Source organism: Hemitrygon akajei, chromosome 10, assembly GCF_048418815.1.
Source record: "Hemitrygon akajei chromosome 10, sHemAka1.3, whole genome shotgun sequence".
NCBI classification, from domain to species: domain Eukaryota; kingdom Metazoa; phylum Chordata; class Chondrichthyes; order Myliobatiformes; family Dasyatidae; genus Hemitrygon; species Hemitrygon akajei.
The window spans coordinates 113,818,755-114,106,899 of record NC_133133.1 but is presented as its reverse complement, the minus strand read 5'-3'; the positions used below and the strand labels follow the sequence as shown (position 1 = coordinate 114,106,899).

Here is a 288,145-nt window from a genome sequence, read left to right as displayed (position 1 = left end):
TGTCCATTTTCAATCCCAAGAAGGGAATCCCAGTGATGTCTGCTACATGGTTGCAACATTGTGCAGTTTTCCTAGGAGCCCACTCTTACGGCATAGAGCTCAAGGGTACCAAACAACAGTACCATGCTGGCAACTTGTCACATCTTCCACTGTTGACAACTGAAGAAGAGAGTCTTCATACTGTGACCCAGCAGAAGTGTTCCACACCACATTGGTGGACCAGTTGCTGGTAACAAATTTTCAAATACGAAGAGAAACAAGGAATGTCCCAACATTATCAAAGGTCTCTGACATCACCATGCAAGGATGGCCTGCTCACGGTAATCCTATGTTTCTAGAGTTCTCAGTGAGACAAGACCAACAGTCTGTACATCAAAGAACCCTGATGTGTGGATCTTGTGTTGTGGTTCCCTCTAAACTGTGCACCAGAGTGTTAGAAAATCTTCATGAAGGACACCGGGGTACAATCAAGATGAAGAGTCTCACCCTGAGCTATGTGTAGTGGCTGGAAATAGACAGATTGAAGACTTGACCGAAAGCTGTTCCGGATGCACCCCCACTGGCACTGTTACACCCATTGGAGTGGCCATCTTCACCATGGCAAAGAGCGCCTATTGACTTTGCTGGGCCATTCATGGACTCCATGTTTCTGATCTCATTCAAAGAGCTTGAGGTCATACCAATGAAGTCAACCACATCAGAAAAGACTGTTTCTGCTCTGAGGATTACCTTACCCAGAAATTGCTTACCTGAACAAATTGTGAGTGACAACGGACCACAATACATGTCAGAAGAGTTCAGACTGTTCATGAAGAAAAATGGCATCAAGCATTTCAAGTCAGCTCCTCACCACCCAGCAACGAATGGGTTAGCTGAAGGGTTTGTCCAAACCTTCAAGAAGTCCATTAAAGTGATGGACAAGGAGGATATTTCTCTACAGCACAAGGTGGACAACTTCCTTTTTGCATATCGAAACTCTGTTTGTGCAATGACAAATTCAACACCTGCAATGCTGTTCATGAGCAGGAATCTGAGATCTCGTATAGACCTCCTGAAACTAGATCTACGGAGGGAGGTGCAGAATAATCAGTTCAGCCAGTTGCCAAGTGAATCAGGAAGCAGCTTTGAGGTTGGCCTACCTCACATGGTTACTGAGAAGACAAGTGGACACCTGGTAGGATAGCTACAGAACCAGAACGCTGATGTACACAGTAGATGTTGGAGTCATCATGTGGACCAGATACTGGATGTTCAGCCAAAGAGCACACCTGAGTTGACTGCATCCAACAAGATGGACATATTACAGCCACCGGACTTAGCTCTCAGTGATGATCATGTCACTAACAGCAACGTGACACCAGCAACCAAGAAAGTTGTCTTAGATAAGACACCTGCCAAACCTGATGCTATCCTGAAAGAAACAGAGTGCCACTCAAAAAACTGAATCTTTAGAACTGTGAAGTTAGTTATGGATGGTTATTGTGAAAGCAGCTCAGCTACCTGGGGTGCACCATCTCGTCAGATGCCAAGATCGACAAAGAGATTGACAACAGACTGGCAAAGGCAAACAGTGCATTCGGCAGGCTGTACAAAAGAGTCTGGAACAACAAGCATCTGAAGAAAGGCACAAAGATCAGCGTGTACAGAGCCGTTGTACTGACCACCCTCCTGTACGGCTCCGAGTTGTGGGTCACCTACCGTCACCACCCACGACTCCTTGAGTGTTTTCACCAGCGCTGCCTCCGCACCATCCTTAACATCCACTGGAGTGACTTTGTCACCAACACTGAAGACCTCGAACAGGCGGATGTCACCAGCATTGAGGCCAGGCTGATGAAAGCGCAGCTGCGCTGGGCGGGGCACGTCTCCAGGAGGATTATCGCCTGCCCATGATTGTGCCATATGGTGAGCTCTCCACTGGCCACCATGACAGAGGGGCACCGAAGAAGAGGTACAAGGACTCTCTGAAGAAATCCCTTGGTGCCTGTCACATTGACCATCGCCAGTGGTCTACTCTAACCTCTGATTGCAGGGTCTGGTGACAAACCATTCACCAGTCTGTCTCCTCCTTCGAGAACACACGCAGGGCTGGCCTTGAGGACAAAAGGAGAAGGAGGAAGAACCGTGACACAGCAACACCAAACCCAGAACAGATCTTCCCTTGCAGTTGCTGCGGCTGGGTCTGCCTGTCCCGTATTGGCCTCGTCAGCCATCAGCGAGCCTGCAGCAGGCCTGGGCAGCCCCCTTCATTCACAAAGCCAAGCCATGATGATGATGATGTTTATTTGAATATGGTTTGTGAAAGGGAAATTGAACATTCTGTACATATATCAGTTTTATGTTACGTTAATCTAAAGGGGAAGGAAGTATATGTATGGATCAATTTATTTTAGTGCAATGCCTCCCCTTAGCACTACTTATTGTCTGATAACTTACCCATGCACATTGATCTGTGGTTCTCTCTCTGCAAAGTGAATATACCAGTTAATCTCACCTCCGTGTGCATGCTTTTATTTAATTGTACAGACACAACACAAATGAGGTATCCATAATGATGCAATACAGTCATAGGGTCATAGTAAAGTACAGCACAGAAACAGGCCCTTTGGCCCATCTTGTCTGTGCTGAACTATTTAAATTGCCCACTCCCATTGACCTGCACCAGGACCATAGCCCTCTGTAACCCTACCATCCATGTACGTATCCAAACTTCTCTTAAGCACTGAAATCGAGCTCACATGCACCACTTAAGCATGCTAAAAGCTTTCTTTATGACCCTATCTACCTTGACACCACTGTCAATGAATTATGGACCTATTTTCCCAGATCTTTCAGGTCCACCACACTCCCCAGTGCTCTACTGTTCCCTGTGTAAGACCGACCCTGGTTGGTCCCACTAACACCTCGCACTTGTCTTCATTAAATTCCACACTTTCATAACCCTATGAGTGAAGAAGTTTCCCCACATTCCCCTTAAACTTTTTCACCTTTCACCCTTAACCCATGACCAATGGTCAAAGTCCCACCCAACCCTTGTGGAAAAAGCCTGCTTGCATTTACCCTATCTATACCCATCATAATTTTGTATACCTTTATCAAATCTCCTCTCAATCTTCTACATTCCAAGGAATAATGTTCTAAACTACTCAATCCTTCCTTATAACTCAGGTCCTCCAGTCCTGGCAACATCCGTGTAAATTTTCTCTGTACTCTTTCAACCTTATTAATATCCTTCCTGTAGGCAGCCCACCAAAAATGCACACAATACTCCAAATTAGGCCTTTTGCAACTTCAACATAACATCCCATTTCCTGTACTCAATACTTTGATTTATGAATGCCAATGTCCCAGAAGCTTTTTATATGACCCTACCTGTGACACCACTTCCAAAAAAATTATGGACCTGTACTCCCAGACCCCTTTGTTGCACCACACTCCTCAGTGCCCTATCGTTCACTCTGTAAAACTTACCCTGGTTGGTCCTACTGCAGTCCAACACCTCGCACTCATCTGCGTTAAATCCCATCTGTTATTTTTCAGCCCATTTTTCCAGCTGATGCAGATCCCACTGCAAGCCATGATGGCCTTCCTCACTGTCCACTACACCCCTCCCCAGTCTTGGTGTCATTCGTAAATTTGCTGATCCAGTTAACCGATCCTGTGGCACTCCACTAGTCAAAGGCCTCCAGTCAGAGAGTCGACCATCTGCTACCAGTTTCTGGCTCCTCCCACAAAGCCAATGTCTAATTCCATTGACTACCTCATCTTGAATGCCAAGTGACTGAACCTTCTTGACCAATTTCCCATGTGGGACCTTGTCAAACATCTTGCCTCCATGTAGACAACATCCACTGCCTTGTCTTTATCAACTTTCCTAGTAACTTCCACAAAAATCTTGATAAGATTGGTTAGACATGGTCTAACATGCACAAAGCCATGCTGACTATCCCTAATCAGTCCATGTCTGTCCAAATACTCATATATCTGGTCTCTTAGCATACCTTCCAATAATTTTCCCACTACTGATGTCAGGCTCACCAGCCTATAATTTCCTTGTTATTTTGAGAGCCTTTCTCAAACAGCAGAACAACATTAGCTTTCCTCCATCCTCCAGCACCTCACCTATCTCTAAGGAAGATTTGAATATCTCTGTTAGGACCCTGGCAACCACTGCACCTGCCTCCCACAGGATCTGAGGGAATTTCTTATCAGGCCCTGGGGATGTATCCACCCTAATTTGCCCCATGACAGCAAACACATCCTCCTCTGTAATCTGTATAGGGTTCATGAAGTTGATGCTACTTTGCCTCACTTCTACAGACTCTGTGCCCGTCAGCTGAGTAAATACAGATGCAAAAAAATCATTTAAGATCTTTCCTTTCTCTCTTGGCTCCACGCTTGGATTGCTATTCTGATCTTCCAGAGGACCAATTTGCTCTTAACATACCGGTAGTCTCTTTCACCTTGTCCTCTAGGGCAACCTCATGTCTTCTTACCACCTTCCTCATTTCTTTCTTAAGTGCTCTCTTGCATTGGACTAGTAAAACAAAAACTCCAGGCCATTCTAAAAGTTTCTTCCCCCAGGTCTTTAATCTGATTAATATCATTCTAGTTAGCCCCACTCCTTCCATCTAATTTTATAATGCTGTTTACATTGTAAATATGTATTTATGTGCATTTTATTCCATATCCATCTTTTAACCTTCAACTTATTTTAATTTAATTCTTTATTCTTTATAATTGTTGAATGTTGTAATTTTTTGTTGCATGCTTCACACCACAGCAAATTCTAATACATGTAATAAGATGGCGGCACGCATGGTTGCAGCAGCTTCTCTGGGTCCAAACAACAGTGTAATTGTTCATCCTTTATGCCTTTTTTACCAGCACTGCTGGTTATCTAGAACATCAAGTCTATCCCACTAGTGAGTTTCTGAATAGCGGCAGAGCTGGACTTGTTACACACCGTGTTGTGGCCTGTTTCAGCTCCAAGAAAGTCAGATGGTGGTGCACAATCCAACAAATGGTGGAAATGGTTGGCTTGGATGTTTATATTGTGCTCGCAAGACCCTTTTGAACATTGATAATGTAGAATATTCTGAGTCTGATTCACCCGTTCACTGATGCGACGATGGCGGGGGAGCAGCTTAGCCTTGGTTCTGGCATGAACCAGGCCTTCATGCCTCAGGGTCACCTGTTGCAGCTGCCAGGGAACGAGACACTGGAACCAGCTGTGTGCTGCTGGATTCTGTGCTATCTTGTGGACTGGGACCTCCCATCGGTGCTGCCCTCCAGTGTCTGCTTGGTGGAAGTACTTGTATGAGATGAGGAACTGCTATGTGCTTACTCTTGCAGAAACATGGCTCCAGAAACATCCCATCTATCATCAATCTACAGGCCATGGCACTCAGGGACTTGGGCTACAATATTATTTTTTATATAGTTTTTGTAACTGTGTGTTTGTCTACTATAATGTCATATATGCTGTGTACTGTTCGTACTGTTGGTACTGTTTTTTGCACCTTAGCCCCAAAGGAACACTGTTTCATTTGGCTGTATTCATGGACATGGTTTAACGACAATCAAATGATCTTGAACTTTAATAAAGTTGATCCTTGATTTTCTGTGGAGTTCTAATTTGATTTGTTAATATGCAGACTAGAACCATTCACACTGTCAGCCCCCAGCAGCTCGACCATAAAATAGCAGCTGTCTTTCCCACACTGCTAGAAAGCTCTTCCATTCATGATTCCTACTGACAAAGTCCAGCGTCCACACAACTGACTCACAGCCGCCTCAATGGTTGATAATTGATAGCCCTGCTAGCAATGGAATCAGAGGACAAACTGGAGTCTTCAGTCTCCACTCCATATTCGAAGGCTGGTGACACAGACATGGGATGTCTGCAGACTGTCTGGGATGTTGAGCTGACAGAGCAGTATTGGCGAAGCCTGGTGCCCCCTCCCCCCCACAAGGTCAGCGAGTTGGCGCGGGTTCCAGAGCCAGAGTTCTGTGCAGGCAGGAGGAACGAGATCCAATGATCCCCTGGGATCATGAATTGGTAAGACCAGAGTTTGAGGCCTGGTGTAATGGGAGTCTCATCTTTGGCAAGTTCAGAGTTTGAGGCCTGATGTCTGGTGATCTATGGGTCCTGTAGTTGATGGTGAGGACTGAGTCTAGGCCCTTTAGCGAATCTCTGCGAATCCACTGGGGTAATTGTCTGCACCTCCTAGTCTGCTGGAGGCTGGAAGCCAAAGAAGACAGCCTATGTTGGGGTTAGAGTACTGCATTAGTGTGCCTGAGTGGGAAGTAGGAATGCGGCTTCTTTTGCTGTTGTTGTTTTGTTGCTTGTTGTGTTCTGTGTTGTTCTGCCGAGCATTGTGAACATGCTATGTCAGCACTGGATTGTGTGGTGACACTTGCAGACTGTCCCCAGCCTGTCGTTAGGTGTGTTGGTTGTTAACACAAATGACACATTTCACTGTATGTTTTTGATGCACACATGAGGAACAAACTTGGATTTTGAATCTTGAATCTTTAATGGAAAGTTAAAAATAAAATTCAAATGGCAGCAGCCGGACTACGTTATTTTCACAGCAGTTTCAATGCTCAGGTTTTCTGCTTTCTATACTGGGGTCACGCAAAAGCCTCCGCATACATTTCCTGAAAAGTGCTGCTGAGATGGGTAGTTTGTTGATTTTTATCTGTGTCTTTTCTCTTGGTTATCCTTTTATCCTCTGCCAAAAGACTCCAAACCTTTAGGTTCAGTCATCCTTTTAAAAACATGTTCAATCCCTGGATGAGAAAGTGCTTGTCAGGCTGTTTTCCTGTGAGCTGCATCCACAACAATGTCACAATGACACCACTTCCCAAACCATCCCGGACCACAGGATGCTGGGTATAACTCTGAGTCAGGCCTCTTATGCTTAAAACTATTAATTTTAAATTTGAGGCTGATAGGCAACAGGTAAGCATAATAATTAGGGAAATGGGAGAATTACCTGAAGTTGGTCCAAGGTTCAGCCATGATCTTATTGAACGGTAGGCTAATCTGAAGGGTTGAATAGACTCCTTCTATGTCATTATTACTCTGTGATCATCAGGCTCCTGAACCAGTGTGGATAACTTTATTCACCTCAACACTGATCTGACTCCCCAAACTATGGACTCGCGTTCAAGGTCTCTGCAACTCTCGTTTTCTGTATTATTTATTGACTATTTTTATTATCTGCCTAAATTGTCTTCTTTTGCACATTCATTGTTTACTGGTCTTTGTTATGTATAGTTCTTCATAAGTTCTATCGTGTCTATATTCCTGTAAGGAAATGAATCTCAATGTCGTATATGGTGGCATATACGTACTTTGATCATAAATTGACTTTGAACTTTATTGCCAAAATGAAACCCAGCATTGAACGTCCACCTTCATAAATCTTACCTCTTCAAGTTCATCTACAACTAAAGTTAAAAACAGTGATAAAAGTTAAAAAGTGATTCAGCATATGGTGGAAATCTTGAGCAGCACACCAATAGTACTGGAGGAACTCAGCAGGTCAGGCTGCATCTATGGAGGGAAATAAACAGTCCACGTTTCAAGCCGAGGCTCTTCATCAGAATTAAAGTTGTTGGACCAGAATCAGAATAAGAATCAGGTTTATTATCACTCTCATATATGATGTAAAACATTGTGAGTGTGTCTTCAGGCTCTTGTACCTTCTCCCTGATGGTAGCAATGAGAAGAGGGCATGTCCCAGGAGGTAGGGTCCTTTATGATGGTGCCTTTTTGAGTCACCATCTTTTGAAGATGTCCTCCATGGTGGGGAGGACTGTGCCTAATATTGAGCTGGCTGGGTCCAACACCCGTAACTGTAATATCAATTGCATCACATGGCCTATAATTGTGAAGAAAAATGAAACAGGAGTAGTCTCACCTGAGAGACATAAGATTCAGATCTGACTCAGACTCAGTCTTCGGAGTACAGCATGAAGAGGGTTCAATCCCCATCGCTGAGGGTTAGGAGATGTGTTCTGTTTTCCTTCCGCATCACAAAGACATATAGATTAATAGGTTAATTGGTCACAATCACCCCCGATTGGGCAAAAAGGGCCTGCTATTGTGCTGAAAAAATAAACATTTCCAGGTAGTTGCTATGATTTCCCTGCTGTTCTCAATCACTGACGGTGAAGTAAATCTCCTAAAACCGAGGACTTGTACTCTTGGCTCTTGGAATTTGCCATCTCTCTATGCAGCATTAAATCAGAACCCATTGGTACAGGCCTCACTGGCCTATAGAGGGAAGTAAACACAATCCACAGATTATCCTACAAAAGCAATTGTTAATTAAAGAAATAAGCTCCAAGTCCTTTACCAACGTGTGTACAATGCCTTTCAATAGGGCTGACTTAGTAAATACGCAGAATTTGCAGGTTTGTTACTAAACAGGATTCACATCATTATCACCAACAATAATCTGCTAATGCAGCAAATACCAAGAGACCAGGGTCTGTTCCTCTCGTCTGTCAGCTGGACCACATTCCTGCCTCTAGTGCAGCGTACTAAAAGGCTGGAATTGGAACTTAGGCTATGCTCTCTCCTTGTAACTACCATTGAGTAGGACATACTGAAACCTTAGGTCCCACACCACCAGGCTCAGGATCCGTTTTTACTCTAAACACAAGAGATTTTGCAGGTGCTAGAAATCTTGAGCAACACACAGAAAGTACTTGAGGAACTCAGCAGGTCAGGCAGCATCTATGGAGAGGAATAAATAGTCCACATTTCAGGCTGAGACCCTCCATCAGGACTGAAAATGAAGGGTACAGAAGCCAGAAAGGAAGGTGGGGAGAGGAGAAGGTGTGCAGGTGCAAGTGATAGGTGAGACCAGGTGAGTGGGTGGGAGGGCAGTGATAAAGTAGAAGCTGGAGCTGATAGGTGGAAGAGGTAAAGGGCCAAAGAAGAAGGTATCCGATAGGGTAGGACAGTGGACCATGGACCATGAGACGGAGGAGGGGAACCAGAGGAAGGTGATAGGCAGGTGAGGAGAAGAGAAGGGTTGAAATAATACAGAGAAAATTTATGAGGATGTTGCCAGGGTTAGAGGACCTGAGGGAAGATAGAATAGGTCAGGACTTTATTACTTGGAACACAGAAGATTGATGCATTCTGACAGGCTGCATCACTGTCTGGTATGGAGGGGCTACTGCACAGGTCTGAAAGAAGCTGCAGAAGGTTGTAAATCTAGTCAGCTCCATCTTGGGCACTAACCTATGAAGTACCCAGAACATCTTTAGGGAGTGGCGTTTCAGGAAGGCAGCATCAATTATTAAGGACCTCCAGCACCCAGGGCATGCCCTTTTCTCACTGTTACCATCAGGAAGGAGGTAAAGAAGCCTGAAGGCACACACTCAGCGGTTCAGGAACAGCTTCTTCCTCTCTGCCATTTGATTCCTGAATGGACATTGAACCCTTGGACACTACCTCACTGTTGTTTATACAGTATTTCTGTTTTTGCACATTTAAAAAAATCTATTTAATATAGATAATTGATTTACTTGTTTATTTATTATTATTATTTATTTTATTTTATTTATTGTTATTTTTTTCTCTGCTATATTATGTTTTGCATTGAGCTGCTGCTGCTAAGTTAACAAATTTCTCATCACATGCTGGTGATAATAAACCTGATTCTGATTCTGAGGGGAGATTTGATAGAGGTATACAAAATTATGAAAGGTATAGATAGGTTAAAACAGGCTTGTTCCACTGAGGTTGGATGGGACTACCACTAGAGGTCATGGGCTAAGAGTGAAAGGTGAAAAGCTTAAAGGGAACATGAGGGGAAACTTCTTCACTCCGAGGATTGTGTGAGTGTGGAACGAGCCGCTAGTGCAAGTGGTCCATGCGAGCTTGATTTCAATGTTTAAGAAAAGTTTGGAAAGGTACATGGATGGTAGGGCTATGGAGGGCTATGATCCTGGAGTAGGTAGTTTAAATAGTTTAGCATGGACTAGATGGGCCAAAGGGCCTGTATCTGTGCTGTATGACTCAATTGGTATTGGTTTATTGTTGTCAAATGTGCTGCGATACAGTGAAAAGCTTGTCTTGCATACCTTTCATTCAGATCAAATCAATGCAGCAGCGTGTTGAGGTAGAACAAGGTAAAACAATAACAATGTAGAATAAAGTGTAACAGCTACAGAGAAAGTGCAGGGCACGAAAATAATAAATTTCAAGATCATAATGAGGTAGATTTTGAGCTCAAGAGTCGATCTAATTGTACAAGAAGTCTATTCAAGAGTTAATCACAGTGGGATAGAAGGTGTCTTTGCCGATACTTGCTGTTAGGGTTTTTTTTATCTTCTGCCCAATGGGAGTTGGGAGAAGAGAGAATGTCCAGTATGGGTGAGATTATTGATTACGTTGGCTGTTTTACCGAGGCAACAAGAGTTCACGGAGGGGAGACCGGTTTCTGTGTTGAGCTGAACTGCACCTACAACTCTCTGCAATTTCTTGAGGTTACGGGCAGAGGAGTTGTGTACCACTGGTCTATGATGTGACAGCTGTTCTAGGAGACAAAGAGAGTGCTACATGGTTAGGGCCCGGACCTTATCTACCCTTTGCTCTTTGCTTTACCAGCCGGAACTAACAGGACCAAACCAAGTGTGTGTCAAGTTGGGGTGGGTAGTCTTGCCTGAAAGGCTCAGGTCTCACCATGCCGGCTTTGCCCAGTACATTATCCAGGTCAGGTTTGCTGTGTGTGACCCTTGTTCCTGATCAGTAGCGATGTATGGGCAGTGAGCCTCAGGGGATAGGTCAGGTACAGAAAATACCTATACCTGCCGGTTCTTGGGCTCATGTTGAGCTGGCTGCGGTCAGGCCTGCTTCAGATTGACTATTGTGTTTGGACTGGCAGAAGCCAGGCTGGATTTGGATTGGCTGAGGCTAGTTCAGTCTGGGATTGGCTGTGATGTGGTTGGATTCAGACTGGCTGTCGTGCAGCTCGATTCAGATTGGATGTGGTCGGGTCAGATTCTAATTAGAAGGGGACATATCAGGTTCAGGTTGGGTTTTAATTTCATATCCAATCAGATCTCTATTTTGCTTCCACTAAAATCCGGAATCCCCTTTCCAAATCTCCCTGCCTTGTCGTCCCTCTCCTTTTCAAACACAGTCTTCCCACTGTTTTGTCACTGACTCTAATATCTCCTCACATAATTCAGCACCAGACTTGATTTGAAGACACTCTCTAATATTGGTGTTAAAGATGCTCTATAAATGCAAGGTGTGGTCCCTACACTTCCAGAGTCCTCACTTTTCTCTCTTGCTTTGAGAATCTGCCGCTGATGCTTCTGCAGCCTGGAGTTCCCCATTAACCCCAGACTCTCTGCCACAGCGCTGCAAATGAGCCGATGTGACCTATGGTTTAAGGATGGCCCAGGTGAGCACAGGAAGGTTTAATTGGAAGGTTGAGTTTGAAGGCAGAATACAGGGTTAATGGCAGGATTTCAGGCAGTGAGGAGGAACAGAAGCATCTTAGGGTCCCTATCCATAGATCCCTCAAAGTTTCTGCACGTAGATAGAGTGGTTGAGAAGGTGTTTGATGTGTTGGCCTTCATTAGTTGGGGGGGGGGTGGGGTGTGTTTGAGTTCAAGAGCTGTGAGGTAATGTTGCAGCTTGGTCAGACCAGGTGGAAATAGGTAGTACAAAGGAGCATAATTTTAAGGTGATTGGAGGGAATGTCAAAGGGAATTTCTTTACACAGAGAGTGGTGGGTGTGTGGAACGCCTAGCCAGGGGTGGTGGTGGAAGAAGATACATTAGGGGCATTTAAGGAATTCTAAAATAAGCACATGATGAGAGAAAGATGAGGTCCATGTAGGAGGGAAGGGTTAGGTTGATCATAGAGTAGACTAAAAGGTCGGCACCAGAGGACCGGTACTGTTCTGTGTACGTATCTTCTACAGAGAAAGTGCAGAGCGGGTGTAAGGTCATAATGAGGTCAGCTGTGAGGTCAAGAGTTCATCTTTATGGTACAAGCAAGAGCCTTATACAGAGCTGTAATGTTCTGTGTTCTGTGTGCACTATTGATGGTGAGGACGTGGATGTGGTGAGGACCCATGTAGCTGGGGGTGCACCTGGGTGGCAGACTGGAGTGGAGCACCAACACAGAGTCTGTGTACAAGAAGGGCCAGAGTCACCTCTACTTCCTGAGGAGACTGAGCTCCTTTGGAGTTTGCAGGCCTCTCCTTCACTGGTTCTACCAGTCTGTTGTTGCTCGTACAATCTTCCATGTGGTGGTGTGCTGGGGCAATGGCATTGACTCAGGTGATGCCAACAGACTCAATAAACTGATTAGAAAGGCTGGCTCTGTTATAGGAGTCAAACTGGACACACTGGAGGCTGTGGTAGAACAAAGGACCCTACAAAAAACCCTGGCAGTTCTAGACAATGTTTCTCACCTTCTGCGTGCCGCCTTGGCTGAACAGAGGAACACTTTTAGTGATAGACTAAGACAACTGCGCTGCTCTGAAGAGTGATATATGAGGTCATTCTTACCCACGGCCATTAGGCTCTATAATGAGTCAACCTACAGCCGGGGAAGTGATGACCCCCTCCTGTTAGACTGTTAGACTCTAACTTTTTTTTAATTCTTTCTACTTCTCTTCTAATATTTGCATATTTGTATTTCTATGCACTTGCAATGCTGCTGTGACACTGCAATTTCATTTGGGGTCAACAAAGTATCCACCTATCTCTACCTATCCCATATGTCTGGTACTGTGCTGCAGTGCTCCATGTTCTCGGAGGTGCCTCCAGCACCACTTCACTGCCCCTGTAGCGAGCGTTCAGTTCACTGTGCATGAAGCAAGCATTGAATGAGTTAATCCCAGCAGGGAACTGCAGGCACGTCATCCTCTTGGAAACCACCCAATTCTAACAAGGTGGCAAATTGCTGCTAACAGAGGTTTTTTTCTTCTTTCAGTGCTGGCCGAGCAGAATGTTAATTACATTCCCTATTGCCTGCACAACAAAGGCTCATCGTAACCCAAAACTGCAGCCCTAGCCCTAGCGTTCATTGCCCCACCGTTTGTTCCCTTACTGAGAGCCTTGGAAGGTCACCACAGAGCTGAACGCAGGAGTACGGGAGTCACGTGGGCCTTCTAATCTCATTGTCTGTGACTGTCCCTTGGCAAGGTTGGCAACTATTTCCCAGGCCTCGTTGCCATGTGGGTGCAGTGATGGGACGGCACTGTAGTGTGGTGGATAGCGCAATGCTTTACAGTGTCCGTGACCCGGGTTCGCTTCCCGCCACTATCTATGAGGAGTTTGGGTGCTTTCCCCGTGACCGCGTGGTTTTCCTCTGGCTGTTCCGGTTTTCTCCGACATTCCGAAGGTATACGGTTAGGGTTAGTAAGTTGTGGGGATGCTCCAGTGATTCCAGAAGCATTGTGACACTTGCTAGCTGCCCCCAGCGCATCCTCGGACAGAAATAACACGTTTACTGTACAGTTTATGTTTCAATGTACGTAGGACAGATAAGGCTCATCCTTATTAAAAAGAGCTCATCTTTATAATATAAACTTCTCCCTTGCCAGGGTCTGTCTGGATTCTTATGGCTGTTTTATTAAGACCACAAGACATAGGAGCAGAATTAAGCCACTTGGCCCATTGAGTTTGCTCCGCCATTCCATCATGACTGATTTATGATCCCTCACATCCCCATTCCCCTGCCTTCTCCCTGTAACCTTTGACTCCCCATCTAATCAAGAGCTTATCAGCCTCCACTTTAAGTATACCAATGACTTGGCCTCCACAGTTGCCTGTGGCAATAATTTTCACAGATTCACCACCCTCTGGTTAAAGAAATTCCTCCTCATCTCAGTTCTAAAGGATGTCTCCTTATTCTGAGGCAGTGCCCTCTGATCCTAGACTCCCCCCTACAGGAAACATGTTCTCAATGTCCACTCTATCTCACCCTTTCAGTATCTGGTATTGAGATTCTGCTGCCCCCCACCCTAATTCTTCTAAACTGCAGTGAGTACAGGCCCAGAACCATCAAACTCTCCATTTTGCTTGCGATCTCTGTTCTAAATGAACGTTCCTCTGTTCTGAGGCTGTGCCCTCTGGTCCTGGACTCTCCCACTATAGGAACTATCTTCACCACATCCACTCTATATAGCCCTATCTAGACCACTCTATTTAGATCTAATATCTCAGCAGTAAAACATCACAGAGGTCAGTAAACCACACACAGCAGCAATAACATCAAAGAAATCTTTTATTTAAAAGTGCTGCTTTAATTGTCATTCATTGTACCAAATCTCTCTGGCGATTGTTGCTATCGCACTTGTTGCTCTAAGCACTTATTTACTGTAACAGTAGAATGGGACAGGAGTTGCCACGTTCCTGTTATGATAGCCTTGCTTCTAGGCAACCCTGCCTTATTATTAAACGTCCTGCAGTATTTAAAGCTCTGGCCTTTTCTTGCTCAGAGGAAGCGCTGTCAGAATCTGTGATGCTGTTTGAGGTCTGACCTTTACGCATTGCTTTACCGACACAAGGGGTTCCTGGAGAACAAGAAAATAGCTGCTATGCTGCATTTGGAAGTCTCCAGGCGAGGCACAGACCAAATGCTGGTAAATGCAATTGGTTCGAGATTCAAGAATGTTTATTGCCATTCTTCAGTACACGAGTGTAAAGGAGATCAGAATGATTGTCACTGCGGATCTGATGCAGAAGGTTGCACACTCAGCCAGCTCCATCACGGGCACTAGCCTCCCCAGCATCCAGGACATTTTTAAAAGGCGATGTCTCAAAAAGTTTGGTTAGAGGACGTAATGATTTTTCTGAAATTAGAAAAGATTGAATTCACTTTGAGGGGTCTGGGAAAAAGTTCTATTCGAAATGGGGACTTTTCTTGCCATATTTTGGGAGTCTTAAGGAATTACCTACTAGTTGAGGGCATTTGATTTACTTGGGAAGTTGCCTCCCTTTTAACACGCATATGGTTTGCCTCACAGGGTGGTTGATGAATTGTAATATGAGTGCATTCTGGATCATCTGACATGTTGTGGATGTGTGTGGGCCTTCATCTTGAAGTAGTGTGGGGGTATGGCTGTGAAATGTCTGTACTTGTATTTGTGAAGTGTTGTATTGTAAATTTGTAAAAGAAGTGTTGTATTGTATTGTATGTTCGGGGAAGGCGGGTGAGGGGAGGTGATGCACCATCAATAACTCTCGGAGACGGGAGGTGAACGATAGGCTTTTATTAGCAGCAAAACAGAGCACGGCATCTCGGAGACTGAGGGAGGAGCAGTGCCTCCAACTGCCTTTATACCGGGGTCTGTGGGAGGAGCCACAGGAGCAGTCAGCAGAGGGGCGTGTCCAGGCAGGTATACATAGTTTACTACATTCACCCCCCCTTTGTTTTAAAAGAGAGTCCCCACGGGGCGAAGTTTCTTACAAGTATATTTACAGGTCAAGTCTATCAGGCGGTTGAGTCTGTCGCTGTGATCTACGTAGCACCGGTGGTGATTGCACCGGTGACGGTGGTTGTGCTGGCTCCGGCCTGACTTGAGGTGCCAGCCCGTTAGGCGTCAGTGATCCCTCATGCGTGTGCGAGGCGCCCGGTATGGGAGTGTCGTGAGGAGTCTGTGTAGGGCTTGGTGTGCGCAGTGTCTCATGGGTATATACATTGGTGGGTACAGGGTTCATAGTCACCGTGGAGTGTTCGGGGTAGGGGTCTGGTGCTCCTGCGGGCGCCAGGTCGTGGACGGAGACCGTGTCCTCCCGCCCATCAGGTAAGACCACGTAAGCACACTGGGGGTTCGCATGAAGTAGGTGAACCCTCTCGACCAGCGGGGAGTATTTATTGCTCCGTGCATGTTTCCGGAGCAGCACTGGCCCTGGGGACGCCAGCCAAGCCGGTAGGGTGGTCCCAGTGGCAGACTTCCTGGGAAAAGAAAAGAGTCGCTCATGAGGGGTGGCATTGGTGGACGTGCATAACAGGGAGCGGATGGAGTGGAGTGCCTCGGGGAGGACCTCCTGCCAGCGAGAGACCGGCAATCCCTTTGACCTAAGGGCTAAGAGTGTGGCCTTCCACACTGTGGCATTCTCCCTCTCCACCTGTCCATTCCCCCGGGATTATAGCTCGTGGTCCTACTGGTAGCAATGCCCCTAGCCAGCAGGTACTGGCGCAGCTCGTCACATAAACGAGGACCCTTTGTCACTGTGGATATAGCAGGGGTATCCGAACAGAGTGAAGAGCTGGCGCAGGGCTTTTATGACGGACGTGGCAGTGGTGTCGGGGCAGGGGATGGCAAAGGGGAACCGCGAATACTCGTCAATTATGTTGAGAAAGTAGACATTGCGGTCGGTGGAGGGAAGGGGGCCCTTAAAGTCGACACTCAGCCTCTCAAAGGGGCGGGTGGCCTTGATAAGTTGTGCCTTTTCAGGACGGTAGAAGTGCGGTTTGCACTCAGCGCAGACTTGGCAGTCCCTGGTCATCGTCCTGATGTCCTCCAGGGAGTATGGCAGGTTCCGGGCTTTCACGAAATGGTAAAATCGGGTGACCCCCAGGTGGCAAAGATCCACATGGAGGGCGTATAGCTGGTTGAGCTGCACGCTGGCACATGTTCCCCGGGATAGGGCACCAGGGGGCTCATTGAGCCTTCCAGGCCGGTACAGGATATCATAGCTGTAGGTGGAGAGTTCCATTCTCCACCGCAAAATTTTATAATTTTTGATTTTGCCCCGCTGTTGGTTGCTGAACATGAACACAACTGAGCGCTGGTCGGTCAGCAAGGTGAGCTTTTTGCCGGCGAGATAGTGCCTCCAGTGCCTAATAGCTTCCACTATGGCCTGGGCTTCTTTCTCCACCGCGGAGTGCCGAATTTCAGGGCCTTGAAGGGTACGAGAAAAGAATGCTACTGGCCTTCCTGCCTGATTGAGGGTAGCAGCTAGCGCGAAGTCGGAGGCGTCACTCTCTGCTTGGAAGGGAATGGTCTCGTCCACCGCATGAATCGTTGCTTTGGCAATGTCCCCTTTAATACGGCTGAAGGCCGCGCGGGCCTTGGCTGAGAGGGGAAATGTGGTGGATTTGACCAGAGGGCGGGCCTTGTCTGCGTAATGAGGGACACATTGGGCGTAATAGGAAAAGAAGCCTAGGGACCGTCTGAGGGCTCTGAGGGTGGTGGGGAGAGGGAGTTCCAATATACGGTCGGGGTCAGGGCCAATGACCCCGTTCTCCACGACATACCCAAGGATAGCAAGTCGGGTGGTTCCGAACACACACTTGTCCCTATTATAGGTGAGGTTAAGAGCTTTGGCCGCTTGGAAAAATCGTAGGAGGTTGGTGTCGTGATCCAGCCAGGCGTGACCACAGATGGTGATGTTATCCAAATATGGGAATGTGGCCTTCAGTTGGCACTGGTCCACCATCCGGTCCATTTCCCTCTGGAAGACAGAGACACCATTTGTGACACCGAAGGGGACGCGCAGGAAGTGATAGAGCCTGCCGCCCGCCTAGAAGGTGGTGTAGGGGCGGTCCTCCGGGCGGATGGGGAGCTGGTGATAAGCTGATTTTAGGTCTATTGTCGAGTACACCTTGTACTGAACTATCTGGTTGACCATATCCGTGATGGGGGGTAAGGGGTACGCGTCAAGCTGCGTGAACCTATTGATGGTCTGGCTATAGTCCACGACCATCCTATTTTTCTGCCTGGTCCGAACAACAACCACCTGGGCCCTCCAAGGGCTTGTGCTTGGCTCAGTGATCCCCTCCCTGAGCAGCCGCTGCACCTCCGACTGAATGAAGGCTCTGTCCCCCGCGCTGTACCTCCTGCTTTTAGTTGCCACAGGTTTACAGTTGGGGGTCAGGTTGGCGAACAGTGGTGGGGGAGGGATCTTGAGGGTGGAGAGGCTGCAAGTGGTGTCAGTAGCGCAGCTGTCGGCATGGTGCTGGGTGGGATGTGTGGGTCGGCGTGTGTGTGTGTGGTCAGTAGCGGGGTATATGACGAAGTCCCACAAAACTGAGGATTTCTGACAGTGATTGGTGGGAGGGGCCCGTCATACTCCATTGTCACACTTTTCAGGTGGCTCTGGAAGTCGAGCCCCAATAGCACAGGGGCACACAGTTGAGGCATGACCAGTAGCGCAAAGTCCCGATATTCTGTGCCCTGCACCACCAATGTCGCTACACAACCCCCTCGGATGTCTGTGGAATGTGATCCAGAAGCCAAGGTGACCCTCTGGCTTACCGGCCGTGTCACGAGTCCGCAGCGTTGCACCGTGTCCGGGTCAATAAAACTCTCAGTGCTGCCTGTGTCAAACAGGCAGCTAGTCCTGTGCCCCTCCACCAGGGTGTCCATCATTGACCTTGCGAGCTGGTGTGGGGCGCTTTGGTCGAGGGTTACGGAGGCCAGAGTTGAATCGCCGTCTTGGTGCCCGGTAAGTACCCGTGGGTGGAAGGTGGGGCGAGGTGGCGCCGACAAAGATGGCGACCCCCATGCCTCGCACACGGCGGGCAGGCAAGATGGCCGTCCCCATGCCTCGCACACGGCGCTGCTCGACCCCGCTCGCGGTTTGGACTTACAGGCCTTGGCGAAGTGGCCCTTCTTTCCGCAGCTGGAGCAGGTAGCTTCTCGGGCTGGGCAGCGTTTTCAAGTCCACAGAAGTAACACTACGCGTACTTGCAACTGACAGCAGCCATGGTCGATTCGCCGGCGGGTTGCAGGGTTTGCAGCGTCCATGGGACCGGCAGGAGATCGCACGGCTGGACAGTGTCAGCGTTGTGCAGAGCAGCCTCCAGTGTGTCAGCCAGCTCGATCGCCGAAAGTAAGGTAAGATCGGCGTGTTCCAGCAGCCGCTGGCACACGTACACTGACCTGATCCCCGTAACGAAGGCGTCTCTTACCAGGAGCTCCGCATGCTGTTCCGCCTTCAGTCCCCTGCAGTCGCAGGCCCACACGAGTGTCTGTAGGGCCCGGACAAACTCAGTGCTCGACTCTCCGGCCCACTGCTGCCATGTCGCTAAGCGATGTCTTGCGTAGACGGTGTTCACCAGCCGCAGTTATTGTCTTTTGAGGGCATCCATTGCACCCTGGTAGTCCGTTTGGTCTCTGATCATGGAGTAGACCCTTGCACTGACTCTGGAGAGGAGAACCCTGCACATCGTGGCAGGATCGGTCACTTGAATCTCCTCCAGGTACGATTCGAAGCATGCTAGCCAGAGTTCGAAAGCATCGCCGGCTTCCTGGGATTGAGGGTCGAGATCCAATCTGTGGGGTCGTAAAATGCTCTCCATGTTTTAAAATTGCTGCTAATAAAATTGATGCACCATCAATAACTCTCGGAGACTGGAAGTGAACGATAGGCTTTTATTAACAGCAAAAGGGAGCACGACATCTCGGAGACTGAGGGAGGAGCAGTGCCTCCAATCGCCTTTATACAGGGGTCTGCGGGAGGAGCCACAGGAGCAGTCAGCAGGGGGGGCATCCAGACAGGTATACATAGTTTACCACAGGAGGTTTGTTTAGGGGTAGGATATAAAAGCAAAATGGAGGAAAATGTAATCCATTATGTATTCTGTAACGTGTCATTCCTTCAATAAAAACATATTTTAAAAAAGTTGGCATCCATCTTTAAGGAACCCCATTTCCCAGGACATGCTCTCTTCTCATTACTATCATCTGGGAGGAGGGACAGACCCTGAAGACTCACACTCAATGTTTCAGGAACAGCTTCTCTCCACCATCATCAGATTTCTGAATGGACAATGAACCCATGTACACTACCTCATTATTTTCTTCTATTTTTGCTCTCCCTTTGCACCACTTATTTCATTAATTTTTTAAATGTATATTTCTTATTGTAATTTATGGTTGCTTCCATCTGTTTTGTAGGACAGTGGGTGAGGATGATCACCGTCACAAGCCTGGGCGGAAGGTATGGAGATCCTGAGATGCCCAGTCGTCAAGATCCCCCTCCCGACCTCTCCAGTGTAGTCTAAAGGAAAGCTTATGAAGCGATACGTTTGGCACCAGCTCGGCTGCAGGAGCTGCCGGAAGGATGTTCAATGATGTCCAGCCGCCTTAGAGACTCTACTGGATTTGCTGTCCGAGTTTACTCCCGTAGCCCTCGTCTCTCCCGAGGCTGTGCGCAAGGCAGTGGGGCTGTTTACTCATAACTGGGGGCCTGGTTCGCAATTGCCAGGGCACGTCCACACACTGGTGAGCCTGTGTGCTACGTGTGCAGGGGCCAGACCTTCTCCCCATCCTCTGTCGTTCAGCCTGAGTCTGAAAGAGGTTCAGTTCAGTGTGTCACCAGTGAGGAGGTACTGCACGAGGCTTGTTGTTGGGGAGGCTGTGTACTGGCAGGGAGAGACTTACACATCCAGCTCGCCTTTTCATGAGACTGCTAGCCAGCGGTGGAAGCTGGAAATGAAACCGACAAGCACTACCCACTACACTACCACGCTAGACACGTCACAACAACCATCTTGACACCTTATGGTAATGTATAAATTTTATTACGTATTACAATATACTGCTGCTACAAAACAACAAATTTCACAACATATGATATACCAGTGATATTAAACCTGATTCTGATTCTCAACATAACAAACACAATAAAAAAGCAGTAAATATCAATATAAAAGCAATTCTATAAATCATATACATAGACATAAAGTGACACCAGGTGATGTGTATGTAGTGGTGGGTTAATGGGAGGTGTTGATTGGCCTGACGGTTTGAGGCAAGTAACTGTTTCTGAGTCTGGTGGCCCTGGTGTGGATGCTATGGAGCCTCTTCCCTGACGGGAGTGGGACAAACAGCAGGGCGGGTGGCATCCTTCATTTATATTGCTGGCCTTTTTTCGACACCTTTCTGTATGGTGGGTAGACAAGTGCCAGTTGTGCAGTTTAAACCACCAGATGTCGAGCCTTGTTGTCTGCAGCAGTGTGGTTTCCGTGATGCAGCTCTCCACTGCACATCTGCAAAAATATGTCAGTACTGAGGGGCGTATAGTCCAGCTCTCTTCAGAGAGTAGAGGTGTTGCTGAGCTTTCCTGATTGTGTAGAATGTGTTCTGTCTACGATAAGAGGCTGTGTGAGACGTGCACTCCCAGGAGTCTGAAACTGCTCACTGCTGTGCTGCCGATGTAAAGAGGGCTGAGAGTACTGAGGGTTTTCCTGAAGCTGATAGCCTCCTCCTTTGTCTTGTTGACATTGAGGAAGAGGTTATTTGCTTGGCACCAGGCCTCGAGCTCTTCCACCTTCTCTCTCTAGTCCATCTCATCGTCGTTGGTGATGAGACTCACCACTGTCATGTCATCAGCAAACTTGACAATGTGATTGGCAATTTGGTGTACCTGTCTTGGCAGTCATACAGTTGTTAACCAGCAGATGTTGAATGGCTCTTTATAAACAGAGGAAAATGAATGACTGGATTTTTCTTAAGGGCCAGGAAGAACATAAATGGCACTAATCTCCTCAACTGGGTTCAGTCATGGGGAGAACAGGAAAACTCCACACAGACAGCACCTGCGGTCAAGACTGAACCCATGTCTCTGCTCCAGCTCAGAATCTCCCGCCTCTGGTTTCCTGACTAGGACTGACTCCAGGAGGTGTTTAAACTAGTCCCCTTGTGCCTAAACATCAGGGTGACGGGCTTCAGGAGATCAGTGGTGAGACAGGTTAGTGATCTATGGAGCTAACTCAAACGCGCAGCGTCACTCATCGCTGCACTGTATTTTGAGCAGTAACCTGACTTAAATTCACTTAGAGTCATGAAGCAACACAACATTGATAGGCCTTTCGGCCCAACCAGTCCTTGCCAACCATGCTAGACTCAATTTCCTGCTTTCAGCCCATATCTCTCCAAGCCTCACCCCTCCATGTACCTATTCAACTGCTTCTTAAATGATAATACTGTACCTGCCTCAACCACTGTCTCTGACATCTTGTTCCATATATCTGTCACTCTCATTGCAGGGGGAAAAGCTCCATTCAATGCAGGTTGGCACTTCCATTGTATCCTGGGTAATGGACGACCTGACTGGCAGATCACAGTTTGTGCGACTTCATACTTGTGTGTCAGACATGGCTATAAGCAGCTCTGGGGCCCCACAGGGGACTGTATTGGCTCCCTTCCTGTTTACCCTGTATACCTCAGACTTTAGATACAACACTGAATCATGTCATCTGCAGAAATTCTCTGATGACTCAGCAATAGCTGGGTGTATAAAGGGAGGACGGGAGGATGAATACAGGGCCCAGGTGGAGGACTTTGTCAAATAGTGCAAGCTGAATCATCTGCAGCTCTACATCAGTAAGACAAGGGAGATGGTGATGGACTTTAGGAAGACTAAGCCTGCACTGCTCCCTGTTACTATTGACAATGAGGACATGGATGTGGTGAGGACCACAGGTACCTGGAGGTGCACCTGGATGACAGGCTTGAGTGGAACACCAACACAGAGTCTGTGTACAAGAAGGGCCAGAGTCACCTCTACTTCCTGAGGAGACTGAGCTCCTTTGGAGTTTGCAGGCCTCTCCTTCATGTGTTCTACCAGTCTGTTGTTGCTCGTACAATCTTCCATGTGGTGGTGTGCTGGGGCAATGGCATTGACTCAGGTGATCCCAACAGGCTCAATAAATTGATTAGAAAGGCTGGCTCTGTTATAGGACTCAAACTGGACACATTGGAGGCTGTGGTAGAACAAAGGACCCCACGGAAAATCCTGGAAATTCTGGACAATGTTTCTCACCCTCTGCATGCCACCTTGGCTGAACAGAGGAACACTTTTAGTATAGACTAAGACAACTGCGCTGCTCCGAAGAGCGATATATGAGGTCATTCTTACCCTCGACCATTAGGCTCTATAATGAGACAACCTACAGCCGGGGAAGGACCTTGTACTCTTTGACTTGTAAATCTTGTACATCTTTTTTACGGTAACTTAGTTTTATTCCTTCTTACCTCCTCTAGTCCTGGCAATGTCCTTGTAAATCTTCTCTGCTCTCTTCTCAGTTTAACTATGTCTTTTCCAAAACGGGGTGACCACCACCGTGTGCAAGTGATGAATCTGTGTATCTCGCCACTTCTGACCTGAGGTCTGCAAACACACGAAGTGTGAGTGACCAGAGCGAGGGCCGTGGGCTCAAGGTGAGTCAGAGCAGAGTCCTACCCCTGTTGGCAGCAAGTTAGATTGGACGACATTAGCTTTAATTGCCACATGTATATTGAAACATACATTTGATTGTTGATGCAATGTTCACTTGCATCAACAACCAACACAGTCCAAGTGTGCTGGGGGCAGCCCGCAAGCATCGCCACACTTCCGGTGCCCATGTAGCAAGCCCACAACTTACTAACCCTAACCCATACATCGTTTGGAATGTGGGAGGGAACTGGGGCACCCGGAGGAGACCCACATGGTCACGGGGAGAATGTACAAACTCCTTACAGGCGGTGGTGGGAACCGAAGACATGTCACTGTCTGTGCTACTGAGTTCACTGCACGGTGAGCTTCCACTCCTCTGGAAGTAGACCTGTAGCCAAGGAGGAACAATCTTCTTCTGGGAGCCTCTTCTGAGCCAGAATTGCTCCACCATACCCAGGAGGAGGGCAACTGCACAGCAAGAAGGAAAGGTCCTGCAGTCGTCATGAATGCATCTCCACAGCAACCAAGTGGCAACCACAGGGCAGTTCCATAAATACCAAGCTGAGTGCCATAGTAACTGGGATTTCCATAGTAACCAGGAGGAAACTCTGTGGTAACCAAAATTCAGCTCCATTGTAACCAGGGGTAGTCCTACAGGAAATACAATTCTATGGTACCCATGGGGCTGGACCACAGCAACCAGGGGCTCGTGGCTGCCATCAGCCAAAAACCTCATAGCAACCGTGTGTTAATGACATAAATAGTGTGTTTCACTGTATGTTTGGATGTACATGTGACAAATAAAGCTATGCTTCATCGCTGCAGAAGCAGAGAACTTGTGGGAGGATACAGGGAAGGGTGAACAAGCAGTCGGACCTCTGCAGAGGTCTGTCAGATGCCCATGGTCCACAGTGGGATGTGGAAGAACTCTATCAAGGCAACCCAATGTGAAGGGAGTGTGGAAGATCCACAGGAGATAAAATCGAGAACGTTTTGACTGAGCCGTCGACAAATTGCCAGTTGTCTGAACAAATGTATTACATGTGGTGTTTAAGAGTCATCATCAGAGCTTAACTAAGAAAAGGTTTAATTAATATCAAATACAAATGAGAAGGTTATAATGAGTGTTATAGTGAAGATTCATTAACCTCAATAAATATTTAGCATTCACAAGGAGAATAAAACTGAAAATTACATGTCCCAGCATAAAAAAGACAAAGTACAGAAATGTAAATCGATGCAGTTAATGTTTTCCTGCAGTACTAATTACTGCCGAGAGAGAAACTGAATTATGCGTCAACAGCTTGTCCTCAGATATTGTTTCAAAGTGATACTGGGATTTAATATTTGGTAAAAGCACAAAGTGGACCAGACCTGACCTCATACACTCTCTGAACACGTCTGGCTGTTCAATACAGAGAATTACATCCAACATATGCCCATTCAGCCTGTCTGGTCTTGGTAGTCTCTCAGATCCACAACATAGAAACATAGAAAACCTACAGCACAATACAGGCCCTTCGGCCCACAGAGCTGTGCCAAACATGTGCTTACCTTAGAACTAACTAGGTTTACCCATAGCCCTCTATTTTTCTAAGCTCCATGTAGTCATCCAGGAGTCTCTTAAAAGACCCGATCGTTTCTGTCTCCACCACTGCCACCGGCAGCCACAAGAGGGTCAAAAGCTTTAAGTTCCTTCAGTGAACATCACCTGTTCTGATCCAACTACGTAGATGCCATGGCGAAGGAAGCTCACCAGTGCCTCTACTTCATCAGAGGGCTAAAGAAATTTAGCATGACCCTTCGACCCTCACCGATTTTTATTGTTTCCCTGTACAAAGCATCCTATCTCGACGCATCGTGGTTTGGTAAGGCAACTGCTGTGCCCATGACTGCAAGAAACTGCAGAGCACTGTGGGTACAGCTCACCACGTCCTCTACCCCTCTCACCAACATAATCAAAAGCACGTACCACCAGGCTCAAGGACAGCTTCTGTCCTGCTGTTATCCCTTAAAAACGAAAAAATGGACAACTGACCTCACAGTCTGCCTTGTTATGGTCACATCTTACTGCAGTGCGCATGCTCTGTGATTTTAACATTTTTCATTGTGTTATTGCATTTCCCTTGTACTATCTGGAAGTACTGATGTCTGTATAGATAGCATGCAAAACTACTACTTTTCACTGCACCTCAATACGTGTGACAATAACAAACCACAACCAGTTCCAAAGAGTTGCTATTTCTAACAGAAACTAAGTTGATTATTGAAGCACCTACTCAGGAGAAGAAATCTACTGTCTTTTCTTACACAGGGCTGTGTCTCCAGACCCACAGTCTGTTGTTACCCTCCGAAATGCCCCAGAGAGGCAATTCAGAAAGGGTGACAAATGGTCCTGGTCAAAGCTCAAAGATCACAGTAAACTTATTATCAAAGTACAAAAGCACACACACCACCACTGGCTCACTCTCATTCACTCTCCCACACATACACACCCACACCCCCATACCACACACACACACACACACACTCACACACACACACACACACACACACACACACACACTCACTCCCCTCCCCACCCACACACACACTCAATGGCTCACTCACACCCCTCCCCCCACACATTGGCTCTCTCTCTCTCTCTCTTTCACACACACACACACACACACACACACACACACACACACACACACACACACACACACACACACACACTCACTCCCCCCACCCACACACACACACACACACAGGCTCACTCCCATCCCTCTCCCTCCCCCACACACACTCAATGGCTCACTCACACCCCCCCCCACACATTGGCTCTCTCTCTCTCTCTTTCACACACACACACACACACACACCACACACACACACACACACAGACCCTCACACACACACACAAACACACAGAGACACACACACACACACACACACACACACACACACACACAGGCTCACTCCCATCCCTCTCCCTCCCCCACACACACTCAATGGCTCACTCACACCCCCCCCCCCACACATTGGCTCTCTCTCTCTCTCTCTTTCACACACACACACACACACACACACACACACACACACACACACACACACACACACACACACACACACACTCACTCCCCCCCACCCACACACACACACACACACAGGCTCACTCCCATCCCTCTCCCTCCCCCACACACACTCAATGGCTCACTCACACCCCCCCCCCCACACACATTGGCTCTCTCTCTCTCTCTTTCACACACACACACACACACACACACACACACACACACACACACCCTCACACACACACACAAACACACAGACACACACACACACACACACACACACACACACACACACACACACACACACACACACAGGCTCACTCCCATCCCTCTCCCTCCCCTACACACACTCAATGGCTCACTCACACCCTACCCCCCCACACATTGGCTCTCTCTCTCTCTCTTTCACACACACACACACACACACACACACACACACACAGACCCTCACACACACACACAAACACACAGAGACACACACACACACACACACACACACACACACACACACACACACACACACAGGCTCACTCCCATCCCTCTCCCTCCCCTACACACACTCAATGGCTCACTCACACCCTACCCCCCCACACATTGGCTCTCTCTCTCTCTCTCTCTTTCACACACACACACACACACACACACACACACACACACACACACACACACACACACACACACACACACACACCCTCACACACACACACAAACACACAGAGACACACACACACACACACACACACACACACACACACACACACACACACAGGCTCACTCCCATCCCTCTCCCTCCCCCACACACACTCAATGGCTCACTCACACCCCACCCCCCCACACATTGGCTCTCTCTCTCTCTCTTTCACACACACACACACACACACACACACACACACACACACACACACACACACACACACACACACACACACACACACACACAGACCCTCACACACACACACAAACACACAGAGACACACACACACACACACACACAGGCTCACTCCCATCCCTCTCCCTCCCCCACACACACTCAATGGCTCACTCACACCCCTCCCCCCCACACATTGGCTCTCTCTCTCTCTCTTTCACACACACACACACACACACACACACACACACACACACACACACACACACACACACACACACACACACACACACACACACACACACACACACACACACTTTGTTTGTCCACAGAAGGGAAATGGGGAAATGGTGCTTGTAGATGGTTCAACTCTTTATTTCTCTCCATCGATGCTCTCTGACTTGCTGAGTTGGCCGAGTATTTTGTGTGATACAGTATGTACCAGTTTCCTTCCATTTATAACCATCAAGGCAACGTTTCAGGCCAAGACCCTTCATCAGGACTGGAATTAGAATGACTTTACACACAAGATATAATGATGGAGAACAAGGTCAAAAAAATGATCGATCAGGGAGTTAGTGTCATGTGGAAGTGTGAAATTGTTCTTGGTTCTGGAGTCAGCTTTGTTCATGTGGGTGATGTGTAATCCAATGTAATCCAATAAATCAGCAAGGAAGGTTTTCCCAATCATCACCCCTACAGACAAAAATGGCACTCAGGGAAGCCTCTGATTGTTATACATGGGAGGTTTGCTGTCATTTACTAACCAGTCACACAAATAAACAGAAAAGATTCTGCAGATGCCAGAAATCTTGAGAACCACACACAAAATGCTGGAGGAACTTAACAGGCCAGGCATCATCTATGGGAGAGGAATAACAGTTGATGATTTGGGCCAAAACCTTTCACTGTTAGACTGGAAAAAATCTTTTACATTTCGACAATTAAATATACCACTTCTTACATCTATTGAACTTCAAAGAATGGAATTTTGGATCACATATGTCATGTATTTAATACGAGGGGTGATTGATAAGTTTGTGGCCCAAGTTAGAAGGAGTCAGTTTTAGAAAACCTAGCACATTTATTTTTCAACATAGTCCCCTCCTACATTTACACACTTAGTCCAGCGGTCGTGGAGCATACGGATCTTGGACCTCCTGAAAGTGTCCACAGCAGGAGTGATTGATAAGTTTGTGGCCTAAGGTAGAAGGAGATGAGTTATACAGCTCTTGTTACATGTGCATGCAGCTCAACTCTTTGAGAGATTATGCAGAAAGTTTGAAGTTAATAACTCATCAGTTAATAAGTCATCAGGGGTGATTGATAAGTTTGTGGCCTAAGATAGAAGGAGATGAGTTATTATCTTCAAACTTTCTGCATTTTCACTCAAAGAGTTGAACTGCACGTGCATGTAACGAGAGTGTCTTGGGCCTCCAGGTGGTCCACAGCAGGGGTGATTGATAAGTTCGTGGCCTAAGGTACAAGGAGAACTTATCAATCACCCCTGCCGTGGACCACTTCTGGAGGTCCAAGATGCTGACTTCTACAAAGAAGGGATCCGTATGCTCTTGGACTAAATGTAAATGTAGAAAAAATAAATGTGCTAGGTTTTCTAAAATTGACTTCTTCTACCTTAGGCTACAAACTTATCAATCACCCCTCGTATTTCAGTAATTTTGTAAATAGTTTGATTAAGCATACTTTGTTTACGTAATTCTTTATGGATTATACATAAAAGCACGTGAATGACATGTGTCATTATGCCACCACGTCAAATGCGAGCACCTCACTAAAGTAAAAATGGAGTAGACGCATTATACCAGGCTCCTGCGATTTTCTTTCGATTAGTTTCTCGAGTTGCAAAACATAACAATGAAGAAGTTTCAAAACAAACCTGAGATGAGTACCTACCTGTTGAAGCACAGTGAGACAATCAAGTTTAAAAAAAGCACGACACAATTCTCTTCAGGAAGAGGAGAGAGAAAATCGTACCAGTTAAAAAAAAAGAGCAGTTGCAATAGCAGTTGAAATGCCACATCCCCTGCAACAAGAGTGAATTAAGGAAGCTTCTGGATGGTGCCACAGCAGCGTTCAAGGATGGCATTGGAAAACTCAAACATATCAAGGATAAAATAGTGTTAAATCAAAATGCCACACCTATGTTTTACCAAGCCCATCTGGTTCCTTATACCATCCATGATAAAATAGTCAGTGAGCTAGATCCAGGTGTGAACTCCGGAAAGCCATTAAGGGTGCCAAGAGGCAATATCGAGCCAAGTTGGAAGCCTAGGCTAACTGGGGGAATGCCAGTAGACTATGGCAGGATCAAAATGAGATCACTGGGCGCAATGAAAAGGCTGGGAATATCAATAACTGTAGCGCTTTTCTTCCTGATGAACTTAACGTATTCTACGCAAGATTTGAACAGAAGAAGAGTGCCCGCCTCCTCAGGGTGAACCGGATCTGGTGGCATCGAGATTCATCGTCACCGAGGAACATGTTAGAAGAGCCTTCCTGAAGATAAATCCAAGGAAGGCGACGGGCCCAGATGGCGTCCCGGGACGGGTTCTCCGGGCCTGTGCAAGCGAGCTAGCTGGAGTGTTTGCTGACATCTTCAACTGCTCCCTGCTTCAGTCTAAGATCCCCTCGTATTTTAAGAAGGCAACGATAATCCCAGTGCCGAAGAAAAGCAAGGTGGCATGCCTGAATGACTACCGACCTGTGGCTTTGACATCAATTGCTATAAAGTGCTTCGAGCGATTGGTTATGGCACACATTAACCATAACCTACCGGTCAACCTTGATGCTTTGCAATTCGCCTACCGGAGCAACAGGTCAACGGCAGATGCCATCTCTCTGGCACTACATTCCTCCTTAGAACACCTGAAGAATAAAGACCCATATGTAAGGCTCCTTTTCATTGACTACAGCTCTGCCTTTAATACCATCATTCCAAATAAACTGATTCCTAAGCTCCGGAACCTGGGTCTTAGCACTCAGATCTGCAGCTGGGTCTTCAACTTCCTCACAGACAGGACCCAGGCTGTAAAAATAGGGGACAAGCTCTCCTCTACAATCACTCTGAGCACTGGTGCCCCACAAGGCTGTGTACTCACCCCCCTGCTGTACTCACTGTACACCCATGATTGTGTAGCCAAGTTTCCATCAAACTCAATATATAAGTTTGCTGATGACACCACAATCGTAGGCTGTATCTTGGGTAAGCCTAGATACAAGGTTTGAAAGCGCCATGGTTTTCAAGGGATATTAGAAACTTGGTTCGAAAAAAGAGGGATGTCTACAATAGATATAGGCAGCATGGAGTAAAGGAATTGCTCGAGGAATATAAAGAATGTAAAAGGAAACTTAAGAAAGAGATTAGAAAAGCTAAAAGAAGTTACGAGTTTGGTTTGGCAAATAAGGTGGAAGTAAATCCGAAAGGCTTCTACAGTTATATTAAAAGCAAGAGGATAGTGAGGGATAAAATTGGTCCCTTAGAGAATCAGGGTGGTCAGCTATGTGTGGAGCCGAGGGAGATGGGAGAGATTTTGAACGATTTCTTCTCTTCGGTATTCACTAAGGAGAAGGATATCGAATGGTGTAAGGTGTGGGAAACAAGTAAGGAAGTTATGGAACCTATGACAATTAAAGAGGTGGAAGTACTGGCGCTTTTAAGAAATTTAAAAGTGGATAAATCTCCGGGTCCTGACCGGATATTCCCCAGGACCTTGAGGGAAGTTTGTGTAGAGATAGCAGGAGCTCTGACGGAGATCTTTCAGATGTCATTAGAAACAGGGATTGTGCCGGAGGATTGGCGTATTGCTCATGTGGTTCCATTGTTTAAAAAGGGTTCTAGAAGTAAGCCTGGCAATTATAGACCTGTCAGTTTGACATCAGTGGTGGGTAAATTAATGGAAAGTATTCTTAGAGATAGTATTTATAATTATCTGGATAGACAGGATCTGATTAGGAGTAGCCAGCATGGATTTGTGCGTGGAAGGTCATGTTTGACAAACCTTATTGAATTTTTTGAAGTAGTTACGAGGAATGTTGACGAGGGTAAGGCAGTGGATGTAGTCTATATGGACTTCAGCAAGGCCTTTGACAAAGTTCCACATGGAAGGTTAGTTAAGAAGGTTCAGTCGTTAGGTATTAATGCTGGAGTAATAAAATGGATTCAACAGTGGCTAGATGGGAGATGCCAGAGAGTAGTGGTGGATAATTGTTTATCGGGATGGAGGCCGGTGACTAGCGGGGTGCCTCAGGGATCTGTTTTGGGCCCAATGTTGTTTGTAATATACATAAATGATCTGGATGATGGGGTGGTAAATTGGATTAGTAAGTATGCTGATGATACTAAGGTAGGAGGTGTTGTGGATAATGAGGTGGGTTTTCAAAGCTTGCAGGGAGATTTATGCCGGTTAGAAGAATGGGCTGAACGTTGGCAGATGGAGTTTAATGCTGAGAAGTGTGAGGTTCTACATTTTGGCAGGAATAATCCAAATAGAACATACAGGGTAAATGGTAGGGCATTGAGGAATGCAGTGGAACAGAGAGATCTAGGAATAACAGTGCATAGTTCCCTGAAGGTGGAGTCTCATGTAGATAGGGTGGTGAAGAAGGCTTTTGGAACGCTGGCCTTTATAAATCAGAGCATTGAGTACAGAAGTTGGGATGTAATGTTAAAATTGTACAAGGCATTGGTAAGGCCAAATTTGGAATATTGTGTACAGTTCTGGTCACCGAATTATAGGAAAGATATCAATAAATTAGAGAGAGTGCAGAGACGATTTACTAGGATGTTACCAGGGTTTCAGCACTTAAGTTACAGAGAAAGGTTGAACAAGTTAGGTCTCTATTCATTGGAGCGTAGAAGGTTGAGGGGGGATTTGATCGAGGTATTTAAAATGTTGAGAGGGATAGATAGAGTTGACGTGAATAGGCTGTTTCCATTGAGAGTAGGGGAGATTCAAACGAGAGGACATGATTTGAGAGTTAGGGGGCAAAAGTTTAAGGGAAACACGAGGGGGTATTTCTTTACTCAGAGAGTGATAGCTGTGTGGAATGAGCTTCCTGTAGAAGTAGTAGAGGCCAGATCAGTTGTGTCATTTAAGGTAAAATTGGATAGGTATATGGATAGGAAAGGAGTGGAGGGTTATGGGCTGAGTGCGGGTAGGTGGGACTAGGTGAGATTAAGAGTTCGGCACGGACTAGGAGGGCCGGAATGGCCTGTTTCCGTGCTGTGATTGTTATATGGTTATATGGTTATATGGTAATGATGAGTCTGAGTACAGAGAGGAAATTACGAACCTGGTGGCATGGTGCGAAGACAATAACCTATCCCTCAACGTCAGCAAGACGAAGGAATTGGTTGTTGACTTCAGAAGGAGTAGCGGACCGCACAACCCCATCTACATTGGTGGTGCGCAGGTGGAACAGGTCAAAAACTTTAAGTTCCTCGGGGTGAATACCACAAATGACCTGACTTGGTCTAACCAAGCAGAGTCCACTGCCAAGAAGGCCCACCAGCACCTTTACTTCCTGAGAAAGCTGAAGAAATTTGGCCTGTCCCCTAAAACCCTCACTAATTTTTATAGATGCACTGTAGAAATCATTCTTCTAGGGTGCATCACAACCTGGTATGGAAGTTGTCCTGTCCAAGACCGGAAGAAGCTGCAGAAGATCGTGAACATAGCCCAGCACATCACACAAACCAATCTTCCATCCTTGGACTCACTTTACACCACACGCTGTCAGAGCAGTGCTGCCAGAATAATCAAGGACAAGACCCACCCAGCCAACGCACTTTGTCCCACTTCCCTCCGGGAGAAGGTTCAGGAGCTTGAAGATTCGTATGGCCAGATTTGGGAACAGCTTCTTTCCAACTGTGATAAGACTGCTGAACAAATCCTGACCCGGATCTGGGCCGTACCTTCCAAATATCTGGACCTGACTTGCACTACCTTACTTTCCCTTTTCTATTTTCTAATTATGATTTATAATTTAAATTTTTATTATATTTACTTTGATTTGTACTTCAGGGAGCGCAAAGCACAGAATCAGATATTGCTGTGATGATTGTACGCTCTAGTATCAATTGTTTGGTGACAATAAAGTAAAGTAAAGATTGCATGGAAGCTGAAGAAATTCTTTCCAAGATTGAATGGAAACACTGGGCCGCACCAGTGGTCCCAGGAGCTAAAAACGATGGGTATGTAGAGATCTGCTGTGATTTTAAGGTCACTATCAACCTAGTACTGAAAGTAGATCAATGCCCAGGATAGAGGAAACCTTTCTGGAGGGAAACACTTCATCAAGGTGGACTTAGCTGAGGCCTACCTACAGATGGAGATGGAAGAAGAGTCCAAAGTGTTTCTCATCATAAACAATCACAAAGGGCTTTATCACAATAATAGGCTTATTTTTGGAGTAGCATCTGCACTTGCACTCTGGCAGAAAGATATGGACCAGGTGATACAAAGCTGCCCAGGCACTCAGTGTTACCTGGATGACATCATTGTTACCTGTAAGGATGACGAGGAACAGCTCCAAAGTCTCATGACAGTATTAAAATGATTAAACGATTTAAAGGCTCAAAGCATAATGCAACAAGTGTGAATTCTTTAAACCAAGCATCACTTACTGTGGTCACACCATTGACGCACAAAGATGGCGTAAGTGTGGTGAGAAAATTCAAGCAGTGGTGGATGTCGTAAAGCCAAAGGACGTGTCACAGTTGTGGTCCTTTATAGGATTTGTCAATTACTAAAACAGATCCCTGCCAAACCCGAATACTGTGCTCATCCCTTGAACCCATTACTGCAGATCAGGAAGAAACAGCAACGGACAAAGCACTGAGAGGTGGCTTCCCAAAAGGCCGAGGAAATGGTGGTGTCAGACACTATTCACACATTAGGATCCACATCGTCCAGTGATGCCTTGCCTCATGGTGTGCTGTAGGTTCTGTCATGCCACATACTATGAATTCATTGCACAGCCTTTGGAACACACACAAAATGCTGGAGGAACTCAGCAGGCTAGGCAGCACCTATGGAAAAAGTACAGTTGATGTTTTGGGCTGAGACCCTTCAGCAGGACACTATGTTTTGCAACCGCTGCAGATAGATTTAGGGTGTAAAATGTTTTAACCAGTTCCTGTATGGGAGAGAGTTTGCACTCATGACTGATCATCAAACACAAGTCAAACACGAGGAAATCTGCAGATGCTGAAAATTCAAGCAACACACACAAAATGCTGGTGGAACACAGCAGGCCAGGCAGCATCTATAGGGAGAAGCACTGTGAGTGTTCGGGCCGAGACGCTTCGTCAGGACTAAGTGAAAGGAAAGATAGTAAGAGATTTGAAAATAGTGGGGGGAGGGGGAAATGCGAAATGATAGGAGAAGACCTGAGGGGGTGGGGTGAAGCTGAGAGCCAGACAGGTGATTGGCAAAAGTGATACAGAGCTGGAGAAGGGGAAGGATCATGGGACGTGAGGCCTCAGGAGAAAGAAAGGGGGAGGGGGGGAGCACCAGAGGGAGATGGAGAACAGGCAGAGTGATGGGCAGAGAGAGAGTGAAAAAAACCAAACAACTAAATATGTCAGGGATGGGGTAAGAAGGGGAGGAGGGGCATTAATGGAAGTTAGAGAAGTCAATGTTCATGCCATCAGGTTAGAGGCTACCCAGCCGGTATATAAGGTGTTGTTCCTCTAACCTGAGTGTGGCTTCATCTTGACAATAGAGGAGGCCATGGATAGACATACCAGAATGGGAATGGGACGTGGAATTAAAATGTGTGGCCACTGGGAGATCCTGCTTTCTCTGGTGGACAGAGCGTAGGTGTTCAGCGAAACGGTCTCCCAGTCTGCGTCGGGTCTCACCAATATATAAAAGGCCACACCGGGAGCACCGGACACAGTATACCACACCAGCCGACTCACAGGTGAAGTGTCGCCTCACCTGGAAGGACTGTCTGGGGCCCTGAATGGTGGTGAGGGAGGAAGTGTAAGGGCAGGTGTAGCACTTGTTCCACTTACAAAGATAAGTGCGAGGGGAGATCGGTGGGAAGGGATGAGGGGGACAAGTGGACAAGGGAGTCGCGTAGGGAGCGATCCCTGCAGAAAGCAGAAAGGGGGGGAGGGAAAGATGTGCTTAGAGCAAAGAGGTGGTCTCGGGAGGTAGAAGAGCAATTACGGGATTACTTTGAATCAGTGGACTGGGCCGTGTTCATGCACTTATCTAGAGATCTGAATGACTACACCATGGCTGTAACGGACTTTATTGAAAAGTTGTAGATGAGTGTGTCCCCACAAAATCATTCAGAGTCTTCCCCAATCAGAAATCCCTGGATGAATATGAGATCTGAAATCTGCTGAGGGCCAGAACAGAGGCATTCAAGTCTGACGATCAGGAAAGCTACAAGAGGTGCAGGAATGATCTCTGGAAAGCCAACTCACAGGCGAAGTAGAAATTCCAGGTTGAACTTGTGTTACGAACCCCGTAACTGGGTGTCTTACCAGCATAGATAGAAGTGTCCGTTGGAGTCTGATGATACTATTTTCAACAGTATTTATTAGTAAAAATACACAAAAATAATATCAATGCAAATATACAGATAATATATGTCATCAATACTAAACCTAAAAGTGCGGGTATAATAATAATCAATAAGAAACAAGCTCTATCGTTGTCTAGGGGATAATGAATTGTCAGATGGAAATATAAAGTTCCGTTCAGTTCATGCAGGCTGCGGTAGTGGTCGGTTGATGTGTTGCAATTGTTGGAGAGAGAGAGAGAGAGAGAGAAAACGTGTGAACAGTAACAGCTATTATCTTGCCAACCTTCCTTTACGATTTTGATCTGTCGATGCGTTGTTGTTGTGGCCATTCATGTATGACCCCTCTGTCCTTTAGCTAGACCGTTCTTCCGTGGTGGACTCGTCACCCAGGCAAGGGTGGACACACACACAAGCCCCCACCGGCCTCGCTATAAAACACTGTGAGTTAAAATTTACCGACCCTTCGTTCTGTCTCCGGTCTCCCACCCTGTCTCGTGGGGGTTCTGATGCTCACTAGCGTTTCTCCTAGTGCGTCTGAGGGGTGTTACCCCCAGACCTCACTTTTATCCCCACTCACGGGGTCTCAGGTGTCAATCAGGTTGGGATGATGTAACCCATCAAACCAGCCCACTCTGGTTGCCCCCTGAGGAGTTTCAATGAATAGAACAGTACCAAGTACACAATCCTTCTCCAAAAGACAATAGCAGTAATCAATGGTTCCGCTCTCCTTTTGTTAGCTGTGTCTTTCTCATTAACTTTCATGAGCTGTTATCAATAACAACTGCCCTGGCAGATTTCCTTTTGTCTCTCTTACTTCCTTGTTAGCAGCATCGAAATAGTAGCGATTTGCGATTTTCCAAAAGGGGAGGGGGCATGGGTGACTCTGCACCCTTCTGCCCATCAGAGTTGTTCATCCTTCGTAACACTTGAATCAATGAGGGATGTTTGACAGCTATGGCAGGGTTTGAATGCTATCCCCTCCTACAAAATTATATCAAGAGACATGGGAGACAGCAGGGCTTCATATTCAGATGAGCTCAGTGCTTTCTGTGCTGCTTTGATGTTAGAACATGGAGGAACCATCGCAAACCCAACATTCCCAATGACCCTGTGATCTCAGTCTCTGAAGCTGACTGTGGGCTGCCTTCAGGAGGGTGAACCCACAGAAAGCATCCGGTCCGGACGGAGTACCTGGCCATGGACTGAAGACCTGTGCTGACCAACCAGCTGGGGTGTTCATTCAGATCTTTAATCTCTCATTTCGGCAGTGTGCGGTACAACCTGCTTCAAGGAAGCTTCAATCATACTGGTGTCCAAGAGGAACTTGGTAACCTGCCTCAAATGCTATCCCCATTTGCACTTACATCCACAGTGATGGTGTGTCTTGAGAGACTGGTGATGAAACGTATCAGCTCCTGCCTGAGGTGACTTGAATTCACTCCACTGCAGATGCTCTTCGCTCAACCCTGGAACATCTGGGCAGCAAAGGTGCATACATCAGGATGCCCTCTATTGACTACAGCTCAGCATTCAATACCACTATCCTCCCAAAACTAATCAATAAGCTCCAAGACCTGGGCCTCTATACCTCCTTGTGCAATTGGATCCTGGATTTCCTCACTTGTAGACCCCAGTCAATTCAGATTGGCAACAACATCTCCTCCACGATCTCCATCAGCACAGGTTCACCACAAGGCTGTGTGCTCAGCCCCCTGCTCTATTCACTTTACACCTATGACTGTGTGCCTAAGTACATTCCAAAGCCACATTCAAGTTTGCTGATGACACTGCTATTGTGGGCCAAATCAAAGGTGCGAATCAGCGTACAGGAGGGAGACTGGAAATTTGGCTGAGTGGTGTCATAACAACAACCTCTCACTCGATGTCAGTGACAGCAAGGAAATGATTGTAGACTTTAGGAGAGGTAAATCAGAGGTCCATGAGCCTGTCCTTATCAGAGAATCAGAGGCAGAGAAAGTTAGCAACATTGAATTCCAAGGTGTTATTATTTCAGAGGATCTGTCCAGGACCCAGCACGTAAGTGCAATTGCGAAGAAAGCACGGCAGCGCCTCTGCTTCCTCAAGAGTCTGCAGAGATATGGCACAACATCTAAAATGCTGACAAACTTCCATAGATATGTAATGAAAATTGTATTGACTGGATGCACCATGAACTCCTATGGATACACCAACGCCTTTGAATGGAAAATCCTGCAAAGGTTAGTGGATTTGGCCCAGTCTATTACCACTAAACCCTTCCCAACCACTGAGCACATCTACATTAAACGCTGCCGTAGGGAAGCAGCATCCATCGTCAGAGATCCCCACCATCTGGGTCATGCTCTTTTCTCACTGCTGCTGTCAGGTAGAAGGTACAAGAGCCTCAGGACTCACACCACCAGGTTCACAAACAGTTACTACCCCTCAACCATCAAGCTATTGAATAAAACAGGATAACTACACTCAACTTCACTTGCCCCATCATTGAAACGTTCCCACAACCAATGATCTCACTTTAAGGACTCTTTATCTCATGTTCTTGCTATTTATTTATGTTTCTATTTGCAGAGCTTGTTATCTTCTGCACTCTGATTGATCTTTCATTGATCCTGGTATAGTTACTATTCTTTAAATTTGCAGGAAAGTGAACTTCAGGGTTGTGTATGGTGACTTATACTTTGATGGACCATCATCTACCCTGTGAAGGTGGGATGCCACAGTTTCACTGGCACATCGACGACAAGGTTACTCTGTGATATGGCAGTGACTGGAGCGAGGCTCAGGAAAGCCACCAGAGAGCTGGTTGAAAGGCAGAAACGGGCTGTGGCTGAGGAGGAAGGACTGAAATTTGGGGACCAACTAATCCCATTGAAAGCTGCAGGGGGTGGTAGGGCCACTGCTCTGCTACCAGGAGACGTACTGGGTCTAAGGGAGCAAAACATCAGTGAATGGTGATCTCCATCTGATGACCCTGCAGCTTACCTATTGGAGATGCAGCAGGAATCATCTTCCTATAAATCTCATTGATAATAAAAATTTACTTTGAACTTTAATCTCCCTCTTGGCACTTAACCCTCCAGGCAGCCAAAGTGCTCCACCTGCCCATTCACCTTCATTTAAGGCCATAAACAGTCCTTCAAGGTGAGGCAACACTTCACCTGTGAACCTGCTGTATTGTTCTATTGTATATGATACTCCTGATGCAGCCTCCTCTGCATTGGTGAGACCCATCGTAAATCAGGGTACCACCGTCAAGCACCTCTGCTCCAACCGCTAAAAGTGGAACATCCCAATGGCCAAGCATTTTAATCCTGATTCCCATTTCCATTCTCCGACATGTCGGTCCATGACCTCCTCTTGTGCCATGATGAGGTCACACTCAGGGTGGAGGAGCAACACCTCACGTTGGTGCTAGAAAGTTTGTGAACCCTGTAGAATTTTCTATACTTCTGTATAAATATGACCTGAAATGTGATCAGATCTTCACGTAAGTCCTAAAACGAGATAAAGGAACCCAATTAAATAAATAACACAAAAAAATTATACTTGTTCATTTATTTATTGAGAATAATGATCCAATATCACATGTATTTGTTGGAAAAAGTATGTGAACCTTTGCTTTCAGTAACTGGTGCGACCCACTTATATGGCAATAACTTTAACCAAACATTTCCCGTTACTGATGATCAGTCCTGCACAGCGGCTTGGAGGAATTTTAGGCCATTCCTCCTCACAAAACTGCTTCAACTCTGGGATGTTGGTGGGCTTCCTTGCACAAACAGCTTGCTTCAGGTCCTTCCACAACATTTCTATAGGATTAAGGTCAGGACTTTGACTTGGCCATTCCAAACATACATTTTCTTCTTTTTAAGCCATTCTGTTGTTGATTTACTCTTGCCTTGAGGATCATGATATTTTTGCATTAAACAACTTCTATTAAGCTTCAGGTGATGGACTGCTACCCAGACATTCTCCTGTAAAATAAAATTTTGAATTCATTGTTCCCTCAACGATTGTAAGCTGTCCAAGCCCTGAGGCAGCAAAGTGGCCTAAACCATGATGTTCATTCCACCATGCTTCAAAGTTGGGATGAGGTTCCAAACATAGCAATGTACATTTCTGCCAAAAAGTTCAACTTTTGTGTCATCCGTCTACAGAACATCGTCCCAGAAGCTTTGTAGAACATCCAGGTGGACTTCTGCAAACTTGAGATGTGCAGCAGTGTTGTTTTTTTTGGAGAACAGTGATTTCCTGCATGGTGTCCTTCCACGAACAGCATTCTTGTTCAGTGTTTTTCTTATAGTAGACACGTGAACAGAGACCTTAACAAGTTTTAGAGATTTCTGCACATCTTTTGCTGTTACCCTTGGTTTTTTTTTCATCTCCTTCAGCACTGCACATGGTGCTCTTCGTGTGATCTTTGCAGGATGCCCAATCCTAGGGAGAGTAGCAATAGCACTGAATTTTCCATTTGTCGACAATTTCTCTTACTGTGCACTGATGAGCACACAAGACTTCAGAAATGCTTTTGTAGCCTTTTCCAACATCATTACTTTGCATTAGTCTTCACTGTGGAAGACACTAGCAGTGTGCCAGAGGTCCGTGAGTCACTGACAGAGTGCCATTACTATACAGAAAGAAAAAAGTACTAGGCAAACTGAAAGGTCTTCAGGTGGACAAATCAGCTGGACCAGATGGACTACATCCCAGAGTCCTGAGAGAGGTTGCTGAAGAGATAAAGGATGCTTTGGCCATGATCTTTCAAGAATCTCTTGATTCTGGTATGGTCCTGGAGTACTGGAAGGTTGCAAATGTCACCACTCTTTAAGAAGGGAGGAATGGATAGAGGAATGGCTGATCGGCAGGATTCTGCAAATGGAAATAAAAGGGGCCTTTTCTGGTTGGCTGCCAGTGACGTGGTGTTCCTCAGGGTTCAGTATTGGGACCGCTACCTTAACATTATTTGTCAATGATTTAGATAATGGAATTGATGGCTTTGTGGCAAAGTTTGAAGATGGTACAAAGATAGGTGGAGGGGTAGGTAGTACTGAGGAAGCAATACAATTGTAACAGGGCTTGGACAAATTGGAAGAAAGGGCAATAAAGTGGCAGATGGAATACAGTGTTGGGAAATGTATGATAATGCATTTTGGTAAAAGGAACAATAGTGTGGACTGTTACTTAAATGGGGAGAAGGTTCGAGCATTAAAGGTGCAGAGGGACTTTGGAGCCCTCGTGCCAGACTCCCAGAAGGTTAATTTACAGGTTGAGTCTGTTAAAGAAGGCGTTCATTTCATGGCGAACAGAATATACAAACGTTTGTAAATGCAAGGAGGTAATGCTGAGCCCTTCTAAGACACTAGTCAGGCTGCGCTTGGAGTATTGTCGACAGTTTTGGGCTCTATATCTCAGAAAGGATGTGTTGTTATTGGAAAATGTCCAGAGGGGGTCATGAGGATGATTCTAGGAATGAAGGGGTTAACATATGAGGAGCATTTGACAGCTTTGGGCCTGAACTCACTGGAATTTAGAAGAAAGTTGGGGGATCTCATTGAAACCTATCGAATGTTGAAAGGACTAGATAGGGTGGATGTGGAGAGGACGTTTCCTATGGTGGGGGTATCCAGAACTAGAGGACACAGCCTCAAAACTGAGGGCCGACCTTTTAGAACAGAGGTAAGGAGGAATTTTTTTTAGCCAGAGAGTAGTGAATCTGTGGAGAGCTCTGCCACAGACAGCAGTGGAGTCCAAGTACATTTAAGGCAGAAGTTGATTGTTTCCTGATTGGCCAGTGGATCAAAGGAAAGCAGGTTTATAGGGTTGAATGGAGTCATGATGGAATGTTGGAGGAGACTCGATGGGCTTGTTACGAACCCCGTAACTGGGTGTCTTACCAGAAAAGATAGAAGTGTCCGTTGGAGTCTGGTGATACTATTTTCAACAGTATTTATTAGTAAAAATATACAAAAATAATATCAATGCAAATACACAGATAATATATGTCAGCAATACTAAACCTAAAAGTGCGGGTATAATAATAATCAATAAGAAAGAAGCTCTATCGTTGTCTAGGGGATAATGAATTGTCAGATGGAAATATAAAGTTCAGTTCAGTTCATGCAGGCTGCGGTAGTTGTTGGTCGCTGTGTTGTAATTGTTGGAGAGAGAGAGAGAGAGAACAGTAACAGTTATTGACTTGCCAACTTTCCTTTACGATCTTGATCCATCGATATGTTATTGCTGTGGCCATTCAAATGTGACCCCTCCGTCCTTTAGCTAGACCGTTCTTCCGTGGTGGACTCGTCACCCAGGCAAGGGTGGACACACACACAAGCCCCCATCGGTCTCGCTATAAAACACTGTGAGTTAAAATTAACCGATCCGTCGTTCGGTCTCTGATCTCCCACCCTGTCTCATGGGGGTTCCGATGCTCACTAGCGTTTCTCCTGGTGCGTCTGAGGGGTGTTACCCCAGACCCCACTTTTATCCCCACACACGGGGTCTCAGGTGTCAATCAGGTTGGGATGATGTAACCCATCAAACCAGCCCACTCTGGTTGTCCCCTGAGGGGTTTCAATGAATAGAACAGTACCAAGTACACAAACCTTCTCCAAAAGACAATAGCAGTAATCAGTGGTTCCGCTCTCTTTTGTTAGTAAGAGACATTCCACTCTGTGTATCTCTGAGTTGTCTCTCTCTCATTAACTTTCATGAGCTGTTATCAATAACAACTGCCCTGGCAGAGTCCCTTTTGTCTCTCTGACTTCCTTGATAACAGCATTGGAATAGTAGCGATTTGCGATTCTCCAAAAGGGGGGGGGGGGGGCATTGGCGATTTTGTACCTTTCTGCCCATCAGAGTTGTTCATACTTTGTAACAGGCTGAATAGCCTAATTCTGTTGCTATGTCTTATGCATCTCTACAGTTCTTCTGCTAAGGTCCTCTGAAAGTTGTTTTGAATGAGGCATGGTGCATATAAACAGATCTTTCTTAAGAAGAGCAGGCTCTGCACGGAGGATGTCACTGTGATGAAAACCTTCACCGCACGTGGTTATAAAAAGCCATGGATGACAACAGAGGTGCGTTCGCTACTGAAGGCCCGTGACACAGCCTACAGATCAGGGGACAGGAGTGCGCTTCGCTCAGCCAGGTCTGTGCTTTCACTAGGGATCAGGAAAGCGAAAAGGACCTACGCGGGCAAAATACATGGACACTTCTGTGACACAGGTGACACCAGACAGATGTGGCAGGGAATTCAAGCTCTGACAGATTACAAGATCAGGCAGAAAACTGATGACAGCGACGCCTCTCTTCCAGACTGGCTCAACAAATTCTTTGCACGCTTCGAAGCATCAAACACTACAGCAAGGGGGAGAGCCAGTCCCTTCTTATCATCTGACCAGCCGGCTCCAATCATTGATTCGGAGCAAACACGGAGGACCCTTGCCAGGGTTAACCCACGAAAAGCGGGAGATCCGAATAACATCCCTGGACGTGTGCTCAAGGAATGTGCTGATGTATTAGCAGATGTCCTGACAGACATTTTCAACATCTCCCTTAGTCAAGCCATTGTCCCCAGATACTTCAAAACCTCCACAATCATCCCTGTAGCAAAGAAATCAGTTGTAGCCTGTCTGAATGATTACCATCCTGTTGCCCTGACCTCCATAGTGATGAAATGTTTTGAATGGCTTGTCAAGCCTCTTAGCGTCCCCTCATCGCTGGATCCTCTACAGTTTGCTTATCGTCCAAATCACTCTACGGAGGATGCAATATCCACCACACTGCACACAGTTCTCTCTCACTTGGACAACAAAGTCACTTATGCCAGAATCCTGTAAATTGATTTCAGTTCAGCATTCAATACCATCATCCTGCAGAGACTAGTGGAGAAACTGTCGCTGCTTGGCCTTAACACTGCCATGTGTCGCTGGATTCTGGATTTCTTGACAGAGAGACCACAGTCAGTCTGTGTTGGCAGGAACATCTCTGACTCCATCACACTGAGCACTGGATCCCCACAAGGCTGTGTGCTTAGCCCATTGCTGTTTACACTGCTAACATATGACTGTGCAGCCAGATTCAAGGAGAACCTGATCATTAAATTTGCAGATGATACCACAATGGTGGGGCTCATCAGCAAAAATGATGAAACAATGTACAGGGAGGAGGTCAAACACCTAGAGAGCTGGTGCAGTGACAACAACTTGATGCTTAATGTCACCAAAACCAAGGAGATGATCGTCGATTTCAGACAGTCTCAGCCTGAGCACACACCCCTCAGCATCAGTGGCTCCACAGTGGAGAGAGTGGAAAACATCAAGTTCCTTGGGGTGCAGATCTCGGACGATCTCACCTGGTCCAGGAACACCACTGGGATTGTGAAACGAGCCCAGCACAGATTGCACTTTCTGAGGAAGCTTAAACAAGCATCACTCCCCACTAACATCTTAACTACATTCTACAGAGGAGTGGTTGAGAGTGTGCTGACCTTTTGTATCACAACCTGGTACTCCAGCTGCAGTGCTGCCGACAAAAAAGCCTTGCAGAGGGTGGTTAGGGGAGCAGAGAAGATTATTGGAGTTCACTACCTTCTGTCCAAGACCTCTTTCAGAGTCGATGCCTTCAGAAGACACAGTACATCATTAAAGACCCCTCACACCCTCTCCATGAACTATTTGTTCTTCTGCCATCAAGTAAACATTACAGGAGCATAAAAACTAAAACCACAAGGCTACTAAACAGCTTCCTCCCACAGGCAGTCAGACTGCTAAATAGCTGCTCTACCTGACTCTGCTTTGGACACTTTTAACTTGCACTGGACACTTATAACTTGTTTTTAACTGACATGTGGCTGTTGTGTTTTACTATTTATTGTTATGTTTATTATTTAGTGTTGCGTTTGATATGTTATGATTGCACTGCTCCTGGGAAACGCTGTCTTATTCTGCCCTGCAGAGCTGATGTATGGTTAGAATGACAAAGTTTTTGAATCTTGAATTTTGAATCTCTGTCAGTAACCTGACATTGTGTGTCTTTTTTATAGGGCAGGGCACCTCTACAACCCACTTCTCTAATCTCATCTCATGGATTGGAACAACTAGCTCTAAATAGCTTTTGTAGAAGGCATTACTCCAGTGGTTCACATACTTTTTCTGACAAATACCTGTACATGTAATATTGGATAATTTTTCTCAATAAATAAATGAACACGTATAATGTTTCTTTTGTGTTTTTTATCTAGTTTTAGGGCAAACGTGAAGATTTGCACATTTTAGGTCATAATTACGCAGAAATAGAGACAATTCTACAGGGTTCACAAACTTTCTAGGACCACTGTAGTTGTAGTATATAGCATACTGTGTATAAGATGAGTGGAGAGAAATAGGTTACCTATTTGAGTTGAGTTGCCTCCTATATTGAGTTGGAGTCGATAGCTAAGCAGGGAAGAGTGCAGCGTATTTAATATTTCAGTAGTATTTGAGTAATATTGTAAATATATTGCAGGGTGTTTGATTTAGTATTCTTTGTTTATTTAAATAATTCATTTCGGGTTATATGTAATGGCATTCATCATTACACCATGCAACGCTGTCCGGTATGGGGGGGGGGGGGGGCTACTGCACAGGACCGACAGAAGCTGCAGAGTGCAGTGGGTTGTAAATCTAGTCAGCCCCATCCTGGGTACCAGCCTACAAAGTACCCAGGACATCTTCAAGGAGCAGAGTCTCAGAAAGGCAGCATCCATTATTAAAGACCTCCAGCACCCAGGACATGCCCTTTTCTCATTGTTACCATCAGGTGGGAGGTACAGAAGCCTGAAGGCACACACTCAGTGATTCAGGAACAGCTTCTTCCCCTCTGCCATCCGATTTCTAAATGGACATTGAACCCTTGGACACTACCTCACTTTTTTTAATATACGGTATTTCTGTTCTTTGCATAACTTTTAACCTATTCAATATAGGTATACTGTAATTGATTTACTTATTTATTATTTTTTATTCTATTTTATGTATTACATTGAACTGCTGCTGAGTTAACAAATTTCAGGACACATGCCGGTGATAATAAACCTGATTCTGATTCTGACGTCATATGTGTGTACCTTACTAAAGTATGAACAGAGCCTTACCCCCTACTCTTTCACAGGCATCCATTTCACTTCTTCTTAAAAAGGACAAGGACCCGACTTGATGTGGATCATATCGCTCCATCTCACTTCTGAATGTGGATGTGAAAATTTTGGCTAAAGTGCTTGCGTGCCGTTTAGAACGCCCCCTTCCCAAGATAATCTCAGATGATCAAACAGGTTTTATTAAAAATCATCATTCTTTTTTAATATCCATCGACTGGCTGATGTGGTTTATTCACCCAGTGATTCTCCGAATCCGGAGGTTGTTATCTCCTTGGACGCAGAGAAGGCGTTCGATAGAGTGGAGTGAGTATACTTGTTTAGTGTTTTGGAGAAATTTGGATTTGGCAGAATATTTGCAGCCTAGGTTAAGCTATTATATCACTTGCCTTTAGCGTGTGTACAGACGAATTATTTTCGATCTGACCATTTCCCATTAACATGTGGCACTCACCAAGGCTGCCCATTGTCCCCTCTTCTTTTTGCAATTGCGTTTGAGCCTCTTTCTATTGCACTTAAGTCAACTACGTTATTTCAAGGTGTTAGGAGAGGGAACATGGAACACCGTGTATCGCTACATGCTGACGACCTCTTACTTTATGTTAGCGAGCCTGTAGGTAGCAGTCCTGCTATTGTGTCATTATTAGGTCAATTTGGAGCCTTCTCTGGCCATAAACTGAACCTTCAAAAAAGCAGACGCTTTCCCATTAATAACTTGGCCCTACAGATCCGACAGGAATCTTTGCCTTTTCCTTTATCTCAAGATGCTTTTGTATATCCAGGAATACATGTTACTCACTCTTTTACATCTCTGTTTGAAGCTAACTATAGCCCTCAGGTTAGCCAAGTGAAGGCTGATTTTGAGAGATGGCGCAGTTTACCCCTTACTATAGCTGGGAGAATTCAATCAGTGAAGATGACGATACTTCCCAGATTTCTTCACTTGTTCCACTGCTTGCCAGTTTTCTTATCTAAGTTATTTTTCTAATCAGTCAACCAAGCCATAACCTCCTTTATTTGGGAAAATAAGGTCCCAAGGGTTAATAAGCACATTCTCCAGAGAGGTCGTGACGTAAGTGGAATGGGCCTTCCTAGCTTTATTCATTATTACTGGGCATCAAACATTCAAGAGGTATTATTTTGGCTCCACTGGCCAGATATAAACTGGTGCCTGCTTGAGACATGGTCTTGCCACTCCTCGTTTCTCCCAGCTTTAGTGTATTCTTCCTTGCCATTGAAATCCTCTCAATTCACATCTAACCTGGTCGTGCTCCCTACCCTCAAAATTTTTCATCAATTTCACTGCCACTATACGTTCACATCAGTTTCAGTTTTGGGTCCCAGTCATAGAAATCATCTATTTCTTCCCTCCACACTCGATTCAGTTTTTAGACAATGGGGTTTGAACGGTCTTCTGCGCATTAAGGATTTGTACACTGATAATATATTTGATAGTTTTGATAACCTGTGCAGTAAATATGGCCTTCTGCATAATCATTTTTTAAAATATCTGCAGATTTGCCACCTTGTCAAGGAAAAATTTCCCTCTTTTCCTGATCTACCACCTGCTATGTTGTGGGGAAAAACTCACTCTTAGCTTCAATAATAAAGGGCTGATCTCTGTCCTATACTCTCAGCTGATGTCTTTGGCAGCTCAAGATTTAAACAAAACTAGGACTCGGTGGGAGGATGACCTTGGTATGGATCTGGCTGAGGAATATTGGGCAAAAGCATTGAATAGGGTTCATTCCTCGTCATCATGTGCTAGACTGGGGCTCATACAATTTAAAGTTTTACACAGGGTACACTTAAGTAAAGCCAGGTCTTGCTGACATATATCCTGGGGTAGACACTGGCTGTGACAGGTGTTCCTTCTCTCCGGCTGGTTTAGTGCATGCATTTTGCTCTTGCCCTCGGCTTGATGGCTACTGGGCACTGGCTTTTAAAATTATCAGTGAGGTTTTGGGCGTGACACTGAGACCTTGCCCGCTTATAGCTGTATTTGGTGTGGCGGGTGATGCTTTGGGTTTAAATGCAAACCAGTTGGATATCATTGCATTTACATCACTTTTGGCCCGTATGAGAATCTTGCTGGTCTGGAAATCTGCCACTCCCCCATCTGCTGCTGCTTGGTTAGAGGACGTAATGCTTTTTCTGAAATTAGAAAAGATTAAATTCACTGAGGGGGTCTGTGAAAAAGTTCTATTCGAAATGGGGACCTTTCTTGTCATATTTTGGGAGTCTCAAGGAATTACCTACTAGTTGAGGGAATTTGATTATACTTGGGAAGTTGTCTCCCTATGGTTTACCTCACAGGGTGGTTGATGAATTGTGATGTTTGTGTATTCTGGATCATCTGACATGTTGTGGATGTGTGTGGGCCTTCATCTTGAAGTAGTGTGGGGGTATGGCTGTAAAATGTCTGTACTTGTATTTGTGAATTGTTGTACTGTAAATACATTAGCTGCCATGGTACTGTATGCTCGGGGAGGGCGGGTGGGGGGAGGTTTGTTTAGGAATAAGATATAAAAGCAAAATGGAGGAAAACGTAATCCATTATGTATTCTGTATTGTGTCATTCCTTCAATAAAATTTTAAAAGGTACGAACAGAGTAGACACGTTACCCCAGGCTCCTGTGTTTCTCTTTCGATTAGTTTCTGGAGTTACAAAATATAACAGTATAGTCAAAAACACAATTGTCACACTCGCTGTGGGTAAGCGTGCCCGACGAGGGTCACCCGTTGGGAAAAAACACAGATGGCAAAGGAACACGTTAGTGCAAAGGGTTTTGTTCAGTGCCAGGTGGAAAAGTGCAAAAGCTGCCCAATAGTGGTAAAGAAAAAAAGTATTTACAAATAGACAAGTGAAAATAAACCTGAATGTGCAAAATTTTACAACTGTACAGACACATTTTGTTCTTAGCTTTCCAGTATAACTATTCCCCGACCGTCAACGCCAACCTCCATGCCTCTCAGCGAAGACAGTCTGAGGGTTTAAATCTGCCGCTGCCTGGGACAGTAAATTCTACTGTTGGTGGGGGTGGGGGTGGGGGGAATCACGTGACCAGACCATAATACTGTAATTATTTCAGATGTCGAATTGGAGCATTTTAAACAGGATTCTAACATCCTACAGTTTTATTCCACGACAAATGCCTTAGTTAAACCCACAGATCAGTGCTCAGATCAATATAAAAGAGTAATGCCCCCCCACCAGTGGTGTCGCCTGGTAGGGTGTGGGTCGCCTGCTCCCACTAACCCAGGCATTATTTTAGAAAGCCCCAGACTGTCCCTCCGGTTTTTTGGGGCCGTTCTGCTGTCTACAACCAATGTAACAGTGTGAGTGAAAATAAATGAAAGCATTTGGAATGCCTGTGTCCAGAATCCTTGCTTTTATGAGTTATAAACCAGTGAGCATGTTAAGTGCGGGGATTGTTTTGATTAGCCAAGCTAGCGATTGTTTTACTGTTGGGGTGTGTAAATGGTGAACTCCCAGGAACTGCAGACGGGAGGGCAAAGTGTGCGAACTCCTAGGGAAACTCGACCAGGGGCAGAACGAGGAGGAGTGACAAACCGGCGAAGGGGCGAGGTTAGCGGGAGAATTACCATTGCCAACCTGTTGTGCCACAACAATCAAAGATTGTTATAAACACGAGAGGTTCTGCAGATGCTGGAGATCTGGAGCGATGCACACAAAATGCTGGGGGAGCTCAGCAAGTTGGGCAATATCCATCGAATTTTTGTTTTGTTTTCCTCCATAGATGCTACCTGACCCGCTGCGGTCCTTCATAATTTTGTGTGTGTCTGCGTGCGTATGCACGTGCCTATTTATTTACTTAGAGATACAGCAGGGTAACAGGTCCTTCTGGCCCAATGAGCCCACGTTGCCCAATTACACCCATGTGACCAATTAACCTACGAATCCAAACGTTATTTGGATATGAGAGGAAACTGGAGCATCCGGAGGAAATACACATGGTCATGAAGAGGACCTCCAATCTCCTTACAGACCGCGGTAGAATTGAATCCAGTTCACTGATGCTGTAGTAGTGTTACGCCAAGCGTTATCTGACTGTGCCACGTCTGGTCAGATCAGAGGAACCTTGTTGGAAGGAAACAATATCCTCTGCCTGATCTACATTTTCCACGTTCATTTGGGTTGCCCTGTTCATCACAGATCTCCCCACCCTGGCTGTTGTAATTGCAGGTGCAAGAAACCAGAGCCCAGTGAGATATCTGGTAATCCCTCCTTGACCTGGAGACTCAAGTCTGTAGAAGTTGAAATGTGGAGCATAAAACAAGCAGCTGGGGGAACCCAGAGGGTAAATGGTCTGTATTTCAAGGCAATAACCTGCATCAGGGCTGAGTTCTTTTTACACTCCTCAGTCTCCTGGAGTGATCGAAGCTGAGACCAGTGATTATATTGGTTCCACTGCCTTCAAACTGGTAAAGGGGGTTATTATTGTCACACGTACCCAGCTACTGGGAAAAACTTCATTTTGCATGCCATCCACACTTATCATTCCATCACATCAGGGCACTGAGCTGGTACAAGGGAAACAGTAACAATGCTGAATAAAGTGTTAGTTACAGAGCAGTGCAGTGCAGTAACCGATAAGGTGCAAGGCCATGGTGAATTACATTGTGAGATTAAGAGTCCAGGGGACTGTTTACAATTCTTATTACAGTGGGGTAGAAGCTGTCCTTGAGCCTGGTGGTATGTGTTTTCGTATCTTCTCAGTGGGAAGGGGGAGAAGAGAGAATGTCCAGGGTGTTAATTGTTGTTTATGTTGCTGCTTTGTACCAAAGCAATGAGACAGAGTCCAACATGGATTCCACGAGGTGCTGAGCTGTGTCCAGAACACTCCGCAGGTCTTCATGGTCTTTGACAAAGACGAACTTACGTGGGTAATAAACGAACACATAGTTTATCTACAGAATGGCTTCAGCTCGACCACATTTTACTTGGGACACTCCAGCCTGGCATGAATGTATGTGCACCGTTTACCAACATCACTTCTGGGTTCTGTGTGAAGCATTGCACATTGGGAAATGAAGATCTTTATCATGTACACAGATAATAACAGTCACGTGCAGTGTGGATGCCATACAGAGCTGTGAAACCTCTGGCTCAGATGCTTTCTAAAATGGGGCGCCACTGTAACGTAGCAGTTAGCGTGATGCTATTAAAGCTCAGCGCATTGGAGTTTTCCAGTGCAATTTGTGAGGAGTTTGTACGTTCTCCCCTGACTGCATGGGTTTCCTTTGGGAGCTCCAGTTTCCTCCCACAGTCCAAAGACGTACTGGTTACTGGTCATTGTAAACACAAAGTACACGGCAGATGCTGTGGTCAAATCAACACGTACAAACAAGCTGGATGAACTCAGCAGGTCGGACAGCATCCGTTGAAAGAAGCAGTCAACGTTTCGGGCCGAGACCCTTCGTCAGGACTGAAGAAGGAGGGGGCAGGGGCCCTATAAAGAAGGTGGGGGGAGGGTGGAAAACCAATCAGAGGAAAGATCAAGGGGTGGGGGAGGCGAAGCAGGGAGGGGATAGGCCGAAGAGGTGAAGAAGGAATGTAAGGGGAAAGCACTATGGGTAGTAGAAGAAGGCAGAATCATGAGAGAGGTGATAGGCAGTTAGAAGAGGAGACAGAGTGAAAGTGGGATGGGGGAAAGGGAGAGGGAGGGAATTACTGGAAGTTGGAGAATTCAATGTTCATGCCAAGGGACTGGAGACTACCCAGACGGTATTTGAGGTGTTGCTCCTCCAACCTGAGTTTGGCCTCATCATGGCAGTAGAGGAGGCCAAGTACGGACATATCCAAATGGGAATGTGAAGCAGAGTTGAAGTGGGTGGCAACCGGGAGATCTTGTCTATTGTGACGGACGGAGCGTAGGTGCTCGACGAAGCGATCCCCCAATCTGTGTCGGGTCTCGCCGATGTAGAGGAGGCCACACCGGATGCAATAGATGACCCCAACAGACTCACAAGTGAAGTGTTGTCTCACCTGAAAGGACTGTTTGGGGCCCTGAATGGTGGTAAGAGAGGAGGTGTAGGGACAGGTGTAGCACTCCTCCTCTCTTACCACCATTCAGGGCCCCAAACAGTCCTTCCAGGTGAGACAACACTTCACTTGTGAGTCTGCTGGAGTCTGTTGCATCCGGTGCTCCCGGTGCGGCCTCCTCTACATCGGCAAGACCCGACGCAGATTGGGGGACCGCTTCGTCGAGCACCTCCGCTCCGTCCGCCACAACAGACAGAATCTCCCGGTTGCCACCCACTTCAACTCTGCTTCACAGTCCCATCTAGATATGTCCATACATGGCCTCCTCTACTGCCATGATGAGGCCAAACTCAGGTTGGAGGAGCAACACCTCATATACCGTCTGGGTAGTCTCCAGCCCCTTGGTATGAACATTGAATTCTCCAACTTCCAGTAATTCCCTCCCTCTCCCTTCCCCCATCCCACTTTCACTCTGCCTCCTCTTCTAACTGCCTATCACCTCTCTCATGATTCTGCCTTCTTCTACTACCCATAGTGCTTTCCCCTTACATTCCTTCTTCACCTCTCCTGCCTATCCCCTCCCCCACCCCTTGATCTTTCCTCTGATTGGTTTTCCACCCTCCCCCCACCTTCTTTATAGGACCCGAAACATTGACTGCTCATTTCAACGGATGCTGCCCGACCTGCTGAGTTCATCCAGCTTGTTTGTACTGGTCATTGTAAGTTGTCCTGTGATTAGGGTAGGTTAAATAGGTGGGTTGCTGGGTGGTGTGGTTCATTGGCCAGAAGGGCCTGTTCCACACAGTGTCTCTAAATAAATAAATAAGGTGCATTGATAGAAATTGGCGATGATCAAATGGGACATGCAAACATTTTCTTAGCCTCTTGAGGCACTGGCAAACTTTCTTAACCATGACATTATGTGGTTGGAGCAAAATGTATGGATTAGTTGATGATGTTCACTCCCAGGAATTTCCTCTATTCTCACTGCATTTCCCACCAGTTGCTGTACTGGGCATTACTGTCAATCTAAGTGTCTGTAGAGATATGGCGTCCGCCTGGGAGGTCCCACCAAATTGTTTCTGCTGAATCCTTCTGTAGTCGGAGTTGTCTTTTTCTCAACAATCAGTTGTCAGCTAACTTCACAGTCAAAATATGTAAATGTTACCATGTACAACCTTAAGATTTATTTTCTTGCAGGCATTTACAGGGAAATAAAGTAATGCAACAGAATTTACAAAATGAAGTATACACAAACACTGACAAACAACCAAGGTGCAAAATAAGACAAATTGTGCTAAAGATATATATTGAGAACATAAGTTGTAAAGATTCTTTGAAAGGGAGTCTTAAACAAAAGAAAATCTGCAGATGCTGGAAATCCGAACAACACACACAAAATGCTGGAGGAACTCAGCAGGACCGGCAGCATCTATGGAAAAAAGTACAGTCGATGTTTCGGGCCGAAAGGGAGTCTGTAGATTATGATATCAGTTCAGTGTTGAGGTGAGTGAAGTTATCCATGCCGGTTCAGAAGCCTAGTGGCTGAATCTAGTAGTATGGGACTTAAGGGTCCTGTACCTCCTGCCTTAATGTTGTTGTGAGAAGGGGCCTGGATGGTGGATCTGCAATATAAAACCTTCATTTTGCCATCAATATTTCAGTATTAATAATAATGCATTAATAATTTTTTTAAAGAGCCAGATATTAAAGAGATTGTGGCCGTGTTAGTTTAGTGACACAGCACCCTAACACAAACTGAATTCCATTTACAATGGAACGTGGCAAAGTCTTGAATAACTAAACAGGTTAGTTAGGATGCTATTATTGGGAGGGAGAGACCTTGCTGGAAAGATCAACAGAATAAAACTACATTGCTAAACTTTGCACAGATTGTCACACACTCTGGATTAGCTTGCTTCCGTGTGTAAGCGTTACCTGTCTCTTGCCTTTAGTTACTTTTTGACAATGTGCTCATATACAGTGCCTATGAAAAGTATTCACCCCACCCAGAAGTTTTCATGTTTTATTTTTTTACAACATTGAATCACAGTGGATTTAATTTGTCTTTTTTGACACTGATCAACAGAAAAAAACTCTTTTGTGTCAATGTGAAAACAGATCTCTACAAAGTGATCTAAATTAAATACAAATATAAATCACAAAATAACTGATTGCATAAGTGTTCACCCCCTTTAATAGGCCACACCAAATCATCATAGTGCTGCCCCAATTGGTTTTAGAAGTCACGTGATTGGTTAAAAGATCTGTTTTTGGAGCCCTATGTGCAATCAAGATATTTCAACTGATTGTAGTAAAATTACACTTGTAACTGGAAGGTCCAACTGCTGGTGAGTCAGTATTCTGGCAAAAGCTACACCATGAAAACAAAAGAACACTCCACGAAAAGGTTATTGAAAAGCACAAGTCAGGAGATAGATACAAGAAAACTTCCAAGTCACTATCCATTGGAGTACAGTTAAGCCAATCATCAAGAAATGGAAAGAATGCCTGTATAGGGAGGTGAGGATGTCAGAGGTTGGTTTTCTACACAGAAAATGGTGAGAACGTGGAACACCCTGCCAGGGGCAATGGTAGAATCAGAATCTGATTAATATCACCAGCATGTACATTAGGGTTCCCTCTTCTTCCATTTCCCATTCTGGCACCCTTCTCTTCTCTCCTGTCCCTGATGCCCCTCCTCCTTCCCTTTCCCTAATAGTCCACTCTCCTCCATCAGATTCCTTCTTCTTCAGCCCTTTTCCACCCATCACCCCCCAGATTCTCACTTCACCACCTCCCCCACCCAGCTGGCTTCACCCATCTCCCTCTAGCTTGTACGTCTCCACCCCCACCAACCTTCTTATTCTGGCATCTTCCCCCTGCTTTTCCAGTCCTGATGATGGGACTTGGCCCAAACTGTCGACCTGACCTGCTGAGTTCCTCCAGCATTTTGTCACTCTGCATTTCCAGCATCTGCAGAATCTATTGTTTATTTTAGGGACATTTAAGAAATTCTTAGATGGGTATATGGATGACTGGAAAAATGGGGGGGGGGGAGGCTATGCAGGAGGGAAGGGTTAGACTGATCTTAAGAGTAAGTTAAAAGGCTGGCACAACATAGTGGGCCAAATGGCCTGTACTGTGCTACAATGTCCTATGTTTCAATCTGATTACCAGCACGTCAATACCATTAACCCTGGTATTATCAGATTGGATGGCGAGACACAGAGCGTGGTGGAGAAAATGTACAACTTCTGCCAAAATACACTTTGAAGGAACAGAGAAACATGACATACTGGAAAAGCTTGTGGAGTAGCACCCTGAAATGGACTTCTCAAAGGCTACGTTCAGTTAAAGAAACGCCTGTCCTGGGGCAGAAGGGACTCAGATTATTGGGACCAGAGTTCGGAGAAATTGGTGTGAGACCAAATACTCTAGCAAGTTTATACAGGTGTATGGTAGACAGTATTCTGACTGGTTGTGTCACCGTCTCATGGAGGGGCCTCTGCACAGGATCGGAAAAAGCAGCAGAAAGTTGTAAACTCTGCCAGCTCCATCATGGGCACAACCCTCCCCACCTTAGAGCACAGCTTCAAATGGTGATGACGCAAGAAGCTAGGATCCATTATGAAGGACCCCACCACCCAGGACATGTCCTCTTCTCATTACTACCATCGGATAGGTGTACAGGATCCTGGAGATACACACTCAATGTTTTAGGATCAGCTATTTCCCCTCTGCTATTGGATTTCTGAACAGTCTATGAATCCATGAACACTACCTCACTATCTCTGCTCTCTTTTTGCTATCTACCTGTCTACTTCTCTTTATTGTAATGTATAGTAATTTTAAAAATATATTGCTCTGTACTGACGCCACAAAAGAACAAATTTCACAACATTTGTCAGTGATAATAAACCTGATTGTGATTCTGCCAGGAGTTGCTCAAGGAGGAACCAAAGACAAAGACGTTCTCACTAATGCTTTCAGCGGACAGTAACCCTGTCCTCCAACTCTTTCAGTCAATACATCCCAGAGTGTGTCAGCCAAATGAACGATTTGGCTGCATCTCCAGTTACCTGGCAGTGTGCAGGAACAGACTGTTCCATCAATCTTATGAGTGGTCTAGACCGAAGAAAAGATGCTGTATCCATTACAGTGCTATAAAAGCATATTAATGAATGAGTGTTAATTACAAAGAAAACTAATACCAAGTGCACATCCTCGTGTTTTATTTGGTTACAGTCTCTGCTGGTAATTTGAAGGAAGAAGTGTATTTATTAAGAATACCTATATTTCTACTGCATTGATATTCAAGATTGTTTAATGTCATTTAAGGGGAACAAAATAATTGTTACTCCAATCTGATGCAGCACAAAATAAACACAAAAAGATAAAGAATACAATGATTAAAAAACACAATTAATATAAATACACAAGATAGCTTATATACATAGATTGATTGTATGTCCATAAAGTGATGCTAGGTACAGGAGTGTCTGTATATAAAGTGACTCGGACTTTAAATAGAAATGATTTATAGGAAATGATAAAGTAGTGGTGGGGGTGGGTGGACGTGTTGATCAGCCTTACTGCTTGGGGAAGGTAACTGATTTTGCTAGAGACGCTACTGTGCACCTCCATTTGATGTTGTTCATTCTTGACTAATATACAGGTTAACTAGGGCGGCTCAGTGCGCAGCAGGTAGTGCTCATTGCCTCAAAGCTCCACTGACCCAGGTTCAGTCCCGACCTTAGAAGCTATCTGTACGGACTGCGCATGTTTTCTCTCTGACCATGTTGGCTTTCTCTGGATGCTCCCATTTCCTCCCACATCCCAAAGGTGCCTGACTCCGCTGGCTGCTGTAATTTGCCGGAGACAGTGGATGCATGGTAGAATCTGGATGGAAGATGATGGGGCTGCAATGAGAGAACGGGTTAGAGGGAAAACTAATGGGGAAAAGGGATTGCACTGTGAGCTGGCAGAGATGTGGAGGCTGAGATATCCTCCTCCTCTGTTGGAATGAAATATTAAAATCTCCCTTTCTGGTCATTCTCTCTTCTCTCCTCTTCCATTGGGGAGAAGATACAAAAGTCTGAAAGCACATACCAGCAGGATGAAGAACAGCTTCTATCCCACTGTTATAAGATTGTACAATAAAGACAAACTGCTGATCTCCCGGGATACCCTAAATGTCTTCCTGCACTGCACATTCTCCGTAAGACAACAATAATGTTGCTGGGTCAAAATCTTGTCAATTGTTCAGCCTGAAAATATTGAATGGATCCAACACGCCTTAACCACCACCACCAACCCACCCCCCCAAGCCTCGGGAACCAACAACTTTAAAGATTAGCTTTATTAACTGTAACACTATATTCTACAATCTGTTATTACTTTTCCCTTAATGTACTGATATGATGAAATGACCTGTATGGATGACATGCAAAACAATGTTTTTACTGTATCTCAGTACATGTGACAATAAAAATTCAAGTGGGACTAGGCAGAATAATGGACTAGATGGGCCAAAGTGCCTGCTCTATAACTCTAATTACAGATTAATTTAATGAATTGGAGATAACTTCTGAGAAAAGTTAAATAATTTCAGTGATTTTGTCATTTTGAGGATTGTTATAACAAGAGCTGTAGGATCATGGGAACAAGCTCCAAAATCCTTAACCACCCCTCCCCACAAAACCCCCCCTAGGTCACACACCATTGCTTAATGGAGCTACATTGATGTTCCTTCAATGTTGCTTGTTCAAAATCTTGTCCAAGTTTAAAATTGAATATGGATCCAACACCCCTGAAACCCCTCAAAAGCCTCAGGAGGCAGTACAATTTTAAAGATCAGAAAAGATTCGCTTTATTTGTCACACGTACATCAAAGCATTCAGTGAAATGCATTGTTTGTGTCAACAACCAACATAGTTTGAGGATGTGCTGGGGCAGCCTGCAAGTGTTGCCATGCTTCCAGTGCCAATATAGCACGTCACAGCTTAACGACCTGTACATCTTTGGAATGTATGCGGGAGGAAACTGGAGCACCTGAGGAAACCCATGTATTCATGGGGAGAACCTACAAAGTTCTTACAAATAATAGCGAGAACTGAACCCGAATCACTGGAGTCATAAAGTGTGATGCTAACTGCTACACTACTGTACTGGCCCACACCTGCTCAAGTTTCAACATCGGTGGACTAATCATTTAAAATAAAGTCAGGCCTCTCATTCAGCGGTAGGGATCACAAATCTTTATTAAATTAGCGATCATAAATACCATATTACAAGTGCCTGTGCTTTAACAAGTGGTTATTGAGTGAATCCCAACAGTCCATACCTTGTTGCTAGTTTGCTACCATTACCATGTCGATAAAAATCATTCCCCAAAATAAAGAAAACCTGACAGGCGGACGTAAGTGTAAGTGCTTGTGGTCCCCTGACCACCTGTTTAAGTATTTATTAGTTAAGTCAACATCATGAGAAAATGTAGAATATATGGAAACAAAGACCTTTGATAAATCTTAGCAAACAAAAGATTGTTTTGTGAATAAATACTGAGGTACATTGATAAAACATTTACATGATCCCATCAATAATAATGTTTGACTTCCAATATGTAAAAGGAATACACAACACTGTTGTTTGAAGTGTAATCTGCTTTTTTTCTAACAGTCACTATAGGTTTCTGCGACAATAACATTTGCTAAGATTCTAATTTAAACATACAAGATGTGCACAAGTCACTTTTGAACTGTATGCTCAGAAATCAAAACTACTGTCCAGTGCTAAGATTTGCAATGAGTTGGGAAGGATGGAGGTTACCGACAGAAAAACAATTGGAATAACTGATTCAAAGTATAAAATAAACAAGTTCGGACCATTTTTACATCAAATGTCAGAATAGAGTCTGAGTTTACAAGCTACCACATAGATATTAATGGCAGTGTTAGGTCATGACAACTTGAGAAGTTAACATAAGCTTAAAGGACCAACTCTGGAATGTTGTAAGGCTTTTTTTTCTCCCCACTATGGCACAGCCCTGACATATCCTGAACACTGGTGTGAATTCACGCACAAGGCACTGCTCTCTATCACTCCAACATCCTGCCCTCCAGAATACTTTTTAAATGTACATAGGATGCTGACGAAAGTACGCTAATCTGAATTGAACATGAATGCTAAGCTCACATGGCTCTCTTTAAAGGACAGCACCATTCATAGACAAAGCACTGGCTCCTCAGGGGAAATACTAGAAACAGCGTTCAGAAGTGGCTATAAGTGCACACCGATATAACAGGCGAGGACTTGCACTGTTACTGGCATTCTAATACTTGCACATCATTTAATATATGGCTTCTGCTGAAACTGGCCTTCCTAAAGGAGTTGTAAAAACTGATTTAAGTCTGGAGCATCAACACACATCGAGTGTCTTTAAAGGATTGTGGCTCATTGCAATATAAGTCAATACATATATGAATATTATGTATAATCAAAATCTTGAAAGCACTTTGTTATCGAACCTGGTCCAACACTGTGCCTAGTGCCTATACTCAGAGATTCACTCATGGTGAAGAAAACGTTGCTCCTTGCCTCTTCTGTTTATGGCTTCATTTGGTCAGGTCATGGTTAATTGAAAATGTAATTAATCGTGATCTGAAGCAGGATAAGGAAAAAAATGATGGCATAGTCCCTCTGCTGCAAAAAGTGGCCATTTGCACTGGGCTGGTTTGTGAATGTCCGATTCCGTAGAGCTGCCAAACTTCTGAAGGAAGAATTCAAACACCATTTAGTGCAGGAAATGTAAATTGCACCAGAATTAATAAACAATATTTAGAACATACAAGAGTACAGCACAGTACAGGCTCTTCGGCCCACAATGTTGTGCCCACCTTTTAACATACTCTAAGATCAATCCAATCATTACCTCACACATAACTGTATATTTTTCTTATCAAAGAGTCTCTTTAATGTCCCCAATGTATCTGACTTTACCACCACCCTTGGTACTGTGTTCAACACACCCACCACTTGCTGAGTAAAGAGCTTATCTCCCTATACTTTTTTCCAATCACCTTAAAATTATGCCCTCTCCTATTACCTATTTGTCAATGCTTTTTGATAAAAAGGTAAATTTAAATTAAATATTGGGGCATGCATAAAGATTCACTAAATGATGACTTGCTAACCATCTCCTTTCATGTTACCTGTGCATCTTTCTCTGCCTTATCATTCAGCAAGGTAACTGGAGAGGTTCCAGACAATTTAAGATTAAGAATATCTTTATTTGTCACATGTACACTGAAACATCGAAACATACAGTGAAATGGGTTGTTTGTGTCACCAATCAACACAGTGTTTACTTGTATTCTTAAATCAAATTTGTCTGTAAAAGGGAAAATTCATAGAAATCACTCATTATGGTAATGTACTTCTATTGTGTTGAAATGAACGGCATCAAAAGCAGACAAGTTTGCTGAGGAGGAACAATTACCAGATGTGGAGAGTAGGGAAGGAGCTCTGCCATGTCCCAGACTATTGAAAATAATAACATTAGGGGAGCTCGTTTGTATGTAGGGGTATTCATAAGTTGGGTGTTTGTAACCTGGGGAGAGCCTGTAACCTACTGGCCCTGGTAGGTTAAAGTTCAGGACAAGAATGGTTAAAATTTAAGTGAAGTTAACCTAATTTCAAAATGCTTTATTTACAAGTGGAGTAATCAGTGGTCACTATTGTTTTAAAAAGACTGACAGCAAGTTAAGTGACAGGAAGTATTAGAAGTTGGCGAAGCTTCAAAATCCATTGAGGAACTAAAAAGAGGAGAAACAAGGAGATGAATTGAAGTTCCAGATTGACTTCATGACAATGATGTAGAGGGTAAATTGTTTTGGGGATGACATTCCAGAATTGGTCTGGATTTACTGTGGGAATGTCCCTGATGGTCAGGTGGGTCTCTGCTGTCCTCTGGTGGCAGTCTCTGATCAGTTCAACTTGTAGCCCTGTGAGCAGATTGGAAATGGAAAGGTGGAACAAACGAACTTGCTGGGAGGACTCAACAGGTCAGGCAGCATCTGTGAAGTTGGCTTTTGGGGTCTGGTCCTGATGAAGGACATGAAATGTCAACTGTCCATTCCCCTTCACAGATGCTTCTTGACCTGCTGACATCCTCCAGCAGTTTGTCACTCGAGACTCCAGCCACTATTTCTCTGAATCGCAAGCCAGCCACACCTTTGGAAGTTGCAATATACAAGAACTGGTTAAAGAAATCTGTGTAATTCTTCTTATTAGAGGATCTCTCCTTTAATTCCAAATCTATATTCGATACTCTTTAGACCTGACATTCCTAGTGGAAAAGATGAATCGATATATCACACAGTAAGAGCCTGTTGTCACTGATGAGAACAGCTGCTCTGGGACAATGCAAGACTCAGATGGCTGCGCTTTAGACTTTTTTTTACCCCATCATTATTCATTGGAATAACAATTCTCCCAAATTTGCTATTTAAGAGTGCATCAACCAAAACTAATTACATAGAACAATACAGCACGTTAACAACCAGCAATACGGTTTGGCTGCTAATGCAAATGATGTATTTCTCTGTATGTTTCAATGTACATGTGATAAATAAACTTGAATTTTAAATGTCCTTCAGACCACAATGCTGTGCCAAACTAATTAAACTAGTTACTAAATGCTTAACTAAATTAACCCCTTCTACCCACACAATGTCCATATCCCTCTATTTTATGCAGATCCATGTGCCTCTCTAAGAGGCTCTTGAACAGACAGACAGACAGACTTTATTGATCCCAAGGGAAGTTGGGTTTCGTTACAACCGCGCCAACCAAGAATAGTGTAGAAATATAGCAATATAAACCCATAAATAATTAAATAATAATAAGTTAATCATGCCAAGTGGAAATATGTCCAGGACCAGCCTATTGGTTCAGGGTGTCTGACACTCCGAGGGAGGAGTTGTAAAGTTTGATGGCCACAGGCAGGAATGACTTCCTATGACGCTCAGTGTTACATCTCGGTGGAATGAGTCTCTGGCTGAATGTACTCCTGTGCTTAATCCGTACATTATGGAGTGGATGGGAGTCATTGTCCAAGATGGCATGCAACTTGGACAGCATCCTCTTTTCAGACACCACCGTCAGAGAGTCCAGTTCCACCCCCACAACATCACTGGCCTTACGAATGAGTTTGTTGATTCTGTTGGTGCCTGCTGCCCCAGCACACAACAGCAAACATTCCTATTGTATTTGCTTCCACCACCCCGGCACCCTCCACCTTGTCCACCACATCCCCTTCGAACTTACCTCCTTTCACCTCTAGCATTAGAACTTTGACCCTGGGACAAATATACTGGCAGTCTACTCCATCTATGTCTCTCATAATTTTATATACCTCTGTCAGATCTGCAATCTCCAATGGAAAAGTACATCCATATTTTGAATCCCTGGAATTCTTCAGCTTGGAGTGTTGTGGAGGCTGGAGTATTGGAGTTTTTTTTATAGAGGAGGTAATTAATTTGTGAAAGATCAGGAAATTCAGGGAAATGGTGAAACAGCTTGGGAGAGGAGTTGAGGCCTGGGGCAGGTCAGGGCAGGCTTGAGTTTTATAAACTTCCCGACTGTTGAAGTTAATACCTCGATAACAAGGACAAGCATTCCATATGCGTACTTTACCAATTATGAAAGCATTCTAGATAAGATCGTGGGTCCATCTGCAGAGAAAGACACCAATCCCACACCACCTGGTATGGGTGAACTTTGGTACCCTGTTTCATACCTATTGATCTCCTCCTGGGTGTTCTTTATTGAATCTATGGCACCAAGTAGTTCGCTGAGATCATTCACTTTCTTCCTCAACCTTGCACTGTGTTTCCCCGTCTTTTGTTCTGCAAGTAGAGCATGGGGGTCTTACAAGATGATAATCACCATTAAAGGAAACAGACCCAAAATTGCCAACAGAAAAAGGAAAAAACAGACCCAGCGTTTGCTAACAGAAAGAGGTAAAAACTGTAACCACTCTTGCTGTCTTTACCATAGGCAAATATCCCAATAACTCCACAGAAACATTCCAAGCAAAAATTGATACTCAGTTCAAAAAAGGAGATATTTAGAACAGTAATGATGAAAAGGTGTAGATTTTCAAGGAGGGGTTGAGGTGGAGGGAATTACAGATTGTAGATGTCAGGCAGCCAAAGCCATGATTGCCATGTTGGGCTGATATGGTGAGAATATACAACAGGCAGAGGTCAATGTAAGGTTGGAAAGACAAAACACTTCATATTCCTTCTGGGTAGCTTCCAACCTAATTACATGAGCATTAATTTCTCCAACTTCTGGTAATTCTCCCTCCCCCTTCTGTTTTTCCATTTCCTATTCTGGTTACCCTCTCACCTATCTATCCCTTTTCTTCTCCTCTCCTGCCTATCACCTCCATCTGGTTCCCCTCCTCCTTCCCTTTCTTCCTTGACCCACTCTCCTCTCCTATCAGATTCCTTCTTCCTCAGCATTTTACCTCTTCCACCTATCACTTCTCACTTCATCCCTCCTACCCCATCCACCTACCTTCCCCCTCACTTGGTCTCACCTATCACCTGCCAGCTTATAACTCCTTCCCTCCCCCCACCTTCTTGTTCTGGCTTCTGCCCCCTTCTGTTCCAGTGCTGGTGAAGGGTCTCGGCCCGGGACGTCAACTGTTTATTCCTCTCCATCGACGCTGCCTGACCTGCTGAGTTTGTGTGTGTTCCTCAAGCTTTCTAGCATCGGCAGAATATCTTATGTTTACCCTTTGAAGGAAAGTTGTTCCAGTTGGCCTGATCCAGTAAAATTAATAGCACTGTAATCATCACATATTTGTGCTGGTGTCATGTTTATTTGCAGGGTGTGAGGCAAAAGAAACTATGAACCACTGTTGAATGTCCAGTGGAGCATGGACCTAAACCCAGTTGAAGATACCTTGAGGAACAGTGGGTAAAGAGGTAAAAAGGAAAGAGTTCTGGTGGAACAAGAAGCAACAAAAGACCATACACACTTTCACTCTCCGAGGAGTCCTGCTGATCCAGTTCTGGGCTGGAGCAGCCACTCTCAGGACTCTGTTGTCCACTGTGTTTGCTCCGGCTTCGCTTTGGTGCAGAGACCTACAACAATGACACGGAACACACAATCAGTCTTAAAGCCCCTTTATTGCTAAACAGCAATTATCACAGATCACAGGATTGTTCAGCACAGAAGTGGCTGTTTGGCTTTCCTTGCCCATGATACCCATCTCTGCCACTTCCATTTACTGCATTAGGCCCATATCCCTCTGCCCCTTTCTGATCCATGTACCTGTCCAAATTACCCTTACATAGAATTGTACCTGCCTCTAACACCTCCCATGTGTGAAAACTTAACCCTTTATCTCTCCTTTAAAATCTTCCTTTCTCATCTTGAAACTGTAGTTCCAGACTCCCTTGCCCTATGAAAAAGATTTTGATGAACCGTCTTCACAATGACTCTCATGATTTTGTCAACCACTATGTGATCATATCATACCCATTTTGTTAGGGTTATAGAGCACTGCAGCACAGAAACAGGCCCTTCAGCCCATCTAGTCCATTCCAAACATTATTCTGCCTAGTACCATCTGGACCATAGCCGTCTGTACGCCTCCCATCCACGTACTTATCCAAAACACTGTCCAAACTATTCTTCTATAATATTTTCTGACTATTTTTCTATTTTTCCATCTCTAACACAATTTTTTTCTAAAACACTATTTTTATCAGATACTCCAAAGCAGAGTTTCATTGCTGTAAACTGAATTACTAACAGTAATAGAATCATTAAACATAGATGGTGGTCTATTTGTACAATAAATGATTTCCTTGAACAGGACGTTATACTACCACATATAATCCAATAAGCTGACATCAACTAGAATACCACAGGATTTTAATCAAAACTGACAAAGCTGATGACGACACTTACCAAGATACACTCACTATCTTGTGTCTTGTTAACAATGAACATTTGCTCTAGGAAACAATTTTTGTCCAACTCCTGATTAACAGTTCAGTAACAAATTTAAAGATTGAATAAATGTCGCTCCATGCTTTGTCAATAGATTTTTTAAAAAAATTCCAATTTAGGTAAGAATCCAAATTGGCTACAGGCCAGATCTCAACTCTATTCTCTAAAAGACAGAGGAACAGAATTAGGCCATTCAGCCCACTGAATCTGCTCTGCCATTCTATCATGGCTGATTTATTATCCCCCTCAACCCTATTCTCCTGTCTTTTTCTGTAATCTTTAACACCCTTATTAGTCAAGAACCTATCAAACTCCAGTTTAAATATACTCAAAGACTTGGTCTCCACAGCCGTCTGTGGCAATGAATTCCATAGATACACCACTCTCTGGCTAAAGAAATTCCTCCTCATCTCTGTTCTAAAGGGACATCCTTGCATTCTGAGGCTGTACTCTCTCATCCAAGACTCCGCCACTGAAGGAAACATCCTCTCGACATCCACTCTATCTAGGCCTTTCAATATTCAATAGAATTCAATACTTTGTAATATGAGAATGAGTTCAATACTTTGAAAAATCTGGAAAACCAAGGGTAGCAACTACATGGAAACATTACCACCTCCAGTAAGGGCAAGATCTTGGCTTGGGCGTACATGAGCCAATATTTCATCACGGAAAGGCCAAAATCTAGTAATTACCAACTGAACAGTTCAGTGGGACTACTTTGATCACACAGAGGCTGCTGCAGTTTAAGTAAATTAATGACCACATTCTCAAGGCCATCAATAAAGTCTAATTTCACAAGTGATGTATATACCCTGAGAGTGAACGAGGTTTTAAAAAACTACCTAACCTTATGACATGCCACAATCAAGAATTACTAGTCACATTAAAGAAGTAAAATGTTATCACAGTATGTTGATATATCAGCGCTCTGTGTTTTAGTGCAGTAAGCAGATTTGTACCCACAGTTCTGTACAATCACTACTCGTTATGGGTCATACCATCCCATCGAGAGGAAAATAACAGTAGCTGCTAACAATTCCAATGCCTTTGTGTGGAGTAATGCTGGCAGGACTAGGAGAAATGAAAGAGAGGAAGGAGATGGGGAGATGAAGAGAAGGACTGAGATTATATAAATGTCCTGCATACCTCAATGGCTGTCCTGGGTTGAAGATGTGTGAGAGAGAGTGGGAAAGGGGCTTGTTTTGCTGTTGTTGTTGCTGCGTTGTTCTATGCTGTGTGTTGTGATGACAACTATGGGCATGCTCTGTTGGCACTGTAATGTGCGGCAACACTTGCAGGATGCCCCAGCAAACTCTTAGGTGTGTCGGTTGTTCACTGTGTGTTTTGATGTACGTGTGATCATTAATAATGAATCTGAATCTGAAGGGGAAGGGAAAGTATCAACATTGTTGTTAACCACATTGGGAGTGGATAAAGTGCAGGATAACTTCACTCACCTCATCACTGAATGTAACCTATTGATTAAATTTTAAAGACTCTACAACTCTTGTTCTCAATATTATTTATTTACTTACTTATTATTATTATTATTTTTCCCCTAGGTCAAGCCGGTAAAACCTGAGATACGGGCATTGCCAAGCACACTCACTTGACAATTGTTAGGAACTTCCGGACAATTCTACTGGTGTTAAGTATTGTGGCTTTCTTAAGATTTACATAGATATACTGTGTAGCCCTATTGTGTAGTGCCTTTGGGATGATACCAATTGTAGTTACTACTATCTACTGTATACCTTGTTCATGTTCCAAAGTCTTTCAATTTTCTCTTTTAATTCAGCATATTTCTGGTGTCTTTCACTTACTGATTTCTGTAAGTTGTGTGTGTTTGGAATGGTTATATCTATTAAGTAAGTTGTTCTTGTTTGTTTATCCTATATTATTATATCCAGACAGTTATTATGGATTGTCCTCTCTGTAATAACTGATTGGTCATAATATAATTTGGGGTATTCTGACTCTAAAACTGGATCAGGCTTGTATTTATGATAAGGTATGATTTCTGTTATGAGTTTGTATTTTAAAGGCAAGATTTTGGTGAGTGATGTTTGCCACTTGATTGTGCCTGTGTAAGTCATCAGATTGAGTTAAACTGCTACAGGATCCTACAATGTGTTGGATTGTTTCTGGTTTTTCAAGGCATTTTCTACATTTATTGTCTTGAATTTGTTGGTCTTTTATTATTATTTTTGATTTTTTTTGTGTTAACCACCTGGTCCTGTATTGCCAAAAGGAGCTCCTCTGTTTCTGGGAAGAGGTCTCTGACTCTGAGCCAGGCGTTCAATGCTTCCTTATCGACATTCAGTCTGCTCAGATCATGGGGATGTCTTCCATGGAGGGTCACGTTCTTCCATTGGTTAAATTTTTCTTCAACGTGTCTTAATTTTTCTGGGTTGCACTCTCATTTAAGTTTTGTGGTGTACACTTCTTATCAGAATTGCATGTGCTCACATGGAGTGCTGATCATGTTTTCGATGATTAAAGTACATCCATAGAAGTTTTATAGGACTGTTTTGTAGATTTTTAATGTCTGTTATTCCTCTTCCTCCTTCTGTCCTAGGTAGTGCTAATCTAAGCACATTCAAATGTACATAATGTTTTCTGAAATTTGTCATTTCAATTCTTTTTTTTGGTAAATTTTTCAGAATGGTTTCAGACCATTATGCCAAAAGAATACATTAAATATCAGTATAGCGAAAGTGTTTATTCCCTTTGTTATACGTTTACTGTCGAGCTCTGTTTGGCAAATTTTTTTAAGCCTTGAAGTAAGTTCGGCAAAAGTCTTTACTTTATCAAGCTATGATCTATTTTCTTTCCTTGTTGATATTCTAGGTACTTGTATGTTTCATATTTGTCCATCCTGCTGCTGTTTTGTTTTCTATTGGCTCTATTGCGCCTTTCTATATGTTTAATGTTCTGCATTTATCCAGTCCTAAGGTCATGTTTATACATTTTGAAAATAGTTCTACTATTTGAGTTAATTGCGTTAGCTTAACTGATGAAGGAGTGTATAATTTCGAACTGTCCATGTATAGAAGGTGTATCATGCTATAGCTCCCTATTATTATTTTTTATCTTTGAACAGCTTGTCTTCTTTTGTACACTGGTTTCTTGTCTATCTTTGTGTGTGGCTTTTCATTGATTCTACTGTATTTCTTTGATCTACTGTGAATGTCTGCAAGAAAATGAATCTCTACAACTCTACGTGGTGACCTATACGTACTTAGATAATAAATTTACTTTAAACTTTGAAGAAGTAAAAGCCCAAATGACTTATTTATTCCTAAAAAGCAAGCATGGTTGAGGTTCAGCTCTTTGGGGCACTGTGTCTCATAAACGAATAGCATCATATAGCAAAAGCTCCACTGTGGAAGAGGGTGACAAGAATGGAAGGAGGATAGAATGGCTGCCTGAGATGGTGATGGGTGCCAGAAACAGTAAATTTAATATTATGCAATCTTAAAACCTACCTGCCGCTTGTAACTTTCTTTCCTTCCCCCTTGGTTACTGAGACTAATTATACTGGCAGAACGTACCATTGGAGTGCGGTGCCACACTTTTGACTGAATGACACCACCTTTTTCATACTGGATGAGGTCATTCAGTGGATCCCACGGCCTGGTGCTGCATGCAATAAAATACACTACATAATTAGCTTCAGGAAAAATACTTTCGGTAACTTAATTCACAGTGCTTAGGTGCTATGAAATCACAGTTGTGGCAGTATTGTGATATTAACCACACTTACAACATAGAAACCCAGATGAGAGAAGGAACAGAATTTAATAAAAGACAGTGACAGGGGTTTGCATGTACAAACTTGTAGATAACACTTTACCACATCTCCAGAAACATCCAAAAATTTTATGTATGGTGTTATTGCACTGTTATTTCACAACCACAAATGTCAATGAGGTGCATGACTTTATATGTTCAAGAGCAAGTCCATTAGACCATTAAGACATAGGAGCAGAATCAGGCCATTCGACCCATTGAGTTCGCTCTGCAATTCCATCAGGACTGATTTATTATCTCTTTCAATCCCATTCTCCTGTCTTCTCCCAATAAGCTTTGATGCCCTGACTAATCAGAATCAGAATCAAGTTTATTATCACCGGCATATGACGTGAAATTTGTTCACTTAGCAGCAGCATCTAGTCTAATCTAGTCTAATCTTAGACTAGATTTACAACCTTCTGCAGCTTCTTTCAGTCCTGTGCAGTAGCTCCTCCATACCAGACAGTGATGTAGTCTGTCAGAATGCTCTCTACGGTACAACTATATAAGCTTTTGAGTGTATTTGTTGACATGCCAAATCTCTTCAAACTCCTGATAAAGTATAGCTGCTGTTTTTCCTTCTTTATGACTACATTGATACGTTGGGACCAGGTTAGATTCTCAGAGATCTTGACACACAGGAACTTGAAGCTGCTCACCCTCTCCACTTCTGATCCCTCTATGAGGATTGGTATGTATTCCTTCGTCTTACCCTTCCTGATGTCCACAATCAGCTCTTTCGTCTTACTGATGTTGCGTCCCAGGTTGTTGCTGTAGCACCATTCCACTAGTTGGCAAGAACCTATCAACCTCTGATTGGAATATACTCAATGACTTGGTCTCCATGGCATCTGTGGCAATAAATTCCACAGATTCACCTCTCTCTGGCTGAAGAAATTCATCTTCATCTTTGTTCTAAAGGGATACCCTTGTATTCTGAGGCTGTGCCCTCTGCCTCAGAGAAGAAGCAAGGAATATTTGTGAAGAATTCTCTTCTCTTTTAACACTGTAGGACCCATAGATTTTCACAAAGCCATCTGCCTGAAGCTGCCAGGAGGCTGTAATATGGGCTGTGAACTCATGACCATGTTTCAACAGGTTGATATACACCTGCTTGAACAAACTGCCACCACCATCCCTCTCCTAAAGTTCTAAATAAATTGATGATCAAAGTATGTATATTGTGTTACCATATACTACCTTGAGATTCATTGTCTTGCAGGCATTCAGGTAATATAAGAGAATAAATTAAAAACTTCACACAAGTACTGACAAACACCCAATGTGCAAAAGAAGACAATCTGTGCAAATATAAAAAATAATTATATCTATCAACCAACCAATAAATAAATAAATAAATAAATGAGATCAAGGATATGAGTTGTAGAGTCCTTGAAAATAAGTCCATAGGTTATGGAATTAGTTCAGAGTTGAGGTGAATGAAGTTATCCACTCTGGTTCAGGAGCCTGATGGTTGAGGGGTAATAACTGTTTCTGAACCTAGTGGTGTGGGGCCTGAGGCTCCTGTACCACCTTCTTGTTAGCAGCAGTGAGAAGACAGCATGGCCTGGATGGGGGTGGTGGGGATCCTTGATGGTGGATGCTGCTTTCCTGTGACAGATCTCCTTGTAGATGTGCTCAATGGTGGGGAGGGCTTTTCCTGCGATGGACTGGGCCGTATCCACCACTTTTTATTAGGCATTTCTGTTCCTGGGCATTGGTGTTTCCATACCAGGCCACGATGCAACCAGTCAGGGATACTCTCCATGGCATCTATTAAGGTTTGTCCAAGTTTTAGATGACATTCTGAATCTACGCAAATGTCTTTCTTATAATGGCACCTATGAGCTGGTCCCAGGCAAATCCTCTGTGTGGCTAAGCACAACTCCAATGCTACATTCAAGTTTGCTGATGACACCACTGTTGCACGCTGAGTCAAAAGTGGTGACTAACTAGCATATAAAAGGGAGATTGAGATGGTGCTATAACAACAACCTCTTACTCATTGTCAGCAAGACCAAGGAGCTGATTACTGACATCAGGAAAAGAAGACCCACTCTCATTGGAGGATCAGAGGTGGAGAGGATTAGCAACTTTAAATTCTTCAACACTATTATTTCAAAGGACCTGTCCTGGGCCCAACATGCAAATGCAAATATGAAAAAAGCACAGCAGCACCTCTACTTCCTTAGGAGTTTACAAAGATTTGTCAGGACATCTACAACTTTGACAAATTTCTGTCTGCATCATAGCCTGGTATGGAAACACAATGCCCTTGAATGCAAAATCCTACAATGGATATGGCCCATTCCATCATGGGTAAAGCTCTCCCAACCACTGAGCACATCTACACAAAACACAATCATAGGAAAGCAGCATCCATCACCAGAGATCCCCACCACCCAGGTCATGCTCTCTTCTTGCTAATTCTATCAAGGTGGTGGTACAGGAGCCTCAAGACTCTCACTGCCAGGTTCAGGAATGCTTACTACCCCTCAACCATCAGGATCTTGAACCAAAGGAGTTAACTTCACTTGCCCCATCATTGAAATGTTTTCACAACCTATGGATTCACTTTCAAGGAACCTTCATCTCATGCTCTTGATACTTATTGTTTATTTATTTATCATTATGATTATTTCTTTCTTTTTGTACTTGCACAGTTTGTTGTCTTTTGCATGGTGGTTGAATGATCAAGTTGGTGTGTGGTCTTTCATTGATTCTGTTATGGTTATTATTTAATTAATTTATTGAGTATGCTGCAAGAAAATGAATCTCAGAGTTGTATATAGTGACATAAATGTACTTTGATAGTAAGTTTACTTTGAACTCCTAACTCCAAGGAGTGAGGACTGGCTCATGGACCAAACTACTTCTTCCTCCTGTAGTCAATAATCAGCTTTCCTACACTGTACCATACCCCATAACCAAGGACAAAATGCTAACAAGTAGAAAAGGGAAACAGAACATGGAACAGTACAGCACAATATGGGCCCTTCATGCCACAACATTGTGATGACATTTAAACCTACACCTCTCTACGGCATCGGTAACTTCATTCACCACTTGTTTGAACTGATTCTATGACATACAGACTCACGTTTAAGGACTCTTTTCAACTCACATTCTCAATTCATTCATTATGTGCCATGTTGTATGATGTTGGTGATCATGGTCTTTCCATGACCATGATTGTTCTTGGCAAATTTTTCTACAGAAATGGTTTCCCTTTGCCTCTTCTGGACAGGGTCTTTACAAAACTTGTGATATACACCAGCTACTTATTTGACCATTCAGCACTTGCTCTCATGGCTTCACGTGACCCTGATTAGGGGGCTAAGCAAGTGCTACACCTTGTACAAGGGTGACCTGCAGGCTAATGGAGGAAAGGAACACCCTACCCCTCCTTTGATAGGGATGCATCTCCATCCCGCTACCCAACGTTTCAGTATTATTTTTATTTGCAGTTTGTCTTCTTTTGTACATAGATTGTTTGTCAGTTTTTGTTTATATACAATTTTTCATGAATTCTGTTGTATTACTTTACCCTCCTGTAAACGCCTGCAAGAAAATCGATCTTGGGGAAGTATAAAGGATTCTAACTAATTGGGCCATTGGTTAATTGGGGCAGTCAATTATTTGGGACAGCTCTTAAAGAAAAAAAACTAACTTGAGAAAATAGCTGGGATTCCTTTCGTTTATTTGGGACACTATGCCACTTATTTGGGGCAGGGGACTGTTGCCGAACAGTTTCTAATTAGTGTCAGTTGTGTTCAAAAAGCAGTGATTTTTGTCACTGATAGCTAACGAGAAATAAGCAGGAAGACAATTCAGGATTGTTTTGTTCACTACGGTTTCAAGCATTTAGGCTTGGAGATGCTAGAAATGGCTGGGCCTGAAAATGAAACGATTTCACTACTTCAACAAGTTTGGACCTATGAAGGTATCGGCAATCATCTTGAATGTTACAATGAAAATGAAGATGTGGTGGATGTAATCGTTGACAGCATTGTATAAAGGCAGTCATTATCTGTACCAGATGTCTGTGCTGATTTTGTTCATTTACAGTCAATCAAAAGAACAGAGCAGACGAATTCCTCAGTCAATAACTACTAGAAAGTAATACACATTTTCCTAGTACTGTAGAGGTATTGGTAATGTTCTAATTTGTTCTGTATTTCATTCAAATACATAAATTGTTACACATGTTAAACAATAATTTGCCTTTTTAATACCTTTTAACCATTTCCACGAAACTTTGGCTAATTGGGCTAAAACTTATTAGTCCCAATGTTTCCCAATTAACTAGAATACACTGTATATAGTACAATATACATATGTATTTTGATAAAACAGTCAGCCCTCCTTATCCATCGGTGGACTTCAGGACCCGGCGGAGCTCGGGACCCGCCGCCCACAGTGTTTCTGTTCCGGAGAACAATCACGATTGAAAATAAAGTGGAAATAATAAAGCAATTGGAAGAGGTGAAATGCCGTAAGTCACTGGAAAAGCATTAGGCTACGTCGGTCAACGATCGGAAGAATTTTAAAGGATAAAGTGAGAAAAATGGAGCATGTGAAGGCCCTGCCCCGATGAAAGCTACAACTATTACTAAGCAACGCAGTAGTTTAATTATTGAAATACATATGTTTCTTAAGTGTTTTCTATGCATAGAAAGGTAAAATATATACTATATACTAAGACAAACGTTTGACTAACTGATGCTAAATAATACCAGCTGTACCTGTTCTGAGTTAGAGAACTTACGTTTTTTTTCGGTTCCCCATCCATGCATATCCTCCCATATACTTTAAATCATCTCTAGATTACTTATAATACCTAATACAATGTAAAGGCTATGTAAATAGTTGTTATACTGTATTGTTTAGGGAATAATGACAAGAAAAAAGTCTGTACATGCTCAAACAACAAATGCTGGAGGGAGAACTTCCAGGTTTTCCGCGGTTGGTTGAATCTGCGCATGTGGAACCCGCGGATAAGAAGGGCCAACTGTACACTTGTTTTGAGCTTCCCTCCTACAGAGCCCCTAAGCCTCCAATTTCCTTCCATCCATGTACTGTACCTGAGTATCTTAAATACCCTAATGTATCTGCCTCTACCACCACAACAAGATAGAGAAAAATTAAATGATTTGCAATTAACTTTTATCCTGTAGATATTAAAATTGAATTTAGCCCTGGAAACTCTTGTAAACATTTCTCTGCATATGGCAAATATAAGAGATTGTGCAGATGCTGGGAATCCAGAGAAACACACACAAAACATAGAAAATAGGTGCAGGAGTAGGCCATTCGGCCCTTCGAGCCTGCACTGCCATTCAGTATTATCATGGCTGATCATCCAACTCAGAACCCTGTACCTGCTTTCTCTCCATACCCCTGATCCCTTTAGCCACAAGGGCCATATCTAACTTCGTCTTAAATATAGCCAATGAACCGGCCTCAACTGTTTCCTGTGGCAGAGAATTCCACAGATTCACCACTCTCTGTGTGAAGAAGTTTTTCCTCATCTCGGTCCTAAACGGCTTCCCCTTTATCCTTAAACTGTGACTCCTTGTTCTGGACTTCCCCAACATTGGAAACAATCTTCCTGCATCTAGCCTGTCCAATCCCTTTAGAATTTTATACGTTTCAATAAGATCCCCCCTCAATCTTCTAAATTCCAGTGAGTATAAGCCTAGTCGATCCAGTCTTTCTTCATATGAAAGTCCTGCCATCCCAGGAATCAATCTGGTGAACCTTCTCTGTACTCCCTCTATGGCAAGAATGTCTTTTCTCAGATTAGGGGACCAAAACTACACACAATACTCTAGGTGCGGTCTCACCAAGGCCTTGTACAACTGCAGTAGAACCTCCCTGCTCCTGTAATCAAATCCTTTTGCTATGAATGCCAATATACCATTTGCCTTTTTCACCGCCTGCTGTACCTGCATGCCGACCTTCAATGACTGGTGTACAATGACACCCAGGTCTCGTTGCACCTCCCCTTTTCCTAATCGGCCACCATTCAGATAATAATCTGTTTTCCTGTTCTTGCAACCAAAGTGGATAACCTCACATTTATCCACATTAAATTGCATCTGCCATGAATTTGCCCACTCACCTAACCTATCCAAGTCACCCTGCATCCTCTTAGCATCCTCCTCACAGCTAACACCGCCGCCCAGCTTCGTGTCATCCGCAAACTTGGAGATGCTGCATTTAATTCCCTCGTCTAAATCATTAATATATATTGTAAACAACTGGGGTCCCAGCACTGAGCCTTGCGGTACCCCACTAGTCACTCCCTGCCATTCTGAAAAGGTCCCGTTTACTCCCACTCTTTGCTTCCTGTCTGCCAACCAATTCTCTATCCACATCAATACCATACCCCCAATACCATGTGCTTTAAGTTTGCACACTAATCTCCTGTGTGGGACCTTGTCAAAAGCCTTTTGAAAATCTAAATATACCACATCCACTGGCTCTCCCCTATCCACTCTACTAGTTACATCTTCAAAAAATTCTATAAGATTCATCAGACATGATCTTCCTTTCACAAATCCATGCTGACTTTGTCCGATGATTTCACCTCTTTCCAAATGTGCTGTTATCTCATCTTTGATAACCGACTCTAGCATTTTCCCCACCACCGATGTCAGACTAACCGGTCTATAATTCCCCGGTTTTTCTCTCCCTCCTTTTTTTAATAAGTGGGGTTACATTAGCCACCCTCCAATCCTCAGGAACTAATCCAGAATCTAAGGAGTTTTGAAAAATTATCACTAATGCATCCACTATTTCTTGGGCTACTTCATTAAGCACTCGGGGATGCAGACCATCTGGCCCTGGGGATTTATCTGCCTTTAATCCCTTCAATTTAACTAACACCACTTCCCTACTAACATGTATTTCCCTCAGTTCCTCCATCTCACTAGACCCTCGGTCCCCTACTATTTCCGGAAGATTATTGATGTCCTCCTTAGAGAAGACAGAACCAAAGTAGTTATTCAATTGGTCTGCCACATCCTTGTTCCCTATGATCAATTCACCTGTTTCTGACTGTAAGGGACCTACATTTGTCTTGACCAATCTTTTTCTTTTCACATATCTATAAAAGCTTTTACAGTCAGTTTTTATGTTTCCTGCCAGCTTTCTCTCATAATCTTTGTACAACTGCAGTAGAACCTCCCTGCTCCTGTAATCAAATCCTTTTGCTATGAATGCCAATATACCATTTGCCTTTTTCACCGCCTGTTGTACCTGGTGGAGGAACTCAGCAGCTCAAGCATCACCTATAGAGGGAAATAAACAGTCATTGTTTTGGGCTGAGCCCCATCATCAGGACTGGGAAGGAAGGGGGAAGAACCCCGAATAAGAGGTTGGGGGAGAAGGGGAGGAGAAGGAGGACATCGGAAGGTGATAAGTAAAGCCAGGTGAGTGGGGGAAGGTGGAATGAAGTGAGAAGCTGGGAGATGATAGCTGACAAAGGTAAAGGGCTGAAGATGAAGAAAAGTGATAAAAGATGAAAGTGGACCATGGGAGAAAGGGAAGGAGGAGAGGCACCAAGGGAAGTGATAGGTGGGTAAGGTGAAGAGAAGAGGTAAATGGGGAGGCAGAGTGGGGAATGGAAGAAGTAAGGGTGAAGGGGAAGGATTACCAGGAGTTAGAGAACTCCATGTTCATGCCTTCACGTTGGAGGCTACTCAGACAGAGTATAAAATGTTGCTCCTCCAACCTGAGAATGGCCTTGTTGTGGCAGTAAAGGAGGCCATGGGCAGATAGGTCTGAATGGGAATGGGGAGTGGAATTAACATTGTGGCTACAGGGAAATTCTCCCTGTTGTGAATGGAGTGAAGGTGCTAGGCAGGGGAGGAGAAGAGGAGGAGAAAGAGGGGAACCAGAATGGGCAATGGAAAAGGAGAGAGGGGGAAAGAGGGGAGCCAGAATGGGCAATGGAAAAGGAGAGAGGGGGAAAGAGGGGAACCAGAATGGGGAATGGAAAAGGAGAGAAGGGGAAAGAGGGGAACCAGAATGGGGAATGGAAAAGGAGAGAAGGGGAAAGAGGGGAACCAGAATGGGGAATGGAAAAGGAGAGAGGGGGAAAGAGGGGAACCAGAATGGGGAATGGAAAAGGAGAGAGGGGGAAAGAGGGGAACCAGAATGGGGAATGGAAAAGGAGAGAGGGGGAAAGAGGGGAACCAGAATGGGGAATGGAAAAGGAGAGAGGGGGAAAGAGGGGAACCAGAATGGGGAATGGAAAAGGAGAGAGGGGGAAAGAGGGGAACCAGAATGGGGAATGGAAAAGGAGAGAGGGGGAAAGAGGGGAACCAGAATGGGGAATGGAAAAGGAGAGAGGGGGAAAGAGGGGAACCAGAATGGGGAATGGAAAAGGAGAGAGGGGGAAAGAGGGGAACCAGAATGGGGAATGGAAAAGGAGAGAGGGGGAAAGAGGGGAGCCAGAATGGGGAATGGAAAAGGAGAGAGGGGGAAAGAGGTGAACCAGAATGGGGAATGGAAAAGGAGAGAGGGGGAAAGAGGGGAACCAGAATGGGGAATGGAAAAGGAGAGAGGGGGAAAGAGGGGAACCAGAATGGGGAATGGAAAAGGAGAGAGGGGGAAAGAGGGGAACCAGAATGGGGAATGGAAAAGGAGAGAGGGGGAAAGAGGGGAACCAGAGTGGGGAATGGAAAAGGAGAGAGGGGGAAAGAGGGGAACCAGAATGGGGAATGGAAAAGGAGAGAGGGGGAAAGAGGGGAACCAGAATGGGGAATGGAAAAGGAGAGAGGGGGAAAGAGGGGAACCAGAATGGGGAATGGAAAAGGAGAGAGGGGGAAAGAGGGCAACCAGAATGGGGAATGGAAAAGGAGAGAGGGGGAAAGAGGGGAACCAGAATGGGGAATGGAAAAGGAGAGAGGGGGAAAGAGGGGTGCCAGAATGGGGAATGGAAAAGGAGAGAAGGGGAAAGAGGGGAACCAGAATGGGGAATGGAAAAGGAGAGTGGGGGAAGGGGAAAAATTAGGGAAGCTGCAGGAATTGATGTTCATGTCATCAGGTCGGAACGCTACCCAGAGGGTATACGATGTGGTTTAGGAAAGACCTTTTGGGGAACAGTTTTATTGCAGAACAGAAATCCATACCATTCTTTAACCAGCAATGCACTGCATAAGGACAGCAGAAACTCTGTGAAGGCTTACTCTGCATATTTGTACTGCCACTCCCCTGTGACCTGATCATGTTCAAACAAGCGGGGGATCCACTCTTCCACCTTGGCTTTCCGCTGTTTGGCAGCTTGGCGCTGAGCTTCTTCCAGTACGAACTTCTCCCTGGTGGCCTCATGCTGGTCCTTGTTGTGTATCGCCCGTGTTACATGCTGCCAGAGTCTATGGAGATAATCACAAGGAAGACAAATAAAGGTAATGAGAAACTAAACTCCTCCTTCACAAGAAAATGAATCTCAAGGTTGTATATGGTTACATGTACGTACTTTGATAATAAATTTATTTTTGACTTTCACTTATTTTTTGAAGATGTCTTTAATTTCAAAATCATTTACAAGTACTGCAAAGTATTTTTTACCTTTAAGACTTTTAAAACCTTAAACCCTCTACAGGTCTACCCCATCAGCGAGTTGCTCGTTGGTAGAGAAACTGAAGGAGCTGAACTTAGTGCAGGTCATGCTGCTGTCTGCCTCAGCGTGGCTGCGTGAAGGAGGTGAGAAGTCTAACAGCGAGTGGTTGTCTTTGTCGCTTTTCTTGTGATCACAAGACACTGTTGGACATTGTTAGTGTGGAAGGCTGCAAGTTTGATACATTGGTTTAGTGGCAGACAGTGGGGAAACTGCATTGCCTTGATCGTCACGAGGACTAGGCCTCAAGCTATGAAGTTGCCTTTTTGCAGCCACCCAGGAGAGAGGTGGAGTCGATGCACTCCAACAGAATGCTGTTGGCGGTGTGGCGTGGCGTACGTGCTGGAGTTGGAGCTGCTCTCCAGTGTTTGCCCCTGCTCGACAGAAGACAAAATGTGTTGTGTTCGACTACAGGCTGCTACAATATTTGTGGATTCAAGGACTTGGACAATATATTTTTTAGTGTGACTGTATCTTACTCCTGTCTTATATGTGCCTTGTGCTGGGTATGACTGTTGGTACTGTGTTTTGCATTCTGGCCCTGGACTAAAGTTTTTGTTTAGCTGCATTCATGTATGGTTGAATGACAATTAAACTTGGAACTTGTAATGTATTTTTTGGTGAACAATCTCAAAATGAATGTCATCAGGGAAGTCATTTTTTTAATCTCCAAGAGAGAGCTTGTAACTGTTTGCCAATATCATAATTCTCTGCAGTTTTGAGGGTTACCAAATAAGAGAGAGTAGTTTTAAAAATGTATTCTTGACTGAGCTATGTAGAAGTGCCATAGGTTGACTATGTAGAAGTGGAAACAATATCTGTGACGTCCCAGAAGCTTTGACTGGAATATATGGCTCATGTTCCTTGAAAGTAGCATCACAGGTAGATAGGAGCATAAAAAACACAATTTGGCCTTCATAACTCAGAGTATTGAGTACAGGAATTAGGATGTTATGCTGAAGTTGTATAAGACATTGGTGAGGCCAAATTTGGAGTATTGTGTGTAGTTCTGGTCACCTGGCTACAGAAAATATATCAATAAGATTAAGAGAGTACAGAAACAACTTACTGGGACTTGAGAACCTGAGCTATAGGGAAAGATTAAATAGGTTAGGACTTTATTCCCTGGAGCATAGGAGGACGACGAGAGATTTGATAAGGATATATAAAATTATGATGGCACAGATATGGTTAATAAAAGCAAGCTTTTTCCACAGAGGTTGGTTGAAATAAGAACTAGAGGCCATAGGCTAAAGGTTAAAGGTGAAATATTTAAGGGGAATCTGAGGGGAAACTTCTTAACTCAGAGGGTTGTAAGACTGTGGAACAAGCTGCCAGTAGGGACTTTGCGGTTAATGTTCTGTGTGTTATTTGCTTACATTTTATTGTTTCAACACATTGCTCTCTTTTTTCGCACATTGTGTATTTGATGGTCTTTGTTGTGTGGTGTTTTTAAATGAGTTCTATTATTGTTTCTTTATTTTGTTGTCTGCAAGAAGATGAATCTCAAGGTTATGTACATACTTTGGTAATAAGTGTACTTTGAACTGTGAACAATTTCAATTTCTTCAATGAAACTTCGGCTAGGTAAGTAATTGGAAAAGACTATTCAAATACTTAATTAGCATTTTTGAGATTCTGTACTTCCAAACAAATTGATGGGCTGATTAAAAATGTCCTTTATTATTGCCTGCACTGTATAATTGTATTGGACATTCATTAGTTGCTTTGCTTATTGCGAGGGCATACTTGCCATCATTTACTGAGATAAGGTGGCCTTAGTTCTGTTGTTTTTATTACCGTGTTTACTGTTAACTCTGTGACCTTCAAGTGAGCGAGGAATTTCATTGACCCTGGTATAAATGACAATAAATTAATCTAATCTGAATTTGAGGAGGATAAGCTAAATAAATCAGCTAAAAGATGAAATAAGTGAGTCACTGTCCTTTTATGTAAAGAATCAATTGCCATTCCTGCACTCATTCTAGGTATGAAAATATTCTCCTAAATACGAGAGGTGATTGATAAGTTCGTGGCCTACGGTAGAAGGAGTCAATTTTAGAAAACCTAGCACATTTGTTTTTCAACATAGTCCCCTCCCAATTTCCCTCGGGATCAATAAAGTATGTCCGTCTGTCCTACATTTACATACTTAGTCCAGAGGTCATGGAGCATACGGATCTTGGACCTCCAGAAAGTGTCCACAGCATGGGTGATTGATAAGTTCATGGCCCAAGATAGAAGATGAGTTATACAGCTCTCGTTACATGCTCATGCAGTTCAACTCTTTGAGTGATTATGCAGAAAGTTTGCAGTTAATAACTCATCTCCTTCTACCTTAGGTCACAAACTTATCAATCACCCCTCGTACCATTCACTGATTGGCCTAACTTGGAAAGTCAACCTTTTTAATATATTTTTGAAGAATAAAAAGATTGTACTTGCTAATAAAGTTTTTTTTTACTAAACCTTGGAAATAGTTGTTATACTGGCAACACTACAATATGCACAAGGTTCCCCAAATTATTGCGGCTTCATAGAACTCTGGTCATGCCACATCTGGAGTATTGCAGTTAATTCTGGTCGCTCCATTATAGGAAGGATGTAGAGACTATGGAGAGAGGTCAGAAGAGATTTACCAGGATGCTGCCTAGATTAGAGAGCATGTGCTATAAAGGAGATATTGGACAAACTGAGGTTGCAACACACACTAAATGAGGACACTCAGCAGGTCAGGCAGTATCTATGGAGGGGAATAAGCAATCGTCATTTTGGGCTGGGACCCTTCATCAAGACACTTTCTCTTAAGCAGTGATGGCTGAGATACCTGTGAGAAGTTTATAAAATTATGATAGGCATAGATACCCAGACGGCATCTTTATCCAAGGGTTGAAATGTCCGATACTATGGTTTCCAGGGGTTTTCCATTTCTAGCCCTGTCGCACATAATCACCTTTTTTTACCTACCACGTTCGATTCAGCATTCCATGTTTGGTACAGGAAGGGCATTAGACATTTTGAAGATCTCTTCATTGATAACCGCTTCGCTTCTTTTCAACAGCTCTCTGTTAAGTTCAACCTGCCTAACGCTCACTTTTTCAGATATCTCCAAATCCGACACTTTACTGCTCCTTTAATTCCTAACTTTCCTGAAATGCCTGCGAAAAATGCTATGGACCTATTTCTCTCCATTAATCCACTAGGTAAAGGTTTAATTTCAATTATCCAAGATAAACTAGCAGCCTTACGACAGGCCCCTGTGGATAAAATTAAAATGGCCTGGGAGCAGGATTTAAATATCTCCTTATCCGAGGAGAGCTGGGACTCAGTTCTCAAATTGGTTAACTCAACCTCTCTTTGTGCTCGCCATTGTCTCTTACAGTTTAAGATTGTTCATAGAGCCCATATGTCTAAATCTAAACTATCTCGATTCTACCCTGGCATTAGTCCGCTCTGTGATAAATGCAAGAGGGGCGTGGCCTCTCTCATCCATATGTACTGGTTCTGTCCTAGCTTGGAGAAATTCTGGAAAGATGTCTTCACTACACTATCAGGTATTCTGAATCAGCACCTAGAACCTAACCCCTTAATTGCTCTGTTCGGTTTTTGGGGCGAGACAGATTTATGTCTGGGTCCGACCAAATGCCGAATACTATCCTTTGCCTCTCTCCTGGCGAGACGCTTGATCCTCCTCAGATGGAGAGATGTTGCCCCGCCCACTCATGCGCAATGGCTTAACGACATTATGGCCTGCTTGGACCTCGAAAAAATTCATTATTCAGTTCTCAATTTGGATTTAAAGTTCCATAAGATCTGGGGGCCTTTTATCGAGTACTTTCATAACCTTCCTCTTGACTAGGGTTTTTTTTCTTTTCGGTCCCTTGCTTTCAGCTCCCTTTTTTTTTCTGGTAGTAGGCATTATTATCCTCTGTTGCTAAGTGTATTCACAGTCTGGGAGTTTGACTGTCCGGACTTATACTCTTTATACTGTGTGGTGGTTGGTCTGGAGTTGTTGTTGTTTTTTTCTTGTGTTGTGGGGTTTGGGGGGGACACTAAGCTCACTTGTCTTTAATTTAGGTGCTTTTTTGTTAAATTCTCTTCCTTTGTAGCATATTGTTATTGTATGCTTAACCTTGCTTTGTATTAATGCTCCTCATTGGGATTTGGGGTTTTTAATTTTGTAAAATGTTTTGAAAAACTAATAAAAAAAATAAAAAATAAAATAAAAAGAAATGTCTGATACTAGAGGATATGCATTTAAAGTGGTGGTGGAGAGTGAATATTCAAAGGAGATGAGTGGGACAAGTTTTGTTTTTCTTTTACATAGACAGTAGAGGATGTCTGGAATACCAGGGATAGTGGTTGGAGGGATATGGACCATATGCCAGCAGAAAGGAAGAGGAGTCACTTCCTTAATCTGTCTCATATAACACTGTGAGCTGAAGGGCCTGTTCCTATGCCCTAATACTCTATGCTCTAGTATTGGATGCAAGACCAAACAGCACACAAAAGAACTCAGTGGGTCAGGGAGCATCTATGGTGGAAAGTGGACAGTTGATGTTTTCAGGTCAAGACCCTTCATCAGGACTGGAAACAAAGAGGAGAGATAGCCAGTATAAAAAGGGTGGAGCAAGAGCTGGTGGGTGTTAGGTGGATCCAGGTCTAGATACCTGGTCTTACGTCCAATAATAAAGCATAGAAATATTCCCTTTGTTAGGTTGGAGACTGCCAAGGTGGAAAAGGAAATGCCATTCACCTCATCTGTGTTTAGCCTCAACTTGACAAAAGATTAAAGATTAGGAGGAGGGATGAAAGGTACTTGGGGGAGACAGAGAGTGGGAATGAAGCAAGAAACTGGGAGGTGATAGATGGCAGGAAGAAAGGGCTGAAGAAGATGGAATCTGATAAGAGAAGACAGTGGACGATGGAATAAAGGGAAGAAGGTTGGGAGGGGAACAGGTAGGAGGAGTGTGTGTGTACTGGGCAGATTGAGAAGGCAGGAGGGGAAAGAGGCAAGGTAATGGGGACTAGTGGGATAAGGGAAAAATAGAAGGGGCAGAGGTTACTATAAGTTAGAGAAACTGATATTCATGTCATCAGGTTGGAGATGACCAAGGTAGAACATGAAGTGCCATTAAATATATGCCACTAATATATGTTGTGAAGTTTGTTGTTTTATGGTAGCGGTACAGTGCAAGACATAAAAACTGACAATAAGTTACAATAACAAATTTAAAAATATAAGTAGTGCAAAAAAGAGAGCAAAATAGTGAGATAGTGTTTATGGTTTAATTGACCGTTCAGAAATCTGACAGCAGAGGGGAAGAATTGTTCCTAAAACTTTGTGTGTGTGCCTTCAGGCTCACGTACCTTCTCCTTGACGGTAGTAAAGAGTTGAGGGCCAGTCCTGGAGGACATATCCTTAACCTGGCAGTGGTAGAAGCTGCTTTAGTGTTTTGATAAAGGACTGTCAGCTAGGAGACCAGAATGCCTCCCTATTTTTTAAATAGTACAGAGCATCTCTAATGTTAAAGTTTATAATTATTTTGTTTCTACAGAAGTACAGACCTCCGGAGCATTAGGAGTCTTTCTTTAGTCAGATTTTGAATTGTAAAGAAACATTGGATGCTATGGTAGTGGTTAAGCATGACGATATTACAGCTCAAGGCGTCAGAGTTCAGAGTTCAATCCCAGCGTCCTCTTTAAAGAGTCTGTACACATGGATTTTCCCTGGGTGCTCTGGTTTCCTCCCACAGTCCAAAGACATACTGGTTGGTAAGTTATTGGTCATGTAAATTATCCTGTGATTAGGTTAGGGTTAAATTGGGGTTGTCAGGGGTTGACGGGGGTGGCGTGCTATGAAGGGCCAGAAAGACCTACCCTGCACTGTATCTTTAAATATGATACTAAATTCATTCCACATTAACTAGAAATTGAAGTGCATAAAGCATGACTTAAGCAAAATAAATGAGCATCGATGTTGCTGGCTGGAATAACTGAAAAGCTATATCTGCAGAGGGATGCACAGATCAGGATATCATCAGTGTGATTTATGTACTCAGTCCCCCAGGAGTCCAAAAGGTTACAGCAAATTAATCATGTACACTGAAGGGAAGTAAAGGCAGCTGCAAACTTCAGGGGAAAGGAGAGGTCTGATTCTGCAATTCTGAAGTGAATGTTTCAATAGAAGTGATCTTCTGACCTGTTCTCCCCCAAAAATATGAAATATCACAACATACAGAAATGACCTTACATAAACTTGGCAGTACAGAAACAAGTTGTGAGTTCAGCTAGCCTACAGTGTTTATGTTCCACTCAAGCTGTCTCCTTGATATCTCCATGAGACCATAAACATAGGAGCAGAATTAGGCCATTTGACTCATTAGGTTATGGCTGATTTATTATTCCCTCTGTAACCTTTGAAGCCCTGACTAATCAAGACCCTATCCACCTCAGCTTTAAATATACCCAATGACTTGGCTTCTTCAGCCATCTGTGGCAATGAATTCCACAGATTCACCTCCCCTTTGCTAAAGAAATTCTATGCTACAAAGGGACATCCTTGTATTCTGAGGCTGTGCCATCAGGTCCTCTGGACCTAGATATTCAGTTAATCCTTCTGTATAACCTTCTATTCCCATATATGTTGCTAGCTTTTCCTTAAAAGCTTTGCAATTTGAACAGTTTCCTGTAGTTGCAAGTTTGACAATACTGTATAATAAGCCTCTCTCGAATTTCAGAAAAGCAGGAGATTCTGCAGATGCTGGAAATCTTGAGGAACACACACAAAATGTTGGAGAAACTCAGCAAGTCAGGCAGCATCTATGAAGAGGACTAAACAGTCAACGTTTTGGACTGAGACTGTTGATCAGGACTGGAAAGAAAGGGGACAGAAGTCAGAATAAGAAGGTGGGGGAGGGGACAGAGTTACAAGCTAGAAGGGGATGGGTGAAGCCAGTTGGGTGGTGGGGGGGGGGGGGGGGGAAACGAAGTTAGAAGCTGGGAGGTGATAGGTGGAAAAGGTAAACGGCTCAAGACAGACAGACATACATACTTTATTGATCCCAAGGGAAAAATGAACAGATGTGATAAAAGCAAAAAGTGGAAAGGTGAGACCAGGTGAGATACAGGTGACAGATGAGAGCAGTGAACGACAAGTGACGGGTGAGACCAGGTGAGGGGGGAGGTGATAGGTGCAGTGAGGAGCAGATGATAGGTGATACCAAGAGAGGGGCAGGTGATAGGTGAGACTATGTGAGGAGGAGTTAGGTGAGAAGAGGTGGGAGTATTTTTAATTAACTTTGAAATTTGGATACCTATTTGATTTGAAAGAAAAAAACGTTCTGCAAGACAACATATTTTATATTCACTGCCCTTGACATCTATGAATCTCCTGAAAGCTGAAGTAGAAAATGTCTTAACTCAAATTCTAAGATAAATATCTTTAATGGATTTAATCACAGTCAAATGAATGTCAGTTTAGCAGACTTACAAAGTCAATGATGCCTCAATCTAACTCAAGTGAGGATGCCACCCAAGCACATATTCTCCTCATCTAATGGAGCATTAATTACATTGTAAATTCAAATCTAAGTGGTCTACCTGAACTAAAGAGATACTACTACAACTTGTGGGTTTGATTTTCTCCTTTTTCAATACCAATACGATGTTTTAATATACTTGACCTCAATATTTCCATTTAACTCTCCCCTTTATGTCAAGCACCCATGAATTTGGGCTGGATAATTGAACCCTCCCCAAACTTTTGTCAATAATGCAGGGAAATTATTTCATTTTTTATATATTTTATAGTTTATACCTTGCCCGCAAGTGGTGTCTTCATATTTCTGTACTCTATTCTGTATTTGATATGCTCTTCCACAATATGGCACTGACAGGCTACTATGTCTGTGATAGATATACACATCTGGAATATTGTGTTCAGCTCTGGTTGTCTCATTATAGGAAGAGCGTGGAAGCTTTAGAGAGAGTGCAGAGGTGGTTTACGTGGATTGGAGAACATGTCTTATGGGGACAGACTGTGCAGGCTAGGGCTTTTCTCTTTGGAGTAGAGAATGAGAGGTGAATTGATAGATGTGTACAAGATATAGAGTAGATAACCAGAGACTTTTACTCAGGTCAGAAATGGCTATTACGAGAGTGCATAATTTTAAAGTGATTGGAGGGAAGTATAAGGGGGAATGTCAGAGATAGACTTTTTTTTAGAAAAAGAGTGGTAGGTGCATGGATCACACTGCCGGGGAGGGTGGAAGAAGCATTTAAGAAACTCCTAGATATGCACATGCATGAAAGAAACATGGAGGGCTGTGTGGGAGGAAAGAGTTAGATTAATCTTGGAGTAGGTTAAAAGCTCATCACAACATTGCGGGCCAAAGGGCTTGTACTGTGCTATGTTGTACTGTTCTATGTTAAACTCCACTTGATTACACTATTTCTACACCCCTACTCCCCAACCCCAAGTGTTCTCCTTAAAGGGGAAACTCGAGGTTCTAAACCCTATTATTGACTGAAACACTTCCCAATTCATAGTGCTAATTTATAGTACATGGAAGGGATTGTATTTCTCAGTATCAAATAGCTGAATAATGGACAGTAGAGGGATAACTGCACAGAAATTCAAGCTGAGCAGTGCCCAGACTGTCTGAGCATGTCCTGAGTAATTTATGAATGGATGCCAGATACCGTGAACTTTATCTGCCACTCGGTTTTATCATCAATTTCATTTAGTCTTTCCGTGCTCGGTGGTGTAGCAGTTAGCACAATCACTTTACAGTGACAGTGACCACTGATCAGAGTTCCATTCTGTAAACAATTTGATTGCTCTCTCTGCAACCACACGGGTTTCCTCCCACATTCCAAAAACATATGGATTAGGGTTAGTAAGTTGTGGACATTCTACATTAGTGCCCGAAGTGTGGCAACACTTACGGACTGCTCCCAGCACATTCTCGGACTGTATTGGTTGTTGATGTAAACAATACATGTTTCGATTTACAAGTGACAAATAAGCTAATCTTTTTTTCTCTATTAAAACCCTAATGCAGAACTTACCTCCGAGAATCCTGCCAACTGTTTGGGCCAAGCAGTTAATTACAAGTAATTACTGCAGAAAACCAGGTAACTGCAAAAGATTCTCAAACTTTTTCTTGCCACGGTATATTTCTCACTGTAATTTATAGCATATTTTATGTATTACACTGTATTGCTGCTTCAAAAGAACACGTTTCATGACATATGGCAGCAATAATAAAGCTGATTCTGATTTTCCCTTGAAGAAATTAAACAACAAAGTACAAAGCGAAAGCATTTTAAAGTAAAATGATTTTTATCTATAACTGGCTTGGAGCTTCTTTGTTATCATTGGACACAACTGATCAGGTGAAAGAAATTTAAATGGAACTTCCCAGTTTTTCTGTGTAAGCCATTAGGGATAGGAGCAGAATTAGGCCATTCAACCTATCGAGTCTGCTCCACCATTTCATCATGCTTGATCCATTTCCCTCTCAATCCCATTCTTCTGCCATAAATAAGCCATTCTGCCTATCGAGTCTGTTCTGCCATTAAATCATGGTTGACTTATTAATCCTCTCAACCCCATTCTCCTGCCTTCTCCCCATAACCTTTCAAGCCCTGAATAATCAAGAACCTATCAACCTCTGCCTTAAATACACCCAATAACCTGGCCTCCACAGCCGCCTGTGGCAATGAATTCCATGGACTTACCAATCTCAAGCTAAAGAAATTCCTCTTTATCTCTGTACTAAATGGATGTCCCTCTTTTCTGAAGCTGTGCCCTCTGGTCCTAGACTCTCCCCACTATAGGAAACACCCTCTCCACATCCACTCTGTCTAGGCCTTTCAACATTTGATAGGTTTAAATGAAATCCTCCCTCAATCTTCTAAATTCCAGCAAGTACAGACCCAGAGTCAACAAATGTGCCTCATATTATAACCCTTTCATTCCAAGAATCATTTTCGTGAACCTCCTCTGAACCCTCTCCAATGTCAGCACATCCTTTCTTAGATAAAGGGGCCAAAACTGCTCACAAAACTTCAAGTGAGGCCTCACCAGTGACTTATAAAGCCTCAGCATTACATCCTTGCTTTTATATTCTAGTCCTCTCGAAATGAATGCTAACATTGCATTTGCCTTCCTCACCATTGACTCAACCTGCAAGTTAACCTTTAGAGAATCCTGCCCAAGGACTCCCAAGTACCTTTGCACTTCGGACTTTTGAATTTTTTTGCCCCTTTAAAAAATAGTCTGTGCTTTAGTTTCTTCTACCAAAGTGCAAGACCATACAGTTCCCGACACTCTATTCCACTGGCCACTTCTTTGCCCATTCTCCTAATCTGTCTACGTCCCGCAGCCTCCCTGCTTCCTCAACACTCCCTGCCCCTTCAGCAATCTTCGTATTTTCCACAGCCATCGATTCAGTCATCCAATTCATTGACCTATAACGTAAAAAGAAGCGGTACCAACACAGACCCCTGCGCAATACCACTAGTCAATGGTAGCCAACAAGAAAAGGCCCTCTTTCCTGTCTATCAGCCAAACCTTTATCCATGCTAGTTATCTTTTACACAGCAGCAAAATGGAGTAAAATGTACTTCTGTGGGTGAATGCCAGCAAGTTACAAACCTCCCATGGCAATTAATAGTGGAAAGCACCTACAGTGGAAAGTCTGAATGAAATTGAATAAGTACACGTGGATAAGAGTTTGAGAGTACAAAGTAAATTCATTATCAAAGTACATATATGTCACCATATACTACCCTGGGATTCATTTTCTTACAGGCATTCACAGTAGAACAAAGAAATACAAATGAAAAACTATATCCAAAGACTGACAAGAAACTAATGTGCAAAAAAAGCCAAACTGCGCAAATACAAGTAAGTAAATAAATAATACTGAGAACGAGTTGTCGAGTCGCTGAAAGTGAGTCCGTAGGTTGTGTTCAGTGATTGAGTTGAGGTGAGTGAAATTATCCACACTTGTTTGGGAGTTTGATGGTTGTAGTGTAACGACTGTTCCTGAATCTGGCGAAGCGGGACCTAAAGCTCCTGTAACTCCTTCCCAAAGCAGCGGTGAGAAGAAAGAATTCTCCTAATTGTTTGGAAGTATTCCTGTTGGTGGCTTGACACCGCATTGAAACTCAGATTGAATGGGAGTGCAGGAAAGCGGAGATTCAGTTGGCTGGATGCTTAAATCATGATAAATTAGCTTCACTGATGATGTGTAACAGAGATAAATTTACAGCATAAATCTGCATTTAAACCTGAGCTGGCTCCAGGGAGAAGCCAAACAGCACTCACAGGAAGACACATTCTTTGTTCAGCCCTGGCACACCTTCAAATCATTCTTTAAGGATTCTGAATTTTCTGGTCACTGCTTCAGACTAACAAAGGTCAATTAAAATAGATGGGCACCGGTGGTTCTGCCAGATTCTTTAAACATTAACATTTAGTGGCCTCTTTATTAGATAATTCTTGTAGCTAATAAAGTGATTTACTGTAATTACAGAGTGCATGTTCGTGGTCTGCTGCTGTAGCCCATCCACCTCAAGATCTGATGTGTTGTGCATTCAGAGGTTGTCTTCTGCACCCCTCTGGCACACTGGAGATCACCTTGCTTTTCTGTCTGTTTGAACCAGTCTGGCCATTCTCCTCTGACCTCTCTCATTAACAAGGCATTAACTGGATGTCTTTGTTTCTCGCGCCATTCTCTATAATCTCTCGTGACGGTTATGTGTGAAAATCCCAGGAGATCAGCAGTCACTGAGATAATCGAACCACCCTGCTGGCACCAACAATCATTCCACGGTCAATATCACTTAGATCATATTCCTTCCCTGTTCTGATGTTTGCTCTGAAAAACAACTGAACCTCTTGCAAACAAGAGAAAATCTGCAGATACTGCAAATCCAAGCAACACACACAAAATGCTGGAGGAATTCAGCAGGCCAAGCAGCATTAATGGGAGAGAGTATAGTCAATGTTTCAGGCCAAGGTCTTGGCCTGAAACATCGCATTTTTTGTGTGTTAACTGAACCTCTTGACCATGCCTGCATGCTTTTATACATTGAATTACTGTCACATAATTGGATGTCAAGGACTTTAGGTCATTACCCTGCTCCCTCAGTAAGTACCCCCAATGACTCTTACTCGACTGCTGGCCGAATTCCCAAACCTCACCAAGCACCCAAGTTTTCCACTACAGTCACAAAACATGGGGTCGAGCACCACATTTCCACATCTGGCCCGCCAGTCCATGCCCACACGCATAGACTGGACCCGGAAAAGCTGGCAAAGCAAAAGCCGAGTTAACCAATGGGGAAAGACTTGGCATTGTACATAGGTTAAATACCCCCTGGGCTTCACCCCTCCATATGATCCCTAAGTCCGATGGTAGTTGCCGCCCATGTGGTGATTACCGATGCTTTAATGAGGCCACCATTCCCGATTGTTACCCGGTCCACACATCTAATACATTTTAGCACATTTAGTCGTAAAGTTAATTTTTTCCAAAGTCAATTTAGTTAGGGGCTACCATCGGGTGCCTGCGTGCTCGGAGGACATTCCCAAAGTGGCTGCGATAACCCCACTTGGCCTTTTTGAGCTTCTGCACATAATATTTGAGCTGAAAAGTACAGCACAGACTTTCCAACAGCTGGTCTTTCTTTTTATTTACGCACTTGTTGCCAATGCATCCAAATACAAACACATATCTTATCTCTGCACACATTTTGAGTGCTTAAGCCAACATGGTTTATCAACATGGGTTGATTATTAACCCTGCTAAATGCCAGTTTGGATTGTCAACCATTGACTTTCTCGGCCATCACACCTCCACAGAAGGTGTGAAAACCCCTCCCATCAAAAGTAGCCACTATTATGGATTTTTCACTGTCCTGAACTACAAAAAGACTACAGGAATTTTTAGGGATGGTGAATTCTATCACTGATTAATTTTGAAAGCTGCTAAACTTGTATTGTGCTCTGTATTGTGCACTGAAAGACAACACCCCTAATCATGCGCTAGACTGGTCAGCAGACATGACCAGGGCATTCGATGATACCAAACGAGCTCTTTCTAATGCACCCCAACGCACCCAGAATCTGCTGTGGGTGCTGTGCATGAACAGTTGGTCGGGGGCGTGTGGCAGCTGCTCACCTTCTTCAGCTGACAGCTCTGTACCCCCAAAAGGAAGTACAGCACGTTTGACAGTAAGCTTCTTGGTCTCTATCTGGCTGTCCGCCATTTTCGTTTTCTTTTAGAAGGATTGCCATTTCATGGTGTTTGTTGAGACCACAAACCCCTCATGCATATAAAATATCAGACCCTTGGTCTGCATGGTAACAATGCATCTGGATTACATATCAGAGTTCACAACTGATATACAACATATCAAGGGGAAAAATAATGCTTTGGCTGATTGCCTCTCATGACCAGCCGTTGGAGCCATACACATAGGGGGTGACTATGCTGGCATGGTAGCCGACTAGGTTACTAACCCAGAATTCCAGGCTTAACGAACGGCAGTCAATGGACTGCAGTTGGCCGATATTAAGTTCAGAGAAGCCAGGGTTTCTCTCCTGTGTGATATCTCAACCAGTTGCCCTCGTCCCATAGTACCTGCAAACTGGAAACAGACTGCTTTTAACTCCATACATGGCCTCTTGCATCTGGACCAGAAGGCCTCACAGAAACTGGTTGCACTAAAGTTTGTGTGGCATGGTCTTAGAAAGAATGTAGAAAGGATATGCGCGATTGGACTGCAGCTTGTGTGGAGTGTCAGTGGTCAAAAATTAATCATATTCAGGCACCATTGCCACTTTTTGAGGTCTCTGAGCTATGGTTTGACCATGTCAATGTGGACCTTGTTGGTCCTCTTCCACCCCACGGTTTCATCCCTCGAGCGTCAATGAGGGCATTTATCAGCACTAGTTGCTTGGTTTGGCACCCTATCTGATAATTCCTCTGAACACAGTCCCCAATTCATTTCAGACCTCTGGGCTGTGACAGCCCAGAATCTCGACGTTAGGCTACATCACATCATGCCGCATCACCCACAGTCCAATGGCCTATGTGCGGGGTTTCACCGCACCTTAAAGGCTGCTTTGGCGGGGGGTGCTGCGTAGGGTAATGTAGTTGGTGGAAACATACATAATTCATTAACACATCGATTTGGGGTTCACTTTAAGAGACTGGCTGGATGTGATAACATATCACGTGAAGTTCTGTTACTGCGCTTTTTGTGTTCAGTGTTTGGAGTACAATGAATGCATTGTTATGTTTTTTCTTAAACATTAAATGCCTCATGCTGTTTTATTTGCAAACACCTGCACCAGCAGGTCAGGCAGCATCTATGGAAGGGAATAAACAGTTGATGTTTCGGGCCGAGACCCTTCATCAGGACTGGAAAGGAAGAGGAAAGAAGCCAGAATAAAAAGGTAGGGGATGGGGATAACAACCTAGCAGGTGATAGGTGAGACCAGGTGAGGGGGAAGGCAGGTGGGCTGAAGTGAGAAGATGGGAAGTCATGAGGGGAAGAAGGGCTGAAAAGGAAGGAATCTGATAGGAGAGAAGAGTGGACCATGGGAGAAAGGGAAGAAGGAGTGACATGAGGGAGGTGTTGGGCAGGTGAGAGAGAAGGGGTGAGAGGGGAGCCAGAATGGGGAATGGAAAATGAGAGAAAGGTGAGGGGGCAGAAATTTAGGGAAATCGATGTTCATGTCTTCAGATTGGAAGCTAGCAGACAGAATATGAAGCACTGCTCCTTCAACCTGTGAGTGGTTTCATTGTGGCAGCAGAGGACGGGGAATGATGTGTCAGAATGGGAATGGAAAATAGAATTAAAATGGGTAGCCACTGGAAATTCCACATTTTTGTGGCAGGCAGTCAACAAAGCAACCAACACCATGGACTATATGTGGAACCACTATGGTCAATGCTCCTTCACAAAGTTACACTGCACAGAAACAGGCCCTTTGGCCCACCATCCAATACCTACACCAACCTCTCTGAGCCGAACTTGGTCTTGACGAGTACTTATCCAGATGCTTCTCTGGTGTTGTAAGAGTACCTGTCTCCTTGTGATTGTAAGCACTCTCTGGGCAAAACAATTCTTTCTCAGATACCCTCTTGTTCCTTGCTTTAAACGAGTGCCATATCTTCCCTATCAATGCCTCTTGGAATTTGGTACGTCTCTCCGCTGGGACTCATTTGCTCCAAGCAAAACAGATGCCATGTCTCCAGTCTCTCCTCGGGAATCATTCCACACGAGGCAACATCCTGGTGGAGGAATAGTGGAGGAAGAGCAAAACTACACAAACTAGCTCCCAAAATCCTTACAAGGCTAACACAACTGGCCATAAGACACAGGAGCAGAACCAGGCCATTCAGCCCATTGAGTCTGCTCTACCATTCCATCATGCTGATTTATTATCTCTCAACTCCATTCTGCCTTCACCCCGTTACCTTTGACAACCTGACTAATTAAGAACTTATCAACTCTGCTTTAAATATACCTAATAACAGACTCCACAGATTCACCAAACTCTGGCTAAAGAAATTCCTCCTCATCTCTGTTCTGAAGAGACATTCTTCTATTCTGAGGCTGCGCCCTCTGGTCCTAGAGAACTGACACTGAGGATGAGTTCTGAATACATTACTATACACAATAGGAACATCACATATAAAACAAGTGATTTAGCAGTTACCTCAGATCTTAAAGGGAGATTAAAGTGAACTGAAATGGGTGAAGTAAGAAAATGCTCTCACTTTTCTGATTCCATATTCTCTTGTTCATCAAACAGCACAGTGCATCTGGTTAGCCTCTGTTGCCGGATTTCAGATGTGGGGTTCCAGAATACTTCTGATACACCTGTCTTTTTGTCATTGATTATCACCTCACCATCCTAGAGGAAAAATGGAAATTAAGGAAATATATTTATTTATTTAGTGATAGAGTGCGAAGTAGGCCTTCTGGCCCTTCAAGCTACGCCGCCCCAGCAATCCCACAAGCCAGAAAATCCTACTCTGATTACATTGACCAATTAACCTACCCGGTACGTCTTTGGACTGCGGGAGGAAACCAGAGCACCCGGGGAAAATCCATGCATTCCACAGGAAGGATATACAGAGGCACCTTACAGAGTGGCATCGGAATTGAACTCCAAATTCCAGAATGCCCCGAGCAGTAATAGGGTTGTGCTAGCTGCTACGGTACCGTGGACCCCAACATGCTTTTGAAATTAATCGTCTCAAAAGCATGCAACATAATTGTGACAAGTATCAGAATCAGACTTATTGTCAATGACATATGCCATATGCAAAGCAGCTTAAGTTTATTTGAACTCTTTCAAGCAATCATAAAAATAAATTCTAGATTATTTGCTTTCTACTGAGAAGCACATTCGTTATCAAATACCATTTGTAATTCGTATTCCTTCAAATTGAGGAGAATGAGGGGCAACTTCATAGAAGAGTTTTAAATTATGAGAGTGGCAGAGAAGGTGTCGCTTCCTCAGGATGGAGGAAGTGTGTGAGGCAGGTACATAGCATCATTTAAGAAGCACTTGGAAAGGTACCTGGAGACGTGGGGCTTAAAGGGATATGGGCCGAACACAGGAAATTGAGACTAGCTGAGTGGAAAATGTGGTCAGCATGGACAAGTTGGGCCAAAGGGCCTATATCTGGGCTGTATTGCCTCATTACTCTATGCACAACATATAAATGTACATACACACACTTTCTCTACTCACCCAATGTCCTTCCAGATTGGCTAAAACTTCTGATCCCAGCTTGATTTTTCCAACTATCTGGTTAACATTGTTGCTGTTGCCTAAGAATGGCTAGAGACAATATGGTTACAGATTATACCACTGGAGAGAAAAACACTGTTTATATTTTTTTATGCTGACAGTTTTAAATTAAAGTTGAGATAATTTCACCAGCTTATTATTGGCAGTATAGAGATGGACACAAATATTTTTGTACAATACAAAGCATGGGCAAAAGTTAAGGGCAAGTGAAGACCATTGTTTTGGTGAGCTAACCCTTCTAAATCTCCTATCTGATTTGGAACTGAATGTCCTACATTTACTCCACATAAGATTTCATCCAGTCCCTCAAGTGGTTATCTGGTGGGAAGCACAAAAAAGACAGTATGTCACATCATCACATTGCCCTCTGCCTCTGATATTCCATTCCATTGCTATATAATTCTACTAAAAGTAAGGAAGCAATGCTGACGCTTTATAAGGTGTAGATCAGACCCCATATTTGGAGTATTGTGAACAATATCTAAGAAAGGATGTGCTGGTGTTGGAGAGGGTCTGGAGGAGGTTCATGAAAATGACCTTGAAAATGAAAGTTCACATATAAGGAGTATTTGTACTTGCTACAGTTTAGAAGAACTGGGGGATCTCATTGAAACCTACCAAATATTGAAAGACCTAGACAGAGTAAACGCAGAGATGTTTCCAATAGTGGGGGTGTCTTGAACCAGAGGGCACAGCCTTAGAACAGAGCTGAGGAGGAATATCTTTAGCCAGATGGTGGTGGATCTGTGGAATTCATTGCCACAGGTGACTATGGGAGGTCAAGTCGTTAGGTATGTTTAAAGTGGAGATGATAGGTTCTTGATTAATAATGGCAATAAATGTAATATGGAAATGGCAGGAGAATAGGGCTGAGAAGGAAAATAAGTCAGCCATTATTAAATGGTGGCCTAATACTCTAATACTCCTCCTAATTCCTACTAACCAGAGATCTACTGTATATTTAGTCAACTAAGGCCTTAGATCCTAAAGCTCACCTAAGATAGGACATGGAAGTCTTAACCTCCCAACTTCCTTTTTAAGTTCAAATTTAATATTAAGGGATATAAACCATATACATCCTTGAGTTTCATCTTCTTTCAGGTACCCACAAAACAAAGAAACCATAGAATTCATTAAAGAAACATACACAAGACCACCGCATTTCCAACTGGCAAGATTGCAAATTGTTAAAAAAAAAGTGAAAAAACACATGGACCATGAACTGCAGATCCCCAACAGTGAGTCCGCAGCGGTGGAAGCCGTTCAGTGCTGAGGTAAATGAAGCCGGTCCAGAAGGCCGATTGCTGCAGGTCAACAACTGCCTCTGAATATGGCAGCAGGGGACCCAGGACTCCCGCACCTCCTGCCTGATAGTGAGATGAGAGAGACCAGTCGAACGCAGGCAGATTACGCTAAACACCTGTTCATTTCTGCTTTCGTCTTTGACGATTTCAATTTTGCTCAATGCTTTAATTGGTGCAGGGTAATGAAGCCGAACACGAGTTCATCTACCGTTATAAAGCCTTGGCGCAGCGACCACCCCCAGTGGTGACTGCCCTGGCCATACCTGCACTTTGAGAGTCTAATTTGTTGAATCCACCAGGAGATCGCAAAAGCACCAGATAGTTAGTTGGTTCAAAAGTACGTCCTTAAAAGGGAAATTCCAGACTGCAGACTGCGGCATCCACAGTTCAGAAGAAGACAGTCACTAGAGTATCTAGTAGTTTTGTGAGCTGTCTGCGAAATGCTGCCATTAGTTGCTGGCACCACCTTGTCTTTCCTTTCAATACAAATACGTACATTCATCTGGGATGATTCAATAGGCTGGAATTCAAAATTGGAAATAGAGCACTATACGTTGCATGACCAACTTAGCTAACTGGAACTGTATTTACACAGTTGTCTTATAATATTAACTTTGATATATCTGGGTGACACAACCCTGCGACCATTGAAAGTAAATAATTCTACTTCTCTTCCAATGTAAAACAGAAATTTGGTTTAGTTAACAAATATAACAAATAAATTCCAAGATAATATCTAAATTTAAAATGAGTGAAGGAAAATGTCAACTAACCTTCAGTTTGAATTCAATTATTGCACTGTATCCTGTCTTCTCACACATGATGTTAACAAGACCTCCAAGTTCAAGAGTCATTGGACCATAAACAATCCCTATTGATAATTTATGGAAAAGTCTGAAATAAGTTGTATGTTTTTATGTATCTTGGCTCTAGTATACTGTATATCCAATGCACACCGATGTCACATTTTGTAAACAATATATAACAACCCCAATGCTGTACTGCAGCCATAAATTTGCATTGGTATTCTTACCCTAAAATAAACTGAATAACCAATTTCCTGAATTTAATGATTGTGGATTGCCTTTAAAGATTCAGGTCACAAGTTGGCAGTTAAATGTCACACAGGTTTGAGATTTGGAAAGAAATATGGAAGATCAGATTATTATTTAAATGGTAAAACATTGCAGCATGCTGCTGTGCAGAGGGACTTGCCAGTGCTTGTGTATGAATCGCAAAAAGTTGGTTTGCAGGTGCAACAGGCTATGAAGAAGGCAAATGGAATGTTCACCTTCATCGCTAGAGGGATTGAATTTAAGAGCAGGGCGGTTATGCTGCAACTGTGCAGATATGAGACCGCATCTGGAGTAGTACGTGCAGTTGTGGTCTCCTTACTTGAGGAAGGATATACGGGCTTTGGAGGCGGTGCAGAGGAGGTTCACTAGGTTGATTCCAGAAAAGGTGGGGTAAAACAATGAGGAGAGATCAAGTTGCCTGGGACTTTATTCACTGGAATTCAGAAGGATGAGGGGAGATCTGTAGAAACATATAAAATTATGAAAGGGATAGATAAGATACCAGGAAAGTTGGTAGGTGAGACTACAAAAAGCCTCAAAATTCAGGGGAGTAAATTTAGGATGTAGATGAGGAGGAACTGCTTTTCCTAAAGAGTGGTGAATCTGTGGAATCCTCTGCCCAATGAAGCAGTGGAGGCTACCTCAGTAAGTACATTTAAGACAAGGTTGGATAGATTTTTGCATAGTAGAGGAATTAAAGGATATGGGGAAAAGGCAGGTACATGGAGATGAGTGCATAGTCAGATCAGCCATGATCTTATTGAACAGCGGAGCAGGCTCGATGGGCCAAATGGCCGACTCCTGTTCCTATTTCTTATATTCTTAATACTAGCAAACCTGAGATTGTATTGCGTGCATTACCACCCTTTAGAAATATCAAGTCTCTATCTCCACAGATGCTTGCTGACTTGGTGAGTACTTCTAGGATTGCCTGTTTTTATTCATTTAAATGTGAAACTTGATTTTACAGTTACAGGGTTTGATAAATGTAGTAACTTCAAAGGAATATTTTCAAAATCAGATGTATAGGGAAGGAAAATGGATAAAATTAAAAGGCTCAGTGGTTAGTGTAATACTTTACAGTGCCAGCAAATGGGGCTCAATTCCAGCCATTGTCTGTAAGGAGCTTGTACAGTACATTCCCCCAGTGACTTCCTGTGTTCCCTCCGGGTGCTCCAGCTTGCTCCCACATCCCAAAGATGCATGGGATAAGGTTAGTAAGTTGTGAGCATGCTATGCTGGCGAGACTTGAGGGCTTCCCACAGCACAGCCTCAAACTGTATTGGTTGTTGATGCAAACAACACATTTCACTGAATGTTTCAATGTACATGTGACTAATAAAGCGAACCCTTAATCTAGATCCATAAGATGCCCAAATTAAATGTCTTACAGTGGCATCTAAACCATTTGAAAAAGGCAACAGCTTTGCACATGGATTACAAATGATAATAACACCAGATGCAGTGTTAGACTGCTCTTTAGATTAAACAGACTTTAAATTAATTTCAGCTTCCACAGACCTTAAAGAAATAATCATCACTAGAATGTCTTTTGCTCATCTGCTGCAAACAGTACAGGTTTAATACCCTTTATCCAAAATGCATGGGGCTAGAAGTGTTTTGGAATATGTAATGAGATAGCTTGGGATCGCCATCATTTCTGACTGTGTATTCTGTGCTACTGGTTGTTTATCATGCATTTGTACTTAACAGTAAAAATTATGACACACCATTAATATAATGAAAATGGATTGTGTGCAGGGTAACAAAAGCACCACAGCAGCATCGGGAGAATACCTGAATCAGCTGTGGAATGACAAACAATGACAGGCTTTCAGTCTCCACCTATGATACTGTGCTTTGAATAAAAGCTTACAGTACACTGTATTTGTATTTTACCTTTTTAGATTTATGTAAGGTATAAAAACAGTCATCATTGTAGAGTTGTTCTAGTGTTATATTTTCATCAGTGATATATTAAAAATTTAATGCTGTTATGTAAGGTATAAAAACAATCAGCATGGTAGACTTGTTCTGATGCTAGATTTTCATAATCAGCAGACGCTTTAAGAATTAAACGCTGTGCCTTTTCTTAAATTTCTGCTGAATATTCACAATATCTTCAATTTTCAGTTTGTTTGCTTGTTTTGTGATTAGCATACTGTGAAGCAGCATATGCTCACTCCGACACTGATGATACACGATCGAGATATTCATTTTTCAACTTATGGCTTTCTATTTTTGATTAACTTATGTGAGATCACTTTTCAGAAACGCCAGTGCTGTGCAGTAACCTGCGCGTCGCCTAAGAATCTCCCCATCGTCCTGTGGAATTTTCCCTTTGTGACGTTGTGTCAGCGCTAAAAAATTATTGGATTTCGGTGTTTTCAGATTTTGGAATTTCAGATCAGGGCTATTCAGCCTATATTAGACCACTCGTTATATAGGTAGTCCCAGGTTACTGAGAACTGTTTGTACGTCAATTTCTTCATGAGTCAGAAGCGCCCATTTTCCAAAGCTACCCATTTTGTATCAATCTGGATATACTTGCTATAATTCTTCTGAATATTTACCCTAACACCAGGCATAAATAAAATAATGGAATACAAGCTAGTCACTAATGAATACCAATGAAACATTTTATTATTATCACTAGCTTCAAAAATTCTTTACAAATACACATAGCACTTGAAAGTGGCTAAGTCATAGGTTAATTGCTATCACTGGTAGATGCTGTATCTCTGTAGTAAGCTATATTTTTTACATTTAAGTTGACCACAACTTCTTCCTTTTTCTCTTTTCTTTGTTTTCCTCTTCGCTTTCTCTCTTGCCCTTACAACTGAGTGATTTAGAAAATGGAACAGTATTGCATAGACCCTTTGACCCACAAAGTTGTGTCAATCAATTAAATTAGTAATTAAATGGACAACTAAGATAAACCTTCTGCCGACACAATGTCCATATCCTTCCATTTTCCTCACTTTCAAATGTCAATATAAACGTCTCTTTAAAGTCCTAAATGTATCTGCCACGGGCAGTGCATTACAGGTACTCTCTGTGCAAAAGATCAGCCCTTCACATCTCCTTTGAACTTATGCCCTCTCACTTTAAGTGTGTGCCCTCTGGAATTAGATATTTCAACACTGGGATAAAAGGTACTGTCTGTCTACTCTGTCCATGTCTCTCGTAATCTTATAAACCTCTATCAGATCTTCTCTCAGCCTCCACTGCTCCCAATATTTCCATCCAGTTGATTACCATTATTTTTATTGTTATGAATGCCTAATTTAAAAATTTGTGTTAAGTCAGGTTATAACCTTGCATCTTGAAATTTCTGCCTGAGGGAATTATCTACACAAAATTATTTTTTGATTCCGAAATTTGTTAAAATGTTAAGAGGCCATTAGAGAGGCACATGAATATGCAGAGAATGGAGGATGTGGACTGTATGCAGGCAGAAGGGATTAGTGCCTTTATATTGAATAGATTAGATTACTGCAACACACTTTTTACTGGACTTCCAAAGCAATCTACTGACAAACTTCAACACATTCGGAATCCCGCTGCTAGAGTTTTAACCAAAACCAGGATGAGGGAACATTTCACTCCAGTACTAGCTACTCTGCATTTGCTTCCTGTGTCTTTTAGAATTGATTTGTAAAGTTCTCTTACTTGTTTTTTAAAGCTTTTAATGCTCTGGGACTGGAGTACATCACAGAATCATCTCTGCTTTATAATCCCACTCGACCTCTCAGGTCTTCTTCCACCGGTCTCTTAAATTTAAACAATCTCTCTCAAAAGATAATTGGCAGGTCAGCTTTTCTGAACTACGCTCCAAAACTGTTGAATTCAAATACCTAAAACTATAAGGGATGCAGACTCAGTTGACTCTTTTAAACGCCAGCTCAAAACCTATTTCTTTAACCTTGCTTTTAACTAACATCTCTTTGTCTTTTATGTTCATGTTTACTTTTTAAAATTTTATTTTAATACTTTGACTTTTATCCCATTGCAAAGCATTTTGAACTACACCATCTGTATGAAAAACACCAAAGTTATTATTAGTGTAACTAGGCATCGCTTGCTTTATTAGTTCTGCACAGCATCATCGACTGAAGGGCCTGTTTCTGTGCTGTAATGCTTCATGTTTTATGCGATTGTAGCTCAGTACATGATTAACATTCAGCCATTTAACAAATCCCAATGTTCTCTTAATATTTTACAGCAACAGCTGCAGGTAGTTTCAGTAATTGTCAAGTCAGTGATTACTGAAGGTTAGTTAAACTGGAAAAGGATGGTGAACAGCAAAACATCACTGATTGCAACCACTGAACCTCTTCACTTAATTCCACGTGTGCAGTTGCTAGAATCTCAAAGTCTGTTGGGTTAGAGTATAAAATTGTTACTTTACTCATAGTTTAACTTTTCCTATGCTTGCTTGTATTTTTATATAATCACCTATATGCGTGTAATTGTTCAATTAATTTTCCAGTCTTGGAGGATAGCTGATTCTGTATTACCCGAGAAGCTTCTTTGTTTTTCTGTAGGAGGTGTCGTGCCACTTGAATCTGGCTATTTCACAGGTTAATTGTTTTCATTGGACTGTGCTTTATCTCTGAGTATAAAATGACCTCAACTTTATTGTTTTTTTCTCTCTTTTCTTTATTCTCCTCCTTCAAATGCAATGTTAGCATACATTTCGAGAGGACTAGAATATAAAAGCAAGGATGTAATTTTGAAGCTTTATAAGGCATTTGTCAGACCACGTTTGGAGTACTGTGAGCAGTTTTGGCCCCCATATCTAAGAAAGGATGTGCTGACATTGGAGAGGGTCCAGACAAAGTTTATGAGAATGATCCTGGGAATGAAAGAGTTACGTATGAGGAGTATTTGATGGCTGTAAGCCTGTGCTTGCTGGAGTTTAGAAGAATTGGAGGGGAGGGGGAAATCTCATTGAAAGGCCAGGATGGAGAAGTCTCAGTATACCCAGACGGCCCTCTAGAAAAGAGATGAATAGGAACTTCTTAACACAAAGGCCAAGGCATCAGGTATATTTAAAGTGGAGTTTGATGGGTTCTTGATTAGTAAGGGTGTCAAAGGTTATGGGGAGAAGGTAGGAGAATGGGATTGAGAGGGAAAATAAAGCATTCATGATCAAATGGCAGAGCAGACTTGATAGGCCTTATGGCCAACTTCTGCTCCCAAGCCTTATAGCCTCTATCTTACAATAGAGTGACTTGGTCACTTTTAGATTGTTTATTATGGATGACTGATAAATCAATTATAATTAAAAGATTTACTCCTCATGCTTGACTTCCAACAAACTTCTAGATCATTATCACTGGATCCACCAAGTTTCAGGTTGTAATGATGGTGAAGGAGAACTGCCTGTGCAGCAGTACAACTGCAGAGTTGATAGTTACGATGACATTGAAAGGTCAACTAGGATAGAAATAAATGTTTCATGCATCTTAAAATAATAAACAGTATCTAGATCAGAAAATACAAAACCCCAAGATAAACTGGATTTGGAGATGAACTGATGATAGGCTAGAATGGAGCAATTTATCCAGAAGACATGCATCTCAGGGAGACCTTAGTGAAGTGTTCATAATGGTGTTAAACCAAAGCATTAATGCTGAATTAAACACACAGACTGTCAATCTGTACTGCTCCTAAAGAATGGCCACTGTGCCGGCAGAGAAGTTTGACTTTACTTTAAAAATTCTCTCTCTTGGAAACATCAGAGATTAAAGATTGCTCTTTATAAAAGATTTTATTGAGTTTTGTTCACAAAAGGAATGAACAACTGCTTAGAGTGATTGTATCTAAAGCAGATTCAAGTGCATTTTCTTTCCAGCTAAAGTAATTTAAGTGATTGATTAAACATCACTCTTTCTAGGTAATAAAAACCGAGTGACATAGGCACATCAAGAAGGACATGGATCCATTAAGCAAGAGATATGAATTGGCAGAAGAATTCTGATGTTTAAAAGTACGATTTTCTTTGGAAAAGGAAGCAGCATGTGCACAGAACTGTCATTCATTAGCAATGTTTCCAAAGAATTTGCAATTTATCATTTGATGACGGCAATGTTGGATCCTGATACTTTAGCGATCCAAAGGTGCTTTTGAAGTCAAGTATGAGGCATAAGACATATTGCTTACGAACATTTTACTAAATGTTACAAAAATGAAAAACCAATGGGAAAGAACTGAGAGAACAAAGAAAAGATGACGGAAAAAAGTAATTCTGGTCGTCTCATACTCAGATTAGAGATAACAAAAAATCCAATGGTAACAATTAACCAATAAAATAGCCAATCAAGTGGCGTGACACCTGCTACTGAAATATCAAGCAATTTCGAGAAAAATACAGAAGCAACTATACTGTAATTACTGGAAAATTTACTGAACAGTTACGTATATATAGATGATTATATAAAAATACAAACAAACATAGGAAAGTTAAACTACAAGAAAAATAACAATTCTACACCCCAATCCAACAATACTAAACACTGTCTGTTTAGGATTGATCATGATAATTGACTAGGAATCAAAATCAAGTTGTCTTAATCACTGGTGTGGTCACAAACATATACATCACATTAATACATGACACATTACAATGCAGGATCTTAAATAATGAATTTTAGATACACTACACAAATAATTAGAGGAACTCAGCAGATCAGGCAGCATCTATAGAGAGGAATAAACAGCTGAGGTTTCGGGTCAAGACCCTTCATTGAGTCCTGTTTTCCATAGATTCTGCCTGGCCTGCTGAGTTCTTCCACCATTTTGTGAGTGTTGCTGTAGAGAAGGGGTCCATTTGGTCCAAAGTGCCTCTGCCATCTCTTTGGTAGAAGTAGCCCCAGGCTCATTCTCCCGGAAGTTAGGAAGTTTCTTAGACAAGTATTAATTCAATTTTGAATGTTACTATTAAAGTTGATAGGGTGCTTAAGAAAGTGCATAAAGTGTTGGCCTTTATAGTCACAGGTTTGAGTCCAAGATCTATCAGGGAACGTTGCAGCTCTATAAAACTCTGGTTAAACTGTGGCGACCCACTTCCCAGTGCACTCGAACCGGCTCACAAAGCGGCGCGCGCCGGCATTAAGGCTGGTCGCAAAAAGGGCGCCAAGCCTGCTTCACCAGCAAGGGGAAAAGCCCGCGCGCAGGACGAGACTGTGAATATGCGCCCCCTACAGCATTCCCACCCAGGGAGGGCGGGATCAGGAAAGCTTTAAAGCGAGGCTGCGAAGTTTGAATAAATCTCTTTCGCAACTGCACCTCACCGACTCCGTGTCGTTATTTCAGTGCTGCGTGTAGCACACCGCTACAATTGGTGACTCCGACGGCCCAAACGATATTTGGGCCGAAGATGAACGATGCCGCATCTGTTCATACAGTTTCGTTAAAACTGCCAAGCTTCTGGACGCTGCGACCTCACCTATGGTTCCAGCAAGCAGAAGCCCAATTCCACATTCGACAGATAACCTCGGATGCCACACGTTACTACTATGTGGTGAGCTCCCTCGACCAGGAAACAGCGGCCCAGGTTGAGGAGTTCATACAGTCGCCCCCAGAGGACGGCAAATACACAGCATTCAAAGCCCTGCTCATAAGGACTTTCAGACTCTCACGGCGCAAGCCAGCTGCCTGCTTACTGCACCTGGATGGTTTGGGAGACAGACCGCCATCGGCTTTGATGAACGAGATGCTCTCCCTGGCCGGAGGTCACAAGCCCTGCCTCATGTTTGAGCAGGCATTCCTGGAGTAGCTGCCCGAGGACATACGCCTGCTGCTGTCTGACGCGGATTTCAGCGACCCCCGGAAGGTGGCGGCCCGGGCAGACTTGCTGTGGAAAGCCAAGGAGAGTGGTGCGTCCGTCGCACAGATCACCAGGCCACGCTCCCAGCAGCAAACCAGACCAGGCCCAGCCACAGAGCCCGCTAACCCCAGAGGCAGGGGTGAGGAGACGAACAAACAATACCACCAGCGGTGGGGCGCAGAAGCCCGCTGCTGTAGCCTGCCCTGCAAGTTCCCGGGAAACGCCAGGACCAGCCGCCGCTGATGGCTATGGTGGCTGGCCATCGGGATAGCCTCCTGTATGTCTGGGACAAGCAGTCGGGACGCCGCTGTTTGGTCGACACCGGAGCCGAGATCAGCGTCTTACCTCCGACGAGTTATGACACCCGCAACAGAGCACCGGGTCCCACCTTGAGGGCCGCGAACGGCAGCACAGTAAGGACCTATGGCACCCGTACGATGCGGCTACAGTTCGGCTCCAGCCGGTTCACATGGGACTTCACACTGGCCGCCATAGCCCAACCGCTCCTGGGAGCAGATTTTTTGCGGGCTCACAGCCTACTGGTCGACCTGCCAAGGAAGAGACTGGTCCACGCCGAGACCTTTCAAACTTTCTCCCTGGGTGAAGCCCAGTTGCTGGCCCCACACCGAGACTCCATCATGCTGTCCGACTACGACTTCACCAGAGTCCTGGCGGATTTCCCATCGGTTCTGGCACTGCAGTTCACGGCAGCCATGCCCAGACACGGCGTACAGCACCACATCTCGACCCAGGGATCAACCCTCCACGCCCGTGCTCGAAGGCGTCCTCCAGACAAGCTCTGACTGGCAAAGGAGGAGTTCAAGAGGATGGAGGAATTGGGGATCATACAGCAGTCCAGTTCAGAGTATTGTGTCCAGTTCTGGTTGCCTCATTATATGAAGGATGCGGAATCTTAAAGGGTGCAGAGCAGATTTACCAGGATGTTGCCTGGATTAGAGTGCATGCCTAATGAGGAAAGGTTGAGTGAGCTAGGGTTTTCTCTTTGAAGAAAGAGGCGATAGAGGCACACAAGATGACAAAAGGCATAGATAAGAGTCGACAGCCACAGACTTTTTCCCACGATGGAAATGGCTAATACAAGGGGACATAACTTTAAGGTGATTGGAGGAAAGTATAGGGGAGATGTCAGAGTTAAGTTTTATTTTACACATAGAGTAGTGAGTCCCGGGGGCGGGGGGGGGGTGGCAGAAGCAGATATATTAAGGGCACTTCAGAAACTCTTAGATAGATACATGGATGATTAAAAAAAATGGAGGGCTATGTAGGAGAGAAGGGTTAGAATAATCTTAAAATAGGTTAAATGGTTTGCATAAAAGGTTTGAAGAACAAAAGGTTGACAGGAGTGAAGATAGGACTAATTAAAGATAAAGGTGGGAAGATGTGCCTGGAGGCTGTGGAAGTGAGCGAGGTCCTCAATGAATACTTCTCTTCGGTATTCACCAATGAGAGGGAACTTGATGATGAGGACAATATGAGTGAGGCTGATGTTCTGGAGCATGTTGATATTAAGGGAGAAGAGGTGTTGGAGTTGTTAAAATACATTAGGACGGATGAGTCCCCAGGGCCTGACGGAATATTCCCCAGGCTGCTCTATGAGGCGAGAGAAGAGATTGCTGAGCCTCTGGCTAGGATCTTTATGTCCTCGTTGTCCACAGGAATGGTACCGGAGGATTGGAGGGAGGCGAATGTTGTCCCCTTGTTCAAAAAAGGTAGTAGGGATAGTCAGGGTAATTATAGACCAGTGAGCCTTACGTCTGTGGTGGGAAAGCTGTTGGAAAAGATTCTTAGAGAAAGAATCTATGGGCATTTAGAGAATCATGGTCTGATCAGGGACAGTCAGCATGACTTTGTGAAGGGCAGATTGTGTCTAACAAGCCTGATAGAGATCTTTGAGGAGGTGACCAGGCAGATAGATGAGGGTAGTGCAGTGGATATGATCTACATGGATTTTAGTAAGGCATTTGACAAGGTACCACATGGTAGTCTTATTCAGAAAGTCAGAAGGCATGGGATCCAGGGAAGTTTGGCCAGGTGGATTCAGAATTGGCTTGCCTGCAGAAAGCAGAGGGTCGTGGTGGAGGGAGTACATGCAGATTGGAGGGCTGGTGTCCCACAAGGATTGGTTCTGGGACCTCTACTTTTCGTGATTTTTATTAACGACCTGGATGTGGGGATAGGAGGATGGGTTGGCAAGTTTGCAGATGACACAAAGGTTGGTGGTGTAGTGATAGTGTAGAGGATTGCCGAAGATTGCAGAGAGATATTGATAGGTTGCAGAAGTGGACTGAGAAGTGGCAGATGGAGTTCAACCCAGGATTGCAAGAGGCTGCATAGGGTTATAACTCAGCCAGCTCCATCATGGGCACAATCCTCCCCACCATTAATGACATCTTCAAAAGGCAGCATCTATCATTAAGAATCTTCATCAGCTGGGATAGTCCCTCTCCTCCATCAGGGAGATTAAAGTCCCACATTCAATCCCTTCTCCATCAGATCTTTGAACACTCCATGAATCCAAGATCATTACCTCATATTCCTTTTCTTTGCACTAATAATGTATGACAACTTTAAATTTTTGCACTGTACTGTTGCCACAAAACACATATCACAACATCTAAGTCAATATTAATAAATCTGATTCTGATCTGTGCACTCTGTTGTAGTGGACAATGGCCTGTGGCAGCTGGACAAACATACAAACTGTCAGTGATTCCTTGTTTCTCAATAGCATGCAGTTATATCCTTCTCCAGCATAACCAGTGAACTGATGTGAACATGAACTAACTATTCCTGCTGTTGGACTCTGATTCTTTTGTGATCCAAAGATTCTTCAGAATCAGGAATGAGTCATAAAGTTATTGAGTTACAAGGACGAAGAATAACAAAGTAAGAGGAGCCGAGAGAATAAAGAAGGAAAAAGCAGTCATGGTCCTCTCATACTCAGACTAGAGATAGCAAAATTTCAGTGATAACAGTTAACACAGATTCATATGGCATGATACCTGCTGCAGAGAAATAAGAAGCTTCTATAAAAATAACTGCACCTTAATTGCTGGAAAATTCATTGAACGATTAAATAAATATATAGGTTATTATATAAAAATACAAGCAAGCATAGGAAAATTAATCTCTACACCCTAATCCAATATTTCTGTAACAAGAGAATGTAAATGTTTTACCTTTCTGACTGAAATACAGCTGTTTTCTATCAATAGGTCACAATCACTAATTAACAACTGCCTTGGGCTTTGAAAATTAATTTCATATATGTCTGGATAGTCATTCCCTGAGAAATTACATATTTTCAATACAATTAGAACAATTTTTACCTTTAAGAATTTGACACTGAATGAGTAAAGTAAATTGGGCTGATGAACAAACCTTTTTCTAGATTTAAATCCTCAAACAGCTTTTCCTTTGCACTTTAGGTACTGATTCAAAGGCTATTGTTGCCGATTAACTGGGCTCTGAAAACTCGCTCTCATTCCTTAATCATACTTTATTTTACTTGTGCACAAGGGGAACAGCATGGTCCCTGTCACCCGCACTGTTCTGAAGTCAGAACAGAAAAATGCAATTAACTAGCAGTTACTGATATTGACCATTTGGTAAACTGTGCATGTTTGAATTTCTTACCTGCAAGATCAATCGCCATTCGTAATAGAGGTTTTAAAAGTCAATAGAAACTACAAACTATTAACCAATGATACTTCGAAGTTAGTAAAGCAACTGTTCCTTAGTTGATGTATGTGTTTTTGTTATATGCTTATCTCAACTCCAGTAAGTGAAACTAGTTCCAGGAATCTGCTCTGTGAAGTGAAGTTATTCTCTTCAAAGACTTTTCTTGCCTGGGCTGTCTGCACTCTATTTGCAATCTATCCTTGCCTGAGTATTATATTAACCCTTGCCTTACTACAACTTCCACACTATACCATAATCATCTTACTCCACAGAGAAATGTAACGTCAACATAAGAAACTAGAAATGCTACCTTTGCAGTGAGCATAAGGCATATTCATTATGTAATCTTCTCCTCGGCTAAGGAAAGAAAGCCTTGCTTCACCATCTAATATTGCTGATAATGAATTTCCTGAAAAACAGAGCAAAGAATACACATCATTTGGCCATTGAGATCTTCTCATTATTTGTACCATACTATATGCAGATAGATACACAGGTAAGTAGGGTCATAGGGAAAGCTTTTTGGCACATTGGCCTTCATACATCAGAGTACTGAGCACAGGAATTGGGGTGATATGGTCAAGTTGTATAAGATGTTGATGAGGCCAAATTTCATGTATTCTGTACATTTCTGGTCACTTACCTACAGAAACGACATTAATGAGTACAGTGAAAATTTACTAGGATGTTGCCAGAACTATCAGGAAAGGCTGAATAGATTAGGACTTTAATTCTTGGAGCATAGGCGAATGCATGGGATTTGATAGAGGAGAATAGATAGGGTTAATGCAAGCAGGCTTTTACCCCTGAGGCTGGGTGAGACTAGAACTAGATGTCATAGGTTAAGGGTGAAAGGTGAAATATTTAAGGGGAACCTGAGTGGGAACTTCTTCACTCAGAGGGTTGTACAAATGTGGAAGTGGTGGATGTGAGTTAAATTTCAACATTTAAGAGAAGTTTGCACAAGTACATGGAAGGGAAGGGTATGGAGGACTACGGACCACGTGACGGGAAATAGGACTTGGCAGAATAACTGTGCAACATGGACTAGATAGATAGATAGATAGATAGATAGATACTTTATTCATCCCCATGGGGAAATTCAACTTTTTTTCCAATGTCCCATACACTTGTTGTAGCAAAACTAATTACATACAATACTTAACTCAGTAAAAAATATGATATGCATCTAAATCACTATCTCAAAAAGCATTAATAATAGCTTTTAAAAAGTTCTTAAGTCCTGGCGGTAGAATTGTAAAGCCTAATGGCATTGGGGAGTATTGACCTCTTCATCCTGTCTGAGGAGCATTGCATCGATAGTAACCTGTCGCTGAAACTGCTTCTCTGTCTCTGGATGGTGCTATGTAGAGGATGTTCAGAGTTATCCATAATTGACCGTAGCCTACTCAGCGCCCTTCGCTCAGCTACCGATGTTAAACTCTCCAGTACTTTGCCCACGACAGAGCCCGCCTTCCTTACCAGCTTATTAAGACGTGAGGCGTCCCTCTTCTTAATGCTTCCTCCCCAACACGCCACCACAAAGAAGAGGGCGCTCTCCACAACTGACCTATAGAACATCTTCAGCATCTCACTACAGACATTGAATGACGCCAACCTTCTTAGGAAGTACAGTCGACTCTGTGCCTTCCTGCACAAGGCATCTGTGTTGGCAGTCCAGTCTAGCTTCTCGTCTAACTGTACTCCCAGATACTTGTAGGTCTTAACCTGCTCTACACATTCTCCATTAATGATCACTGGCTCCATATGAGGCCTAGATCTCCTAAAGTCCACCACCATCTCCTTGGTCTTGGTGATATTGAGACGCAGGTAGTTTGAGTTGCACCATATCACAAAGTCCTGTATCAGTTTCCTATACTCCTCCTCCTGTCCATTCCTGACACACCCCACTATGGCCGTGTCATCAGCGAACTTCTGCACATGGCAGGACTCCGAGTTATATTGGAAGTCTGATGTGTACAGGGTGAACAGGACCGGAGAGAGTACGGTTCCCTGCGGCGCTCCTGTGCTGCTGACCACCGTGTCAGACCTACAGTCTCCCAACCGCACATACTGAGGTCTATCTGTCAAGTAGTCCACTATCCAATCCACCATGTGAGAGTCTACTCCCATCTCCGTTAGTTTGTGCCTTAAGATCTTGGGCTGGATGGTGTTAAAGGCACTAGAGAAGTCAAGGAATGTAATCCTCACAGCACAACTGACCCCCTCTAGGTGAGAGAGTGATTTGTGCAGCAAATACGTGATAGCATCCTCCACTCCCACCTTCTCCTTATACGCAAACTGAAGAGGATCCTGGGCGTGCCTGGTTTGTGGCCTCAGATTCTGACTAATAGGCCAAAGGGCCTGTTTAAGTGCTATAGCACCCTATGACTCTAAGCAAATTCACCTTACTTGAGATACCTGGACTTTCCATCAGTACTCCCCTACAATCTGGACCCTGAACTGTGCCATTATCTCACCTAACCCCATGCTTGGACATTGACCTATGAAGAATTTTGCTGTCTGTTGTGCAGGGGCATCTGTGCAGAGGCTCGTGCAGAACAACTTACCATTGGAGCAATGCAATGGAGTTGGAGGAACTGGGATCATCTCCGTTGTATTTGTTCCAATGCACAGCACCACGAGGCTGCAGGAGGTTGTAGATGCAGCCAGTTCCATCACATGTATAATCCTCTCCACCACTGAGGACATCTTCAAGGAGGTGGCAACTGTCACTAAGGACCCTCACCATCCGGGACATCCCTCTTCTATTACTACCACTGACGAGGTGGTACAGGAGCCTGAAGTCCCACACTCAATGTTTAAGGAACAACTTCTTCTCCTCCGCCATCAAATTTTTGAATGGTCCATGATCCATGAACACTATTTTATTGTTCCTGTAACTTTACATTATTTATTTTGTAACTTATAGTAATTTTACATCATCACACTACTGCTGCCAAAAACTGGGTTCTCTGGTTTTCTTCCATATTCTAAAGACTTAAGGGTTCGTAGGGTGATTGGTCATATAGGTGTAACTGGGCAGTGCAAGCTCACTGGGCTGTAAGGGCCTGTTACTGTACTGGATCTCTAAAATAAAACAACAAACTGCATGACATATAAGTCAGTAAAAATACACCTGATTTGGATTATTCTGACTGTGACAGGGGAGTATCTGCTGTATCTGCCTTCTTCCTGAACTGTGACCTCTCTACTACAGTGGAGCCGGCTTTGGGCCAGTATAGTGGTTAGCATGACCCTACTACAGCTTGGGTGTCAAAGTTCAGAGGTCAATTCCGGTGTCCTCGAAAAGGAGTTTGTATGTCCTCCCTGTAAACATGTGGGTTTCCTCCGGGTACTCTGGTTTCCTCCCATAGTCCATAAATTGTACCCGCTCATAGGTTAATTGATTATTTTAAATTGTCCTGTGATTAGGCTACGGTTAAATAGGTGGGATGTTGGGCCAGAAAGACCCGTTCCATGCTGTGCCTCTAAATAAATGGCTTACATCTCATCTATTTGCAAGCTCTGCTCCTGCATGGTCAGCACAGAGCTCTCTGGTCACCACTTCTCACCCACAGTTCCCACATTCTCTGGACCATTCTTGGCAAATTCCACCAGCAACCACTAAGATATTTCATCACCTGACACACATTCTCCCCAACCCTTTCTGCATTTTTTAGGGGCTGTTTCCCCAGCTACTCCCCGCCACATCTTCCAGCGCTAACATAGCATGCCCATAGTGCTCAGCCACCATCCCCTCTACCTCCCGTGCACATGGCAAACTGTTAATATACTCCTTACACTTTATTTTCAGTCTGACCTGGGACTGAAATCAAGCTTTTCCCTAACACTATTCTCCAACATTGTAAAGCATGGTTCATCCAATGTTTTTGATGTGAAACGATCCACTTATAATAGTGTCTGTATCAATGCACTTGCAAGGAAACCAAAACTCACCGTAAAACTTTGATTTGGCCAAGATGCTACCACAGATGCAGAATCCATCCTTTCTATTACTTACATAGAAGGCAGACACAGGTGGATGGTGAGATACCTATTACATAAAAGGCAAGTCAGTACAAAGCAAACTTAGCTGAGCACATATCAACAGTTGTGTAACGGTTAGTGTAATGATATTACAGCACCAGCGACCCGGGTTCAATTCCAGCCTGGGACTAAGGAGTACGTACATTCTCCCTGTGTCCGTGTGGGTTTCCTCCAGGTGCTCTGGTTTCCTTCCACATTCCAAAGATGTACGGGTTCGTAGGTTAACTGGTCACATGGTTATGACAGGGTGGAGCAGGCTCATTGGGCTGCAAGGGCCTGCTACCCTGTTATATATCTAATTCATGATTCAAGATTGTTCAATGTCATTTCCAGTACTCAAGTGTAAAGGAGAACAGAACAATTGTTACTCTAGCACCGACGCTGCACAAAAATAACACAATAAGATAAAGAACACAATAATAAAAAATACAATAAATATAAATACATAAGATAGATTGATTGTATGTATGCGCATAAAGTGATGTGAGGCACAGAAGTGTCTGTACATTAAGTGACTCTGACAGGAAATGATAAAATAGCGATGGTGGGGGTGTGGAGGGGTGGGCTAGTGGGTGGAGATATTGATCAGCATCACTGGTTGGGGAAGGGAACTGTTTTTGAATCTGGTGACTGGTGTGGATGCTACAGAAGGTGCAATGATGCCCTCCGTTGGTCGGTTTTGACCACGAATGTTGCGTCCCAGCTGTCTAGGTGATACACGAGCCAGTACGCAAGCTACGCAGTGCAATCTGGAGAGCAAGCTGTTGCCCGTGCAGCAGGGTCCCCCTCTCTGCGCAGCTGATCAATCCAAAGGCAGGTAGGTGCAACAATACTTAAAAGACACTTGGCAGGTACATGGATAGGAAAGGTTGAGAGAATATGGGATAAACACAGGCAAATGGGAATCTTGATTGGCATGGTCCAGAGGGCTGAGGGCTGACGAGCCTACTTTTCTGCTGTGTGACTCTCATTCTAGCATACTATAGTTAGGCAATAATGTGTGTGAAGGACACCCTAGAAGTGGATCATTTTCTTATACCTGTTCGGCGATGTAAAATGTCCTGCTGTTGCCTTTTGGATGAATCCACATACACCGGAATGTTTCACCAATAATTGGATTGTATGGTTTCTTCAGGCCCTTACCATAGAAAGAAAAAGACTTACAAAGCCGAGAATTTGACCACAAAACTTTGGAAAAAGAAGTTAAAAGGTTGTATCCATTTAAAATTCTATCAAAAATCTGATTAATTTATGCAGTGGGAATAAATGAAGTTCAGCAATTGCTATTTGATAGTTATAATATACAAACACACCCACTCCTTCTGAAAGAAGACCTTCACCCTCTTGGCTTTAGCATTTCAGATTCTATAACATTACTGTAAAATGGCAAATTGGTTTATTATTGTCATAAGTACTAAGGTACAGTGAAAAACTCTAAACACAAGAGATTCTGCAGGTGCTGGAAACTGGAAAACTTTGTTTTGCATGCCATCCATGCAGATCATTTCATCACATCAGTGCACTGAGGAAACAGTAACAGAATGCAGAATGAGTTACAGAGAAAAAGATCTTTTTAACACTGAAGGAAATTTGTTTTGGAAAACAAACCTTTGGTTTTTTGTAGAAGCCGGACAAGTACCACCTCACAACTTTCTTCAAACGTTGGTAAGGGTTTTCCTCAGTGGCTGCGCTGCAAGAAACAAACACTTCAGCATCACACAAAACAACAAATAGAAATAAAATAATTACATGTAAATTTAAAATAAAATTATACATAATAATTTACTTTGTGGTTTTTATATAATCTTCAAATCTCATTAACCTAGAGGAAAATATGAAGCCTAATTTGCAGTATTAGGTGCTGTTTTATGTGATGTCAATAAGATTGAAAGACTGCAGAGTGTTACGTCAACAAAAATACTCAAAAGCTTCTACAGATGTACCGTGGAAAGCATTCTGACAGGCTGCATCACTGTCTGGTATGGTGGGGGGGGGGAGTTACTGCTCTATTTAGTCAGCTCCATCTTGGGTACTAGCCTATACAGCACCCAGGACATCTTCAAGAAAGGCAGCATCCCAGCACCCAGGGCATGTTCTTTTCTCATTGTTACCATCAGGGAGGAGGTACAGAAGCCTGAAGGCACACACTCAGTGATTCAGGAACAGCTTCTTCCCCTCTGCCATCTGATTCCTAAATGGACATTGAACCCATGAATGCTTCCTCACTTTTTAATATATTTCTATTTTTGCACTACTTTTAATCTATTCAATATACAAATACTGTGATTGATATATTTATTTATTTATTATTATTATTAATTTTTCTTCTATATTATGTATTGCATTGAACTGCTGTTGCTAAGTTAACAAATTTCACAAAGCATGCCGGTGATAATAAACCTGATTCTGATTCTGAGAAATTTTACAAGGATGTTGCTCAGTTAGAGGGAAAGGTTGAATAGGTTAGTACTTTATTCCCTGGATTGTAGGAGATTGAAGGATAGATTTGATAGAGGTATACAAAATTATGAAGGGTACAGATAGGGTAAATGTAAGCAGGCTTTTTCCATTGAGGATGAGTGAGACTATAACTAGAGTTCATTGGGTGAAAGGTGAAATGTTTAAGAGAGCCATGAGGGGGGAAGTTCTTCACTCAGAGGGTGAGTGTAGAACAAGTTGCCAGCAGAAGTGGTGGATGCAGATTTGATTTCAACAGTTAAGAGAAATTTGGATAAGTACATGGATGGGAGGGATATGGAGGGCTATGGCCCAAGTGCAGGTTGATGGGACTAGGCACAGACTATATAAGACAAAGGGCCTGCTTCTGTGCTGTAGTGCTTTATCCGTCTGAAAAGTGTAAGGACTATGAATTGAGCTCTGCAACTAGCATCCATCATAACATTCTCCGGAAGCTAAAACTACAGCTGAAGCCTGGCCCCAGGCTTTAGTTGTGTTGTGAAGAATTTGTGTGATTCAGATCAAAGTTAAAAGTACATTTATTATCACAGTATATATACATTATACAACCCTGAGATTCATCTCCTTACACGCAGCCACAAAACAAAGAAACTCAAAAGAACACATAAAAAAAAGACTATCAAACAGTTAATGTGCAGAGAGAGAGAAAAAACAAATCGTGCAAGCAATAAAGTAAGCAAATAGCATTCAGAATAGAAGTGAACCCATAGACACGAAGCCCGGAGCAGCCGGATCAGGCCTCAGCTTCAGCCTCAGTTCATGCAGAGCCGAGTAAGTGTTGCGGAGCAGTGAGCAGAACCGACCTGACCCTTGTTTCTTGTTCCAGCACCCTGACTTTTCAATCCATTGGGCCATGCGTTTAAATTGTCCAAACATTGGACCGTTTCTCACACTGTCGCATTGATATGCGATGTGCTTAAGTGAAGACCATAATTATCTTTAGTGCTCACTAGTCAGGAAGAGTCATGGGGTGGGAGTATAGAAATTACATACAAATTTCTGGAGACCCAAAGCTCATCAAGTTAAAGGATGCACCATTTAAAATCATAACAAGAGCAGGAAATGGCTATGTGATCATATGAACCCACTCCACTATTCGATAAACTTAATGATGATCCAGTATATCAAGATCACTTTTTTAAAAATCTACCTTTTGTACCTTCTCAGCCAAAAATAGCATTGTGACTATGTCACCTGTGCAGAAGCATGAAAAAAATAGAAGAATATACCAAGAGTTTGGGATAATAAAGGACAATCATCTATGGATAAATAGTAACTTGGAGGTTGTGTTGTGGGAAAGCAAATGCACTCACTCCGACAGAAAATCCGCATGATAGTAATAATCTGATAGCTTGTCTAAGAAAGAACGAGGCTCCAAGATAAATGTTGGCAGTACAACTTTTGAGAGATCCATTCCTGGCCGAACTTGTTTCAGTAGAGTCCAAATCAGACTTTTGTTCTCTTCGGATACAATTTCTGTCTGACACTCCTCACCCATCTAAATTATTCAGAGATATAAAAAATTAAGAGCTGGTATTAGAAGGAGAGGTTTGGAGAAGGAAGGACGGTGAAAAAATTGCTCTCAGATTTTACCATTTCATGGTGTAAATAACAATTGTCAGGAAAGGCATAATTTAATAAATATGCAGTAGATATCGGCAGCATTCTCTAAAGTGCATGAAAACAAACGAGTCTGCAGATGCTGGAATCTGGAACAAAAAAATCTAGAAAAACTGAACAAGTCAAGCATCATCTGAGGTTTTTGATTAGTACGGGTGCCAATGATTATGGGGAGAAGGCTAGAGAATGGGGTTGAGAGGTAATATAAATCAGCCATGATGGAACGGACCCAATGGGTTGAATAGTCCAATTCTTCTCCGATATCTTATGGTCTTATCTGTGGAGGTAGAAGGTGCAAGTCCATGTTTCAGGTTGAGATTTTGCAGCAGAAAAGGGAAGAGGAGAGCTTGCCAGAATATAGCAGAATGGTTAGGGGTGATGGGACAGAGGCAGGTAGGTGATTGATGGAATGGAATGGAATGGAATGGAATGGAATGGAGGAGGAGACAATGGGCTGGTGGAACCAGGTAGGTGGAGGTGGATGGGACAGTGACCAGTTGGTAATAGGTGGAACCAGATGGGGAGGGGATGATGAGCAGATAGGACAAAGTGGACAAAGGGGGGTTGGTGAGAGATGAAGAAAGGGGAAGTAAACTAGGTGAATGGGAGGGCAACACATGGGGTGTGGATTATGTAAAACTGGCAGATTCAACATTAATAGCATTGGGTTGTGGACTATCCAAGTGGAAGATAAACTCTAAATGGTGCTTGTAGAAAAGTCCTATTAATAAAAAACCCAGTTATTTTTCAATCTCTACACAGTACCAAAAATAAAACAGTAGGTAACAGGGTCTTAGGGATTAACTGCAGAAAGCTGGGTCAATAAGCCCACCACCTGTGGATTTCCATTACGTTAACTGGGAGGGCAATGAGTTCCACCAGCAGCAATAGTTTCAGCTGAAGCTTTGGCTCCTGGACCATTTACTCGCTGAGGGCCTGGACTGAGATACACAGGGAGTGAGGGCCAAACTTCTCTCTACAATAAGCTAAAGCTCTGCCAGTCAGCAATGAAATAGAAGGTTACTTGTTTTAATTGGATTAAAATCCACCACAAGGGCTTCTTGATTTGACCAATTAGTGCCTTAGGATTTACACTTGCTGCCAACTCACATATCACTTTTGAGCAATTTCCTGTCCTTTGGTTATAATAGTTCAATTAAGTATTGTCTGCCTTCTGCTCCAGTTTGGGTGTATTGATCATTGGGTGGCATGTTAGCATAGCTGTTAGTGTAATGCTATTATATCACCAATGATCGGGGTTCAATTCCACCGCTATCTCTCAGGAGTTTGCATGTTCTTCCTGTGTCTGTGTGGGTTTTCTCTTACATTCCAAAAGATGCAGGGGTATGTTTCAATGTACATGTGATAAATAGAGCTAATCTTTTTGTTTAGAACTACTTTATACTGGTACTAGGTGCAGAAACATTCCATTTCACAGTAGAAACAAGCAACTTCTTCCTATAAGGAGGAAGGGATGTTACAGGTAAGTTCTTTACACAGACTGGTGAGTGCGTAGAACGCCCTGCCGGGGTGGTGATAGATTCAGGGACATTTAAGAAACTCTTAGATGAGCAAGTAGATGACTGAAAAATGGAGGGCTATGTAGGAGGGAAGGATTAGATTGATTTTAGAATAGGTTAAAAGGTTGGTGCAAAATTTTGTGCCGAAGGGCCTGTACTGTGCTGCAGTATTCTACAAATATGGACATTAAAACAAATTGCAAAACAATAGTATCACTGACCAGTATAAGTATCATACTTCATTTTCATTTTGGTAAAGTATGTCGATATGATGTGATACTCTCTTACCTCTCCCAATTCTTCATGAGCTTCTTCCACGTAAGTGGTTTCCTTTACGATATCTATTGGCTCAAGGTCAGTATGCAGAACATCCTGTTTCTCTGAGATGTCAGAGTCACTTTCCTCACTCTTACCACTTTTCTCCAGTGGATCATTGTCAGATTCCTCGTGGTCTGGCTCATTCTCTCTGTCGGATTTATCCGAGTACAGGTCATGATCTCTGAAGTGCTGCTGTTCAATCTCACTTTCATTTAACCTAAAAATGTACATTTTATTCACTGTCAATTAGGTTTTCTACAATTGCATTTTATTGCTGCTACAAAACAACAGAAATGTGGCGTATAGGTTAGTGCATCTCCTTGCAGCACCAGCTGTAAGATTGGGGTTTGATTCTCGCCTCTGTCTGTAAGGAGTTTGTATGTTCTTCAGTTCAATGTTGAGGTGAGTGAAGTTATCAATGCTGGTTCAGCAGCCTGATGGTTGAGGATGGTATCTTGATGTTGTGATGACCTACTCTTAAGATCAATTTAACCCTTCCCTCCCACATAGTCTTCTGTTTTTATTTCATCCATGTGCCTATCTAAGAGTCTTTTAAATGTCCCTGATGCCTCTACCACCACCCCTGACAGTTAACTCCACTCACCTATCACTCTGTAAAATAATTTACCTGTGACAAAACCCTACATGTATGTTGGATTGGTCTGTAAAATTGTTATTTTTCTTTTAGGTTAACATACCTATGCTTGTTTGTGGTTTTATATAATTACCTATATACACTGAGTGTAGGTCGTGGTCTTCTACTGCTATAGCCCATCCAATCCAAGGCTTGATGTGTTGTGCATTCAGAGATGCTCTTCTGCACACTACTGCTTTAACACATGGTTATTTGAGTTACTGTTCCTTCCAGTCAGCTTGAACTAGTCTAGCCATTCTCCTTTGACCTCACTCATTACAAGGCGTTTTGCCTACAGAACTGCCACTCACCGGATGTTTTTTTGTTTATCACACTAGAGACAGTGTGCACAAGATTTCCAGGAAATCAGCAGTTTCTTAGATACGCACACCACCCCATCTGGCACCAACGATCATCAAAGTCAGTTTGATCACATTTCTTCCCTATTCTGGTGTTTGGTCAGAACAACAACTGAACCTCTTGACCATGTCTGTACTACGTTGCCACCACATGATTGGCCAATTAGATATTTGCATTAACAAGCAAGTATACAGGTGTACCTAATAAAGTGGCCACTGAGCGTGCATCTAATTGTTCAGTGAGTTTTTCAGTGGTTACAGTCACCTCTGTATTTTTCTGAAAACTTCATGGTTTCAGTGGTGGGTGTCACTTTATTTGAATTAATTAACAGTTATTTGTTGGAATTTCAGTGGAATCCACACCACCTTTCTTTGCTCTCTTTCCTTCCCCTCTCACTTTCTCCATTCCCTCTCCTCATGCTTCTCCCTTTGTTCCTGTACCATTTCATAAAACAATTGTAAGCAACAAGATTTATGCCTCATACTCGACTTCAAAGAACCTTGGGATTGCAAAAGCAACAGGATCCAACACTTACCACCAATCATCTTAAAATTATGTCCCCTTGTAGCAGCCCTCGCAATTATAGGTATTTTCTAAATGTATCTCTGTAAAATGCATATTACCACATTAACACAGCTCTAGCACTAAGACACTTTCTTTGCCTTTGATAACTGGAGAATTAAGAAGAAAGTACACTTGCCAGTTTATATTCAACCCCTCCTGCCTAAATGTAAACTACCAAACACATGAGTAATGTCCCAACAGCCACTCATTATCCAGTGAACAACAAGCAACTTACTGGTCGTGTTCAGGGCTTTGCAGAGGATTTGCTCGCAGCAGCCCAAAGAGGGCAACGTGACAGCCCTCTGAGGAGTTTAGATCATATTCTTTGCCTTCTCTAATTGTAGTTCGCTTTAGGAGACTAGAACACTTCAGAGCAAGTTCCAAAGCATCCATCCAACATCTTCCTGCAAAAGAAAAGGTGCACATTACTAACATCTAAGGAAGTTCAATGTCTTGAACCATTGTTTCTCCAACCATTATAAGGCATGTCTGTATTCACTGGAGTTTAGAAGAATGAGAGGGGATCTCATTGAAACCTATTGAATAGTGAAAGGCCTAGATAGAATGGATGTGGAGAGGATGTTTCCTATAGTAGGGAAGGTGTAGGACCAGAGGGCACAGCCTAGGAATAGAGGGATGTCCATTTAGAATGCGAGATTACTTTTGAACTTATAGTCTTTTAACATCTTTGGACTATTTTTACTGTGCCCATGGTCTGTTTTTTTTAAATCAATTATGCTATTGTTTGCACTATTGTAACTATATGGTTTTGTGCAGGTCTTGTAGCTTTAGTTTTTGGTCTTGTTTTTGTCTAGTGGATTTGGAGCTCCTTTCCGGGGAACACGCTAGATGGAGGCGCGATATTAATACGCAGCAGCCTCTCCGGACTCTGGATTGGGGATTGCCAAACGTTATGTGGATTTTCTGGTGTAGTCTGTTTTGTCATATGCTTTTGTGATATCATTCTGGAGGAACGCTGTCTCATTTTTTAAGTGCATTGCATTTGTGGTTTCTAAATGACAAATAAACTGAATCTGAATCTGAGAAGTAATTTCTGTAGCTAAAGGGTGGTGAGACTGTGGAATTCATTGCCACAGATGGTTGGAGAGGCCAGGTCATTGGGTATATTTGAAGTGGAGGTTTATAGGTTCTTGATTAGTAAGGGAGAAGGCAGGAGAATGGGGTTGAGAAGGAAAATAAATCAGTCATGACAGAATGGCAGAACAGACTGGATGGGCTGAATGGCCTAATTCTGTTTCTATGCCTTATGGTACATGGTTTCAGACTCTGCTTGATCTGCTGATTGTTCTTATTTCAGATTTCCAGTATGCCCTGAGTGTGCAGGCAAATGGGGGTACTTCTAAATAAACAGGTTCAAATTTTTAGCAACAAAATGTTGGAGGAACTCAGCAAGACAGGGAACATCTATGGAGGAGATAATAGTCAGTGTTTTGGCCTAAGATCCTTCATCAGGACTGGAAAAGGAGGGGAAAAACATTTTAAACATTCTCTTTGATGTAGGAAAATAAACCATCGGTGGTTCAGACCGAGATCTTTAATCAGGACTGGAAAGGAAGGTTGGGGTGGGGGGGGGGGGGGGTGAGAGAGAGGAGTACAAGCTGATGGTGGTAGCTGAGACCAAGTGAGGAGGAAGGTGGGGTAGGTGGTGGAGGAGGACTGAAGTAAGAAACTGGGAGGTGGAAGAGGTAAAAGGCTGAAGAGGAAAAAATCTGATGGAAAAGACAGTGGACCATGGAAAAAAGGAGAGGAGGGGAACCAGAGGGACATGATGGGCAGGTGAGGTGTAAAGAAGGGGTGGGTGAGATGGTAACCAGAATGGGGAATGGTAAAAGAGAGGAGGGGGTTGAAATACCAGAAGTTGGAGAAATCGATGTTCATGCCAGCAGGCTGAAGCCTAACCTGATGGAATATTGGCTGTTGCTCCCCAATCCGAGTTGGAGGTTCAAATGTTATAAGTTCCTCATATATTCTTGTATTTCCTTACAATGTTGGAGATCATTTGGCCCATCGAGTCTGTGTTAGCTCTGAAAGGCATCCCATCAATCCCATTCCCTCACAATTTGTGAGACCTATTCTCTCGTACATGCCTATCAGTGTCCCGTCCCCCCCATTCTTCCACCTGCATTGGGGGCAATTTACAGCAGTAGTTAGGGCAGTATGGTAGCATAGTGGTTAGCATACGCTATTACATCACCAGTGACCCAGGTTCGGTTACCTCCGTAGTCTGTAAGGAGTTTGTACGTTCTCCCCGTGTGTGTGTTTCCTTCAGGTGCTCTGGTTTCCTCCCACCTTCCAAAGATGTAGGTTAATTGGTCACATGGGTGCAACTGGGCCAGGACGGCCTGTTACTGTGCTGTATCTCTACATTAAAAAAATAACCTACTAGTCAAAGTGTCTTTGGGATGTGGGAGCAAACTGGAGAATCCTAAGGAGGCTAACACTATCACAGTGAGCGGGTGCTATTTCCATGAAGACAGCACTGGAGTATTCTGGTTGCTGGAGTATTCTGGTTGCTGGAGTGCTTTCTGCTTTCTCCACATCCAGCAACTCACTGTATTGCTTGATATGACTTGATAATGTGTAGAAAGTAGAAATAAAACCCCTAAAGCATCACAGGGTAATAAAGCACGTTGAAGCATAACGATGACTTATTTTCTATGAGAAATAAGCAGTGTCATGGCAATTTACTGTAACTCAGCACCAAGATTTAATTGTGATCAGATACAGGCTTGTTGAAAGCCAGAGGATCACGGCTAGCAATAGATTAGAAAAATAGCTGGAGATCTGAAACATAAGCAGAAAATACCGCTGAAAGAACTCAGCAGGTCGGGCAGTATCTGTGCAGAGCAGTCAAAGTTTCATGCCCTGATCCTTCATTGGAACAGGTTAGCTCGCAGACTGCAATGAGTTTCACTCAAGAATTTCCATCTTTTACTTACAGGATTACACATTTAAAAAAAACTTGCCAAAGGAAAAAATGCTGCAAGAAATGTTTTTTCAATTGAAAGTGCATATCATAACGTTGATCACATTTTTATTCAGTTACTCCATTAATTCAACTCATAAGATTAACTGAACGTTCCAAGAAAAAGAGATTTCTTTTATGTAAGTTCTTACCATCAGATTCTGAAGCAGCTCGAAATATCAGGTAACTACTGGGCAACGGCTGAGTTATAGATCCAACAGCTTCACCTTTTGGACCCTTCAAAACAAATTTGGATCATTTGTGCTGAATATCGTATACTTTGAATAAGTAAAGCCTTATTAAATGGACAAAGACCAGGGCTATTTGCAGGTTATGTGCCACTCAAAGAAATCTTTAAAATTACGAAAATATCTAAAACTTTGACAAACTTCTACAGATGTGTGGCAGAGAGTATCTTGACTGGTTGTATCATGGGCAGAAATGGACACACCAATACCAGGAACAGAAAGGTCTACGGAGAATGGTAGACCTTTTCCGTCCTTCTCACCATTGAGCACATCTGCTTGGAGCACTAACACAAGAAAGCAGCATCCATTATGAAGGACCCCCACCATCCAGGCCAGGCTCTCTTCTCACTACTACTATCAGGCAGGAGGTACAGGAAGGAGTCTTAGGTCCTACACAATTAGCTTCAGGAAACAGAAAATTACAATACTTAATTTATGAATCATGAACTTACTAACAGCTCTCTTTCTGAATAACGTTACTGGCACATGCAAAATTGTAAAATCTCAAGACCAGTTTCTGAACATTTGGTCTATAGCACGGTCTATATCTACATCTGCAAACACGAACTGCTTAGCATCCAAACCTCCTTGATGAGTAGTGATTATGAGTAGGATAGTGAGCTGCTTATTGTTTACCTGTGCTATGTACTACATGCACTTTGAATTCAAAGTCAAAGGTCATAAGAAATTTATTATCAAAATACATAAACCGGTATGTCACCATATACAATCCGGAGGTTCATTTTCTTGTGGGCATTCACAGTAAGTACAAGAAACACAATAGAATCAGTGAAAGACCACCCCCAACAGGAGGACAACAACCAATGTGCAAAATTCAACAAACTGTGCAAATACAAAAGGAAGAGAAGAAAAATATTAATAATTATAGTATTAGACAATTAAACAGAAAAGCATTTTATTAACTTACTTGTAGTAATATTGTATTTGCACTGCGTGTGCTGTGTGTGATATGAGTTTTGTGGGTGCACTGTGGCCTGGAAGAACACTGTTTTGTTTGATTGTATATATGCACAGTCAGATGACAATAAACTAAACTTATGGAGAGAAAAAAGAAGCAGCAACAAACCTTCACAGCCCAAATGGACTGTTCCAAGGGATGGAAGACTTTAAAACAGAAACCATCCTTCTTTGATGGCCTTTCAATGAGTTCACAGGCATTCAAAAGTACTGTTCCCACCCACTGGCCATTCTTTGGAGTTTTGTAGATTAGTAAAACACCAGGCTTCAGGACGCACCACAGTTTTGTCCAACTCTTCAACGTTCCACGAATCTGACAAAAGATGAAGTGAATTTTTGTTTAGCTAAAATAAATTGCCCCAAGAAATATGAATAAAAGTACAATTCATATTTTCAGCATTACTGCATCAAAAAGATACATATCAATTTTCAAAGAATTTGAATTAAAATAACCTGCCTTAAAGCTAAAAACATACATCCTTTCCCAATGAATGATCTTTTCCCTCATAGTCAAATCTATCAAGAGAGCTTGATAAATGCACAGTCTAATGACCAGAATTCAAGTATTATTTACAAGTTATCTGGTCCACCATGATACAATTGTCACATCCCTCGGATATTGAAAGAAACCTTACTCTATTGACTGGTAACACAGACACTGTTGATTCATTAACCATTTATTCTGAAGTCCAATATATATTCAGTGGATCCTGGTTTATTGGGCCAATGGTTAACTGGGACAGCCGCTTATTTGGGAAAACTCTTAAAGAACAAAAACAAATCGATAACTATCCGGATTCTCTTCCGTTATTTGGGACACTGTGCTGCTTAATTGACGCAGGAGTCTGTTGTCAAACAGGTTCTAACTAGCATCAGTCACATGCTATTTGCATGACCATTAAGACATTAAACTGGGCTTCGAGTAAACAGTTTTTAAAATAGCTTCAGTTGCGTGCGTTTGTGTTCAAAAACCAGCGATTTTTTTTGTCACTGATAGTTGGTGAGAAATAAGCAGGAAGACAATTCTGAATTGTTCGGCTCACTGTGGTTTCAAGCATTCAGGATTGGAAAATGAAATGATTTCACTACCTTAACAAATTCAGAATTATGAAGAATTTGAAGTATCCACAATCATCTTGAATGTTACAATGAACTTGAGATTTGAAGGATGCAATCGCCAAAAGGATTGTATGAAGACAGTCCATTATTTACACTAGGTGACTAGTTGTCTGCCCTGATTTTGTTCATTTACAATCAAAAGAATGCAATGCGGATAAATTCCTCCATCGATAAGTACTAGGAACTCACACACAGTTTGAAAATACTGTAGTAGGATTGGTAGTGTTCTAATTTGTTCTGTATTTCTCTTAATTACATCATTTGTCACTCGGTTTGTTTTTTTTTAATATATCTTTTTAACCATTTCCATGAAACTTGGGGCACACATAAATAACACTGCATATTTCCTTGGTGATAACAGCACAATGTCAATCTTTGATTTTCTGGTTTTCCAGAAGCAAAAAGATGCCAGACAGGTTTTCGGATAAAAAGGTTCCCAGCTTTAAAACTATCAGGCTAGGGATGGTAACAAGAAGATATAAAGTATTACAATGTATATATTTGAGAGAAATAAGAAAAAGAAAAAAAGAAAAATTAGAAGTGAGGAAAAAATAGAGTGGCGATGTTAGAGTAAAGTGTCACTCCATCAGCAATTTCTCTGTCTCCCTATATCTCGGACTACAGATGCTAAACACTATTCTGACTAATGCTTTTCAAATATTGTATGTCTACAAGTTATTGGTTAAATAATATGGATGATTTTGTATCAATTCATTAACTACCAATACAATTTCCATTTACTCAAACAGAAATGGATTCAATACTTTATATAGTCATGTTCAGAAAATGGATACATTTATCCAATAACTTGTCCAATGATTTAAAGCAGGGATGGCCAACCTAAGGCGCATTGCACCCCAGTGATAATAATAAAAAAGTAAGCCTACTCATGCAAAAAGTATTAACCAAAAACTGATTTGTAGAAAAAATATCTGTAACAGGAATTCAAGTAGCTTAGAGCTAGAAATGGGTTTTACTGAGAATAAATCTAAAACTTAGCAATTATTTTTAGCGATTTTATTATTTTGTGCACATCTTTTGGCGAATGTTATCTTCTTTCACATTAATCTGTTTTCAATTAAAAAAACATTCAATGAGTCAAACTATGAAGAAGGGCTTTTGTTTTGCAGTCGTTCCATAACTGTTCAATACACGTTTGATACTTGTTTGATCCTGAGGCGCCAGGCATCGCAGGTTTTTTTTTACAATTGACACTCGTGCGCTACTGAGTTGTACTTTGTTTGTCCTTTGTGAACATCTGGTTTTGTACTTTCTTGAAAATTAAGGCTTGTTTTTACATTCAGTTACCATCACAGTGCAAAAGAAAATGAGCAAAAGAAAAGCAGAAAGTGATAGTAAGCATGAATTCAATGAACAGTGGGAAAATGAGTTCTTATTTATAGCGGGTCTGTCAGGAAAACCGTTGTGCATTGTTTGTGAAAACACTTTGTCACATAATAGAAGACACGATCTTAATAGACACTATAAAACACAACATCAGACTGAAATAGAAGGAAAACTGAAGCTGGTGCTTGGGTCTGAGTTACGGAAAGAATATGTGATTAAGAAAAAGGAAGAAATCAAAAGAAGACAAAATATATTTGTTAAAATTCTCATTAAGGTAAGTACTGTATATCTTGTTTTTATATTAAATCAATATATCATGTAAAATGCTAAATATGTCTATATTAATATATTTTTACAATAATTGAATGGGGGTACAAGAGTTGTATGGCGCATCTGAACTCATGCGTGAAAAAATTGACGCTGGAATATAAAAGGTTGGCCACCCTTGACCTAAAGGGTGATAGCGAGAAAAAAACAATAAGTCACAATGTCACAAAGCACAGAATGAAGCCTTTCAGCCCACCACATCCATGCTATCCATCAAGTATTCATTACTTGAATCCCCTTTATCAACATGGACGATGGATAACTAGTCCTTCAGATTCATGTATTTTTATTACATGCACATCAAAACATACAGTAAAATATGTCATTAACATTAATAACCAACACAATTTAAGAATATGCTGAGGCAGCCAGTCAGTGTCGCCACACATTTCAGCACCAACATGGCAGGCCCATAATTTCTCGCTGGTCCATTGATCATTGTGGGCCACAGGATCTGTTCTGGGCGCAACACACTAAGGGAATCATAAAGGAGCTCTACTTCATTCAGAATCTGAGGAGATTTGGTATGTCATCAAAGACCGTGAAAAAGGTGATAGAAGCACTGAGCATGTATGTTTTTAACTGCTAATCGGTTAATTAATAATTAAGTCTGCTTTGTGTAAACAGAAGAAAATTAAGAATTTGCATTATATCATTAATCAGAATCAGATTTAATATCACCAGCATAAGTTGTGAAATTCGTTAACTTTGTCAGCAGTACAATGAAATACATGATAAATAGAGAAAAAATACTGAATTACAGTAAGTATATATACATGTCTATTAAATAGTTAAATTAAAATAAATAGTGCAAAAAAAAGAAATAAAAATAGTACTGAGATAGTGTTCATGAGTTCAATGTCCATTTAGAAATCAGATGGCAGAGGGGAAAAAGCTGTCCCTGAATCACTGACTGCGTGCTTTCAGGCTTCCGTATCTTCTTCCTTATAGTAACAATGAGCAGAGGGAACATCCTGAGTGGTGGGGTCCTTAAGGATGGATCTTCAAGGAACCGCTCCTTGAAGATGTCTTGGATACTACAGAAGCCAGTACCCATGACAGAGCTGACCAATATTTATTTATTTAGCAATACAGTGCAGAATAGGCCCTTCTAGTCCTTTGGCCCACGCCACCCCAGCAACGCCACAAACCTGATTAACCCTAACCTAATAACTGGGCAATTTACAATCTACCCGGTACATCTTTGGAGGGAGCCCGAGCACCCGGGGAAAACTCATGCATTGCACGGGAAGGACGTACAGAGACCCCTTACAAAACAGCACCGGAACTGAACTCCGAACTCTGGAATGCTCCAAGCTGCAACACCGTGGCCCTAACTGCTACGCAACCGTGGCACCCAAATCTTGGAAAAGAAACAAAAGGCAGGTTATTGTTTTCTGTGCTTGTGATACAATTTAAAATTGGGGAACTTGCATAACTGACCATAAACTTGTCAGAGTATGAAGATCTAAATGAACAAAAATGTTTCTGTATAGCTGATAGCTACTCACACACCTTCAGCCAATCAGCCATGACTATTACAGATGGATCAGTAATGCTGCTGAGCAGTTCCTTGGTGGCTCTTTTCTTTTCTTCTCTGTAATTTTTCTTTTGAACCTGAAATTAGAATTTTTTTTGTAACAAAATTACAGGGGCATGGTTTGTAAGCTTGCAGATGACACTAAAATATCAAAGACACAGAAGAAGGTTATCAAAAATTGCACGACATCTTGATCAGTTACGTAAGTGGGCCAAGGACTGGCAAATAACTTTCAATTCAGATAAATGAAAGGTGCTGCATTTTGGAACACACACAAAATGCTGGAGGAACTCAGCAGATCAGGCAGCATATTCCTCTCCATAGATGCTGCCGGATCTGCTGAGTTCCTTCAGTATTTTGTGTGTGTGATTCTCTAGATTTCCAGCATCTACCGAATCTCTCAGGTTTATTATTTGCATTTTGGAAAGTCAAATCAGATGAGGATATTCACAGTAAAAGTTCACATCAAAGTCAAATTTGAGTTTATTGTCATTTGGACAAGTAATCTATGCAATGAAAACTTACAGCAGCATCACGGTCACACAGCATTAGAGATATAACATACATAAGAAAAAAATAGTGTTGTTGGCAGAATCTCAGATAGTTTACGATTTAATCTTCAGCACAGAATGTGAGCTGTACCGTACTTATTAATTTTTTGTTACAAATGTTGTGTTTCTCGAAATAATACTGATACTCAGAAGGCAGTCTCTGCATGGTTTGCCTGTGCTACCCTTTCTGTGTTCAAGTGCACATGTACCAGTGTTGGAGGTTCCAGGGGAACAGCGGAATGCACAGCGGCCAATTCCTGAAGACAAACCTTTGCAGCTTCATTGAACATACCAGCAATCTCACTGAACTGAGATTGGATTAAACGTCCTTCCTTTGTCATTAGCAAAAAGTCAAAAAATTTTACTTCATCAGTTTGGGCTGGATTCGAATAGAGTTTATTGAGAATTGTGCCAAATTTCACATTCACAGGGAAGGTAGTAATTTACTTGCAGGAACCACAGTGACAATCTTCCCATAGTTGAAACTCTCCCTTTTGCTGCATTTCAATGGTCCCTTATAGTCTTTGGCAGTGTGGCAAATCATAAGCACAAGAGATTCTGCAGATGCTAGAAATCCAGAATAACACACACAAAATGCTGGAGGACCTCAGCAGGTCAGGCAGCATCCATGGAGAAGAACAGTCGACGTTTTGGGCCAAGACCCTTCATCAAGACTGGAAAGGAAGAAGGCAGAAGCCAGAATAAGATGGGGGGATAGTGAAGGTGTTAGGTGATGAAAGGTAAGAGGGGAGGTGGGTGGGTGGGAGAGGGGGGATAAAGTAGAGCTGAGAGATGATAGGTGGAAAAGTTAAAGGACTAAAGGAGGAGGAATCTGATCGGAGAAGAGAGTGGACCATGAGTGAAAGGGAAGGAGAAGGGGTACCAGAGAGGATGATAGGCAGGTGAAGAGGAGAAGGAGTAAGAGAGGTGCGATAATGGGGAATGGAAAAGGAGAGAAGGAGGGAGAAATTACCAGAAATTGGAGAAATCGATGTTGCTCTATTTGTAAAATATAAACTTACCTTAAGAGACTCTTTCTTTGTGAGTTTGCTTCCAGGTGAGACAAGATCCTTTTCCATTCCATTGTATAATTTGGACTCTGACTGTAAATTATAATTTAAACAGAAAATTTCAGTTTTGTGGTGAAAAGAAATGGCAGAGCTGGCTGGTCTCACTGGGGACAAATATTATGTTTGACTGGCCCGAATGAACAGCTGCTTCCTACATTCAGTGGCCACTTATCAGGTACCTCCTGGAACTAAGGAAGTGGCCACCGAGTGTAAGTTTCTGGTCTTCTGCTGCTACAATCCATTCACTTCAAGGTACGACATGTTGCACATTAAGCAATGCTTTCTGCATACCAATGTTATAACACGTGGTTATTTGGTTACTGTCACCTTCCTTCCTGTCAGCTTGAACCAGTCTGGCAATTCTCATCTACGTGAAAATCCCAGGAGGTCAGCGGTTTCTGAGATACTCAAACCACCCCGTCTGGCACTAACAATCATTCCACGGTCAAAGGCACATAGATCACATTTTTGCACCATTCTGATGTTTGATCTGAACAACAGCTGAACCTTTTAACTAGGTCTGCATGCTTTTATACATTGAGCTGCTGCCGCATGATTGGCTCATTAGATATTTGCATTAACAAGCAAGAATATAAGTGTATATCCTCATGTTTTGTGCCGTGGCCCATTGAGTCTTTGTTGCTTTCCAATGATTTTACCAAGAAGAGTAAGGGCAGCAGAACATACAAACATCAGCACCCTCCATGCTAACCTGACTAGCTCCTCCATCATCTCAAATGATCCTGGGAATGAATGGGTTAACATTTGATGAGTGCTTAATGGCTCTGGGCCTGTACTCTGGAGTTCAGAAGAATGGGTGGGGGGGGTGGGGTGAGATGTCACTATAACCTACTGAATATTGAAAGGCCTAGATAGAGTGGACATGGAGAGGATGTTTCCAATAGTGGGAGAGTCAAGGACTAGAGAGCACAGATTCAGAAGGACGTATCTTTAGAACAGAAATGAATAGGAAGTCTTTAGCCAGAGGGTGGTGAATGTGTGGAACTCACTGGCACAGATGGCTATACAGGCCAAGTCATTGGGGAGATTTAAAGCATCACTTTGAGCCAACAAAATTGAAGGCTATAGAGCTGAAGACATTTGATATAAACAGAGAAATTTGAAAGAATAGAACACAAAATAAGTTAAGTTGCATTTAATATAAAATTCTGTGGCTAAAATGGACTGTGAGAAAAAACGAGTTAGGAGTGGCGGTTTTTGATTTCCTCTGACAGCAGAGTCAGAATTTTGATTTGACGTCTCTTCACGAAATCATGCCCAAATTGTGTCGATATTTTTGTACTTGAATCTCTAGTCTGACACCAGAGGCTGCAAATAAAATCCCCTTCTTAAAGGCAACAGTGGAACAATGGCACTGGATTATTGATTCCATCAGGAAGATAATGCAGGATTATCTGAACTACAGTTCCAGAGAAGCAGGGTTTTAAATTAGTTTTATTCTGATTAGCAGGGTATCCAATACCAACACTGAGCCTCAAGTTAGCAGCAGCAAAATTTCACAATCTCAAACACGAGAAAGTCTACAGATGCTAGAAATCCGAACAATACGCACAAAATGCTGGAGGAAATCAGCAGGCCAGATAGCATCTATGGAAAAAAGTACAGTCGACATTTCAGGCCAAACCCTTTGGCAGGACTGGAGAAAAAAAAATGAAGAGTAGATTTAAAAGGTGAGGGAAGGGGAGAGAGAAATACCAGGTGATAAGTGAAACTTGGAGGGGGAGGGATGAAGCACAGAGCTAGGAAGTTGATTGGTGAAAGAGACAGAAGGCCATGGAAGAAAGAAGCGGGGGGTGGGAGAGGAGCACCAGTGGGAGGTGATGGGCGGGCAAGGAGATAACATGAGAGAGGGGAAAGGGGATGGGAAATAGTGAGGAAGGGGTGGTGGAGGTATTACTGGAAGTTTGAGAAATCGATGTCCATACCATCAGGCTGGAGGCAACCCTACAGGAACATAGGGTGTTGTTCCTCCAATCTAAGTGTGGCCTTATCCTGGCAGTGGAGGAGGCCATGGATGGACAGATCGGAATGGGAATGGGAAGTGGAATTAAAATGCGTGGCCACTGGGAGATCCCACTTGTTCTGGCAGACGGAGCGTAGATGTTTGGCGAAGCGGTCTCCCAATCTACGTCAGGTCTCACCAATATACAAGAGGCCACACTGGGATTCCAAATCTCAATGCAGATACCTGCTAAAGCAATTCAACTAAATGTGCCTGTTCATCTAACCAACAATATTAGCATGTTTGCACTGCTCACATGTTAGGGCATTGATTTGCAAGATTATTCTAAAGCTTTAGGTCTCATCTTAATGACAGTATACTACAGTAAACTAGAGAAGTGCAAGTCTGAAGATCAGAAAATGCATTACCAAATTTACCACTGAGGTTTGAAGTGGTTCTATACTTCCAAAGCTAAACTCTTACTGGTGTCAGTCAGTTAGACATTTGCTATTTTTGGTCCCGACTCTGAGAAACAACATAAAAAATATAGAGTGACACTTCTATACTGCACTGACAAAGTCTTTCAGATGCAATATAAAACTGAAATGAATAGAAAGCAGTGTACATCATTTCAAGTAGCCGATGCACCCTTCTGGAGCTCGCAATCATATCATGTTTCTATTGTTAAAGGGGAGGGAATAATATGGGCGAAGAACTAGTGACTAGGGAAATGGTTTGTGCTAATGTGATTACAAGGAACCGCAAACAAAGCCTAGAAGCAGAGACGTGTAGCAGCAATGACGCCCAAGTTTCAGGAACTTCTCTAATTATGTTACAGTGGGCACCCATTGCTGTAACAGAAAATTGAATTTGCTGTTAGACCTGTGGATAATCATTTTATTCTGAAATCAGGACCTAGTCTGTTACTGAATTAAGTCTTCCTGTAGCCACCATTCTGTTTTACCGGTAATCTCACTAATTGAGAATGTAACAGCTGTACCAAATTCATGCTCAGGTAGATCAGCTTTGACTGGTCTCCTGGTGTGCACCACTTTTTAATAACTCACCCTTTATTCTGAATACCAACTCTGCACGGCCATTCAGTTTGCTCCTACAGTCAGAAGCAAAGCCAACATTTATAAAGCATATATCAGGATTTGCAAAGCACTTTGCAGTCAATGAAGCCTTTTCATCATGGTCATCTGTTGTAAAAAAAATAGCAACTAATCTGCCTCTGCAGCCATTCCTTTTTCTCTATGAGTTTCTTGTAGACAAGGAAGTTTACTGCCCTCTGATATATATGACAATAAACCAATCTCATCTGCACAAGCAACAATGCAACCTGACTACCAGATATGTTCTGGACAATACAGTTAATCAGGATAAACTTCCTGGATGTTTGTAGAACTACCAATGTCAGACAATATCTAACAATGCAGAAAAACTACAGCAAACTGTCAGGTCAGCAGAAAAGGTCACTGGATGCAGTTTACCATCCCTGCAGGACCTGTATGTGTCCAGGACAAAAAAATGGGCAGGAAAGATCATTGCAAACACTATCCACCCATCTCATTCTAATATGATATTTTAAGCAAGAACTAAGCACAGTATTCCAAGTGTGGTCTAACTAGAGTTTTGTGACCATGCAGAAATGGGACAATGATAGAGGATATTGGTATGTTTTTTTACCAGGTCAGTATTGTTCTCAAACTGAGTCCTAGCTTTAGGAAGACTTGCAATTGGAGATGTCCTCAGGCCAATGTAAAGCACTTTGTAGACATGGATTCTCAATCAGCCGAGCACCAGTACGGAGTAACCATTCAACAAGAAGTCTGAATATCTTTTTCACCTTGGTTGTCTAGTGGTCTAATGCTAGCATGCTGAAAAGAGGAAGCTCTTCTGAGTTAATCTGGTGGAAGGCTGGAAAGCTTCCAAGCCAGATCAGACAAGGCAAACAAATTCCCAATTGACACAGTCACAGTACTTTGTAATCTGCTACACAGAGGTTGAATGGTTACTCGGTGTTGGTGCTTGGCTGATTTCTGCATGGTCACAAAACTCTGGTTAGACCACGCTTGGAATACTGTGCCTAGTTCTGGTCACCTTATCATAGGAAGGATGTGGAAGTTTTAGAGAGGGTGCAGAAGAGATTTACCAGGATGCCACCTGGATTAGAGAGCATGTCCTATGAGGATAGGTTGAGTGAGCTGGGGATTTTTTCTTTGACGAGAAGGAAGAAAAAGGTGTCTTGACGAAGTTCCATGATGATAAGAGGCATAGAAAGAGTGGACAACCTAAGACTATCTCCTGTGGAGGAAATGGCCAAAAGAAGGGGCACAATAGAAAGGGTGTTTGGAGGAAAGTATGGAGGGGGGTGACAGAGGCAAATTTTATTTTTCCATAGAGAGTAGGGGGCGTGTGGAATATAGTGGAGAGCGGAGTTGGTGGTAGAGGCAAATGCATTAAGGATGTTTAAGGAACTCTTAAAAAGGCACAGGATGAAAGAAAAATTGAGAGCCACAGGAGGGAAGGATTAGATTGACCATGGAGTAGGTTAAAACGTGGGCACAATACTGTGGGCTGAAGGGCCTGTACTGTGCTGTATGGTTCCATGTTCTAAAAGTACGCCAGTGATTTGGATCACTCATCCTCTTGTAGCTTAGCTTTTGAAGCTTTCCCCCTCTAAATGCAAGCAAGTCACTCCAACTGTCAGATTTTATGTTAGGGAACAGAGAAATATGGAAAATATTTTACCTTGCTTTTTGATATTGTGTGAGTTGAGTCATCCTTTGATATGGACACATCATCTCTGCCTCTATCCAAGCCTAAAAGAAAAAGTTGTTAAATAACATTAAGGCACAAAATTATTGTAAAAGACAGCAGTAACCAAGACAGGTGTAAACCACATGCGACAGCATACGTCTAAAGAGTCTAGCAACAACCTCCAATTCTGAATAACATTTACTGCAAATCATTAAAATAATTACATCTAAAACAAAATACTGCAGACTCTGGAAATCTGAAATATTTACAGCGTTATTTGTTTGACCTACACAGATAATGCTCAAGACAATGGTGACTAAAAATAGATATGTACATATTAGCTCAGCAATATCTTTCCAGATGGTGTTTATATCCTTAATATCATCTGCACACCTCAAACTCAAGACTGCTGTTCAACAGTCTGGGGATTAGAATTTGAAATCATTCACTGTAAAATCCAGAACAGAGTTCATACTGACCCAGAAATCTCTCCAATTTACATATGTACACATTGATGCTTATAAACAGAGGAAGTATAGTTGATCTTTTTCACTTAAATATAAACAGTGAACACTGATCAAGAGCACAAAAGAAAATAAGTTATTTTCAGACAATCAAGAATGCTTGAAGTGGGTAATTAGAGAGAAAACACCATAGTTTTGATGACAATCCAGTGCCTCTCTTGTGTATTAACACCGGAAGTATATGATGGGTGGCAAATCTCAATTCTAATTCCCTCAAAAGACAGAAATCAGGCTGACATTTTAATGGACATTTTATTTTCAAACTGCTCTCAGAGGAACATAAAAGATGTGTTTTACACTGTTCAATGCAATCTGACTGACAATATGTGTACAGTTATAATGAGTATCACTCAAGTACTTTTTTGGTGGAATTTGATTAAAGGAGGCATGTTCATTTGGAAAATGAACTACTTTTCATATGATCTCAGGATCTCTTACAGCCAACAGCTAAGTGAAATAAGACCATATGGCATAGAAGTAGAATTAGGCCATTCAGCCCATTGAGTCTTTCTCCGTTGTGGCTTACTTTTGATCCCTCTCAACCCTATTCTACTGCCTTCTCCCTGTAACCTTTGACACCCTTACTAATCAAGAATGCTGCTGCAGCAGCGCGCAGCGGCCACTCCAGGAATGAATATGTTATCTGTAAGTAGGGGCCGTGTACAATCCTGATTTGATGGAGACGGATGGGTGAAGCACGGAGGAACATCTGGTGGAACTTTTGACATGCCTGTTTTGCTGCCGCTGTTACTGTGTGATCGGAAAAATCTCCGGGAGGAAGGCCCCGAATCCTCGGCTTTGCCTGTTGCTTGGCGGCCGGGGCTGGGGTCAAAGCGCTCGGCAGAGATGGTGCTCGGTGCTCGGTGTCGGAGGGCTGGTCGGAGGCTCGAAGTTTTCGGATGGACTCGGAGTTGGCTGAAGTCGGGTGCTTCCAGGGGCCTGTATCGGGAAGGTTGCGGCGCTGGAGGTTCATGGCAGAAAGAGTTTTTCTTCCTTCTACCGTCTGCGTGAGATGATGGGCTGTCGGGACTTTGAGACTTTTTTTTACCGTGCATGGACTGCTCTTTATCAGATTACAGTATTGCTTTGCACTGTTGGAACTATATGTTATAATTATGTGGTTTTTGTCAGTTACTCTTTTATCAATTATAGTATTGTCTGCACTGTTGCAACTAAACATTAACTATAACTATGTGGTTTTGTGTAGGTTTTTGGTTTGTTGGGTGGTAGTGCTGGTCTCTTGACTTGGTGTGTCTGGGTAGTCTTGTTTTGTCTGATGGGTTTGGAGCTCCTTTCCAGGGAACGCGCTAAGATGGTAGCACGATATCAATACACAGCAGCCTCTCCGGACTCTGGATTGGGGATTACCAAACGTTATGTGGTTTTTCTTGTGTGGTCTGTTTTGTCGTGTGCTTTTTTTTGTGATATCATTCCAGAGAACGTTGTCTCATTTTTTAACTGCATTGCATTTGTGGTTTCTAAATGACAATAAACTGAATCTGAATCTGAACTTATCAATAACTACTTTAAATATATCCAATGACTTGGCCTCCACAGCCACCTGTGCCATTGAATTCCACAAATTCACCACCCTCTGGCTAAAGAAATTTTTCCTAATCTCTGTTCAAAAGAGATATTGTTGTATTCTTAGGTTGAGCCCCCTTGTCTTAGCTTCCCTTACTAAATATACCCCTATGTCTTATATGAACCTACAAGGAGCAATAATTTGGATTTAACCAGCTTTATGCAAGCAATCAAAAATATCATTCATTTAACACCAACAGTGGCCATCTATTTTTTTTTACTATATTTACAAAGTATAACACATACCATTTGCAGGTGAATATACTCAGTGGCCATTTTATTAGGTACACCTGCTCATTAATGCAAATATCTAATCAGCCAATCATACTCAATGCATAAAAGCATGCAGACATAGTCAAGAGGTTCAGTTGTTGTTCAGACCAAACATCAGAATGGAAAAGAAATGTGATCTAAGTGACTTTGACAGAGGAACAATTGTTGGTGCCAGATAGAGTGGTTTGAGTTTCTCAGAAACTGATCTCCAAAGAATATCACCCATAACTGTCTCTAGTGTTCATAGAAAATGGCATAGGAAACAAAAACATCCAGTGGGCAGCAGTTCTGTGGGCACAAACGCCTTGTTAGTGAGAGGTCAGAGGAAAATGGCCTGACTGTTCAAGCTGACAGGAAGGCAACAGTAGCTCAAACAACCACGCGTCACAACAGTGGTGTGCAGAAGAATACTACACGTTGAATCTTGAAGTGGATTGGCTACAGCATCAGAAAACCAGGACCATAAACTCAGTGGCCACTTTCAAATCTGCTAAAATATCTGTTTGCTAAAGATTTTGGAGCTATTTAAGTTAATTAAACCACTGAAAAATCTTTGGCAATGTCTCAGCATTTCAGCATAAAGATACGTCCATGGATCTGCAGCACAGGTCAAGCACGGAGTTATGAACTGTGCTATAGGCTGTGTTGACATGAATGTACTCTGTTATGACCCCAGCCCCCTCCTTTGTGAGAATCGCAAGAGAGAGAGAGAAGCCTTACGGTTTGGAATGTGGTCTGGCCTCTCAGCCAGACAAAAGCCACGGACATGGCCATTGTCTTGGGAGACACCTTTGTGGAATAAGGGACTGGACTACGTGCAAACCCTCAGGGCAACGTGGGCTGGGTGATGGGGGAAAGATTGCCTCACCCCCACCCTGATTGACATCTACAACCCTGCCAGTCCAGATAAAAGGTGGGCTGCCGAGGCGGGGCCTCAGACGCACCAAAGAGACACTAGGAAGACACGATAGCGCTTCCCGTCGGAGCGGGAAGCCATTTTGAAGGAATCCACGTGTGTTAGATTCCAGATCGGGAGTCTGTGGCTGAAACCAAAGGAAAACCGTTTTAACTAACAACAGGGATTTGCTTCGCAAAGACGACGGGCAAGTGTTCCTTCTTTCTCACCACTCTCTCTCTCCAACACGTGAAATGCCAGTGGTTCCCAAAACGGGAAAGCCTGCAGATTTTGAGTGACTCTTATATTCCATTGGACTCAGTATTATCCCCTAGACAACGATAGAGCTTATTTCTGATTGATTATTACTATACCTGTGTTTTAGATTGAGTTTTGACGATGTATATGATCTGAATGTTTTGTATTAACCATACGTTTGTGCCCCTTTATAAATAAAAACGTTTGAAAATAGTACCATCAGACTTCAGCGGACCTCTCTATCTTTGCTGGTAAGTCACCCGGTTACTGGGAACATAACAAGTGGGGGCTCGTCCGGGATCTGAAACCAAAGGGGAGGGTCAGTGAATCGGGCTGTAAGTCCAAACTTAAATCTGGTTACGCAGGTAGCCAGACAGGAAACCAGCAAAGATGGATGTGGATGAATTTATGAGAAACCCGACTGTAGAGGCGCTAGGGGCGGCTACCAAATTAGACTTGGTAAATCTGGCAAAGGAGTTAGACCTCACAGAGGTGAGGTCATCAATGAAAAAGCAGGAAGTGCGAAGGGTCATAACAACTCTGACAGTGGATTATCACACAGACCTGAATACATCACATCTCAAGAATGAAGCAAGGCTGCTACTATTTCAAAACAAATCAAAAATTTTAAAAAAAACAAAAATTCCAATGTGGCTCTAATAAGCATCAATGAAGGATTTAGCATGCTAAAAAAATATAAATTGTGAAATGGTAACCTTCATTTTAAAAATTCTGCATAAATCTTTACAGTAAGTCTTTGCAAGCATGTAATCAATATAATAAGATTAATTACAGTCATTGGCACAAATTCATAACTAAAAATATGCTACAGCATGCAAAACAGTTTTAAACCTCTGATTTCCTCTATTATTTCAAATATTTGAATCCCCCCCCAAAAAAAATGCAGTTCAATCATTTTAAATGGACAAAATTTAAGACTTAATCAAAACTACCATGCTTGAAAACCACACAGAGACTGGGAACCCTGCAAACTGTTGAGGTACTGAGGTGAAATGGGTGGCATGAGGTGGAAGTGGACACAAAATTTGACTTCATTGCTCCCATCATGGAGGAGGTACAGGAGTTTGAAGACTCAGATTGAATGTTGAATATGAACAGCTTCTTCCCCTCTGCAATCAGATTTTTGAATGGCTGTGGATAGTACCTCACGTTTTGCTCTCTTTTCACACACTTAATTATTTCTTATTGTAACAGTAATTTTTTAATGGATTGCACAGTTCTGCTACCACAAAACAACACATTTCATGACATATACCAGTGATAATAAGCCTGATTCTGATTCTGACTTGTACCTCAGCACGGGAAATTCTTGACTTTTGGGTAGTGTGGTGAAATTCCTCCCCTCAGTGGTTAGGTTAAGGTGACCAGATGACTGCCCAAAATACTGAAAGAAGCATGACCATGGGGTGGGAAACACAAAGTGCTGGAGGAACTCAGCTGTTCAGGCAGGATTAATGGAGAGGAATAAACAGTAACGTTTTGGGCCGAGTCTTTTCATCAGGTCCTGATGAAGGGTCGCAGCCTGAAATGTTGACTGTTTATTTCTCTCCATAGTGCTTGACCCACTGAGTTCCTACAGCATTTTGTGTTTGCTCCTATGGATTGTCACCATCTGCAGAACCTCTTGTGTTTGTGATCATGGTGTGACTGGATGACCATGATTTCTCGTGGAGTCAGCAAAGTGACTTGCAATGGGCTACAGAATTTTCCATTACATCTCAGAGTGCTTATAAAAGTATCTTGCCAATTAACATCAGCAACATGAAAGCTCCACACTCACATTAACAATATCAACGATGCACATCACTGTTTATAGTTATCTGATTTTGGTTACCCATCCTCCAATCTATGATCTTGCTAATTAGCAATGGTAATGACTTTGCTTCACGAATACATTAAATGCAATTGATATTTAAATAAACATTTATTTCACTTATGTTGGGCAGCAGGACAGCATAGTGGTGATTGCATTAGCTTTACAGTGTCAACGATCAAACTCGAGTTCGATTCTTGCTGCTGTCTGTAAGGAGTTTGTATGTTCTCCCTGTGACTGTGAGGTTTCCTCCCACATTCCAAATTGATACCACTCGTAGGCTAGCCTAGCATAATCCTTGCTGATTTGATTTGAAGCAAATGATCCATTTCTCTGCATGCACACTGTGGGTTCGCGGAGAAGGTGTGGAGGAGGATGGAAGGGGCTGTGTCGAGGTTCATCCCCAACAGCTGCGTAACAGAGGACTCTCTGATCTACGGGCTGTTCCCGGGGACGCACACCGAGACCAACATCCGGTGCTGCTGGCAGATCATCAACTCGGTCAAAGACGTTCTTTGGTCGGCCTGAAACTTGATGGTCTACCAGCACACGGGGATGTCCGTGGGGGAATGCTGCTGACTGGCACATTCTCGGCTGCAGGAGTACATGCTGAGAGATGCACTCAAACTCGGTGCAGCCACCGCAAGGGCCCGGTGGGGAAGGACCACAGTCTAGGGTCCTTCTCCCGTGGGAGTTGAGGTGTGAGGGGTTGGGGGTATACCCCCTGAATGTAAATATGAAAGAATAAAGTGCCACGTGGGTGGCAAAACATTAGAACTTTGAAAATGTAAAGACAGTAATGGTACCAACTGTAAAGAATTGAAAGTCTTTGAATGGTTATTGTATATAATTTTATTTTGGAATAAAGTATATTTTGTTTAATAAAAAAAAAATTTCTCTGCATGGTTTGCTGTGACAAATAAAACCAATCCAATCTGTGTTAAGATTCATTGTAATCACTAGTTATAACATTTAGCAATTCAAAATTCATAACAAGAATAAGGCACTATGTTTATGCTTACTAGTTGATGGCCTGTGGATGCTGCTGACAACACTATCACTAAACCCATCCCTAATTTTTTTTTTACACAGGCATGCTTTCTACTGAGAGTGGTGGGTCCCTGGAATCTACTGCCTGGGTGATGGTAGAGGCTTTTAAGAGATGTTTCAATAGGCACATGAATGTGAGCAAAATGGAGGGATGTGGACAGAATGGATTAGTTTAGTTGGCCATTTGAATACTAATTTATTCAGTTCAACACAACACTCTGGGCTGAAGGACCTTTTCCTGCGCTGAACTTAATGTTTTAAGTTCCATTATCTAATAGACTCCAAAATGAACTGGCAATTAAGATCAGATTAGTGGCATCTACACTCACACCTGGGAAACAGATCAGGATATGAGGATACAGGTAGACCGGATGCTTCCTGATCAACATTCCAGAATCCTGACTTAAGATTGTTTAATGTCATTTCCAGTACACAAATGTAAAGGAGAATGATATAATTGTTACTCCGGTTCCAATGCAGCACAATAAAAACACAATAAATATAAATACAAATACAGAAGATATTATAAATGTATAGATTGATTGCATGTCCATAAAGTGTCTGTACTAACAGGAAATGATGAAATAGTGGTGGTCGATTAGTGGATGCAGGTGTTGATCAGACTATCTGCTTGGAGAAAGGAACTGTTTTTGAGTCTGGTGGTCCTGGTGTGGATGCTACGTAGCCTCCTTCCTCATGGGTGAGAACTACCAAATTACATTACAGGTTGACCATCCATTTTCCAGCACCCTCAGTTCCTCAGCCTTGCTGGATTAAAAGAGGTCACACAATAATAATGGGAAAAATTGAATTTAGAAGCTTAAAAAGGATTATTAATTAAACAAAAATTAAATATAAATTTACTAATTACCGTGTTTACAAAGAATGTTGCTTATCGGTTATCTTTTTAAACATTTCATCCAGGCAAAGTTGTTTCATGTGTTTTGATCACTCCGTATGTAATTTTACTTCCATCACATAAAAATTTATTAGCTCGTTCCATCACAATGGTACATTTTTCTAACCCTTTGATTAAATCCCTCAACAATTCAATTAACTTGTCAATAGTAAATCTTCCAGTTTCATCGCTTTCATCATCATCGCTGCCATCTTCATCACTTACAGTGTTTTTATCAGCACTCAGAACACTGTCTATCATTTCCGAGTCAGTAAGGTGATGCACAAAGGTGTTTCATTGTCAACAATCACACACTCAGATAGATTTTCTTCATTAAGACTACTTGCTATATCTTTGAAAGCAGGTCCTGTAATAGCTTTTGCATATGCAAGCAAATCATGAACATCTACTTTCTTCCTTGGTACACAAAATCCTGTAAAATAGTTGCATGCATGTTCTGATTCCAGTTCTTTATGGAACAACTTAGTTTGGTTCATTATCATACTGTCTGACAAGTTGGCGAAACCATTCAATCATCACTCAATCATGCTCAATGCTCTTACCAACTTTCAGAGAACTGCAATTTTTTTTGCTTTGGTGCTTTCTGTCATAACACAGTTAACAAATGTAACTGTGTAAGTCACACAGCTTAAGCACAGAAACACCTTGGTCCAGTTTTTTAAACATTTCAACCTCCTCTTGGATCAATATGGACTAATGTTTATGTTTGACACCACCATTGGTACTTGAAGTAATCTTAGAAGCTGCAACTAGGGTTAAATTTACATAAAATAAACAAAAATAGGCACAAAATATCAGGAGTACCACCAACAAGTGCAATGTAAATAATAAAAATGGCGTGCTTTTGTCAAAATGAGTCTCACCACAAATGGCGCTGCATGCATTACACACAGTGCCATCTGGTGGTCACCCAGTAAACCACATCTCATAATTTCATCTGAATTAAAAGATGAGCCAAAAAAAAATGATGGTCAACCTGTAATTATTTGTGAATGTGCAGTGATTTACCCATTTCTCTGTCATTTAACATGATCCAATGATAAAAACATTTGGAAATTCAAAACTCTATTTCCATCTTTCACCCTCTTAGAAAAGAAATCCATGTATTGTTGTTCTCCTCTATGTGTTAACAGCTCCATAAAATCCAAAGAAATGCTTTCTGAAAACCATGGATTGTTCGTGGGTTCCCTCACCATAATTGGGGCTGCCCTTTGGAAGCCTTGCTGATCATCATGTTGGCAATCTTTCAACTGTCTCGTAAGATGATGGTGCGTTTGATCGCAGTGGCTACTATGGGGTCCACCAAAGGTGTTATTGTCCTTTTTAAACATATTTTTATAATTACAAGATCCAGCTGGACATTAAGAACTTAAAGTATGGCAAGTCTACCCCATCAGCAAGTTGCTCATTGGTGGGGAAACTGAAAGAGCTGGACGTGGTATAGATCATGCTGCTGCCTGCGTCAGAGAGATGTCCAGTGTGCAGTCTAACAGCGAATGATCATCTTAGTCACTTTTCTTGTGACTGCAAGACCCTATCAGACATTGTTAATGTGGAATGTTGCAAGTCGAATTCACAGGTTTTTTGGCGGATGGCAGGGGAGCTGTGTGACCCTGATTGTGGTGAGGACTAGGCCTCAAGACATGGAGTCGCCCAGGAGAGAGGCATTGGACTCTGCACTCCACTGGAGGTGGTATGGCACGGTGTCCAAGCTGGAGTCAGTGCTGCCCCCCCAGTGTTCACTCGGCAGAAAGCAGGCTGCATTGTGTTCGACTGCAGATTATTGCAACATTCATGGACTCAAGGCCCTGGACTATATTTTTTTTGTGTGATTGCATTTTACTGATATCTTATACGTGCTATATGGTCATTGTGTAACATGTCACTGTTGGTGCTGTGTTTTGCATGTGGGCCCCGGAATAACGCTGTATTGTTTGGCTATATTCACGGGTATTCACATATGGTTGAATGACAATTTAACGAACTTGAATCTCCACTGCAATCCTTAATCCCCTTGCCTTATGTGCTATGAAGCTGTCTAAGTGATATTATATCAACTGGGATTGACTCACCTATCAGATTCCTTCTTCTTCAGCCTATTACCTCGCAGCTTCTAACTTCAACCCCCCCCCCACTTTACCCCTCACCTGGTCTCACCTATCACCTATCAGCTTGTACTTCTCCCTCTCCCCACTCACCACTTAACCCCTCACCTGGTCTTACTTATCACCTGCCAGCTTGTACTTCTTCCTCTCTCCACTCACCTGGTCTCACCTATAGCAACCAACTTGTACTTCTCTCTCTCCCCTCACCTTCTTATTTTGGCTTCTTCACCCTCCCTTTCTAGTCCTGATGAAGGATATCAGCCTAAAACACTGACTGTTTATTCTTCTCCATAGATGCTGCCTGACTTGCTGATTTCCTCCAGCATCTGGTGTGCATTCATCTGGATTTCTAGCATCTGCAGAATCTCGTGTTTATGGCATTCAGTCTCAATTGTCTTTTCCTAACAATTTTTCTTCTTGTCTTCAAAATCCTGTTTTCCTTATTGTATTACATTCAAACTATTCTCCACGGGCTACAAAATATTCAGTATTATACCAATGCAAGGAGTTCTTAATGATTCAGAAACTGCAATTTGATTGACATTGGAAAGTCTTCATATATAGAGAATAGCCAAAAAGGTGAAAACCAATTTTAAATTGCTTAAACATTCAATGCCTTAAGAAATTAAGAGGGATTTGAAGGTTTTGTAAATACCTGGTCTGTGGGATTACTCATTTCTTTGTTAGATCTGCTAAAAATTAAGATCTCTGCCTCCCTAAAAGAACATCATGAAGTTGTTCATTGCTGGAGGCAATCCTAATTCGAAAGGAAACCTACAGTCATTGACCATTTTATTAGGTACACCTGCTCTTTAATGTAAGTATCTAATCAGCCAATCATGTGGCAGCAACTCAATGCATAAAAACACGTAGACAAGTAATTTCTTCCCCCACCCCCAGTAACCCTGTCTGGCAGTGCAGATGTTATGCTGTTGGGTGCACACGCTGGGCTGATGCGCAGCATGGACACTCCTGTTTGTGCTTGTGCACACAGGACAGTGGCCTTCCTTGGTGTGCCCTGTTCGTTGTTGCTTCCGCTTTCAGGGAGGGGACCTGACTGATAGGTTGGTGTGTCCTGTTTGTGCTGGCACGTGCTCTGTGCTGGCCCAGTGGAACAGTTCATTTGGGGGGGATGGGAAAGAGTGCTGGCTCCAGGAAAATGGTTAGTTATTGACTGATTTTGTTGTGCGGTGTCGTTGTGATCTTGTTGTGATGAATGTATTTGTGGACATTTGTGATTCCAAAGAAGATTATGAATTCCTTCTTTTCTTTTTATGTAAATGTTCCGGCTCATGGTAACAATTCCCCTCTCCCGCATTCTAAGGAGATCCTTATTCAAGGGCTGATTTTGGTGTAAGTGGGGTGGGAGAGAGGGTGCGGTAAGGTGATGTGTTTTACTTTAGATTTATGCTTTGGAGATGTAGTCCTATTGGTCTGATGGTATATACCTGCATTTTCTCTTTTGTCATTGTTGTTATTTTTGCCATTTTTCTGCACTGTAAATATTTTTGCACTTTTTCCAAAAATTTTTCACCTTTGCACTGAGTGTACTATTGCAGACTGCTGTCTGATTTTTAAAGTCCACACCTCCATAAGGGCACACAATCCTCAACAAAACCCACCGTGTGACAAACCCCTTTAAAAAAAACCCCTCACAACAAAGACCTTCAAACATCTAATGCACAAAAAACAAAAGAACAAATTGCACAAGCAGCAAAACACAAGCAAATAACATACAGAACGTTAAACATCAAACTGCAGAGTCCTCGAAACAGTCCAGGAGCCATAGCCACTGAGCCAGCCAGTTCAGCACTGTATCGATGGCTGCAGGCTACAGCACACAGAGCCAGTTCCACACTGAAACGTCTCAATCAAATCGCACAAATTGTTTAAAAAAAAGAGTAAACAAACACACATGGAGACTGTGGAATGATTGTTGGTGCCAGACAGGCTAGCTTAAGTATCTCAGAAACTGCTGATCTCCTGGGATTTTTATGCACAACAGAGAATGGTGTGAAAAACAAAAAACATCCAGTGAGAGGCAATTCTATGGTTGAAAACACCTTGTTAATGAGAGAGGTCAGAGGAGAATGGACAGAATGGTTCAAGCTGACAAGAAGGTGACAGTAACTCAAATAACCACATGTTACAATATTGGCGTGCAGAAGAGCATCTCTGAATGCTTAACACGTTGAACCTTGAAGTGGATGGGTTTCGGCAGCAGAAGATCACGGACATACACCCAGTGGCCACTTTATTAACTACAGGAGGTATCTAATAAATTATCCACTGAGTGTACATACCTCTACACAAATGCTTCAAATCATCCAGACACCACTGCCAGCTAATTCTTTATCATTTTTGTGGCTTAAAACTGTAGCTGACATTTAATACACAGTTGTCATATTAATAGCTGAGGCACAATAATAATCTCACTTTCAACCTGAAAGGAGCAAAAGATTAATTAAGTTACTGATGAACGTGTTCTCCAGGCAGACAGTGAACAGTCCGAGATGGAATTGTCAATGAGTAAGCATACAGAGGTCATAACTTTAAACCACCATATTAAAAAAAGTGCTCTGTTAAATTAGATACAGTGCTTTCAGATTGTTGAATTATGTACTCTTCTGGAACTGTCACCAGAAAGTAATCTAACCTCACAATTGACAATTTGCTTAATTGTCATTAAATGTAAGAATGAAAAGGTATTGTATGACTTATTCGTGTAAATAATTTGTTATGAAGGAAGCTTATGCAAAAAAGTAACAATTTCCTTAAATGTTTCTTTCATTTTCAGTTAATTAGCAAGTACTTACTTAAGTGCTGCAGATATTCCAGGTTGTCCAAAATAAGGTATTAAATAATTCTATAAACAAAGTGACTGATAAGCATTGTAATTGAAACTGGCACATTTTGTCTCGATATTCTGTACCCAATCGAAACTACAGCCCTCTAAGCTAAAATAAAGCACATTGTATTTTAATCTTTTTATATGTTAGTAATGCTTCAAAAAACTGCAAGTTGTTGTGAGGAGAGCAAATGATACTACACACCTGATAATACTGGAGCAAGCTCATTGTAGCCACCAAAAGAAGCATTTCTGGTGAGTTTCCGTCCATCAACACGGGATGAGAGCACACTCGGAAGCCCAGCGCACAGGGAGAACCTGCGGCGCATCAGATTCTCGTCCTTCATGCTGTGGATATTCAGCCTGAGACACAGGTCTACCCATAAGCTGAAATCAGTGTGCCGCTCAGGTGGAGGCTGAAGCAACTGCAGCTGCAAGGCTACTAATCAATGACTGAACAACTAAAGGAAAACACTGGTCCCTGTGAACAAGACGAGACACTGTACTCTGCTCCCAGCAACTGGACAACAAAATGAAAGCAGATTTACAGCACTGTAGCCAAGTACCACCTTATTTATCCCTGAATTTGGAGAACACTCTTTTTAAAAAATTTGCCTTCAGTACTCAAACCCAAAGCATTAAAACTTGTTTTTGAACTTCAAGTTAATATCACAAACATCTTTGAAATCTATAAAGCATCTAATCTCTCCATGCCTGCCAATAAAATTAGCTCCTATATTGACTCCTCTCTGCCGTATCAGCGATTCCAGTTCAGTTTTCTATTGAGTCACAATCTCATAAATTTTCTTTTCTTAATTCCTTTCAATTTTACTTAGAATACCATTCAAAATTAGGAGAAATGTGTAGATCTACAGTTATTACAAATTAAACTATTCCCTCCACTTATATTCAGTTATAAGATATGTCACACAGGAAGCAATTTTATTCTTAGACCGCAATCTCCCTTTGGAATTCTTTTATACCAAGAACATCAGATATCTGGTTGAGAAATACGTTTTTTCTAGAGGCCCACCATATCAGTGGTGGATGCAATTTCGATTTCAACATTTAAGGGAAATTTGGATAGGGACTTGGATGGGAGGGGTATACAGGGCTATGATCTGGGTGCAGATCGATGGGACTAGGCAGATTAAGAGTTTGACACTGACTAGATGGGCTAAAGGGCCTGTTTCTGTGATGTAGTGTTCTATGACTACATCAGCATGTAACACTATTATGGTACTGACACCTGATAGCATGAACATTGATTACTCTAACATCCAGTAATTTCTCTCCCCTCCCCTTCTCTCTTTTTCCATTCCCCATTCTGCCTTGCCTCTTCTCCTCACCTCCCTCCGATTCCTTCTTACTCAGCCCCTTACCTTTTCCACTTATCACCGCCCAGCTTCTTACTTCATTCCAACCACCTTGCCTTCATCTGGTCTCACTGATCACCTGCCAGCTTGTGCTCCTTCCCTTCCTTTCACTTTCTTATTCTGGCTTCTGCCCCCATCCTTTCCAGTCCTGATGAAGGGTCTCAGCCCAAATGTTGATTATTTATTCCCTTCCATAGATGCAGCCTGACTTGCTGAGTTCTTCCAGCATTTTGTGTCAGGAACACCATTAAATAATCTGAACTCCCACTTAACCCACTGAAACTGGATCCCCATGTATTTCATGAGAACTGGAGTAGGCATGGCTCAAATGCCAAACATAATCAACACCTGATTTTCAAATTTCATGAATTAATAATAACCTCTCAGGCAAGACTTCAACCTATACATCGATAAAGTTTTCAGAACCCTTTGGGAAGGTGCATGCTCAAAATTCGGATGGGTTATAGTCCCTAAACATCTGTGGGCTCCAGAAGAGAGACATGAGCATGGATTCCCATGTAGTCCTGACCTAATGAGATGCCTAATACACAATAGCAAGAACAAATTCATTCAATTATTAACACTAGGACAAGGACCAGGGTGATGAAGATAACTTAATTTCATGGGGGATGGCTTGAAATCAACACTGGCAGATCTCAAGGATGTATGCTTAGCCCATTGCTCTACCCTCTCTACACCCACAATAGTATGGTTAAGCAGAGCTCAAGCGATACCTATAAATTTGCAGATGACACAACTATTGTTGGCAGAATTTCAGATGGCGAGGAGGCAGACAGGAGCAACATAGATAAGCTGGTTGAGTGTTGTCGTAGTAACAACCTTGCACTCAATGTCAATAAGACTAAAGAATTGATTGTGGATTTCAGGAAGAAGAAGTAGAGTGAACACACACTCGTCCTCATCGAGGGATCAGAAGTGGAAAGGTGAGCAGCTTCAAGTTCCAGTGTGTCAACGTTTCTGCGGATACATCTGGGCCCAACATATTGATGCAATTACAATGAAGGCATGACAGAAGCCTTAGGAGTTTGAGGAGCATTGGTATGTCACCAAAGACACTTGCAAATTTCTACAGATGTACTGTGGAGAGCAGTCTAACTGGCTGCATCATTGTCAAGTATAGAGGGGCCACTGCACAGGATCATAAAACACTGCAGAAAGTTGTAAACTCAATCAGCTCCATCATGGACACTAGCCTCCAGGTTTCTGTACCTTCTTCCCAATGGTAACAGTGAGAAGAGGGCATGTCCTAGCTGGTAGGGATCCTTAATGATGGACGCCGCCTTCCTAAGGCACCAGCATTTAAGACATTAAACAACATTTAAGAGAAATATGGATAGGTACATGGACGGAAAGGGTATGGAGGGATGTGGTCCAGCTGCAGGTCAATTTGACAAAGCAGAATTAGAGTTCGGCAAAGATCGAGATAGGTTGAACGGCCTATTTCTATGCTGTAGTGCTCTATGCATCTAACCAGCCAACCTATAAACACAACACAAGAAATCGTTATATCAAGAGGGGTATTTGTGACAACAATTGAAAAGTAAGCCTCCTCCATTAAAGCCCTGTACAACTGCTACTGCTTCCAATTTTTACTTCTGAAATAGTCACTGGGAAAGCATTCCTTACTCCAATGCCCAGCTGCAGAGAAGAAAATTCTTCACACTCTTTCCTTAACTCTCTGAATATTTTAAATCAATATTCTTTGTGACTGATGATTCAATGAGGAAACAATGATACCTTTCTCAATCAGAGGTCAGAGTTATTATTTATCCTCTTTTAGGCCTGCCTATTCCAAAAGTTTCTCCCCATGGCCACACTTAACATAATCCAAGTGGATGCACTTTCCAGTTTAATTGTGCTGTTTTTACTCTATAACGAACACTGCTCCAAGTGCAGCCTAAGAATTTCTTGCACAACTTTATCTTCACTATCTCCACTCTATTCTTCTGAACAAGCGAAACACAAAATATAACAGTTATTTTTATCTGTGACTTTATCGATGTTTATACTTGCTTATTTTATGTAGAGATCTTTGGCATCTTTTGAGCACATTTCAGTAACAAAGCAATTGGAGAGCTGATCTACATTTTCATCTCAATTTACAGTCCCTGAACGACACTTTGCTAGGGCTTAGTTGAGAATCAGATTAAAATTACAATTAAAAGTGAAAATACCATTAAAACAATATTCAGTGCTTGTTGAACAATTCAGTTAGCTATTAAACTTCTGATAACATACAACTAATTTGAAAATAATCTTTCCCCAGTTTGTTCCTGGAAAATTAATTTACATTTGCTTTCAAGAAACATTGTCCATTTCAGTTAATAAAGACTGACATCCTCACACTTACAAACGGTGACCTACCTCTTCCACAGAAGCTTAACAATAATTTTCTGCACAAAATACAAAGCAGTGGCAACCTGTCTAACTATGTATCAGTAGCCTTGCTCAAACCAAGATAATCCACAGTCTTTGCTTTAAAGGTAACTGTCTATAAAAAAATGACTTACACTCAAAATAATTAGCAGTTTGACTAAGGCAACGAAAGTGAATTGCATCCTGCTGAAATGAAGGACAGCCTCTACTCCGAGTGCCAGCTGTTCTTGACAATCATCCTTCCTATATTAATAAGCAACTCAGAATAATCACATCAGCATTAGTATGTGGTGGAAGTAGGTCAGATTTGACCTGTTTTCCAAACGGCAAGCTTTGCACTGCTTAGCATTAATCTGACAAGATATTATTCATCATAACGGTTAATGTGCAAGGACATTTAAATGTTCGACATGGACATTTCCAAATGCAGCTATCTATACTTGTTGCTTTTTAAAATACACCTGAACAACAATACTAGTAGTTCATGCAACAATCAAAATTCTTTGTATATCAGTTTGAAACCATAGAGTAATACAGAAGTCATTCAGCTCATCTATGTTTGATATGCACCCAGTGGCCACTTCATTAGACATACCCACTCATTAATGCAAATATCTAATCAGCCAATCATGTGGCAGCAACTCAATGCATAAAAGCATGCAGACATGGTCCAGAGGTTCAGTTGTTGTTCAGACCAAACATCAAAATGGGGAACAAATGTGATCTAAGTGATTTTGACTGTGAAATCCTTATTGGTGCCAGATAGGGTTGTTTGAATATCTCAAATTGCTGATCTTCTGGGATCTTCACACACAACAGTCTCTATAATTTACTGATAATGGTGCTCAAAACAATAAAAAACAACATTCAGTGGGTGGCAGTTCTATGGGTGAAATAAGTGAGGACATGGAAGATGAAATGCATGATGGAAAAGTGTGAGGTCATCCACTTTGCTGGAAAAATATAGAAAAGTGGAGTATTTTTCAATGGTGAGAGGCTGGAAGATGTTATGTTCAGAGAGATCTTTGTTTCTTTATAGATGGACTACTGACAGCGCTGACATTAGTTGCAGGAGGACTTTCATAATCTATTTTACTACTAATGAAGATCCTAGATGCTAAACACTTGATATTTTAATTTTAACACATAAAATCAAAAAAGTCATCCTCAAAGCACCAAGCACAAAATTCATTTTTTTTAGTTCTCACAGATAAAACGCAATGCTAGCAATAAATATTAAATAGGCAGAATTTATATTTTCATTCATTTTGTTTTAAGGTGTTATATATGGCTTTCAATAGGCCTATGATGGCTACAGACCAATCTTACTGATCTGGATGACTCAGAGGTGGGGGGAAAAGGCCAGAGAAGTGAGAGTGGGCTGAAATGGATTTCAAAGTAAAAGCACCAGTAATTACCTGAAAGAAAGTGTTTTGCAGAAAATAACAAAGGTGACACCTCATAAGATCTGAATTTGTCATAATCGCTGATTTCAACTAAATTGGGCATGTAGAGAACAAAAGTTGATAAATTTTGACATTTTTGTCTAGTAAAAGCAGTCTTCAATTTCCAAAAGTTCTTTCATGAGTTTATAATTACTTTTAGACTTAGTTATTTTTCAGAAACAAATACTGCACCATCTCCATGCATAGGAACACATTGTACCAAAATACATATACAGTGATTTCCTGTTAATTGGGCCACCTGTTAATCAGGCAACCACTTCCTTGGGCCAACTCTTAACATACAAAAACTAATTGAGAGAATAGCTGGGATACCCTTCATTTATTTGGGGCACTATGCTACTTAATTGGAACATGTTGCCAAACAGTTTCTAACTAGTGTCAGATGTATGTACTTATGTGGCTGTTAGAGCAAACAGTTTTTAAGTAGCATTAATTGCATGTGCTTGTGTTCAAAAAGCAGTGATTTTTGTCACTGATAGTTGCCGAGGAATAAACTGTAAGACAATTCAGAACTGTTTTGCTTACTGCGATTTCAAGCATTCAGGCTTGGATATGCCAGAAAGAGCTGGGAGTGAAAAAGAAACTATTTAATTACTTCAACAAGTTAGGCACTACGAAGAATCTGAAGGTATCGACAATCAATGTTAAAATAAAAATGAAGATTTCGAGGATGCAATCATCAAAAACATTGTATGAAGGCAGTCCATTATCTGCATTGTCTGTGCTGATTTTGTTCATTTACAGTCAATTAAAAGAACGCGGGCAGCATGCGATGAATTCCTCCTTCAATAATTATTAGGAACTAATACAATTTTATAGTACCCTAGTAGTATCGATAGTGTTCTAATTTGATCTGTATTTCATTCAAAAACATAATTTGTTACTCGGTTAAATGGTAGTTTGTACCTTTTTAACTATTTCCACTTAATTGGGCTAACATGTACTGGTCACAATGCATACGAAGGAGGGAGGGAGAGAGAGAGAGAGAGGGAGAGAGAGGGAGAGAGGGAGAGAGGGAGAGAGGGAGAGAGGGAGAGAGAGGGAGAGAGGGAGAGAGAGAGGGAGAGAGAGAGAGAGAGGGAGAGAGAGAGAGAGAGGGAGAGAGGGAGAGGGAGAGAGAAGGAGAGAGAGAGAGAGAGAGAGAGAGAGAGAGAGAGAGAGAGAGAGAGAGAGAGAGAGAGAGAGAGAGAGAGAGAGAGAGAGAGAGAGAGAGAGAGAGAGAGAGAGAGAGAGAGAGAGAGAGAGAGAGAGAGAGAGAGAGAGAGAGAGAGAGAGAGAGAGAGAATGAGAACAAAAAAAGTGAGGTTACTGTAATGTTCATTGTCCATTCAGAAATCTGAAGGCAGAGGGGAAGAAGCTGTTCCTAAAGTGTTGAGTGTAAGTCTTCAGGCCACTATACCTCCTCTCTGATGGCGTTAATGAGATAAGGGCATGTCCTGGGTGGTGGAGATCCTTAATTATGAATGATGCCATTTTAAGGCGTTGCCTTTTGAAGGTATACTCAATGATGAGGAGGCTAGTGACCATGATGGAGCTGGCTCATCATCACAAAAACAGTAATGGCTAGTAAATGAAACAAATGTACATAAACAAATTCAGGACTGACATATACTTAACATCCTAATTTGTCCTATCAACTTCAAAGATGTGTATTACTCCACCTTCAAAGGTCCCTTGTCTCTTCACCAATTTAGAAATCACTTTGTCCACTTCACCAGATTATCATCAGCTTCCTGAAGTCCCTTCTGTTCAGTTCAATGTTTTTTGGCCTATATAAGGTCATAAGACATCAGAGCAGAATTAGGCCATTTGGCCTATTGAATCTGTTCCACCATTCCATCATGGCTGATTTATTATCCCTCTCATTCTGCTGACATCTAATTGTAACTTTGATACCCTTACTAACCAAGAGCCTATCAAACTGATTTAAAGTCGCCCAAGGCAACAAAATCCACAGATTCATCACCCTCTGGCTAAAGAAATTCATCTTCATCTATATTCTACAGGGACAACCTTGTATTCTGAGGCTGTGCTCGCTGGTCCTAGACTCCCTCACTACAGGAAATATCTTCTCCACATACACTCTATCCAGGCCCTTCAATGATCAATAGGGTTCATTTATACTGTTGTACATTACTGAAATGTGTTAAAAAGGACAATAGCGTCTGACACTGACACTAAGGGACACCACTAGATCATTCCTTTGAATCACAAATATTTACTCCTCTTCTACTTTTAACCTATTTGAAATTTTCTGCTCAACAATTATAGTGGCTTTTTATGTGTTTAATATTAAGAAGCTTATTGTAGATACACAAAATGTTGGAGGAATTCAGCAGGTCAGGAAGCATTTATGGAGAGGAATAAACAGTCATCAGGATGGGAAAGGAAGAGGGAAGACGCCACAATAAGAAGGTGAGGGGAGGAGGTGGAGTACGAACTGGCAGATGACAGTTGAGACCAGGTGAGGGCAAAGGTGGGTGGGTGAGGGAGGGTGGAAGAAGTGAGAAGCTGGGAGGTGATAGGTGGAAAAGCTAAAGGCTGAAGAAGAGGAATTTGATAGGAGGAGAGTGGACCATGGGAGAAAGGGAAGGAGGAGGGGCACCATGGGTGGGTGAGAAGAGGAGGAGGAAGAGGGAGACAGAATGTGGAATGGAACAAAAAAAGGAGAGAAGGAAAAATTAATGGAAGTTGGTGAAATTGATTTTCATGCCATCAGCTTGAGTCTACCCAGATGAAATATGACGTGTTGCTCCTTCAAACTGACAGTGGCCTCATTGTGGCAGTAGAGAAGTCCGTGGGACCAACATGTTGGAATGGGAATGGGGAATGGAATTAGAATGGTTGGCCACCAGGAAATCTTCCCTGTTGCAACAGATCATCATCTGGACTCTCCTAGGTCTAAAGTACTAACATTGTAGTACTTTCTTATTGACCTACAAAGAGTTAAAATACACAAATACCACTTGCATTCAAAAAACCCACGGCAACTCATTTATTAGCTCATACTATTTCCAATGGCAATTAACTTTTCCTAGCTTATGGTTTAATCAGTTTCCTTCTAAGAACTCCTGCATTTTTTAAAAAATGTAATAGAATACTTCAAATCTTTGTCGGCTTCATTCTCAGTGTTATAATTTATTCAACAAATAAATAGGTAGTATTACAGATAACATTTCAGGTTGGAAGAAACCTATCATAGATTTTAATAAATAGCACTGTATCAAGACGAGCAGATGGAATACAGTGTAGGGAAGTGTATGGCCATGCACTCTGGTAGGAGGACTATTTTCTAAATGAGGTGCAAATTTAGACATTAGAGGTGCAAAGGGACTTGGACTCCTCGTTCAAGTTTCCCCAGAGGTTAACTTGCAGGTTGGTAGTAAGGAATGTTAGCATTCATTTCAAGAGGACTAGAATATAAAAGCAAGTATGTAATAACTTGGCTTTTTAAAGTATTGGTCAGAATGCACTTTGAGTATCCTGAGCAGTTTTAGGCTCCTTTTCTAAGAAAGGTCGAGCTGGCATTGGTGAAGGTCCAGAGGAGGTTCACAAGGATAATCCTGGGAATGACTGAGCATTTCAAATCTTTGTAGCCTTTATTTTCAGTGACAGAACTCAATCAATGCAAGCAATCACTTGTTTTGGCGAGGCAGCATGAAATAGCAGGGCCTTTTGTGACTTTTCTGAGGGCTTCAATCATCGTGACTGGTAATTGGTAACTGGTAACTGGTAATTGGTAAACTATTAAAACATTATGTTCAAGCAGAGCAGCAAAAGTTTGGAATTTTTAGAACAGTGAGCCTGACTTCAGTGCTGGATGTTGGAGTCCATTATTAAGGATGAAGTTTCAAGATACTTGGAAGCACATAAAAATATAGGTGTAGCCTGACTTAAAACACTTAAATCCTCATGACAATCTTGGCCTTGTCCACTACTTAACTTGCAATGTAATTCATAATTTGTTAGCTTTGTTGGTTGCTAGTCTGTAATTATTGGTTGATTAGTCTAGCTACTAGTCCATTACCATGCTTCTCTTCAGCCTCGTGACCAACTTCCTCAATAACATTCAGGGCCTTTAGGTAGCGGCTTGGTGATTACAATATTGGGCTGATGATGAACTTTACACTGTACTCCCATGTCATGGCAGCTCAGGAAATGGAAATTCTTAAATCACTAACAAATAATTTGCGACAGAATAAAAATTCACTATTACAAAATCTATGTGAAAATGTAAACACAAAATGAATACAGAAAATAGAGCTAGTTTACCAAGGAGAATAACTGCAGACTGTCAGTTTACAATGGGACCCTAAAGAGATTGGCTTTAGAAACCGACCTGGCAGTCTCTTCTAGCAATTGGTTAATTATTGTCACATATAACTGAGGGTACAGTGAAAAAGTCTATGCTATTCACATTTGTGATAGGGATGATTTTCTAGGAATGCAATTCCTCCATAACCTTGGGATAAAATGAGGTTTGTAACTGTAAGATTTATACATTATTTATGTACAATACAGTATTACCCTTGTTCCCCATCAGATTCCTCCAACTGTCTGACAATAACAGGCCAAAATAAATAGCAATAGTTGGTGCTACCATCTGAGATTGACTTGCTGCCATGGAGCTGACTAAACTCTCAATTCATCCATATGGGTTAGTTATCCTGTGCTAGACAGAGCTGTGCTTTACAGCTATTAAGGGAAAATCCGAGGGTTGGAAATAAATTTGCCTATTCTAAGCGAGCATGCAAATAACCACAAGAGCTCTTCTCACAAGAGCTGTGTGGATCAGTGGTCGTGCCTGTAGTAGGTTAAAACTGCGGACTCTTAACAATAAATACAAACACTGCACACAAGTCTGAGGAAAAGACGCCAATTCATGCAGAATTCAAATTGGAACAGAAATTTTAAAAGGTTTCTTGGCACAATTTTTAAAAATTTACTATCTTTGTATTACCTTCCATGTTAGACTGAAAAAGAAATTTTGCTTTCTGGTTTATTATGCCCATAATAAAATATAAATGGCCAAATTTAATAAACCCTTCAGAATCATATTGTTTGCACTTGAAACATCTGAAACAACAAATACACCATAGAATAAAGAAAAACTAATTTAAAATGAAAAGGATCTAGAAGTGGAAAGTAATGTATTCATTATTAAAAGCCTGAAAAAAAAGACAATGAGATACTTCTATTAGATTGTACAAGAGAACGGATTGCTTCAATTCATTCATCATTACAACTACTTTGGAGTAGAATAGAGTTGATTGCAACTGATGTTACCTAGCAACTAGTAAAGCACAGAAAAAAAAATCGATGTTGGTATTATACTTTGGTTGTTCATACCTCTCCTCTAACATCTTAATGAAGAATCCCATGAAAGCATTCTTAAATGTCCAAAACAAAATCAAAGGAAGATACACGAGAAAGATCAACTTGACACAACTGTAGACAAAATGGGAGTCACAGTTTTGGATTAATTTTCTTATAAAGTTCCATTTAGCTTTGCTGATTTGAATCTCGGCTCTAGGGCAATATACTGTAGAATCAATGGCCACTTTATTAGGTACACCCTATACCTAGTAAAGTCAAGTGAAGTCGCTTTTTATTGTTATTTCGACCATAAACTGCTGGTACAGTACACAGTAAACACGAAACGATGTTCTTTCAGGACCCTGGTGCTAGATGAAACAACACAAAACTACACTAGACTATGTGAGACAACTTGAGGCTACACTAGACTATGTAAAACTCAAAAACAACACTAGACTACAGACCTACACAGGTCTACATAAAGTGCACAAAACAGAGCAGGGCAGCACAATAATTAATTAATTAATTAATTAATAATTAATAATACACAAGACAATAGGCACAGTAAAGGACAAATTTCAATAATAACCGATGTAGATGTCAGTCTAGACTCGTGAGTATTGAGGAGTCTGATGACTTGGGGGAAGAAACTATTGAACAGTCTGGTCGTGAGAGCCTGATTACCTTGGTACCTTTTGCCAGATGGCAGGAGGGAGAAGAGTTTGTATGAGGGGTGTGTGGGGTCCTTCACAATGCTGTTAGCTTTGCGGGTGCAGCGTGTGGCCTAAATGTCTGATATGGTGGGAAGAGAAACCCCAATGATCTTCTCAGCTGACCTCACTATCCGCTGCAGAGTCTTGCGATCTGAGATGGTGCAATTTCCGAACCAGGCAGTGATGCAGCTGCTCAGGATGCTCTCGATACAACCCCTGTAGAATGTAGTGAGGATGAGGGGGTGGGTGATGGACTTTTCTCAGCCTTCGCAGAAAGTAGAGACGCTGCAGGGCTTTCTTGGCTATGGAGCTGGTGTTGAGGGACCAGGTAAGATTCTCTGCTAGGTGAACACCAAAAAATTTGGTGCTCTTAACAATCACAACGGAGGAACCGTCAATGTTCAGCGGAGAGTGATCACTCCATGCTCTCATGAAGTCAACAGCCACAGAGTGCATGTTCATGGGTCTCTGCTGCTGTAGCCCATCCACCTCAAGGTTCGATGTGTTGTGCATTCAGAACTGCTCTTCTGCACACCACTGTTGCAAAGCACAGCTATCTGAATTACTGTTGCCTTCCTGTTAGCTTGAACCACTCAGGTCATTCTCCTCTGACCTCCCTCTTTAACAAGCCTTTTTTTGCCCACAGAACTGCCCCTCAGTGGATGAATTTTGTTTTTGTATCATTTTCTGCAACAGTCTCTAGAAACTGTTTGTATGAAAATCCTAGGACAACAACAACTGAATCTATAAACTCTTCGTGGGTTTTCTGCTAGGTACAGGTATTGATTATAACCAATGTTTCGATGACAAACTCCGCCTCTTTCTTCAGAGATGATGCCTGGGTAAGTCTAGTCCAGTGGTATTTATACCCTGTTGTCCATCCCTTCTGATTGGTTAGTCTTCACCTTCTCCTACTTTGCTTATAATTGAATTCTAGTTTTTAGTTAGAGCGAGAACTTTGTCTTCGTTAAAATTCTTTTCCTCTAGTTTTATTTCAAGGATTTCCTTTACTAGGAGGTCCCAAAAGCCATTGGCATGGCACAGTAGTTTTGTGCCATTGAAGTCAATCCTATGGCCATTATGAATGCCTGGCCATATAGAGAGCTAGAATGCCTAAGACTTTTGCACAGAAATGTTTTTGTAGTCAAATTCTACCTTGAGATTCACTTTCTTGCAGACATATACAGAAAAATAAAGAAATACAATTGAATTTATGAAAAAAACTATACACAAACAACCAATGTGCAGAAGACAACAAGCTGTGCAAATAAAAAAAATAACACTGAGAACACAGAACAATTGTGCAAAACAAAATAATACTGAGAACTTTTATGTAAGACTGATCACATTGCCATTCCTGAATCAGAATCAAAGATAGGCTTATTACCATTGTCATGAAATTTGTTGCTTTGCAATAGTACAGTGGAAGACTTACAATTATTATAAGTTCCAAAGATAAGCAGTCCAAAGATGAATATTCTCATTTCTGCCCCTTTCCTTTCTAATGCTGATGAAGGGCCCCGGCCCAAATCATCCACTGTTTATTCCTCTCTGTAGATGCTGCCTGACCTGCTGAGTCTCTCCAGCATTTTGTGCAGGTTGCTCTGGATTTCCAGCATCTGCAGAATGTCTTGCGTTAATGAAGCAGTTCCACTGTAGATGGATAACGTGATGCGGTGGGAGAGGGGTGGAAAGGTGAGGATGATGCTGTTCAATCTGGTGTAACACACACAAAATGCTGGAGGTTCTCAGCAGGTCAGGCAGCATTTGTGGAAAGCAATAAAGAGTTGACATTTCAGACCATTTCAGGACTGACGAAGGGTTTTGGCCCAAAACGTCAACAGCGCTTCTCCTTATAGATGCTGCCTGGCCTGTTGTGTTCCACCAGCATTTTGTGTGTGTTGCTTGAATTTCTAGCATCTGCAGATTTCCTCGTGTTTGCCCTTCATCAGGACTTAGCTTTCCAGGAGCCGTTCAGATTGGACCCTGCTGCATAGTTGAACAAATATCCTCAGTTTTGTCACAGGGCACAGCAGAGTTTTCATTGCTGGGTGGCAATCTGGGTGAGACCCTGGGAAGGAAAAGGTTCTCTGATTCTGGCAGTGATCCTAAATGCAGAGAGACCCTCCCTACCCTCAGTGTGCTAAAGAATACAGCTCCAAGTCCAGATGTTTTTCTTGCTGCTTATATGACGCAATGTGCTTGAGATACTGCTGCAAGTAAGTTTTGGAAATAAACTTTACTTTGAAACAATAGCAAATTTCTACAGATACACTGTGAAGAGCTTTCTGAATGGTTGCATCACTGTCTGGTGGAGGCTCCAAAGCACAGGATTGGAAAAATTGCAGAGAGTTGTAAACTCAGTCAGTTCCATCACAGGCACTAGCCTCCCCATCATTGAGGAGATCTTCAATAGATGATGCCTCAAGAAGGTGGAATCCATCACCAAGAACCCTTACAACCTAGGACATGCCCTCTTCTCATTTCTACCATCAAAGAGGAAGTACAGGAGCCTGAATGCACCCACTCAACATTTTAGGAACAGCTTCTTTCCCTCTGCTATCAAATTTCTGAATGGACCATGAACCCATAAACATTATTATCTCACTATTTGCTCTCTTTTAGCACTACTTTTTTAAAAAAAAACTAATTGTAACATAGATTTTTTTATGCAATGCACTTTACTGCTGCCACTAAACAACGAATTTCACAACATATCAGTGAAAACTCTGATTCTGACATGAAGAAAGGCAGGTGATCTCATTGAATCACATATGATCCTGAAGGAGCTTGACAGGTTAGATGTTAAGAGAATTAGATGTTAAGAATATAAAGAATTAAGAGCATAAATAAATAGTGCAAAAAGAGAGCAAAAAAGAGAATCTAATGGCAGAGGGAAAAAAACTGTTCTTAAAACATTGAGTGTGTGTCTTCAGGCTCCTATACCTTATCTCCTCATTGATGATGATGCCGCCTTTTGAAGATGTCCTGATGCTAGGGAGGCTAAAGGCCATGATGGAGCTGGCTGAGTGTGCAACCCTGTGCAGTTTTTTCTGATCTCATGCAGTGGCCCCTCCATACCAGACAGTGATGCAACCAGTTCGAATGCTCTCTACAGTACATCTGTGGAAATTTGTTAGAGTCTTTTGGTGACATACCAAACCTCCTCAAACTCCAAATGAAATATAGCCACTGATGCTTTCCTATATGGGAATTAGAACAACAAGGCATGGCTCCAAAAGAAAGGGCCAGCCCCTGAAGATGAAAGGAATTTCTTTACTCAGAAAAATCATAATTTGGAATCATTCCAAAGTGCTTTGAAAAAGAGCCATTAAATATATTCAAGTTATAATTGATAAGTGTCAGTTCATCAGGAAAGTCAAAGATTGTGGGGAACAGATTGAAAAGTAGAATTGAGACCAAAATCAGATCAGCTATAATCTTAGTGAATGATGCAATAGGCTTGAGAGACTGCATGGCCTACTCCTGCTCCACTTTCTTCTGATGTTATCTATTCTTCACATCTTTCCAATGGCTTTTTCCTTGATCTCCAGCATTTCAAATTAAATGTTCAGCACTTAATACCTCATATGTCTACTTCTGTCCTTCAAAACCAAACTAAAGTCACTTATATATAATGCAGAGCAACAACTGAGCATGAGTAATCTGCCTTTATCAAAAGGACTCTGCAAATGTCAGTGTGTATATTTTTGCCATTAAGTGGGTGAGTGAGAGAAATATATAGCCATTTCTAAGAGATAGAACATTAGCACCTAAATCTACAACTTAGAATGAGTCCATTCTATTGCATTGTTTATAATAATGTTATAGTTCTTGTATAAATAATGCACTTATAAACTACAGGTGAAATGTAATATAAGACAGTTGAAAGCAAGTATTTGTGATTTACAGAGGAAATAAAAGCAAATGCACAACTTCTTTCAGCAATATTAATTTAAGTCTGCATTCCAGGCAGTTAGTTGCAGTAAACATGTTTTCAATGTAGTTACCAAGTAACTTTTAAGTGTTTTACCCTCACCATCTGGACATGCCCTCTTCACATTATTACCATCAGAGAAAGATTAGCTTTATTTGTCAAGTGTACATCAAAACATGCAGTAAAATGAATTGTTCATTGAGGATGTGCTCGGGGCACTTGTAAGTGCCGCCATACCATGCTCACAACTCACTAGCCCATCTTTGGATCACAGGGGGAACATATAAACTCTTTACAGACTACAGTGGAATTTAAGCCCAACCTTTCAGCTGCAACTGTGAAAAGGTGAAAAGTTATGCTAATTACTACGCTACCATGCTGCTCACTCAGTATAGGAGGCACAGAATCAGAATCAGGTTTGTTATCACCTGCAAGTGTCGTGGAATTTGTTAACTTAGTAACAGCAGTTCAATGCAATACATAATATAGAAGAAATAAATAAATAAACCGATTACAGTATACGTATATTGAATAATTAAAAATCGTGTAAAAAACAGAAACAATATATATTTAAAAAGTGAGATAGTGTTCATGGGTTCAATGTCCATTTAGGAATTGGATGGCAGAGGGGAAGAAGCTGTTCCTGAATCGCTGAGTGTGTGCCTTCAGGCTTCTGTACCTCCTACCTGATGGTAACAGTCAGAAAAGGGCATGCCCTGGGTGCTGGAGGTCCTTAATAATGGGCGCTGTCTTTCTGAAATACCACTCCTTGAAGATGTCCTGGATACTTTGTAGGCTAGTACCCAAGATGGAACCGATTAAATTTACAACCCTCTGCAGCTTCTTTTGGTCCTGTGCAGTAGCAACATCCCCCCCGCCCCACCCCGCCAATACCAGACAGTGATGCAGCCTGTCAGAACACTCTCCATGATACATCTATAGAAGTTTTTGAGTTTGTTTGTTGACATATGAAATCTCTTCAAACTCCTAATGAAGTATAGACTCTGTCTTGCCTTCTTTATAACTGCATCAATATGTTGGGACAGGTTAGGTCCTCAAGAGATCTTGACACCCAGGAACTTGTAACTGCTCACTCTTTCCACTTCTGATCCTTCTCTCAATGTTTTAGAAGCAGTTTCTTCCCCTCTACTGTAAGATTTCTGAATCACCAAAACTCCGCTTAGTTGCTCAGATAATCAAAGTTTAAAGTAAATTTATTATCGAAGTACATTCATGTCACCATATACTACCCTGAGATTCATTTTCTTGCAGGCATTCACAGTAGAACAAAGAAATACAGCAGAATCAACAAAAAAACTACACACAAAGACTGACAAACAACCAATGTGCGAAAGAAAATAAATTGTGCAAACACAAAGGGGGGGGGGGAGGAGAAGAGGGACATAAATAAATGGATGATGCTGAGAACATGAGTTGAAGAGTCTTTGAAAGTGAGTCCATAGGTTCTGGAATCAGTTCAGTGTTGAGATGAGTAAATAATAAAAGATTCTGTAAATGCTGGAAATTTTTAGGAACACACACAAAATGCTGGAAGAACTCAGCAAGTTAGGCAACATCTATGAAGGGGAATAAACATCAGATGTTTCGGGCCAGGACCCTTTATTGGGACTGGAAAGAAGGGAGCAGAAGCCAGAATAAGAAGGTGGGGAGGGGAAGGAATACAAGCTGGCAGGTGATAGGTGAATCCAAGTGACAGGAAGGTTGGAGGGTGGGGGAGGGGATGAAGTGAGAAGCTGGAAGTGGATAGGTAGAAGCAATGAGGAGCTAAAGAAGAAGAAATCTGATAGGAAATGTCAGGAGACAAGAGAAAGGGAAGGTGGAGAGGAACCAGAGGGAGATGATGGGCAGGTGAGAAGACAAGTGGTGAGAGGTTAACGAGAATAGGGGATGGAAAAAGAGAAGTGGGGGGGAGAGAGAGATTACTGTAAGATAGAGAAACTGATGTTCGTGTCATCAGGTTAGAGGCTACCCAGAAGGAATATAAGGTGTTGCTCTTCCAACCAGAGATTGACCTCATTATGGCAGTAGAGGAGGTCATGGACAGACACATTGGTACAGGAATGGGAAGTACCTGTAAACATGTGCTGGTGCCGACAGTGAAATAATCCTCGCCAGATCAAAGTTCGAGATGTAAAGACCATGAGCTGGGAAACGTAGATGATGAGATACAGCAGAATGGGTCATAAAGGGACCCACAAAGCTGGTAGCAGAGTTTGAAATTACAACTGACACCTGCAAGGATCTCACTTCAACCATAACATTATTTTTGTTGGCAATATAAATGCAAAGTTGTCCAGCAAGTCAGCCTCCACAACTACTGAGATTATAACTGGGCAGAAAAGAAGGGAAATGCTGGAAATACATCAATTATAAATCAGCATCTGTGGAGAGAGAATCAGAATGAATCGAAGACCCTCCTCCAGAATTCCCTGCTAACCCTGCTTCTCTTTCCACAGATTCTAACTATACAGTTAAATGTTTCCAGCATTTTATATATATTTCAAATTTCCAGCATCCACTAACTATTGTTTTAGCCCACCCCCCCACTCTACTCTCTCTACAGTCACAACTGTATGGCAAGATTCTACTCTAACTCCATCTATAAACTTGCAGGTGACTGACTCCATTGCAGTGGACCGCATCTTAAATATTGATAATTTGGAGTATGGAAGGAGATTGGCAACTTAGTGACATGGTGTCATGACAGTAGCCTTTCCTTCATTGACTTCAGGAAGGGGGCAGCACACATCCTGTTTATGTCAATGGTGCTGAGGTCAAGAGGGTTGAGAGCTTCAAGTTCCTTGGAATAAACATCACCAATAGCCTGTCCTGGAGATGCCATAGCCCCCTCCCACCCTAAGCATTCTCCCTTTATGCAGAAGGCACAAAAACCTGAAAGCACTACCACCAGGCTGAAAGACAGCTTCTATCCAGCTGTTGTAAGATTACTGAATGAACCTCCTGTATGATAAGATGGTCTCTAGACCTATTTAATGGCCTCTCAGCTTATTTCTCTTTCTCTGTAACTGTAACCCTTTATTCTGCACTGTTATTATTTTTCCTTGTAGTACCTCAATGCATGGATGTGATGAAATTATCTGTATGGATGGCATGCAAAACAAAGCTTCTCACTGTACCTTTGTACATGTGATGACAATAAAGCAATTTACCAATTTAGTTTTCAATTATTATAATTGGGAAGTTAAAATTAGAAAATGCAAGGCTAGGAACCTAAATTACAAGTTGACAATCAAACATAAGGGCTGAATCCTTCAGTGTTTTTCATTTCCAATGAAATAGAAAATCAGACACTGGGAATTTGCTTCATGCCAAATCCTCTCAACAGTCTGGTAAAAATAAAGCAGATGTTGTCATGTTTCCTGGAGGCTTGTTCATGTGATACAATTAAAATTACTCCAACAAAGACAAAATATGTCCTTCCAGCATCTGAAAGGAGAAAAACATCACTTTACTAAGACCTGTTCAGTGCATTCAAATCATATTTCCTCCAAGCACCCCTAGAAGGTCTTCCACAATAGTATCTTCTCAATCCGTAATCTATGCTAAATGTGGGCTTCTCTGTTGAGCTTAATTCTGTGCCAGCTTCATTGAATTTGAGTGCACTGAATGGAGGAGAAAGTTTGAAGGGCCAAATGGCCCAATTCAGCTCCTATGATTCCATGCAACATTCAGCCTTTCAAAAACAATGTTAAATTTATTTATTATTGAAGTACATATATGCCACCATATACTACCCTGGTATTCATTTTCTTGCAGACAATCATAAGAAAATTAAGAAATACAACAGAATCTATGAAAGACTATACAAAAACAAAGACTGACAAACAACCAATATGCAAAAGACACACTGTGTAAATTAAAAATAGCAATATAAATATAATTGCAAAGAAAGCATGACAGCGCCTCTACTTCTCAGGAGTCTGCAGAGATTCAGCACGTCATCAAAAACCTTGGCAAACTTCTATAGATGTGTGGTGGAAAGTGCGCTGACTGGCTGCATTATGGCCTGGTATGGGAACACCAATGCCATGAGTGGAAAATCCTACAAAAGGTAATGGATTTGGCCCCATACATCACAGGTAAAACCCTCCCAACTACTGAGCACATCTATATGAAACGTTACATTAGAAAAGCGGCATCAATCAAAGATCCTCACCTCCCAGGCCATGCTCTTTTCTCACTGCCTAATCAGGTAGAAGGTATGGGAGCCTCAGGACTCACACCACCAGGTTCAAGAACAGCTAGTACCCCTCAATCATCAAGCTCTTGAACAAAAGAGGGATAACTACACTCATTTTGATCTTTTTATTTATTGTTACTTTATACCTGCATTTGCACAGTTTGCTTACAGTTAACAGTTCTTGATGTTTATAGCTTACAGATCCTGTTTACTGTTACTGTTCTATAAATTTGCTACGTATGCCTGCAAAACAGAATCTCAGGGTTGTATGTGGTGACATGTATGTACTCTGATAATAAATTTTACTTTGAACTTTAATACTGAGAACCTAAATTGTAAAGAGTCCTTGAAAATGAGTCAGTGGGCCACAGAATCAGTTCAGTGTAGTGGTGATTGAAGTTATCCATGCCGGTTCAGAAGTCTGATGGTTGAAGGGTAATAACTCTTCTTGAACCTGAGGTGTGAGAACTAAGATTTCGGTATCTCCTGCCCAATGGCAGAAGTGAGAAGAGAGCATGGCCTGGATGATGGGTGAGTGGGGGGCTTAATGATGGATGCTGCTTTCTTGTGGCAGCGCTTCATAAAAATGTGTTGAATGGTGAGAAGGGTTTTGTCTGTGATGAACTGGGCTATGTCCACCACTTTCTATAGACCTTTCCGTTCCTGGGCATTGATGTTTCCATACCAGGCCATACTGTAACCAGTTAGGATACTCTCCATTGTACTTCTATAGAAGTTTGTCAATGTCTTTGGTGACATGCCAAACTGATTCAAACTTCTAAAAAAGTTGAGTTGCTGCTGTACCTGGACAGATCCTCTGATATAACACCAAATATTAGCTATTGTTCGAATTCCAAAACGTCAAGATCAAGCTCTTCCAGACAACACCAGATATCTAGGACACAGTTAACTCCCTGGATTTCCTACATGAGACAGGATATAGTATATTCCAGCATTGGAGGCAATCCAGTCAGTGCGCTCTAATTCATGTTACAACAAATCTTTGGAAGTTTTTTTATACACAAGATTATGATCCCTTTATGCTGGTATTATAAAATTATTTATCAATAATCTTCCACAATCCAGAACAAAAACATTAACAAACTGTAATGAAAATAATTAAAAATATTTCCTTGTTCTTTTCTGATTCAGCAGCAACAGGTAGCCACAAACAAAGTACATGTATTCAAGGTTATAAGACATCACTTTATTAGATTAATATAAAGAATAAAGGAAGAAAAATGGTTAATGAAACTGTGAAAGAGACAAACGCTAACCTATGCTACACAATGTACTGCTAGAGGGAACCACAAGTGTCTGACAGCTTTTCCAATTTCTCCTCTTCTCTCTTAACACTGGTTATGATCCGGCCGAGCAGATTCCCCATTACACAAATAAATTTTGCCTTTTAATATCCTTCAGGACTCTTTACTCTAATACTTTTTTAGACCACCATTATCTACTCTCAAGGCTGTAGACTGGTACTCAAACTAAGTTCCCAAAACATGGCTGTGGACTTTCTCAAAACAGTCTCACATCCAGCTTGACGGAGGTTTGTCTTACAAACTTCCATTTCATGTTAAGTATTTTAGGGATATCAAAGAGGAATCAAATTTAACTCGTTCCTAACACAAACCTAACTACAACTTCTTGGTACTTCACTCCTGCCATGGTATCATACAAAGCGCAAAGAGGAAAAGCTATTTCAGGTGCAGATTTATTCATCTATTTTGATTTAACATCTTTAGTCACTGTGAAAGTTGACCACTTTTAAAGATTAAAATATTAGCTTTATTAGTCACAACTCCCATCATGGGTGGTCCCAAGCCTGGCATGGAGTGAGCAACCCCATCCCGTAAAACCTGGAGTAACAGAAATGCAAACAGAAGCTCTAAAGACCTCAACCATGCGAGAGGAAGGATCTTCAAAGATGGGCTACATCTGAGGTAACTTGAAAGAGTGGCCCAGGATAGAGAACTCTGGTGAGCTACTGTCAGTGGCCTATGCCCCAATAGGCAAGTTTATTTGTCACATGTACACTGAAACATACAGAAAATACACAGCGTTATTTGTGTCAATGACCAGCACAGTTTGATGATGTGCTGGGGATAGCCCACAAGTTTCACCACATTTCTGGTGCCAATGTAGTATCCCTACAAGTTACCAACACTAATCTGTACGTCTTTGAACTGTGGAAGGAAACTGGAGCACCCAAAGAAACTCATGTGGTACGGGGAGAACGTACAAGCTCCTTATAGACAACTGGTCACTGCTGCTGAAATAGTGTAACGCTAACCATTGCCATACTATGACACCATTACTTATCCAAATTTGTGGCAAAAATGACAATTTTATTTAGGTAGCAAATTACATTTTTGTGATTTAAAAATGAATGTGTAATTGTTATTCTCCACACACATATTAATATCTCTGAGGAACTAACCTGGTCACAACATACTGATGCAGCTATAAAGAAGGCATGACAATGGCTATTTCATTAGGAGTTTTAGGAGATTTGGTTTGTCATCATTAAGGACCCCTTCATGACATGGCCTCTTCTCATTGTTTGATGGCTCTAGGCCTGTACTCACTGGAATTCAGAAGAATGATGGGTGACCTTACTGAAACCTACTGAATGGTAAAAGGCCTCAGTAGAGTGGATGTGGAGAGGATGCTTCCATGGGGGGAGAGTCTAAGATCACAGACACAGCCGCAAAATTTCTTGATTAGAGATGAAAAGGAATTTCTTTAGTCAGAGTGGAGAATCCATGGAATTTGTTGCCACAGGCACTGCAGAGGCCAAGTCACTGGATATCTTTAAGGCAGAAGTTGATAGATTCTTGATTAGTCAGGGCATGAAGGGAAACAGGGAGAAGGCAGGTTATTGGGGCTCAGAGGAGAATTGGATCAGCCGTGATAAAATAATGGAGCAGACTTGATGGGCCAAATGGCCTAATTCTGCAACTATATCTTATAGTCTTATGGTTATACGTTCTAAATTCAGTCATTGCCAAATAGCCAAAAAATATCAAAAAGGGGGACATGTCTGCAAGGAAAGAAAAATGGAAACGTAAACTTAATAAATACATGGAGAGCTCTAGCGTTCCAGAAAGTTGAATCAGAATCAGGTTTATTATCAAACATGAGGAAATCTGCAGATCCTGGAAATTCAAACAACAACACACACAAAATGCTGGTGGAACACAGCAGGCCAGGCAGCATCGAAAGGGAGAAGCGCTGTCGACGTTTCGGGCCGAGACCCTTCGTCAGGACTAACCGAAAGGAAAGATAGTAAGAGATTTGAAAGTAGTGGGGGGAGGGTGAAATGTGAAATGATAGGAGAAGACCGGAGGGGGTGGGATGAAGCTAAGAGCTGGAAAGGTGATTGGCGAAAGTGATACAGAACTGGAGAAGGGAAAGGATCATGGGACGGGAGGCCTTGGGAGAAAGAAAGGAGGGGGTGGAACACCAGAGGGAGATGGAGAACAGGCAAACAACTAAATATGTCAGGGATGTGGTAAGAAGGGGAGGAGGGGCATTGATAGAAGTTAGAGAAGTCAATGTTCATGCCATCAGGTTGGAGGCTACCCAGCCGGTATATAAGGTGTTGTTCCTCCAACCTGAGTTTGGATTCATTTTGACAATAGAGGAGGCCATGGATAGACATATCAGAATGGGAATGGGACATGGAATTAAAATGTGTGGCCACTGGGAGATCCTGCTTTTTCTGGCGGACCAAGCGTAGGTGTTCAGCGAAACGGTCTCCCAGTCTGCGTCGGGTCTCACCAATATATAAAAGGCCACACTGGGAGCACCAGACGCAGTACAACACACCAGCCGACTCACAGGTGAAGTGTCGCCTCACCTGGAAGGACTGTCTGGGGCCCTGCATGGTGGTGAGGGAGGAAGTGTAAGGGCAGGTGTAGCACTTGTTCCATTTACAAGGATAAGTGCCGGGGGGAGATCGGTGGGAAGAGATGGGGGGGACGAGTGGACATGGGAGTTGCGTAGGGAGCGATCCCTGCGAAAAACAGAAAGGGGGGGGGGGGAGGGAAAAATGTGCTTGGTAGCGGGATCCCGTTGGAGGTGGCGGAAGTTACAGAGAATTATACGTTAATTCTCTCCCATTTCCTGCACATCTGCCCTCACCCCATCCACCCACCACCCTACTCGGGATAGGGTTCCCCTTGTCCTTACCTACCACCCCACCAGCCTCCAGGTCTAACGTATAATTCTCCGTAACTTCTGCCACCTCCAACGGGATCCCGCTACCAAGCACATTTTTCCCTCCCCCCCCCTTTCTGCTTTTCACAGGGATCGCTCCCTACGTGACTCCCTTGTCCACTCATCCCCCCATCCCTTCCCACCGATCTCCCTCCTGGCACTTATCCTTATAAACGGAACAAGTGCTACACCTGCCCTTACACTTCCTCCCTCACCACCATTCAGGGCCCCAGACAGTCCTTCCAGGTGAGGCGACACTTCACCTGTAAGTTGGCTGCTGTGGTATACTGCGTCCGGTGCTCCCGGTGTGGCCTTTTATATATTGGTGAGACCCGACGCAGACTGGGAGACTGTTTCGCTGAACACCTACGCTTGGTCTGCCAGAAAAAGCAGGATCTCCCAGTGGCCACACATTTTAATTCCATGTCCCATTCCCATTCTGATATGTCTATCCATGGCCTCCTCTACTGTCAAAATGAATCCAAACTCAGGTTGGAGGAACAACACCTTATATACCGGCTGGGTAGCCTCCAACCTGATGGCATGAACATTGACTTCTCTAACTTCCATTAATACCCCTCCTCCCCTTCTTACCCCATCCCTGACATATTTAGTTGTTTGCCTGTTCTCCATCTCCCTCTGGTGTTCCACCCCCTCCCTTCTTTCTCCCGAGGCCTCCCGTCCCATGATCCTTTCCCTTCTCCTTTTCCTCTTCTGTATCACTTTCGCCAATCACCTTTCCAGCTCTTAGCTTCATCCCACCCCCTCCAGTCTTCTCCTATCATTTTGCATTTCCCCCTCCCTGCACTACTTTCAAATCTCTTACTATCTTTCCTTTCGGTTAGTCCCGACGAAGGGTCTTGGCCCAAAACGTCGACAGCGCTTCTTCCTATAGATGCTGCCTGGCCTGCTGTGTTCCACCAGCATTTTGTGTGTGTTGTTGTCAGGTTTATTATCTCTGATGTATGTCATGAAACTTGCTGCTATGTGACAACAGTACGGTGTACACAAAGTATACTATAAACTACAAAAAGCAATATACATTTTTTAAAAATTAAATAAATAGTGCAAAACAAGCAAACATAGCCAGGTACTGTGCATGGTTCATTATCTGTTCAGAAATCTGATAGTGGAAGGAAAGAAGCTATTCTTAAAATGTTGTGATTGTGTCTTCTAGCTCCTGTACCCCTTCCCGGATGGTAGTAATGAGAAAAGGCATGTCCTGGATGGTGGGGGTCCTTAGTAATGGATGCTGCCTTTTTGAGTCATCCACCATTCGGGTCAAACAGATGAAGAAAATAGAGAAAAAAAGAGTGACAAAGCTTTCTCCATGTGTTATAAATGTGAAGTGTTCAGTAATTTAAAAAAACATGCTTAACTGTATATTTACATAACAAATCAAACATTTTCAATCTCATTGCATACAGCTGATAGAAAATGCATATCTAAATCTTAAGAATAGAATATGATGAACAAGGGAATATTCACTTATCAATAAATCTATTAGCATGAGGTAAAATATTGTATGCATCAGTGAACTGAGAGCAAAACATCTCATGTAATCAATGGTAAATGCAGACTACCTTGCTATTAATAAACACAATGCACGCAGCCTTCTCTCGTTTACCATTATAACACTAAGGTTGAAGTTGCTGTGGTTAGGTAATGTCTAGATATATAAAGACAAATGAATATGCAAAAAAAGTCTGCTTTTGGTAATAATGAAAATGCATCCTTGTGATCAGAAAACAAACTGACCTCTCGATGTGGGACAGAAGCTATATGGTCAATTAAGGCTGATTTTAAATTTATGCATATCCATCTAGAATATTCCCATTATGACAATCTTAAATGCAAGAACACTAGAAATAGGAATGAGCAGTTCAGCTCCTCGTCTCCTTCATCATTCAAAAAGGTTACAACCAATCTTTTACTTTAGTGCCATTTCCTGCATTAACCCTATATCACACCTACGGTGATGAAATGCTTTGAGAGGCTGGTCAAAGCTGGAAGCAACTTCTGCCTCAGTAAGGACCTGGACTCACTGCAATTTGCCTACTGCCGCAATAAGTCTATGGTGGAGGCAATCTCAATGGCTCTCCATGTGGCCTTGGGTCATCTGGACAATACAAATACTCATGTTAGGATGCTGTTTATTGACTATAGCTCAGCATTCTTACAGTCTTGATCGAAAGGCTACAGAACCTGGGCCTCTGTACCTCCCTCTGTGACTGGATCCTCCACTTCCTAACCAGAAGACAACAATCTGTGCGGACTGGTAATAACATCTCGACCTCACTGACTATTAGTACTGGTGCACCATAGGGGTGTGTGCTTAGCCCGCTGCTCTACTCTCTCTACACCCACGACTGTGTGGCTAGGGATAGCTCAAATGCCATCTACATATTTGCTGATGATACAACCGTTGTTGGCAGAATCTCACGATGGTTACCAGAAGGCGCCTGGAGCGAGATATACCAGCTATACTCAAATAGTTGAGTGGTGTTGTGGCAACAGCCTTGTTCTCAACGTTAGTAAAAGTGTTTGTGGCTATCTTTAAACAGACACAATCTTTCCAAGCTGGTTCAGAGTAAAGGATACTGAGGAAGGGTGGATGCAATGGGATCCCTTTAAGTTATACAACCTGATTTAAATGAAGGATAAACATCTTGCAGATAATCACTTTTTGAATTACAGTCCATATGATCAAAATTCAGCTGGAGTCATTTCAGTCCTGACTCATCCCAAGCTGTTACCATAGCAGCAGTTTATGCAAAACCAACATCTTTAAGATTAAAAAATTAAAACTCAATTTGTAGTCATGATTTAACAAAAGGCTGCTGTTTATAACCTCATTCAGAAAATTCAGTGCCAATGACAAGGCACCTTTAGTAGAGGATTCAGAAATCAGAATCAGGCAGCTTCTGAAGAAGTGAAGCATCATTAAAGCAAAATATAATTGAGACAGAGACAGGGGAGGGAGAAAGTAGATGCCACAATGTATTGTGAGGACAGCGGAGACAGAGGTAGTCCAGTTTGGTGTTCGAAGCCAGGAAGGTAAGGCAGGAGAGTGAGGACATTGAGGCGTACAAAGCTCCTCACCCCCATTCTAACAACTTTCTACAGGAGCACCGTTGAGAGTGGCCTGTCTGGCTGCACCATTGTCTGGTATAAAAGCTGCAAGGCATCAAACCTCAAGACCCTACAGAGGATAGTAAAGACACTGAGAGGATCATCGGGGTCTCCTTCATCCTATTTATGACATTTACCAGGAGTGTTGTATATGAAGTGTCTAAAGCATTGTTGAGAATCCCCTACCACCCATCACACAATCTCCTTGACCTACTACCGTCAGGAAGAAGGTTCAGCAGCATCAGGACCAGGGCTGCCAGACTAGGTAACAGCTTCTTCCCTCAGGCTGTGAGATTAATGAATACCCTGCCTTCGCTGAGGTCTCGTCACTAGGATAGTGAGCTGTTTACTATACTTGTGCTGTGCACTACATGCATTTTCAATTATATTTTATGAACTTACAGTAATATTTGTTTTATGTGCTGCGAGTGGTATGCTGTGTGAGTGCACCGCGGTGTTGGATTAGACTGTCTAATTGTTATTTTCTTTGCAGCTTAACAATTAGTTGTCTGCTTCTGTTTCATATAATTACTTATATACATGTAACCTTTTAGTAAATTTCCTAGTGGTTACATTTTTGTATGATTCTGGAAAGCTCTGGTGCTGCATTATTTGAATAGGGTGTATTTGTTTGGCGAATTTGAACGGAATGTTCCTTATCTATGGAACATAAAAAGAGCTGACCACACAGCAGCACCATCTTTTTCCTTTCTTTTTAGATAGATAGATAGATACTTTATTCATCCCCATGGGGAAATTCAACTTTTTTCCAATGTCCCATACACTTGTTGTAGCAAAACTGATTACATAGAATACTTAACTCAGTAAAAAAAATATGATATGCATCTAAATCACTATCTCAAAAAGCATTAATAATAGCTTTTAAAAAGTTCTTAAGTCCTGGCGGTAGAATTGTAAAGTCTAATGGCATTGGGGAGTATTGACCTCTTCATCCTGTCTGAGGAGCATTGCATCGATAGTAACCTGTCGCTGAAACTGCTTCTCTGTCTCTGGATGGTGCTATGTAGAGGATGTTCAGAGTTATCCATAATTGACCGTAGCCTACTCAGCGCCCTTCGCTCAGCTACCGATGTTAAACTCTCCAGTACTTTGCCCACGACAGAGCCCGCCTTCCTTACCAGCTTATTAAGACGTGAGGCGTCCCTCTTCTTAATGCTTCCTCCCCAACACGCCACCACAAAGAAGAGGGTGCTCTCCACAACTGACCTATAGAACATCTTCAGCATCTCACTACAGACATTGAATGACGCCAACCTTCTTAGGAAGTACAGTCGACTCTGTGCTTTTGCTTCTTTTCTCCTCACTGCTACTAGCCTCTGCTCCTGTTACCATCCATTTTAGATTTTCTTCCTTCTATAAAAGCTTAATAAAAAGGTTGTGAAGCAACAAGTTTCATGCCTTTTTGAACCTTGGATCAAAAAACATCAGAATCCAACAGTGGTCCAGAGGAACATTCTTTCTTTTGAACAGTCAGATAACAATAAACTTGAACTTGGGGTATACAGTACTGTGCAAAAGTCTAAGGTACCTTAGCTCTATATGTGCCCAAGTCCGAGGGGGTGTGTTGTTTCTACCACAGTAATGGGATGTGTTGTCTGTACTGCACTGATGAGGTGTCTTTATAGCAATGGTTGTCTAATGTTCTGCCACTAGAGTATGCTGTTTGTGGTGCAGTGACTGAGCAAGGAATCTTAAAACTATATCATAAAATTACAAAACTTCCTCTGACTCCTGGAAGTCACTGGCCCACAGCCACTTCACATGGAGGAGGAATATGTAGGATGATATTGAGACCTGAAATTCATCGGATATACACAAAAGCCCCAGTGCAGATGAGAGAAGGAGAGCAACACCTCACACTTGTCCAGACTCACCCGTTCCATCAGTCACATTCACATCTCACCCTAACCATGGACTCTTTACTCTCCTCCCATCCGGTAGGTGCTACAGGAGCCTCCACTCCCGCACCAGCAGGCACAGGAAGAGCTTCTTCCCTGAGGCTGTGACCCTGCTGAACCTCACATCACAGCGCTAAGCAGTATTGCGCCCATATTGGACTGTCTCAGTACTTTTATATTTGTGTGCTGTAGCGCTTACTTTTTATTCGCAGTTATTCTGTAAATAACACTATTCTTTTGCACTTTGAACAAAGGAGGATGAGAAATGACTTGATACAAGATGAAAAGAGGCATTGATAGTGCAGACAGCCAGATACATTTTCCCAGGGCAGCAATGGCTAATATAAGAAGGCATAATTTTAAGATAATTGGAGAAAAGTATAGGGGGATGTCAGAGATAAGTTTTCTTCACACAGAGAATGGTGGGTCTGTGGAATGTGCTGCTGGGTTGGTGATAGAGGTAGACACATCAGGGACATTTAAAAAACACTTCAATAGACTCATAGAGGATAGAAAAATGGAAGGCTATGTGTAGGGAATGGTTAGATTGATCTTTGACTAGGTCAAAAGATTGGCATGGTCCAAAGAACCTGTACTGTAATGGTCTATGTTCTATATATTGGCCTCATTAGAACCTCAAAACCCACAGACCCAATGCAGAAGCAATTCATCCTTAATCTTGAGGAGGCGGCCAGACAAAAGACAAGAGAAAAATTAACTGGAAGCTCAAAGAGAAAGACAGAGGAGAAAGATACAAATTAGAATTAAACCACAAAGTTGGGAGTGGGGGGGGGGGGGTAAAATTGCAGATAAGACCATCATACCATAAGATACAGGAGCAGAATTATGCCATTTGGCCCATCAAGTCTGCTGCACCATATCATCATAGCTAATCCAATTTTCCTCTCAGCCCCAATATCCTGCATTCTCCCCAAATCCCTTCATGCCCTGACCAATCAAGAATCTATCAACCTCTGCCTTAAATATACATAAAAACTTGACCTCCACAGCTACCGGTGGCAAAGAATCCGGCTAAAGAAATTCCTTCTCATCACTGTTCTAAAAGGATGCCCCTCTATTCTGAGGATGTGTCCTCTGGTCTTAGACTCACCCATATCTCTCCACATCCACTCTATCAAGGCCTTTCACCATTTGACAGGTTTCAATGAGGCTACCCCTTATTCTTCCGAATTCTAGTGAACAGAATTTGCTATCCAGTGCTATCAAACACTCTTCATATGACAAGCCGTTCAAACCTGGAATCATTTTCATGAACCTCCTTTGAACCCTCTCCAGTTTCAGCACATTCTAAGATAAAGGGTCCAAAACTGCTCACAATACTTCAAGTGAGGCCTCACCAGTGCTTTATAAAGTCTCAACGTTATATCCTTGGTTTTATATTCTAGTGGTCTTGAAATGAATGCTAATATCATATTTGCCTTCCTCATCACAGACTGAACTTGCAAATTAACCTTAGGGAATCCTGCACAAGGACTCCCAAGTCCCTTTGTGCCTCAGTTTTTTTGTATTTTCTCTTCATTTAGAAGATAGTCAACCCTTTCATTTCTTCTACCAAAGTACATGACCTTACATTTTCCCACACTGTATTCCATCTATTTCTTTGCCCATTCTCCTAAGCTGTCGAAGTCCTTCTGTAGCTTCTCTACTTCCTCAAAACTACCTGCCCCTCCACCTATCTTCATATCAACTGCAAACTTTACAACAAAGCCATCAATTCCATCATCCAAATCATTGACATATAACGTAAAATGAATTGGTCCCAACACAGTCCCCTGTGGAACACCAATAGTCACCAGCAGCCAGCCAGAAAAAGGCTCCCTTTATTTCCACTCTTTGCCTTCTGCCAGTCAGCCACTGCTTTATCCATGTTAGAATTTTTCCTGTAATACCATGGGCTTGTAGCTTGATAAATAGCACCTTGTCAAGGGCTTTCCAAGTATACAACATCAACCAATTATTCTTTGTCTATCCTGCATGTTATTTCTACAAAGAATTCTAACATATTTGTCAGGAAAGATTTTCCCTTGAGGAAACCATGCTGACTATGGCCTATTTAATCATGTGCCTCCAAGTACCCTGAGACCTCATTCTTAATAATTGACTCTAACATCTTCCTAACCACTGAGGTCAGACTAACTGGCCTATAGTTTCCTTTCTTCTGCCTCTCTCCCTTCTGAAGAGTGGAATGGGATTTGCAATTTTCCAGTCTTCCGGAACCATTGCAAAATCTATTGTGAGAGAGAGCAAGAAAATAAGTTTACGTTCTTCCTTGACAGCCAACACCACCTCCCTATCAACTTCCAATAATAGCAGCATCTGTTTGGGAGAGACGAGACACTGGGAAGAGAAAAGTAAAACATGACTTTCTTTACTTATTTTCCATACAGAATTATCACTTTATTAAAGATTTGCACTTTCAATGAGACAATCATCTCCCAACCTCTGCTGCCACCTACCAGACTATTTGATCTTTGCAGCAACATTGGTCTTAGGTTATCACCGTCCATATTATGCAATGCAAAGAAAGAATCACGTTAAAATGCTCTTATTGCCATCTCCTTTTACAGAGTTATAAAGCCATACAGCACAGATACAGACCCTTCAGCCCAAACAGTCCACGCCGACCATGGTGTCCACTCAGCTGTATTCACCCCATATCCCTCCGAGCCCCTCACCTCCATGTTCTCATCAAAATGCTTCTTAAATGTTACTTCAACCATTTCCTCTGACAGCTCATTCTATAAACTCACCAGCATCTGTGTGAAGAAGTTTCCCCTGAGGTCCCATATAAACCTTTCTCTTCTCAGCCTAAATGTATACCCCTAGTTTTGGACTTCATTACCCTGGCGAAAGGATTGTTACCATTAAGAGTCATTATTTATTATTTCCTCATTATTTATTCACATATTATTAAGGCCTTTGTCAATTCAACCTCAAAGTTACAATAATCAAGATTAGCCAAACTACATGATTTAACTATTTATTCATCAAGCAAATATTTCCTAATCCCAGCAAACTGCCTGTTCCAAAAGCTCCCTTCTATAGGCTAGGTTACAGCACTATAATACTGGAAAGTGTTCTCGGGCGATGAAAACAAAAACTTCACGACATCTTAAAAGTTTCTTCCGCCCAGCAGTTAATCTGATTAATCATTCTGGTTAGCCCCCATCCCCTCTATTACCTTGTTCACTGTACAGTAAACACTTTAAACCACGGTTTATTATGCTGTTTACATTGTAAGTACATACTGGTATTTATGTACTTCCAGACATTTTATACCATATTGTCCTTTAAACTCTACCTTTATTTTTATTTAATTCTTTATTCATGGCGAATATTGTTGCTTTGTTGCATGTCTTTGCCCTTATTTATTTCTTCACCTTTACTCAATTCACCCCCCAAGCCCTTTCATTCTCAGTCTCATTCCTTCAGTGATGAGATGAGTGAAGTTATCCACTCTGTTTCAGCAAGCTGATATTTGAGGGGTAATAACTGGTTCAGGAAAAGTTATTACCCCTCAACTATCAGACTTCTGAACCAACATGGATAACTTCACTCACCTCAACTCTGAACTGGTTTCGCTATCTCTGGATTCACTTTCAAGGACTCTACAACTGGTGTTCTCAATATTATTTCTTATTATAATTATGTTATTTTCTTTTTTTGTATTTACTCATTTTGATGTCTTTTGCACATTGGCTGTATGTCCATCTTTGCGTGCAGTTTTTCATTGATCCTATTAACTTTCTCAATATTTGCTGTGAATGCTTGCAAGAAAATGAATCTCAGGGTAGTATATAATGACACATATGTACTTTGATAATAAACTTACTTTCAACTTTGCACTATACTTTCTGGTATTCATCAATCTCGTCCCAAATCTTTCTCTCTCCCACACTAATCTTTACTTTGCCTCCTGACACGTTTTTGGGGCCTGACTTCAAATATACAATATAACAAATAATGAGCTGATTATATTTAAAACTGGAGGTGATCTGGAGGGAACACATTTTCAGAAACATTTAGTGCAGAGTCTGAAGCGAGCCTCACTATATTCAGACACAGTAAGCAGAGAGCCCAGGGAGCTCCATCTTACAATGATAAAGCTTTACTTTGGCAAAAGAAAATTCAAAGTCTGAAAATAAAATACAAAAATGCACTAAGTCCAAGAGTAGGAAACTTTAAATGCAGATACTGAACGAGAGCTATACAGAGTCGGAGAGAGTATATGCAGTAATTCTGGGCGAGGATCGGCCGACTGATCAATCAATTTCAACCTCACTCGGACAAAGCTTTACCCGTGAATGGGAAATGAACTTTACCAATGCACTAAGGCACAAAATGTGAAATTGACAGACTTTTGACAGCAAGAATAGCATGAGTAGGTCATAAAAATCCCCTTCTCCACATTCAATTTGTGATTCCCAACATATAAAATAATGGCTGGGGAATTTGCAGAGATGTCAAAATATTTTTCAGGAGTTTTTGTGGCAGAAGCAACAAAGAGCATGCTGTAAGTTATAAGGAACAGGTGGCTTAATGAGAATGAGAATCACAATGCTTCCTACAATCTTCTGACTCATTATTTATCCTGCATCTGTCTTTAACGGACATCAATCTATCTTTTCCCTTTGCATACATGTAAAACCTTTTAGAGCCAGATTCTAGTTCTTGCTAACTACTGCCATTGTATTTTATATCTATTTATTGATAATTAAACTGCCTCCACATTTTTGTCAACACTGTCAGTTCCTTCAATTAATCTAAAGCTATGAACTTACAAAATAGCTAGAGTTTGACCACTTGAATTAACTTTTAAAACTCCTCAAATGAATATATCAATGTTAGAAAATCCAAACTTTATTTGAAAGTACACACAACACACACAAAATGCTGGTGGAATGCAGCAGGCCAGGCAGCATCTATAGAAAGAAGAACAGTCAATGTTTCGGCCAGCATTTTGTGTGTGTTGCTTGAATTTCCAGCATCTGCAGATTCCCTCATGCTTGCGTTTAAAAGTACACAGCTGCTTAGGTATTATAGTTTATTTGTCAAAATAAATATTAACTGGAGGCATTAATTTCCTTTCTTTCTTCACAGATGCTACCTGAAATGTTAAATACATCCAGCTTGCCCCGCATAATAATGAAAGTGACTTTGTTTAGACTTGACCAAATCGTACACAACCACAAATGGAAATTAGAACACAGAACATAACAGCACAATACAGGCTCATTGGCCCACAATGTCGTGCTGAGCTTTTAACCTACTCCAAGATCAATCTACCGCTTTCCTCCACCATAGCCCCCATTTTTCTTTCATCCATGTGTGTAAGAGTCCCTTAAATATCCCTAATGTATCTGCCTCTAGCATCCGGGTAAATCTCCTCTCTAAAGCTTCCACATCCTTCCTATAATGAGGTAACCAGAACCGAACACAATACTTCAGGAGTGGTCTAAGCAGGGTTTTTATAGAGCTGCAACATTCAAAAGTAAGCTCTTCCTAAACGATCACATCAGTCAACATTGCTTCTGTGGTGTTTCTTCCCTACATGCCTCCAAATTTCACAGCTCTGCATGTCCAGTTGAGCTGGAGTACTTACTGCCGTTGCACTACCACGAAGCAGAGCAGCCATGGCCTTCTTGTAAATGATTCCAAGATTCAGAGATATAAAAACAATCCGATGGATTTAAGCCGAATTTTTAAAATCCTAATAATTAAATATAACTAACAGTAGTTATAGATTCATACATCATGGAAACAAGCCCTTTGGCCCAATTAGTCCATGCCAACCAAGATGCCCGATCCAACCAAGTCACGTTTGTCAGTATTTGGATTCATACCTTCTAAACCTTTCCAATCCATATACCTGTCCAACTATCTTATAAAAGTTGTTATTGAACCTGGATTCCCCCAATCTATGCCCCTCATGATTTTATACACTTCTATAAGATCATTTCTCCAATTGTAAATTGATTGAAAAGATATATGAAGATAGCACAGCAGTTAGCGTAATGCTATTACATTGTCAGCAACCTGGGTTCAAATCCCAGCACTGTATGGAGCTTGTACATTATGCCAATGACCACACGGGCTTCCTCCGGGAGCTTCGGTTTCCTCCTACTTTCCAAAGACGTATGGGTTAGCAAGTTAATTGGTCACGTGGGTGTAGTTGAACAGCATGGCTCGTTGGGCCGCAAAGGCCTGTTACTGTGCTGTATCTAAGTAAATAAATAAATAAAGAGGAAAACTGTCCTAAATAAAGCTGAACTTTACTTTAGACTGGTGGTCAGTAACTACAGACAAATGAATTAGGTTGCCACATATCCAGTAGCCATGTCCTGGCAAATGTAGGAGGTTAGATGTACTCAACTCCTAACATGTTCTAAGATCCCTTGTTGCATTACAGAAATGTGCAAGTCAAAGACGTGCTGAATATTGTAGAGCACAGGCAGCTGTTCCCTATTAAACTGGTGCCCACATCAAAGCTCAATCCAGTCTAATAACTTATTATCCTGGTCTTTGACAAATTATATAGCCTTGAGCCAACTGTGACATAGATACTTATTTCATCTCTCCAATCACTGCAACAAATGTTTCTGCTTCTACACTGCCATATGGTTACAAATAAAACTCATCCCTCGCCAAATATGAAGTCATGAAAAGAGATGACTACATCAAAGCTGAAATTAGGTTCATTTCTGCATATCAAAAAACAGAAGTATTACAGTTCGCAACTGAAGCCTCCCATTTTTAAGCAATTCACAATTTGGCAGCAGCTAACTTAATGAAAAGTGCACACACTGAATTATTTAATGTGATACATCAGTGCCAACAGTCATGAATTATACTTTTTTGGTTCAAATGGGCAACTTAACCCAATGTGAGTCACTGCAGAACAGCTCAAGAATTACAATGCGTAACTAGTTGAAAGGCTTCAGCTGGTCTTAATCAAAAGAAATTCTGCTGATACCATCATATCTTATTAAGCAGATTACACTCATTAGTATAGCAGAGAACATTCATGGCATTACTTGTAAGATTTTTACCAGTAAGACAGAGTGGGTGCGGAGAGGATATTTCCATGTATAGAATGGAAGGATGTGTTCTTTAAACAGAAATAAGGAGGAACTTCTTTGACCATATGCTGGTGAATCTGTGGAATTCATTGCCAAGTCATTGGGTATATTTAAAGCGGAGGCGATAGGTTCTTGATGAGTAAGGGTGTCAAAAGTTATGGGGAGAAGGCAGAAGAATGGGGTTGAGCAGGATAATAAATTAGGCATGATGGAATGGTGAAGCAGACTCAATTGGACGAATGGCTTAATTCTGCTCCTTTGTCTTGTAGTTTTCTGGTATTACGAGGGCAGACTGTATTGCCCTCTTTGCACTGTCTTTGAGCAGGTGACACCAAGCTACCTTCCTGAAGCAAGACAGTCCATGCATTGAAAGTACTGGTGAATACAGAGTTCCAAACCTTCCACCTCAGCAAAGATGATAAACGAGTGACCAAGGATGGGAGGTTGGAGGCCCAGAGGCTGCCTCTCCTGGGGTTGGAGGCCTCTCTGTGTGTGTGAGTGGGTTGGTGGGAGGTGGATAAAAGGACTTGTTTTACTGGTGTTGTTTTGTTTTGTTGCATTGTTGTTGTTTGTGTCCTTCTGATGGACGTGTTCTTTTGGCACTGGAATGTGATGACATAGTGTGCTGGTTGTTAACACAAACAATGCATTTCACTGCATGTTTAGATTTACATGTGATGAATTAATTAATCTGCATCTGAATATGGTGGAGGGAACTGGTAGTTAGTGGTGTTCCTTGATGCCTGTTGCCCTTGTCTTCACAGTCGTACAGGTCATCAGTCAATGGTGCTGTTAGAGTAGCCATTGTAGATAGCACAAACTGCAGTCACTATGCACAGGTGGTGCACAGAGATCCCTTTAGGGAAACAGCTTTGTCCTGAATATTGTTGCCTTCCTCAATGTTGTTGTAACTACATTCATCCAGTCAAATGGTGGGCTTTCCATTACAACCCTGATGCCTACTGTACCTTGTAGACGCAGGAGAAAACTTTGGGTCATCAGGAAGTGCATTACTCCGAGTAGAATACTTATTAGCCTTTGAGTCGCTCTTGAATCTTGTGTGTAAGGTGCACTTGAGTATCTGGTCATTAGTGACCCATCCTCCCACATTATGATGGTAGGGAACTTAGCCATCATCTAATGTTAGGGGTAGGTGGTTAGATTCTCTCTTGTTGGACTTCATTTGTGTGGCATAAAGATTACTTTCTGCTTTTTGGCCCTGTCAGTCCAAGTCCTGATGTGTACAGGTATAGATAGCTTTGCTCTCTGAGGAGCTGAGAATGTAATATCTCATTGTGCAATAGGTGGCTAATTATACATACTTCTGATCTTGCAGCTGAGGGCAGTTGAAGGTTTTAGGGCCTGAGACACGCCCTGAAGAATCTCTGCAGCCATCTCCTGGGGCTGGGATGACTGATGCCCAACAATCACTGATTCTTCAAGTATTTTCCCTCCAGGGGCCTTCTGTTTAGGTTTTACCATATTTCGTCAAATGCTGTCTTGATGTCAAGGACAATTAAATTTGTCTGACTTCCGGAATTCAGCTCTTTGTGTCATATTGATGGAAGGGGCAGCTATGGAGAGCTATGGTCCTGGTGCAGGTTGATGTTCAAAAGTTCAAAGTTAAAAACAAAAGTTTTATCGATGTATATGTCACCATATACAACCCCAAGGTTCATTTTCTTGCAGGCATTCGCAGTAATTACAAGAAACACAATCGAATCAATGAAAACCACCCCCAACAGGACAATCAATATGCAAAAGACAATACACAGAGCAAAAACACAAAGAAATAATAATAATAATTCCAGACAATAAGTGAAGAAAATGCCAAGAGAAACCAGAAACAGTGCAACACATTACAGGCTCCTGCAGCAGTTTAATTCAATCTGATTACTTACACAGGCACAGTGACAAACATCATTCACCAAAACTTTGTTTTAAATTACAAACTCATTAAAGACATCATACCTTACTATAAATACAAGTCTGATCCACTTTTAGAGTCAGAGTCTGACAAATTATATTATAGCTGATTCATTATTACAGATAGGACAATCCGTAATGACCATCCAGATATAATATTACAGGATAAACAAGCAAGAACAAATTATAACCATTCCAAACACACAAAGCATACAGAAATCAATACTGAAATATACTGAATTTGAAAGACTTTGGAACATGAAGAGGGTATACATTGTCCCAATAGTAATATCTGCAACTGGTATCATCCCAAAGTAAATACACAGTAGCATTAAACAAACGGGCTTACACAGCAATATTTATGTAAATGTCCAGAGAGCCACACTACTAAACGCCACCAGAAAAGTCTGAAAGTTCCTAACAATTGAGAAATGAGTGTGCCTAGCTATGCCTGTACCTAGGTTTTACCAGCTTGAGCTGATAAGAAATAAAAGTATAATAATAATAATAAGTAAATAACCCATAAATATCAAGAACATGAGATGAAGAGTCCTTGAAAGTGACGAGGCAGAATTACAGTTTGACATGGACTAGATGGGCCAAAGAGCCTGTTTCCATGCTATGACACTCAATGACCCATCTGGAGACGAACTGCCTGAACATCATTGAGGAGTGCTTGTCTCCAGACAACTGTATCTATGCTAGTTCTCCAACAATTAGTCCATCTTTCTTTGCTTTTGACCTCCCCTCCCCAGCTCATTAAGTCAATCCCTCCTGCTCCAATTCCCTTGCAAATGTTATCACTGAAATTGCTTCAATCATCTTTTCAAGACATGCATTCCAGACTGTAGCTTGTCCAGAAACTAAATTTTACATCTGTTGTGTTTCTTCTGCCAATTTTCTTCAATCGTTCCTCTGGTTACTGATCCCCTTGCAATAAAATCAGTTTCTCTTCAGTTATGCTATGAAAACCCAGTTTTGAACACTTCTTTTAAAGTTAAAGCACCATTTCCTCCTTTGAGTAATATTAACAGCTTCTAAAGGTTCATCACAACTTCTGCCATCATTTGCTTTCCAAGCATGAAAAAGATTTTGCTTTTTTTGATTCCATTGTTAACACTTTAATCCAACTGAGTCATATTGCTAATTTTTTGATGCGTTGACAAAGTAACCAGCCATGTATCTGTCTTCAAGGACGACCACTACTACTATCAGCACTCAATTCCTTCAAAAGCAAAACTAATTTCAAGTGCATAGTTTATCAAACTGCTTTTCTCATTTGAGGCTTTTCAGATCTCTATTACCAAGTAGTTTTCAGCTGTAGTCATTGTAAAAAACAACGGCCAGTTTTCACAGAACCAATTATATTTTTATAGTATGACAGATTTTGAAGGTAAATACAACAGCAGTTCAAAACACTCCACTATAAGGTGGGCAGTTCAAAACACTCCACTATAAGGTGGGAAGCAATAATAAGAACATACACCCACAGAGAAGATAAAGAAATGCTTGTCCCTTAGCCCATGAAAAATTTAGTGGGCGAGCAGTTTACAAAGCAATCAAAATGAGCTCAGTAATGACAAGTCATTTATGAACAGAGCTAATCAAAAGTAGGCTTGTCTAGATATCCTACATTTGCAAGCAACTGTAGAAAGGAAGCGTACTAGAGAAGGCTGTGAAACTAACGGCCACGGTCCCAAATTTACTGTGATTGCTATCCTTACCGTGATTGCTGTTGGCTCCTGGGCTGATTGATGAGTGGACCGACTCCTTAGTCTGGGAATAAAATACTTCCTTTCCTGGACGCAGACTCATTTTCCCTGGTGTCACTGGCTGAGGTTCATCGCTAATCATTGCTGCAGCTGACAAGGTAACAAATAGATTGGTTATACAGTTAGCAATCTTCTTTATTTTCTTTTCACAGATGAAATTTTCTTCAAGGGAAATGCAGGGAAGTTTCAGTGGGACATCTCTTGTAAAACAACTACCCGGTTACTACTTTTCAATGATGGGCAAATGAAACAAAAACATAGTTGGCTACAAAGAGCTAATCCAGAATCAGAATAAATATTTCCAAACTAAAATAAATTGTAGAAATTACTTAATAAACACAAGAGATTCTGAAGATGCTGGAATAACACACACAAAATGCTGGAGGAACTCAGAAGATCAGGCAACATCTAAGGATGGGAATAAAGAGCCGATGCTTCAGGCTGAGACTCTCCATCAGCCTGAAACATTGGCTCTTCATTTCTCTCCATAGATGCCGCCTGACTATCTGAATTCCTCCAGCATTTTGTGTTAGAACATATTTTGAAAAGGATAAATCGCATTACATATTTCCAATATGGGAAGAACGTTGTTGAAACTGTAAATACGATTTCCACATTGTCGAAAGAAGCATACTGCAGTTTTTAAGTGCAAAACCTCTGACTTATCCATTGAAGATAACAAATCAATTACTCATTTAGCAGAGCTTAAATAAACCTGATTAACACAGTACTAAATTAAACGAAATACCTTCTATCACATAAATATATAGATTAAGCAGCTGTTACAAGCCAACCTCAAAGCAGAACATTCATGAAACACTGTTTGCAGTACACACATTCCCCCAGCCATACAAAATTTTTAATAGACTTGTTACCCACAACCATTCTAAAATAGTTTAACTATACTAAGGTGTAATCACAATATAGTTGCCTACCACCCATCAGCATCAAGATCACTAATTAAACTGACAGGATATGAGCATTCAGGTCCTCATAGTCTGCCAGTTGAAATTCTCAATATTTCACTCAATGCCATCATGGTGAGCTTATGAATGCTTATCGGGTTTTGTTTTTGCATAGAGTGATGAAAGGAAAAATTAAATACATGTACATTTCCGTTTCAGGATAATTGCTGCCCCCTGCTGCTTATTCAAGAAACTGCACTATTGAAACATCTCCAAAAAATACAAAGGGGAAGAATTTCCAACAAAATGTGGGCAGTGTGAAGCTAAACTTGAAAGGAGAAATATAGGTATGAAGTTGGATGAAAGTTTAGCCTTATCTGTCACATGTACATTGAAACATTCAGTGAAATGAATTATTTGCATCAACGACCAACAGAGTCTCGAATATGTGCGTGGGGGCAGCCTGCAAGTGACACAATGCTTCCAGCAACAACATAGTATGCCCACAGTTTACTAATCCTAACCTGCACATGTTTGGAATGTGGGAAGAAACCTGATCATGCAGAGGAAACCTAGACTATCACAGAGAGAATGTATTGTCCCTGCCACCCACAGGAGTTGCCTGCCAGGCTCCTCTGGTATTATCCAGCTGCATTTCACATGGTCCAACTGAGTTCCCATCAATTACACTGAAGTATCTACCCAACAACCTGCTGAAGAAAAAGAGAGGTACCGCCTAGCAGAGCACTCATCATCAGAATGGTTTGAGTCAGAGTGGTAAGAATTTGGCTCAACGGGCAGAGGTGAGGTAAGTAGGTAAGTTTATTTTTTTTCTTATTTAACTCTTCAAAGAATACGGGGTACGTCTGCAGGGATGGCATTCTGGTCTGGGTGTCAGATATGGGATTTCCAGGAGACTTCCAGCCTCCCCAATGGCCACATCTGTACCAGGTGCATCAAGATGCAGTTCCTCAGAGACTGTGTTAAAGAACTGGAACTGCAGCTCGATGACCTTCGGCTTGTTAAGGAAAGTGAAAAGGTGATAGGCAGGAGCTACAGGGAGGTAGTCACCCCAAGGCTACAGAAGACAGATAAATGGGGGACTGTCAGGAGAGGGAAGAGAAAACATCAGATAGTGGAGAGCACCCCTGTGGCCATCCCCTTCAACATAAGTACTCCATTTTGAGTACTGTTGGGAAGGAGGGGGGACCTACCTGGGAGAAGCAACAGTTGTTGTGTCTCTGGCACTGAGTCTGGCTCTGTGTCTCAGAAAGGTAGGGAACTGAAGAGGATGGCAGCAGTAATAAGGGACTCTATAGTCAAGGGGACAGATAGGCTTTTCTATGGATGCAAAAAGGAAACACAAATGGTAGTTTGCCTCCCAGGAGCCAGGGTCCATGATGTTTCTAAACGCATCCACAGTATCCTGAAAAGGAAGGGTGAGCAGTCAGAAGTTGTGGGACATATTGGTACCAATGACAATGAGGTAGAAAAAGGGAAGAGGTCCTGAAAACATAATACAAGGAGTATTGAGATCTCTGGGACCTCTTGTGGGGCAGGAGTGACCTGTACAAGAGGGACGGGTTGCACTTGAATCTGAGGGGAACAAATATCCTTATGGGTGGGTTGGCTCTAGCTGTTGGGAGTGGTTTAAACTAATATGCCGGGGATGGGACACAGTATGATAGAGCTAAGGATGAGCCAGCAAGTTTACAAGTAGATGATTGGTGTAATATGAATATAATAAAGGACAAGCCAAAGTTTGGGTACACATGCAGACAGTGCAAAGAGTTAAATTGTACCACAAAGTCAAAATTCAAAAGGATGAAGAATGCAAGACTAAAGGTGCTGTATCTAAATGTGCATAGCATTCGGAATAAGGCAGATTAACTCCTGGCACAATTAGAGATTGGTCGATATGACGTTGTGGCATCACTGAGTTGTGGCTGAAAGAAGGCCATAATTGGGAGTCTTATAAAGCCTCAGCATCATCTTCTTGCTTTTGTATTCTATTCCCCTTGAAATGAATGCCAACATTGCAACTGCCTTCTTTACCACAGAGTCAATCTGTTAATTAATCTTCTGGGAGTCTTACACAAGGACTCCTAAGTCCCTTTGCACCTCTGATGCTTGAATTTTCTCCCCATTTGGATAATAACAGTCTGTACTTTTGTTTCTTTTGTGCAGTCCTAACTTCCCTTGTCAGCCTCGGTTGCCTATCCTAGCTATTTGAGAACTACAGGGTAAAGGAACCCTTAGGAGGCAGTGATCATAATATGATTGAATTCATACTGCAATTTGAGAGGGAGAAGCACAAGTCAAATGTATCAGTATCGCAATGGAATAAAGGGAATTACAGTACATGACGGAGGAACTCTTCCAGGTGGATTGGAGGAGGATACTGGTGGGGATGATGGCAGAGCAGAGGTGACTGAAGTTTCAGGGAATAGTTCACAAGGCACAGGATAGATATGTCCCACAGAAGAAGTTGTTCTCAAATGGCAGGGGTGAGCAACTATGGCTGACAAAGGAAGTTAAAGACTGCATAAAAGCCAAGGGAAGGGTATATATGGTAGCAAAAGTGAATGGGAAGTTGAATGATTGGCCACCAGTGACTAGTTGTGTTCCTCAGGGGAGGCATGGGGACCACTACTTTTCACATTGTTTGTCAATTATTTAGATAATGGAATTAATGGTTTTGTGGCAAAGTTTGCAGATGATATGAAGATAAGTGGAGGGGTAGGTACTGCTTTGGAAGCAATGTGATTGCAGCAGGTCTTGGACAAATTGGAAGAATGGACAAAAAAGTGGCAGATGGAATAGAGTGTTGGGAAATGTATGATCATATATTTTGGTAAAAGAAACAATAGTGTGGACTATTATCTAAATGGGGAGAAGGTTCAAACATCAGAGGTGCAGAGGGACTTAGGAGTCCTTGTGCAAGACTCCCAGAAGGTTAATTTACAGGTTGAGACTGAGGTAAAGAAGGCAAATGCAATGTTGGCATTTATTTCACGGGGAACAGAATGTAAAAGCAAGGAGATAATGCTGAGGCTTCATAAGATTTTAGTCAGGCCGCTCTTGGGAGTACTGTCAACATTTTTGGGCCCCATATCTCAAAAAGGATGTGCTGTCCTTGGAGAGAGTCCAGAGGAGGTTCACGAGGATCATACTTGGAATGAAGGGGTTAACATATGAGAAACATTTGGCAGCTTTGGGCCTGTACTCACTGGAATTTAGAAGAATGCATGGTGATCTCATTGAAACCCACTGAATGTTGAAAGGGTTAGATAGGGCGGACGTAGAGAGTATGTTTCCTATGGTGGGGATATCCAGAACTAGAGGGCACAGGCTCAAAACTAAGGAGCGACCTTTTATAACAGAGATTAAGAGGATTTTTTTTTAGCCAGACTGTAGTGTTCTGTGAAATTCTCTGCCACAGACTACAGATTGGGCCAAGTCTGAGGTTATATTTAAGTTGATAGTTTCCTGATGGGTCAGGGCAAAGATTATGGTGAGAAGTCAGGTTTATGGAGTTGAGTGGGATCTGAGAACAGCCATGATGGAGTGGCGGAGCGGTCTCGATGGGCTGAATGACCTAATTCTGCTCCTTTGTCTTATGGTCTTTGCCTTAAGTTCCCTAACAAAATGCTGATTATTGCACAACACCCAACCTAAGATTTTCCCAAGTAGGCTCAAGCACAAGCTGCTCCAAAAACCCATCTCATAGACATTCAAGAAATTTCCTCTCTTGCAATCCAACACCAACCTGATTTTCCCAGTCCCCTTGCATATTGAAGTCCCCCATTACAAATGCAATATTACTCTATTACATGCCCCTTCCAGTTCCCTTTGCAATTTCAACCCCACATCCTGGCTGCTATTTGGAGGCCTATATATGATTCCCATAACGTTTCTTTTTAACGCTTGCAGTTTCTCAACTCCACCTACAAAGATTCCACATTCTCTGACCCTATGTCACCTCTTTCTAAAGATTTAATTCCATCTCTTACCAACAGAGCCACACCACTGCCTATGCCCTCCTGCCTGTCCTCTCAATACAAAGTATAGTCAAGCCAAGTCACTTTTTATTGTCATTTCGACCGTAACTGCTGTTACAGTACATAGTAAAAACGAGAATGTTTTTCAGGACTATGGTGTTACATGACATGGTGTTAATATCCTTTGATATTAAGCTCCCAACTATGGCTTATGGTCTAAGAAACAGTCAGCCCATTTATTTGAATAGAGAGGAGTGGTTATTAAGTACAACGTTAATTATGAAATAATTTATATTTATGATGCTAAAATTCAAAGCAAATACTTTTACATATTTGAAAATGCTTAAACTGTTTAATTTTATGTTCTATTTTGCCTAATTTGTCTGATTCACAGGGGCATTTGAGAGCATTCAAACAAAATTGTTCACATCTTTGACAGGTGACAAAGCTATTCTCAAAGTTAGAGTCAGCCATCATGAGTGGACCTGTCCGACCTACCAACTTGTTCTTTTTTTTTGTAAATAGAACAAAGGAAATTATGATTTGATACAATAGCCTTGAATTACCAGGCTTGCATTATTATTCTACTAAGGTTAAAATTAGATTTGGTAATCAAACTGAATTAAATACATTTGTTACAGACACATTAAATATCTGACCCTAAGACATAGGAGCAGAAATAGGTCACTTGCCCCACTGAGTCTGCTCTGCCATTCAATCAATGGTGATTATTATTCCTCTCAACCCCATTCTCCTTCCCTTCTCCCTGTAATGTTTGACATCCTTACTAATCAAGAACATATCAACTTCTGCTTTAAATATACCCAATGACTTGACCTCCACAGCTGCCAGTGGCAATGTATTCTACAGACTCATCACCCTCTGGCTAAAGAAATTCCTCCTTATCTGTTCTGAAGGGACAGATAACTATTCTGGTTGTAGACTCTCCAACATTATTCACTTCCTTTAATGAGTCAAATATGACTGTAAAACATTACCTTTTAAGTTTTAACTTTCATTCAATTGATTTGAGAAGCTCTTTCAGTCATCTAAATGTGTCCCATTTCTCATGATTACAGGTACACTTGCACATGAGCTCTGGTATTAATTTGATCTATTCGCTCTTTGAGGTGGGAAAGCGAGCTGTGAGGAGCATGCAGGATACTAGTGTGTGGGCAAAAGATGGCAGATAGAAAAATAATATAGGATGTGAAACTACCTGTTTTGGCAGGGCAAATGGAAAAACAACATTCAGTTGCACAAAATGTTTTAATTAACCTTTTTTTAAATGAAGTGAATTTAGTCATGTTTTAAATTTTTAAGTTATTAAATACTTTTAATTTAATGTTATTAAATGAAATATTTTAATTTAACATTATTAAATTAAATTTATTCATGTTATTAAATGAAATGATTCAATAATTTTAATAGTTTCCATTATTATGGATATCTCTGAATAAAAAAGGCAGATTTGACAGTATGCCAGGGCTGGGTAACAGCATGTCAACTGTTCTATAGGCAGAACTTAATAGGATTCTGTTGACAAATAACACTTTCGCTCCCATCCTCTTAAAGCCTGGACACGAGGTCATGTACTCAAAGGAGAGGTCAGGTAAACTGGGAGTTCATAAACTCCTGACAGGAGTTTATAAAATTATAAGAGGTTTGGATAAGGGAGAGAGCCAGAATCATTTTCCCAGGGTAGAAATGTTGAATACTAGAAAGCATGCATTTAAGATAAGAGGGTGCAAGGTTAAAGGGGATGTGCAGGACAAGGTTTTGTTTACACACATAGTGGTAGATGCCTGGATTGGGCAGCCAGGTTGGTGTTGGAAACAGAAATGATAGATGTATTCAAGAGTCTTTTAGACACACACATGAATATGCAGGGAATGGAGTATGGATCATGTGCAGGTAGAAGGGATTAGAGTAATTTTGCAACATGTTCAGCATAGATATCGTGGGCCGAAGAGCCCGTTTGTTCCTGTGTTGCGCTGTTCTGTGTTCGATGTACAATAATCTTTACTGCTAGAGACTTGTAATACAATACACACAAAATGCTGGAGGGTCTCAGCAAGTCAGGGAGCATCTCTGGAGGGTCAAGACACAGCTCCATTGCGGAGCTGCACCAGCATCTGCATAATCTCTTGTGATTGCAATACAATAGTCAGGAAGATATTAATAATAGGCGTGATCTCAATGACTGTCAGAAATAGAGAATTCTGGAAAAACTTCTCTGCCCAAAGAATTCTGGGAATGTACAACTTGAAGCAAATAATACAGCACACTTAAGGGGAGGTTGGGCGTACATGACTTGTAGAAGGCAAAAGAGAATGAAACAGAATCAGGTTTAATATCATTGGCATATGGCATAAAATTTGTTGTTTTCTACATTGCAATACATAATAACAGAAACTATAAATTACAATAAGTTTATACAAAAAGAAGATTAAATAAGTAGTGCAAAAGTAGAGGTAAAATATACTAAGGTGGCGTTCATAGGTTCATTGTTCATTCAGAAATCTGAGAGCGGTGGGGGGGGGGGGGGGGGGGGAGGAGAATCTGGTGCTAAAATGTTGAATGTTTCTTTTCAGGCTCCTGTACTTCCTCTGTGATGGTGGTAATGAGAAGAGGGCAAGTCCAGGGTTATGGGGATCCTTAATGATGGATGTCCAGGTCCAGGTCCTTGCTTAGGCAGGACTTGATTATACGACAATACTTAGATGAGGAAAGATGGGCGGAGGTTCAACTGGAGCATGTACATGGGACAAAAGGTGTGCTTCTATGTAATATACCTACTAAAACCCTACAAGAGGTGGAGCGGGTACAGTAGCCAACTGCCCCACTATTCCCATCATAACAAGTGCTAAACCTGCCCTCACACCTCCTCCCTCACCAACATTCAATCTTTTCAGGTGAGACAGGACTCCACCTTCATCCCCCTCCCTTCCCCCACCCACCTGGCTTCTCCTGTCACATTCCTCCCCCTACACCTTCTTATTCTGGCATCCCCTTCCTTTTCAGTCCTGATGAAGGGTGTTGGCCTGTAAGATCGACTGTTTATTCCCCTCCAAAGATGCTGCCTGGCCTACTGAGTTCCTCCAGCACTTTAAATGTGTTACTCAAGACTTCCAGCATCAGCAGAATCTCTTGCATTTCATGTTCTCATCTCTTCTGAACTATAGAGCGAGCTGACAACACCAAATGTGTAATCCTGCTCCTATTTCCCATGTTCTTATTAGAGTACAGGACATTAGAGGCTTATAGTTTAAAATATGCTTGGTTTCCAAAGAAGTCTAAAAAAATCTTAGTACTCTGTTCCATTTTAAAATCATAAGTTTTTGTGTGTTTGGATTTCAGTAATGAATATGTGTTCACTTATTCATTATTGAGTTTTCAGGTTCCAATGAGCCAGCTCCTCGAGAGAACTGACAGACTTCTCCAAGGACACAGTATGACTTTGAGCTGACAGGCATCAGAATTCAGGGGCACATCCTCTCCAGGTTATAGCAGAAGATGCCAGCAGCAGTCGTACAGCTGGCAAGTTCATCTCATTTGTATGTATGGGCTGTACATAAGTTGGGCGTTCATAAACTGAGGAGAAAATGAATTTGGATTTTAATTTTCTCCAATGGTTTAAAAAAAATACAACTTTATCCCAAAAAAAAGGTTGTTCACTCTCTCAGCTTAGAGTAGTAACGGAATAATGCACATGCATGAAATGATTAAAAGACAATCACATTGAGTGGGAGCCATCACAAGAGCCACCCCCAGCACATCGTTAGGTTGTATTGGTTGTTCTCACAAATGATGTATATTGCTGTGTGTTTCAATGGACATGGGATAAATAAATTAATCTGAATCTAAATCATAGCTTGGATTAAATCACTGCCTTGTCATCATTCTTGTTCCATTGCTTTATTTCATTTACAGATAAAACATGGTACCAGGCCCTTCCAACACAATAAACACATGCAACCCAATTACACCATTGTGACTGTGCAGCCCAATTATGCCTTTGGACTGTGGGTGGAAACCGGATCACGTAGAGAAAACTCACTCAGACTCGGCGAGAACGTATGAACTCCTTACAGTCGGCGGCAAAATTGAACCCAGCGTCACCAGCGGTGTAATAGTGTTATACTAAGTGCTACGCTACCATGCTGCCCTACAATCTCAGTAAGATTTTATCTTGCAGCAAACAGTTAAAAGGACAAGTAATTTTAAAATTCTTGAGATTGACCAATTCTGGAAAGTGCTCCTGAAAAATGCACAAAGTTCCCTGTTTGCAAATGCTTTGTTTAACACAGAAGTTGTGAGTTGCTGATTGGCCTTGATGTATGTTGCTGCCTTAGTTATCACCCTAAATGGTAAAACAGGAATCATGAACAAGGCCAATCAATATTCACAATGACTATTGCTTGTATGAAAAATTATTCCCCATCTCACTGAGAATTGCTTGCTCTGGTTTAACAGTTTCAAACTTAACTGTAACTTCAACACTTTTGTAAATACTGAAATTCTCATTTTATTACACTGAATATTAACAAAAACAAAGTAAAAGACAAACTTCGTCACATCATATTTTGTTCCAAACTCATATCCTTTAGTTTTTCATGTGCCGTGTTTTTGTATGTTAAGGGCACGGTGTTTTCCCTAGATGCTTACCTTTTTGTCCCATATTTAAATATTGGAAATGAATGGTTACAATAACACAAGAGACTCTGTGGATGCTGGAAACCCAAAGTAACACACACTGTCCTGATGAGGGGTCTTGGCCTGAATCGTCAACTCTTTATTTTCCATAGATGCTGTCCAACCCGCCTTTGAGTTCCTCCAGCACTTTGTGTGTGAATGATTAATTCCTGTCTTTTCCTCCAATGTTAAAGTTAATACTGGTGGAAACCTTCCAAAATAGTGGCTTTAATGGTTAAAGATATCCCTTCAAAGCACTTTTCCTGATCAATCTGAAGAGTAGACACTGGAGAGTACTTGCAACTATATTTCTATTGTATCTTCCCACTTCAAGTGCAAGATAGGCTCTGTTGTTCAGCAAAATGACACGCAACTTGTCCTGTTGCCAATAATCATTCATGTTTTCCATACCAAAGGTTACAGTCTCAAGGTTATCACCTCTGAAGGCCAGCTTCGTTAGACCCTCTTGAGTGATTATTGTAGTTGTTACGAATGTGGAGCAAATCTGATGGACAGAAGGGTCCAGAATCTCCAATGCCCGTCCCTCACCCCTTTTGAGAATCGCAAGATCGCTATTATTTTGGGTCTGAGACCCAGGAAATGAGAGAGATACACAGCATGTCAGTAATGGGAGAGACACAGGATAACAGCAAAGGCAGTTGTTATAGACACCACAGAATACACAAGGTTTGGAATGTCTCCTAACAAAAGCGGAACGGAACCACTGATTACTGCTATTGTCTCTTGGAGAAGGAATTGTGTATTGAGTACTGTACTATTCATTGAAACCCCTCAGGGGACAACCAGAGTGGTCTGGTTGAGGGATTGCATCATCCCAACCTGACTGACATCCGAGACCCCGTGAGTGAGGATAAAGGACGGGTCTGGGGAACACCCCTCAGACACACCAGGAGAAACGTATGAGACCGGTGGGGGGGGGGGGGGGGGGGGGCTTGTGTGTGTGTCCATCCTTGCCTGGGTGGCGAGTCCTCCACAGAACGGTCTAGCTAAAGGACGGATACGGATCAAGACTGTACCAAGGAAAGTCAGCAAGTTTTTCTCTCTCTCTCTCTCTCCCTCTCCAACAATTGCCACACAGCGACGAACAAACGGCTGCAGCCTGTATGTACTGAAATGAACTTTAGATTTCCATCGGACAATTCATTATCCCCTAGACAACGATAGAGCTTATTTCTTATTGATTATTATTATACCTACACTTTTAGGTTTAGTATTGATGACGTATATTATCTGTAAATTTGCATTGATATTATTTTTGTGTATTTTTATTAATAAATACCGTTAAAAATAGTATCATCAGACTTCAACGGACGTCTCTATCTTTGCTGGTAAGTAACCCAGTTACGGGGTTCGTAACATAGTAAAGGCACATAAAACACTATCCCAGAAGGAATAGAGATAAATAATCTGGTAGCAGGATTCCCCAAGCTCTAAATAGTATGTTGCAGTTTATGAATTCTATACAACTGCTGAACAAATACCTAGAAACCTTGAAGAAATAGCTTCATGGTTAGATGCTAACACACTTAGTTTCAATAACATCAATATAGGACATAGAACAGTACGGTATAGAAACAGGTCTTTCAGCCCATGGTTTTGTGCAGAAGTAATCAAATGAGTCCCTTCTGCCTACACAAGTCCACATCATTCTCTGCATATCCATGTGCCAAGCTAAGAGCCTCCTAAACACTTCTCAAAGTCAAAGTAAATTTATTATCAAAGTACGTGTATGTCACCATATACAACCTTGAGTCATTTTCTTGCAAGCATTTACAGGAAAATAAAGAAACACAATAGTATTTACAAAAAGCTAAACATAGAGACAGACTGACAAACAACTATTGTGTAAGAGAAGAGAAACTGTGTAAATAAAAAGAAATAAATAATACTGAGAACAAGAGTTGTAGTCCTTGAAAGTGAGTCTTGGTTGTAGAGTCAGTTCAGTGTTGGGTTGAGTAAAGTTATACAGGCTGGTTCATGCCTCTTCCAGTACCCATGGCAGCACACTCCAACCACCAGTGCCTGATTATTTTATATCCCCCCCCCATATAATTTTGCAATCTAACAAAGAGTACTCTCACTGCCAAAATAAAGCTTTCCACCAGATATGCACAGCTTGCACTTAAGAGGGCGCCAGAGAGTACAAGTAAGCTGCTCCAGCTTCCAGCTTCAGTTTCCATTTTGTTATCATTTCTCATTCTTTCTGCACATTCTTGATGTCCACATTTTAGTTAATTTTAATCTCAAGGATTTAGAGTGAACACATTTTCTATATTTTTTGTGTAGAAGTGTGGTGAACTACATATACCTGTCTGGACACACCCTCCCCCGCTGACTGCTCCTGTGGCTCCTCCCACGGACCCCGGTATAAAGGCGATTGGGGACTCCGCCCCGGCCTCAGTCTCTAGGATGCAGTGTGGTGGTCAATTGCTGCTTGTTCTTTCTTCCAGCCAATAAAAGCCGATATCTCGCCTCACGTCTCAGAGAGTTATTGATGGTGCATCAAGAAGCATAAACCACACTAAAATAAAGTATGGAGATACTCAACAATCTTTTGAAAACTGATGAGCATTAGTGAGACCAGTTCATCATTAAAAATTCTATTCTATGTTGTCATACTAGAGAACATAAGTATACTAGCCATTTAGCCCAATCAGTCACGCTGATCAAGATGCCACCCAGCTTGACCCAATTTCCTACATTTGGCCCTCATCCCTCCAAACGCAACCATCCATATACCTATCCAAGTGCTTTTTAAATGACAATACCGTACCTGCCTCACACACTTCCTCTGGCAGCTGTTCCATACACCCAGCACTCTCTTTGTGAAAATAGGGGCCTCTCTGATCCCTTATACATCTTTCTCCTCTCACCCTAAACCAGTGACACCACATACAAGTTTGCTGACGTCCGAATCAAAGATGGTGATGAGCCAGCATATCAGAGAGTGCTTCAATATTTGCTGAATGGTGTCATAACAACAACCTCTCACTTGATGTCAGCAAGACCAAGGAACTGATTACAGACTTCAGGAGAGGGAAACCAGAGGTCCATGAGCCAGTCCTCACTGGAGGATCAGAAGTGTAGAGGGTCAGCAACTTTAAATTCCTCAGTGTTTCTATTTCACAGGACATGTCCTGGACCCAGCACGTACAGTAAGTGCAATTATGAATAAAGCACAGAAGTGCCTCTACTTCCTTAGGAGTCTACGGAAATTCAGCATGACATCTAAAACTTTGACAAGCTTCTATACATGAGTAATAGAGAGTATATTGATTGGCTGCATTACAACCCAATATGGAAACACCAATGCCTTTGAATGGAAAATCCTAAAAAACGTAGTGGAATCACAGGTAAAACCCTCCCAACCATTGAGCACATCTAAATGAAACACTGTCGTAGGAAAGCAGCATCCATCATCAGAGATCCCCCACCACCCAGGCCATGCTCTTTTCTCACTACTGCCATCAGGTAGAAGGTACAGGTGCCTCAGGACTCGAACCACCAGTTTCAAGAACGTTACTCAAGTCGTCGCTTTTATTGTCATTTCGACCATAACTGCTGGTACAGTACACAGTAAAAATGAGACAATGTTTTTTTCAGGACCATGGTGTTCCATGACACAGTATAAAAACTAAACTGAACTACATAAAAAACAACACAGAAAACACAGTTACACAGTTACTACCCCTCAACCATCAGGTTCTTAAACAAAAGGGAATTAACCACACTCACTTGCCCATCCATTTAAGTGTTCCTAAAACCATTGATCTCACTTTAAGGACTCTTTATCTCATTATCTCATGTTCTTGTTATTTATTGCTATTTATTTATATTTGCATTTACAGTTTGTTTCTTCACTCTTGTTGATTTTTCATAGATCCTGTTAGTTACTATTCTGTAGACTTGCTGTGAATGCCTTCAGGAAAATGAACCTCAGGATTGTATGTATAAGGTGACATATGTGTATGATAAAAAATTTACTTTGAACTTTGAACCTGTTATCTTCAACCTTGAAATTACGATATGGAAACAAATTGGCCCAAATGACACTATTTCATTGTTTCTCCACCAGGCAAGTATTTTCTTATGCCTTTTTCTCCTAATGACTCTGATTACCATGGTGCACATGTCAAATCTCATCCCAAATGTTCAAGCTGCTCAAACATCACTGCCCACAGTTTCAGAATTAAACAGATAAACTGGTTTATTATTGTCACACGTACCAAGGCACAGTTAAAAACTTTGTCTTGCATGCCATCCACACAGATCATCTCATTACATTAGTATATTGAGGTAGTACAAATGAAAATAATAACAGAATGTAGAACAAAGTAACACACACAAAATGCTGGAGGAACTCAGCAGGTTAGGCAGCATCTATGAAAATGAATAATCAGCTGTCATTTCGGAGAGGGAAGTCGCCAGAATAAGGTGATGGGGGAGAGGAATGGGGGATAGCTAGAAGGTGATAGGTGAAGCCAGGTGGTTAGGAAAGGTAAAGGGCTGGAGGTGAAGGAATCTGATAGGAGAGGAGAAAGGGCCATAGGAGAAAGGACAAGAGGAGGAGACCTAGGGGGAGGTAATAGGCAGGTGAGAAGACGTAAGAGAACAGGGGGAGGACTAGAAAAGAGGAGAAGGGAAGGGGAATTATTTTCTTTTACCCAAAATGAGAAATTGATATTCAAGCCACCAGGTTGGAGGCATACTCCAGATGGAGTATAAGATATTGTTCTTCCACCCTGAGGGTGGCCTCATTGTGGCACAAGAGGAGGCCATGGACCGACATGTTGGAACAAGAATGGGAAAAGGAATTAAAATGTTTGGCCACTGGGAATTTCCCCAGAGGTGCTCAATAAATTGGTCCTTCAATTTACAATGCATCTCAGCAATGTAGAGGAGGCTGCATCGGGAACACTGGACACAATAGACGACCCCAGCAGGTTCACAGGTGAAGTGTTGCCTCACCTGGAAGGACTGTTTGGGTCACTGAATAGAGGTGAGGGAGGAGGTGAATGGACAGGTGTAGCACTTTGGCTGCTGGTAGGGATAAATGCTGGGATGGAGATTAGTGGGGGGGGGGGGGGAGAAGGAGGCAAATGGATAAGGGAATCATGGAAGGAGTAATCCCTGTGGAAAGCAGAGAGGGTGGGAGGTAAAGATATGTTTAGTGGTAGAATCCTTTCAGAGATGGCAGAAATTGCAGAGGATGATGTGTTGGAAGTGTTGGCTCATAGGATGGTAGGTAAGGAGAAGAATAAAATGCTACAATTACAGAAAAAGTGCTGTGAGGCAGTCAATAAGATGGAAGGGAATAACAAGGTACCAGGGGGCTGTTCAATGGTCTCATAACAGTGGGACAGAAGCTGTCCTTGAGCTTGGTGGCAAGAGCTTTCTCAATCTTTTGCCCCATAGGAGCAGGGAGAATAGAGAATGTCTGGCTTGGGTGGGGTCTTTGCTGATATTGGCTGCTTTACTGAGGCAGCAATAAGGGCAGGCAGATAGACAATCTTAAGTCTATAATTATAATATCCTGTACCTCCTGTTCTTATGTCTTGCATTTAGCATGGTCCTTAATTTCTTGACTTTTAATTAATGACTGCAGGGTTTTTTTTTGCTCAGTGTCAAATCCTTTTATAATCTAAAAACAATTCTGTCAAATCACCCTTGACTGGTCTTCTTTTAACCAAAGACATATACTTTGCATTTTCTCTCATCAGACAGATTCCAATTGCACCTGCACTGTATCCTCTCAATATCATTGTTAGTGTGATACCATCACACAGACAAAATGATGTTAAGGTTTTATAATAGAGTCATTATTGCATAGAAAATCAAAGATTCAGTGCATAGATAACATATAGATTTCCACGCACCCTATAGAATAGGAAAAATAAAAACAGGCACCCGCAATACCCTTGTTCTCCCGCATCAAGACCACTTTCTTCCAGAACGTACTTTGCAAAACAGAACCGAGGTACTTTTTAAGCTTGTTGCCTTTCCTTTTCAATAAACCTCCAGATTCCTTTAGTTTTTATCCTAGTTTGTCCCATTATCTATAAACATTATTGTTAATCCCTCTTACCTCATTCCCGAATTATTGATATGCTCAGTGAACACAGGTGCCCACAACCATATCTCATAATGTACCTTGTTTTTAATACCTATTCCTGTTTACTCTCACTAAACAGCTTTAAATCTATCAGGATTTTCTTCCCCTAATTCCATGTCCTTTAATCTTCTCCAGTAATCTTTTATATGGTACCTGACATAGGCTTTGCTTTGCACCTTTAAGAGGTTTTGTGCTACAGCCTGGCAATTTTTCTTCTCGGCACAAAACCATCCGATTTAAACATTCATTTTACTCTTCAATACCTTCGCCTTAAGTACTCATTAAATACCTCCACAATTTTTAAAAACTGACACCTCCTTCTTGCATTGTGGATGGAAATTCTTGGCTTTGAACCTAGTTCACAGATGCTACTACCCTGTCCCTGACTGAAGCAATGCCTGATTACCTTACTCTAAATTTACTACTTAAACTTGTACTTGGGACTAAACACCAAGTCACATCTTGTCTTTCCTATCATAACATGGAGCAATACAGCAATACAGGCCTTTTGGTCTACAATATTGTGCTAACTTTTTAAACCTATTCTAAGATCAATTTAACCCTTCCCTCCAACATAACCCTCCAGTTTTCTATCATCCATGCCCTATCATCAACTAATGTATCAGTTTCTATCACCACCACGACAGTGCTCGAACCTCTAATATGCACTCATGAAGAAGGCTTCAGGAGAAAACTATGAGGAAAAATCCAGAGCTTGAGTTCAACACTGACTGGCAACTCATTTGATCCCACTGGTGCCAAAATGTATCAGTCTCTATGTGTGGAGGGGGTGCCTGCTGCTTGCTCTCCATATTGTACTGTCCATTCTTGCGTATCACATAGACAGCTAGGCTGCAATGTTCAGGATCAACTCTGACCAATGGACACCAATGACCAACAGTGTTAATGGCAGAATTCTTGACAGTTTGGAGGAACAGATGGATTTTGGAGTCAATATCATTGGATCCCTCAAAGCTTCCGCACAAGTTGATACGAGGAAATCTGCAGATGCTGGAAATTCAAACAACACACACAAAGTGCTGGTGGAACACAGCAGGCAGGCAGCATCTATAAGGAGAAGCACTGTCAACGTTTCGGGCCGAGACCCGACAAAGGGACCGTTTGTTGGGTCTCGGCCCGAAACGTCGACAGCGCTTCTCCTTATGAATGCTGCCTGGCCTGCTGTGGTCCATCAGCATTTTGTGTGCACAGGTTGATAGAATGTTTGAGAAGGCACATGGGGTGTTGGCCTTCATTAGTCAGGGGGTTGGGTTCAAGGGCCATGAGGTAATGTTACAGCTCTATAAAACTCTGGTTAGACTGCACTTGGAGTATTGTGTTCAGTTCTGGTCCCCACATTATCAAAAGGATGTTGAAACTTCAGAGAGAGTGCAGAGAAAATTTACCAGGATTCTGCCTGGATTCAAGAACAGGATTTAAGATAGGTTGAGCGAGCTGGGGCTTTTCTCTATGGAGCAAAGAAGGATAAGAGGTGACTTCATAGATAAGAAGTATACATCGAATGGACAGCCAGAGACTTTTCCCCAGGGAGAAAATGGTTAATACCAGGGAGCATAATTTTAAGGAGATTGGAGGAAAGTATGGGGGGTAAGATGTCAGAGGCAAGTTCTTTACACAAAAAGTGGTGGATGCATGGAATGCTCTGCCAGGGTGGTGGTAAAACCAGATACATTAGGGGTATGTAAGTAACTCTCAGATAGGCACATGGATGGTAGAAAAAGAGAGAGCTATGTAGGAAGGAAAGGTTAAATTGATATTAGAATAGGTTAAAAGGCCAGCATGATATTGTGGGCCGAAGGGCCTGTACTCTGCTGTAGTGTACTATTCACTCTATTATTTGTATCCTTCAGAACAATAACACATCTCTCTTCCCCAAACTCATTTATTCTGCACTGGCCCAGGAGGAATATTTTTCCAAGTCAGTATCTCTCTTCTGATAACCTGCCTAATATTTCCAGTTTTTTCTATTTTTATTTCTTCCAAGTCTCATTCCCCAGGTAATCCGTTCTATTTCTGTAGTAATTTACTCACCCTTTTCTAGATGCACAGGAAAATTCTGGCTGGAGTTAATCTTTACTCTGTCAAGCTCTCAGGGCATAGGATTAAGCACAGCTTGCGCACAACTGGTTTGCTGATATAGTGCTCCTTCGCCCTCCCTCCTCTGCCAAAATCACTCAGTACACGTTCATCCCAAGCAGCAAAAACAAGCATAGCCTTCTCTCCTCTTTACAACTTAAACCATTCATTCCCTTTACCTGTAACTCCAACACGGCTGATTCAAAGGACATTAAAATTCACTTGTCACAGGCTTACTTGGTGAAGACCAGAGATTGAGAAGACAGGACAGTCAGTATGAACATCAACGTTTTGTGATAAAGCCTTTGTAATCATTTGAGAAGCTAGAAACCTCACAGCACTTGATAGAAACATATTTTTTCATGCAGTATGTTAAACAAATTTTGGTTTCTTAAGGTTTTCATAGCTGGGGGAGGTAATGAGGATGAGCTCCCACTACTTATTAAATGCTCCCAAAGGCGTGCATCTCAAATAACCAATTCCAGCTCCTGGCCTTCACTTGTGGCTTAGCTACTAAAACCAGCTAAACTACTTCTACTGACAGGAGAAGGGGTAAAGGTGGGTTACTGGCACCTTAAAACCAGTTGGTTAGGGCAACTTGTCCTAACTTGTCCACCGTGGCCGGCAGCTTACTTAGGAAAGGATAACTGATCTCAAGCCTCCACTGCCTTATGGCTCTACACTTTCAGAGGGAAAACTTCGGGAGTAAACCATGAGGGAAAAGTCCAAAGCTGGAGTCGCTGAGGCAGTCCAATGTTGAATTCAACGCTGTCTGGCAACTCCTGTGATGCCTCTGGTGTCAAACTGCATCAGTCTCTGCCGTTCCTTCGGATTCGTCAGCTGCGTGGAGAGGGGTCCCTGCTGCTTGGGCAACAGCTTGCTCTCCATATTGTAATGCCCTGGCTTGTGCATCATGTGACAGCTCTGACAGGCATCCATGGTCAACCCCAATCAACAGAGGGGCTTCAGCCTCATAAACAAATTCAGAAATCAACATATGTGTACAGTTACTATAGAAAGGGAAGGCTATTTAACACAGGCATTCACTGAATTCAAAGTTCAAGGTATATATATGCATGTTGCCATACTCTACCCTGAGATTCATTTTTTGCAGGCATTCACAGTAAAGACAAAGAAACATAATAGTATTAATGTAAAACTGCATACAACAAACAACCAATGTGTGAAACTCAACACATTGTGCAAATACTAAAAAGAAAAAAAAACATACATCCAGAACTAAATATTGAGAACATGAGTTGTAGAGTCCTTGAAAATGAGGCCATAGGTTGTTTTAATCAGTTCTTAGTTGAGATGAGAGAAGTTATCCATGCTGGTTCAGAAGCCTGACGGTTGAGGGGTAACACCTGTTACTGAAACTGGTGGTGTGGAACCCAAGGCTCCTGTATCTCCTTTCCAGTGGCAGCAGTGAGAAGGGAGCATGAGAGAATGTCAACCACAAACCCAACATTTTGGGAAGTTCATTTTCACTGAAGAACAACAGATCACACAGTCAGAAAGAGGAAGCCAGCAGTATCTACTGTTTCTTGGCACTTCCATTTTTTATATGGAACACGAAATTCGCAGCTTCTTGTATTTTTGTTCCAATGTACTCGCAAAATCAGATAAGCATGTATTTTTTTATGTTGGTGGATACTAAAAAATAAAGCCTAGGTTATCTGCCAACAGATGTAGGAAAACAATGAGTTACCAGATAACTAAACTCCATTACAACCCTAAAAATTGCCTAAAGGACCGAGGATTGTGCAATATAGATCTATGACACTCTACACAATTATTATGTTTTTCTATTTCTGCTGTGTCAAACTGCTACGTCAAACATTTTGTAAAGGAAAATAAAAGTAGTGTGTGGTCTATCATCCAATTACTCATTTTATTAAAAATTAAATTCAAAAGTGGTATTATTGTTTACATGTAGCTGACTTTTAAGTTGTGATTTGCAAGATTAAATCTCTGAAACCCAGCAAGGCTCCCCAGAAGCAGTTGTACTGAATGAAAGACACTTACTTGATAATCCCTGTAAGTCTCTGATTTCTCCATGATGCTGTTGGTGCATTGCAACATATCCAGTATATTAGCAGCAAGTCCAGCAGAAGGGAAGGGGAAGGGGAGACAAAAAAGTAAAACAAGTTAGCACAGTTATGCAATGTGAGAGATGCATAAAACTCTTAAAAGCAAACAATGTTTCTCTACTTGTTAAGTCAATCACATGAACACTGCATAAAATGTTCATGAAAATAAGTTTCAGATCATTTGAAGGATCAACCAAGAGGAGAGCTGCAGTATGCATAAATACACAGAAGCTGGTCTTTCTGAACATGAATTTAAAGACGCCTGGACACAAAGCAATTGTAATTGATTAAATACTCACCTAGGGTTTGCATTATTTGTGTAAAAATACAAATCAGATGATGAAAAAAAACAAAGCACATATATCCTTATTCAGCCAATGTGCAGCTAAGTACAAACAATTCAGCAGAATTTTTCTCAGTTAAATCAATATCCATTAGTCCCGCTTAAAAGCAAGTCATGTTAAGGTTGCATCTTCAAATGCTGCTTATCCTGATCCACTCAGACATTAATTGCAGAGGCCAAATCCTTTGGGAGATAAGAGAATTAGCACAAATGCCCTCCTAACACAATGAAAGAAAGAGATGGAAACATCAGATATGAATTTGATGAATACACTTCAGGTAAATCCAAGCACATCCTTAAGTTGCGTTGGCTGTTAATGAAAATGGCACATTTTGCTGTACGCTTCAATGTACATGTGCTAAATAAATTAATCTGATCCCATCCGAAATCTGATCTGAGGTTTGGACCGAGATCTCACTTGATCAAGACTGCCACCAGATGCCTCACAAGAGCCAGCCTAAGCTATATGAATTCATGTACAGGCATCTCAAAATGCCTAAAGAAAGCAAGTTGTCCATTATGTCAAAGGATTGCTTGCTAAGAAACATAAGGAACTATTTTGTTCCAGCAGCAAATGGCATTGGAATCAAAATCAGAATCAGGCTTAATATCACTGGCAAATGTCATGAAATTTAATAATTTAATAAAAGTTATAAATTACAATAAGTATATACTTAAAAGATTAAATGAGTAGTGTGCAAAAACAGAGATTCATGGGTTCATTGTCCTTTCATAAATCTGATGGCAGAGTGGAAGAAGCTGTTCCTAAAACAATGAGTGTGTGTTTTCAAGCTCCTGTACTTTTTCCTTGATGGTAGTAAAAAGAAAGGGCATTTCCTTGGTGTTGAGGGTCCTTAATGATGAATGCTGTCTTTTTGAGGAATTGCTTTTTAAAGGTATCCTCGAGGATGGGAAATCTAGTGACCATAATGGAACTGACTGAGCGTACAACTTTCTGCAGCTTTTCTTGGTCCTGTATAGTGGCGCCTCCATATCAGACAGTGATGCAATCAGTTAGAATACTGTCCACGGTACACCTGTAGAAAGTTGTGAGAATCTTTGGTGACATACCAGTTCTCCTCAGAGTCCTAATGAAATATGGCCAGTGTGTGCTGTGGTTGCATCAATGTGTTGAGCCCAGGATAGATCTTCAGAGATGTTGACATCAAAAAACTTGAAACTACTCACTCTTTTCACTTCTTATCCCTCAAACTATCCTTCCTAATGTCCACAATCAATTCCTTGATCTTACAGATGTTGAATGCAAGGTTGTTGCTGGAACACCACTCAACCAGCTAATCTATCTCACTCCTGTATGCCTCCTCGTCACCATCTGAAAATCTGCCAACAATAGTTGTGCTGCCAGCAAATTTATATTTGGTGTTTGAGCTGTGCCTAGCCATACAGTTGTGGATGTACAGAGAGTAGGGCAGTGAGCTAAGCACACATCTGTGAGGTGCACCAGTGTTGATTGTCAGCGAGGAGGACATGCTATTTCCTATATGCACAGACTGTGGTCTGCTGGTGAGGAAGTCAAGGATCCTGTTGCAAAGGGAGGTACAGAGGCCCAGATTTTGGTGCTTGCTGATTAGAGCTGAGGGCATGACTGTATTGAAAGTTGAGCTATAGTCAATAAGCAGCAGCCTAGGTGGTCCAAGGCCGAGTGGAGAGACAGTGAGATAGCATCCACTGTAGACCTATTGTGGTGATTGGTAAATTGCAACAGCTCCAGGTCCTTGCTTACACAGGAAGTGATTCCAGCCATGACCAGCCTCTCAAAGCACTTCACCACAGTAGATGTGAATGCCACTGGTGATAATCATGGTTCTCCTGTCAGACTCCTGACCTCAAAATTTACCTTATGATCTTATACACTATTGTCTCCTTGCATTTCAGTTTCTCTGTAGATGTCATACTTTTTTTCCTGCATTCTGTTGTTGTTTTACCCTGTCCTAACACAACAATTAATTAATCTGTATGTATAGAATGTAAGACAAGGTTTTCTTTTTAATTTGGTACATGTGGCAATAATAAACCAATTCCAATTCTTAAGGAGGAAGTACAGTTAGAAACTGAGTGGGGGAGGGAGAGAATAAGGGTTGAGGAAAGTTTGAAGTAAATTTATTATTAAAGTACATGTAAGGCACCATATACTACCCTGAGATTTATTTCCTTGCAGACATTCAGAAATACAGTGGAATCAACAAAAAAACTCACACAAGAATGATGAGCAAACAATGTGTGAGACAAGACAATCTGTTCAAATACATAGATAGATACTGTAGACAGAGTGATAAATAAACACTGAGAACATGAGTAGTAGAGTCCTTGAAAGTGAGTCCACAGGTTGTAGAATCAGTTCAGTGTTGAGGTGAGTGCAGTAATCCGTGCTGATTCAGGAACCTGATGGCAGTGGGGCATCTGTAGCTGTTCCAGAACCTGGTGGTGTGGGATCTAAGACTCCTGTACCAATGGCAGCAGCATCCTAATGGTACTTATTTCTCAGCTGGCATATGCAATCTGTGGTTCAAGGATTAAACTAGGATGAAAGGTTACAGAGATTTGGGTGCAAGTGTGTCACACATGCTAATATTCCTGGAACTTGTTTCTGTGTTCAGCTGTTGATCCTTGCTCCCAAATGCATTTGGACCCATTTTGGTGTCTTCTCAGATAAAGATCCATGCGCACAAATAGCCAACAAATATGTTGAGTTAAAATGATCATAACATTAATCACATTCTCTGGTATTTTACTGCGAAATTTATAATCTGTAATTTCTAAGTCTACTAAAGTACTTTTATAAGATCGGTGCAGGTTATATTAAAAATTCAGGAGCTTTCGCGGTTAGAGGTTCTTAATCGTGCCAAATACGTGTGAATGCTTGGTTAGCTTGAGCATTAATTTCCATCATTTCATTCAATACTTTTTTGAGGCTAATTTGTTTACACTAGTTATGGTCATCCCTAATTGTTGCATGTTAGTCTTTTGGCAGGAAATTTCTGTGTAAATAAACATCGGTAAATGGGGCATACAGGGGTGGATAACTTTGAGGAAACTTCCTGTTTATGACCTTGGACACGAAACTCCATCCTCAAAATCAAATTTATAACAGGACAAACAATGCAATAAATAGATAGCACAAACCTCCAAGTGTTTTAGCATGTGTACTTGTCTTACCTTCCAAATAGTGAAAGAACATAGAACAGTACAGTACAAGAACAGGCCCCTTATCCCACAAGGGTGATGAATCTGTGGAACTCACTGCCATAGATGGATGGGTGTATTCAAAGCAGAGGTTGCTAGGTTCTTGAATAGTAAGTGCATCAAAGATAGGAGAATGGTATTAGGAGAAGGCAGGAGAATAGGATTGAGAGGGATAATAAATCAGCTTTCATCGAATGGCAAGTGGACTCGATGAGCCGAACAGACTAATTCTACTTTTATGTCTTATGGTCTATCTAAGAGACTCTTGAAAGCTTCTATTGTATTCGTCTCTACCCTTGGCAGTGCATTCTAGGCACCTGCCATTCTGTGTAAAAAAAAATGCACCCTGCTTATTCCCTTCAGACGTATCCTTTCACCTTAAATGCATACCTTCTGGTACTAAGACATTTCAAGCAAGCAAAAAATGTACCAGCTGTTTACTCTATCTATGCCTCTCATAATCTTATAAAACTCCATCAGATTTCCCCTCAGCCTCCTCCACTGAAGAGAAAATAACCCATGTTTGTCCAACCACTCCTGGCTTTGGAGAGAGTGGAGAAGAAGGGGTTTACCAGGATTCAGCCTGCATTAGGGGGCAGATGCTATAACGAGAGGCTGGACAAATGTTTACTCTGGAGCAATTGGAAATTGAGGGGAGACCTGATGGAAGTTTATCTTTATGAGAGGCATAGATAGAGCTGACAGCCTGTATCTTAGCTTCAGGGTGAAAGTGTCAGATACTATTGGGCATGCATTTAATGGAGATACGCAGGTCAAGCTTTTAAAAGAGAATTGTGGGTGCCTGCAATGCACTGTCAGGTGCAGTGGTGAAGGCAAATATGAGAACATTCGGGGAATGTATGGCAGCTCCCTGTGATGTTCATGAAAAGCTGACTCAGAGCAATCCTCAGGGTGTGTTGGTTGTTGATGCAAACTGTGCATTTCATTGTATCTGACAAATCCCTTTAATGACACATGGTACTACAAAGAAATAGCAAAATTCCTGAAAATAGACGTACACTTTATGTAATTAAGGAAAGTACGAAAAGGTATTCCAGTCGTAAAAAAATTCATCATTCCCTTCAATTGTTTTCCTTCCAAGTACTTTAGGATGACATTTATATGGTTCAGGCTTTTATCCCATGTTACCAGACTCTTGACCAGACCGCTCATATTTTGAAAAGTGAATTCTTGATCTCCCAATCTACCTCATAGAAGTCCTTCACATGTCTATCTGCACTGCACTTTCTCTGTAACTGCAACTCAATATTCTTCATTTTGTTCTCCTTTTCACTTTCTCAACGTGCATATCTGGAATAATCTGTCTGCATGGCACAGAAACAAGCTTTTCTGTTTTATCTCAGTACATGTGACAATAATATAATACCAATACATATTTGTACTTCAGATGTAATTTTGAACATCAATTCCTCCATGAAAACCAATAAACACTAGAGTGCTTCTTTCATGTGAGAACACAACTTCATCCAAAATAGTTACCATCCTTCTATCAGCTGATAGTTAGCAATGTGTTCTAATGTTACGAAGAATCAAGATAACATCAAGTTCATTATATATCAACAGAAACTCATTCTGTTACCAGGAAGTCTGCACTACATGCACATGACATAATTTATAATGGATTAAATATGAGCAGTTCTTCTAAAATTAAACCTAGGCTACATAACAAAATTTTATCTCCAAAACCAGACTGATTCTTTGGCTAATCACTTGGTGACAGGCCAAGGACAAAACTGTTCCTTTCTCACTGCAAGCAACCCTTAACTGCAACTCAAACACGGACCATGCTGAACATAAGTACCACCATAACACAAAACCTGCACCAAAATTAAACAACATTGGAACATACAGCTTTTATCTAATTAATCTAAAACTTTGCCAAACTTCTGTAGCTGCACAGTGGAGCATATCCTAACCGGATACATCACAGTCTGGTATGCAAGTGACCAAGAATAAAAATGGCTACAAGAAGTGGCGGATATAGCCCAGTCCATCACACAGGAAGCCCTGCCCACGATTCAGCACATCTACATGGAGCACTGCCACAACACAACAGCATCTATCATCAAGGACCCTCTACCATCCAAGGCCATGCTCTCCTCTCACTACTACCATCGGGCAGGAGGTACAGGAAGTTAGTTCCCACACCACCAGGTTCAAGAACAGTTATTGCCCTTCAGCCATCAGACTCCTGAACCAGTGTGCAGAACTGCATCACCTCAACTCTGAACTGATTGTGAAACTTACAGACTTCCTTTCAAGAACTCTACACTCATGTTCTCAGCATTAGTTATTTATTTACACAATTTGTCTTCTTTTGTTTATTAGTTGTCAGTTTTTATGTACAGTTTTCATAAATTCTATTCCACTGCCACATTTTCCTGTAAATGTTTGCTAGAAAATGAATTTCGAGGTAGTATATGAGAATATATACAATGTATTAATAAATTTACTTTAACTTTTTAGAGCCATGTTTTATTGGTAGAAGTTTTATAAGCCTGGGAGATAAATTATATTGTATCATAGTGTTAAATAATGTTTCCTCTGTTAAAATAATACAATGTACAAATCTTAAACTTGCAATAATCTCTGGTGAAAACAGACTACATAAGAAGTTAAATTTAAAAGAACACCAAAGGGAAATGTAACATCTGCTTTTGTGAAGATTGGCAGTCACAGTTAAGTAAGAATTGGAGAGGCACCAAAGGAAATGTTTGGAAATAGTGTCTTTTAAAGGGATTAGAACTACAGAAAAAATGTTTTATTAGCCGGAGCAATGGCACAGCCAGTGGAGATGCCGTCTCAAGGTACCAGGAACCCAGGTTCAATACAGACCCTTGGCTCTGCCTGCACATGACCACAAGAGGCTGCAGAGGGTTGTAGACTCAGCCAGTTCCATCATGGGCACAAACCTCCCACAATCAAGAGACAGTGGCTCAAGAAGACAACATCCATTACTAAGGACACTCATCATCTGGGATGTGCCCCCTTCTTATTACTCTATCATCAGGACAAGCTTGCCTCAATCAAGGACATCTTGAAGAGACAGTGCATCAAAAAGGAAGCATCCATTACAAGGGCACTCATCATCTGGGATGTGCCCCCTTCAAGTTACTCCACCATCGGGTGTGGGGTGGGGGGGGGGGGGGGAGGTATAAGGACCTGAACACTCATAGTCAACGATTTAAGAACAACTTCTTCCCCTCCACCATCAGATTTTTGAATGGTCCATTAATCCATAATCTCTACATGATTATTCCTTATCCTGAACTACTTATTTATTTTGTAATTTATAATAATTTTATGCTTTTGCATGGCACTGCTGCCACAGAACAACAAATTTCACATCAGTGATAATAAACCAGGTTCTGATTTTAATGTAGACTTTTCACATTCTGTCTGTGATCACATATGTTTACTCCATGTGCTCCAGTTTTCTCCATGTCCCAAAAATGTATGAACTGATGGACTAACTGGCCAGTATGAATTGGCCCCAATGTATAGGTGAGTGATAGAATCTGGGGGATATTATGGGGAAGAGGTTAAGTGGGAATAAATAGGGATCAGCACAGGTTTAATGTAAATGGCTGTTTGATAGTTGGTACAAACTCAGCGTCAAAGAGTAATACAGCAAGGAAACAGGCTTTTCAGCCCAACTGATCTATACCAGCCACAGCATGTGTCCTGCTAGTCTTAATTGCCATAACCCTCCAAGTCCCTCCCCTCCATGAACCCATCCAAATGTTGCAACTGTACCCACCCCTCAATCACTTCCTCTGGCAGTTCATTCCAGGTATTCAGTACTCTCTGTGTAAAGAAGCTACCTTCCAGGTCTCTTACAATTCTTCCCTTTTAGATTGTATCTGTGCTCTCTAGTTTTGGACTCTCTAACCCTGGTGAAAAGGCAATGACCGCCCACATTATTCACACCTCTCATGATTTTATCAGTTTCTGTAAGGTCACACTTCATTCTCCAGTGCTCCAAAGAATAAAGATTCAGTGTGGCTAATCTCTCCCTATCACTCAGACCTTCAGGTCATGTAGCAAACTCATAAATCTCTCCAACTTGACAATGTATTTCCGATAACAGGGTGACCAAAACTGTACATGGCAAGTCATAGAGCAAGAAAGCACATCCTTCTGCCCACTGTGTAATGACATCAATTACACAAAGGAGTGAGAAAGAAAAATATAATCAATAGAGTGAAATATCAAAAGATACAGGTTTCAACTCAGACCTGGAGGTTATAAGCATGTAGAATTACATAGAGCCATACCAAATTCTGAAGAAATCTGAAATTAGTATATTGAGGGGAACATGTCCTCAATATCAGCAACAATATAGCAGAGTCACCATGATCTTTAAAAATGTGTACTTCTTAGAACTATACCACATCAATATTGAGTTTTCAGCAGTATTGCTTGTGCTTTTGATTTCCTAATGCAGGGATCATGGAGTTTGGACTCACCGTGCACATCCAAACAAGGGAGTGGAGCAATTATTTTCTTCCATCACAAGTTCTATGACATATACCTTGGCATCAGCCCAGCACCCAAATCCTTGGCAGCCCCACATCTGGCCTGAGGGACCAGCACCTGGTTCCCTGTCACCTCCAGGTGAGATGTGAAAGGGTGGATAGTTCTGACAATGGAACTGTACTCCCACTTTTACAATATTCTGCATGCTACAATTAAATTAGTAAATTAGTTTATTATTCTTATATGTACCGAGGTACAGTGAAAAATTGGTCTTACATATCATCCATACAGATCAATTCATTACAACAGTACATTGCAGTGAAACAAGATAAAACAATAACAAAGTGCAGAATAGAGTAGAGAGAGCAAGTGCAGTGCAAGTAGACAGTATGGTGCAAGGTCACAATGAGGCTGGTTGTGAGGTCAGGTTCATTTTAATTTCATTTTGGAGGGATGGGGTTTAATCAAAATTTCCTTCTGAGAAGAATGCAGAAATCTGTGTAAATTCTGGGATAGAGAGAATAGACAAGCAAAAAGGAAGTGTGAATCAGTGGTCCAGCTCACTTGGAGATAGTGTAGATTTGGGGAGGATGGGATGGAACCATCTTAGTGCCAGCAGTTCCATTCATACAGTGAAATTCAGCTCTACCTCCAGCATTGTCACTAAACACTATTTACTGCACTGATAAAAACAATTACATCCAAAATTTCCCATCTTGCAAACTAAACTTGCTGCTATCACTTGCATTTGTGTGAATGCAGTGACACTGAAGAGTGGCATCTCTGGGCACAGCTAACCAAGGTAATCATGGTTTCTTAGAGTTATCCAGAATGGAAACCGACTCTTCAGGCCAACTCATTCATGTTGACCAAGATGCCCATCTAAGCTAGTCCCTCATCCCTCTAAAACTTTCCTATCCACGTAACTGTCCGAATGTCTTTTAAATGTTGTTATTGTACCTACCTCAACCATTTCAGCTAGCTCACTCCATACATGTACCACCCTATGGGTGAAGACATTTCCCCTCAGGTCCCTTTTAAATCTTTCCCCTCTCACCCTAAATCTATGCCATCTGGATTTTGATCCACTTCTGTCCCTTTCCAATTCAATATAAACATCATTTAACTTGAAAAGCTAGCCCATGTACATCACTGCCTTTCCTCCACCAACATCGTCCTAAATTAAATTCCCACTCTCTCCAATATTTCTTACCAGGCTCTGCACCTCAATAAAGTGCAAATCAATAAACATGCTGCTGCCAAGTTGTTCTTTACAGAGTACTTATTCCTAATGGCTAAATGCAGCCAGGCACATGGATATTAGAATTCCATACAAGTACTGAATTATCACTTACATTCCTCAATCCGGTATTGCACATCCACCTTTGGCCCTTGTTCATTATTCACCAATTCACAAGCAGTGTTTACATTCTTTAGCCACCATACACCTGAACAATTCCTTCAGCTCAATTCTTGCCACTTCTCTCTCTTCTTCAGTTCACTTCTAGACTAGTGCCGCCCTGCAAATTTCCATCTCTTGCTCCATGCTTCTTCTTAGCGTTACTCTATATTGTGTGAGGTAAGTGCTGTTAGAATGCAAAGCATTTAGATATCAACATATTGAATCTCAGGATGTCATGATGATTCATGAGGATTGCATTATTGTCTTAACATTGTTTGCAGCTAAACACTGCCCCGGCACAATCACAGATTCTGCTGTGTCAGTCAGGGTGGAGAAAAACAATTACAACTTCCTTCAAGCGACCATGGCTTAAGGACAGAGAGAACCAGTCAGAGTTGTGGATGTGAAAGAAACACTTGTGGGCAGAGATTGAGAAGATGAATGGAATCTACAGAGACAAAAGTCTTGCCAGCTCTCAATGATTAGTTGGCAGCAAGATAATGTAGTCATAGAGTCAAAAGTCATAGAGCATTATAGCACAGAGGCCCTTCAGCCTATCCAGTCAATACCAAACTATTATTCTGCCTAGTCCTACCGACACATACCTGGACCAGAGCCCTCCACACCTCCTCCCATCCATGTACTTATCCAAACTTCCCATAAGTGTTGAAATCAAACCCACATCTACCACTTCTGCTGGCAAATCATTCCACACTCTGAGTGAATAAGTTCCCCCTCAGGTTCCCCTTTAAGTATTTTACCTTTTACCACTAACCTATGACCTCTAGTTCTCATCTCACCCACCTTCAGTGAAAAAAGTGTATTTGTATCTGAAATCTTCATAATTTTACATACATCTTTTGGATCTCCCCTCTTTCTCCTACACTTCAAGGAATAAAAGTATAATCTATTCAATCAATCTTATAACTCAGGTATTCAAGTCCTGGCAAGATCCTAGTGCTGGATAACTGATGTTTGGCTATGTAGCTGTGCTCCATAGTGGAAATTAGAAAATCAGCAGGAAAATACCAAATTCCAGAAGATGAAATACAAAATAGTGCAGTACAGAATACAAAGTATGATTAGTCCACATTGAAATTCCTCTGTTGTCCCCTTCAAGTAAGATCATATATTTAGATATACAAACTGCCTGACCATACATACACAGTCTATACAATTAAACATCTTTTATTTTTGGCCAGTCTTCTTTACAAAAGTTTACTTGATGAAAGTACTAAAGTGTCAGCCTAAATTATGTTTTCAAACCCTGGATTAGCGATGGAGTCAACAAAGTTTGACTTGAAGGAGTATTATTCACCTAATCAGTCAGAGATAAGATAGAGTTTGTGGCAATCAATGGATTGCCCTATTGTAGTAAGTGTAAGTGTTGGGGTCATATACTGGGTAATTCCTAGATTCTTTATAAGGTATATGGTTGTGTCTCAATTCCTGGGATTAGATGGATTTTGAAGGGCATGAACACAATTATAGAAATAACATATTCTGTTTAACATAATGCTACATTGATCTCAAGTAATTAGTAAATGAAGGGGACTCTAAACAGCCCTTTTTGCCAACATGGACAAAATGAACCAAATAGCCAATTTGTGTGTCATACATTTCCAAAATTCAACACAATCCAGTGTGGAGAAAATTCAGCCCAATGGATTTGGTCATACAATAAATGGAGAACTTATCAAATAAATTGTTGATTTGATGGCCATGCAGGCTCGTTCTATTTATTTTAACTTAGTGACTAAATCACGACTCTAACAAGCCTGGGCAACTTTCACAACTGCAAAGATACTCTTACACAATCATTCAAATTCCTCAACTATGGTCTTAAAGCTCGGTACTAATTCTGTGTTACCTTAATGAGGCTACCATGTATAAAACTAAAATCCAACAAGATTTTGAGGACATATCTTCAATCATCTGCTCGAAGAGCAATGATTAATAATATTTTAATAAAAGAGCTTGAATGTTTCACATCAATGCTATGCTAAAAATCACTAACATTTTAAATAACTTCTGCTTACCAGTGATATTCTCCACAGCTCCCTGCATTCTTCAAACCGAGCGCCTCATTATTACTCTGCACATTTATATCCTCTTTTTGTTTTAAAATAGTGACTTGCAATATTGGTTACAAACAGCTAAAGCTTTCTCCTCAGTTTTCGGACTCTTCACCAGCAAGCCCCTTTTATCAAGATTACATAATCAGGTTGAACAGACACCTTACAATTTCCTTGAACACTTTCAGACCTGATCAATATCAAGATATGGACTTAAAACAATTCTTAATGACCAACCTCCTTACCTCAGCACTCTGTAAATTGCACTGGAAATCTGCCACTTGCTTTTTTAGCTTCATCTAAAAGATTAACAAAATGTAAGACTGGGGAACAATCACAAAGGAATTATCTTTTTAGTGCACGAGTATTCAGAATATTTTTCAAAGGTTTTAAAATATTTTTTAAAAATCTGCAATTAATCATAGAAATAGAAACACTGAATTCATCACAGAGGCTTCACTATATTCCCATTTAATAAATATTTTAATCTGAGCAATGTGTAGTCAAAGTAATTTTTTAGAAAAATGATTCCTATTATCAGACTATACTATTTAATATTACTAATTCTATTATTAACTTTTGAACTAACACTTATGCTGATTACTTATCACAGTCCCAATGGAAAAACTTTGATATTAAGATTATTGCAATTTATATATTCTATATTCTTGGATTTTGTTAACTAGTTGACTCATACAGAAAGACAAGAACAAAAGACAGGGGAGGAGTGTATCATGGGGCCCTCAAACCTGCTCCATTATTCAATCAATTCACGACTGATCTAACCTGCTTGATTCCCACTTGCTCTGCAATAGCCTCTCAAAAATCAATCAGACAATAAAGTGGAACGCCATAATCCCATTTACAATTCCACATTTCTAGATTTTATTTGGAAATACAGTGTGAAACAGACCCTTCCATCCCAACTAGCCACACCACCCAGCACCAATTTATAATGACTAACCAGTACATCTTTGGAGTATGAGAGGAAACCAGAGAGAGGAAACCCACAAGCTCATGGGAAGAATGTATAAACTTTTTAAAGACAGTGCCACAACTGAATTCCAAACTCCAACATCCCGAGCTGTAATAGGGTCATGCTAACCGCTAGACTACCATGGTGTCCTAGACACTCCCACAATTGAATAAGGGGAGATCTCATTGAAACCTACTGAATGTTGAAAGGCCTAAATAGAGTGGACATGGAGAGAATATTTTGAATAGTGGGAGTGTGTAGAACCGGGAGCACACCTTTAAAATTTACTGTGTATGCCCACAAGAAAACAAATTTTAGCTTGTACAATACATGGTGATATACATGTACTTTAATTATAAATTTACTTCAAACTTTGATGGATCAGGTGCAGGCAGAAGAGAAGGATTTAAATTCAGCCTTGATTTTATTCGCACTTTGCCCCCAACTTCCACCTAGCTCTCAAATTCACCTGGTCCATTTTCGACACTTCCCTTCCCTTTCTCGATCTCACTGTCTCTATCTCCGGAGTCAGCTTATCCGCCGATGTCTATTATAAACCAACGGACTCTAATAGCTACCTGGACTATATCTCATCCAACCCCGCTACTTATAAAAATGCCTCAAATTCCTTTGTCTCCGCTGTATCTGCTCTCAAGATGAGGTTTTTCATTCTAGAACGAAGGAGAGATCCTCCTTTTTCAAAGAAGGGGGCTTCCCTTCCTCCAGAATCAACGCTGCCCTCAACTGCATCTCTTTCATTTCACGCACATCTGCTCTTATCCCATCCTCCCGCAACACTACTAGGGATAGGGTTCCTCTTGTCCTTACCTACCACCCCACCAGCCTCCGCATCCAGCACATAATTCCCGAAACTTCCGCTACCTCCAACTGGATCCCACCAGTAAACACTCTTTCCCTCCCCCCCCCCCCATTTTCAGCTTTCTGCAGGGATCACTCCCTATGCGACTCTCTTGTCCATTCGTCCCTTCCCACTTATCTCCTTCCTGACACTTACACTTGCAAGTGGAACAAGTGCCACACCTGCCCCTACACCTCCTCCCTCACTACCATTCAGGGCCCCAGACACTCCTTCCAGGTGAGGTGACACTTCACCTTTGAGTCTGTTGGGGTCATATACTGTGGTTGGTGCTCCCGGTGTGGCCTCTCGTATATCGGTGAGACCCGACGTAGACTGGGAGACCGCTTCGCCAAGGATCTATGCTCCATCCGCCAGGCCACCCATTTTAATTCCCATTCTGATATGTCCATCCAGGGCCTCCTCCACAGTCGGGATAAGGCCCCACTTAGGTTGGGGGTAGCCTCCAACCTGATGGCATGAACATCGATTTACAAAACTTCCAGTAATGCCTCCACAACTGCCTCATCTTCACCATTTCCCATCCCCTTGTCCCTCCTTAATGTGATCTTCATGCCTGCCCATAGCCTCCCTCTTGTGCTCCTCCCCCCCACTTCTTTTTTCCATGGCCTTCTGCATCTTTCACCAATCAACTTCCAAGCTCTTTGCTTCATCCCTCCCCCTCCAAGTTTCACCTATTGCCTGGCGTTTCTCTCTCCCATCTCCCCACCTTTCAAATCTACTCCTCAGCTTTTTTTCTCCAGTCCTGCCAAATGGTTTCAGCCCGAAATGTTGACTGTACTTTTTTCCATAGATGCTGCCTGGCCTGCTGAGCTCCTCCAGCATCTTGTGTGTGTTGTTTAATTCAGCACTGTGTTCGGCACAGATATTGTGAGCCAAAGGGTCTGTTCTTATGCTGTACTGCTCTATTCTATTCAATGAAATTGTGATTAGTGATTTATCTCAGAGCTAGTTTCCTGAATGAACCCCATAATTCCTGGATTCTCTTTATATCTTAAACTGGATGAAAAATTAGCTCAGAGGGAGAAAGCAAAGGATAACGGTAAATGTGAGCTTTCACGTCTGTAGTACTGAGTGGATTGGGGTTCTCCGGGAGTGATGAAAGGTCCTTGACTTTGGGCGACACAATAGCGTAGCGGTTAGCATAACACTATTGCAGCACCAGCTGTAAGACAGGGATTCAATTCTCACCACCACTTGTAAGAAGTTTGTATGTTCTCCCCGTGATTATGAGAGGTTCCTTTGGGCAATCTGGCTTCCAAAGACATACAATTAGAGTTAGTGAGTTGTGGGCATGCTATGTTGGCACTAGAAGCTTGGTGACATTTGCAGGCTGCACAGCACAATCCTTGCTGATTTCATGCAAGCAACGTATTTTGCTGTATGTTTTGACATACATAAACAAAATAAAGATATTCTTTAATCTTTAAAATAATCTGAGATAATCTTTGACCTGAAATGTTTGTATTTCACACTGTGCAAGTTGCTAGTAATTCCACAATTTTCTTTTTTTATTTTTAAATTTCCAGCATAGACAGATTTTTAAAAAATTCTCAGTACCAAGGTCCGAAAGAACATAATTAACTTTGACCTAAATGTAGAAGCCTTAAAGCCACAATTACCAGTGAGGTTGATAGTGAGGGAAGAAGTTAAAGAGTGCAGAAAAATATACAAGGGTAGGCACAACATTGAAAACAGAATTTAATTTGGGGAAGTCCCAGGTACAAATCTGGAGAAGCTATAGCGAGGAAATAACCTTCTCCATAAATGCTATAACATGAAGTGTGTGTGAACAGATGGTTCTTGGAATCCTTGTTCACCGATCTGTCACAGTCGTAGGTAATGTGGAAAGGGTGATAAGAAGCAATAATTGACGCTCTTTAATTAACTGAAACACAAAACAAAGGAATAAGAAAGGCACACAAAAACTGTGTAAAACATCATCCAGATCAATGTTGGAGTGCTATGTGGAGGCTATGACAGTACAAGATTGGATGCAGAAGTGAATCATGAGGATGTTAGGGGAGTTAGTTGCACATGTGAGCATGACTGACCGTGCTTATTTAAAGGTGAGGTATAATTGAACTGAGGCATGCAAATTATGAGAAGTCTGAATAAGATAAACAGAAACTTTGATAACTAGAAAAGAGATTTAAATTAAGTTAATTGATGGTGGGATTAGTTGATGTAAAAAGATTTTCACAGTAAGGTAGTAAGAGTCTGGAACACTCCGCTTCAGCACGTGGTGCATGGGTAGCTTAAAGACTCCAGGATGGCTGTCTATAACCTATGGAACTTTGCACTGAGAATTGGGAAGTGTTCCATCAGGGAAGATGGAACATGAGGTGAGTAATGAAATCATCTCATTTAAAATAGAAAAGGGGGATATTTTAAATCAACCAGCCATATACAGAGGATAAGGCTACAAGCCCTCTCTCACCCATTCCCCTGTCTTCTGGATGGACTTCTTCTATGAATGTTAAAATGTTACAGGGAAGAGATAACCAGTATCACTATACATAATGAATAATTCAATTACAAAAGTCACAGCATTGTAAGACTGCCAGCTGGCAATATTTAAGACAACAAAAGAGAAAATATCCAAGCATAGACCAGCCAGCTTAACATATGATATGTAATGGGAGAAAAATAGTGGATTCCTATTGAAAGAAGGAACAGAAAAACATCAAGAAACAAAAAGTATAATAGTGAATAGTCAAACACACAAAATGTTGGAGGAACTCAGCAGGCCAGGCAGCATCTATGAAAAAGAGTGCAGCTGACATTTCAGAAGGGTCTCGGCACATTTTGTTTCTGTATAATGAGTAGTCAGCATGGATTTCAAACAATGAGCAGACTCGGTCTTTATTCTCCTGAGATAAGTCATCTGATAGCTGATTTAATAAAGATCTGGAATGTTTCGACTCGTGTGAAGACTGTCACTACAGGCCATCATAAGAGATGGTTATCAAGAAATCCAATAATATGACAAGTCAAGTTTACTGTCATTTAGTTATATACATGCATATAATGTATATAACCATATACCTGTAATGCATATAAAACCAGGGTGTACACATAACACACGATAACTTATGAAAGTAAGGATAAAATCTACAGATGAATCACACATAAATAACAAACTAAAGAGCATTAACTTTCAATATTCTAAGGTATGGAATAGATTAACCAGTGACACTTCGAACAAGATGTGGCAGAGTGTTCAGAAGCCTAATGGGCTGGGGAAGAAACTGTTTCTCATCCGACTGCTCTTGTTTTTATGCATCATTGTCCCCAGCCTGATGGCAGAAAGTCAAAGAGGATGCTGGACTAATGGGTGGGATCCTTACTAAAGGCCCTGCGTATGCAGTGCTCCTGATAAATGTCCTCAGTGATCCTCTCAGCTACTGTCAGTTCTTCGTAGGGACCTCTGGTCCGACGCTCAACTGCTCCCAAACCAGATGGAGATGCAACTCAGGATGCTTTCAAGGGTGCTCCTGCAAAACATGGGGGGTGGGGGGTGGGTTTGCTTACTTCAGTCTTTTTAGGAAGTAGACTGCTTTGCTGTCTTCTTGTTCGGGAAGCTGATATTAAGGGACCAGGTGAGATCATCCATGTTGTGAGCTCCCAGGAACTTGGCGCACTTAACTCACTCTGTGGAGGGGCCATGTATTCGCGGAAGGGGAATGGTTCATCTGCACCTTTCTGAAGTCCACAATGACTTCCTTTGTCTTCTCACATTCAGGATTCAGTTGTCATTTCACACCAATTCACCAGCCGCTCCACTTGCTCTCTATAATCTGCCTCATCATTGTTCTTGATAAAGCGAACCACTGTTGTGCCATCCACAATCTTGACAACACGGTTTCAGCTGGATCCTGTGACACAGTCATGCGTCAGCAGTGTGAACAGCAGTGGACTGAGCACACAGCCTCGGGGAGTGCCAGTGCTCTGTGTAATGGGATGAGAGATGTTGCTGCCCACATGGACTGACTGTGGCCTTCCTGTTCAGTCCCAGAAGTACAGTGCCCAATTGCAGAGGGAGGGATTGAAACCCAGCAAGGACACGTTCCCCACCAGTTTCTGGAGTATGATGATATTGAACACTGAACTGAAGTCTATAAAGAGTAGTCTGGCAAATGAGACCCCATTTTCTAGGTGGGACAGGACAGAGTGGAGGGCAGAGGCTATTGCAACATCAGTGGATCGATTTGAGTGATAAGTGAACTGGAAAGGTTCAATGTAGCCGAGAGAAAGGCGTTAATGTGCTCCACCACCAGCCTCTTAAAGCATTTCATAATGGTTGATGTTAATGCCACTGGACGATAGTCATTTAGGCAAGTTACTGTCACCTTCTTTGGCACTGGAATGATAATTGCCACCTTGAAATCCGAGGGGACAATGGATTGTTCCAAAGAGATGTTGAATATATCCATCAGCACAAGAATGCACAACTTATTACCACCATGAGCAGGTGAAGCAACTAAGGCACTACAGTACAGAAACAGGCCCTTCAGTCCATCTAGTCTGTGCTGAGCTATTAATTTACCTAGTTCTATCAACCTGCACCTGGACCATAGCCTTCCATATGCCTCTCATCCACGTACTTATTCAAACTTCTCTCACATGCTGCAATCAAAACTCCATCCACCACTTCTGCTGCCAGCTTATTTCACACACTGAGTGAAGAAGATTCCCCTCTATTTCCCCTTAAATATTTCACCTTTCACCCTAAACGCATGACCTCCAGTTCTAGTCTAATGGTACAGATGTAGTCATGATGAGGCTGGACAAGCAAATAAGGGAGAATAGTGTAGAAAGTAATGTTGAAAGAATTGTATGAAGATAAACATTGGGAGACTTGTGTGGAGGATTCACACAGGCATGGATTGTTTGGGCCAAATGGTCTCCCCCACTGTTGGGATTCCAATATGTCCATCAATGGCCTCCTCAAACACCTTATATTCTGTTTGGGTAGCCTCTAACCTGATGGCATGAACATCAATTTCTCAATCTTCCAGTAATGCCACCACCCGCTTCCCATCTTCCCAACTCCGTCCCTCTCTCATGTGATCTTCTTGCCTGCCCATATTCTCCCTCTGGCGCTCCTCACCGCCCCCCCCCCCCACTTCTTTCTTCCATGGCCTTCTGTCTCTTTCACCAACCAACTTCCCAGTTCTTTGCTTCATCACTCCCCCTCCAAGTTTCACCTATCGCTTGGTGTTTCTCTTTCCCCTCCCCCCACCTTTCAAATCTACTCCTCAGTTTTTTCTCTCCAGTCCTGATGAAGGGTTTCGGCCTGAAACGTTGACTGTACTTTTCTCCATAGATGCTGCCTGGTCTGCTGAGTTCCTCCAGCATTTTGTGTGTATAGGTCTGTTTCTCTGATGTGTATAATACGTACCCCTAAATATTCCAAAATAGATTTAATTTTGTCTGGTGTGGGCACTGTAGCGCTAAAATGTTCTCTTTCTCTGCTCGACCTTTTTAAGAGACTAGAATCTGAAGCAAATAGTAAAGTGCTGAAGGAACTCAGCAGGTCAGGCAACATCTGTGGAGGGAGATGAACAATCAAGGCTTCAAGTTAAGATGCTTCATCAGAGAAAACAAAATGATCTATCATTCTATTTGCCCAAAATCAGAAGTAGGAATTGCTGTTTCCTATAATGAAGTGTATAATCATAGATCTAGATGAAGGGTCTCCATCCAAAATATTGACTGTCCACTTCCCTCCACAATGCTGCCTGACCCATTATGTTCCTCCAGCAATTTGTTTCTTTTCGCTATTTTATTCTCTCTCAATTCTTTTCAATCGACTTTTTTGCTACATATTCTAACTTAGCCTACAATATACAAAAATGATCACTTTCCTCCAGGCTTTCAAATATTTCAAACAGCAAGTCTTTTCAAAATGACCAATTCTCACAATTTTTATTTCCAGCATCAGCAGTACTTCATTTTTTTCTGCACTAAATAAGCAGTTTTATCTTCCTCGCAACCTGTAAAATCACTTCTAAATCGCTGCAGGAAACTAAGATTCAGGGCAAGTTCTTGTATAAATTCGAACACGATCAACAATGCTAGACAAAAGCACATCTCTTATCTAAAGACCACCATAACGCTTAACACCTCTGTCTCACAGTCAATCACCATTACATTTAAGTTCTCTTCAGAAATGAAACTTGCTATTGTACATTCCTCTCAAACTCAATGACTGTTAACATTGCTGTAATACATTTTTGTCCAAGTATTTAACTTTCTGCTGCATAATTACATTTGTAGTTAAATGTCAAACTTGACACAGCCTCAACATTTCCCACTCTGACAGACTATATTAATTTTTTTTAAATCTTTTGTATCTATACTATACAATACAGTATACAGTACTTTTGTCCTGTACTATATCCTTGTAATTTGCTTCCTGCCTTCTATCAAGCACCCAATAGTCCATTTCTGTTCTTACAATGACCTTATTATACTTTAGACGAAGTTTTACATTCATAGGATCAGTACCCAGTTAAGGTGTCTCATTACGCTGAACCAGATCAACCACTGGTTTCTTCCATCCTCTGCTGCACTAAAATAACAACTAAACTGAAAAAACCACAGGAAGATACCACAAATAAACTCTACCCTTCCTCTCATATTTTCAATTCACTTTGAGGAACCAGAAGTTTTAAAAAAATCATTTTTAATGTTATAAATTTTATGAAACCAATGTGTCCAAAACCTTAGTGACTTAATTTTGACCTTTTTAAAAACTTCTGCCATTAAATCTGCATATTTGATTCAGTGCCCTATTCAATTCAATTGTAATACTTTGTTAAGAAACATACCTCTGAAGCACAAGAGGTTCTGCAGATGCTGGAAGTCCAGAGTAACAAATATAAAATGCTGGAGGAACTCAGTTTGTCAGGCAGCATATAAACAGTCGATGTCTTAGCCCGATGGGTCCTGATGAAGGGTCTCTGCCTGAAACATTGATCCTTTATTCTTTCCCTGACCTGCTGAGTTTCTCCCGCATTCTGTATCTGAAGCATATGGGCTATTTTACTTTATTGCATTTAACTACAAATGCAATTATACAGCAGAAAGTAAAAAAAATGCACAAAGATTAAAATGTGATAAAGTTGTTAAAATATGATTGATGCATGTTGTTTAATACACCATCACTGATCCAACTTCCTGCCACTACCTGTGTGTTCTCCCATGACTGCGTGGGATTCCTCTGGGTGCTCCTGTTCCCTCCCACTACCCGGCTGGTAGGTTAATTGGTCATTGTAAACTGTCCCGTGAGTACTGCTTCTTACTCCTGTATTCAATCAAAGATTTTATTCAAAATGTTATGCCTCAAGCACATATCTTTGACAAAGTTTCCGAGACAATTGACAATAACAGACTCTCATAGTACAGTGTAGCACAGTATACTCCATTTGACCCACAATGTTGTGCTCACACTTTAAGCCATACCAAGATCAATCCAGAGCTTCCCTTCCAAATAGTCCCTCATTTTTCTTCCATCTACTGTATGTGCCTAGGCATCTTGAAAAAATCTCTCATGTATCCGTGTCTATCACCCACAGACATGTGTTTCACACACTTCACACTCTCAGTAGATAAAACCTATCTCTGACTCCCCCCTATACTTTTCTCCAATCACTTGAAAACTATGCCCCCTTATATTAGTCATTGCTGTCTTCTGAAAAAGATGCTGGCTGTCTACTCCATCAATGTCTCTTTGCATACTGTCCCAACCGCTCAACAGATGACACCATTGCCACCACCCTCCACCTGGCCCTAACCCACCTGGACAAAATAGACACATACGTTTAGATGCTGTTCATAGACTTCAGTACAGCATTCAACACAATCATCTCTCAGAAACTGATTGGAAAGCTGAGTCTACTGGGCCTGAACATCTCCCTCTGCAATTGGATCCTAGACTTCCTGACTGGGAGACCTCAGTCAGTCCGGATCGGGAGCAGCATCTCCAACACGATCACACTGAGCACGGGGGCTCCCCAGGGTTGTGTGCTCAGTCCACTGCTGTTCACTCTGCTGACCCATGACTGTGCTGCAACACACAGCTCGAACCACATCATCAAGTTCGCCGATGATGGTCTCATCAGCAAGAACGATGAGTCAGCTTACAGAGAGGAGGTGCAGCGGCTAACGGACTGGTGCAGAGCCAATAACCTATCTCTGAATGTGAACAAAACAAATGAGATGGTTGTTGACTTCAGGAGGGCACAGAGCGACCACTCCCCACTGAACATCGATAGCTCCTCGGTAGAGGTCGTAAAGAGCACCAAATTTCTTGGTGTTCACCTGATGGAGAATCTCACCTGGTCCCTCAACACCAGCTCCATAGCAAAGAAAGCCCAGCAGCGTCTCTACTTTCTGAGAAGGCTGAGGAAAGTCCATCTCCCACCCCCCATCCTCATCATATTCTACAGGGGTTGTATTGAGAGTATCCTGAGCAGCTGCATCACTGCCTGGTTCGGAAATTGCACCATCTCGGATCGCAAGACCCTGCAGCTGATAGTGAGGTCAGCTGAGAAAATCATCGGGGTCTCTCTTCCCGCCATCACGGACATTTACACTACACGCTGCATCCGCAAAGGAAACAGCATTATGAAGGACAATCTCTTCACCCTCCTGCCGTCTGGGAAAAGGCTCCGAAAGCATTCGGGCTCTCACGACCAGACTATGTAATAGTTTCTTCCCCCAAGCTATCAGACTCCTCAATACCCAGAGCCTGGACTGACACCTTGCCCTATTGTCCTGTTTATTATTTATTATAATGCCTGCACTGTTTTTGTGCACTTTATGCAGTCCTGTGTAGGTCTGTAGTCTAGTGTAGCTTTCTCTGTGTTGTGGTTTTTTTTTTTACGTAGTTCAGTCTAGTTTTTGTACTATGTCATGTAACACCATGGTCCTGAAAAACGTTGTCTCATTTTTACTATGTACTGTACCAGCAGTTATGGTCGAAATGACAATAAAAGTGACTTGACTTATCTTATACACTGCTAGTAAGTCACCTCTCATTCTCCTTTGCTCTAAAGAGAAAAGCCCTAACTTGTTCAACAGTTGCTCATAATACAAGCACTCTAATCCAGGAAGCATCCTGGTAAATCTCCTCTGTACCCTCTCTAAAGCTTCTACATCTTTCCTATAATGAAACTATCAGTACTGAACACAATACCCCAAGTGAGGTCTAACCAGACTTTTATAGAGCTGCAACATTAATTTTTCTTCTCTCTCTCTGGAACTTAGTCCTCCAACTGATGAAGGCCAACACATCAATTGCCTTCTTAAACATCCTATCAATTCATGCAGCAACTCTGAGGGGCCTATGGACATAGACCCCAAGGTCCCTCTGTTCCTCCACACTGCTGAAAATCCTGCCGTTAAACTTGTACCCTGTTTTCGAATTCAAACTTCCAAAATATTTCACACTTTTCCAGACTGATCTCCAGTAGACCATTTTAGATTGAGAGGAAGAGAAATTTCTTCATCCAGACAGTGGTAAATCTAAACCATGAAGCTCATTCAGGATATAGTTCGATAGATTTCTGTTTCGATGAGGATCAAGGGATGTACAAACAAGTGCAGGAAAATAGTGAGAAAAGATTATTTGTGATCTTAATAAATAGCAAACTCTGCCATGGATGGTCCCCAAGCCTGGCTTCAAAAAGAGGGTTGGGCATTGGGCTCTCAACCACATCCTGTAAAAACCCAGGGCAACAGAAATGACAGCAGAAGATTCAGAGACCTCATTCCTGGGAGAGGAAGGTTCTTTACCTACAAGACACCTGGGGACAACTTGAAAAACTGGACCAGGACAGAGGCCAGAGGAAGTAAGTTAATAAATTACAGATAAGGCTCAAGCAGACAGCTAGCCTGCTCACGTGCCTCTTTCTTTCAATTCTTCTCCCATATTTGTGAAGACGACATGTTTACCATCTCAGTCTAACCCCAGTCACTATGCTCCAGCATGCAAAGTCTGCACATATGCAGACTCCTGACCTCAATCACCAAGTTCCAGTTTGCAGAAAAAGTCTGCAGATATGCAGACTGAAAGGACAAGCTGCAAGCCATTACTGACTCATTCAATGATGAGCATGAGAAAATGAGCCTTACACCAAGCACAGATGAGACAAATGACCAAGGGCAGCATCATTCAGGAGGTTCACAAAGCTACTTTTTCCACTTCTTTTTCTGTCAAATGTGGTTCTGCTACTGTTGGAGCCTTTGATCTACTGATTAGTACCTGTGACCTACATTCTGCCAGTGTGTTTTCCGGCTGATCGAGCAATCTGCCGCCTTGCTGTCTCCGAGAGGGTTCTATAAGGCTTTCAACGAAGTGTTCTGCCTGAAGGCCACGAAGCCTGGAAATGGGACATGAGCCCATGATCAATTCAATTTCTCACCAATTTCCCCAATTAAAGTGCTGAGGAAGATTAAACTCATCAAGGCGAGTGCAGAAGACAAGTCAGTGTTCAGTGCCATCTACCAGCCTCTCATTCACTGCTGCCAGAGCAGTCTTTCTCTCCATCTCACTCACTGCTCACAAGGGAAAGCCCTTGCATTCAAATGTTCTCTCTCTCCCTCGATACTGTGGGAGGATGGTTCTGAAGCAAGGTTTAATTTACGTGGTTTGTACGATTGGACTTCGTAGTTCATGTAATGATGTGTTTCTAGCTTCTGGTCACTCTTTTGGGTGAGTTTGAAATAGGGTGCCCTGCAGATATCGAACACTGATCTGAACTGAAATATGTTGTCATTTGCACTATGTGGTTTTTTTGTTGGGTTGATGTTTTTCTTGAACGGGTTCCATGGTCCTTCTTTGTTTCCAGGCTGTCTGTGGGGAAGATGAATTTCAGGGTTGTGTACTGCATACATACTTTGATAACAAATGTACTTTGAATCTTTTGAATCTATAAAATTGATAAGAGTGGACAGCCAGAGATTTTTTCCCAGAGCAAAAATGGCTGACACAATACAAGGAGGCATAACTTGAATGTGATTGGAGGAAAATATAGGGGAAATTTCAGAGGCAAATTTGTTTAAATAGAGAATGCCTGAAGCGTGGAGTGCCTTCCTGGGGTGGCGATAGAGGCGGATACATTAGGGACATTTAAGAATGTGGATGATAGAAAAATGGAGGGTTATGAAGGAGAGAAGCTTAAAATTGATCTTTAAGGTAGGTTAAAAAGTCAGCATAACATCGTGGGTCAAAGGGCCTGTAAATGCTGTAAATTCAAAGTACACTGCAGATGCTGGGGTCAAAGCAACACGCACAACACGCTGGAGGAACTCAGCAGGTCGGGCAGCATCCGCGGAAACGAACAGTTAATGTTTTGGGCCGAGACCCTTCGTCAGGATTGAAGAGGGAGGGGGCAGGGGCCCTATAAAGAAGGTGGGGGAGGGTGGGAAGGAGAAGGCTCGTAGGTGCCAGGTGAAAAACCAGTAAGGGGAAAAGATCAAGGGGTGGGGAGGGGATAGGCAGGAAAGGTGGGGTGTCCACTGACATCTTCTATAAACCCACTGACTCTCATAACTACCTCGACTATACCTCTTCCCACCCTGCCACATGCAAAAATGCTATTCCCTATTCCTCCATCTCCACCGCATTTGCTCCCAAGATGAGGCTTTCCATTCCAGGACAGCTCAAATCTCCTCTTTCTTTAAGAATCGTGGTTTCCCTTCTGCCGTCATCAATGATGCCCTCACCCGCACCTCCTCCATTTCCCGCACTTCAGCCCTCACCCCATCCTCCCGTCACCACAACAGGGACAGAGTTCCCCTTGTCCTCACCTACCACCCCACCAGCCTCCGGATCCAGCACATTATCCTCCGCAACTTCCGCCACCTTCAACAGGATCCCACCACTAATCACATCTTTCCCTCTCTACCCCTCTCTGCTTTCCACAGGGATTTTTCCCTCCGCAACTCCCTGGTCCACACATCCCTCCCCACTGATCTCCCACCCGGCATTTATCCCTGCAAGCGTAAGTGCTACTCCTGTCCCTACACCTCCTCTCTTACCACCATTCAAGGCCCCAAACAGTCCTTCCAGATGAGGTAACACTTCACTTGTGAGGCTGTTGGGGTCATCTATTGCATCTGGTGCTCCCAGTGCGGCCCCCTCTACATCAGTGAGACCCAACGTAGATTGGGGACCGCTTCGTCGGCACCTCTGCTCCATCAGCCACAACAGACAGGATCTCCCGGTTGCCACCCACTTCAACTCTGCTTCACATTCCCATTCAGATATGTTCATATATGGCCTCTTCTACTGCCATGATGACAGTAGACAATAGACAGTAGGTGCAGGAGTGGGCCATTCACTGTGATCATGGCTGATCATACACAATCAGTACCCCATTCCTGCCCTCTCCCCATATCCCTTAACCCCGCTACCTATAAGAGCTCTATCTAACTCTCTCTTGAAAGCATCCAGAGACTTGGCCTCCACTGCCTGCTGGGGCAGAGCATTCCACATATCCACCACTCCCTGAGTGAAAAAGTTTTTCCACATCTCTGTTCTAAATGGCCTACCCCTTATTCTTAAACTGTGGCCTCTAGTTCTGGACTCACCCATCAGCGGGAACATGCTTCCTGCCTCCAGCATGTCCAATCCCTTAATAATCTTATATGTTTCAATCAGATCCCCTCTCATCCTTCTAAATTCCAGTGTATACAAGCCCAGTCGCTCCAATCTTTCAACATATGACAGTTCTGCCATTCTGGGAATTAACCTTGTGAACCTACGCTGCACTCCCTCAATAGCAAGAATGTCCTTCCTCAAATTTGGAGACCAAAACTGCACACAGTACTCCAGGTGGGGTCTCACCAGGGCCCTGTACAGCTGCAGAAGGACCTCTTTGATGAGGCCAAACTCAGGTTGGAGGAGCAACACCGCATATACCGTCTGGGCAGTATACAGCCCCTTGGCATGAACATTGAATTCTCCAACTTCTGGTAATTCCCTCCCCCTCCCTTCCCCCATCTCAGTTTCACTCTGCCTCCTCCTCCAGCTGCCTATCACCTCCCTCATGGTTTCGCCTCCTTCTACTACCGAAAGTGCTTTGCCCTTACATTCCTTCTTCACCTTTCCTGCCTATCCCCTCCCCCACCCCTTGATCTTTCCTCTTACCGGTTTTTCACCTGGCACCTACCAGCCTTCCCACCCTCCCCCACCTTCTTTATAGGGCCCCTGCCCCCTCCCTCGTCAGTCCTGACGAAGGGTCTCGGCCCAAAACGTTGACTGTTCATTTCCACGGATGCTGCCCAACCTGCTGAGTTCCTCCAGCGTGTTGTGCAAAATGCTGCGAATGTCCTATGTTCTAAATCTCCTCTTTCATTTGTCCCTGCTCACCACACTGACTCCTGTCAATAAAGATCCCAGAAAATCTAAATTACTTTCCACCTCTTGTAAATTATCTTTGAGTGAAAGCAGATTCACTACCACCACAAACATGGTCTATGTCTGCCTGAGGAAAGGAGTGCTTGAGGAGCAGCATCTCAAATCCAGCACAAAGTTCATGGTCAAATGGATTAAAGAGAGAAAAAAGGATCTTTCTTTAATTCTTGGCAAGAGACGAAAAGTATTCAGCATGGATCTGCAACCAGCTTTTCACCATATTATCTAATGCCTTTGATGAAGGAATAGGAACATTGTACATCCAACACTGAAAACACAACAAATAGAAGGGAGGCGAGGAATGTACACAAGATGTGTAGAAGGCGGGAGGAGATTAAAAGTTGGAGGAGTTTTCACTGCTGGGAAGAAAGAACTCAATCATTTAAAAAAATAAAGTAGCTGCTCAAAGTCTGACGGGTAAAGGGATGGCAACGGCATTTAAGCATGTTCTGTACAAATCATGAAAACAAGTCTCTCAATGGAAAAAAAAATTCAGAAAAGCCAATGACACTTTGATCTGTGTCTCATAGATACTGGTATTCAAAAAAAATGTACCGAACGTTAGCTGAGCCATTCTGGTGGTTTGCCCACAGTTTCAGTAACCAAGTCTCAAGAAAGGTCTTTCGCAAGAATTTGCACAGATTCAGTGAGACAAGTTTATATTACCTTCAGTTTACTTTGAAATGTCATCTATTCGAGATATTCAAAATAATTAATTTAAATTAAAAAAATTCCTGTACTCATTAAATCCAAGGAAAGAGGACAGAACATTAGAGCCAAGAGACTGAGAAATGAAACAAAATAAATCCAAACATCACCATCAAAATTTATAATCTTGTGAACATTTTCATGAAATATAAGTACTTTCCAAGTCTGAACAAAAAAGGAGCAAAATGGGTGCATGCAAAAGGATAGTTTACAGTCTCTGAATGTGAATCCGCGTCTCACATTGAAAGTCAAGAGCAGAAAAGATAGCAGAACCTATAAATAACAGGAATGTTAATAAACAACTCTAAAGAGCAGTAGAACCTTATAAGTATAAACTGCATTGTCACACTGAAAATGAGTTCTCAACTTTACAAACCCCAAGTTGCAGAGAAGACAAATTAGTAAGAATGTTAGCAGGAAATTGAAAATCACCCGACTCTTTCATATCTGCCACAACCCGAAATTGCTAAAACACAAAAAAACCCTGCATTCTCAATTCAAAGTTTGCATATTTAAGAATCGGCTCTAAACATAGGCAACAGTTATTCATATCTGCTTCTTGCTCACAACCTGAGTTATCATGTTGTTCTGTTCTAATCCACATAAATAAACAATACATGTCAACTCAAAGTCAAAACATATTTCCACATCAAACCACATGCTTGTTTAACAATTACACAAATGGATTAGAAGTTAAGCAATGACACATACTTTCCACGGTGCAGTGAAGCCATTTTCTTCAGGCGTGAGGTTTCCCTAAATATAAATTATTTTGTTTTGACCTCTAACCAAAAAATTGTTTGGTCTTCCAATGATTTCTCCTTGTACAGTAATTGTCTCCTCAAACCCCCGAATTTCAAGGTTCTGGTGAAACTGTTCAAAACCGGTCACAAGGTCAACGAGAGCAGTGCAGCTGACTCGTCTGATATGCACTTCCTTCATAAAAAAAAGCACACACCCTTCGCAGACAAGTAAATGCACACTGAAAACTCGCTGCTGGATGATTTTCAGAGGAAATGAAGCTGCTAAGTGGCTTCTGTAATTAACTCCTTTAATAAAATTACCGCAGCTGACAACTGAACAATAATTCCCACATCATTTAATTTGAAAGAACATTCCTTGATCCAAGACAATTTCCGAGACTGAAGGTCTGTAAGTGTGATAATATATACTAACGATTTAACAAAACTATTTTAAGGGAAGACAAAAATTACTAAACAGGAAAAAGAAGAAAGACAAGAAGGGAAAGAATAACAAAAATGTTAAGAAACAATTCTAAAGGCAGTAGCTAGACAGGCAGGATGCTGGCACACACAACGCAAACAATCAATATTCAAACCAGTCTCTATCAATTTGAAGAGCTTTCCTGATATTATTGAATCTCTGAAATCCATAAATGAGATGACAAACTGAGCACTGAATTTAATAAATGGTAAGAAGTTAAAGGATCTCAGAGTCAGCCCTGCTCTGGAGTGCAAAAATCAACCACGCTGGCAATTATTAAATCATGTTCAAGTACTGAAGGGAGCAGAGGTTCACTTGGGCAATTGCCTATATGCTGGAAATGGCCAGCATATCCCACTTCTTACCTCAAATTAAATGTGAAGCATACCTCAAGTTCTTCCGACTCCATTCCCACATTCCATACTGAAAGTATTTACAGATGAAAAGCTGAATTTTGATTGATAGCTGGATTTGTGATCATGTAAGTGACCCTTCTATTGAATACATTATGGGTTCTCATCAATTTTTTCCTTTGTATCAAGACTGATACCCCAGAGGCACAAGGGAGGGTACAGCTAAGGAAGGTGTCTTCAAACCTTGGCCACAGGTTTGTTAATGTGAATTTCAATCTTGATGCAATCCCACATTGTTCTCCAAGAGGAAGAATGTACAAAGTTAAAATATACAAATGCTTGCCAAATTCGGTACTGTTTAAAAAATACCCAGGAATCTTTATTCAATGTCAGCAGGGAGTGGGACAAGGTGGAAGAAGATCATTTTCTTTTGATTGCCCCATACTTCGACTAATTAGTTGTGTGACTAAAATTGGCACAGTGCATATATATGTTAAGGAAATACTGAAGTACAAACCAAAATTGTTTGTTTACTAATGTTCCATCTCAGAGAACTACTTCACCTCTATTTCAAAAATAACTACTTGATGGTGGTGATGAATCTCTCTGTTGACAACTTTACCCCAGGCTAAGGACATAAAACATAACCTTCAGTCTTGAAACGTTATGTTACGCAGTCCATCTCTCACATCAAACTCAAGATGAGATTGATTTGTGTCTTATCTAATACCAATAAAGAATAATTAATTGAAAGTGAATCAGCAAACAAGTAACTCCTGTACCAAATAAAGTGGTCACTGGGTGAATGTTCGAAGTCTTCTTTTGCTGTAGCCCATCCACTTCAAACTTCAATATGTTGTGCATGCAGAGATGCTCTTCTGCACACCACTGTTCTAACGCATGGTTATCTGAATTACTTAAAGAGCGAACACGAGGAAATCTGCAGATGCTGGAAATTCAAACAACAACACACACGAAATGCTGGTAGAACACAGCAGGCTAGGCAGCATCTATAGGGAGAAGCGATGTCGACGTTTTGGGCTGAGACCCTTCGTTAGGACTAACCAAAAGGAAAGATAGTAACAGATTTGAAAGTAGAGGGGGGGAGGGGGAAATGCGAAATGATAGGAGTAGACCGGAGGGGGTGGGATGAAGCTAAGAGCTGGAAAGGTGATTGGCGAAAGTGATACAGAGCTGGAGAAGGGAAAGGATCATGGGACGGGAGGCCTCAGGAGAAAGAAAGGGGGGGAGCATCAGAGGGCGATGGAGAACAGGCAAACAACTAAATATGTCAGGGATGGGGTAAGAAGGGGAGGAGGGGCATTAACGGAAGTTAGAGAAGCCAATGTTCATGCCATCAGGTTGGAGGCTACCCAGCCGGTATATAAGGCGTTGTTCCTCCAACCTGAGTTTGGATTCATTTTGACAATAGAGGAGGCCATGGATAGACATATCAGAATGGGAATGGGACATGGAATTAAAATGTGTGACCACTGGGAGATCCTGCTTTTTCTGGCGGACCAAGCGTAGGAAAAGGCTATCCCCTTCTCACAATTCCTCCGTCTCCACCACATCTGCTCTCAGGATGAGGCTTTTCTTTCCAGGACGAAGGAGATGTCTTCCTTTTTTAAGCAAAGGGGCTTCCCTTCGTCCACCATCAACTCTGCTCTCAAACGCATCTCTCCCATTTCCCGCACATCTGCCCTCACCCCATCCACCCACCACCCTACTCGGGATAGGGTTCCCCTTGTCCTTACCTACCACCCCACCAGCCTCCAGGTCCAACATATAATTCTCCATAACTTCCGCCACCTCCAATGGGATCCCACTACCAAACACATTTTTCCCTCCCCCACTCTTTCTGCTTTTCGCAGGGATCGCTCCCTACGCGACTCCCTTGTCCACTCGTCCCCCCCAACCCTTCCCACCGATCTCCCTCCTGGCACTTATCCTTGTAAACGGAACAAGTGCTACACCTGCCCTTACACTTCCTCCCTCACCACCATTCAGGGACCCAGACAGTCCTTCCAGGTGAGGCGACACTTCACCTGTGAGTTGGCTGGTGTGGTATACTGCGTCCGGTGCTCCCGGTGTGGCCTTTTATATATCGGCGAGACCCGACGCAGACTGGTTTCGTGGAACACCTATGCTCGGTCCGTCAGAAAAAGCAGGATCTCCCAGTGGCCACACATTTTAATTCCACGTCCCATTCCCATTCTGATATGTCTATCCATGGCCTCCTCTATTGTCAAAATGAATCCAAACTCAGGTTGGAGGAACAACACCTTATATACCGGCTGGGTAGCCTCCAACCTGATGGCATGAACATTGACTTCTCTAACTTCCGTTAATGCCCCTCCTCCCCTTCTTACCCCATCCCTGACATATTTAGTTGTTTGCCTGTTCTCCATCGCCCTCTGGTGTTCCCCCCCCCTTTCTTTCTCCTGAGGCCTCCCGTCCCATGATCCTTTCCCTTCTCCAGCTCTGTATCACTTTCGCCAATCACCTTTCCAGCTCTTAGCTTCATCCCACCCCCTCCGGTCTACTCCTATCATTTCGCATTTCCCCCTCCCCCCTCTACTTTCAAATCTCTTACTATCTTTCCTTTCGGTTAGTCCTCACGAAGGGTCTCGGCCCGAAACGTCGACATCGCTTCTCCCTATAGATGCTGCCTAGCCTGCTGTGTTCTACCAGCATTTTGTGTGTTGTTATCTGAATTATTGTCGCCTTCCTGTCAGCTTGAACTAGTCTGCCTATTCTCCTCTCTCTCTCTCTCACTCTCATTAACAAGGCGATTTTGCCCACAGAACTGCCACTCACTGATGTTTTCTTTGTTTTTCACACCATTCTCTGTAAACTCTAGAAACTATTGTGCGTGAATATCCCAGGAGATTAGCAGTTTCTGAGATACTCAAGCCATCCCATCTGGCACCAACAATCATACCACATCAAAGTCACTTAGATCACATTTCTTCCCCCATTCTGATGTCTGGTCTGAAGTAGAACTAAACCTATTGACCATGTCTGCATGCTTTTATGCATTGAGTTGCTGCCAAATGATTGGCTGATTAGATAATTGCAGTAATGAGCAGGTATAAAGGGGACTTAATAAAGCGGCACTAAATCTACAGTGTACTTCAGATCATTTTTGGCAGTTAACTACATGAAGCTAGATACTGTATATATGTTCAGACATCTGTGCCTCTTTTCTGAAGGTAATTGGCACGAAAGTACCATTTCCCAAGTCCCTTATTAACATTAAAGCAGAGGCTGATAAGTAGCAAGTAACATTCACACTACAGAACAGCCAGAAATGACCATCACCATCAAGTGAATCTATTCATTGCCATTCAATAGCAATACCATTGCCAGATCTCTCACATGAATATCCTGGGATCACACTGATCACAAACTCATCTGGACATGCATACTTTGGCTATCTCGGCTGGTCAGCCACTGGGCATCCTGCAGTGAGTGTCTCACCTCCTGATAGCCCATGGACTTTCCACCATCAACAAGTCATAACTTAGGAGTGTGTTGGAATACTCTCTGCTTGCCAACAACTCTCCAGAAAGTCAATACCACCCAGGGAAAAAGTAGCCTGCTTGATGGGTACCCCATCAATCTCCCAATAAATCCATTCCTTTCACATCACTGCAGTGTGCACCATTTATAAAATGCAGGTAGTCATCCAAGCTGTTCATTTTTCCAGACCTGTAGCCTGTTGTACTCCGAAGGATAAGCGCAGCAGGTACATGGGTGGATATCCTCTGCAAGCTCTCTTCCAAGTTACACAGTCTTGACTTGGAAATATAATATAATTATATTATATTGAGTCCCTCATTGCCACTCGCTCTAAAACTTGTAATTTCCCAACAGTACAAGGACCAGAAGGGCAACTGAAGGGTACTCACCACCATCTTCTCAGGACAGCAAGGGATACACATTAAATGCTGGCCTTGACAGTGAGACAACAGGCAGTGTGGATCAGAAGTACCATCTACACCTTGCTGACAAGCGCACAGGCACATTTCAAGGACACGTGCACAGCCAATTGCTCTGGTACTCTCTCCACACTCATGACTGTGTGTATCCTGGGCTATATGTCATTAGGACTTTGAGGATATTTTGTATGTTACCAAAGACTCTAGCAAATTTCTGCAGATGTATGGTGGTGGGTAGAAGAATACGTACACGACGCTGGAAGAACTCAGTAGGTCAGGCAGCATCCGTGAGAAAAGAGTAGCCAACGTTTCGGGCTGAGACCCTTCAACAGGAATGCGGGGGAAGAGAGGGCCGAAGCCCAGTAATAGAGATTGGGGAGGGGGAAGGGCTAGAGGTGCCAGGTGGAGAACCAATCAGAGGAAGGATAAAGGGGGGAGGGGATAAGCATGAAAGAACTGTAGAGGTAAAGGAGCAGAAAGTTGAAAGGGGAGAGAGGCAGAGAGGGACCTAGGATAGGGGAAGAGGGAGGGGGAGGGAATTACCGGAAATTGGAGAATTCAATGTTCATACCACCAGGCTGGAGGCTACCCAGACAGTAGATGAGGTGTTGCTCCTCCAACCTGAGTTTGGCCTCATCATGGCAGTAGAGGAGGCCATGTATGGACATATCTAGATGGGAATGAGAGGCAGAGTTGAAGTGAGTGGCAACCGGGAGGTCCTGTCTATTGTGACGGACGGAGCGGAGGTGCTCGACGAAGCGATCCCCCAATCTGCGTCGGGTCTCGCCAATGTAGAGGAGGCCGCACCGGGAGCACCGGATGCAATAGACAACTCCAGCAGACTCGCAGGTGAAGTGTTGCCTCACCTGGAAGGACGTCTGAGGCCCAGAATGGTGGTAAGGGGGGAGGTGTGGGGACAGGTGTAGCAGTTGCGCTTACAGGGATAAGTGCCGGGTGGGAGTTCTGTGGGGAGGGACATGTGGACCAGGTAGTCGTGGAGGGAACGATCCCTGCGAAAAGCTGAGAGGGGTAGGGAGGGAAAGATGTGCTGGGTGGTGGGGTCCTGTTGAAGGTGGCGGAAGTTGCAGAGGATAATGTGTTGGACCTGGAGGCTGGTGGGGTGGTAGGTGAGGACAAGGGGAACCCTGTCCCTGTTGTGGTGACGGAAGGATGGGTTAAGGGCTGAAGTGCGGGTGGTGGAGGAGATGCGGGTGAGGGCATCTTTGATGACGCCAGAAGGGAAACCACGATCATGAAAGAAAGAGGACATTTGAAAAGTCCCGGAATGGAAAGCCTCATCCTGGGAGCAGATGCGGCGGAGACGGAGGAACTGGGAATAGGGAATGGCATTTTTGCATTGGGCAGGGTGGAAAGAGGTATAGTCAAGATAGTTATGGGAGTCAGTAGGTTTGTAGAAGATGTCAGTGGATAGTCTGTCTCCGGAGATGGAGACCGAGAGATCAAGAAAGGGGAGAGAAGTGTCCGAGATGGACCAAATGAATTTAAGGGCTGGGTGAAAGTTAGAAGCAAAGTTGATGAAATTGACGAGCTCAACATGGGTGCAGGAAGCAGCACCAATGTAGTCGTCAATGTAGCAGAGGAAAAGTTGGGGAGTGGTGCCAGTATAGATTTGGAGCATAGACTATAGCACATAACCCACAAAGAGGCAGGCATAGCTGGGACCTATGTGAGTGCCCATGGCTACACCCTTGATCTGGAGAAAGTGGGAAGAACCAAAGGAGAAGTTGGGTATTCTGACTGGCTGCATCACCGTCCATTGTGGAGGTTCCAATGCATCAGGTTGAAGACTCAACCTGATCCATCATAGGCCTAATCCACCCCACCATTAATGACATCTTCAAAAGGCAATCCATCATTAAAGACCTCACCATCCACAACATGTCATCTTCTCATGACTACCATCAGGGAGGAGGTACCGAAGCCCAAAGAAACACACTCAACATTTTAGGAACAGGTTTTTCTGAATAGTCCATGAACATTACCTCAGTATTTTCTGTTTGCCTGCAAATCTTATTACACTTCGTATTGTAACTAATAATAATTTGTATGCCTTGTTGTACTGCAGTCACAAAACAACCAAATTCACAACATATATCAGTGATAATAAACTTGGTTCTGATTCAGATCTGAAAAAAAATTTAAATATGTTGAGAATCCTTAAGTCTCTTTCACTTTAAGCGTCACACACAAAATCCTGGAGGAACTGAGCAGGCCAGGCAGCATCTACGGAAAAAAGTACAGTCGACCTATCAGGTAGAGTCCTGCCAAAGGGTCTGGGCTCAATACGTTAACTGTACTTGTTTCCATAGATGCCGCCTGGTCTGCTGAGTTCCTCCACCATTTTGTGCGTGTTGCTTGGATTTCCAACATCTGCAGATTTTCTCTTGGTTTGTGATTGGATCACTTTAAGCATTCTATTTTCACCAAACACTTCCACTATACCCATCTTTTGCCCACTCTCGCTATTGTATGCTCATTATCATGGGTTTGATTTCTTCTGTAAATTCTGATAACCAAACGTGAAAAGCTGGAGGATAAAATGAAGTCACACAAGAGAAAAGCCTCTCACATCAGCTTGTATCATCTCCTGATATGCTTTACACTGCATCACAATCGGACATTTTAATGAGGAATCTAAACAGACCTTCCTTTATTCCTTTTTAAGATTCAAGATTCAAAAACTTTATTGTCATTCTAACCGTACATCAGCTCTGCAGGGCAGAATGAGACAGCGTTTCCCAGGAGCAATGCAATCATAAGATAACAAACGCAACACTAAATAATAAACATAACAATAAATAGTAAAACACAACAGCCACATATTTATTACAACCTTCAACAGCAGGTTTCCACCATATTGTTTAAGTTAAATTTAAATTTAAGTTCAAGTTTAATTGTCATTTAACCATCTATGAATACCCAGGAATAGAAAACAGTGTTCCTCTGGGGCCAAGGTGCAAAACACAGTACTAACAGTCATACACATATAGCATATGTAAAATAACTGTAAATAATAGTCAAAAAAATATATATTGACTAAGTCCCTGAGTCTGCAGTCGAACACAATGCAGATGTCTTCTGCCGAGCAATCACTGGAGAGCAGCACTGATGCCTTCGACACCGCTCCTGGAAGTTGCAACAGGAGACTCGCAGCTTGAGGCCTAGCCCTTACTATGACCTGTCTGCCAATACTGCAGTGAACCAGACTTGCAGGATTCTACTTTATCAATGTTCAATAGGGTCTTACAATCACAAGAGAAGTGACCAAGAGAATCACTCACTGTCCGACTACACATTGCTTTTATCCAGCAACTCAATCACCTCTCTGTAACAGGCAACAGCACAGTCTACACTAAGTCCAGTTCCTTAAGTTTCTCTGCCAACGAAGAACTCACTTACGGGTAAGACCTGTAGTACTTTAAGTTCTTGATGCCCAGTAGGGTCTTGCAATTGGAAAAAAAATATTTAAAAAAGGCAATAACCCCTTTGGTTGGCCTTATAGAAGCTGCTGCATCCGAGCACACCACCATCTTACTGGAAGTCAAAAGCCTTTATCTAAATCTTGGGAAGCATTTGCTTAGATTTTATAACCAAGTGCTCTATAAACTAGTGCAGGTAAAAGGCTTATACTACTTCTGTCAACACCCTGTGGAGCTAAATTCCAATGGCAAACTAGATTCAGAAAGTCTTAATGGGGTACCTTGGACTTGCTAATACTTAAAAAGTGAAGTTGAGTTAATTTTAATACTTAATGCTGTCACTGTTCTCAACAACAGTAAATACTTCAAAGATACAATTGCTGGGAAAGATGCACTGAGTTCTAAAATCTAACTTGCAATTGAACAGGAAATTTCAATTTAAGGATAGCATCATAGTGTATGGGTGGCAGGGTGGAGACATCTCTCTACAAAAGGAGATATAGGGCATACCTTTCCTCGACTAGTCACCCTTGGGCAAGGTGTAGTACCTGCTTAGCTCCATCTCCCCCAATCTGAGTCAGGTGAAGCCATGGGAGCAGGGGGTCGATGGTCAAATGAGCAGCTGGTGCAGATCACAGGTCCTGGTTATGTGACCACTGACACCAGGTAGACAATCTCTGAATAGTATTGATAATGGCTGGGGTCCCCATCTTGTAAAGCCACTGCCCAGAAGAAGGAAATGGCAAACCAGTTCTGTAGAAAAATTTGCCAAGAACAATCACGGTCATGGAAAGACCATGCTCACCCATGTCATATGACATGGCACATAACGAATGAACAAACAGTAGCATAATGGTTAACCACAACACTTTACAGCTTCAGCAAATCAAAGATCAGGGTTCAATTCCCGCTGTTGTTGAAAGGAGTGACCTTATGGGTTTTCTCCAGGTTCTCTAATTTTCTCCCACATTCCAAAGACATACAGTACAGCTTAGGGTTAGTATGTTGCAGGCATGCTGTGATCTGCTGGAAGCACGACACGACTGCTAACTGCCCCAGCACAATCCTCAGACTGCGTTGGTCATTGACACATATAGTGCATTTCATTGTACGTTTTGATGTTTATGTGATAAATAAAGTTAACCTTCTATATAAAAAAAACACAGGGAAACTAAATAATGGAAGAGACAGTGCAATGAGACTGGCTACTGCATTAAACTAGAACATCTGTATTAAAGCTCTCATCTTGGCATTATATTTTCCTAATTGGAAAATAAAACAGTGAAGCATAAATAGAGCATGTTCATTGTGTGCAGTTTAGGTAACAATAATAATCAGTCCTGATTGAATATAATCACTCTTTGCAACACTGTCAATAAGATTACTTTAAAACATGACCAACACTTATTTTGTAATTGCCAACTCAATATACTCTGATTTTATTTATATCTTATATCTGTTATATAACTGAATGCTATTAATTTCCATAGTAATACTGCATCCCATTAACATCAGAAAACAAAGTTACCAGAATTTTTTCATTTTCTCCTTCTGCTCCAGCTTCCATGTTGTAATGTGGCCCTCTTGTTTCGTCCTGGTGTTTTCCAAGCCTGTGTCCCTGTAAGCCTATTGAGAGAATAGAAATTGTCACCAAAATAAAATAAGCTACACTATCAAATACTAGGTGGTATGTTAACATAGTGATGAGCATAACGCTTTACAGAGCCAGCTGTGTGGTTGAGGTTCAATTCCTGCTGCTATCTGTAGAGTTTGCGTATTCCCCGTGATCACGTGGGTTTCCTCCGGGTGCTCCAGTTTTCCCCGCACATTCCAAAGACGTACAAGTTAGGGTTGATAAGTTATGGTCATGCTACGTTTACGCTGGAAGCATGGAGACGTTTGCAGGCTGCCCCCGGCACACCTCCAACTGTTGTTAAGGCAAACAACACATTTCACTGCAAGCTTTGATGTTTCAAGTTTCAACAGACTTGACAAATAAAGTTAATCTAAAAAAAAGTCCATCAGCATCAGATGGAAATTTATTTTTAATTTATGTTTCCAGTCATTTAATAGTAAATGCATTCTTTTTGTTGTACCTCAAAGAAGTCTGAATAGGACGAAAAACTGATGGTCTGGGACTCAACACCATAACGCGGTGGAGATGGGAACCATCACCAAATCTAGAAAGTCATCTGGAAGAGCTCCTGAAGAGTCATAACTTTGAGAGCTAGAGAATTAAGCCAGAATATCATTTTTGGCACAGATACAGTGAGCTAAATGGCCTGTTTGAATCTATGATTCTTGTCAAATGACAAACATGCACTTAACCAAATAATATTGTTCAAAGGTTCAAAGGTCAAGGTTAATGTCAGAGAAATTTATACAATATGCATCCTGAAATGCTTTTCCTTCACAAAACATCCATGAAGACAGAGATGTGTCCCAAAGAATGAACGACAATTAAACATGAGAACCCCTAGGTCACTCCCAGCTCCCCCTCCCCCCACCAACAAAAATAAACACGCATTGGTATAATCACTGAGCCCAAGCGGTGAGTTTGTGGAGTTAACAATTGAATTTAGAAAACTTAGAACATAATTTTACCCATATGCACAAGAACATTTGTAATTCGATTTATTATAATCATACTCATGTAACTATTAAATGCCCTCTCCTCAAATCACAGTATTCCAAATCAGAATCAGGTTTATTATCACTGGCATTTATTGTGAAATATGTCATATTATGACAGCAGTACAGTGCAATACATAAAACATTACTACAAGTAACAATAAGAAATCTAATTTTAAATGTGCAGAATCCTAACCCATTATCTATCATGGAGTGAGGCACCCATCACCAAGGGCCCTTACCATCTAGGACATGCCCTCTTCTCATTCCTACCATAAAGGAGGAGGTACACATACTCAGTGTTTCTTCTTCTTCTTCTCCTCCACCATCAACTTCATCTATTAATTCAGAATATTTTTTATGTCTTTGCACTGTTCTGTTGCCACAAAACAACACATTTCACAACATCTAAGTCAGTATTAATAAATCTGATTCTGAATTGTTACCAGTTTTGTTCCAGATTATTCATCAGATTTCTCCTGGCTTTAGGACAAACAAGAGTTAAAACCGAACAGCATTCCAAAATTTGTTAGACTGCAAGTATCAACACGCCAAACTGAATGATACAGACAATCCCTGAATAAGCTGCGGGCAGTGTTCTGTGAAAAGTGTTTCCAATCACTCAAGCTACACTTCAATAAAAAGAACTCTGTACATTTGTTTTCAGAAAATGTCTTTCACTTTTATTCAGAGAATTCTATAATTTCCCCTTTTACCCAAAATAATATTGTAAGTTCTTAAGAATTACAACTTTATTTTGGTTAAAAGGGGAAATTCAGAAATTAGGCTTTAATTCTTTTTGTTTCCAAGTACCTTCTCAGAAAAGTTGCAGCTACATTTAGCTGCATTAAAGCTAGACACCTAGGTACAAAGTACCCAGGGAACACTCTGCTGCCCAACACTCAAATGTAAAGGGACTTGCATTTCACGGGCTGATTTTATGCTGGCAATGAGTGCAGCAACTTAGCTGCTTTGATTCAAAAAAATTAAACTTGCTATAATCAGTCTGTGCTCAAGGTGACTCATTTAACTATCTGGCGATCAACCAAAGTCATTTGAATACCGGTAATAACATTTATCTGCCTACCTCCTTAAGTCAAGAAAATATTGCAACAAGAAAGAGTCATAAACTTAACAGTATACAAAATGGTGTCCAGCCATTATGGTGTAAAACAGGCTTCGAATTTTAAAACCATGGTCATCATCAAAATTCAGAGTTCAAAGTAAACTTATGATCTAAGTATGTACATGTCATCATATACTACCTTGAGATTCATTTTTTGCAGGCATTCACAATTAGACCATCAGATATAGGAGCAGTATTAGACCATTTGGCCCATCGAGTCTGCTTCACCATTTTATCATGGCTGATCCATTATCCCTCTCAACCCCAATCTCCTGTCTTCTCCCTGTATCCATTTATACCCTGACTAATCAAAAACCTATCGACCTTTGTCCTAAATATACCCAATGACTTGGCCTTCACAACAGCCTGTGGCAACAAATTCCATAGATTCACCACTCTCTGACTAAAGAAATTCCTCCTCATCTCCGTTCTAAAAGCATTGCTTCCTATTCTCTGCATTTTCTGTTAAGTAGCTGTACTTAACTGTACAGGTTGAGTTATAACTGTATAGAAACCACATGAATACTACTCAAAACCATGGAATACTACTCAAAACCATGGAATACTCAAAATAAATCTGAATTCAGGAACCTACAGTGTAGCATTTACATTGGAACTGCCATTAGTTTTCTATTGCTTTGTAAACACTTTGGTTCTATTATGTGCTATTGGTGATATTACTTGTGTGTGACTTGATATTACTTGCCTCTATTCTGAGGCTCTGTCCTCTGGTCTTAGATTCCCCCACTACTGGAAACATCCTCTCCACATCCACTCTATCAAGGTCTTTCAACATTCGATAGGTTTCAATGAGGTTACCCTTCATTCTTCTGAATTCCAGTGAGTAGAGGCCTAGAGTCATTGAACGCTCCTCATATGACAAGCCTTTTAATTGTGGGATCATTTGTGTGAACATCCTTTGAATCCTCTCCAATGTCAACACATCCTTTCTTAGATAAGGGGCCCAAAACTGCCCGCAATACTCCTAGTGAGATCTCACCAGTGTTTTATAAAGTCTCAACATTACATCCTTGCTCTAATATTCTCATCCTCTTGAAATGAATGCTAACATCACATTTGTCTTCCTCACCACTGACTCAACCCCTGCAAATTAACCCTTAGGGAATCCAGCACAAGGACTCCCAAGTCCGTTTCCACCTCAGATTTTTTGAATTTTCTCTCCATTTAAAAAAATAGTCCATGCTTTTATTTCTTCTACCAAAGTGCATGACCATACACTTTCCGACACTATATTCCATCTGCCACTTCTTTGCCCATTCTCCCAGAAGTCCTTCTGTAGCCTCTCCACTTCCTCAAAACTACCTGCCCCTCCACCTATCTTCATATCGTCTACAAACTTGGCCACAAAGCCATCAATTCCATCATCCAAATTGTTGACATATAATGTAAAAAGAAGTGGTCCTAACACAGAATCCTGTGGAACACCACTGGTCACCAGCAGCCAAATAGGAAAGTGTCCTTTTATTCCCACTCTTCTTCCTGCCAATCAGCCAATGTTAGTAACTTTCCTGTAACTTATTAAGCAGCCTCATGAGTGGCATCTTGTCAAAATGAACAAAGAAATACAAAAGAATCAATGAAAAGCTACACACAAAGATAGACAAATGATCAATGTGCAAGTGAAGACAAATTGTACAAATAAAAATTAAATAATACCGAAAACGTGAGTTGTAGAGTCCTTGAAAGTGAGTCCATAGGACATGGAATCAGTTCAGAGTTGACGTGAGTGAAGTTATCTACGCTAGTTCAAGAGCCTAATGGTTGAAGGGTAATAACTGTTCTTGAACCAGATGATGTGGAATGCAAGGCTCCTGTAATTCCTTCTGAAAAGCAGCAGCAAAAACAAATTATGGCCTTGATAATGGATACTGCTTTCTTGTGACAGCACTCCTTGCAGATGTGCACAATAGCGGGGAAGATTTTTCCTGTGATGGACTGTGCCTTATCCACCACTTTTTGTAGGTTTTCCATTCTTGGGCATTGGAGACATACAGTCTACAGCACAGAAACAGGCCCTTTGACCATCTAGTCCATGCTATTTGATCCTCTCCCTAGTCCCATCGACCTGCACCTGGACCATAGCCCTCCATACCCCTCCCATCCATGTACCTATCCAAACTTCTCTTAAGTGTTGAAATCAAACCCTCATCCACCACTTCTGCTGGCAGCTCATTCCACAATCGCACCACTTTCTGAGTGAAGAAGTTCCCCCTCAGGTTCCCTTTAAATATTTCACCCTTCACCCTTATCCTATGACTTCTAGTTCTAGTCTCACTGAACTTGTCAGGGAAAAACCTGCATGCATTTACCCTCTCTATAACCCTCACAATTTTGTATGAGGGGCTTTGTTTACTTTGCTATTTCCTTTTTCAGTACTTACTTACTCAAAAAAAACTGGAGCTGGGGAAAATGGACTGTTCAACCAAATTTTATTTATAAAATACTGAGGCAGCAGCACCAAATGCTCAGCAGAGGATATTCGTACTTCTCGCGGCAGTGCGTAAAATTCCATCTTCCCCAGAACATACTGGTGCAATCCTACACTGCCATCGTAGAGAGCATCCTCACATCAACCATTACTGTCAGGTTTGAGGCGGCATCCTCTCACAATATATGAAAACTACAGTGAACTATCAGGTCAGCAGAAAAGATAAATGGCTGCTTTCTACCACCACTGCAGGACTTGTACTTGTCCAGGACAAAGAAGCAGGCAGGAAAAATCATTGCGGATACTACTTACCCAGCAAAATACCTTTTCCAAAAGCTCCCTTCTGGAAAGTGCTATAGGGCTACTAAAACAAAAGCTTCATGCCATCTTAAAAATTTCTTCCCCCAGGGAGTTAATCTGATCAACTATTCTAGTTAGCCCACCCCACCCACTCTATTCCAGTCAAGCGGCAGCATGCTTGGTTACAGCAGCCTCTTTGGGTCCAACAAATGTGTACTTGAACATTTTTCTTGCGATCACAAGATCCTGATGGACACTGGTAATACAACATACTGTAAGGCCAGTTCATTGGGTAATTGGCAAGACCAATGGCAGAGGAGGTGAGTGGCCTTGGTTGTTGCACGGACCAGACCAGACCCTGTTACAGCTACCCAGTGAAGAGCCGCTGGTGGCGGTGTGGAAAAGAACAGAGGCGCAGAGAGTGCGTTGGAATCTGTGGCAGGTTGGGGGCTGGCCCCTGCAGGCCAGCTCTCCCATCAGTGCTGCACTCTAGTGTTCGCTCCCTCGAAGGCAGGCAGAGATGCGTTCATCTGCGGCTGACCCAGTGTGAGATGAAGAACTGATGCGTACTTGTTTTTGCAGAAATGTGGCTCTCGGACAACAGCCCAAGCACCATCAATCTTCAGACCATGCCACTCTGGAACTCGTGCTGATATTACTTTGGTGATGTTATGTGCTGTCATTACTACGTGTGCTATATATGACTGTATGTACTGTACTGTGTTTTGCACCTTAGCCCCACAGGAACACTGTTTCGTTTAGCGGTATGCATGTGTGTGGTTGTATTACAACTTGAACTATTACCCTTGTCACTGTAACCAATTTTAATAAACACTTTAAACCATTTTATAATGTTGTTTACATTGTAAATACATGCTGGTATTTATGCATATTTTATTCCATATCCATACTTTAACCTCTCACTTTATTTCTTATACAATATTCTATTCTTTGTAATGGTTGATTGTTGTTTTTTTGTTGCATGTCGCACACTGGACAACACACCACAGCAGATTCATAATACATGTAAATGTGTATGGCGAGTAAAGTTGATCCTTGATCCCCTTTCCAAGCTGAATCTGAACATGTGAAGCAGAACAAACCAGGCATGCTTCTCTTTCCACCAAGCTCACAGTGAGCTCCAGATCATTATCACTCTCATTACAAAAAGAAAGGATTTCTCCTTGGAGCATTTTCCCAATATAGTGGATTCTGGTTAATTAGACCACCGGTTAATCAAGGCAGCTGCTATTTGAGACAACTCTTAAAGTACAAAAAACTCATTGTGAAAATGGCCGGGATTCCCTTCGTTTATTTAGGATTCTGGGCTGCTTAATTGGGCCAGGAGACTGGTGCCGAACTGTTTCTAATTAGTGTCAGTTGTGTGGACTTGTGCGTCTATTATAAACTACACCATGCTTTGAGCAATCAGTTTTTAAATGGCGTCAGTTATGTGTGATTGTGTTATCTCTTTGGGCCAAAAGACACTAATTCAAAAAGCAGTGAATTTTGATCGATTGTGCCAGGAAATTTATTGTTCGATTATAACATTACTTCACGCAGGAAGGCAATGAAGGCAGTCCATTATCCACACTAGGTGTCTGCGCTGATTTTAGAACTACATGGAAAATTAATTCCTCCATTGATAACTACTAGGAACTAATACACAGCCCTGTAGAACTAAAATAGGATTAATAGTGTTCTAATTTGTTCTGTATTTCACTTAAATGCATAATTTGTCACTCTGTTAAATGGTAGTTGTCCTTTCACCTCATTGAGGCAGCAGCTTACTTGTGCCAAAATGTACAAGTCCCAATGTGTCCCAAATAAGCACAATCCACTGTATTTTAAATCAGTGGTCCCTGATCCTTGATTCACGAGAACAATCTCCTTCTATTTCCACTAACTAAACAGTGACAAAATCGATAAAAGCCAAAGGGTGTTTAGTGTCGTTTATGTTTAATCAGCCGAGCATATCAAGTACGCAGGTATATACTATCAATGCATTTTAATGTCATTACCTTATTTTTTGATAAACATTACAACTTCATATAAAGGTCACTCCACTTGGCATTAATGGTGTTTCGTCTTTGTTACTTTAGCCACGATTTTAACATTGAAAATAGAATTTTAATTTTGGTTGTTTCTTAGGCTTTCCTAAGCTAATTTCAGTTGATTCATTGTCTGCTTATGACCCTAAAGTTCAAAGCCAAGTTGCTTAATGCATAGAGTAATTTTTTTTTAATCAATTAACCATGTAATAAAAAGTAGATAACAGCCGTTTAAGCTCACACCACTGAATGAGATATCAATGGTTTATGAAGACTCAGCCCAAAGTATAGACTGCTTATTCCTCTCCATAGATGCTGTCCTGAGTTGCTCCAGCATCTTGTGTGCATTACTCCGGATTTCCAGCATCTGCAAAACCTCTTGCGTTAATGATTTATGCTGTCTTTTTTAAAAGATTTTTTTTTGTTTTCAATTATTTTACTCATTTTCTAAGTGACTGGATGCTTCTCAGTCATTCAGAAATATTGTGTTTCTTTATGGGTTTGACAGCTCGTCTATCAAAAATTCTGCGGCAGTTTTCAGGTGTGGCTTTTCCAGGCTTTTGCAATCCTTGCCATTTAACATCCCTCCCTGATAGAGTAATATCAATATAACCTTGCAGTTGACATATGGCATTGGGAGGGAATGGGGAATGTTCGGGTAAGGTTTTTTGCAAAGGGATGAACACCAGATAATTAGGTGAACAATCAGCTCACCTCAAAAATTCACGGCAAAGTTTTAATATTTTCTGTTAACCCTGAGTGGTGTTGCAACAACAACCTTGCACTCAACGCAGCAAGACCAAGGAACTGATAGTGGACTTCAGGAAGGGGAAGCGGAGGGAACACAGACCAAACCTCATCGAGGGATCAGAAGTGGGAAGAGTGAGCAGAGTCAAGTTCCAGGGTGCCAACATCGCTCAGGATCCCTCCTGGGCCCAACATATTGATGCAATTACAAATAAGGCATGACAGCGGGTAGGAGTGTGAGGAGACTTGATAGGTCACCAAGACTCACAAATTTTTACAGATGTACCATGGAGAACAATCAATGTCTGGTATGTAAAGGCCACTACACAGGATCAGAAAAGGCTGTAGAGCATTGTAAACTCAACCAGCTACACTATGAGCACTAGCCTCTCCAGCATCGAGGACGTCTTCAAAAGGCAATATCCATCATTAAGGAGCCCATCACCCAGGACATGCTCTCTTCTCATTGCTACATCAAGGTGGTGGTACAGGAGCCTGAAGACGCACTCTCAATGTTTTAGGAACTGCTTCTTCCCCTCCGCCATCAGACTTCTGAATGGACAATGAACCCATGTACACAACCTCAATATCTTTTTTCTTTTTTGGCTCTCTTTGTGCACTACTAATTTATAAATATTTAATATCGTAATTTATAGTTTTATTATGTGTTGCAATGTACTGCTACCACAAGAAAGCAAATTTCATGACGTATGCTGGTGATATTAAACCTGATTCTGACAAACAGAGAAAATTCAAGTCTTCCTTTGTCTTCTGTTTATCAACCACATTATCTCCAATTAATTTACAGCCTTCAAGTAAACATAAGATACATAATATAACGTGATAAGACTTTTTATACAGAATGAAGCAGTTAAACTTAAGCACAGTGAAAGGTTGACAATTACACCAGGCTCTCAACTTTAGATGGAGAGAAAAAAAATCGTGTTCAACGTCAAATGTAGTCTTGCACCATTTCCAATACTATTCAACAATCTAACAGTAAACTTGATATATAGCAATTCTATTAACATTCTACAGTTGATATCAGACAAGTTTGCCCCATTTCAGTACAGAATAAAGATCACTACTTACACTGGACTTTAGTGGTAGATAATTCAGATTACAGATTTTTTAGTCAAGCAACAAACGTCTTGAAGTGGCAAACAGTAATCTGCTGCATTCACATCCCCTGCTCAATCTCTCCTGTCCCAGCAAGAGTCAACAGTAAAATGGATTGAGGAAATAATCAGGCAGAATCATTGCAACCGCTTAAGCACTTGCTCACACAAAAAAGGCGGGGAATATACCAGACCGCTGTATCATTTGTTAACAACGTTTAAAGGTAAACCTAGGTGCCAACTGTGTTTGTAGCCAAGACCATTTACTACAACAAAGAAATTTCAGCAAATATTTTTAAAACAGTCAATATAAATGAATGGCAACATCAGCCAATGCAGGGGACGTAAGTCTACATTATGCCAACAAAGCACAAGATTACTAAACTTTTTTATTTAAATATTGAAAGATTTAACAGAATATTAAATCATACAACAGAAGATGTCAATTATAAAGTAACGTTGATGTGCAACATAAAATAATTCTGTCTTCATTTTGAAACTGGATGATCAAATCACCAGACATTGCATAACAAAGTATGTTGCATTCAATTTAAAGGAGAAATAAATGAACTGACTCTGCGATAATGTGGTAGCCCTGTCCATTTTGACCTTTATATGATTTTGCAAGCTTTCTACAGTACCTTAAGTATTCAACCCAAACCCTTTGTTCTCATAAGTGTTACAACCAGCAATTTTGATCAATTTATCTGAGAATTTTTATTTTTGAATTACATGCTCTTTTTTCCCCATAGTAGAGCTCCAAAACAGAGAAAATCATAGAGCATGAAAAACAAAAAAAATCAAAAACTGAAATGCCAGCACTTCAAAATATTCATCCCCCTTTGCTCAGTACTTAGTTGAACCACCTCTTGCAGCTATTACAGCCAGTAGTCCTTTTGAAGAAGTCTCTATTAGCTTTGTACAATATGATGGAGCAACATTTGCCCAGTTCTCCTTGCAAAATTGCTCAGCTGTGCCTGGTTAGTTAGAGAGCGGTAGTGGACACCAATCTTGATTTCCGATATATGCTGAGCTATGTCCACAACTCTCTGCGGTTTCTTGCGATCACAGGCTGAGCAGTTGCCATACCAAGCTGTGTTGCATCTGCACAGAATCAGAATCAGGTTTGCTATCACTGACATAAGTTGTGAAATTTGTTGTTTAGTGGCAGCTGGACAGTGCAGGTATAACAAATTAGTGTTACAATAAAAATAAATCAATACCTAGTGCAAAACAGAAGTAGCAAGGTAATATTCATATACCTCCACAAATCTGACAGTACAGAGGAAGAAACTATTGCTAAAATGTTGAGTGTGTCTTCAGGCTCCTGTTCTTCCTCTTTTTTGGTAATAATGATTGTAATAATGAGAAGAGGACATGTCCCTGATGGTGAGGCTCCTTAATGATAATGCCCCCTTCTTGAATCACGGCTCTGGAAGATGTTCTCAATGGTGGGGAGGCTTGCACCTGTGGTGGAGCTGGCTGAGACTAAAACCCTCCGAAGCCTCTTACAATCATTGGCGCCTCCCTACCAGATGGTGATGCAACCAGTCAGGATGATCTCCACAATACATCTATAGAAATGTACTAGAGTCTGTGGTGACATATCAAATAGGATGCTTTCCATGGTACCAAAATCCTCAGTGAAGTACCATTTGTGATTTTTTACAAGTTGAATTAAGATATGCATGGTAGCACCATATAAAATGGCAAAGGAATCAGATGGTATGATTTGGTAAAGAAAAACTGGTGAAAAAAATTTTACCAATGTTTTCTTGTTTCATTTTCACAACAGGCACACAATCAAACTTGTACAATGGGGTGAAATTCTTTCCTCTGCTGTCCAAGCAGAATTTGAAGTCTCAGTTCAATGCTGTACAAGTAGAGATAAAGAAAAAGCCTACCTCAATGGTACATCTACCTCAGACATAGTACAATATATTAAGAAAATGTCAGACTTATCTTATGGGAGACTCTTTTTAGGGTTGGTTTGACGACATAATGCTGAAGTATTACAGAACACAGAAGATTAGCCCAAAACATCTGTTTATTCCCCAGCATAGATGTTGCCTGACTTGCAGAGTTCTTTCAATGAATCTACAGATTCTCTCATGTTGTTAAACAAGTGTGTACATATGAAGTCCAGACATACACAAACACACACACACACACACACTGTGCTGGTTAATCTAAGCTTGTTTTACCATTGTTTTCCCAAGCCATTTGCCTCAACCAATTTTCCCTTTAATTTGTTTAAATTTCCAATTCCCAAAACAAATCTTGGTTTGATATTACACAGACACATTGATAAGGCAACATTAACAGATGACATAAGAAACAGAAGGCAACATTAGCCATTGTTTCTTGCACCTGCTCAAAACATAGATATACTTACACACTCGTGCAACTTTAATATCATTATTAGCTCTCAGTAAGATCCCCGCAATACACCCTCTATCTTGGTTCTCTTACAATCAAAAGACTTGGATTTGAATGCCTTCAGAAGAAACTGGATTAACCATTCATTATCAGATTTGGCTGGCGTAATTGAGCATCAGAGCTTGAAATGAATTGAAGTACACTTCACAATTACTTTGTCCACTTGAAAGTTTACTCCAATGTTTTCATCCGCTTTACTGGAATCGGTATTGGTTTATTATTGTCACATGTACCAAAGTACATTGAAAAGCTTGTCCTGCATACTATTTATACAGATCAGATTATTACACAGTGCATTGAGCTAGAATAAGGTGAAACAATAACAATGCAGAATTACGTGTAAAAGCTACCAAAAATGTGTAATGCAGGTAAATGATAAAGTGTAAGATCATAATGAGGTAGACTATGAGGTCAAGAGTCTATCTTATTATTTAAGAGTCTCATAACAGTGGGATAGAAGCTGTTTTGAGCCTGGTGGCATGTACTTTCAGGCTTTTGTATCTTCTGCCCAGGGGAGAGGGCAGAAGAGAGAACGTCTGGGGTAGGCAGGATCTTTGATTATGCTGGCTGCTTTACTGAGGCTGTGAGAAGTACAGAGGGGAGGCTGGTTCCTGTGATATACTAGGCTGTGTCCACAACTCTCTGCAGTTTCTTGCGATCACATGTAGAGCAGTTGTAAACTAACCCATTATGCATCCAAGTAGGATGCTATCTATGGTGCATCAACAAAATTTGGTTAGGGTCGACAGGGACATGCAAAATTTCTTTAGCCTCCTGAGGAAGTAGAGGTACGGTGAGCCTCCTTTACTGTGACATCAGCATGGTTGGACCAGAACAAGCTACTGGTGATATTCACTCCTAGGAACTTGAAGCTCTCAACCTCAACACCATTGATATAGACAGGATCACGTACACCCTCCCTATTTCTGAAGTCAATGACCAGCTCTTTTGTTTTGTTGACATTGTGAGAAAGGATGTTATTATGACACCATGCCTCTAAGCTCACCATCTTTTTCCTGAACTCTAACTCATCATTATTTAGGATAACACCCACAGTGGTATCACCTACAAACCCGTAGATGGAGTCAGAACAGATTCTGGCCACATAGTCATGACCGTACAGGGAGCAGAGTAGGGGGATGAGGACATAAACTTATAGAGGTCCAGTGTTTAGAATAACCATTGTGAAGGTGGTGCTACCGCGCTTACTGATCGTGGTCTGTTGGTGTAAAGTCAAGGGACTAGGTGCAGGGGGAGTCATTAACTCCCAGGGTCTGGAGTTTGGCAAGGAGTTTGCTTGGCAGAACTTAGTCAATAATCAATGGTCAGATATATGTATCTTTGTCCATATGTATATGTATATATGTCCAGCTACTTCAGAGATTAATGTAGGTCCAGGGAGATGGCATCTGCTATTGACCTATTTTGGCAGAAGACAAATTACAGTGGGTTGAAGGTGTTTCTCCTATGCCCCACCCATTTCCATTGAAAATGCTCACTACTGTCTTCAACCCCTTTGAAACTTGAAGAACATAGAGGACGTAGTGAACACAGGTCCAGCTTTCCATCTTCAAATCTTTAAACTTCAGCTCATGTAAGACCCTCCTGACTATTCCCACACCAAAGCCCAGCTTACACATCATCTGTGTTTGCTAAACACCAAGGATTCCCAATCAACAAGCAAATCCTTTCACTTGTTTCAATCCATTCATAACCACTATTACTTTAGCTTCGCCAACTCCTTGTTCACTGCAATATCTTTTTCAGCAGACCATGTTGGATCTTTGGAATTCTCAACCCCAGGTTAAACAATTTAGGGTATTTAAAAAGGACCTCAATACCTCAAGAATACAGAATTGAGGGTTATGGGGAACTGGAGAGAAGAGGAGATAAGGCCTGGGCTGGATCAACCATGATTATACAGAATGGCAGAGCAGGGCAGGATCTCAAGGTAGTACAGTATATGGTCATTCAAAGTTTTCAGAACATCTTCTTTCCCTCTGCCATCAGATTTTTGAATGGACAATGAACCAATCCACGAATACTAGAACTCATTATTGGTGTTCTCTTCTTGCTCTACTTTTTAAAAATTTTATATATTTCTTATTGTAATTTATAGTTTTATTGATTGCTCTGTACCGCTGCCACAAAACAACAAACTTCACGACATATGTCAGTGATATTAAAACTGATTCTGATGATTTATATGTACTTTGATAATAAGTTTACTTTGAGCATTGAACTTTGACTAGAGGGCCAAAGTGGCTTCCTCTAATTTCCTTTTCCTGCTGTCCAGTTCACGAGCTCTGCAATTGTACTCCCAAATTGCAGCGCTTATTCATTATTTTTCTTAAGAACAAAATTTTATTAAAATCCATATCTATTTCCATGTTCTTGTTTATGTGCAGACAATTCCCTTGTAGAGTATACCTGTGAAGCAAATTGGGGACTATTTTCTAAGTTGTTCCTTCATAGAGCTTTACAGCACAGAAAGCAGTGCCTCAGCCAAACACGCTCATGCTGATCTACACTGGCCCCGTTAGGGCAATGATGATTCGGTTAAGTGCTCTCAGTGGCCACTTTATTAGGTACACCTGATCATTATTGTAAATATCTAATCAGCCAATCTCGCAACAGCAACGCAATGCATAAAAGCATGCAGACATGGTCAAGCGGTTCAATTGTTAATTAGACCAAGCATCAAAACGGAAAAGAAATGTAGTTTAAGTGACTGGCTATGGAATGATTGTTGGTGCCAAACGGAGTGGCTGGGATTTTTACACACAGCAGTCTTACAGAGAATGGTGTGTAAACAAACATAAAGTGAGCAGCAGTTCTGTGGGTGAAAACATCTTGTCAATGAGAGAGGTCAGAGGAGAATAGCCAAACAGATTTAAGCTGACAGGAAAGTGACAGTAACTGAAATTATACAACAGTGGTGTGTAGAAAAGCATCTTTGAATGCACAGCACAGTGAACTTTGAAGTAGATAACCAGCTAGGTTCCACTCCTGTATCTAATAAAGTGGCCACAGAGAGTTTACAGCTAAAGAGGTACAACTGAATACCCGGACTATACTTCCACCACATTAACACTCCATTCTACCAATTTATAGGCCTCCATTGCAATCATTCTAAAGCGAGAACAATGCTTCACCTGTACCTTCCCTTTTCTTCAACTGAGGATCCTTCTCCGCCAGAGCTGCCAGGAGCCCGTGATCATCTGTTAAATTTCCTACACTGCTTTGCCTCCCTTCTAGGGGCAGGATAGAGTTGAGAAATAGCACCTTCAACTTTATATAAAAATCTGCCCATTTGGGGCAGCTATGAAGGTCCTCCATCTCTGAGGAGTTCAGGACTTCCTTCATCATGTCAGTAGCTTCCTCCTGGTTTTCAGTCATGCAAGTCCTGTGTGGAGACTTAGGAATACCATCACACTCAGATGTAGAAAGATTCTTCATTGCTGTTTCTATATAAGTTTTACTTTACCAGTCAGGATTGTTAAACCTGACCTACCTGTTTCTGTTCTTGTCTTTTTTCCATCTCTTTCACCATGCACTTACAAAGAAGTCACAGCAATGCCTCTACTTTCTAAGAAATTTGTGCAGATTCAGCATGTCATCTAAAAGTTTAACAAACTTCTATAGAGAGTGTCCTGACTGGTTGCATCAATGCCCAAGAACAGAAAAGCCTACAAAAGTAGTGAAAACAGCCCAGACCAACACAGGCAAAGCTCTCCCCACCAATGAGCACACCAAGAAGAAGCACAACCACAAGAAAGCAGCATCCATCATCAAGGACCTCCACCATCCAGACGATGCTCTCTTCTCACTGCTGCCATCAGGGAGGGGGTACAGAAGCCTCAGGTCCCACACCACCATAATTAGGAAAAGTTATTAATCTACAACCATCAGACTTCTGAACCAGTGTGGAAACTTCAATCACCATAACACTGAACTGCTTCCACAACCAATGGACTTACTTTCAAGGGCTCTACAACTTGTTCTCGGTATTGTTCGTTGATGTATTTACTTATTTTTGTATTTGTAGTTTGGTTGTAGTTTTTCATTGATTCTATTGTATTTATTTGTTCTACTGTGAATGCTTGGAAGAAAATGAATCACAGGATAGGATATGGTGACATACAGTACACACATTTTGATTTTAAAAATTACTTCAACGCTGTCATCTGACCTCTCCCACTTCCAGATTCTCACAAACCTACCCTTGTGTGCTCATGTCCTTTCTCACTGCATTGTAGAATCAATTTAATTTCTTGTTCTGAAGAAAAGTTATTGATTAAAATATTAATACAATTTCAGCTCCACAGATGTTGCCTAACCAGATGAGTATTTCTAGTGTTTTCTTTATTTTCTGATTTCCAGCATCCTTGGTATTTCAGAATCAGAATCAGGTTTATTATCAATGACATATGTCATGAAATTCATTGTTTTGAAGCTGCATATAGAGCAATACAGTACAATACTATAAATTACAATAAAAACATTAAGTTGTGCAAAAAAAAAAGACCAAACTAATGAGGTAATATTCATAGTTCATTCTCCATTGAGAAATCTGATGATGGAGGGGAAGACACTGTTCCTAAGATATTGAGTGTGTGTCTTGAGGCTCCTGTCCCTCCTATCTGATGGTAGTAATGAGAAGAGGGCATGTCCAGAGTGGGTGGATCATTTTTGAATTATTAAAGGCAATTTTTGCAGTCTTGGATATCAAATAATATGCAACACAAGGTCTGTTAAATCAAATCAAGAGATCATAAAGATTGGGGTAAGAACTGTATAGTTAAACTAAATGATCCCTGGTGATATTATGATGAATGCAGAACTTTAGAAGTGCCATAATGAAAGGAATGATAGCTGAAATAGTTGAAATACTTTACAGTTAAGTGATTACAAGACACAAATGTACAATGTGTGATGGTGCATAGCAGAAGAGGATAATTGCCCTGAGCTTGTTAATTAGGTAGTACTTGAGGTATAGAGATTGATTGGGTTTTAATCATACATGTGTTAAACTACATTCTGTAGAGTGGAGAATGTTCAAAATAGAAAATCGTTTTAAAAAGAAAATTGAGGAGAAATCACTCAAATGGAAGTCCTCTCCATTGATAAGTCCTTGGGGTCTAAAGTGATTTACATCCACTACTGATCTGTGGGCTCAAAGGTAGCTGAAGAATCTTCTGTGACATATGCTATATCTCTGCTTCAGGTGGGGTGAGTCATCAGGTCATGCTTATTAGGTCATCCGGTGATGTAACTTGGGACATTGTATACTCATTCTATTGTGTATGATGGGTCTTTGGAGTGCTCACCATCTAGATGCCTAATGCAGACTGTAGCAAAACATTTTTGGTGGGGTTTCTAAGTCCTTCAACATTGAATTTCCTGTGGCTGTCACCATTAAGGGCCCCAAAGAATAACTTGAATGGTGACATGTCTCTCATAGTTAGAGAATTTGCCCAAAACTAGATACAACAAGCAGAAGGAAATCAAATCAAGGAACTTGCATAGCTGGTACATTTCTTCTGGAAGGTAAAAACAGAAGAGCAAGGTGAATGCATCTCCAAGGTATACATACAACAATGAGCTAGCCTGACTACTTAATGACTCCATCTGTGGGATAACCAGTCGCTTCATGAGTCACCAGCTCCTTCTGAGGTTAAACCAGCCAGACAAAGTCATCAACACATAGCTTCAAACTTGGAAGGAAGATCAAATATAAATTCTACTCCAGCCTAAAGCAATTCCATGGACAGAGTACCAACGAGAGACAAACATTTCCAGCAAAATGCTTGGAACACAAGGTCATCATAACCAATACCCCAGTTACTTAGGGAAACAAGCACATGAACTCAGAGCAACATACTCAATCCAAACCTTACCAGTGGCAAGATAATGTCATTATCCACTCAAGATACCTCTAGATCTCTTGCACCATATCGAGTGCTATTGGCTACAAATCCAATTGTGCTCACCCTGGTTATAATCTTCATCAATATTAGGTAAATAAAAGTGCAGGGTGCATTTTGGATAGAACAGAAATACAAGATAAATGCTCTAAGCAGGACAACAGTTTTAAAAGTGCATAAACTAGACCATAAAACAGTGGAGCATAATTAGGCCATTCAGCCCATTGAATCTGCTCTGCCATTCATCATGGCTGAGTTATTTTATTTTCCAACTGCCTTCTCCCAGTTACCTTTGATGTCCTCACTAATCAAGAACCTATTACATCTGTGGCAATGATTCAGATTCACCACCGTCTAGCTAAAGAAATTCCTTATCTCTGTTCTAAAGGGATATCCTTGTATTCTGAGGCTGTGCTCACTGGTCCCACTATTGACTAGTGACTCCCTCACTATTGGAAACATTGTAGCGATGTGCTACACACAGCGCTGAATTAACGATACACAGTCGGTAAGTCGTTTCGAGACTAGTTTATTCAAACTTCGCGGCGCTGACATTTAATCTCTAGCGCCCGCCCTCTCCGGGCGGAAATGACGTCAGAGGTGCATTACCAAAGTCTTTCCCCGCGCACTGGCTATTTGTGAGCCGGTTCACCTGCGCAGAAAGTGGGTCACCACATAACCCCCCCCAAAACCGGCGATACACACCCCCCCAATGTCCACAGTCTGGATCAGCCTCTGTTTGGGAGGTCTGCCTCTGCGCCGCGGTGCCTGAACCTTGACCGGCTGCGCCAAGTCCACATGGGCTGGTTTGAGTCAGTCCACCGCGAAAACCTCCTCTTTCCCCCCAATGTCCAGAACGTACGTGGACCCGTTGTTGTTGATCACCCTGAACGGCCGCTGTAGCGGTGCCCGGTGTCCGCCCCTTCGTACAAACACAAACTTACAGTTCTGCAAGTCCTTGGGTACATGGGTCGGGGTCTGTCCGTGCTGTGAAGTTGGTACGGGGGCCAGGTTGCCGAGCCTTTCGCGTAGCCTGTCCAGGACTGCTGCGGGTTCTTCCTCTTGCCCCCTTGGGGCTGGTATGAACTCTCTCGGGATGGCCAGGGGACACCAACTCGGCCAACGAGGCGTCCGAATTCCAAACAGGACCCAGGGAAACTCGTCCACCCAGTTAGGTCCGCTTAGGCGGGCCATGAGAGCCGACTTCAAGTGACGGTGGAAGCGTTCCACCAGTCTGTTCGACTGTGGGTGGTAGGCAGTTGTGTGGTGTAGCTGCGTTCCCAACAGGCTGGCCACAGCCGACCACAGGCTGGAGGTGAACTGGGCGCCTCTGTCGGAGGTAATGTGGGCCGGTACCCCGAAGCGTGCTACCCAGGTTGCGATCAGTGCTCGGGCACAGGAATCGGCAGATGTGTCGGTGAGCGGGACCGCCTCTGGCCACCTCGTGAACCGGTCTACCATAGTTAGGAGGTACCGCGCTCCTCGGGACACTGGTAGGGGGCCCACGATATCCACATGAATGTGGTTGAACCTCCAGCGGGGCTTTAGTGTGCCACTGCACCTTGGCTGTTTGGCACTGCGCGCATGTTCTGGCCCATTCACTGACCTGCTTGCGAAGTCCGTGCCACGCGAACTTGCTGGTGACCAGCCGGATGGTTGTCCTGATAGATGGGTGCACCAAACCGTGTATGGAGTCGAAAACTCGCTGCCTCCAGGCTGCCGGGACAATGGAGCGAGGTTGGCCGGTAGCCATGTCGCACAGGAGGGTCCTCTCACCTGGGCCTACAAGAAAGTCTTGCAGCTGCAAACCCGAGACTGCGGTCCTGTAGCTGGGCATCTCGTCGTCTGCCTGCTGCGCCTCCGCCAGTGCTGCATAGTCCACCCCCAGGGACAGGGCCTGGACAGCTGGTCTGGAGAGTGCGTCCGCCACGACGTTGTCCTTTCCCGAGACATGCTGGATGTCCGTCATGTACTCGGAGATGTAGGACAGATGTCGCTGCTGGCGAGCCGACCAGGGATCGGACACCTTCATGAACGCGAAGGTCAACGGTTTGTGGTCCGTGAAAGTGGTGAACGGCCTGCCTTCTATGAGGTACCTGAAATGCCGGATTGCCAGATACAGTGCCAACAGCTCCCGGTCGAAAGCACTGTACTTGAGTTCGGGTGGTCGTAGGTGCTTGCTGAAGAACGCCAGGGGTTGCCAGCGCCCCTCGATGAGCTGCTCCAGCACCCCACCAACTGTTGTGTCGGATGCGTCCACCGTGAGGGCAGTCGGAACGTCCGTTCTGGGGTGCACCAGCATCGCGGCATCTGCCAAGGCTTCCTTGGCTTTAATGAAAGCGGCCACGGCCTTCTCGTCCCAAGTAATGTCCTTGCCTTTACCCGACATCAGGGTGTACAAAGGGCGCATGATACGGGCTGTTGAGGGGAGGAAACGGTGGTAGAAGTTCACCATACCAACGAACTCCTGCAGGCCTTTGACCGTGTTGGGCCGGGCAAAGTGGCGGATCGCGTCTACCTTGGCGGGCAGAGGTGTTGCCCCGTCCTTGGTAATCCTGTGGCTCAGGAAGTCAATGGTATCGAGACTGAACTGGCATTTGGCCGGGTTGATCGTGAGGCCAAAATCACTCAGGCGGGAGTAGAGCTGGCGGAGGTGGGACAGATGTTCCTGATGACAACTGCTGGCTATAAGGATGTTGTCCAAATAGATGAACGCAAAGTCCAGGTCGCGTCCATTAGCCGCTGGAACGTCTGTGCGGCATTCTTCAGGCCGAACAGCATTCGGAGGAACTCGTACAGGCCGAACGGGGTGATAAGTGCTGTTTTAGGGATGTCTTCAGGGTGCACCGGGATTTGATGGTATCCCCGGACGAGGTCTACTTTGGAAAAGATTCTTGCCCCGTGCAGGTTTGCTGCAAAGTCCTGTATGTGCGGCATGGGGTAGCGGTCTGGAGTGGTAGCCTCGTTCAGTCTGCGGTAGTCACCGCATGATCTCCAACCCCCGGCTGCTTTGGGCACCATGTGCAGGGGGGAGGCCCATGGGCTGTCGGACCTCTGTACGATCCCCAATTTCTCCATCCTCTTGAACTCCTCCTTCGCCAGGCAGAGCTTTTCCGGGGGGAGCCTTTGTGCGCGGGCGTGGAGCGGTGGTCCCTGGGTCGGAATGTTGTGCTGTACCCTGTGTCTGGGCATGGCTGCCGTGAACTGCGGTGCCAGAATCGATGGAAATTCCGCCAGGATTCTGGTGAATTCGTTGTCCGACAGCGTAATGGAGTCCAGGTGTGGGGCCGGCAACTTGGCTTCACCCAGGGAGAATGTCTGGAAAGTCTCGGAATGTACCAGTCTTCTCCCTTGCAAGTCGACCAGCAGGCTGTGAGCTCGCAAGAAGTCCGTCCCCAGGAGTGGTTGGGCCACGGCGGCCAGTGTGAAGTCCCACGTGAACCGGCTGGCGCTGAACTGCAGCTGCACTGTGCGGATGCCGCAGGTCCGTATCGTGCTGCCGTTTGCGGCCCTCAGGGTGGGTCCTGGCTTCCTGTTGCGGGTGTCATACCCCATCGGGGGCAAGATGCTGATCTCCGCTCCGGTGTCGACCAAGAAGCGGCGTCCTGACTGTTTGTCCCAGACGTACAAGAGGCTGTCCTGGTGGCCAGCCGCCATAGTCATTAGTGGTAGCTGGCCCTGGTCCTGGCCCTGGCAGGGCAGGCGACAACAGCGGGCTTTTGTGCCCCACCACTGGTGGTAGAAACACCACTGTTCACTGTCCTCCTCACTCCTGCCTCTGTGTCGTGTGCGCCCCCCTGCTGGGCCTGGTCTGGTCTGGTAATCTGACCGACGGACACCACGCTCTCCCTCTTGGCTTTCCACAGCACGTCTGCCCGGGCCGCCACCTTCCGGGGGTCGCTGAAATCTGCGTCGGCCAGCAGCAGATGTATGTCCTCGGGCAGTTGCTCTAGGAACGCTTGCTCGAACATGAGGCAGGGCTTGTGTCCGTCAGCCAGGGCCAGCATCTCGTTCATCAATGCTGACAGCAGTCTGTCTCCCAAACCGTCCAGGTGAAGCAGGCGGGCACCCCACTCACGCCATGAGAGGCCAAAGGTCTCAATGAGTAGCGCTTTGAATGCTTCATATTTGCCTTCTTCCGGGGGCGACTGTATGAAATCCGCAACCTGGGCGGCCGTCTCCTGGTCGAGGGCGCTCACCACGTGGTAGTAACACGTGGAATCAGAGGATATCTGCCGAATCTGGAACTGGGCTTCTGCTTGGCTAAACCACACGCTTGGTCGCAGCGTCCAGAAAGTCGACAGTTTTAGCGAAACTGCGTGAACAGATGAAGAGTCGGTCATCTTTGGTCCAAATCCCGTTTGGACCGTCGGGGTCACCAATGTAGTGATGTGCTACACACTGAAATAACGACACGCGTTATTTAAGTTGTTTTGAGACTAGTTTATTCAAACTTTGCGGCACTGGCATTTAATCCCTAGCGGAAATGACATCAAAGGTGCATTACCAAAGTCTCCCCCCGCGCACTGGCTATTTGTAAGCTGGTTCGCCTGCGCAGAAAGTGGGTCACCACAACATCTTCTTTATGTCCACTCTATCTAGGCCTTTCAATATTCAAGAGATTATAATGAGATACCCCCCCCCCACCCCCGCCATTCTTCTAAACTCCAGTGAGTACAGTCCCAGAGCTATCAAACGCTCCTCATACGTTAAACTTGCAATAATTTGGGCAAAGTAACGAAAAAAAAACAAAACACAGACCACTGAAGGAACACAACAGGGCAGACACTACAAAGGGAAATGGACAGTCATTTCAGGTTAAGACCGCTCAATAGGTCTTTAACTATTGCAAAATGTCAACTGTTCATTTCCCTCCTAGAGGCTGCCCGACCTGGAGTTCATCCAGCAGTGTGAGTCTGATGGTCCAGATTTCCAGCACCTGCAAAATCTCTTGTGTCTTCATGAGAAACAAGCACTTGTCTTAAGCAAAGTTGAATTTTACAAATTTAGTAAAAGAATGTTAGTCTTGGCAGACGAGATAAAGGCTTTGTAGAATCAGGCTTTGTAAAATGGCTTTGTAATCCAATTTTATATGAGTAAAGTCAATTTAGATAGAAATCGGCAGCACAAGGAAGGAAATTAAATGCAAGGAGACATCATGCCGAACAGGGAAAACAGGAAATTAATACGGAATTATTGAAGAAGTTAAGCAGATTGGCAGAAAAGCAGCGAAGATTTACAGTAATTTTAATTATCCTGAGTGATCTTTTGAAAAGAAAACAAACAGTGTTAATATGAACGTATTTCTCAATTTATTACAAGGTCATTTTCCTTATTAAAGGTTACAAGGCAAATAGGTCCTATTTTTAAAGGGAGTTCCTTCCCATTTTTACAAAGATTATAATTTTCAGTGTGACTATATCTCTAGTTTGCTTTTGAAGATTATCTATACATTAGAGAAAACATAAATCCATCTTTCCACAAAAACAGAAGACTCTACTTCGAACTAAACTGATTTAAAATAGCCTCAACAAAAAAAAATAGAGAATTGGAAATATATCTACACAATAACTGTTCCAAGATCTACATAGGATAAACATAATAGAAAGCTATTCAAAAAAATAGTATTTACAATGATGTCAATAATCTTTTGTTTAAGAAGGATTTTTACATTACTCAATTGCTGATAAGTCCAAAATTAACCTCTTCTTTTTGCTAGCATATCAAAAACAATTATATAAATGGTAGCATTCCTTTTAGTGTTCTAACTGATCATGGCAAAATATTTAATTCACTGGTCTCCATTTAGAAACCATTATGAACATCTACCGCAGACAAAAATATATTGTCAACTTAGGCAGAAGCTCACAGAAACATTTAATGCTTTTTTTTTCCTGGTGTTGCTCAAATGATTTTCAGGAATAATCTAACTCAGAAGAAGGGTTCATACTACCATAACCATGAAGCAGCGGGGTCGCACAGCAGTTAGGCAATGCTATTTTAGCGCCAGTACATGGCTTCAGTTCCAATGTTGTATGTAAGTAATTTGTAAGTTCTGCCTGTGACTGCATGGGCTTCCTCCAGGTGCTCCAGCTTCCCCCCACATTACCAAGGCATACGAATTAGTAAAGATTAGTAATTGTGGGCATGCTGTGTCAGCACCAGAAGCATGGCAACACTTGCAGACATCCCCCTGCAGATCCTCAGACTGTGTCGGTCTTTGACGCAATTGATACATTTCATAGTATGTTTTGGTGTTTCAACGTATATGTGACAAATAAAGTTAATCTTTAATATTAATCTTTAATAACCTTTTGAAACTGGATTCAGAATTTGACAAAGAATTTCATAGTGAATGACTCATTTTTAATGATGTTATGGAGCTGCTATGGAACAAAGTATTAACCTTTGGTTTTAGAGATGAGGAATGTGACCTCAAGGCAGCATTTGACCCAAGTGGCCCGGGTGTAACCTGCTTTAAAGCATACAAAATACATCTCCTTTTATTACGTGATTAACTGCTGGCACAACCTGTTTCCTGATTTCAAGACAAGTTAACCAAAAAAAAGGAAAAAGGACATTCACACTGCCTACAACACAAAGAACACCATGGAAACCAGCAACCTATTCAAGGTTCACTTCAACAGCGCCTTCCACACCATCAAGATGGACAAGGACAACAGGTACAGGGGAACACCACACCTGCAAGTTCTCGTCAAAGTCGCACAACATCCTGGCTGAGAAATGTATTGCAGTCCTTCATCGATGCTAAGTCTGAACAGCACTGAGAAGCACCTTCACCAGTACAGCAGTGGTTCAAGAAAGCAGCTCACCACCACTCTCTCTGAAGGGCAATCAAAAATGGACAATAAATGCTATCTTTATCACAACGCCCAGATCCCAAAAATAAACTAAAAGAAAATGAGCAAAGCACAACAACTTGCCTTCTTGAAAGCATAAAAATCTGACACAAGAGTAAATATCTTCCAATGAAACAGAATGTTTTATCCAGTGAAGTTCTGAAGGATGTTTTCCAAAATAAAAACACCCAACAAAACAAGGACTATGGAGTGTTGGCCTTCATTAGTTGGGCAATTGAGCTTATGAGCCATAAAACTCTTTATAAAACTCTGGTTAGACCACACTTAGAGTATTGTGTTCGGTTCTGGTCATCTCATTATAGGAAGGGTTTGGAAGCTTTAGATAAAGTGCAGAGGAGATTCACCAGGATACTGCCTGGATTATAAAGCATGTCTTATGAGGATAGGTTGAGTGAGCTGGGGTTTTTCTCTTTGGAGCAAAGGAGGATGAGAGGTGACTTGATAGAGGGGTACAAGATGATAAGAGGCATAGATAGAGTGGACAGCTAGGGATGTTTTTTTTCTCCCAGGGTGAAAATGGCTAATACGAGAAGGCATAATTTTAAGTGATTGGAGAAGGGAGTTTTTTTTAAACCAAAGAGAGCGGTAGATACATGGAACACACTGCCAAGGATTATGTTAAAGGTAGATCTATTAGAGACATTTAAGAGAATCTTAGACAGGCACATAGATTAAAGAAAAATGGGCTCTAGGGAAGGAAAGGGTTAGTTGATTTTAGAGTAGGTTAAAAAGGCCTCTGCTGTGATATGTTTTATGTTCTAAGCACTGAGGCAAGGCTAAACCCATCTTGCATTGATTTAATACCAGGAATTTCAGAGAGCAAATGTACAATGGGATTAGTTTAGTGAAAATGCACTCTAGATATAATAAACATCTGGAAAAAAGTTTCAACAACAAACAAACCCAAATCAGCCATTGCTAAAAAAGTGGAAACGAGCCTTCTCAGAGAGTCTGTGAAGAGTCTCTGTACGTCCTCCCCATGGAATGTGAGAGTTTTCCCCGGGTGCTCCGGTTTCCTCCCACAGTCCAAAGACGTACCAGGTAGGTTAATTGGTCATTGTAAATTGTCCCTTGATCAGGTTAGGGTTAATCCAGGTTGTCGTGGGTTGCCGGGGGCACGTGACTTGAAGTGCTAGGAGAGTCTACTCTGTGTTATATCACTAAATAAATAAATGCATTTGGATTACAACTGAATATAAATTAAAAGTGTACATTATCAGACTTCAAGAAACAAGCAGCAATTTGCCATAATTATTCCTATAATGGGATTCACTCCACATTGAAGAGCTAACCTAATTTACCTCAAATATCTTTCATTTCTGATTAAGAACAGGATTAGGTCATATTATTGTGTCCTCCCCCACCAAAAACTGGCACCAGAATGTATGGCAACACTTACAGACATCCTAAGGATGTGCTGTGTTGATTGTTCACGCAAATGATGTAATTACATATTTCAATATACGGTACGTCATAAATAAATGAATCTGAATCTGAAATCATCTAAAATTGTCTGCCAAAACTCACTCACCATCCAGGTTTACACATGATGAATGGCCACTTGGACGAATTACTGCAGAATGACTGACATCCATGGAATTATTCTCAATGCCAATCAGTACCTGCAAGATGAGAGAGGAAAAAATTGGAAAGAGTAAAAAAATAGAGTTTTTACAATACTTTCTGTAGAGAATTATAGAATGTCATCCAAATTATAACAATGACACTATCAGTCATAAATGTAAAAATCTGTCATATTTGAAATGCTTTTGAGCAAATGCATTTTTTACATTTGTACATTTGAACAAGTAGCAACCAGCTTGGTAATTTTTCAAAATCAGTGTTCAGGAAACATCCCATCCTTTATCTTAGTACAAACATCTCAAGTCTGTTTATAGGTTAGTGTAGAAATTTGTTCAAAGAAAACCATGAGGAATGTAAACTTCCTTTTATGATTTGTTAGCTAGCATAGAAATGCATTTTAGGTTCATCACAGCCACCAGAGAGGAGCATAAAATGTGGGTGACTTTCCAAGACTAATATTGAGAAAGGGCTGCACTATCAGAAGCAGTTTCAGATAAGGTGCTAAGCCCCAACTGCCCTGTAAGGAAGATGTAAAGGATAGTGGTATCCATGCTAATTTTATCTCTTCACCACCAAGGTATCAGTAAGATTGAAAGAGTACAGAGAATATTAACAAGAATGTTGCTGGAACTTGAGGACCTGAACTAGAAGGAAAGGTTTGTGTAAATTAGGACTTTATTCCCTGGAGCATCGGAGAACGATAGAGGGGTAGAAAATTATGAGAGGTATAGATAGGCTTTTTCCATTGATGTTGGGTGACACTAGAATTAGAAGCCATAAGTTAAGGGTGAAAGGTGAAATATTTAAGGTGAGACTGAGGGGGAGTTTCTTTACTCAGAGGGTGATACGAATGTGAAATGAGATGCCAGCAGAAGTAGTGGATGCCAGTTCATTGCACTTTCAGAGAGGTTTGTACATGGATGGGAGGGGTATAGAGGGCTATGGTTTACTGTTGCTAAATAACAGTTTGGCATGGACTAGATGAGCCTCAGGGCCTCTTTCTGTGCTATAGCATTCTGTCACAACAGTTTGATAAATCTTTAGATACCAAAAGAATCAAAGGATTGGGGAGATGAGTGGAGTTGATGAGAAAGATCAGTCATGTTCACTGAATGGTACAACAGGCACTACAAGTTGAATATCCTACACCTGCTTTTATTTTATATTCTTATGTTCACAAGAACAGATTATTTATGCATTGGAAACTTGAAGCACAGACAAGTAATATTTAATGAGTTTCAATATAAGTATGTCATATTGGTATTGGTTTATTATTGCACCAAGTTACAGTGAAAAGTTTGTCTTGCATACTGTTCATACAGATCAAATTATTTCACAGTACATTGAGCTAGAATGAGGTAAAATAATTAACAATGCAGAATAAAAAACTACAAAGAAAATGTAGTTAAGGTAAACTATAAAGTGTAAGGTCATAACGAGGTAGATCGTGAGGCCAAGAGTCCATCTTATCGTATAAGAAGTCCATACTAAAGTCTAATAACAGCAGGGTATAAGCTATCCTTGAGCCTATGGTAAAGTATTAGTTGTTCATTAAGAATCTAACAGGCTGGAGGAGCCAAGGAAACTGGGAACGTACATATACAAACCTGTAAAAGTTGTTGATGCAGGTCACCAAGGCCACAATTAATTCAAACTGAGCTCTGAAGTTTACTTCTAGAGAAGGAGAATTGAAATATCTATACGCTATACTAATTCTATATTAGAACTCGGCTGACCATGACAAAAAGAATATAAAACATAAAATAAGAAAATTTACAAAGATGACTTCAGAACTGGAGGCTTTCTCAGTTTTTTTTATTATAAAGACCAGCGCCTAACTTACTTGTTTTTTTACCTGACAATATTTGAGCAATATCATACTCCTTCTGCAAGTCAAAATTGACACCAGATCCAGAGAAGTCTCCCCTGGCCTGGGTGAAGGCCTTGTATTTAGCTGATTGCAACACCAAGACTAACTTTAAACCAGCAATCAAGAAACACCTCCAGGCAGAGGCTAATGTTATCCCTCCACTCCCTTGTCACACTCTTCAAAGAACATCGAGTCAGTAATGAAATTTACATGTGCAGCTCATCATCCCATCCTGGCTCAAGTCCCTCTGCTTTCTTAGGAGTTTAAGGAGGTTCAGCTTGTCACTGAACAAATGAACAGACTTCTACAAATGCACTGTTGAAGTATTATAACTGGTTGCATCATGGTCTGTAATGGCAGTTCAAATATGCAGGGACATAAGAATTGCAGAGCAGTGGACCCTGCTCAATACATCACAGTCACATTGCTCACCACCAGTGGCAATATTGACAGAAGGTGCTGACCCAAGAAGGAATATTTACTTGGAGTATTATGTTCCGCCTGGTCATCTCATTATCGGAAGGATGTGGAAACTTTAGACAAGATGCAGAGGAGATTTACCAGAATGCCTCTGAGGATGGTTGAGTTAGCTAAGGCTAGCTTTCAAGCAAAGGAGGATGAGAGGTGTATTTGATAAAGCTGCACAAAATGATAAGAAACATAGATATAGCAACACACACCAAATGCTGGTGGAACACAGCAGGCCAGACAGCATCTATAGGAAGAAATAGTCGACGCTTCGGGCCGAGACCCTTTGTACTCCTGACAAAGGGTCTCGGCCCAAAACGTGTCGACTGTACTTCTTCCTATAGATGCTGCCTGGCCTGCTGCGTTCTACCAGCATTTGGTGTGTGTTGCTTGAGTTTCCAGCATCTGCAGATTTCCTCATGTTTAAGAAACAGAGATAGAGTGGTCAGCCAAAGACTTTTTTCCCAAGGCGAAAATGGCTAATATGAGGGGGCATAATTTTAAGGTGATTGGAAGAAAGTATGGGGAGGGGGATGTCAGAGGTAGGTTTTTGTTTTTTCTCCAGAGTGGTAGCTGCATGGAACACATACTACCATCTGGGCCATGCCATCTCCTTGCAGCCACTATCAAACAAGAGGTACAGAAGTCTGAAGTCCCACACCATCAAGTTCAGGAACAGCTAACACAAGGAAATCTTCAGATGCTGGAAATTCAAACAACACACACAAAATGCTGGTGGAACACAGCAGGCCAGGCCTTCGTCCTGACGAAGGGTCTCGGCCCGAAACGTCGACAGTGCTTCTCCCTATAGATGCTGCCTGGCCTGCTGTGTTCCACCAGCATTTTGTGTATGTTGCCAGGAACAGCTACTTCCCCTCAACTATTTGGTTAGCGGCACTTTAATTTCTTTGCACTAAGATGGACTAATAGTGTACTTTCTTACAGAAATTGTATTTATGTTTGTGGTTTTGATGCTATGTGCGTACCTCTGATGCAGCTGCAAGTAAGTTTTTCTATTGCATCTCCCAATAAGCGCGACCACCCAATTACTTTCATGTGACCGATTAACCTACCTACCCATACGCCTTTGGGATGTGGGAGGAAATCCACAAGGTCATGAGAAGACATACAAACTCCTTACAGGCAATGGCGGGAATTGAACCCAGGTCACTGGCACTGTAAAGCAATGTGCTAACTGCTCTGCTACCGTGCCACACTTGAGCATGGCTGGCAAACAAACAAACTGATGCTGGCACACGTAGTGAGGTCCTATCGAACTTGGGTCAGAACTGAAGAGAAAGAGTGCTGGAAAGTAGGTACAGAGGAGATGTCAGGGGTAAGTTTCTTATGCAGAGAATGCTGAGTGCGTGGCAGCAGTGAACATGATAGGGTCTTTTAAGAGACTCCTGGATGGCTACATGGAGCTTAGAAAAATAGAGGGCTATGGGCAAAGCCTAGGTAGTTTTAAGGTAGGGACATGTTTGGCACAGCTTTGTGGGCCGATGGGCCTGTATTGTGTTGTTTTTTTTTATGTTTCTATGTATGAACCAGCTGGCACACTGTTCTTCAAATCTGAAAGTTGAGTAGTGCCTCAGAGAGCTCTTCAAAATTATCAAAGGCTTTGCAGAGACTGTTCTGTGGAACAGGAAAAGCTGAAGTGGAAGGCCACAAAACCAGAACATCACCAAGAGGGAATTCAGGAAAGCAATTTCCTTTACCGACACTGTTTAAAAACATAGAACTTGGCTAACCAAAGGGAGTCACCAAAGAGATAATATAAGGAAGGTTAGAAGAGGCTTGAGTGAAGCATTGATGTCATCATGCATTGATTGGGCAAAACAGCGATTTCTTAATGTGTGTTCTGTGTACTAGCCACAGTGACATTCTGAAAGCTTGTAGCCACAAACTAACCACTGCTTATCCAGACCTCCGAGGAGGAACCTCCAGAATTCTAATGAGATAATAGGGAAAGGAATTCCATATTCAAAAGTAGCACGTTGACACTGAGGGACCTCCGGAATTTTAATAGCAAGGAAAGGAATTCCATATTTCTGAGTTTTCACTTATTGCTATGAGGATTCTGCAGTCGAGAATTCCAGCTTTCTTCTGGTGGTGAAGGGTAGAGAAAATTCTACATTACTTGTGGCATATAGGGGAAAGCATGCTCTAGATTTTCAGTAGAGTTTAGGTGCATTAAAAAACTGCTTTGATATAGGCTAGGAACGTGAAAAATCTGGCATAAATTTTCCACTCACTGCTAATTCATCACATAAATCATGGTTAAAATGATTACTAATTAAATACCATACTACACAGCATGAAGAAACTATATGAGTGAATAAATTAAATGTGATTAGTTCAATCAGTTCTAATCACCTACTTAGGGAAAGCTGCTATTTTAAAACACTCATTACTCTCAAACTCCAGTAAAATAACATTTCCAAATACAAATTCCATTCCAACATATACCTTGAGTGGCCACTTAATGTAAACCTGCACACCAGCTCGTTAATGCAAATATCTAGTCAGCCAGTCAGGTGGCAGCAACTCAATGCATAAAAACAAGCAGACATGGTCAAAAAGTTCAGTTGTTGTTCAGACCAAATATTGGAATGGGGAAGAAATGTGATCTGAGTGACTTTGATCACGGAATGATTGTTGGTGCCAGTATCTCAGAAACTGATCTTCTGTGATTTTCACTCACAACAGTCTCTAGAGTTTATAAAAACAAAAACCACCCTGTAGGGCAAAATGCCTTATTAGTGAGAGAGATCAGAGGAGAACAACTGGACTGGTTCAAGCTGACAAGATGGCAACAGTAAGTCAAATTTCCATGCATTACAACAGATGTCTGCAGAAGACCATCTCTGAATACCCAACACGTGGAACCTTGGTGGATGGGCTACAGCAAAAAACCACATCTGGTTACATTCCTGTGCCTAATGAAGTGGCCATTGAGTGCATTTTCATTTTTTTAAGATGAGAAGTATTTCTGCTGGCTATTTTTACCTCTACCATTTTCATAGCTCCCCACACCTCTCTCACAAAGACCTTTTATCTTAACGTTTCTTCCTTCTATAGACAGGGATGGTTTGTTACATTATCCCATTGTTATAATTTTTTTTGTGTGTGTGGATTGTTACTGTAACACCAGTCTAAATTGCCCTTGCTAAGATTCTAGGGAACTATCTTCTTGAACTATTGCACTACATCTGGTGAACGTACCCTCACAGTGCTACTAGGAAGGACATAATTACGTTTATATGCAGTGATGAATAGGTAATGCCAACTACTTTTCCAACTCAGAATAGTAGGTAACTTGAAGAGAACCTGCAGTTGGTGGTGCATGGGGTGACTTTTTTTAAAAGGAGTACAAAATCATGAGACAAGGTGAATGCGCCCAATGTTTTTCTGAGGTTTGAGGAATCAAGAATTAGAGGGCATAGGTTTAAGTCGGGGAAAGAGATTAATGAGGAACTTGAGGGGCAATATATTCACCCAGAGGCCAGCCTGAAGAAGTCTCTGAACAACTATCAATGACATATCACCCATGGAACACACACAAAATGCTGCAGGAAAACAGGAATGGGGAATGGTGAAAGGCGGGGCAATTACTGGAAGTTCGAGAAATTAAAGTTCATGCCATCACGTTGGAGGCTACCCAGATGGAATATAAAGTGCTACTCCTCCAACCACAGTGTGGCCTCATCGTGGCTATAGAGGAGGCCATTGATTGACATGTTAGAATGGGAATCAGAAGCAGAATTGAAATGTGTGGCAACAGGGAGATCCCGCTTTTTCTGGCATAGGTGTTCAACAAAGTAGTCTCCCAATCTCCGTCTGGTCTCACTGATAAACAGGAGGCTACACCAGGTGCACCGGATACAGTAGATGACCCCCAACGGACTCTCAGGTGAAATGTCGCCTCATCAGGAAGGACTGTTTGGGACCCCTGAATGGTAGTGATGGAGGATGTGTAAGGGCAGATGTGGCATTTTTCTCCTTGCAAGGTTGAGTACCAGGAGGGAGATCAGTTTTTCCCTCCACCACCACTATCCTCCATCTGGCGGAGCCTCAATAATTTTTTCTTTGTCTCCTTCCACTTCCTTCAAACAAAAGGTGTAGCCATGGGTACTCACATGGGTACCAGCTATGCCTGCCTTTTCATCAGCTACGTGGAACAGTCTATGTTCCAAGCCCACAACAGTACCACTCCCCAACGCTTCCCATGCTACATCAATGACTACACTGGTGCTGTTTCCTGCACCCATGCTGAGCATGTCGACTTCATCAACTTTGCCTCCAGCTTCCAACCTGCCCTCAAATTCACCTGGTCCATTTCCGACACCTCCCTCCCCTTTTTTGATCTCTTTGTCTCTATCACTGGAGACCATTTATCTACTTGATACCTTTTATAAACCCATGGATTCTCACAGCAACCTGGACTATAGCTACTCTTCCCACCACGTCCCTTGTAAAAATGCCATCCTCTTCTCTCAGCTCCCTTCTCTTCTGCATCTGCTCTCAGGATGAGACTTCTCATTCCAAAGCTTCTTCAAAGAAAGAGGTTTCCTCTCCTTCATCATCATTGCGTCTTTCATATGTATCTCTTCAATTTCCATTAATCTTCTGTAATCAATTCTCACTCATGCTCATTATTTCTTTTCCGATTTTCCCTGCAGCCATCTACCATAAGAACAATTTACAGTAGGTTCCTGCTGTAAGGTGTTTGTACGTTCTCCCCATGACCATGTGGGTTTCCTCCAGGTGCTCCTGTTTCCTCCCACAGTCCAAAGACATACCAGTTAGTAGGTTAATTGGTCATTGTAAGTTGTCCTGTGATTAAGCTAGGACTAAATCGGGGTATTGCTGGGTGGCGCAGCTTGAAGGGCCAGAAGGGCCTATTCTACACTGTATTCCAATAAATAAATAAATGAACAGTAGCCAGTTGACCGAACTACCGACGCATCTTTAGGATGTGGGAGGAAACTGAAGCACCCAGGGAAAACCCAAGTAATCACAGGAAGAACATCACAGAACCTGTTCTGCATCCCCTAAGGTAATGATTAACATCAGAAATGTAAAAAAATAACAACATACAACATGGAGAGGAACTTTTACACTGACATTCAAGCTAACTTCATTTGAGTTGCTCATTTGAAGACCCACTATCTAAAATCCCAACATTACAAATCAATGGGTCAGCCATCCAGGCCATGCTATCTTCTTGCAGCACCAAGAGGTACAGAAGCCTGAAGTCCCAGACCACCAGGTTCAAGAACAGCTACCTCCCTTCAACCTGAACAAGCCTGCACAACTTGGCCACTACCTCAGTATGGCAATACTACGACCAGTTTACAATGCAGGAGACTTTTTTTTTAAAATAAACTCAACTTTGACTTTTAAAAAGATATACCATGACCTTGGTTATGGTCTTAGTCCTAGACTGAGAAAACACATTCTCTCAGTTGAAGTTTGCTCTAGTGTACTAAAGGCAGTGATGAATTCTGTCATCTATGTCTGCCTTTGTTCAGAGGTGGAAAATGATCCATGTTTTACAGCATCACCACCTACTTTGGATATCTAAAGCAGGAGCAATGTTTTGTAGAAGAGAACCTTTGTCTTTCAAGTGTTGAGAGCAAGACTGATTCTTTCAGAAAATTCCATGAGGGAGTGAGCTGAAACTTGTTCTCCAAGTGTGCTCATATGCAAGCAAGTTTGATATATAGTAGACATCATTCCTCCAACAGGCTGATCACTGTTTTCAGGAATTCAATGACTAGGTCTAGGATGATATCGGTTGTGGAATAGAGTCAACAAAAGTCGAACAGTCCTGTAGTCCTTTATTAGCTACCATTTAGGTAGAAACTTATCAGAGGTGAGGTGCCACAAGGAAGGTGGAGCAAAGGGTTGAAGCAATGACACAATCATTTCATGCTAATCTGCGATGGCATTATGGTGTGCTCACTACTTAGTTGCATATCTTTAGTGCACATAAATAGCTTGTATATTTGAATTTATTCTTTTTAGCCTACAATCATGATGTGCTAAAATATTTAGATCAGACATTTCTACAACAAAACTTCTGTCTAACAAGTAAACACACCTCAGACATTCTTGAGTAGACTCAGTCTAATACAACACATAGCAAAACATTAGAGAAAGTACAAAGAAGCTCTATTAGGACATTCAAATTTAAAAGGCACCGTGATCAAGGTGAATGAACAGAATGGGGCTCACTGGAAAAGAAAATGGTGACCTAATGAAAGAGTTTTTTAAGAATAAAATGTGATACAAGGTAGATATAAGAATGATTCCATTCAGTTATAAACATAACTATGTTCTATGTTCTATAACAGTCAATCATCAATCAAACCTCTTTACTAAGAAAATTGTTATGTTTTAAGGACAAGCTTTATTTGCAGATGTACATTGAAACGTAGATTGAAATGCTTTCAATGCATCAAATCGAGTCTGCAAGGATAATTGTGTCACCATGCTTCCAGTGCCAACATAATGTGCCCAGACCTTACTAACCCTAATCCATAATGTCTTTGGAATGTGCGAGGAAACTGAAGCACCCAGAGGAATCCCACGTAGTCATGGAAAGAATGTGCAAACTCCTTAGAGACAGTGGTGGGAAATGAACCCTGATCTTCCGATTGCTAGCACCGTAAAGCTTTACACTAACTGCGACGCTACAGTGCTACATTGCGCAACCTGCTACCATGTAGAGGAATTGTAGTTAGAAAAATGAAAGAAAGCTTTGTGAAAGGGAAAAAATCCTTGTGAAAGGAATAAAAGAACACATTGATGGATGGTGGTGAATAAAGTAGAGGGGGAATCCTGAGGAGAACAAACAATCAGCACTGGACAGTTCAGCTGAATAGCCTGTTTCTGTGCTACAAATTCCAAGCAACTCCACACTAGAGTTGAAGGACAATACTTCACTATATGGCCTTTCATATTATTTTCTACCAAGATCAACAGCGTAATACAGAATGTCAAATACAAGACCACAGGGCATAGGAGCAGAATTAGGCCATTTGGCCCAGAGTCTGCTCTCCATTCCATCATGGCTGATTTATCATTAAATTTCACTCCCATGGGGGAACGCAAATAATAACCTCTGGCGGAACTTTGTGTTTGCAGTGTTACTTGAATGGCAGCACTCTTGACTTCAAGTCAGAAGGTTGTGCCTTCATGTGTAACTACACATTGAAAGCATAACTTCTGCTCTTTTAATATAGTGCCCAATTGTCAACTTTAAAATGAGGCATTAAAACAAGGTAGTGTAGGTCTATTCCAACAATGTATCTTGACAACAAATTTGCCCACATCAAAGCCATTAATCTCAAAAAAAATTGGTGTAGATGAAATGCTTCAGGGCATATTTGACAAATGATGGATTTTAATAATTCTTTCTTTCAGTAGGTTTGTGTGATTGAAAAGCAGCCAGCAGTGAAAGCACCTGGATGCCATTTCAATGGCTGCCTTTTTATGCTACAGATCAGACAGACCACAGAAGGGCAAACCACCCTCGTACATCTGTTCCAGAGACACCGATTCCACAACAACCATCTGAAACAATGGAATTCTATGCTGGCAATGGTTGCTGGCACTAAGAAATGCCTGTAATATACAAAGACTAATATTTATTCTAAGATGTAGCATCTTTGACTTGACTTCAACATCCGCAGGTACAGGATTATGTGTGTGAAAGAGTATGTGACTAACAGAGAGAGATGGCCCAGTGAAGTGTTAGTCAGTGTACACTCCCAGAAAATGATTTATTTTCCATCCACCAGCAAAACCTATAGTGAGAAGCACATCAGTCATTTGTAGCCACAAAAGATTAGCTTTATTTGTCACATGTACATCAAAACATCTAAACATACAGTGAAATGCACCGTTTGCATCAACGATCACAGTCCGAGGATATGCTGGGGGCTTATGCTTCCGATGCCAATATTGCATGCCCACAACTTACGAACCCTTTCTAATCCATATCTATTAGGAATGCTGGAAGGAACCCAGTGCACCTGGAGGAGACCAAAGCAGTCATAGGGAGAGCAACAAACTCCTTACAGACAGCAGCACGAATTGAATCACATTCTTACAACAGTCACTGTAAAGCATTATGGCAGCTGCTACATTACCACACTGCCCCTTCAGCCAAGGCTAACTGCAGAAAAATACTCAAGATAGTGCTGCCATGACAACATTTTCTTTCACTAGAGTATAGACACAAGATATTGCAGCAACGGGCACAATCCAGTTTCCACCTCCTTGTCTTCCTTCCTCTGTGAACAAGGAAGAACAAGGAGAGTATTCCAAACCAACTCCAAACTTGTACCTTGGATGTCTTTAGTGAGTCAGTGCTACAGAAAGCCAACTCAATTCTGTGATCACAGAATGTGACTGATCCAACTGAGCTTCTGGTCAGCAGAAACTCAGAAAGGTGCCAGAAAAGGGCCAGTGATATCAGGATCCCACCCACACTGCTCATGCACTGTTTGTTCCACTCCCATCAGGGAGGCTATGCAGCATTCATGCCAGGACCACCAGACTACTTCCCCCAACAGTGAGGCTGATCAACACCTCCACCAACTAACCCACCTCTCCACACCCACAACCACTACTACTTTATCAGTTCCTGTCAGAGTCACCTTATGTACAGACTCTCCTGTGCCTATTGTTATCTTATGGACATACAATCAATCTATAAATACAAGCTATCTTATAGATTTGTAGTTATTGTGTTCTCTGTCTTGGTATTTTTCTGCGCTTTATCGGATCTGAAGTAACAATTATTTTGTTCTCCTTTACACTTGTGTACCTGAAATTACGTTAAAGAGTCTTGAAACAGCAGCTCCCAGGATGTTGCTGCTGGAGGATATGGTGACTGTGTAGGACAAGTGGTCTGAATGTCTCTGATTGAAGATGGCCATTGCCTGGACACTTTATGCTGAAAAAATTATTGTCAGACAAAAGAGATTGAAGATGCTAGAATCTGGAGCCAAAATATAAAACCACCAGAGGGTCTCGACCCAACCATTCCTTCTCCCATCATAAGTGCTGCTCAACCCGTGAGTTCTTTGAGCAGTTTGCTTTTTAAATATTAGGCTTTGGTCCATGAACACTACCTTGTCATTCTTTCCTTAATCGTGACTGTGTTTGTAATTCATAGTGATTATGTTTATGTCTGCACTACACCTCTGCTGCAAAATGACAAATTTAACATCATATAAATCTCTGATAACAAATCTGACTTCAAAAACTATTTATGTAGTTACTGTCACATCAGCTTTGGTATTCAGCTCTTCATCACTAGGCCAAGACAGTGCTGATGTCTGGAGCCACATTCAAAAAGATAAAAGAGATTTTTTAAAGATTAGCTTTATTTGTCACATGTACATTGAAACATACAGTGAAATGTGTCATTTGTGTTAACAACCACAGTCTGTACATGAGTCAAAGACAGCCTGCAACTTTCAACACCAACATAGCATGATAACAACTTATTGATCCTTACCATCTAACAATTACAGCACGGAAACAGGCCATCTCGGCCCTTCTAGTCCGTGCCGAATGCTTACTCTCACCTAGTCCCACTGACCCGCACTCAGCCCATAACCCTCCATTCCTTTCCTGTCCATATACCTATCCAATTTTACTTTAAATGACATGTTCGGAATGTGGAAGAATGCAGAAGGAAACCCTCAGGGTCACAGGGAGGATATACTCCTTATTGACAGCAGCGGAATTGAACCCCAATCATTGGTGCTATCAGTTGTTATGCAAGCCGCCTTAGCCAATAAATTGGAAATATTTGTTGCTTCAGAGTATTATTGACAACGCATTCCTGATGACTGAGGGTTGACTAGAGACTAGTTTTGGCTAGAGACTGGTTCTTACGATGGCAGAGATATCAGAAAAAAGCTGGCTTTTCCAGCTAAACATTATCACAAGTATTTCATCCTTGCCTTTAGTAATCACACCCTGTCATCACTGACGATGGGCATGTTCGGGAAGCCTGTTTATTAACTGCTTAATCATCCACCACCAAACACAAAACAACACAGTCACATTGTTGTACATCTTCCATCAACGATGTTGGCCAGTTTTTCCTCTATCCATTTGTCAGCTCTGACCTGCAGGGCACTTCCAACAACTTGACATTTTGCAGCTTCTTGTAATTTAGTGATTAATCACATCCTGTATAAAGGGCAATTGTTATATTTTTTATTTAGAGATACAGCACAGTAACAGGGCCTTGCAATCCCATGAGCCCATGCCACCCAATTACATCATTTGACCAATTAACCTACTAAACCATACATGTTTACAACGTGGGAGGAAACCGGAGCACCCAGAGGAAACCCACGTGCTCACGGGGAGAACACACCCCGTGTTACAGACAGCGGCATAATTGAACTCAGGTCACTGGAGCTGTAATGGCATTATATTAACCGTTACGCTACCATCTACCCAGATCTTACATGTCTTTGTCTTCTCTCTCCAACTAACTTCATTTAATGACTTTTATGTTCCTTGGTTCAAATTTGCTCTCTTTGCCTTCATCTGCAGCTTAACCATAAAACCATAAAACATTCAGCCCATCGAATCTGCTCTGCCATTTCATCAGGGTTGATCCATGTCCCTCTTAACCCCATTCTCCTGTCTTCTCACCGTAACCTTTCATACCTTCACTAATCAAGACCTTATCAACCTCTGCCTTAAATATTACCTGGCCTCCACAGCTACCTGTGGCGTGGCAACAAATTCCACAGATTTACCACTCTCTAACTATAGAAATTCCTCCAAGTCCCTGTTCTAAACGAACGTTCCTCTACTTTAAGGCCTTTGGTCCTAAACTCCCACACCAAAGGAAATACTCTCTTCATATCCACTCTATCTAGGCCCTTTAACATTCAATAGGCTTCAATGAGATTATACCCCTCCCCACCCTCATTCAGCATTACATCCTTGCTTTTATATTCAAGTCCTCTTGAAATGAATGCTAATCTCACTATTGGTTCAACCTGTAATCAACCTTTAGGGAATCCTGCACAAGGAATTCCAAATCCCTTTGCAGCTTGAATTTTTGAATTTTCTCTCCGTTTAGAAAAAAGTCCATGCTTTTCATCCTTCTACCAAAGTGCATGACCATACACTTCCCAATACTATATTCCATCTGCCACCTTTATGCCCATTCTCCCAGTCTAAGCCTTTCTGCAGCCTCCCTACTTCCTCAACACTACCTGCCCCTCCACTTGTCTTCGTATCATCCACAAACTTAGCCACAAAGCCATCAATTTCATTACCCAAATCATTGACATACAATGTAAAAGAAGCGGTCCCAACACAGAACGCTGTGGAACACCACTAGTCACCGGAAGCCAATCAGACGAGGCTCCCTTTATTCCCACTCTCTGCCTCCTGCTAATCAGCCAATTCTCTATCCATGTAATACCATGGGCTTTTAGCTTGTTTAGCACCTCACGTGTGGCACTTTGTCAACGGCCTTCTGAAAATTCAAGGACACAACATCCACTGATTCTCCTTTATCTATCCTGATTATTATTCCTCAAAGAATTCCAACAGATTCGTCAAGCAAGATTTTCCCTTGAGAAAACCATGCTGACTTTGGCCTATTTTGTCATTTACCTCCAAGAATCCCCTCTCAATCCTGACTCCTTCCCATCAAAGTTATTCTGTTTATCCTATCCACCCCTCCCTGTAACTAAAACTGATTTGTGCAGGATTTCCCAGTGACCAACCATTTTAATTCTAATTCCCATTCCAACATGTCAAATCATGGTCTCCTCTGCTCCATAATGAGGCCAGTCAGGTTGGAGGAGCAACAGCTCATTTTTCATCTGAGTAGCTTTCAAACTATCAACTTCTCCAACCCCTGGTAAATTTTCTGCCTCCCCCTTCCCTCTTCTTCTATTCCTCACTCTGACTCTATTTTTGTGTCTTCTTGTCTCCTCACCCCCAGCACCCCTCCTTCTTCCCTTCCTCCCATGGTCCACTCTCCTCTCCTATCAGATTCCTTCTTCTTCAGCCTTTTATTTTTTCCACCTATCACCTCCCATTATATGCAGAATTAAAAGGGCTAAAGCCAAACTGACTTATTGGCAGCTTGGCAAGTCACGCTGTGAGAATAATGTATGAACAAAGAAGTGTTTGTTGCATGAGAAAGCTGCTGTGTACCCTTATCAGAGTATGTACGTGATAATGAATTGTTTAACAGCAGCCCCAGACAGTACTCGGGTGCTCACCTGATTTGCAGATTTTCTCAAGCTCTGTGAGTAGGGCTCTGTAGTTCAACTGAGCAACACAAGCTTGCTAATAAACAGTACACAATTTTCAGTAAACTGTGTTTGACAATTATTCCCTGGGCCTGAACCTAAAGCTCTCTGATAGAGAGGTAGTTTGACACCAGCTTCTTACTTAATCCCCCCTTGCCTCCCTTCTTATTCCGGCTTCTTCCCACTTCTTTTCCAGTCGTGAAGAAGGGTCTCAGCCTAAAACACCAAATGTGTATTCATTTCCAGAGACGCTGTCTGTCCTGCTGAGTTCCTCTCCAACATTTTGCGAGTGTTAAACTCGTTTTCACTCTCCCAGTTCTGATGTCTCTGACCTGAAATGTGCTGTTTCTTTTTCCACAGATGCTTCACAACCTGCTGAATGTTCCCAGTATTTTCTGTATCTATTGCGTAAGTATGTTTTTCCTGAATTATGCAGATTACATCCAAAATTACATTACATGGTCTTTGTGAAGTAACTTCCAGGGTCATTTTCAGCATATGGGTCCTGCCCACCTTACAAATGCCTGACTACGTACAGCCTTTACGTGCAAGCAAATGTTTGCCAACTCACCAACTGTCCAAGTTATGAACAGTTCTCAGGAATGGAACCCTGGTGCATCTGTGGAGAACCTGTACTCCATAAGCTAAAGCCATTGTCAACGTGCTGAATCATGCCACTTTAAACTGTGCAAAATATCAAACAGCCATTGGGTAGCATGGAAAGACAGAGCTTCCAATACAGAGAAGATCCATGTGAAGCACCAGATATCCTGGCATCTTGTACCTTCACTGAGGTAAAAGTAAACCAAAGCACAAGTCTGTTGTGCACAGAAACCATCCACCATTCACACACACCAATGCCAATTAATCGAATTTGGGCATCTCTGGATCCGCACTCGCATGAGTATGACACACTCAGTTCAAGGTCAATAACTACACTGTGCCAAGGTAAAGACACACTCTTGAATGCACGAAAGTGGAAATTTAAACCGCTATATTTTTGCTTGTGTTTCTTTCTCATGAAACAGAATGGAAAAAAAGTCTATCCCAGGAAGAGTTTTCAATCACTGAAATGTAAACACTTGTCTTATGAAGATAGGTTGAGCAAGTTAGGACTTTTGTCTTTGGAGTGAAGGAGGATGAGAGGTGACTTGTACAAAAATGATAAGGAGCATAGATCAAGTGGACGGCCAGAGATTTTTCCCAGGTCAAAAATAGCTAATACCAGAGGGCATAATTTTAAGGTTTTAGGGAAAAGTATAAATGGGATATCAGAGGTAGGTATTTTTTTTTAAAAAAACACAGAGTGGTTGGTGCATGGAATGCACTGCCAAGGATATTTAGGAGATTCTTAGATAGGTACGTGGATGAAAGAAAAATGAAGGGGTATGTGGGAGGGAAAGGTTTGATTGATCTTGGAGCAAGTTAAGGGGTCAGCACAACATTGTGGGCTGAAGTACCTGTACTGTGCTGTGTTCTCTAAATGGTGGGATTCAGCTTCAGGGTGAAGACCTGCAAGCGAATTACAGATGCGTCACGCATAATAGGATTATCAAAAATGATTTTTATAAAACCTGAATGGACAAACATCTGACACCTTCATGCACCTGGCTCAAAGTAAACTGTGAAGGACAGGTGCCATATCACATGGGACAACCTGGGTTCCTACTTCCAAGAGATGCAGTGGTCCCATGTTCATATCAAGAATCGTCACCAACCCTCCACACAAGGCTCTTGTTTGCAAACTAACTACAATTTGCTTTGTCATGACATAGATGATAACTACTATTCTTACAAATAAAACTCTTACTGCTCGACACTGTCCCGATAAGGAAACTGGGAAAGTACCAGCAGCTGGTGTGCTATTCCCGCTGCTGTTGTAAAGAGTTTGTACATTCTCCCCGTGACCACGTTGGTTTCCTCCGGGTGCTTGTGCTTCTGCTTCTTCCCACAGTCCAAAGATGTACTGGTTGGTAGGTTAATTGGGCATTGTAAATTGTCCTGTGATTGGGCTGGGATGAAGTTGGGGGTTGCTGGGTGGCATGGCTCTAAAGTAGTGGTCGCCAACCCGTCGATCGTGATTGACTGGTCGATCTTTGAGACTTTCCCAGTAGATGCCAGAAAAAAAATGAAAAATAAATACACAAATACTGTTGAGCGATTGTTTCTGGGTTGCGGGGGTTTTAGTTCCGTTCTTTCTGCCCAGTGCGCATGCGTGTAGCTCCCACGCACTACACAGTGTAATTCAGTGGTCCCCAACCACCGGGCCACAAGGAAACAATACGAGTCAGATGTACCTTTCCTCATTCCCTGTCATGCCCACTGTTGAACTTGAACACACGCGAGGTCATCAGTCGCCTAAACACTGTGACACCCTCGCGCCGGGGATCACTGGGGCAGCCGGCAGGAAGTGCCGATGCCACTGGCCTGCAGTGCAGACAGTTGGGCGCTGCCTCTAAACCGGTTTAGCACACTGAATGTTTGTGGGAAACCCGGTGCTAAAATATTCGCAGATGACCTAATTTGGGCTCAGGGTTTCGTAAGTAACAGAGCAGCTACTGTGCTGCGATCTACTGAAACAAACTTTTGTCGGCC

At 42.1% G+C, this 288,145-nt stretch overlaps 1 protein-coding gene across 10 annotated transcripts; it reads right to left on the bottom strand.

Moving 5' to 3' along the window:
• Positions 1-58,039: 58,039 nt before the first annotated feature.
• Positions 58,040-270,931, bottom strand: osbpl8 (oxysterol binding protein-like 8). 10 transcript variants are annotated; one of them, XM_073058761.1, is made up of 25 exons: positions 270,843-270,931; positions 245,171-245,268; positions 218,937-218,990; positions 207,103-207,139; positions 187,196-187,333; positions 135,445-135,515; positions 130,680-130,760; positions 129,082-129,183; positions 124,883-125,086; positions 123,700-123,784; positions 120,797-120,965; positions 118,974-119,220; positions 116,859-117,043; positions 114,676-114,757; positions 114,107-114,205; positions 112,978-113,074; positions 109,328-109,426; positions 97,179-97,276; positions 95,042-95,131; positions 94,059-94,195; positions 77,822-78,007; positions 68,318-68,471; positions 63,847-63,952; positions 62,596-62,704; positions 58,040-59,565 (listed from the first exon to the last, which is right to left on the bottom strand). In XM_073058761.1, the coding sequence occupies exons 1-25, from the start codon at positions 270,904-270,906 to the stop codon at positions 59,430-59,432; spliced, it is 2,928 nt and encodes a 975-aa protein (XP_072914862.1). In that variant the 5' UTR covers positions 270,907-270,931; the 3' UTR covers positions 58,040-59,429. The 10 variants fall into 10 exon arrangements, with proteins under 10 accessions (XP_072914862.1, XP_072914864.1, XP_072914865.1 ...); XM_073058763.1 differs by having other exon boundaries at positions 68,384-68,471; XM_073058764.1 differs by lacking the exon at positions 270,843-270,931 and adding an exon at positions 254,039-254,163.
• Between the last annotated feature and the right edge of the window lie 17,214 nt (positions 270,932-288,145).

Bases quoted from the DNA above. Each gene is read 5' to 3' on its own strand.
- osbpl8 (XM_073058761.1), bottom strand. From the start codon at position 270,906: ATGGATGTCAGTCATTCTGCAGTAATTCGTCCAAGTGGCCATTCATCA. The intron at 123,785-124,882 runs GTTTGTTGCTGC...TTTGTTTTGAAG, and splicing joins AGTCCATTTGGGCTGTGAAG to GGTCCAAAAGGTGAAGCTGT. The intron at 95,132-97,178 runs GTTAGTTGACAT...TATTGTCTCTAG, and splicing joins TAATTGAATTCAAACTGAAG to CCATTCTTAGGCAACAGCAA.